General features: G+C 30.2%; 31 protein-coding genes across 39 annotated transcripts in view; 19 read left to right on the top strand and 12 right to left on the bottom strand.

Annotated features, from left to right (window-relative positions):
* The window catches only part of LOC145755587 (caspase-2-like), a 3218-nt gene extending 1278 nt beyond the window's left edge, over positions 1-1940 (bottom strand). Inside the window, exons 1-5 of the mRNA XM_082571831.1 lie at positions 1470-1940; positions 676-1203; positions 459-572; positions 270-377; positions 14-184 (exon numbers count right to left, since the gene is read on the bottom strand). Coding sequence (XP_082427957.1) covers positions 14-184; positions 270-377; positions 459-572; positions 676-1203; positions 1470-1628 — 1080 coding nt within the window. The 5' untranslated portion in view covers positions 1629-1940. The remainder of the gene's footprint in view (positions 1-13; positions 185-269; positions 378-458; positions 573-675; positions 1204-1469) is intronic.
* A 1304-nt stretch (positions 1941-3244) lies between these two features.
* LOC145743047 (maternal embryonic leucine zipper kinase-like) lies at positions 3245-9503 on the top strand. The gene is made up of 16 exons (XM_082560923.1): positions 3245-3543; positions 3676-3792; positions 4014-4157; positions 4293-4435; positions 4621-4738; positions 4910-5077; positions 5318-5404; positions 6257-6378; positions 6577-6664; positions 6871-7043; positions 7201-7320; positions 7414-7529; positions 7801-7876; positions 8089-8257; positions 8518-8621; positions 8790-9503. Exons 1-16 carry the CDS (start codon positions 3394-3396, stop codon positions 9007-9009), a joined length of 2115 nt encoding a protein of 704 aa, XP_082417049.1. The 5' UTR covers positions 3245-3393; the 3' UTR covers positions 9010-9503.
* Positions 9504-20090: 10587 nt separating this feature from the next.
* On the top strand, positions 20091-37846 carry LOC145742892 (bone morphogenetic protein 1-like). Its single transcript, XM_082560734.1, has 22 exons — positions 20091-20120; positions 21001-21538; positions 27714-28166; positions 28335-28487; positions 31481-31598; positions 31845-32023; positions 32166-32273; positions 32853-32978; positions 33175-33328; positions 33419-33483; positions 33579-33688; positions 33786-33938; positions 34112-34265; positions 34359-34515; positions 34648-34819; positions 35004-35160; positions 35279-35428; positions 35542-35669; positions 36167-36380; positions 36569-36723; positions 36892-36987; positions 37216-37846. Exons 1-22 carry the CDS (start codon positions 20106-20108, stop codon positions 37360-37362), a joined length of 3702 nt encoding a protein of 1233 aa, XP_082416860.1. The 5' UTR covers positions 20091-20105; the 3' UTR covers positions 37363-37846.
* An 11086-nt stretch (positions 37847-48932) lies between these two features.
* On the top strand, positions 48933-71249 carry LOC145740671 (uncharacterized). Its single transcript, XM_082558494.1, has 19 exons — positions 48933-49539; positions 50066-50175; positions 50367-50443; positions 51098-51241; positions 56521-56586; positions 61097-61177; positions 61780-61942; positions 62153-64399; positions 64624-65457; positions 65674-65801; positions 65992-66048; positions 66198-66406; positions 66588-66831; positions 67155-67301; positions 67468-67620; positions 67765-68015; positions 68118-68961; positions 69043-69216; positions 69299-71249. The coding sequence occupies exons 1-19, from the start codon at positions 49022-49024 to the stop codon at positions 70130-70132; spliced, it is 7281 nt and encodes a 2426-aa protein (XP_082414620.1). The 5' UTR covers positions 48933-49021; the 3' UTR covers positions 70133-71249.
* Positions 71250-72107: 858 nt separating this feature from the next.
* On the top strand, positions 72108-73320 carry LOC145763364 (uncharacterized). Its single transcript, XM_082574803.1, has 4 exons — positions 72108-72359; positions 72583-72730; positions 72840-72958; positions 73039-73320. The coding sequence occupies exons 1-4, from the start codon at positions 72108-72110 to the stop codon at positions 73318-73320; spliced, it is 801 nt and encodes a 266-aa protein (XP_082430929.1).
* Positions 73321-73587: 267 nt separating this feature from the next.
* On the top strand, positions 73588-82233 carry LOC145764152 (DNA replication ATP-dependent helicase/nuclease DNA2-like). The gene is made up of 24 exons (XM_082575745.1): positions 73588-73745; positions 73847-73970; positions 74391-74990; positions 75197-75340; positions 75617-75800; positions 75903-76069; positions 76226-76430; positions 76515-76688; positions 76953-77111; positions 77319-77467; positions 77656-77850; positions 78125-78217; positions 78375-78533; positions 78764-78919; positions 79129-79271; positions 79530-79666; positions 79874-79996; positions 80235-80446; positions 80728-80817; positions 80887-81082; positions 81137-81226; positions 81298-81391; positions 81480-81589; positions 81763-82233. Exons 1-24 carry the CDS (start codon positions 73694-73696, stop codon positions 81925-81927), a joined length of 3921 nt encoding a protein of 1306 aa, XP_082431871.1. The 5' UTR covers positions 73588-73693; the 3' UTR covers positions 81928-82233.
* On the bottom strand, positions 82056-90681 carry LOC145764154 (BAI1-associated protein 3-like). 3 transcript variants are annotated; one of them, XM_082575746.1, is made up of 19 exons: positions 90038-90681; positions 88975-89119; positions 88738-88899; positions 87665-87817; positions 87374-87583; positions 87047-87284; positions 86705-86908; positions 86262-86396; positions 85837-86067; positions 85420-85619; positions 85271-85337; positions 85004-85131; positions 84673-84861; positions 84277-84389; positions 83675-83834; positions 83201-83367; positions 82839-83078; positions 82637-82736; positions 82056-82508 (listed from the first exon to the last, which is right to left on the bottom strand). In XM_082575746.1, the coding sequence occupies exons 1-19, from the start codon at positions 90622-90624 to the stop codon at positions 82269-82271; spliced, it is 3669 nt and encodes a 1222-aa protein (XP_082431872.1). In that variant the 5' UTR covers positions 90625-90681; the 3' UTR covers positions 82056-82268. The 3 variants fall into 3 exon arrangements, with proteins under 3 accessions (XP_082431872.1, XP_082431873.1, XP_082431874.1); XM_082575747.1 differs by having other exon boundaries at positions 85837-86061; XM_082575748.1 differs by lacking the exon at positions 90038-90681 and adding an exon at positions 89768-89790.
* Positions 90682-93606: 2925 nt separating this feature from the next.
* On the top strand, positions 93607-104963 carry LOC145751709 (uncharacterized). The gene is made up of 13 exons (XM_082567886.1): positions 93607-94647; positions 95650-95833; positions 97239-97387; positions 97656-97831; positions 98415-98652; positions 100559-100705; positions 100936-101031; positions 101213-101378; positions 101567-101795; positions 101866-102110; positions 102227-102426; positions 102542-102829; positions 102944-104963. Exons 1-13 carry the CDS (start codon positions 93693-93695, stop codon positions 103633-103635), a joined length of 3765 nt encoding a protein of 1254 aa, XP_082424012.1. The 5' UTR covers positions 93607-93692; the 3' UTR covers positions 103636-104963.
* A 150-nt stretch (positions 104964-105113) lies between these two features.
* On the bottom strand, positions 105114-108690 carry LOC145759163 (uncharacterized). The gene is made up of 9 exons (XM_082572928.1): positions 108607-108690; positions 108390-108459; positions 108218-108256; positions 107963-108085; positions 107721-107801; positions 107444-107576; positions 107121-107313; positions 106866-107007; positions 105114-106773 (listed from the first exon to the last, which is right to left on the bottom strand). Exons 2-9 carry the CDS (start codon positions 108448-108450, stop codon positions 105284-105286), a joined length of 2262 nt encoding a protein of 753 aa, XP_082429054.1. The 5' UTR covers positions 108451-108459; positions 108607-108690; the 3' UTR covers positions 105114-105283.
* A 2153-nt stretch (positions 108691-110843) lies between these two features.
* On the bottom strand, positions 110844-114019 carry LOC145758436 (retinoid isomerohydrolase-like). The gene is made up of 12 exons (XM_082572511.1): positions 113873-114019; positions 113566-113677; positions 113261-113404; positions 112975-113174; positions 112709-112877; positions 112495-112630; positions 112056-112219; positions 111878-111993; positions 111613-111778; positions 111456-111549; positions 111172-111330; positions 110844-111081 (listed from the first exon to the last, which is right to left on the bottom strand). Exons 1-12 carry the CDS (start codon positions 113943-113945, stop codon positions 111034-111036), a joined length of 1581 nt encoding a protein of 526 aa, XP_082428637.1. The 5' UTR covers positions 113946-114019; the 3' UTR covers positions 110844-111033.
* A 1190-nt stretch (positions 114020-115209) lies between these two features.
* LOC145751225 (beta-alanine-activating enzyme-like) lies at positions 115210-120161 on the top strand. Of its 2 annotated transcripts, none has more exons than XM_082567339.1 (9): positions 115210-115418; positions 115586-118043; positions 118194-118366; positions 118623-118739; positions 118808-118879; positions 118962-119038; positions 119112-119229; positions 119508-119732; positions 119858-120161. In XM_082567339.1, exons 2-9 carry the CDS (start codon positions 115598-115600, stop codon positions 120077-120079), a joined length of 3450 nt encoding a protein of 1149 aa, XP_082423465.1. In that variant the 5' UTR covers positions 115210-115418; positions 115586-115597; the 3' UTR covers positions 120080-120161. The 2 variants fall into 2 exon arrangements, with proteins under 2 accessions (XP_082423465.1, XP_082423458.1); XM_082567332.1 differs by having other exon boundaries at positions 115210-115446.
* A 995-nt stretch (positions 120162-121156) lies between these two features.
* LOC145763354 (beta,beta-carotene 15,15'-dioxygenase-like) lies at positions 121157-124036 on the bottom strand. The gene is made up of 12 exons (XM_082574792.1): positions 123970-124036; positions 123703-123814; positions 123470-123613; positions 123200-123399; positions 122826-122994; positions 122590-122725; positions 122317-122480; positions 122041-122156; positions 121726-121891; positions 121518-121611; positions 121281-121439; positions 121157-121204 (listed from the first exon to the last, which is right to left on the bottom strand). Exons 1-12 carry the CDS (start codon positions 124034-124036, stop codon positions 121157-121159), a joined length of 1575 nt encoding a protein of 524 aa, XP_082430918.1.
* A 1973-nt stretch (positions 124037-126009) lies between these two features.
* LOC145763381 (uncharacterized) lies at positions 126010-128159 on the top strand. The gene is made up of 6 exons (XM_082574818.1): positions 126010-126149; positions 126224-126446; positions 126689-126800; positions 126894-126991; positions 127088-127205; positions 127390-128159. Exons 2-6 carry the CDS (start codon positions 126291-126293, stop codon positions 127845-127847), a joined length of 942 nt encoding a protein of 313 aa, XP_082430944.1. The 5' UTR covers positions 126010-126149; positions 126224-126290; the 3' UTR covers positions 127848-128159.
* Positions 128160-130835: 2676 nt separating this feature from the next.
* On the top strand, positions 130836-135918 carry LOC145763345 (hemicentin-1-like). The gene is made up of 14 exons (XM_082574780.1): positions 130836-130999; positions 131136-131281; positions 131418-131551; positions 131624-131828; positions 131907-132134; positions 132201-132365; positions 132455-132628; positions 133361-133501; positions 133572-133805; positions 133890-134015; positions 134401-134548; positions 134728-134850; positions 134980-135096; positions 135183-135918. The coding sequence occupies exons 1-14, from the start codon at positions 130836-130838 to the stop codon at positions 135916-135918; spliced, it is 2841 nt and encodes a 946-aa protein (XP_082430906.1).
* A 169-nt stretch (positions 135919-136087) lies between these two features.
* Positions 136088-142322, bottom strand: LOC145755727 (uncharacterized). The gene is made up of 21 exons (XM_082571979.1): positions 142196-142322; positions 141880-142026; positions 141649-141796; positions 141420-141526; positions 141173-141302; positions 140864-140969; positions 140533-140790; positions 139545-140420; positions 139349-139462; positions 139150-139275; positions 138766-138981; positions 138503-138706; positions 138189-138355; positions 137992-138074; positions 137687-137825; positions 137434-137587; positions 137138-137268; positions 136953-137031; positions 136485-136619; positions 136296-136404; positions 136088-136225 (listed from the first exon to the last, which is right to left on the bottom strand). Exons 1-21 carry the CDS (start codon positions 142269-142271, stop codon positions 136149-136151), a joined length of 3582 nt encoding a protein of 1193 aa, XP_082428105.1. The 5' UTR covers positions 142272-142322; the 3' UTR covers positions 136088-136148.
* A 1220-nt stretch (positions 142323-143542) lies between these two features.
* On the top strand, positions 143543-146502 carry LOC145763426 (leucine dehydrogenase-like). Its single transcript, XM_082574872.1, has 11 exons — positions 143543-143646; positions 143769-143843; positions 143913-144109; positions 144383-144454; positions 144623-144773; positions 144852-144941; positions 145017-145129; positions 145215-145337; positions 145429-145518; positions 145655-145888; positions 146272-146502. The coding sequence occupies exons 1-11, from the start codon at positions 143601-143603 to the stop codon at positions 146443-146445; spliced, it is 1365 nt and encodes a 454-aa protein (XP_082430998.1). The 5' UTR covers positions 143543-143600; the 3' UTR covers positions 146446-146502.
* Positions 146503-147007: 505 nt separating this feature from the next.
* On the top strand, positions 147008-151214 carry LOC145763346 (syntaxin-8-like). The gene is made up of 8 exons (XM_082574777.1): positions 147008-147106; positions 149040-149139; positions 149213-149307; positions 149444-149566; positions 149862-149989; positions 150290-150382; positions 150513-150614; positions 150834-151214. The coding sequence occupies exons 1-8, from the start codon at positions 147093-147095 to the stop codon at positions 150902-150904; spliced, it is 726 nt and encodes a 241-aa protein (XP_082430903.1). The 5' UTR covers positions 147008-147092; the 3' UTR covers positions 150905-151214.
* Positions 147350-148897, top strand: LOC145759692 (tRNA ligase complex-associated NAD(P)H dehydrogenase PYROXD1-like). The gene has a single exon (XM_082573545.1). It carries the CDS (start codon positions 147350-147352, stop codon positions 148823-148825), a length of 1476 nt encoding a protein of 491 aa, XP_082429671.1. The 3' UTR covers positions 148826-148897.
* A 265-nt stretch (positions 151215-151479) lies between the features above and the next one.
* LOC145763336 (P-selectin-like) lies at positions 151480-154339 on the bottom strand. The gene is made up of 10 exons (XM_082574769.1): positions 154166-154339; positions 153904-154083; positions 153642-153821; positions 153380-153559; positions 153118-153297; positions 152856-153035; positions 152604-152783; positions 152149-152331; positions 151755-152056; positions 151480-151678 (listed from the first exon to the last, which is right to left on the bottom strand). The coding sequence occupies exons 1-10, from the start codon at positions 154218-154220 to the stop codon at positions 151664-151666; spliced, it is 1635 nt and encodes a 544-aa protein (XP_082430895.1). The 5' UTR covers positions 154221-154339; the 3' UTR covers positions 151480-151663.
* Positions 154340-154419: 80 nt separating this feature from the next.
* LOC145763324 (sushi, von Willebrand factor type A, EGF and pentraxin domain-containing protein 1-like) lies at positions 154420-158713 on the bottom strand. Its single transcript, XM_082574757.1, has 14 exons — positions 158607-158713; positions 158293-158484; positions 157686-157916; positions 157386-157562; positions 157048-157227; positions 156785-156964; positions 156524-156703; positions 156262-156441; positions 156000-156179; positions 155738-155917; positions 155214-155393; positions 154952-155131; positions 154690-154869; positions 154420-154607 (listed from the first exon to the last, which is right to left on the bottom strand). Exons 1-14 carry the CDS (start codon positions 158665-158667, stop codon positions 154420-154422), a joined length of 2469 nt encoding a protein of 822 aa, XP_082430883.1. The 5' UTR covers positions 158668-158713.
* A 4363-nt stretch (positions 158714-163076) lies between these two features.
* LOC145754934 (dynein beta chain, ciliary-like) lies at positions 163077-208164 on the bottom strand. The gene is made up of 89 exons (XM_082571111.1): positions 208029-208164; positions 206702-206845; positions 206301-206495; positions 196897-197091; positions 196324-196781; positions 195853-196026; positions 195563-195678; positions 195238-195449; positions 194881-195114; positions 194403-194570; positions 194084-194200; positions 193712-193822; positions 193403-193545; positions 193248-193316; positions 193008-193134; positions 192729-192875; positions 192438-192549; positions 192145-192251; positions 191814-191951; positions 191426-191561; positions 191180-191322; positions 190731-190891; positions 190286-190487; positions 189965-190080; positions 189684-189810; positions 189403-189534; positions 189199-189314; positions 188936-189035; positions 188764-188844; positions 188555-188690; positions 188198-188409; positions 187831-188001; positions 187385-187546; positions 187024-187178; positions 186732-186858; positions 186453-186605; positions 186139-186303; positions 185862-185989; positions 185421-185654; positions 185015-185276; positions 184608-184765; positions 184272-184410; positions 183963-184134; positions 183569-183684; positions 183164-183374; positions 182796-182923; positions 182315-182463; positions 181992-182142; positions 181722-181853; positions 181041-181214; positions 180603-180807; positions 180246-180411; positions 179914-180016; positions 179397-179493; positions 175975-176126; positions 174597-174758; positions 174306-174385; positions 173982-174101; positions 173705-173867; positions 173353-173476; positions 173026-173168; positions 172566-172740; positions 172217-172328; positions 171899-172040; positions 171013-171159; positions 170543-170800; positions 170268-170440; positions 169806-170030; positions 169468-169682; positions 169117-169265; positions 168873-168972; positions 168632-168767; positions 168365-168521; positions 167995-168153; positions 167641-167787; positions 167403-167561; positions 167191-167307; positions 166787-166998; positions 166496-166644; positions 166201-166344; positions 165820-166031; positions 165517-165621; positions 165326-165412; positions 165107-165226; positions 164460-164851; positions 164174-164323; positions 163856-163979; positions 163606-163759; positions 163077-163408 (listed from the first exon to the last, which is right to left on the bottom strand). The coding sequence occupies exons 1-89, from the start codon at positions 208080-208082 to the stop codon at positions 163185-163187; spliced, it is 13929 nt and encodes a 4642-aa protein (XP_082427237.1). The 5' UTR covers positions 208083-208164; the 3' UTR covers positions 163077-163184.
* Positions 199405-204709, bottom strand: LOC145754944 (uncharacterized). Its single transcript, XM_082571121.1, has 13 exons — positions 204320-204709; positions 204031-204127; positions 203504-203647; positions 202830-203011; positions 202493-202691; positions 202165-202234; positions 201975-202066; positions 201362-201594; positions 200842-200987; positions 200612-200719; positions 200176-200381; positions 199749-199799; positions 199405-199613 (listed from the first exon to the last, which is right to left on the bottom strand). Exons 1-13 carry the CDS (start codon positions 204400-204402, stop codon positions 199497-199499), a joined length of 1728 nt encoding a protein of 575 aa, XP_082427247.1. The 5' UTR covers positions 204403-204709; the 3' UTR covers positions 199405-199496.
* An 8863-nt stretch (positions 208165-217027) lies between the features above and the next one.
* On the bottom strand, positions 217028-229034 carry LOC145764236 (cold shock domain-containing protein E1-like). Of its 2 annotated transcripts, none has more exons than XM_082575851.1 (26): positions 228934-229034; positions 228697-228816; positions 228403-228497; positions 228037-228144; positions 227284-227542; positions 226178-226467; positions 225936-226036; positions 225331-225457; positions 224930-225016; positions 224510-224644; positions 223882-224100; positions 223669-223776; positions 223246-223412; positions 222876-223001; positions 222376-222547; positions 221595-221766; positions 221177-221258; positions 220850-220979; positions 220360-220525; positions 220063-220149; positions 219739-219822; positions 219529-219620; positions 219093-219188; positions 218803-218950; positions 218357-218508; positions 217028-218032 (listed from the first exon to the last, which is right to left on the bottom strand). In XM_082575851.1, exons 2-26 carry the CDS (start codon positions 228803-228805, stop codon positions 217970-217972), a joined length of 3375 nt encoding a protein of 1124 aa, XP_082431977.1. In that variant the 5' UTR covers positions 228806-228816; positions 228934-229034; the 3' UTR covers positions 217028-217969. The 2 variants fall into 2 exon arrangements, with proteins under 2 accessions (XP_082431977.1, XP_082431978.1); XM_082575852.1 differs by having other exon boundaries at positions 224522-224644.
* A 2083-nt stretch (positions 229035-231117) lies between these two features.
* On the top strand, positions 231118-233290 carry LOC145763255 (ZP domain-containing protein-like; the record flags this gene model as incomplete). The annotated part of the gene is made up of 7 exons (XM_082574745.1): positions 231118-231280; positions 231453-231655; positions 231919-232100; positions 232390-232527; positions 232616-232738; positions 232972-233125; positions 233207-233290. Coding segments are annotated over exons 1-7 (1047 nt in total), but the record flags the coding sequence as incomplete, so codon positions are not given.
* A 1031-nt stretch (positions 233291-234321) lies between these two features.
* LOC145751032 (transcription intermediary factor 1-alpha-like) lies at positions 234322-247078 on the top strand. Its single transcript, XM_082567106.1, has 27 exons — positions 234322-234971; positions 235215-235492; positions 235739-235851; positions 237766-237898; positions 238037-238106; positions 238565-238737; positions 239194-239329; positions 239636-239753; positions 240017-240179; positions 240741-240873; positions 241165-241240; positions 241332-241593; positions 241685-241800; positions 241895-241938; positions 242243-242303; positions 242580-242756; positions 243070-243127; positions 243490-243598; positions 243829-243952; positions 244034-244095; positions 244714-244835; positions 245012-245120; positions 245308-245382; positions 245582-245737; positions 245837-245972; positions 246076-246182; positions 246312-247078. Exons 1-27 carry the CDS (start codon positions 234396-234398, stop codon positions 246432-246434), a joined length of 3810 nt encoding a protein of 1269 aa, XP_082423232.1. The 5' UTR covers positions 234322-234395; the 3' UTR covers positions 246435-247078.
* An 18-nt stretch (positions 247079-247096) lies between these two features.
* LOC145751066 (ataxin-1-like) lies at positions 247097-249113 on the top strand. 3 transcript variants are annotated; one of them, XM_082567149.1, is made up of 4 exons: positions 247097-247300; positions 247664-247753; positions 248000-248187; positions 248605-249113. In XM_082567149.1, exons 1-4 carry the CDS (start codon positions 247267-247269, stop codon positions 248764-248766), a joined length of 474 nt encoding a protein of 157 aa, XP_082423275.1. In that variant the 5' UTR covers positions 247097-247266; the 3' UTR covers positions 248767-249113. The 3 variants fall into 3 exon arrangements, with proteins under 3 accessions (XP_082423275.1, XP_082423286.1, XP_082423281.1); XM_082567160.1 differs by having other exon boundaries at positions 247099-247300; positions 247583-247753; XM_082567155.1 differs by having other exon boundaries at positions 247102-247300; positions 247605-247753.
* A 1586-nt stretch (positions 249114-250699) lies between these two features.
* On the bottom strand, positions 250700-251546 carry LOC145751055 (uncharacterized). Its single transcript, XM_082567137.1, has 2 exons — positions 251426-251546; positions 250700-251306 (listed from the first exon to the last, which is right to left on the bottom strand). The coding sequence occupies exons 1-2, from the start codon at positions 251475-251477 to the stop codon at positions 250801-250803; spliced, it is 558 nt and encodes a 185-aa protein (XP_082423263.1). The 5' UTR covers positions 251478-251546; the 3' UTR covers positions 250700-250800.
* Positions 251547-253209: 1663 nt separating this feature from the next.
* Positions 253210-254408, top strand: LOC145763093 (short-chain collagen C4-like). Its single transcript, XM_082574734.1, has 5 exons — positions 253210-253276; positions 253388-253456; positions 253601-253708; positions 253783-253925; positions 254151-254408. Exons 1-5 carry the CDS (start codon positions 253210-253212, stop codon positions 254406-254408), a joined length of 645 nt encoding a protein of 214 aa, XP_082430860.1.
* Positions 254409-255338: 930 nt separating this feature from the next.
* On the top strand, positions 255339-260033 carry LOC145751042 (tRNA-dihydrouridine(47) synthase [NAD(P)(+)]-like). Of its 2 annotated transcripts, none has more exons than XM_082567126.1 (13): positions 255339-255538; positions 255755-255827; positions 255994-256107; positions 256319-256505; positions 256686-256907; positions 257387-257496; positions 257852-258004; positions 258093-258209; positions 258378-258554; positions 258789-258964; positions 259221-259409; positions 259618-259746; positions 259874-260033. In XM_082567126.1, the coding sequence occupies exons 1-13, from the start codon at positions 255477-255479 to the stop codon at positions 259944-259946; spliced, it is 1782 nt and encodes a 593-aa protein (XP_082423252.1). In that variant the 5' UTR covers positions 255339-255476; the 3' UTR covers positions 259947-260033. The 2 variants fall into 2 exon arrangements, with proteins under 2 accessions (XP_082423252.1, XP_082423243.1); XM_082567117.1 differs by having other exon boundaries at positions 257384-257496; positions 259874-260032.
* Positions 260034-260369: 336 nt separating this feature from the next.
* Positions 260370-263147, top strand: LOC145763389 (chromatin accessibility complex 16kD protein-like). 2 transcript variants are annotated; one of them, XR_014288418.1, is made up of 5 exons: positions 260370-260591; positions 261096-261213; positions 261276-261489; positions 261886-261977; positions 263090-263147. XR_014288418.1 is itself a non-coding variant. In XM_082574828.1 (3 exons), the coding sequence occupies exons 1-3, from the start codon at positions 260463-260465 to the stop codon at positions 261404-261406; spliced, it is 378 nt and encodes a 125-aa protein (XP_082430954.1). In that variant the 5' UTR covers positions 260370-260462; the 3' UTR covers positions 261407-261724. The 2 variants fall into 2 exon arrangements, 1 of the variants encoding a protein (XP_082430954.1); XM_082574828.1 differs by lacking the exons at positions 261886-261977; positions 263090-263147 and having other exon boundaries at positions 261276-261724.
* Positions 263148-263239: 92 nt separating this feature from the next.
* LOC145762933 (sushi, von Willebrand factor type A, EGF and pentraxin domain-containing protein 1-like) lies at positions 263240-280232 on the top strand. The gene is made up of 61 exons (XM_082574723.1): positions 263240-263300; positions 263391-263579; positions 263981-264196; positions 264477-264653; positions 264855-265040; positions 265288-265464; positions 265565-265744; positions 265826-266005; positions 266088-266267; positions 266350-266529; positions 266612-266791; positions 266874-267053; positions 267136-267315; positions 267398-267577; positions 267660-267839; positions 267922-268101; positions 268184-268363; positions 268446-268625; positions 268708-268887; positions 268970-269149; positions 269232-269411; positions 269494-269673; positions 269756-269935; positions 270018-270197; positions 270280-270459; positions 270542-270721; positions 270804-270983; positions 271066-271245; positions 271328-271507; positions 271590-271769; positions 271852-272031; positions 272114-272293; positions 272376-272555; positions 272638-272817; positions 272900-273079; positions 273162-273341; positions 273424-273603; positions 273686-273865; positions 273948-274127; positions 274210-274389; positions 274472-274651; positions 274734-274913; positions 274996-275175; positions 275258-275437; positions 275520-275699; positions 275782-275961; positions 276044-276223; positions 276306-276485; positions 276568-276747; positions 276830-277009; positions 277092-277271; positions 277354-277533; positions 277616-277795; positions 277878-278057; positions 278140-278319; positions 278402-278581; positions 278664-278843; positions 278916-279095; positions 279410-279592; positions 279689-279990; positions 280097-280232. Exons 1-61 carry the CDS (start codon positions 263240-263242, stop codon positions 280112-280114), a joined length of 10869 nt encoding a protein of 3622 aa, XP_082430849.1. The 3' UTR covers positions 280115-280232.
* Positions 280233-283243: the final 3011 nt, after the last annotated feature.

The raw sequence follows: 283243 nt of genomic DNA, 5'->3' as shown, positions 1-283243 counted from the left end.
TTTAAAGGTATACCTTTGGTTTATGCTGGAGTACTCTGCAGTTTTCGTTACTAAACAAATCAAAAATGTACTCTATTTCAACAGTATTACCATCACGACCATAAAATGCTCCACTGACACCATGACTCATCACGAATAGCATTGCACTGTCACAAACTGCAAGATCTTCCAAAGCAGAAAATTTCTAACAATATAAAAAGATAAAAATTTAAATTAAAAAGTTACGATTCCAAGTAATTCACATTTACATGTCAACTGCAATTGGTTACCTGAATTGTCATCCGAATTTCTAATGCTGTTCCATTTTCTAGAACATATACTCGAAAACCCAACTGCCGTAAAACATATTCCAACCTTGCTTTGTCCACGTCACCAGCCTTATAACAAAATATTTTCCACTTTAAATAATATTAAAAGGAAATTTTAGTATTTACTAATTTAAAACATAAACAAAGTACTTGTCTATTTTCAAGTAGCGTCGATTCATCAAATTTGGTTACATTAATAATCAAAGCAAGTCGTTGAGGAGGACTTATCATGCTGTAGGCATTCATATAATGTTTCTCACGAAACTATAAAAAAAAAATTAGTTTAGTGATCCGGTACAATACCCTTTTCATACCTATACAATAACAGTAATAACTCGATTTCTAGATAAAAACTTCATTTAATTACCTTGTAATTTGAAGGCCGGACACATAAGTCATTCACAGTAGGGTTGTCTGTAATATCAATGCCTTCGATAACTTGCTGTTGATTTTTTTTGCTACCAGCATTTTTAAGGTCAGCTTCTTGGGACAAGGTTTCAAATGAAGTTGTTGAAAGAAGATCATCCATAGAATTCGGAGAAGGAACTATTTCACAATTCACAGTTTGGTTGGAAAGTATTGCATTTAAATAACCTGATTGTTGGATTGTTGTGGAATTGGCATTTGGCAGTGTACTATAAATAGAAGAATCAGGATCAAACAATGATTTAGGTTTGGTAATAAGCGAAGTTAGGTTGTGGGTGGGTTGTTGAGTAGTGTGGCCAAAATCAGAAACATTTTCTCTATGAAAATTGGTGAGATTAGAATGAATATTAGATGATGTGCTTGGTTCAAGTAATTCGAATAAATGAAAATGATCTGTGTCTTGTAAAGCTAAACAGAATTGCTTGAAAGCTCGGGGACCCCGTCTTGGCAAAATGTTTAAGAACTCGACCTACAAACATATATACAAATTTTCTTTGTGTATTTAACCAACAATATTTTTAAACAATAAAACTAATTTTAGTCTGCCACTGAGACAGATGTCAAAATAATAAGCTTTACCACATGTGATCCTAAGTTTAATTCCCATTTAGAATAACTAAAAAATGTTTTAAAAGTTTAGAACAACATCTGAACATACCATCTGACCATTTAGTTTTAAGACTGTAAGAGATTATAAAGTCAGTCAATGGTCGGTGGTTTAAAAGATATACTTACGTTTCTTTGATACACTGTTGTTTTACTGTTGATTCTCTCAACCATTTCATCATTTAAAATTCCTTTTCCAACAAGAGTTTGCAAAACTTGAGTTATATCTAAATCATTAGCAAGTGCGACTCGATTTTTACGCAAGTTTTGACGATCTTCAACCTCCATATTTAATGCCGATTAGAGTCGAACGATTAAAAAATTAAATAGCAACTACTTTCTATTTTTACAAAAAATTTTAACAATGCATCATGAACAACAGCAACACCTATACAAGCTGATTTAGAAAAGGGAACTCCTTAGGTTAGCTATCTTTATTACAAATGAGCAAGCAGCAATCAATGGTCACGTTTCATTGTGTCAACCTATTACCGCTATTGACATTATGGATTCTACCAATATTTTTGTCATTAACTTAAAACAATAAAAATACCATAATACATCGTTGATTGTGTGATCATTACTTAATTGCTCAAATTTTATAAATACGTAATGTATGATCTTGTTCGATAACTTTGTATGGTAATAGCATAGTGGTAATGGCGAAAATTATAATAAAATATAGTGTTTGCATAGCGGTTATATTCGTTGTAGATGTACCAACGCAATAAGCTAAACAAAATTTTGCTAATCTAGATACCGTTTTTTTTGCTTAACACGAACTTAAAAGAACACAAGTCTTTTCACTTTTTTAGAGGCTATTGAAAAGTTTATTTACGTGTTTCCCAAATTTGGACTTGTAAAAAGCTTAGAAGGTTTTTAAATTCAAATGCACAAAGATTATTATCAAAAAATATTTACTGGACAATTTTATTTATTTTAAAAATGTATTATAAATAGAAAAACTAAAAAAATCGTTATCAATTTTATTGTAAGAGTTTCCTGCAATGACGTAATACGTTTATTGAAAGCCTTTTACAGAGGAAGCTAACACGCACATATAAACCTAGCGTATTATTGCGTGTAATAATAATAATAACTAATTTCATAGAACTTAAGCTAATATAAAATCGATATTTAGGGTTTGCAATTTAGGTTGGCGAAAAGTATGTTATAACTTAATAAATTTATCTCTAATTTCAGCCTTAGATGTTAGATATGATTTATTTCTGTTTTACTGTTTTAAATAAAGTAAGTTAACTTTTCTACTTATAGCTCCTAGTTATATAGTCATTAGTAAGTATAGGTAGTTTTTAGTGAGGGAACAAGTTATTTACGTTTTAAATATTAAATTTTTAAATTGATATTCGAAACAAAAATACAGTTAGACTTTGAAATAAACTGTTTCTCGTTTATTTGTTTGTGTTGTCAAAAAGGGTGTATAGATGCATTTTTTAAATAAATTCATGTTATATGCTTATAAAAAAAAAAAAAAAAATATATAATATTTACATTTACATAGTGGTATAGAGTGAGCGACAGTAGCTTTGCTATTACGCCCATACATTGGTCTTGGGGCGATTTTATTAGTTTGGCTTTATTTGTGATCGAAAAAGTCATTATTTACAAAAGAAATTATAACGCGAACTATTTTTTGCTAAAATATTTAATTATTTTTTTAACATCAAGTTTTTTTTTAATGTATTTTTTAATTAACGATAGATATAAAAATTTGAAGTATTATTATATTTTCTTCAAGTTTATTGAACCATATCCAGCGGATTTTCAAATTCTTGTTTTGTTTTTATTGAAGTATGGCAGGCAATCAAGTTAGCTTGTTGACAAACAACGTTTGTGCGTTAAATATGCATTAAGCAACTTTTGTATTTTTTCTACAGATTTATCTTATTTTTAATTGTTTATGTAAAACATTTTTTGCAAAGTTTAACTTAAAATTTTTTAAAAAAAGATAAATTTCGATAGTCAGACTTAATCAGTCTGTCACTGTCAGTTTACCAATCGAAGTCAGATCGTACATATCTATTATTCAAAAATGGTTGTGGATGACTATAGTGCTATAACTAACCATTACCGGTTAAAAGAAACCATTGGTTCTGGTGGATTTGCCAAAGTTAAACGTGCTGTCCATCTTCCAACCGGGGAAAAAGTTGCAATTAAAATTATGGACAAGGTTGCCCTTGGTGTAAGTGTACTGCTTAAGTATAAATTATAAACATTTTTTTAAAAATTTTAAATAGGTTTATTGTGTTATGCGATATATTTTTTTATTTTTACACTTTTTTAATTTTTCGAAAATGTCAATACAATTTGTTAGGCTGATCTTCCTCGAGTTAAAACAGAGATTGAAGCAATGAAAAATTTGCATCATCATCATATTTGTCGATTATATCATGTTGTGGAGACCAGCCGCAAAATATTTATGGTTTTAGAGGTAAAACAATTTTTATAAATATATAACCAATTTTGTGCATTTAATTAAAAAACTTGTTCTAAAAAACAATACAATTTCGAACTCCTAGCTGACTACTGGTTTTATTATATTATCTTAGTGTTAAATTGTTTAATATGCAAAAATGTAATCTTTCAATAATTTTTTTCAAATTATAATGAATTAGTCAATGTAAATAATAAATGATGTATACTGTGTTTCAGTATTGTTCTGGAGGCGAATTGTTTGACTACATTGTACAGCGGGATAGATTAAGTGAATCAGAATCGAGAGGGTTTTTTCGACAAATTGTATCAGCAGTTTCATACATGCACAAACTTGGATATGCACATCGAGACTTAAAACCAGTATGTACATGGACATTTTTTTAATAAAATCAGATAGGACTTTTACTAGAAAAGTTAAAAGTTCAATAAATAGATATTTTTATATTTACTGCAACATTTTTTATATTAAGATTTTTCGCTTTATTTTGTTTTCAGGAAAATTTGTTAATAGATGATGAGCAAAACATAAAACTAATTGATTTTGGTTTGTGTGCTAAGCCCAAAGGTGGAATGGAAGATCACTTATATACCTGTTGTGGAAGCCCAGCTTATGCAGCACCTGAGCTTATAGCTGGCAGGTAAAAAATACATCTCCAAACATATTCTAATATCTACATTATATATATTTAAGTTAAATTTGATTAAATAATGTTTTTGATCTATTTAATTTAAACAGTTGTTATTATGATAAGTAATTCTAATGTTAAATAAATTGTAACTGTGTAATACAATTTTTTTAGTAAATTATCTATTAACTTTTTAGATCTTACATTGGAAGTGAAGCAGATTTATGGAGTATGGGGGTATTATTGTATGCTCTTCTTAACGGGTTTCTTCCATTTGATGATGACAATATTTCTGTCCTGTACAAAAAAATCAAGGTTAGTTTAGTATTAAGAATAAAGTGTACTAAAGAATATATAGTTTTGAAATACAGTCTATTTAAATATATTTTGTTAATGTCAGTACTAAAGTTTTGGTTTCAAAGAAAAAAATAAGGTATATAGTTGAAAAATAGGCTAATATTAATAATTTATACATTTTTTTTATAGATTGGAAAATATGAAACACCTGAGTGGTTATCACAGGGAAGCATAATTTTACTTAAACAGCTTCTCCAAGTTGATCCGAAGAGAAGAATTACAGTAGATCAGCTTCTTAACCATCCCTGGATGTTGGAGGAGATTGGTTTTCCAGTTGAGTGGACTTCAAAGTATCAGGTATTTCTGTAATTTGATTTCGTAAAGGTTTGTGTGCATTTATTTTTTGTTAAAATGTTTAAACAATTCGTTTTATGACATCAGTTTACTTTGTGAATCTAAGTATAATAAAGTTTAGTAAAATATTTATATGTTCTTATAAATGTATATATATAGACACGTATGTTGTGTATTCTTTTAGTTTATAAGTCTTTATATTGTTTCACTTATCAAATTTGAACAATGATATTTTGTTTTTAGACAACGTCATTAGATGAAGATGTTGTAACAGAATTAAGTGTTCACCAAAAAGTTTGTCGAGATACAATGAAGACTCAACTATCAAAGGTATTTTAGGATTAAAAAAATTGTTTTACTAATGCTTGAGTTGTTGCATACTTAATGCTTAAATACTATATATTTTAAAAACAAAAAATTATAGACTTTTTTATTTTAAGTTTTAGTTAATGACTAATTTTTTGATGTAAAAATAGTTTTAAGCGCATACATTTTTGGTTTTGTTAGCAATTTCAATAAAAAACATTATATTAGTGCTTATAAAATATAACATATTGACCTCCATATAAGGAGGTATAAACCAATTGTAAATTGCAGTTGTGTATGAGGTCACAGTATTAAAAAACAGCCTTGTCTATTTTTATGTCTGTAATAACTTGTAAAAAGTAGTATAAGTTTGTTTCTATGTTTAAGAAACTTATTGAATGTATATTTACCATTTGAAATCAAATAGTCACATAAAAATAAGCAGGCTATTTATATTTAGCAGTTTATAAGATATAAATAGTAGAGTGGTATATTCAACGAATAATGACATGCAAACAAGTACGACTTACATATGATCACTTTATGAGTCATATCTCCTACACCAGTTTAAACATAATGAGATTTAATTATGGTTTAAAAAAAATTAAGTATGATACAACAATATAAAATAATAAAAATAATAACATATTAATAATAATTAGTATATATTTACAATAATTATTAAATAAATATTCCGATCTGATCAATCGGTTTTGTATAATTTTTAATCTGTTTTAATGACTAACAAAAAAGGTTTGATTTTAAATTTATATTTGTTTTTTGTTGCTTTTGTTAACTTTTTATAAAAATATGAAGCTTAAATTAAATTTTTAATTGACCAAGCAATGCTTGACATTAGTTTTGATTTTGTTTTAGTGGAAATATGATTTCCTTACTGCAGCTTATTTCCTTCTATTAAAAAAGAAAACAAGCGGAAGGTCAGTTCGACTTATCATGACCTTGTCAACTACACCTGAGAATGTTGTTTCAAATACGAGGTACTAATTCAAATATAAACATTGTATTTTTATGAAATAATTATATATGGTATTGTTGCTAGACTTTTTTTTATATGTGTATTTAAATTATTAGAATAATTGTTTAAAGAAAGTCCTAATTTACATGTTGTAAAATAGGTTAATCTATTACCTATATAAACTGTAGGTCAAAATATTTATTTTTTTAAAAAAAAACAGGACAGCTGATCCAGGAAAAGCGAGAACTCCTAGACCAAACAAAAAGAGGGAACCTCTTGCTCACAACAACAGAGAAAATGTGGCCAAGGTTAATGTTAATGAAATGTTGTTAACATATTTTTAATTAACAAAAAGAATAAAAAATTTAAACGAAGGTTTTTATATAATTTTTTTTAAATTTATTGATATAATATTGCCAAAAGGTGAAAAAAATTATTTTAAAAATTCATCAAGAGATTGCTTTCGTAGAACCTAACCATGTTTTTAAACTAGTTATTGTCAATTATTTTCTAGTCACTTTATATAGCGCCACCCACTGAGCCAGTCTCCAGAAAATCTTACTACAAACGTGATAGCACAGATGAGATTTTGGATGGGGGAGTTTGGGGATTTTCCGACAACGAGGATTTTGAAAATTGTAATGGAATAAGACCGCTTATGAAAGACAGCCCAGCTACAAGTAGAAGGTAAAAATATTTAAAAAATATTGTTTGGTTATTTTAAAAATTTTTTTTAAGCAAACTAGATAAGCTAACTATTTAAATAATGGTATAGTAAATATTATTACATGCATATATCATTTGTGTATAAATATATTCATTTATTTTTTGCCATTTTTTTAAGGCGAACAAAATCGGTGGATGACAACTTAAAAGAGAATCACTTTCTTACTCCTCAACTTCCAAAACGTCTTCATGATGTTGCTACAGTGATTGCTACTCCTGGAGTGATAGCAAACAAAAAGTAAAAAAAATTAAATCAATTTTGGTCTCAGGTCTCATTACCTAAGTTTTTGTAATTATTTTATTGATAAAAATTGATGTAATCTAATTTTAGGTCGTCTAATAATAATGATAATAGATCGACTCGATCTCAACACAAAACACCCAGAACTTCGAGAAGATCGAAAACACCCCCTATTTCTTCAATGACCCCGACCAAGTTTAATAAAGGTACAACAAAGTTTCACAAGTTAGCTTACTAAAAGTTTTTATAACATTTGGGGTCTTAAGTTCAACTTTAGCTATTGTCCATATTTAGAGAATTTCATAATATAATCAACCTCTGCCAACCTAGTAAGTTATTAAAAATATGAACAGTATCCTTACAGAATTTAAGTAAGAGGCTATGTTGGTTAAATATATTTTCATGTGATAAGGCCATTAATTTTATTTTTGGGAATTAAACAATTTTTTACAAAAATAAGCTTAATTTTATAAACAGATGAACACCGAAAATCGTTTGATTTTGATTACACAAGTTTTGAAGAATCTAGCAATCCACTAAGCCCTGACAGAAAGTAAGCAATGTTTTTATGTACTTATTTTAATCTTTAGGCATTTTAACAAAAAGCTCTGATTGAATAGCAAATTAGGTTTTGTACCAGCTCTGATGGTCTAGATTTTGTCTTGTATGTTAAACCATATATATATAATACCAATTAAATAAATAAAAAGAAGACTTATAAATAACAAAAATAACTTGCTAAATAATATTGCGATCATTTTTCAGATGTAAATCCGTCGACGATTCGTTACATACTGCTCACTTTGAACCTCTCACTCCTTCCAAGAGAAAGAATAAAGTCTTCGGAAGTTTTGAAAGAGGTCTCGATAAAATGAAAACGATTTTAACACCAAGAAAACGACTGGGGACAGATTATGCTCCCCGAAAGATAAAGGTAAAAAAATGTTTTTTTAAATCAGTGGCATTGGTTATTTTTAGATACTAGGCATTACTTTGGGGCATTGGTTGATCACCACTGCTTTTATGTTGTAGCATCATAAAGTAAGTTGTTAATGGTGATCATTACTGATGGAGCGGTTAAATTGAAACTGAGTAACTTAGGATATCCTCTGTTTTTTCACAGTATTTACATATTATAAAAAAAATTTGGTTTTATTTCTTATTTTTTTATATTTTTAAAAATTTGTGTAACAGCCATCCTACAACGTGTCAAACATTTGCAAATGTGAAGCCATCTCTCTTCTGCAAGAACTTAAACGAATTGTTCCAACAAAACACATGGAATTTAAAGAAACAGGGTGAGCATTCTTTAAGAATATAACTTGTTCGGTTTTTGGTTTTATAAATTTTTTAACAGAAACCTTTATATATATTTTTTATTAATGAGTGGCCCATCACTTATACTGTGTCATCCTTTTTAATTTTATTTGAAAATTGTTAATCAAAAATAATATATTTTTTAACAGATATGTTATTCGCTGCCAGACTCGCGGCGACTTCGGAAAAGTTCTTCTCGCTTTTGAGCTCGAAGTCTGTCACGTGGTCGGTCGTTCGTCGTTCTCTAGCGCCGCCACCAACAGCGAGCTATGCGGAGTGCGCCGCAAGCGGTTAAAGGGCGATGCATTCGTGTATAAGAGAGTTTGCGAGGGTATTCTGAAAGACGTAAACTCGGCTAATTTTATGTGATTTAAATTCAAAACAGAAAAATGCTGAAAATAGTTGTAAATGAGCGATGAAGTAGCCTTTTTATTTGTAAACTTGTATTTTTTAAAGGTGCTTGCCTCTTGTTATATTACAAAGTATTTTTCTTTACTTGCAAGGAAAAATGGTTTCGAAGCACTGTCATTATTTTTTAATTATTTTGTTAACAGTCATAGAACTATATTCTTGTTAAATTATGTAATACTGCTTAAATCTTTGTACTGCCGAATGTAAAGCGCCTTTCAACATAAGAACGTAACAAAACATAAATTTGTATATATATTATTGTTGTGATTTAAAATCGTGGTAATGTAGTTTTGCCTTTTTTGTAAAAGCTTTGGATAAACAATCATTAAAAAAGTTTTCTATTTAATTAATAGTTCCAAGTTTTGGTTTATTTACTAAATTACATCGATTGTCAGTAATTTAAACTTTATGGTGATATAATAAATGTAACCAAATGTTACGTATATGCAAATAAATACATTTCAAATGGCATTCATTCCTCAGATAATATATTTATAAATAAAAGTTTCCAAAAATACCGAAGTTAAATTCTAAAGTATTTTTTGTCTGCGAACAGGTTTAAGTTATTGTTTATTGTCAACTAGCTGTAGTTTAAAATGTAGTTGATATTCTATAAATTGACATTATGAAGTGTTCGGTTTTGGACTGCATACTTCAGGCTCCTCGACTTGTGGGTTTTCTACAACGTTTACCTCAGATGAATCTTCTGCTGCACTGTTTTCCGTTGCCGTTACTTCACTGGGCGATGAATCCCTGTTTATATCTTGATTTATTGGGGTATTATGATCCTAAAACAAAAAGTAGCTAATTTTGCAATTAAACTTGTTTATTTTTACGAATGTATAGTTTTCTAGTGAGTATGTTTTATAATAACCTCATGGGTTTGTTCCGTTTCATCAGTTGTTTCCAAATGAACAGCAGCTTGCGTTATTTCGCTTCTTTCTGAAACGTTGGTCGTTGTGTTAGATACTGCATTTGAAGCAGACTGACTAGCTTCTTGGTTGTTAGAGGTCGAATCACTGTTCATAATATCATATTCAACTTGTATTAATTCTGCCTCCACACGACGCCTAAGTACGGCAACAGAGGCCGCACCTAAGAATTAAAAAGCAAATAGAAATACGACTTAAGCAATCCTTATCTTATAAACTTTACTAAAAACTGCTACTAGTTGGTAGACTTAAATACCTAATTGGTCGACTACTCGATTCCAATCCTCTTCTGTTTTAACGACTTCGGTATAAGCAGGGGGTGGACCAATTAGTTCCGGTGAAACTCTTCCCCTTCTTGTAACTACTCGATCTTCAACTATAAAATCATTAATTTTTTTACTAGAAAATAGTGCGCAAATTTTTAAATATTTTTTACCATCATTGGGCATCCGAAATCCATCATTCGAATCTCGATCAAAATAATAAAAATCATTTGAATTCCTGTGAAAAATTTACAGGTAATAATTATTAATAGTATAGTGATTTTATTTAGTTTTTAACGAATTTACTTACGAAGTGCAGCGATAAATAAAGCCTACAAAAACACCAATCATCACAAACAGACTTAAAACTAAGAAGAGAACTCGAATAAAATTCTCTTCGTCGCTTATTTCAAGATCTGTATTTGTAGACCTTTTTGTATCCTAAAAATTGTTATAAAGTTTTATTCTTAAACAAGTTTGTTAACATTTCAAATACAACTAAAATGGTCTACCAGCATTCTGTACGAGGCACTGAATCCCATACGACCTTCACTGTCATCGCTGTGGAAAAACAGATACAACGTCGAGCCAGGTTTTTTGGTGACCTTTTCTGTAGGTTTTCGATCACCACAATAGGTACCAAAGTTTCGTCTATAAGTGACCCCAGGATCTAAAGGGTTGCGTGGGGAATCGAATACCACCCTATATTCTTCAAAAATATGAAGGTAATCGTATGGACACGATATTCCGTCGTGCTAAAGTTTTAAATTTGGTGTAATAGAATGCAATCATTAGTAGGCCAGGAGTAACTTATCAATCCAATCGTTTTTTTTAACTTACCCCCTCTTCTAGCTGAAAATCTCTAAATAACAGCTGTATAACAAAGCCTTTCGGGGCAGTTACAGACCAAAGACATGTTAAGTTATTGGGATAAATTCCTGGGTAAAACGGAGTCCTAATGTATCCATAAGTAGAACCTTTTGTGACTCCTTGCATACATATGTTTTTGTCTTCGGCTACAATACCACAGAGCATTGAATGAAATAGTTATTAGATTTAACTTTAGTTAAAACAATATATCACTTTCTTACCGACAAGTTTGCCTTCGCTGCTACTAAAAATATCCTCGGTCGATTGGCTTTCCCGTTGAAATCCAAGAGGTATATCAGGCTTTTCTGTTACTGATACTGTTACTGCTGCACAGGCCGCTTTTTTAAAAAGTAATAAAAGCAGGCATAGTTGTCCATAACCACTGAACATTACTCTATCTATTTTTTATTTCCTACCTTATTTATTTGCATTTTGTTTTAATTAATTACATATTGCTTGGTTAAGAAAACTACTGATAATTTGAATATTTTAACTACTGGTGACATAACTGAAACAAAATCAGCTGATAAATCAATAAAAATATTTAAAAAGGTTAACACAGGGCTATTATTCAATCACAATTATAACTACATGTAAACAAAATTAAACACACATTAATTAGTAAAATATTGAACACTAAATTAAAATGTGAAATGCATGGAGTCAGGAATACAGAAGTGCCACCTGGCTGCCATTGCCGTACTTTTAGGACTTCTGTGCAGCCATTTTGTTTGTGTTAATGCTGAAACGTCTGAAATAACTGAAGCATTGCGAAATGTGTGTTCTGCCCAAGACGTTCGAGGCTCTTTTTCAACATTTCCTGTAGAAAATCTGCTGCCTAGAAATCGTTTTGTGATATTTTTAGATAGTAACAATCAGAGTTATAAACGGATTTTAACCAGAAATGCTAAATGTATTGATGGGTTTGACAGCAACTCTGTTCAGCTTGCATTTTGTAACATAAACAAACCTTCGCAAAAATGGATACGTTTTGGCAACCAACTTGTTAATTTTGAAAATGGAATGTGTCTTACAACACAAACCGGTTAGTGATTTTTAAATTAAAATGTGGTAATGGTAAAACGCTCTAAATTTTGTTAACTACCAAAAAATGGCTTTTTTGCACATGCTATTTTTTAGGTTGCTTTCAAACTCTTGAAATTTGTGGAAATCAATCAACTTCTCAAAACCAAGAATGGTCATGTTCCTATAACAACACGTCACTTGCCATACACGGATCCAGCACACTAACTTCGCTAGAAACACTTTTTAACAATCATCAATTGTGTCTAAACAATCAAAAATCGACGCGCTGGAATTTTGCAGACGACAGCGGTAAAATCATGCGTTTATCAAACAGTTTAGCATCACAGAATATCCAAAAAATGTGTAAGAAAAGTTCTCCGTACTGTGGTCCGCCTATACAAGGCGTAAGTTCTTTTGTTTTAACTACGAAAGACATTCTAAACAACTTTCGATTTCGAGCAGATCTGTTATATCAGGTAAGCCTAGTAAAACTTTAGGGCTTTCTAATTAATTGTTAAATATGGTAGGCTAGTGGCTAATACTAAAGTTTTTTTTTTACCTTTGAAAAAAATTTTCTTGCAAATTTTTTTATTTGAAAGATTATTCATTCGCCGTACAAAACTTGTTTTGTCGGGGGAGAGGAGATTTTGATTGGATGTGCTGTTGGTCACGAGGACATACGTAATAATGGAAATGACTACAAACAAGTCACGTGCCTAGGTGGTGGCGTTTGGTCTGACCCGTCCTCATTGAATTGCAAGAAGAAAGTTTGTCCAGCGCCCGAACCGTATCCCACTGCTTATCGAACAGGTTTTAAATGTTAATTTATGGTTTAAAACTTAGAAATCAAGATCTAGAAGTGATAGGCTTTGGTTTTAAACAATTTTATTAATTAAATATTGTAATGTATCCCAACCCTGTATTGCGGGACGAATAATATTAAAATATTCCATTTTGTAGGAAAATCATATTTATTTGGAGATATGGTTACATATCACTGTAAGGTTGGTTACACGGGAAAGAAAACGACAAAGATTTGTGGTCCAAGAAGTCAGTGGGAGGGCGAGTTTCCAAAATGCATAAGTAAGACAGCAGTTTTAAATTACAAAAATAGTAGTATAAAGTCGATTGACTTTCGTGGTTAGCTGAAAAATATCATGTTTATAAATAAATGTTACCTGTAAGGGATTAAGTTATTGTAAAATTCTGTTTAAAAATAAGATAAGATTGAAATTTAGTTTTTATCAACATATAGTTTTCATTAAATTGAAATTTTAAGGCCAACGTGACAATTATCTAAATGCATCTTCTGGAACTATAAAGTCACCAAACTACCCAAATCCTTACCCGAACAACTTAAAGTTTAAGTGGACTATAAACGTTAAGGAAGGACTTCGCGTTGTTTTGTGGGTTCGGGACTTTTTTATTCAACCTGGATCTTTATTGTCAAGAACTTGTCAATCCGATATCTTCTATATAGAGGTAAGATTGGACATTGTTTTTTTTTTTATAAAAAGAAGTCGTAATGGAATTAAACGATATAGCGTATTGGTTGTTTGTATCTAGAGGCTAAAAAATTGTAAAATTGTAAAATTGTATAGACCAAAAATTCAGATCATCCTTGAAAAAAATTTAAAAAAATAAACTTTACTCATTAAGATTAAGCATATTAAAATATAAAATTGATTTACTAATTACTTCTTACTTGTTGCTGTGTTTATTTTTTCAATAAATTTTAAACCGATGTATTTATAGCTTTAGTTTGTTTTAATTGTTATTTTTTTTATTTTTGAGCACACGTTTTAGACGTTAAGGCCTGTTCACACGATGTACGCAATGCAACATAACGTAATGCAAGATTGCATTACACGTACGGAGTCTTGCGAAAGTTACGTAAGATTTCGTAAAATTTTGTGGCTGCAGCGAAATTTACGCCAGATTTTGTAAGCGGTATACTTTTATTGGATATTTTTTATTAAAATTTTAAAAAGAAATCCCTAGAACGCGCAAAGTTACGTATTGCAACGCAGCGCAACGCAACGTTACCCTGTCGTGTGAACAGGCCTTAATTCCAGTATTTTTTATTAAATTAGTTAAAATAAAATGTCTTGTTTTTTTAGGACTGTTTGGCTAACAATATGTCAACTTTGTATTGTGGTTCTTCTGTTCCCGACTTTTGGATATCTACCGGTAATGTCATTATTATTGGCTTAATAACTGACAATGTTTACCAAGCCAAGGGATTTAAAATTGATTACACAACTTGGAATTCAAGTAAGAATAATAAAGTTGGGTTATTTTTTTTATATCTACTTAAGAAAATATTTTTTTTAATATTGTTATCGTATAAGGGTGTGATATAAGAACGTGTTTGAGCTCTTCGTAAACGCTGGGCTCAAGGGCCATATAGTGTGGCATTGGTGCGGCTCGAACCTAAAATCTTTTGACTCGTAGTTTGACGACATGACCGCTATATAACACTACTGGACAGTAGGCCTTTTTATTTTTAATTTTTTAATTTTTATGTAATAGAGCGCAATTTTAATTTACAATCTTAGGCCACCAAAATCTTTTGAGCTGGTATTAGGTCATGTCAATATTAAAGTAAAAAGAGTATCCTGTTAGAGATACCTTAATAAAGAACGGTATTTAAATTGGGCTTGTGGTACACTTAATTACCTGACACCACCTGCACATTTAAAATCGCAAATATTTCCGAAACACGCAACACCAAAATCCAATTTTCTCATAAAAACAACACATTTGCCTTTGTCTTACAATCGAACCAGTTCGTAATTACCACTTATGCGTTATACTGTGCTGTCAAATGCGTACGTATGCTGGATAATTTTTAAGTGCTTAATCGTAATGCACAGACACTTGTATTTTGAAGCGGGTTTAAGTGTTATATTGTGCGACTAAATCTCGCCCAATGGCCTTGGTCGAACCAAAATTTAAGCGTTTTTCTTACTCAACGTAATAATTACGACGATTAATAATTGCCGGCTGGTAGCTCTTTATTATAACGATTTAAAGCAGAAAAGATTTATTTCAGATAACAGCAAGGTCTATCTTGATTTGTCAGTTAAAATTGTTTGATTAAAATGTAAACAAATTTATGTATTTATGTTTATAAAGCTATGTAGGTTTTCTAGAACTAAAAAAATGTAAAAAATACAATTTATAAATAGTAATTTGATAGAAAAACTTTACATTTAATCCCTCGTATAGATATAACTTTATAAATAAAGTTAAGTTGTTACGGTTTAATTAAGTTTTATTTGTTGTGATCACGTGACAGGCGAGTCTGCTGAACCTATGGAGCCGTTACGTAATGGTAGTTTTTCCGACGAAGAAGATAAAACCCACGTGTTTACTGGAAATGAGTATGCTGTTTATTGGGTGGAGGTAAAAAAACTATTTATTGTGTTATACTATCATTGTATATAGTTGTAGTCAATTGGTAATTACCCAAAAAGCGGCCTATACAACTTAACACGGACGGGGGCAAAATTTTGAAGTTTTTAGTTATTTTTAGATTGCTTAAAATAGCAAATCTTCATAACTACAAGGCCAGCCTAAATGTAGTATGTTGCTGTTTAAATATCCCGTTTTCTATATAACTTTAGAGGATGTAGGTTTATATTTTATTTAAGAGGGTGGTATAATGTAGCGTGTAAGCTGTTGGTAAATGTCGGCCACAAAAAAAGACATCGTGGATGTGGTCCGGCTCGAATATAAGAACAATTTCTTGTTACCCTATGTCATTGCGATATCTACACAACCGTACCAACATGTTGCTGTAAAAGCTACAATTTACTTTTAGGCTATCTACTGCACTCTGGCGGTTGCAGCTATCATCTTCGTAATTGTGATCGTGTTCTCCACTCTTTTTTCCGACATTCGCTCAAGAATTCACCCAGTAACAAGTTCGCTACCAGGTGATGAGGATTTTGTTGATGAAGAGCGAAAGAGAAAGTTAGCCCAAAGAAGAATGACAACTGTGTTTGGTTAGAATTTTTTTTATTAATGATTTTAAAATATTTTTCTGTCTTTCTACGAATTTTGTGTGTTTTAGACTGTACGCAAGTGTTATTGAAACAAATAAGTTAGCCCTGTTCTTAGCTGAACGGTATAAAATCTGGTTTAATTATAATAATCAGCTAACAGTAATTATTAAATGGTGTTAACTTTAATAATGGGCTAGCATCCAATTAAATGGTGTTATTTTAGATTTTAAAATGATAATCACCCCAATTTGCGTATGTTTTTAAAAATAGTTATAATTGGTCGATAGCTTCATTCGTTAAAGAGCTTAAATATAAATTGATAAATATCTAAAAAGTATAGATTTTAACAATTATCCTTAATTGAAAAAATACTACTAATTTGTAAAAAAAAGTTAAAAAAATGTTTGTTAAATGTGAAAAAAGTTAAAGGCATGCTAAGTTATATATTAATATACATAAAATTGTTGTTATATACTGTAAAAAACGTTGACTCTTAACTATTCAAATCAGATCCTGCCACGTTAAGACAATCAATTCTCGTTCCGGATGAGTTAATAGACGGCTGGGATGACGTCATTAGTAATTGTTCTAGCGATGATTCGTATATTGAACTACCTGGATACACGGTAAAATTTAGGTTGCCTTTTTTTTAAATAAAAATATTTTATTATTATGGTTATTGCAATGTCAATTTTGTTGTTATTAAACTAAGAATGTGGCCGATGCCTTTTACGTTGTACCTACAAGTTAATAACCAGGCTAGTTTCTAAATAAAAAAATAGCTAAACCGATAACTTCTGATGTAGGCTACTTTTACACACCATGATTAAATGAAAAATAAAAAACAATTACTAATTTAAATGCATTTGCATTTTTAAGGTATTAGTTTATGACAGGCTATTTAAATTTATTATTTTTTATTTAGGTGAATAGCGGTTTTCATTTACAACAAGAAACGAATAAATCAAATTCCAACAGCGACTCCAGCGCGCTACCTGCCGGCGGTATTCGTCCACTTAATTCGGTTATGAAACCAAATACCAGTAAAGACAATAAGTTGACCATGCAGGTTCCTACTGTTAACGTTATTCAAAGCAGTATGGAAGAAATTCCAAACGAAAGTAATAACGTAGAGAACCAGAAAAATACACAAAACTCCTCGAATATACCGGACACTTCGATAACGACAACACCGGAAAAGAAAAATCAAAAGCCCGCAAAAGCCAAAAAAACTCGCGGGGTAACGTTTAACGAAGATCTACCTGTTTAAAAATAAACAAAAAAATCTAATGTTGTGTATACCTTATACATAAAAAAGGTCAATATTCAGCCCACGAGATGTGGTTTTTGACTAGATTACCTTGTCTAACAAACAGCCTATGACTAGCAAATACATATTATATATACCTGACACTTCACAAGGTATTTTATTTGTTTGCTTACCACTTACAGTTATTTCCGTAGTAAAAGCTCAAGAATTTGGTTTATTTTAATGAGATAAACAAAGTTGCCCAGCCAGCAATTTTTCAGTTCTTATACAACAATATTTATCAAAAATGCCATTTTGGTGAAGGTACAACACGTAGTTTTAGCACAAAGACTTGACCCGGTTACTTTGAGATGCTGGCAGTATTTGATTTGACCCATGGCATGTGCCTGTTCAAATTGGCCATCACGATTATTGACTTTTTAAATCAGATATGATTGAAAGTCATTCATAAAAATTTTTCGACATGGTTCGTAAATATAAGTTTAACCTCGCCAACGATCAAATTCGGAAGACAAATTATCACTACTTTCAATTCTTAACGCCAAACTTTGCCATTTTTCATTCTTTATTATAAGCCAGGGCTCCCGAAAAATATATTTAAATAAGCAAAAGCGTGGTTGTTTTAATAGGTTTATGGGTGATTGTAAAAAAATATTTTAGCGATCAGGCTAAGTCAAGACGGAACCTTGGTCGCCGTTAGGTCTGCACCAAGTACATAGAAAATGCCAACAATACCCCAAATATAATTCTGTTTATATTAGTTATATCAAAATAATCTTTATTAATAGCGGAATTTCGATGGTTATTTAATTTTTTTTCTAAAGGACATAACTTCTGATTTTTTTTTTACAAATAATAACGAATCAAAAACTTTAGAAAATGCTACGTAATAAAATCTTGTTCCCTATTAGATGTCTGCTATATGGCCCAAAACAATCAAAAGTTCAAATTTAAACACCTGATATATTTAATCCGATTACAATTAGTTTAAATCAGGATTAACCTTCTACTATTTACGGCTATCTTTATTACCTTAGTTTTGCGCAAATTGACAAATTATTTTTGAGGTGAAATTACTTTCTCAATATTCAATTTCGCCTAGATTTTAATTAAAAACTGAAGTTGTTGCAAATATATAAAAAAAGAAAAAGTAGTAAGAATAATATGCACTTATTATTAAATATACAAAATAATAATACTCTTTCATTAGATATTATGGTAGTTATAAAGTTATGATTTGGTTTATAGTAAACTATTAGGTGATATTTTTAATATATAAAAGTCGACCATTGAGTCTAAAAGACAAAACATCTCTTTGTTAATACAATATTGTCGTAGAAATTTCCAATATAACCACGCAGTAAGATAAATCAATTAAAGAGTGGCTCCGCTTCTCAACGAAGTGCTTAAAAAGCGATTCGCAACCAGCCACATTCAAGAGGCGATTCTTGAATTTGAATTTGGCCAGAAGTTGTCCACTTAGCTTATCAGGCAATCGCGAACATTCGAACGTCATTACATAAGGCACAATAAATGACAAAATAAATACAATTCTCTCGAGAAGCTCAGTCAGTTTCGTATGCTCGTTGTGTGGGTTGTCGCCGTATTTGTTTAGGATAACGCATATGAAGAAAGGCGGGCAAATTGCTCTATTATAAATAATAGCGCGTCGTAGCAGTATTAACTTGGTGGAGACGTTTGTGTTTTGACAGTGGTTCGTATGACAAGTTAATAAATTTTAGAAAGACCAGAATATATAGTAACCAAAACTTAGTAAATAATAACGAAGCTACGAAAAATATTTGTGCTTTAGCTATGAATTAAAGACCGACATTATTATAGTTTTTTTGAAATATTTATAATAAAATTACAATATCTGAGATTGATGCGAGATTTGACAATAATGTTTTCATATTCATGTTTAATTTATTATACTTAAGTATAAAATATAAAACACCTAATTCGATTAAATACCAAATCAGCCTTCTATATTTTTATATAAAAAATCGATAAATAATTAGACACTAGATTATGTAGGTAAAAGACATGCGAATTTTAAAATTACGAAATGAATTAATAAGTTGATTGTAAAGGCAAAAATAAACCACAGCTAGTGTAAATTTAAAAGTTATTTTACTTTACCAAAATTGTCAACTTTTTTTAATTTATTTTCGTATTTAAAATTTGGTCGTTTTGTTCGCCATTCCGTCACGTGACAAGGTAAGATCGATTGCATTTTTATCAGGGTGGCTATCTTCGCGAAAACACTTTGTATGAAAAGAAACAGAACGGCGACCTGACACCAATTGTCCTACGTCACAATCAAAGCCAATTTCCGTCTGATGACTTTTTTTTCGAAGCGGAATTCTTTAATCGTTCGGCAAACCGCGGACCTTTAGGTTGCAGAGTCGCCGCTTTTTGATTTTCTACAAATTGTTTCGGGGCAAAATGCTCGGATTTCAAAACAGGCCGACTGCGTGTGTTCTTAAAATTCACAACGGTTCACGCGGCAAGATGGAAATTTGACAGCCTGCTTGTCTTTGAAATGAAATTATGATGTACTGGGCTTCGCGGTACACGTTTTTGAATGTAATTTCTTATCTGCTAACTGGCCAAGAAGTCGGCGTTTTCTGTTTAAAGAATGAGCTCATCTTAAATATTACTTGGTGTTAATGGACATTGAATGTATTTCATTGAGGTAAAATCGTTTCTTTAATGTATTTTACTGAAGTAAAATCGTTCTTATCATTGCTCATTTTGACCTGGCGCCGCTAATGCAACATGCTTAAAATTGTTGCTTACAAAATATGTCGAAATAATTATTAATGATTGCAACAATAGCTTAATTGGGTAAATTTAGGCGATTTTTTAATTAAAAGCAAAACTACTTTGCAATTTAAGTATGCGGTCTTATCTTACAAGACAACTTAAAATGGCAGAAAATGGGCCCATCTTTCAAATCATATAACGAGCTTGTTATTTTTAAATTGTGTTTTTTTATTTTAATAGTTACGTTTTTGCAGTACTAATCAACCGTTTTAAATATTGTTTGCAAGGATATTCTAGTTTAGGGCGTTTTTAGGTAATTCATTTAAACTGTATTTGTTTCGACTTAAAACATAAAGTCGTAAAAAGCTGTTTTAATTTTAGATTTAGTCGCACCAGTTTTGTAAGTTTTTTTTCTAAATAAGTTCGTCAGTTGTCTAAAACTTTGTTAATTTAACACACCTGTTTTGGTTTGTAATTAAAACAGATTAGCGCGTGTTTTCTATCAAACTAACATGCAATTATTATGTTGTCCTGTCGAAAAATGTAAAGAATGGTCTGGCGATAACCGGTACGATCCAAACAAGACTACGATTTAATATTTAACAGAGAAAATTGACATTAAAGTCTGAGTTTATATTTATAATTTTAAAAGTTTAATGGAATGTGATTTTTTTAAATGAGTCGCTTTTTAATAGTTTTTTTAATAATTTGAGGCTGCGAAAAAGAGAGATCATCCCACGCGTCTCTAGAAAAAGGCCAGCTTTTTTTCTTTTTTTTGCAATTTTATTGACTCTCTCAATTTTGTTTAGCTCAATAAACTATTCAAGACCCTGGAATTACTTAACATAGGAAATTTTAAAGAAGGACAGAAGATAAAGGTAGTATATGTAATCAGGTTGCAAGAAAATTCAACCATAATGTGCTTATCTACTGAGCCGAGCGTATTAAAGGCCAAGAAACGGACAAAAACTTCCCGAAGCACTCAAATAAAGAACTCAGCGTCAAAAAACAATAAAATAATTTTAAAAAGTTCTACTGGACTAAGTCAATCTATAAAATTGCTTAGCACAAAAACAGTACAAGAAAAAACTGTACATAGACTATTTACTCGGCAATATAAAAAAGAAGCGATGTTTACGTATCGACCCCGGGTCCTTTACATCTTGCTAGCGGGAATTTTCTTTTTCGTTTTACCGCCAAAATTTTCAATTTACGCCGAGGCCACAAGTAACCAAATGGATGTTATGCAAACTCAGGCACCAGCAAGGCCGACAACTATATCCGGAGAATTTGCTCTGGATGTAAACGATGAAGACTTGTTTTCTATTCACGACCCTTGCAAAGCCAGTAAGTAATTTTTTTATATAAATAATTATATACATTAAATCTGATTTTTAAAATATATTTTAAGGACATTTTAGGGCGTTTAAGAATCGTATATTGCCTATAAAACACTACATGACTTAACTTATAAAAAAGATCATAAAAAAGATTTATGTTTTTGTGACGTCATAAATAACCGTGAAATTTACCAATGGTGTTATTAATCTTAAATATGAGAAAGGAGTTTCGGGATTTCACAGCGTCGAGTGTTTTCGTGGCGTAGGCAAAAAGTTTATGCGAAAAAGTCACGTGACCAATATCGGTAAAAAGTCCGAATAGGTTGTAAAACTTGAGAATTAATTAACTTTAAGGACTTGTGTTTAATCTCTTAGCAAACTAATTGCGCTCGAACTTCTTCTTTACCTTAACCTTACCGCTAATCCCAAGTCTCAATAATCTCGCGTGGATTGTGACGTAACATTAAACCGTTGCGTGACGTAACAAGTTAATTATCGCGGGCCGATGACGTACCAATTAGAGCTTCGCTGGTAGAAGCGCGTGTTTGTTTGGTTAAGGTGCTAATCGCTCGTCTTCGCTTTGCCGAAAAGTTTTCTTGTTGTATTTTGATGTTAACTTGATTCCCTGAGCTCGGAAACTCGCGACTTCGTTGCACGACGAAGCTCCAAGAGTTTGTTTTGATTTGGGATTGCGGAAAAATTAGAGAAGTCCGCGTGAAATGTTATTACGAGTGTTGGTCATCAGTAACATTGTATTTGTATCTCTAAAATTTTATATATTTTAACCATTTTTTTATTTTATTTTTTTTTTCATTTTTTTTTCCATATAACTTGATAAATTAAATTTTTTTAAGAATTAGGCTGACTTTGAAGAATTTATAAATTAAGTCGAAAAGAATTAAGTCAAAAAAATTAAATAAATTGTTGTGTCAAAATTCAGCCACCACAGCAAGGATTTTATTTTATGCTACGTTTGCAGAATATTAAAGGGCAAATTCCAGGTTTATTATTAAGCGATTTTATGTGTTCTACTTTAATATTAATGACTAAATCCATATAAGATTGTTTTGTCTCTTTCGATAAATAATAATCACTCCTTAATAGGTATTTATAAATAAAATTTTAAATGCCCTTGAATAAAAGTAAAAAAAAACTATTACTATTCTTTGATTGAAAACAAATCTGCGTCATTTTAATCCCACGTTGTCCCCTGAGAGTTTTACGACACATCAAATATTCATGCGCTTCGAATAATTAGCCGCAAATAGAAAAAGCAAAACCGAAAGGCTTAATTTATGATGTTTTTCGTAATAAACTGCTTTGCTTTAAATTCGGCACAATAAAAAATTGCTAGTTACTTTTTTGCGGGCATTTGCGACTAATGTCAAAGGCTAACCTTTTATGAACTGACCGGAAGTTTTATACAACTGTCTTTTGTCTTACAACAAATCAATTACAAGCGTTAGCCATTGTTTCTAGCAGCCAATTCGATTCTATGACGTCACTATTGTTTTAGAAAGCTGACAAATTTTAGATTTCTTTGTTGATATAAAATAAAAAGGAAACAGTAATTTAATAACTTTAATCAAAAGACATTTGTTTGATTACAATTTTTTCTGTGATGGTAACCGCCAAACCGGAAATACTGATTTTTATATTATATATGATATCTATGCCACAACAAGTCGACCTTGTTCTTTAAATGACACGTTACTACAATTTGTAAGCACTCCAAGTTAAAAGCATTGTCACTTTGATTTCGGGGTTTAAAGTTATTGTCTTTGCTTATTCACAATGAAGTCGACCGTGAAACCTCTATTTTAACTTTTTTCCTGCTTCGACGTCACAAATTTAGATAAAAAAAGAAGAATAGTTGTTTGTGTTTTCTTCCGTAAGTGACTTGTTATAAATATAAAACCTGCGAAGCGCGAAAAAGTGAAACATTATGCCGCGTTTAATGACCAAAATATTGGCCGCTCTTGATTTTAAACAATTTTTCTGACATGATACCTCGCCGTGATAAATTTATATTGCTTTCATGACGTCACGACTAAGTGTGGGTATTTTTGAATGTTTATTTTTACTGAAAAAATTATAGCAATTTCGAGAGGGTAATTACAATTATGTGATGTCTTTTATTGAACATTTGAAATTTTTCAAAATCCACCCCAAATGCAGTTTTCGACCGAATCCTAGACGCCAGAAGTTCATTTGTCTAATAAATCGATTTTGAGTCAAATATGACTTGAGTTGTCACTCAAAGTAAGTTATGGATGAGTCAAAACATAAACATACTAACTCTAACCTCTTAATATTTAAAATATAATAAGGTATTTGTTATTAGTTTGAGTGTGGGCAAATATTTATCTATTTTAAAAGCAATGAGTTACATTATCACAGCAGTGTGATGTGAATCATACAAAATCAATTAACTTTCAATTTATTTCCAAACCTGGAACAAAATTAAATATTTACTTTATCGGGCGCCTATTTTAGTGTTTGTGGTTTAATTTGAATATCTTATTCATGACTTTTGTACGATGATCTATTTATTTGAAAAATGTAATTTTGTTTTATGTCGTCGTAAAATTATGTGGTAAAATTTTTAAAGGGGGTTTAAATTTTTAATCAAAATTACATTTACATTTCTATGTGTTATATAACTTTTGATTTTATTTTGGAAAACTCAAGCAAAACTTATGTTTTGGATTTTTTTTCTTTTTTTAAATAAAAAACTCCTTTTATTAACTGTAGACGTCAAAAAATCTAAAATGTAAAGAATTTGCGCTATCACGTATTCATAATTCACAGTTGTCAAAATAATCATAATTTATCCCACCTGCGTTGAAATCAAGTTTGATTGACAATCTAATTTCGCGTTTATAATTTGATCAACTATCCTACTAATTTCTCGCTTAAAGCTTTCTGTTTAAACGTACCGTGCGCAAATGAGTCACGTGATTTCCAGATTTCAATGAAAAACACCAATAAACAACACGTTGACTTTTTCACCTTTTTGATTAGCGGAGAAAATGCCCAATCGCCATTTTTTATCAGACAGTCTTGCTACCGATGTTTTTGTGTTTATAGTTACATTAAATAGGACAGCTAGTGAGTAATATTATCTTTTTTACAGCCTAAGCCTTTAGAAAACAATGTTGTTGTGTGTCCCTTACATTAAACAGTTATTTTATTAATAACAGACGCAAACAAATGTTTTTTGTAAGTTTTTAGTTTGGCAAATAAGTTATATAATATCTATTGCCAGCATCCTATTGGATTCGGATATTACCTTGTTGCATAATGTCATTTTATGAAATAGGAAAATTTTAAACCACGTGACTCATTGATTTAAAAAATTTTTCGTAATTAGCATTTTTTAAACCCCAACTCTCTAAGAATTACCTTATATTAGGACATTTGGCATATCTTTTGGCTTTGTCCCTTTTAAAAATAAGAAATTAGTGCTGTTTAGTTAACTAATTAGAAATTAGGCATTTATATTGGTATACTGCTAATAGGCCATCTTTTTTATATTTGGTTTTATGCTGGGTATTTATCTTATTTATATTAACATTTATGTAGGATTTTAATTCTCTAAGGCCACGAGTTTTACCACAGTTTAAACGCGTGGCAAATGTTATCGTCTTTTTATCAATATAACAAAAACGTTTCTACGGCGCCTTTTCCTAGCCGTTCCCCCACACGACCTACGAAATATTATGACTCTTGTTTTCGACGTGTTTTGATAGTTTAGCGCCTTAACTATCGTGTATGTATTTCTAGAAAATCTTAGTACGCGATATAAGGCTTATTCCGGCTTTAATATAACTCTAACGTTTCCGCCTTTCGGATAGCATATTGTTATTGCCCAAGCAAATTATAATCGCAATATCTTGCTGGGTTTTATATTCGTCAGTGAAGTGGGCTTAGACACTAAGTTTTTAGTCTTTTAAATTCGCTTATGCAAACTTGGATATGTTAATGACGTCATAGCGACTTATAATGGGTTGGATGATTTGCATCTATTCAAACAGGAAGTTGTAGGTTTTGAGAATACAGGATTTCATGTGTCATTAAATAAACTTGAACCAATTTCAAAAGTTTGATCGAGCTAGGGGTTGAAGCCAAATGAATCATTTTTCTTTCGTGATGCGTTTTTTAAATCTCAATAATTTATAAATAACCGTACAATTTTATTAAAAAAAATTTCAATTTGTTACACTTTAACAATCTTATTTTACAAATTCTCTATGTTTTAAACATTTTTGTTTATAAGTATTTGTATAAATTTGAAAATAAAGCAATGCAGAATTTTCCCTAAAAAAATGTTGCAAATTCAGGCGAAAATTATAGCTATTTTCGATTTCGAAAACCCAAATACACATACTTGATTTTTGATTTTCTGTAAAAAAAAGTCGGTTTACCAAAATTATGGCCTGTACAGCTTCTGCGCGTGTATATCGCGTGTCAGTTTTGCCCATCCCTGTAATGAAGGTTGTATTTTATGTCGCTAAACTTTTGTGGCATATTCGATTTCCGGGTGACCGCAATACACTATATAATTCAAAAAATTGCTCGATTACGAAAATGGCAACGCCTTACCCTAAAATGGTTCAGCCAATTTTTGTTTTTACCCAATGATGATAATGAGCCCCACAATATGACGTCATAAAAGAAATTTAAGTGCCATTGTGACGCTCGCTTCTAATTGTGATCACATCCTACGACGCTTTCTTTACCCTTATTTCGGCCAGCTGTCAGTTTAACAATATTCTCACGCTATGGCCCCGACCATAACATTTCATTGACCCATAGTGTTATTTTGTGACCCACTTTGGGGTAAGGTGTAAGGTCCTGACACCCCAAACGTGCCAGGCATCGCTCACAATGCTTTCTATCGACTGTATTTGCCTGACCTGACCCCCCCCCCCCCACTTGTGACTTTTATTTTGATTTGACTTCTTTTTTGATTCACACGCAATTTGACGTCGCTTTAAAAACACATCGAAGGTGGCAGCAACGTGATTGAATACAAATTTTCTTTTTATTTATTTACGGCGTGCGTAATTTTAGATACAACTTTGCGGGCAATGGACGGAAAACGTGTTTTGTTACGGGGGTACAAGTGAAACAGTTGAACAGGGTAAAACCCTGCGGGTTAACCTAATAAAAGCGTGCAAAGATGACAGGGAATGAATGGTCCTAGATCAGGGGTGGGGCTTACATTGTTGCCAAAACAAACATTTCACAACATTAGCCTAAACAATTATCTTACATTACCAACAGTTTTGTAGCACCAAATATAGAATTTTGTGTTAAGACGAATAAAAAATAAACTCTCGTATAGCTATCTACATTTGGAATGTTACTTGACCTGAATTGGGCTGTTACAAAACAGCTATACAAGTTAAAAACAGTATTTAGTTAACTACTATTTCTAACTCAAACTTTAATCTAAATTCCCCAAAATCACAGGTTGCGTAACCTGTCTTAAAAAACGACAACCAAGTGTTTTTGGATTGTGATAAATCGCGCGCTGTCCGGGAAACAAGCAGAAGTGAATAATCGTTGTTTTGTTGTTTTAATCCTAGCACGCGTACGGCCCGCTTTTAAGCCGTCGAAGTAACGAGGTCTATTGTTCGAATCTTGTTAGGTGCTTAGACGGCACTTAAAATTGTCATTGATGTATGATTTTTATCATAGCTTACTTGTAAACGGGAATTAAGATTTTTTTAGAAAAATTGTTAATTAAAATTCACGATATATTGCTCAGAAAGTTTTTAACCTAACTTGCAACCTGTGGTTTTCCAATTATTGTGTTTAAACCCCGTAAACTTAAACTTGTGTGCTTAAAAGCATATAATTACCTGAAATATATTTTCAAGGCAAAACTATACGGTATTAAATTTCTCTGTTTTAAAACCAAAATTTTCAATTTTGTAATTTTTTTATGTCAAATTCGCGTAGATTTTAAATTGCGGTTTTGCATGAATGTCAATAATGTCTAGACACTTAATAATATTATTTAATATTCCATATTTAATCTATGGGAATACACTGGGTATGGATTTTTATAAGAAGTCATATAAAAATGGCGTATCATTTTAACCTTATATTAAAAGGCCCCAAAGAAAAAAATCGTTTAAAAATGTTTTTGTTTATTTTTTAATTTTTTTCAGGAATGTTTTTGGGTGATATCGCTTTAGATGAAGAAGATGTAGAAAACATCTTCGGAGAAACAACAGAACACTTTATCGACAGCGTGGGTCATCTTCCAAAAAACGCGCCCCTTCCAACAAACTTTTCATCGACTCCGGAAGATCGAGGACAAGACAAAAGAAGAAGGAGAAGAAGAAAAAATAAGAAAAGAATCAAAACTGTTCCTTCGTTTTTACGGACTACTTATTCAAACAATAGAAGTCCAAACTCGGAAAAAAATAACTCCTCTTCCAAACTGGATGTTGAAAGCTCTTCTACACTCCAGGATAGGCCGGAAGACAATGTGCTGGAAACAGGAATTCCAAACTTGCAAAGAATTGCGGATGAGATTGAAAGAGAGGTTGAGAGGAGAAGAGGTAATTCGGGAGAAGGAAGAGGGAAACGTAGAAGAGGAAAAAACAAAAGAAAACGAGGTAAATAATAAGAAATAAAAATTTTATAAATATAATTAAGAAGTGATAAAAAAAAATTAAAAATATGAATTTTATTTTCTCTAAAGTCACCATTTTAACCAAAAAAATGTTTAACTCATGCTGCTTTCTCAATTCTATTTCTTACGTTATATACAAATTATTTTCTAGGTCGCAAAGGCAGGCGAAGAAGAGTACGTTATCGAACCCGTAACCAACGAACTGAAGACGTCCACAAACGACTACGGAGAGCGGCCACGTCGCGTGCCGAAAGAATATGGCCACACGGTGTAATACCATATTATATCAGCTCGAACTTCACAGGTGAATAATTGTATTAGGTTTTGCGTCATACCAATTACTTGCGATTTTAAGCTTGTCTGCCTATGTGTGCTGCGATTTGGTATTTACATAACAACAGAAATAGTTTGTTGTCTGTCAACACAATGTGTCAAAGTTAGGTCGAATTTTGTGTATATTATTTCCACAACGCTTTTTAAAAAAGCCAGTTTTTTTGTAAGGCCTTGTTCAAGAGGCATGTCACTTCTGAAAAGTTGTATCAATCATCTATAAAGAACACGTGCATATTATCGCGGTTAATTTGTGCAAGCTTGTGCTAGTTAATACAGAAACTGTTTCCAATAAGAACCTTAGATAATTTTTGGCTAGTCGTACAACAAATCGGTAAAAAACTATATTTCCTTGGGAAAGCATTTAAAATCCTTTTTGCGAATGGGTCTAAATTAAAATTTTAAATCAGGGACTTGGCATAGTCTATAAACTTTTAACCCTATAAAGACGAAAAGCTGATATTTTTATTTAATTTAAAGCGCTTGACTTGATAAAGAATTTTTTGGCGCATTTTCATTGTTCTGTAGACTAAAATGGAGGACGTTTTGCTTGTTTGCCATCTAATCTGTAATCTAGGTTGACCACAAGACTAAAATTCTGACATTTTTTGTAGATTTAAGGTTTTTAAGAGCCAGGTAATTCTATTTTGGAAGTTTTTGTTCCCAAGGGTTTCCGTTTGCAATTTATGATATTAAATATTGCAACAACATTTTAAAATACGTTTTAAAGGCCTACATTTTGATAAAGATTTTTTATAATCTGCTGACCTAAACAATGTATGTGTATTAGACCTAATTTATTTTAAAAATTTATTGAACTTAGAAGTTTATAAACTCGTGATAGCGAAACGTAAACATATGGATTCTCTGGATCAGTCTCGGTTTATCTTCGCTTATCTGGGATTTGCGTCGTTAAGCATGGCTTATACAGTCACCCGTCAATCAATTTTATTTATAAGTCTGCCTGTCATTGTCGAACACGTGATACCAACTTAAAATTTTTCGAATTTCACTAGAAAACTTTATCAGTCAAAATTTATTGCAATAATAATTTTTTAAGATATTTTTAATAATATTACAATAGTTTTACTGTCAGATGTCACATGATTATACTTAGTATATTGACTCAAAGAATAAGTCATTATAATGCTGGATTTATGCAAATACGCTATATAAGTCTCATAGATTTATCTTTCACACTCGCGCAGATAATTTAAATTCCATTTGTATTGCTTGCCGTGTAATAAAGATTTACGGTGGTTTAAACTCTGAGCATTAATTTCACGTGTTCTGTAATTCGATGATCTAGCCATAACACAATATTTGGACCCCCCAGTTTATTAAGTTTTAATTATAACAAGTTTTTATATGTAAAACTCGAAAATAATTTGAATTTTTTTATAAGTATTTTTTTTCTTAAACTGTTGTAATTTTTATTGGATGTCACTAATAAACAATTGACATATCTTTGCCTTGTAACCTTACGTAGATTTGAGGTCTAGTTAATGGGTCAATACCTAATTAAAGTCGGGTTGTGGTTTTAAAGATTAGACACAAGGTCTAGTCTAAACGACTTATTTTAAGTTTATATTATCTCTTAATCTTTTGTTAATTTAGTCCCATATAAAATACACGTTTTAGTTTACGTTTATTGATTTGTTCTGCTTTTAAAATAGTGATTTGATACATATGATATTTTTACCTGATATACATTATCACACCTGGCCGACATAAAATATTTTTCGATTTATTGTTCTGTCATAAGATTAAGCAAGTCTTGTAAGTTAATTACCTTTTTTAATTTACAACGACGTATTTTTCAATAAATTATATACTCGTTAAACACAGCTTGTGTATTGTCAACATACCTGATTTATTGCTGCTAACATGACAATTTTCTTGCTTAGTATTAATGCGGATCCGACTGTTTTGTCTTATTTTCTAATTAACACGTCATGATGGTAATTACATGGAATCTCTTTTTGATATTTTTGTATAACATTTAATTTTATTACCATCTAAAACGGATATTTTAAATAGGTTTGGTCAGAGATTTATTGATCTATTTAGCACAAACGTCTTTATTACAAACAGTTTAAAATGCTTTAAATTTGCTTAATATATTTAATAAAAAGTATATCATTATAAATTTACTTTACATTTTTTGGGTCACTATTTTTTAATATATGTTTTAGTACATTTACTGTTACTTTTAAGCCACTCTAGAAACCTCTGAATGCCACTCCCGTTTATTTATTTTACGCGAATGACGTCATTCGTGGGTCTAATGTCAGAAACCCAAACGCAAAACGCCATACTATTTCTGTCACAAAAATATTTGAATTTCTATTTGTTTATTAATTTTAGATTTTTTACATCTCTAAAGGTTTTTAGATAAATTAAATAAATTAAAACTGTGTTTGATTGTTTAAAAAAGTTTAATATCAGTTTAAAAATAAACTGGTATGCTAAATAACGTATAGTCGAACTTTAAATGTGGGGTGTATATGTCATGTCAATATATGTCAGAGTTCGAGTCATATTGGGTTGTTGTAGTCATAGTTCGCTCACGTGTTGGCTTTAATTGTTTTAAATGTATTTCTGATTACATCTTTACTTTATTGCGTAAGTAAAATAAATTTGTTGCCAATAGATTGGGATGTGGTTTTATGTATTGTATTGTTTTTTTGGTTATTTCTTGATCTATTGACTATTTATCTTGTATTTCATTTTTTTTGTTTGTATAATTCTCTATTTTTTAAAACTCTATTACTCGTATTAAGTTTACGTGTATTTAAGATTTGTCTAGAAATTTGAAAGTTTTTACGCTTTTGTATAATTAAAAATCGAAAAATGCTGCTTGGGTACTTAAAAATAATTAATCATCACTTAAGTTCTACCTAACCTTTAACGTTTATCACAGTATATAATCTTATAATAAACTAACACCTAAACTACCTTATTTAGGGTCGCAACGAGCAATGTTTAAACAAGCAATGCGTCACTGGGAAAGCCAAACTTGTATAACATTCATCGAACGAACAAATGAGGATTCATACATCAAATTTACCTACAGACCTTGCGGGTAAGATTTAAAAGATATAATGTTACATTTCGCGTTTAAATTTTAAATATCACGTTTTAATGGCCAAAAATGGGAACTTGTGCAGTGTAAGCCCTAAAGTTTGTTTTTACTTTGTATCACGTAAATCTTTTAGACGGAAGACAGACTTGAAAACGGAATTCCGTGGCATTACCTAAAAATTAAGTTAACTTATTTAAATATAAAAAAACGTGTAGTGATCTTTAAAGTTATGTTATTTGCCTCTAGATGTTGCTCCTATGTGGGGCGTAGAGTTGGCGGACCACAGGCCATTTCGATTGGTAAAAATTGCGACAAGTTTGGAATTGTTGTCCATGAACTTGGTCACGTGATCGGCTTCTGGCATGAGCATACCAGACCAGACCGAGATGAACACATAGAAATCATATATAAAAATATTCAAGAAGGTAAAACACTTTTTAGGTTTAAACAACAGTTTTTTTTGTTGTAGATTTAAAACTATTAAAATATTGGTAAAAATAGTTTAAGCTTTTATAAAAAATTCTACTTTAGTTGCTCATTAGCGCCACTTAACGGTTTAACTTTTAGGCCAAGAGTACAACTTTGAGCAAATGGATGCGAGCGAAATTAACTCGCTTGGAGAAAAATACGATTATTACAGCATTATGCATTATGCAAGAAACACGTTTAGTAAAGGTATAATTAATTTTCAAATACGATATTTTAATTTACTTACAAGTATTTTAAATCAGAATTATAATTTTATGATTTTTTAAATGTCGTTAAATCAATAAAACATTATTTACCTGTCATTTTTGTCGCTGCACAATATATAAAACTGTCAGGATTTATGTTAGTCTGACCATTAGACTGACCCTAATGGCCGTGCTAATCCCTTACTAAAGCCTTCTATAATTTATGACGTTTCATAATTAATGAGAAGCCCGCCATGCGAACTCACTTCAACGGGCAAAATAGGTTAAGAAAATATATTATTTATTTGTATAGACACTGGTGGTTTTTATAATATTTATCTTTAAAGCATTGTTTTATTTGTTTAATGACCGGAATTTTATCGGATATTGACCCATATTTAATGTTTGGTTAAATTTATTCTCTTTGTTTTAACAACGGAGAATGTCTGGTCTTATTAGCGTAAATATTTTTGTCATTTCTGTAATTATAAAACCTAATAAATATAAACTTACATTTTCAGCTAATTTTCGGAAATATTAAAACTTTTAAAACTGTATTAAATAATATTTTAAATTTCAGGTATGTTTCTTGACACCATAAGACCAATGATCGACAGCGAGACTGGAGTAAGGCCAAGTATTGGACAAAGAGCTCGGTTAAGCGAGGGGGATGTTTCACAAGCAATGAAATTATATCATTGTCCCAGTAAGTATTTTTTATATTGATTTGGTTATAATATAAAAAAATATATATTTTTAATTACACTAACTTAGAAGTTTTATTTAAAATTTATTTTAAATAGATTGTTTAAGTAAATTGTAATACTTAAATATTTAAATTGAAATACTTAAAATATTCTTTTTATATTTACCGCAAATAAATTCTTCTTTACTTGTTATAGGCTGTGGACACACTTTACAGAGTACAACGGGTAATATTACTTCACCCAATTACCCCCAATCTTATCCCGCTGCATCATCATGTGAATGGAGAATCAGTGTCACTCCTGGTGAAAAAATTGTCATCGATTTCACAAACATGGATATTTATCGAAGGTAAATGTTATTATTTTTTATTTTTCAACTTATATTTAATTTATAATTTTTGTAGTTTTTACCCCATATTTTTTTTAAACTTTTAAATAGTCGAGGTTGTTGGTTCGATTACCTAGAAATTCGTGATGGACATTGGCATCAATCACCGCTTATAGGTTTGTATTCGTCTAATGTAAAAATAAGAAGTTACATCACATTTATATCAAGTCCATTTTGTAAGAATTTAACGATAAACTAATATTCTTTATAGGTCGTTACTGTGGAAGCAGCTTACCTCCTCAAATAGTCTCAACCGACAGTCGAATTTGGATGAAATTTAAGAGCTCAAGTAATTATAATGGGCGAGGGTTTAAAATGAACGTAAGTTGAAGTTCAATTGTTTAACATTATGTCGCTATCTATTTAAAATGAATGTGTTCTATACAGAATTTATAATACATTTTATTATTAAATTTAGTATGAAGCTGTATGTGGAGGCGACATTCGTAAAAACTCAGGTCAAATTCAAAGTCCGAACTACCCTGATGATTACAGACCAAGCAAGGAATGTACTTGGACGGTTGTGGTTGACGAGGGATTTCAAGTTGGATTATCATTTCAAGCTTTTAAGGTTTTAATTTTGATATTTGAAAAAAATAATGTTACAATTAAAATTATATGAATTGTAAACTACTATATAAAACAAACTTAATTGGCATGCATTAACAACGTGAAATTTCCATATAACAATTTCATAGTTGATGAATTCAAATAAATAACTAAAAATTTGTGAATTTGTAATAGGTTGAACGACATGATACGTGCTCGTATGATTACTTGGAAGTAAGAGATGGACCAAACGAGACTTCTGATTTGCTTGGAAGGTTTTGTGGTTACAATAGACCTGATGACATCAAGTCAACTGGCAACACCCTCTGGATCAAGTTTGTTTCTGATGGTAGGAACTTCAACAACAGAACTAAATAATTACTTTATTAAATGTATATTAAGCAAGTGTGCACACTGTTAAGTCATGTTTTTATTTTATTAGCATCAGTTAACAAAGCTGGATTTGCTGCTTCGTTTTTCAAGGAAAGAGATGAATGTTCAATGAACAACAATGGAGGTTGTCAGCAAAAATGTATCAACACTCTCGGTAGTTTCAAATGTGATTGTTACCCTGGATATGAACTCAGTAGAAACGGAATGTGAGTAACTTTTAATTTAAATTAGTTAATAAACAGTCAAAATATTAATCCTAGAGAAAAAATAGTTTTGAAATACCACAAATACAAGATTAAAAAAATAAATAATTTTATGTTTATATGATTTTATAATAGGACTTGTGAGGCTGCTTGTGGTGGATTTGTGACGACTTTAGATGGGGAAATAGAATCTCCCAACTGGCCAAGAGAATATCCAACCAATAAACAATGTATCTGGCAAATTGTTGCTCCTCCCCAACACAAAATAACTATTCAATTTGACAAATTTGAACTTGAAGGAAACGAGGTTGGTGCAGTAATTTAATCCCGGACTGTGAAATTTTAAACTAGTTTGGTTAATTACTAAAAGTTAAATAGTATTAAGAGTAATTACACCTTGATTAAAAATTGTAATTTATTTAGACAATAAACTTATGTGAAATGTTTGAAATTTATTTACCGTATAACTAATCAAGTCTATATATTTTAAGGTATGCAAGTACGACTACGTCGAAGTAAGAAGTGGATTATCTGAAGATTCCAAATTTCATGGAAAATTCTGTGGAAATCAAATCCCGTCTATGATTACGTCATCTGTCAATCAAATGTGGATCAAATTCAACTCGGACGACACTGTTGCCAAAAGAGGTAATTTGTTATATTCGAGAAGTTGTTTACGAAACAGTATATGGTAATTGTGTACAAGCAGCTTTTTGCTTTAGCGATTTGATGCTATTTTATACATTTTAACCTAATGTTATTTAAGGTTTTCGAATTCGTTTTACGTCGGACAGGGACGAATGTTCTGAAAGAAATGGTGGTTGTATGCACACTTGTACAAACGTGGTTGGTAGTTATACTTGCTCCTGTAGAAACGGTTTTGTACTTCATGAAAATGGACATGATTGTAAAGAAGGTAATTTCATAAAAGTTTTTGTATTAAATTGTTTGTAGGCTAGTTTATAAAGCCTATGATGTACATTTATTGTTTAAAGTTGGTGGAGTAACATTTGGATTTTTTATTTTTAGCCGGTTGTGAACATACTATTACATCTCATGTTGGAGAACTGACAAGTCCCAGTTGGCCAAATAAATATCCAAGTAGAAAAGATTGCACGTGGCATATTTCGACAACCGAGGGACATAGAGTAAAACTAGTAAGTTTTTTTGTTTAATAAACTAAACATGTTTCAATAAACATTACTGACTGTTTATTAAATAAGAATGTTTTGGTTAGGTTAAAAATTACCAGTATGTTAAATATCTGTAAATATTTGCTTACAGCTAAAAGTTAATGTCAAAAGGTTGTGCGTGAATTTTACATATCGTATCACGATTTTATCAGAGTATATCTTGTTTTAGAACTGAGTCACGATTTAAAACGGTGTTATACACGTTGCTAACAAATATATTACGACGTTTTCTTTTGATTATTATATCAAACGTATATAGATTGACATGGTAATTTTAATTAGGGTGCTTTTGACATATATTTTCTATAGTATTTAAAGTGAAATTTAGGGATTTAAATAACGTGTTAAAGTTTAGGAATTTTGTTCGTCAATTTACTTACATAAATTTGCAAGTAAAAAAATTGCTGTTTCATTACCTTTTATTATTTTTTTAACATAATTAAACACGACTAATATTATAGGTTTTTAATCAATTCGAGCTGGAACATCAGCCAGAATGTGCATACGATCATCTAGAAGTTTATGACGGCTCTGACAGCAACAGTGTGATACTAGGTCGATATTGTGGCAGCAAAAAGCCTGATGCAATAATCGCCAGTGGGCGCCATATGTTTGTGAAATTCTTTTCGGATGCCTCAGTACAGAAACGCGGCTTTCAAGCATCTCATACAACAGGTTTGTTAACTTAACTAGGTCTTATTTTTTATCCTAAAAAGAATTTAAATTTTTTTGGAATTACGGAAGAATAAATATGGTTTATTGCCTTGATTTTTAGATTTTTTATTTTGTAGCCTCAATTTTGCTTATTGAAAGTCATTGAAATCCTAAATTATATTAAAAAACGTTTTATTTTTATTTTACAGTATGTGGTGGAAATTTAAAAGCAAGTACAAGAACACGTGACCTGTATTCTCATCCACAATATGGAGACACAAACTATATCAGTGGAAGGGAGTGCGATTGGATTATTACCTCAACTGAAGGAAGTGGAGTAGAACTTATGTTTACTCAATTTGAGGTAACTTATTTTTTTAATTCTAAGCTAATATACACCTAAGCAAATAATAGTTTTTTCTTAAATGGTTGAACAACTAACTTTATATTGTAAAATTAGGGTAAATATTACTCAAATTAATGTTGTTATTAAATTATACAATTTATATTATTTTAAACTTTGATGTTACAGCTTGAAGAAGAGGGTGACTGCAGTTATGACTTTATAGAGGTTTATGATGGAAATTCCGACTCTTCTGTTCGATTTGGAAGGTTCTGCGGGGAAGATGTAAGCAATTGCTGTGTTTGTTAATCTTCCAAATAATTTATTTATTTACTTATTTATAAATATTTGATTTTTTTTTGTAAATTGTTATGGCACCTACAAAAAAACATTGTTCCATGTATAAATAAACGCTTATATAGCCTAACAAAAGACTAAATAGAATGCTTGTTACAAATGCTTATATGATTGTTACCTATTGATGCTTAATTTATCTTTGACTTTTTTATTTAGGCACCTGACACCATATTTTCATCGGGCAACTCTTTGCTAGTTCGATTTCATTCTGATGACACTATAAACAAAAAGGGTTTTCGAGCTAAATATTCAAGCACCCAAACCCAGGAACCAGTTAACGTTCTACAAGTCAACACAACGTAACAATGTTAGTTTATAAATTAACTTCATTAACGATGACGTCATGAGGTTTTAAAAAACAAAGTGACGCGTGCCCGCCCATGAGACGGGGTAGAAATTACTTGAGGAAATTCTTTAGGGAGTTTAAACAAAATATTTTAGTCCAAATGTTAGACACATTTTTTTGATTGTTTGTGATGTTAAAATGTAGAAATATGACATTTTTTTATTTTTTCTTACATTTTCGTGTTAAAATTTATCCACCGTGTTATCCAAATCGTAATATTTATATATATGTACACTTGTCACTATGTGGCAAAATAAATCTGTTTGCTATTTCACTGCCTGTTTTTTTGTATTTCATCTCACATAACTATTTTAAACTGCACTTTTTTAATTGCTATTTCTAGTTTTTTTTTAAACAAAAAAGTTTTCACGTTTTCTGTAATTTAAAATTTGCATTGTTTTTTAAACGCATATTATATTCAACTCAATAAAATATACAACAAATAAACATATGTTTTTATATTATGTTTGGTATTTTATTAAAAGGGGTGTTGTAAATAAAAAATAAAAAAAATAACTACACTTAAAAGATTATACACATCTGTCAATCTAAACTAAAACCATAAAATAAATTTCTAAAAAAAGATTATTAGGCTTACCCGCGAGTGGGCGCTACTGAGTAATCAGCTGATAGACATGTCATGCTTTTTGATTTATGTTGTTTTTCTGAATTGTGTTGCTCGCTGATTGATATCACGTGTGCGAGTGCGATAAAATACGTTCGCGCGACTCAAGACGAATTCAAATTGACTTCGTGTTTTTGCAGGGAAGTTAAAGGTAAATTAACCAAATTTTAAAGTTTTGTCTTAACTTTTTTGTTTTACTAAAATGGTTTTATAATAGTATTAATTTTATATTAAATAACTTTGATAATTTGACTGCGCATTTTTCAAAATGTTATAATGTTTTTTTAAGTTCTATTTTTTGTTTTTGTATAATTGCAATTAAATCTTTTTAAATAAAATGCATATTATATTGCACAACAGTGTAAAAGTGCAATTTTATTATTTAATTTTAACAATTGTTTAAAAATGAATTAAAATATTTTGATTTAATATAAATTTGCATACTAGATTAATCCAAAAACCACCTATCTAATGTTTTAGATATTTTGTAAACATTTCTGGCATTAAAAAAAAAATTTAATTTTACAATACCATATATGCTTACATTCACAGTTTACAATAGTTGTAGATTTAAGTAACCTTTTAATTTTTTTGAAAAGAAAGGGTAAATATTTACAGTTTTATAGTTTTTCCTTTGAAGTCAGAACTGTGTTAACCTTAATGCTATCTTTAAGCAATCAGAAATGGTATATATATTAAGAAGAAATGAGCAATGTTAAATATTAGCCAACCTTGAAAAAATAGATTTGATTAATTGTAAATATGACACAGGATGTTAAGTAGGGATACATGCTTAATAATATTTGGACTTTATTGGGTGCAAACTAATATCAGTTTAATATATACAGTTGTTTATCAATAAAATAATTTGCATATTAATTTTTTATTGATTAATGTAATAGGTTGTAATCAAGTTACTTTGAATTTAGAAGGCTTAAATTTGAGTCAGGATATTGATGTTATGTTGGCTAAGGTCAATTTATGAAATATTAGTTTTTTTTATTAAAGGAACAACCTATACACATTATCATGGTTTAAAATTATATTTTGTTTATGTATTAATTATCGGTTTATGATGAAATGACTAATTTGGAAATGTTAATCATAACCATTTAAATTGTGATCACTTGGTCAATAGTTTGTTGCAATTGAGATATTTGCTTTTTGTTAATAACATTGTATATATAATATAATATATATAAACAATTTAATGATTTGACTTAAAAATTTTTATATTAATTAAATTTTGTATTGCAAATTTGCCATTTCAAATAGTTTGAAATGGAACATTTAAAATAATTAAAGGCACTGTAAACAAAGTGCAGAATTTTTGTTAATTGCTTTTTTACTATCAATATAAATCTTATATTTTTTAGAGATTTTCTCTGGACTGCAGTTAGAAAATATTTCGAATGCTAAAAAATAAATTTAGTTAGTTTTAAAAACTTGAGTAACATTCTTGAAATTGATTGCATTGTTAAAGGCGTTATAATTGATTGTTATCCATTACTTCAAATTACTTTCAATTATGATATCAACTCTGAATGCATTGGTTTTGAAAAATGATATTTTAAATGCCCTTTGCCCAACATTACCCATTAGAATTGTTTCGAAAATAAAAAAAATTGAAAATCAAAAATTTCTAAACTAGACAAGTTTTCTCTTAAGTATGTGTATGGGTTAAACAGATTTTAATTAAGCGTGGTTTAAGGGTTAAGATTACTAGTAAACACCAACAAACACTGCATAACTCATTCAAATTTTCCTTTTCTCAGTTTAAAAATGCTTGGCTGCTTTTAAATGGAGTGTTTTTACGCTACAAATGTGAAATTTGGAAAGATTTTTATCAGTAGTAATCTAAGGGTGGGTTATGTAAATATTGTGCTCAAAAATGACAGGCAGAAATAAAAATTTGATTAGAGAGAACCCAGTATCTAATGATTTTAATTGTTATCAATTTTCAGGTGAAAATATATGTAGTCTAAAACCACAGTTTTTCATTAAAAATTTTAATATAAACTTGATAGTCTGTTATTAAATTTTTCTATTTTTAAAAAAATTTGTAATATTTTTTTCTGAAAACTTTTTTTTAAACCATTAAATTTTAAATTACTTTTTATTAAAAAAAAATTTAAATATTTTAATTAGGTAAATGGTAAAGATCTTACATGTTTTTAAAAATTAATTATAATTTATCAGCTTTAAAAATAGCATTTGTTGATTTAAAAATGCCAATGCTTTCCTGTTGTTATTGTTCGATTTGAATGATCTATGTAAAACCATGTTTGTTTGCTATGTAAATATTAACTTGTCACTCTGTGTGGATAATGGCTCTATACACACAAAAAAGGAATTTTATCTGCTTTTTATTTGCCCGAAATAACTGCCATTAGAATTTTAAATTTTAATTAAGGTTTTTGAAACATTGGGCACAAATGTTTACACTGATAATAGTGTCATTTTTTTATATTTTTAATGGATTTTAATTAAAAAAAATTTCAAAATTGACTTCAAAAATTTAATTTTTTTTTTAACAAATTAATACATATATACATTATTAAAATTTTTTAAGGTTGTATGACTTTTAAATAGCCTAGTCACTTTAATTTGCTTAACCTATATTAAATTATTTTGATAAGGTACATTAATATTTTGATAACATTTTTAACAAAAACAGAAAGTGTTGTCTCTTTGTTATTAAAAGTACGACTTGAGTCATGAAAATTATTCAAAAGCGCTCGGCCGCTTACAAACATTGGTTATTTTAAATTGAATCACCATTTTTTTGTGACGTCATTGCATCATATCGAATTTGTACAATCTAAACTCTAAAAGCAATTTAAAATAAATTACAATGATTTACGTTATAACTATTTCGAAAAGAGTGATTACAGCAGGCGTGAAAAACTGTTTTTTTTGTTTTTTTTTAACTCTCTAATAAAATCGTGTGTCAGAGTTACAGCTAACTTATCGTTTTTTTGGGGTTAAGCAATATTGTTTTTATTTAGTTGTGGCAACTTCAATTTTCAAAGCAAATCCAATTAGGAAAAGTGAAACTTGATATTTTGAGTGAAAGTCTGACACAAATTGTCACAATAAACTAAGGTATCAAGTAACTGTTAAATTAACTTGGTGTACTAACTTAAACGTGCTTAATGCCACTTTGTTGTTTAAAATAAAATTCCTTTTTATGTGAAATCAAACACAAGTTTTAATACTTTTGTTGAAATGTTAGATTTGTTTGCTTATGGAATTAATTAATTTTTTAATTGCGAATTAGCACTTTCTACGTTATTTTTGCGAAAATTTATTTTGTTTAAGCTCACTTTTTTTGCTGACCTTTCAGCGGTTTTTTAACATTATAAAATTCAAATGTATTCAGGATTATCAGGTGTTTAGTGTAAATCAAAAACCACGACCTAAACCCGCGCTCTACAAATTGCTATAAACACGTGTATTGATGTCGCAGATAGGCCGCGTAATCGCCATTTCATTGTATTCACTTAAACATATTTGCGTGTAATCTTAATCCATCGAAGTGATAACGACTTAGAAAAAAAAATTGTTTTTGATTTTTCGCGGTTTCGACATGTGCGATGTACGTGAGTACGATTTCTATGTTTTCATGTTATTTCAATCTATAAATATTGAGCAGAGTGACAAGGTTCGTTAAGTGCGTCATCGGATTAGATGTTTTCTTTGTTTTTTTTAATGATTTTCAGTGATTTCAAGGCCAAAAACAACAGGTGATACGCCGCATTAAAGCCAGCATTAACTTTCACGTGACCTTTCTAATGTTTTTTTGTGTGAAAACACCAATCATGACCGTGACGTAGTCTTTTTTATTATGACGTCACTATCTCACGCTTTTTTTAAAGGTCACAACTTCGGATTGTATTTTTACACTGCCAAACCCGCGGGCTGAAAAATTTCAAAAATATTTGCAATATTGTGATTGTTCGATGTGGTATGCAGAGAACATTTAAGGCTTATTCCAGCGAAAATTGATGGAATATTTGAACCAAATTTTTGTTTATGGTAATCCAACATAATTTCCCAATAACATTAAAAATTTTTTCAGATAAATTTAAAAATAAATTTGTTTTAAAATTTTATTCAAAAAGTCAGTAATAAAATTGGATCATTTACAACTTGTTTAATGTTGGCAATTTTTAGAATTGTGTTTTCTTTGGAATTAAAATTACTTCTTTATTGTGTTTTGGCCTGATAACATCTATCATTTATTGAAGTGATTTTATTTCAATCTTCTAATTATAGAAAAACACAACCTCTTATTATTTGGTTATTACTTGTGCCCCTAGGCTTAAGAAACAATGTTGTTTTGATTAAAGAAAAGATGAAACAGTTATTTTTCTTTTTCTGTTAATTAGGGTACTTGTTCGTTCAAACACAATAAAGAAGTTGCATTTTAAACTTCACGTTAAGTTTTATTCGGAAATTCGTAATATTATTAAATTTAAATTATTGTTTAGCTTATTGTTAGTTGATTGCACGTATAGTAGTTTTTCTTGCAGGTTTACACGTACTTCGGACGCTCGGTTTTAACCCGGTATAATTTGTCCTCAATTAATATCAACAATTGATGTTTAATTGCTGTATTGCTTCCGCTGTGATTGTAAATTAACACTACCCCGAATAGATTAAAACAAGCATGGTGATTTAGATCAGTGATTTCCTAGTGATTTAACAGGCGTCTTTTTGTTTCAGTTTGATTTTAATTTTGTAAAATAATTCGAATTCGTAAGATTTTTGTTTTACTTTTAACGTTGTCCCTTTAATTACAGTATTTTAAATACGATAGAATGTTATTTAACTCAAAATCAGCCAACAATTAATATTAAACATTAATCAAATCGAAATTGAAATTTTATTGCTAATCAAAAAAAAAAGTAAAATAAAAATCTTAATTTTTAATTTTTTAAATGTTTTATGCTGACTACACGTAGTATCTCGGTTGGGCCTGCAAGGCAATTTTACAACCTTAGGTTATTTTAATTTTAAAATGGCGACATATTTAAGACCTTTTTACGATTAATTACGGGAAACGGTGTCTAATATTTTAGTTTTCCGACTATACGCCTATGTTTAGTTTTGCAAACTGGTTATTTCTATTGTTCTTTGTTAAATGCAGATTATTAGCCGGTACTGGTTCGCGTAAGGTTTCCATGTTAATTATTTTGCTAGCTGTTTGTAACAAAACAAGGTTATTTATACAAATAATGAAATAGCTATGGGCTTTGACATTTGGTCTATATGTACATGTAGGTTTAGAGAATTGTATTGTGTATATAACTGTTTACATAACTTTTTGAACCCGATTTTAAGTGTATTTCAATTTTATGAGTTGCTAGTAGTTAGGTGGATTTAGTTGTTTACTATTTTAAAGGCATTTTCTGTACGTTAATAACGTTTACATATTACATAATCAGGCAATGTAAAAGTTTGGTACTATTTTAAATATAGCTTTGAATTTAACAATAAAATTTAAGGATCAGTTACATATTATTTAGCTGGAAGTTATTAATTAGTACTTAAATTACTAGTGTGCTCTTTAGAAACGAATTGAAAATAATCGATACCTTACAATTATGTAATTTATATCCAAATAATAGTTAACCATCTACAGGTCATTATAGTACAAGTCTTATATGAGCAAACATCGTTGTTTGATAACCTCTCTTGATTCGAGTTTACCTTTAAGTAACCTTATGGGAAAGTTGGCAGACTTTTGGCTGTTGAACTATGGCCACAGTAAGAAAAAAATTTTAGTAAAATTTGGGAATTAAATAATTTGATTAGATTAAGAAAGAAAGTATAAAAAATGAAATACCTGAAATGATGTTTTTTTGGTTACTGTTAATGAAGGTATAGAACTATAAAATTAAAAGTTATTTAAAACAACTGTGGGTTAAAACAAATTTACAAAACGCATTATAAAATTTTATATAAGGCCAGTTTTTTTAAACGTAGAAAGTGTATTGTTAACCTTAACTAAACACTAAAAACTAGGGTTAAAATTTTGTTATAGATTAATTCCGAATATTTAATATAATGACGTCATAATTTTAAATAAGTTTTTGAATAGTGGTTTGATAGATTTTAGAGCTAGTAACATATTTTTAAATTTTTTTTCTAAATTAGGTTAACTTTTTCATATTTTATTGACATGTTTAAATTTCCCGAATCAACCAAATAACCAACACATTTCTCACGCTGTTTACAAGTCCAATTAGCGCTGATTGCTTAATCACTTAATTTCTATCTTCCTGTCACGAATTTCGCTCATTACATTACTATAGGATTTAGGCTTTCCTATTGCGGTCACGTGACTTACCCACTGACGTAATTTTCGTTTTTACTAATATACGAAAGGTGTATGTAAAACATTAATTAAAAATTAGAAGGCATTACAATGTCGTATAAATTTAGTTGTGCTTTTATAACCCAATATGATAAATGATATTTTTATTTTTAAATTTGTGGTTAATAAATTAAACTATATAAATAAAATAAAAAAAACTAAACAAAAAATAAAAGCGAAATACTTTGCAATGGATTTAAATCAAGTATTATATTATAAAAAAAAATGATTAAAAAAAAATTTAAACTAAAATCGAATTTTAGAATTATTTTTGTAAAATTATTAAAATATGTAAAAGAATTGCGTAAGCACACGTTTAAGGGTGGAGTTATTCGCTCTTACAAGTAAATTAACATGACTTTTCACGTAATCAGATTACGCTTAAAAACTTAAACCAGAATTTTAAAATTTTTCTTGACTCAAAAATCGTTTAAAAAAAAATAATTTTTTTTTGAAATATTAAAATTTTTTTGAAATATGTGTTTTGACATTATTTTTTTAAAACTTGTATGGTAATCATAACATATCATTACGTAACTTAATGTAATAAATCGTGCTTAAAAACTAATAAAGGTTTAAATTTAGATTCTAATTTCCGCACATTTACAACAATATCCATAATTAATAAACTGTTAATTTCATTTTTTTGGATAGCTTTTGCAAATTTTAATGTTTTATATTTTTTTAAATCTTAAAAATTTCTTATTGCATTTTCATCAGAAATAGCTTAAAAACTTATTAATTAGTTTTGACTAATTCTTTATAATTAATAGATCGTTGTTTATAATTTTAAAAAAAAACATGTTTTTTATAGAATTTATGCATATCGAAATATTTATAGATAGCAATAGCTTAGCTATGTCAATTTAAAATTATAGTTTTAAAAATGTAAGGTGTTAAGGGGAATTTAATAACGCTAAAGTAAAAACAAGACAACAAAAAAAATTTAAGTTTATTTAAAATAGATTTTAGCGCTATAAAGGATTTATTTTGCATATTTAAATAAAGTTTATATTTAAAAAATGTATTTTACTGAAAGTAAATAGCCTTCTCGCCTCATGAATATTTTTTTCTCTTTACTCGGCTATTGTATGAAGTCAATATTTAGTTTATTGTACAATTTGTCAAACACTTTTCATAGAATGATTATGAATAAGGTAATGTTTTGACTGTACATTTCGCCTGACTTCGTTTAAATAACCTGTTTGGCTTTTATTACAAAGGGTTCAAACTTATCAGCGCAGTTTACAATTTTTTCGTTTTTATATTATTATAAAGGTAAAAATTGCGCAATATCGACAGATTGGAAAATCCTAAATAAATATTTAAGGTCGTTTTTATTTGCATTAAAAAAAAAATCTTGTTAATTTTAAAAAATTTAAACTATGACGCATGTGTTATTTACATTATCTTATTGTATTCAAATTATTTTGTTATTTTTGCAATCCAATTTCCCCTGTCATGTTTTATTTATGCTATGTCATTTTGGACAATATCACGTGGTGTGTATTGTCGAAAGGCGTAGCTTAAGCTAGTGGGTGTGGAATTGTCGCCATTTTTATAAAAACTATAATTTATAATAACTATAAGTATAAAAAATCGCAGTTTCGGGCATTTTTTAGGCAAATCTTTGTCACTGGGTTCTTGTTAAGTTTTAATTATTTGTGACCTGTTATTAATTGAATTATTGTCATTGCTTTTGTAACTTTTTGTGATATTGGTTACATCGTAATTTTAACGGTGTGAAAAGTAACGTAGTCTTACGTTGCCCGTGCGCAACAAACGTCTATTGTCACTTTCGATAGGCCGTTGTGTAAACCGCAAAAACCGCGAAAACCACAATCTACCGCAAGTTAAACTTGGGCCACAATCTACCGCAACTTTGTAATGCGACACCACGGCGGTTAACTCACTCATGTCGCTACTTGTCAAAATATTGAACTGTATTTTGATGAAAATTGTTCGACATTTCAAATTTTTTAACTGCAAGATTTTATTTTACTTTTGTTTGAGGCCAATATGTTTTTATATTTTTGTATAATAACCGTAAATTTTATTGATTTTCGATTTAAATTATTATTTTACATTTTTTGATTTTTAAGGAAATTTGTTTCATTTAACTCGGATGCTTTAATAATAAGCGTGACTTTACTATAAACCTCTGTCAGTTGACCAATCGATAAATATTTAACGTGAGAAAAATTCAGGCTTGGTTTTTGTTGGCTGATCGCAGTTTTTAATAATTAGAAAATGGCGCGTATTGAAATTATTGTATAGAAAATAATTTTAATATTAAATTTATATTTATATACAAAATAAATTTCATTTTTTATCTGTAAATATTTGTATTTACATTGTGAGATATGGCTATAATCTATAAATAATAGATTTTTGCGGTATAGATAATTTAAAGAAAAAATCTTGTTTTACTTTAACTTAACAAGCGAATTACTTTAATTTTACGCACGGGGATCAGCATATGTAATCCCTAAAAACGATTATTATTTGTTGTTGTTTTTTAGGATCACAGCCTATAACATTATTTTGTTTCTTTTTTCTTTTTATTAAAATAGAGATTTAGCGAAGTCGATCTTCTAACTAGTTTTCAGATCTTTTGTTTGCTTTATTTGCGAGCCTTACAAGCCAATGTTTTCATTTAACAATATCTATTTATTTTCCATTGTATTAAATTGCGGGCCCCCTTTTTCTTTTACTTTCCCTCTTTTGTGTTGAATTGGACAGTCTTCCAATAGCTAAGTTGCACGCTATTGTCAGTAATCTAATCTGGGTCGTCGAATTTAATGGACAATGGTCAGTAAATAATAACCAGCAGTGCCTTGGGGCAGCAGTTGCAGCCTATTCACAGTAGGTAGTAGTTAGCGATTTTTTCTTCTTTCTTCGCCAATTACGGGTAAAAGGATCTAAATTAAATTACTTTTTTGTTTTTTTGTATTGTTATTTTTATTATGTCTTGAAACAAAATCATTTAATTTTTTAGTTAATATACAGTAAGCCGCCAACCAATGCTTAGTTTTTTATTATAATTTAGAATCAATATACTTAAATTTTTAAAATATTAATTTATCTTGTAAAAATTAACTAGGGCTTTACAAATTAATAACATTAGCATAAAAAGTATAAAGTCAGCATGCTTGCGCGTAGACAGTGTAATATAACTAGTTGGAGAAAGTTATATAACCGTATTTATCAAGTTAGATAATCATGTTTTTATAGTTATATCAATATTAAAATATGAAAAACAACCATATTTGTTGGAGAAAGAACATTTTAATCACTTTTTAGGTGTTATTACAATGTTTTGACAGTTTGTAGTAGATTTTATCTCCATGCGTCACGCATACTTAATTTCACTTTTTAGATAAAAAATTACGTAATTTCATTGGTCACGTGAGCTTCGCCGTGACGCGGTAGTTACGAAACGATGACGCATTAACAGTTAGGTGAAACACCTTGTCCGTATCCGAGCTTAGTTGATTTGAAATTAAGTTAGATCGCCAAGTTACAATAGAGAGAGGCGAGTGGAGTACTAAAAAAAACTCGTATTATTTATGTATGGTAGGTAATTGAGTAGTAGAGGTATAGGAAACCAACTAGTTTTTGTTGTCATTTTTTGCGCTAGTTTCTTTGTGAAATATGACATTAGTGAAAGTATACGTTAGGTGCTCGTAGCTAAATTATAAAATTTTAATGTAAAAAGCGAGGGATTAAAAAGTAACAATTTCGACTGGAATTTTTTTATGTTCCTGACGTAAACGCACGCGCGTATTCTATTTAAAAACTTGTTGTTTGACAGAATTATGATATCTTATCTTAAGCTTTACGCGCCTAAAAATTATTACCTTTTAGCTCGAATTATTACTGAGATTAATAAGTGGGTGTATAGAAAAAAAGACAACTTAAGATCTTAAGTACACAAACTAGCCAATGATGCTAAACAAGAGAAAGAGAATCAATAAAAAAAATTACGAACAAAAAGTCCTATGTGGCCTCAATTTTTCTTCTTTTCTATTTGCTTAGAAATGACATGCTTGTGTTGGATCGCTTGTTTTTGAAATTTCTCGAGCTGTTTTATTTAAACTGTAGCCAATTACGCAGTTAGACAATCCGATGTTGAAGACAGTAATTCGATCCTTTGTGTAAGCTTTAGTAGCTTATTTCAACAGGTAACGCGACACGCTAATTAATGGGAAATCTATGTAGATTTTTTTCGTTAACTGTTTTAGGTGCTAACCGCATGTTTTTATGTCAATTTTAAGGCAAGAGGTTAATCAGTTATTAAAATATTGGATTGGATATTAATTTTAAAGGTCAAGTGACAATTGATCTATAAATAGCACGTATTGAACGAAATCGATTGATTTATTGTGACAATATGTCATTAAGGAAATATTAGTTTAGCTTTCTTTAAAGTATATTTTAAAACTTTAACAAATGTATTTAAATTTAAGAAGGTAAAATTTTACCACGTTTTTATTTAATTTTTTATTTTTTACAGAATTTATTTATTTTGTACTAATATATTATTTAAAAACGTGTAATGGTGCTGTACATAAGATATTAACATGAGACACTGGGTACCAAGCAACAGATGAATGCAAACAATAATGCTCAGGTTCTGAAAGAAAAAGGAAATGTTTCCAAGGAGTTTGTAACGATGCAATCCATCCCCACGGTCGGATACACCCCCCCAACATTACCTAGCGACTCGATGTCTGCATCACAATCACTTTACCCCCAATCTTATAATTTCCCCACTTACGATGGAGCCCCAGGTTTGGCAAACCCCTATTCTCGGGACAGCATGTTTTCTGCTGCAGTGACATCAACAACATCTTCCTCACTCCCTTTTGGGGACATCACACCTCCGTTGTTTGGGTCAGGAATGCTAGGGACACACCCCTATTCATCCCAGGGGTTATTACCCTCTCGAACTGCACCGGGTTTGCTAAATTATGGACAAAGTGGAATGCCAGCTGCTTCACAGCCCCATTTATTTCCAGGTGCTTCCCCATATGGGGGTTACCCACCACCCTTATCAATGCCCCTTCATCCTGGCCAGTCTATGGAAAGATATCTTCTATCTAATCCGGCTCATATGATGCCAAGGTATTTTTAATTTTTAATGTTAAGAATAAATTTTAAAAGCTTTTAAATAAATGAATTTCTTAAAAATGAGGTCATCTTTGGAATTTTGTAAATTAGTCAGGCAATTGATTTTAATAAGGAATTGCAGTGGTGTTTTCCACTTTATTATTCTTTCAATTCTATTTCGCTGACATTCTGATTAATTATTCATCATCAACTGGCCTCAAAATACTCATTAAACCAACCACTTTGTATAATTTAACTCTGAACAAATGTAATGTGATATATAAGACATTTTTATTTTAGAATTAAAAAAATTTTACAAAGTTTTTTATAAGATTTATTATGCAATATGTTGGTTTATTTATGTTTATAAATATTCTTTAAATTAACTGCAGCTGGCTTATAAATCATCCATGTCACTTAACAATGCAATATTAATAACTTGCACATAGCAGATGGTTAAAAAATTTAACAAACCACACAATTACCAAATTAGCAAGGATTTTGTAAAATCAAATTAATAGAAAAAGTTTTGTTTTTTTAGATTTCCTGCTTTACACTCTCGACCCCCTGGTTCACATTCTTTAGGGGGTTACCGGGATTCCCCTGGTATTAGACCCCCATTTAGTACTTCATTATTATCTGGAGCTGCAGGTAATCATTTTATTGTTTTTAGCACTTTTTATGCAACTTTAAAAATTAATTTTTTTTAACATTTTAAAATTAATATTTTTTTATACAATTTTTAATTATACAAAAACAAAAACATAAAAATGTAAAAATATTGATATTATTAAAAATGTCAACTATTTTAATTGATTTTTAACCTATCTCTTTGTTTTTAGATCGTAAATCTGCTTCACATTCACCTTTAACTAATGTTAGTAATGGAAACGAAATTGAATCAAGGGGCGATATTAATGTAAGTTTAAATAACAAGTTTAAAAATAGTAAAGTGTATATTTTATTAGTTATAACCTTTTTTTAAATTTGGTTATTCTAAAGCGAAATGAGAAAGTGAGCTTGTTTTTTATTAGTAGTTGTATTCAAATAAATTCAAAAGGGAATTTTTCAAAAACATTTGTTATTTGTTTTATTTAATTCGATTTCTTTTCATATTCACTTTAAAAAAGGTTTGTTTTGTGTTGAAATGATTAATGTAAATAGTAGCCATTATTGTAAATAATAGACATTATTACATGATTCATTCTTTAGTTATATATGAATGATTCATTTAATTTCCTTTTTTAATTTTACATTGATTGATATTGTGTTGTATTTTAACTGACATGTTTTAAACTAGTAGTAGGCGTGAAAATAATTATTTACCTGAACTTTTTTATATTGCATAACTTTTCATTAGATTTCGAAACTTAATTTTCATAAAATTTTATTTTTTAGATACCCTTTTCATTATCAAAAATGGCTTTGATATAAAAGCACTTATTTTTATAGTTTGATTTTAAAATAATTCTACCAACTTTAAAGGCAATTGATCCTTGTTTCTTTGTTTATTTTAAATGTTATATATATTATTGTCAAATTTTTAATTTTTATTAAAAATTGTATTCTTCAGGGTTCTAGAAAAAAAAGAAAAGCTTGTGGTCATTGCGGTCCCTGCCAAAGAAAGGAAAATTGCGGTTCCTGCATGAATTGTGTAAACCGAGCTAAGGGAAAACAAATTTGCATCCACCGGAAATGTGAAGTCTTGAAAAAGAAGGTAGGCCTATACAATTTTTTTACAATATATTTTAAATTTTTGTCTAATCCTTTATATATGGTACAAAAAAGTTCATATTTGCTTTCTTTTTAATATTTTTGTTTTTGTTGAAATTGATAATAGTTTACTGTTTGCAAAAGTTGTTGGTTTTGGAAAATTAGTCAAATTTTTTGAGAGTAACCGTTTTAGGCTCTCGACATTATTTGAGTGGCACTTGTTCTATTTGAAGAACACAAAAAGGAAATTTTGAATTGTTGTTGTCGTTGTTATTACTTCTATGCCACAATATAACCCACTTATTTCATTTGAGCTTATTGTTCTTGAATTCTTTTCTCAATATATCCATCTGTCACAGCAATCACAGTACTTGAACAAAGGCATATTTATCTTTGTCTGTTTGTTTAACACTTGTACTTATACTAAGATATCATCTTTGGGAATCCCTTGCCTGTTTTGGGAGTTTGCCTTGGCATGTTCATTTGTTATATATTCATTTGTTATATATTCATTTAGCATATTATAAAAAATTGACCATATTAATTAAAAAAAAAGGTTTACATTTTGATATAGGCTACCATTAAGATTTTCTTTTCTGATATAATATTGTTTAATTAAAGTTAAATGGAATAATTCAACATGTATTTATGAGTTTGTTATTAATTTTAAGTGAAGCAATATTTTGTAACTAATTGGAGAAAAAATATTGATAAAAACACAATTCGTGACTAGAGTAGATCATCTATCCATCTTTATGGTTATAAAAAACTTTTAAATGTCAGGTTATAATAATATGACTTTTATTTGAATTTTAAGAAAGTCTGAATAATTTATGAACTTAATGATAAGAACGTGAATAGAGTACAACTATAATTTAAACTATTCTACTTAGTCTTGTTTAGTGTATATAGAAAAAATTAAACTACTGTTCTCCTAATGTTTTTTAATAATAATTTTTAAAACAACTCAGAAATAAAATTAGATTTTTATATTTTAAAATTTTTATTTTTAATGATTTTTTAATTTGTTTTTATTGATTTGCTAATGTTTTGATTTTTATTGATTTCTTGTTTAAGTTTTAATATTATTTTATTTTAATCAATATCAAAATTTGAAATTTGGCTTTTGTCATTTAAATCTATTTTCGGTTGCTGGGAAATTTAATGATTTTATCTTGGTTCTGTTATTTATGAGATTTTATCATAAAAGCCTTTAATATATTTATCTTAAAATGAGTGAAATTTTAATAGGTTAGGTGTTTTTGATTGTCGTTTGAATGAAAATTCTCTGAGTCATATTCTTTGTTTGTTGTACATTTCTCTTAATGAATATTTTAAACAGGTGTTTAAATAAGGTGAAAATAGGGGCCACATTATGTCATTTGTTAAGTTTAATTTGGGAAAAATATTTAAATTGGTTTGTATGCAAATATTATTTTAAATGTCACTAATATAATGCATGTGTATTTTAAGGGCTAACTTGGTTTATGTAAGAAAACATCGTATTAAATTTTAATTTTTTTTATCGGATTGCTTATCTCATAAATCATATTTTGAGTAGATTTAAGCCTAGGACAGTACAACTTTCTAACTGTATTTGTGGTATATTAATTTCAAAAACATAGCAAAGTTTAAGTGTGTTTCTGATGCGCTTGAGTACAATCCTAAATGGCAAGGTCGAAATTTTTATTAACGGAAAAATAATGTTTTTTTCTTTGCTTCCTGCCTTTCACTTGTTTTGTTCACTTTACTAAAGAGGTCATGACCCTTTATGATGTTACTATAAACACACACAGTAAAACTCAAAAATCAATTTACATTTTTTCGTTTTATTTTGACTTTCTAAAAATTTCCTATTAAGACTGTTTTTAAGTTTGGTAGATAATTATTATTTGAAATATTTTCGATGAACTTTTCTTTGAGGTTTATATTCATTAAATGTCATTAAAACTAAATGTTTTGTTTATTGTTTGATGTTTATATTTATTTTGATTGACCTTTTTGAAGATATAAAACTTTTGCTTTTCACAAAAAAACAGATGTTTTGATAGGTTTCATGACCTTGGCTTTGGTTGCCTAAACTTTTCAATTAATGATGATTTATCAAAAACACAATTAATCTTCTTATATTTGATTTGCAAACATTACAATTGAACGGAATTGATTGTTTTGTATACAATCAAAACACATTTTTAATCCCATTTGAAATGACTATGATTGGGCAGAAAATGAGTTTGAATATCTTTATTTGCTTTGTTAATTATTAGGCAATAACCTAATTATAGATAACATTTCCAGTGAACTTTAAAGCCTTATTAACACACAATAATATTGGCATTTCTGCTTTTATTTAAATGCTAAATCTGAAATAAAAATGACCTTAAAATTGTAAGAGTATTGCTTAAAAATTAATTAATTAGCTAAACGCGTCACAAATCACCTCTTAATCTCACTTAATCTGATTTGTTCAATTTTTTTATTGTTTAGTTTTTGACTTATTATTTGTTTAAGATTTATAACACACCCAACACATTTAGTTAACAGTGAAGAGGCCCTTCACCACAAGTGGCCAAATTGACCCCATTTTTGGTTCTGTTTTTGCGAATCAAAACTAGTTTTTCTCACGGCTTGTTTGCTGTTTGATGTGTTGATACGTCACCTACTTGATTTAATTCATAAACTCAATACAAACACGATAAATACTTTAAAATTGTTTGGTAACATTTTGGTTCATTTTTTTTGGACATGACTAAATTGTAATACTAACAAAAAATGATTGATTGCTTATAACAATATCACAGTACAATTGCATTTGTTTAAGTAATATTCACTACAAATAGAAACTTTACAAATTAATTTAAATTTATAATTGTTTTGTAAGATATCACTTATTTAAGTACCTCAGTAAACAAATGTAATAATACTAAGTATTGTTTGTTATCAAAGAAAAATACTTAAATTGATACAATGTTTAACTTTAATACCCATGCTTTTCAGTAATTACAGATTTTTCATTTTTAAAATAGCAAACTACTACCTTACCATCAGGTAGTTACAGGCTTCAATCAAACAAAAATTAATAAATTAACTAATTATTGAGCTCAGCTTTAAATAAAACCTGAAATTATGGATGTAATTACAATTTGTGATATGTCATTTGGTAAAATTAAATTAATGTTTAATGACCTAGCTGTTCAAACATGTGTAACTGGCTTTAATTGGTTTAAATTTAAATAAACTGATAACTATCAAATTATTGGTTATTAGGCTTTTTTTTATTATTTGCTCAGCTGCAAGCCAGAAGATATTTTGATAGTAAATAATTTAACAGGAACTGAAATAAATATTTAATTTGACTTGCGGTTGTAATTTTGTGTAAAAAATGAGTTAACATTTCATTTATTAAGATTAATATGAAACTCAAGACTTTGGACGTTTTTATTCAATTTTAAACTAAATTTATTTTGACACTCTTAGTAAATAAATACAGTTTTTAGGTACTTATTTTTTACATAAAAACCTACTTCATAATACACACATCTATAAAACTTGTCGATAAGTGCTCTTTAAATGACATGTTTTAACACTTTATTATAGGCACTGTATAGTGCAAGGTGTTATTTTTTAGCAATGACAAAATGTAATGGAATTTTATTTTTTATTACAACACTGTAAAATAATTTTCCTTTTCAAAATTTTTTTTTGGAAATTTTATGAGAAAAATATTCAATTTATTTTTGGTTTCTTGAATTTTTTTGTTGTCTTTATTTATTAGGAAATATGTTCCACTGGGAAATATATCCAGAAGAAATTAATATTAAATGTTGTTGCATTTCTTTTACTCAGCCCAAACCTATCTATTATTCATGATAGTTCAGCAAAATATATCAGTTAAATAAATAAAATTTTATTTATTTTTCTAAGATCATTATTTTTTTGACAGGTTGTTTTTTTTGGTCCAAATTTTTTTAATAATTAAAATATTATTGAAATAAAATAAAATATTTGCCTAAAATACTGTGTTTATTATGCATATATGATGTATTATCGCAATATATTTATTTATTTACCTTAATTTTTGTAAATTAAAACAATTATTATTTATTGAACTAAATAGTACAAAATGACATATGTTAAAAAAATTGGATTTATTAGCATTTAAAAACCACCCTTGGGAATAAGCTTTTTATTTTTTAGATATTAACATAGAATTTTAATTAACATTGATTTTATTTAATTTTTTTAAGCATTTGGCTAAAGTCAAAAAAAACTAACATTCTTATTTTAGCCAAAAACTTGAGGGTCTATTATAAATTTCCATTTAAACTGTGATTAAATTTTTATTGATTTAGGCCCTAGTTTACTAAGCCAAAAGCTATTTAGGCCAATTTTCAAAGCATGAACCAATTTCTTTTTTTAACAAAGTTGATTTTAATATCATGAATGAGAGTAATTGATTTATTGCAAAGATGACCTACTTTATTCTTATACACGATTAAGTAACCATGTTTAGTGTTTAAATATTTATGTGCCAAGTAATTAAAAAATATACCCATAATGCCAAAACTATTTTTATAATTTAAGTGTTAGGTATAGATTAATATTAATTATCATATATTTTAATTAGCAGAATTTTTTATAAAAGTAGCAGAATTTTTTATAAAAGTACATATTTTTTTTATCACATAAATTTATTTTTGTCAATTAAATGTATTTTAATAAATTATTAATTTTTTTTATTAGAAACTTTAATTAAAATGATACATACTTTTTAAATTCTCAATTTATAAATTACAGCATTAACTTTATGTAATCACCTTTATGCAAGATAAGTTAATTTGTGTTTAGTTTACATTAGACACACCCTACCGATACACTTTTCTTTCTTTAGTTTATTTTTTGTTGAACAATTTTGATTGACAGATGGGTAAACACAAGGCAAATATTCTTTTATTTTGTAAGCCCTATTTTAATTAAGATTGGAGAAAGTAATTTGAAGCAAGATGTATATAGGACAAGAAATTATTATGTTTTGTTCTTTGTTTGATCTGTAAATATTATCTTTTTGATTTTTAACATGGTTTATTGATATTTTATTGTATGACAGATTCTTTTGTGTATTGTATTGAAAACTGGAATTTAAATTAATTAAAATTTAACTATTACTTTACATTTAATTTTAGTAAATAGATTTTTACTTAAAGTTGCTACTCCCTTGCTTTATTTATATTAAGATATTTATGCATTAATTTTCATTTAAATATTTTTTTTTAATTTTTTTAGCCTGGATCAACCCCATATACCCCTACCCAAGTTGAACCAGTTGTCGTTAAACAAGAAAAAAGAAAGGTGAGATAATAAAATTAATTAATTTTTGCCATTTTGATTAGACAAAAAATATTTACTTTGTTATCAAAAGACAATGCCTCTTGGGCAAAAGTTGGAAAGTTTTTCATTTTTAATAAACTCAAAATATCATTTGTTGTGAGATGAGTTTTAACTTTTATCTCAAAATCAAAAGATTTAAAATTTTTAAACATAAATTTCTGAAGACCTGTTTGTTGCCATGACACATTAAAACAGTTTTGAATAATGATCAGCAATTTTTTGCATGGTGTAGCTGTCAATCTGCGGCTCATTTTGTGTTCAATTAACTTTCTTATATTCTGCTGTTCTATTTTTCGACTTTAGCCATTTAATTATATACACAACAAACCGCTGGTATCACTGTTAGCCAGGCACCAGTTGAGAACAAGTTTGTATACAGATGCTTGTTTCTATGATTATATCTACATGGTAATTATAAACATGTCATCAGATACCATAACCACACACAAAAAAGGCATTTTTCTAAAACTTGACCTATTTAAGACAACATCGCTAAATATGGGATTGATTTATTGGTTTTGGGTCAATTTTGATCAAGATTTAATTCAAGGTTGTGTTGAATATAAACATAGTTGTAATTGTTTTTGTGTTTGTTTGATGGTGGATTTATTTTTGTAAGGAACTTGAGAAATCTCTATGTCAATATTGTTTTGGCATTTCATTTTGATTGTATCAATCTATTTTTAAGGCTTAAAATAATATTAATTTTTATTGTCAACATCATTATTTGTTAAGATGTTTATTTTCCTGTCAAACTTTTTTTACTTTTTAAAATGCTTTGTAAAGTATTGTGTATTCATATAGGCATTATTGGTTATATATTAGTATTATATATATAGGCATTATGTCATGCAAAAAAATTAATAGTTTCACATAAAATGTCAATAGTTATAATTATGAACATTACTCTTGTAAATGGTCATCATTAAAAACTAATTTTTCTCAACTTTTAATGATTAAAATTTTTTTTAATTTAAATCTCATTACCAACATAATGATTTTTTATTATATAAGGGTTTTTCCATATCACAATTTTTATGATATAGTCGTTATTGACTTTACGTTGCACAGTTACTTCTTTGACAAAATTACCAGTTGTTTGCGCAACATCATTGTTATAAGTTAAAATTAGAGTTGATTACAGTGCCTGCTTAATTGCATCATCTAGTGGCGCAAATTGTTAATTACTATTAGTAGGTAGGTGGCACTAGGAAGTAGTCACAAGCCATGAAGTGGGCGTTGTTAAAATTTTTGCTTGACGTAATTCAATTGTTTTAATTCTAGTGTGTTCTAGATGTAATAGGTTTACCCTTAAAATACATATTTTGTTTGGTTTATTTATTTTGGGGTTTATCTGTACACTTCTTGAGTTGGGATAAGGGGGTATTTACCCACAAATAACAGACCAATTTATCGCCGTGCCAGTTTGTGTAACTTTCCGTTCAACAAACATATATCTCGCTTAGTTTACACAGAATCGGATCGACTACAATGAATATCGTCCGTTTTTTTGTCGCGTTTCGCTGAGTGCCTTGCCTTTGTTACCGTTGGTTTTCGTATTCTACTCGTCTGTACGTGCGTGACGACCTCTTCATAGTGTTTCTCTTTGATATATCAAGCTCTCTTTTACGAGTTAGGTAGTAGCGTCGTATAGGTACCATTTGTATTACTAACGCTGTACAGACAGTTGACGGTACTAGTTAGGTGCGTTCGACAGTTGTAAATATGATTAATGTTTAAGCTTGAGCCATAGCTGGAGGCGTCATTAAGTTTGTATGTTTTAGTTTAAATATTGAAAATTACGCGTTGATTTTGAAAGGTTATTGTAGATAGAGATATTTAGATAAACTAATATGCAAATTAGGATCATATTCAGGTAAGATATAAAACAGTTGCGATAGAAACAAAAGAAAATAAAGAGGAACTAGTAGTTAGGTAACAATATTACGCCTCAACAAAAATTATTACTAAATCTAATACAGTGTGTGATATATAGGTCGTTATAAAATCATAAAATTCGCAGTAATCAATAAAAGATCATAATCTATTTGGCTTACTCGCTTTATATAAGACATACAAAAACGAAATCGAATGGACCACACAAATGTTATAAAATAAATCGATAATTGGCCTTCAATACACGCCGGTTAAATTATTCTCTTTCCCTCGCAAGAGATAACCATACAACTATATGCGTGCTGCTGCGTGTGTTCCAGCACGCGGACGTGCAGGATTTCCTGGCGTGTGAGTTTTAAGCTTTTAACCAAAGATGCACACAACGTTTAACTGCACATTTTGTAATATACATACTGACTTACCAATGCACAGTTTAAATCAGGGCATTTACAGAGCTTAACACAAGGAAACTGCCCAAAATTTGAATTAAGTTAGGTTATATAAAAATAAGCAATGCAAGAGTACTAGAAATTTAAACAGAAATATTTTTAATTTATAAATTTGAGCATACTTTATTTTTAGTTGCAGTTTTGTAAAGTTTTTAGTTTTTTTGTATATTTATTATTGCCAACTCAAGCTTTGTTTTCCTTTTTTGTTGTGATACCTCTGTTACTCAACTCAAGTATATTTTTAAAAAATGTTATAAAGTGGAATCGTCAGGTAAGTAAATATGTGCTTATTTAATTAGTTTAATTGGTGAATTATCTTTAATAGTGTGTAAATGGTAAATAAACTTAAAATACAGGTTAACTGTAAAAACTAATGTTTAATTACAACAAAAAAATTATAAAAAAACATATTACTTTTATTTTGATCAATAAAATATTGTGATGTGACATTTTTTTAACTTTGACTCCGAAATACAGCAATATTAAAATAAATTATACCTGTACATTTTTAGAAATTTTACCTGAACTGAAGTAAAATATATTGTAAAAAATAGCGACCTTCATTTATTTTTTATTTAAATGGGCAATCGAAACCTGGGTACTTGATAGTATTGCTTGTTGTTACGGGATTCATTACCAAGCGAAGTCATGTGACTTTGTTTATGTTTATCGAGAGAAAGGCACAGAGAAAAAAATTGCCGGTTAACTGTAGTAACCGGGCCCATTAAGGCAAATTTTATCGTAAAATTGAGTCTGTCGCACTGTTTTTGGAATTTTTTATTTTTTAAAATTAGTTCAATATTGGTATTTGTGGTCGACCTACATAAGCATTTATGATATTAACAAATAATTGTGGCAAAAATTATTTTTACTGACTCTCCACTATTTTTAGTAGTTAATTATTAACATGACAACTGTTTTTATCAAATATAATAAAAATTAAAACTGATTTGTGGTAAAAAATACTAACATATATGTTTATTTCATATATTCATTTGAAAATGAATTATTTTATGATTAAATATGTTTACACTATGTTTTTTTTTAGAAAACTCTTATAGCTATAGTTTGATTTGGCTTGGTAAAAAAAGTAAAGCTATTAATTAAGGTTTATGAAAAAAACAGCCAGGTAGTTATTCACAATTCAAATTACAAAAGTTAAAATTGAATTTTACCCTTTTTCTAAGTATTCCATATATAAGTGCTGTAATAACAGCATGGTTCCTATTATTATTTCCTACTTCACCTACGTGTTGTAGCAATTACAGTTATTCTTAAGCACAGGAACAGGCTAGCTATATTTACAGCAGCTGAGCCTAGCTATATTTACAGCAGTTGAGCCCAAACAAAACAACGAATGTGCTGCGGTTTTCTACTTCTTCTCTTTTCATTCTCTTCCATTGTGACATAAGAGAGGTGTCGCACGCGCACGTGACAATTGCATTGAACGAAAAAACGTGCAAAAAGTGTGTCTGTCGGGTTTTTAAACCATCATAAAACACGTTATGCAGAAAAAAATATATACACGTACTTGAGCTAGTGACTAGACGAAATACACTACGTTATATAATCTACCTGTTCCGTTATCGCATCTTTTAATCAGCTTATGCTGTGTTTAACAGCGTGGCTTCTGGTCTCTTGTCGCAATTCGCTTTCCATTATCCTAATATTATTGCTTTCACACTTGACCTTGGTTGAAAGCAATTCGTTTTTAATGTCGCGTATGGCAGTTGTCGTGACGCGGTAAAAACCCGTTTTTTTTCTTTTGGTTTCCTCTTTTTTTGTTTAAAAGCCGTGTCCTTTCACTTCCTTGAGTGAGTAAGTTATTGTGCTAAATAAAAACAGAATAGTTTGTTTCTTTTACATATTGTATCCAGTTTTAATTTTTTAAGAAGTTGTATTTTTTGCAATATTTGCTAAAGTTAATATGTTTACAAAAAAGCAAATATTTGTATTTTTTTAAAACCTGATAAGGTTTTAGGATTTTTGTGGTGGTCTTTAAACTTAAAGATCAAAACATTTCTAGGAAAAATGTAAGCCAGTAAATATATTTTTTCCATTTTTCAATTTCAAATTTAGGCCAAGATAACTCCTTAAAAACTAACTTTTAAATTTTTGGTTTTCAGGAAATTGACAATTTTTCACCAAGCGAATCAAAACGAAGTAAACTCGAACAACAACTGCCACAAGGTGGCGATCTACCTCAGGTAAATTAAAAAATAAATTTGTGACTATTCAACTAAATCAAATTCGAGCATTAATTAGCAAATTTACTTAAATTTCGAACACTGTGTTATTATTGGATCAATACGATGGAATGTCGATTGCGAAGCGCGCATTGTGTGTGCACGGTGACTACCCAAGTGGTGCTTTCCCTATAAAATTAGGGACATTCCCTTCTCTGAGGAGATAAGGGAGTCTCGAAATAAGATAAATTTGTTTACGATAACTTGACACAGAATAGGCTCCGACGTATTTGTAGCATGTCTTAAAATTAATTATAAATTATTAAAGTGCGTAGCGGTTCTATATTTAAGTGTTATGAAGTACATATTACGTTCATTGTTTTGGGTAATTTAATGGGCTCAAAATAGATATTCTTCTTAGTCGGTTGTCCACACCTTTTTTGTCAAACAACAAAAAAAATTTCATTTAGTTTTAACTTAAAAATATAATTAACATAACCTTTTTTACAAAAAATTAATTTTGATATTTGATATTTGTTACATGTTGCTACTCAAATATTTGAATTGCTAATTTTAGGCGCAAAATTTTTTGTAAAAAATTTAACACTTGCGTTTTTTTACAGGGATTATTACATCCTACTTTGCATCCAAACTTTGCTGAATTTGGTGATTTGAATCGTACTCCAGCTGTTCAGCAAACAACCGGGCAATCAAACCCAATTCAAGAGCAAACTGCGCCATCGTATCAAACACGATTGCCTCCAAGCAATAATCAACCACAAACTGGTAAGTTGTTTTAAATGTTGTTAGGACATTGTTGAGTAAACTTGTTTTTAAGAGTTTTTGATACGAAAAGTTTAAATAACTGTATTTGAATAAATTTTCAAGTAGTTATATTTAGTACTGAAGGGTATGATTTTTCTTAGTATTCTATCGCACTAGGTTAGTTCTTTTTTTTATTAATAATTTTAAAATTTATTTTTTTTACTAATTTAGATTTACACCAGACTTACTTTACGGAAAACCCTCAACAACAACAACAACAACAACAACAACAGCAAGAACAGCAAGAACAGCAAGTTCAACAACAGTTTTCTGGAAATAATCGCTCACGTGAAGCACAACCTGATGGCCAACCAGTAACTGAGGAATCAGACTTTATAAATCAAGCACTACAAGCGATAGAAAGCAATATTAGTTGCAATCCAGGCTCGGAAGGAAATAATTCATTAAGTGATAACTCAAACGCTGCTTTAAGTGCTTCAATACAAAGTCAAGACCAGAGTCATAGTCAGTTGCAAAGCCCACAGCAACAACAGCCAAGAAGAACGTCGGTTCAAGAGCCATCGTGTAATTCCTGGAACCCTGAATTACAGCATAAAGCAAACCTTGCACAATCATCACAAATGCCAGCTCAAGCTTCAGCTCAAAGCGCAAGTAGCAGTCCCGGGCAGGCTCAGGGTCAACAGGGTTTACCAGATCAATTGCTAAATAATTTGCGGAAGTTTAATACACCAACTTCTTTTCATGGGCAACAGCATAGTAGTCCAGTAAAAGATCCCTCAAAAATGGGTTCATTTTCTGGTCAACAACCTCAGTATGGGCAAAATCCACACCGGTTAAGTGTTGACAATCAACAAACACTTGTGACTCCAAAAGAGCAACAAAGCTTTGCCCAGCAAGGTAGACAATATGCTCCGGCACCATTAAATAACTCGAACCAAAATTCAATGTATTCTGGTGAAAATATGTCATACCCACGACCATCGGAGCCTAATACACGGGTACCGTCATATGACCAATCAAATTCTTCTTTGTACAATCAAATGTTTTCTATGAATTCTGCTCAGCGTCCTTATGGGGCTCAATCTTACCCAAATAATGCAGATTATGCTCAAGCAAGAGCAACTAATCCAAGATTCTCATATGAACAAGAAAACTTTGGAAACAAACAACAGAACCCAAATTCGACAAGCCCTGGACAATATTCATATTCACAAACTCGTATGCGACCCGCATACCCTAACCCAGGAATGCCGCCACAACATGGACAGAGTCAGTTTAACCCACAACAACATTCACAAAATCAATATCACCGGTACCCAAATCCACAATTTCATTCTCGAGGGCCTGCTCCAGAAGGAAACAGATTACCTAATGGTCAGTGGGTACCACAACAAACTAGTCCTCCCCAGCAGGGGATTTCACCCCAACTTGCTGGGGCACAACCTCCAGCTTACCTTGCAGCCAATCGAAGAACAAGTACAAATCAACAATCTAATTTTCCCCCACCTAGACACTTGACAAACCAATCTGGAAGCAATTCTACAAACAGTCAAAGTCCAATGGTACCAACTTCTTCGGCTGGTGGTAACCCTACCCACAGTCCCTATCCAGGGTCAATGGGATCAAGTTTGCGAAGCCCTGCTGCTATTGTGACCCCATCCCCTGCCTCTCATACTCAGGGTGAAACACCTGCTGTAAATATGCCCCATCTGGCATCATCACCGATGGCAACCAATCCTTTATGTCCTACAGGTGTAACTGTGCAAAGTATGTTACCAAACTCGGGTGATCCTACATACCAGCAAAGTGTGCAATCATATCGACCGTGGCACGAACCAGGAAGACCTGGCCTAAACTATCATGGACATGTTTCCCACACTGTGGTGCCACCCGATGGTTACAAACCAGACCCATCCAACCGAAATTTAAATACGAATCATTTTTTAGCCCATCCTGGCAGCAGTCCTAGTTATCCGCCCCAACGCTCCGCCATGCATCCCGGCCAAAGCGGATTTCCTGGTGACCCAAGATTATCGTTCACTGCTGCCAGGTTGTCGCACCCTCAAACCCCAGGAAATCTGGCAGAAAATACTCAGGAATTTACCAATGCACATCAATCGTTTACTGAAACAATGAACTCAGTTCTATATGGGCAATCTAATTTAAAACACCCTGACAATTCGCGGGGATCAAATTCGGTCGATAAATCAACTGCCGAGTCTTCACCCGCTGACCCCCACTCAACAATATCCCCTGGCGAAAGTGGGTATGACTCGGCAGAGTTGAGTTCAGTTGTGAGTGAAAACTTATCCCACATTTCAGCACATGGGTCACAAAAATCTAATGAGCGGTCAAAAAACTTGACTGAGGCCCCGGTAGGGTCAGTAGTTCAACAAACCTCTCAACCTGAAGCTAATTTATCTTCAACTGTGACCTCATTGAAGTCTCATGATGAAGGTGATCTTTCTTGATGAATTTTTATTATTTTGCTGCATTATTTTATTCTTATTTGTAGAATTTTTATATTTTTAATATTGTCGGTCTTACTCTTGTTTATTTTCGCAATTGAATTAATTTACACAATTATTGTTTTATGAATCAATAAATGACGATACAAATAATTCAGCTTGTTGATTTTTTATACTAAGTAAACCCACAATAATATTGTTTATTGTGTTTAGATACAACAGTTTCAAGTTTGGGTTTGTTGCCTGCCGGGGCCAAGGTGACCGATAGTCACCTTTCATTGCAAGTTCATTCAGGGTCAGTGACCTCAGACGTATATTCAGGGTCATTGAAAGTTGACTCTGGGATGTTAAACATTTCGTTGCTAAACAAAAATCTACCTCTAAATAAATATTGTCAAAATGCCGAGACAACAAACCTTTTAAACAATTCAAAAACTATTTCTGAGTTTAACACTTATTTAAAACCAAGAAGCTTTTCTTTGGATTGTTCTAAAACTTTAACTAAAAATGATGATCAGGATTCTGATTTCGACCAATCAGATAACGAAGATAAAAAGGTTGTTTCATTAAGAAGATATAGTTCACAAGGCATTGGTGTGTCAGAGGGTTTAAAAGTAAACCATGTTTTTAAAGTGCCAGAAATGTTAAAATCTGAAAAACAAGTTTTTAACACCAAAGCTGTACAAAATCCCTTTTTGAATATTCACAAAAATGATAAATGTGATAACAAATTTGAGTTCAAAACCTCATCACAATCCTTAAATCAAGGTTTTACCTTTGATACACCACCTCAAACCCCTACTCTTCCAAGGCAACCTAGTTTTGAAAATCTAACTGGTAAAAAAATGTTACAAAATTATCCTTCTGGAAATTGTCATACCCAAAACCAAAACAAAATCCACATGCATTTAAACCAAGAAGCTATGTTTAATAATTACTACCAACAACCTGGTGGAATGGATTTTAGAGGTCGTGTGATTGATGCAAAAGGTCAAAATGGGGCAATGATAAAGAAAGGAGTTTTCCCAACATGTAATTGTATTCCAGGTAAATTATTAGCAAGGACAAACCCAAGTTAATAAATTTAGAAATTAAGTATTTTTTAGTGTATGTGTTTGTGTATTTTATTCATTTTTATTTTTTTTATAACAACCTTTAATTAGTAACTTTGGTATATAAAAACAAAGAGTTTCATTATCATGTTGCTTTAAATATTTAACTTAACATTGACTGTTCATTGAAGTATCGGTTGTTTTTGTTAAGGAACAAATGGTTTAAATGATGATGCCCCATACTACACTCACTTGGGGGCTGCACAAAACATAGCTGGTATAAGAAAATTATTTGAAAATAGACTCAGAATTACTGGCAAAGCTTTAAGAATAGAAAAAGTAAATTTCTTTTAATTATATATAAAATCTGAATAAAAGCCTACTTTGAGTTAGTAATAATATAACACAATTGTGTAATAAGCTATTTAGAAATGTATTTTTTTAATATAAAATTACTCTTTTCTTTATTCAATATATACTTTACAAGCAAAAAAAATCATATTTATATCTGAGTTTTGTAACATCATAGGTAATTCCAACTGATAAGGAAGGCAAAACATCTCATGGTTGCCCAGTTGCTAAATGGGTAAGCCAAAACAAGGACTTTTTTATTTTTAATGTCATTCAAAAAATACAACTTAAATAAAAATAATTTTTAATTAGGTGATACACTTTTTAAACTTATTTTAGTTTGCTGATCTTTTACAATTGTAAATCTATTTTTACTTGGTTTAGATAATTCGTCGAGAAAGCAGTGAAGAGAAGGTTTTGGTTGTTTGTAGACAGAGAAAGGGTCATTACTGTCCCATGGCAGTGACAGTGGTCATTATTTTACTGTGGGATGGAATATCATCAGATGAGGCAAGTTTTGCTTATGATAAATGCAAGGAGTTAATACCACATCATGGTCAAGCTACAGATAGACGATGTGCAACTAATGAAGAGTAAGGATTGTATATTTTTTAACAAAATGAATCATATAACTTTTAAACTTATTATCAAAAAGTCTAAAAATTTTACTGAAAAGTAGATACAGTTTTATATTCTGCTTTATATTATCTGTCACCTAAATCTACATTTAGTTTTTTTTTTTTTTTGTAATTAAACAACTTTTTAATTTTTCAGGAGAACTTGTGCTTGTCAAGGCTTCAATGAAGACCAGGGTGGCGCATCATTTTCATTTGGTTGTTCATGGTCGATGTATTACAATGGTTGTAAATATGCAAGATCTGTTAACCCAAACAAGTTCAAATTGGCTGGGACAAAAAATCCACAAGCAGAAGCCTACCTGACTAATTTTTGTCAGCATCTTTCTACTAAAATGAGTGGTTTATATAAAACTGCTGCACCTGATGGCCATAGAAATCAGGTAAATAAATATTTAAGTTTTGGATGTTAAATGTTTTATTAGTGTATAACATTGGCTCAAACTTTACTTTTAATACTTGTTTAATAGTTATATGAGCTAAAGCTGCACTTGTCCTTAATTAAATAATAGAATCTTGTCATTAGTAAAGATTTGCTTGAACTTTTAATGTAATGTTATTGTTTTTAATATTCTCACAGTAACCTAACTGAAATGCGTATATTTTATACAAAGACAGTCTATGAGTTTTCTAATACACATTACACAATTAAAGGAAAAAATTTTGCTTAGTTACAATTATAATAAGCTTTAGTTTTTCTTATTAGACAGAGTATGAGAACGAAGGTTCTGAATGTAGACTTGGGTACAATTTACAAAATGAAGGACGACCGTTCAGTGGTTTTACTTGCTGCATGGACTTCTGTGCTCATGCTCATAAAGACCAACATAACATGGAAAATGGAGTGACCATGGTAATATTTTTCAATAAATTGAATTTGAAATTATGTTTTAAGCTGGCTAGGTGTTTTTGACTCAATAGGTAAAACAAGAATTAGGATTCAACACAAAGTTATTAAATATAGATTCAAACTAAAATTGTATTTTTGTATTAAAACAAGTTTTCTATTTTTTTACCAGGTTTTAACTTTAACAAAACCAGAAAACCGTGAAATTGGAAAGAAACCTGCAGATGAACAACTCCATGTTTTACCTTTATATAAACTTGATCTAACAAATGAGGATGGTAGTTTACATGGAGTTGGTGAAAAATTAAAGAAAGGATCAATTGAAGTAAGAATAATTTTTAAACTAGTTGTTCCACACTTCTATTATTAACATTTATTGTGTAGTGTCGAATTTTGTTAAGTTGTTTAGTCCTTTTTTAGTAATATAAGTTTTATTTAAGCGTTTAAATATCACCTTGCAATTTTTTAGATTTTGTCAAGTTTTCGAAGAAAAGTTCGTTTGCGAGACAAACCATTGGGAAATTGTAAACAACGAACCACAAACAAAAAAAGGAAAGGAGATTTGGACACTGTCGTTAAGAAGAGAGGTCGAAAACCAAAGCGTTCTTTGTCTATGGAAAATTTGACTGTTATTTCAAAGGAAAAAACTCAACAAAGAACTACACATCAACCAGTTTACAATATGCACCAGCAAACACCACCTGTTCATAACATGTTATGGTAAATTTTTTCACTTAGTTTTTTTAACCTAGCAATATTTTATTAAAAGTAACTTTTAATGCTTATAAAAGTGTTGATAAATTTTAACAAAAAAATTTTTAGGAATCCTGTACATCAGCAAGGTATTGGTCAACTACAAAACCTTGGCAGTTATTCTTATGATCCAATTAGCTCACCTCCACCCCGGTGGCCATATCGTCGTCATATTTCAACCGAGCAGGACAACACTGGTCCTCTAAGTGCAGAGAGCAACTTACCATCAATTGGAAGCATTTTTAGCCCAGGCAGTTCTAATCCTGGTTTAACCCCGACTAGGATACCCTCTGTTACCCCAATTGGTTTAACTCCACCTGCAACCCCAGCTCATAACCTAATTAGTCCCTCACCCCAGACCTTTCAATTTGGTCGGAGAATTTCAACCCAGTCAATGTCGAATGATTCCAATACCCCAAATTTTTCTTTACCCTTGCCACCTTTAGGTAGTAATACCCATCATTTTTCTGGTTTAAACCAAATATTGTCACAAGGAAAAACATTGCCTAATCCATCAATGTTTTCAAACCAACATGCCCCTTTACCTTCACTTGGTCAAACAAACCATTCCCAATCATTAAAAAACCATCCAAATCATCCAGGTTTAATTCAAAGTCGGCATTCCAGTCCACAATTTATCCAAAACCAGCATTTGAATCCAGTGCACCAAAATTACATTAAACAAGAACAACAACAAAAACTTTACTTAAAATCTTACGCTGCCCCAGCCCAAATTAAAAATGAGAACCCAATGTTTCATAACCCTGGCTATATGAACCCCCAACAATCCCCTTTTCCAATACAAGAGCCCTCTAAAACAAGTCCAATCAAGCGTGAAGCTTTCTCAGATTCGGAGGAGAGTTTTTTGAATGCAGAAATGGGAGGTGTCGCTATAGCAACTGGTCATGGTTCGGTAAGTTTTTTACAGCTTGCAGAGAAATTTTATAGATTTTTTATTCTTCTGATTAATTTGACTAAATATGTTTTGTTTTAGGTATTAATTGAGTGTGCAAAAAGGGAACTTCATGCCACAACATCTTTAATAAAACCAGATCGATTTAATCCATCAAGAATATCACTTGTGTTTTATCAACACAAAAATATGAACTACAAAAATCATGGTGCAGCTGAATACAGTGCCAAGGAAGCAAAAAGAAACTATGAAAAGGTGAATTTTGATATATCCATATTTACTTTATTTATAAAAAAAATATTTCCCTATTTAAATAAAATTTTAATATTTATTTTAGGCGGAAAAAAAGCAAAAAGAAAAAGAAAAACTAGATTTAGAAAAAAAGGAGTCTCAACTACAAGCTTTGAGAATTCAAAATGCTCAACAAAATTTCACATCACCTTATTTAAATGGATTTTACCAACAAGGACAGAGTCAAGTTTCACTACCATCTATGAATATGGCAACCGGTATTTTTAAGCCACGAAATTTGGCCCCAAACACACCTGGATATTTGAATCCAAGTAATAACCCACCCAGGACTACAACTTCGATTAGCTTGCCCACTAGAATTATACCCCAAAATATTAATTCCAATAGTATAGTCCCGATTATGAATTCTCAAAGCATGGGTAAAGTTGTGACCCAATCCATGTCGCCTTTACAAATGCCAGGCACATGTGCCACACAATCAGTGACACAAAGTTGGAGCCACCCACCAAATATTTCTCGAAATGTAATAAATGAAAAATCATTTGGCAGTTTATCAACCACACGGCATCTTTTGCAACAGTCCGTGGTAAATCGTAAACACTCTGGTAATTCCCATGAGATGAAACCATTATCGGAAGCTTTGCCACCTTATGAAGATGCAAAAGACATTCCATCAACAAATCAAGATATTACGATCCAGAATAAAGTTAACAACTTGGTGAAGCCGCCTACAATTTTAGGACAGTTTTCCTGTTACCCTCAGAGCTCCATCTACCAAACTTATAATTTCCAGGGCTCTGCCCCCAACCAAATATTTTACCCCAATATAGCCAATTATCCAAATCATATGCTACCACACCGAATGGCAACGCCCCAGACGTTTTTGAGACCTCGATTTTTACCCCCTAAAACCTCATAACATGCAGCCTGGTTTATGTATTGTTGTCACGTGACGTATGACGTCATGTTAACTCAGGTTTATAGTTTGTGACAACATAACATTAGAATTAAATTTTTTGTTTACAACTTTAGGGAGTTTACATGAAAAATGAATTCTTAAACAAAAATTAAAATATTTTAATAAACTGAAATAATAATTTTAATTAAAATAAGATTATAGTGCAATATTTTAAACCGGTTTCTCTCCGAATGAATTTGCACAAAAAAGCGTTTTAAACGCCGGTCCATTGTTAATAAACAATCAATTAATACCACGTGGAAAACTAAGGGTTTTTTTAAATGTATTTTTAAAATCATTTTTATGCAAATGACGTCACGTGTCCCAGGTTTTTATAATGAAAAAATGTTTTTTTTTATATTTTGAAGACATTAGTTTAAAATTTAAAAACCTCAAGGTGATATCGGCAAATGAATTTTTAAATGCTTTAAGTCTATGACGTCATTTTTTATTTATTATTTCCGAGTGCGTACTGATCTTGTATATTTGTGTGTGTGTTTTACGTGTAATACATTTTGCACTATTTTTAAATTATTTTCTGAAGCAAAGCATTTTGTTGGTTGAGCCTCATAACTTTGTTGATATTCTTATTTATTTTTAAGTTTTCAAGATGTTTTTCTATAAAACGCATTTTTTCACTTAGTTAACTGTCCCTATTTATTTATAAAGTTGCAACAATTTTTTTTTAAAGCTTTTTGGTATAAAAATATTTATAATTGTAAATTTTGAAACACCGACCAATATAACTTTGCCATTATGTCGCTGGACAATTATATTTTTTTTCATTTCTAATGTAATTACAATGGTAGCAGTAGTGTAGAAAGGCTAGTAGTTTTAATCAAACTTTAGAGTTTTTAAAAAAAAAATTGTCTTCTTTCTTGGTTTAAACATTCCTTTTATTTCTCTCGTTATTTTTACGTTGATATATTTTGCTTTTGTGCTAGCTCTTTTTATTATGACGTAATGATCACGTGATACAAGTGAAAACTGTATATAATTGCGTTTTATGTATGGCCAAAATGCAACTTAGAACTGATTTTTTATGGTTTGTTACCCTTTAAAATATGCCCTTTTTAAATATGTAGAATTTATTTACTTAAAATTTCAAACTGCTGTAGTTAAGCTATAAAATTACTTTGAGAAAGTCGCTATGATATGTAAACGACCGCAAGAAAGCGATGTAAAAACACACCCATTATAACATTAAGTCTTGTGCTAGTATATACCAACATCATATAAAATATTAAATGGAAAGTGATTTAATAAATTTCTGCCTTAGGCGGTCCTTATGTTGGGCATCCAAACAAACAAGATAATAATGTCAAGTGGTTCCTTAAGCAAATGGTTATTTAGGCTAACGTGTATTCCATAGCTTTACTTATTTAAGTCTTAAAAAGTGACGTAGTATTTCTTCAAATACAGTTGTTGGTTCTTTTTTGTTAGAGTTTCACTAAATTCTAGTACAGAGAAATTTTAGCAAGTTAATTATTAATATTAATGTAGTGTAAACAAACGTTGTATTAGTTTAAGTTAGAAGGCTAAAAAATACTCTACAGAATTCGGTAATATTAGTCATATAAATTTTTATTATGCTTTAAATATGGTGATTTTTGTCGACGTAATAAAATTCGCATCAGCGTTTGGGTTATAAATATTGATTTTATAAAACTACGTTTTAAAAAATTTCCATTTTATTAAATTAATAAGCAAATAAATCGTTAACCACTAATTTGAATGTAAGGGCAAGTACGTAAGTGTTTCATACATCCTTATTTGAATGTCTGGACAAGTGCGCTATTGTTTAAAAGATCATTTAAATAAACTTAAAAAAAGGTTCTAATTTAATATTTAAATTTGATTTTATGTAATAGCATCAGTACTTGAAATCTCTCTACTATGCTATTATAGTTAAGATTTGAAATTAGTTTATTTAAACATGAAAGTAATTGTTGCGGGTTTAGGAAAAACTGGCACTAAATCAATAGAGGTAGCTATGCGCCAGTTAGGCTACAACGTATACGATCTTATGGAAAATTTTTGGAATTTCGATAAAGAATGGAATACAATTATGACTGTAGGCTGTACAAAAGAAATGATTACAAAAATATTTAAAGATATGGATGTCGTTACCGATTTTCCGTGTTGTTATTTCTGGGAAGAAATATTTGAGGCATTTCCAGATGCTAAGGTTAGTGCTTGACAAACATTTATTTCTATATATATTTATAGTTGAGGGTGTTTCAAGTTTATCAAACACAATAATTTTTGCCCTTTCTTTAAGAAAAAATTTTCCTGTTAAAAATAGTAGGCTCTTTTGTCTTGTTATAATGGATAACCGATTATTTAGTTTAATCTAACCGTTTAGTTCCACCACAACATTTTAAATTGCAACATAACTGTTTAACTTTCAGGTAATTTTAACTCAAAAAAGCAACGAAAATGCGTGGATAAAAGGCACCACAAATCATTTTGAATCTCAAAACAGAAACATTTTGTTAAAACTTATATTATTTTTGACGCCGTCTGGTCGAAGATTAAAACGCTTTGCAGACAATATGGGTAACTTGACTTCTACAAATTTATATGATGGCATGTCGTCCATTTTTAAATTTTAATGTAAACGCATTTGTTACTTTATTTGCTTTAAACTCTGGGAATATGTTTATAGGAAGAGCTATATTTGGGTTTAAAGAAGCAGGATTCTTTAAAACAATGTTTAATAATCCACCAATAAACAAAACTTTATTACTGAAACTATACCGAAGACACAATACATATGTTAAACTGGTAAGCTTACATTATTTCTTTGTTTACCTAATATAAAACTTTGCTTCAATTTAAAACTATTATTAACTTACCTTTTACAGAAAGTTCCAAAAAATCAACTGTTGATCTATAATGTAAAACAAGGCTGGGATCCTCTTTGTAAGTTTTTAAACAAGAAAATTCCTAAAACTTATTTTCCAAATAAATATGTGCGCGAGGAAACGAAGTTGACCGAGGAAAATCGAGCTAACGATCTATTTTTTCAGCAAATAAAGAAAGAACTTAGTGTAGTGGCATCAATTATATTTGCAGTTTTTGCTTATATTTTATATATGTTTTTGTCTTGGCTACCATATCAGTCTTGGATGTCAGGCTTAAATTAATATAAATCTACTTTAAATGTATTCAAATTGTGCTGTTGGTTACCATATTAGTTATATTCACTGTACTTTTGTATTGTGTTATATTTTGTTATAAAAGACTGCTTGCCTTAAAAAAATAACACAGAACATTAATATTTAGGTGCAAAAGCGTCCTTTTTCAAGTAACATTTTTATTAAAAAAAAGCAGGAAATTGACTGTATGTCACAAAATAGCAAAACCTCTGTTAATCGTAAACACAGAATTAAAAATTCCCGCGAACACGAGGTTTTGTTGCACAAAAAAATGTAATGTTTAGATATTTAAAAAAATAGTAGTGTACAAATAAAAATAGAACTGTAGATTGTGTAAAAACAAATTGTTTTAAAGAAAAATATGCCACAGAGAAAAGTTAAAAGTCAAAAATCATCGCCAGCCAAAAGTCAAGGTATTACATTTCTATTTTTAAATTATTGGTTGTTATAGGTAAAAAAAAACTGTTTTTTATTGAATAAATGCTATTCTCATTGTTTATAATTTTATTTTAAGGTTCTATTTTGTCCTTTGTTAAATCACAACCAAGTGAGAATTTACTTAAGAGTAAGGATGGACTGAAACAAGGAAAACTTGATTGTTTTATGAAACCAAAAAAAGAATTTACCCAAGATTTAAAGTAATTTTTACACAAATAGTCTAATTCACTTTAAAAGCTTTTGCGCAAAATATTTTAATATATATTTACTAGATACAACTATTTAAATATAATATTGAGTGAAGACTATTCATAGTAACATATTCAACAATGTGGTGTAGTGGTAAAAACACTTTGCTTTACCATATAAGGTTCTGGATTTAAACCTCACTGCTCTCATGCTGTAGCGCCCTTGAGTAAGATGCTATAAACAGTATGAACTCCTGCTGAGCCAAAAGTTAATCAGCTTCCAAATTGCTAGTGACAACTCAGAACTGGATCAGCAATCAGGGTAACTGGTGTTACTCTATGTATAGGATGTGGAACATTAAAAAGACCTTCCCACATTAAGGATAATAAACATATATCTAAAAAAAATAAAATCATGTTTTTAATTTTCAGAAAATGTAGCTCTCCATCAAAAAAGCGTCATGATTTTAATCTTCGAAGCTCACCAGCAAAACGGGCAAAAGTAGAACCCACCAAACAGGATCTAAGCATTGACTTAACTGTGGAAGACAACATTAAGAATTCTTTAAAAGACAATAATTTGCAAAATTCTAAATCGTCTTATTTAGAAAAACTTACGCCAAAATCTCAGTTAGAGGAAGATAGAGAGATTGTTTTGAATGGAGTTTATTCACAAAAAAACAAACAACCAAGTAGTCCTGTGCTTAAAATTAATAAACGAAAACGATCGTTAAGTAATAAAAGAAATCAATCGGTTAAAGAGAAACCTAGTTTAAACAATAAAGTTGTAAAGCAAGGTTGTGCAAAAGATCTAAAAACAAATAATTCTTTCAAAATGAGTCTGCAAAAACCATATTGCAACAAAGAAAATCAAAAAACTAAAACTAGTAAAAATTTTAATGAAACTGAAACATCAAAATCTTCTTTAACTGAGGCTGCAAAACAAGCTTTAACTGATGATAATGAAATTGAGTTTGAAGATTTTGATAACTTTAACCTTGATTTGTTAGATGAATTTCCTATAAAAGAAAAGTAGGTTTAATTTTACAAAAATAAATATTTTATTTCTTTATATTTACTTTTATTTTAAACTGTAAAACTTAAAGTGATGTTATTATTTTTTTTTGTAGTTCTAAACTTTGTAAATTATTAATTGAACTATTACAACCTAATAAGTTTATAAATATTTAATATTGAAGGGATTTTATTTTATTATTTGCTAAAATTGTATCTACCAGGTCTGACAATCCACTGTTCAAGCATAGGTACAAAGTCATTGAAGTAGATAATACTTGCAATGACCAAGGTTATGAAGTGAAGAGGTTGCTGGTGGAAAATAAAGGAACAAAACTAAAAACTCAGATTGATTTGCAGGATGATTGGTAAAACTGTTTAGTGCTTTATTATAATAAAAACCATTCTGTTTTTTTAATATTAAGTAAAAATTACTTTTATTATAGACTATATACTTTAATTTGTTTTGTTGTGAAGGTCTATTTAGGTATTTAATTATATTAGTTCTGTAAATAAACTAAGAAATATTTTTATTTATTGCTAGAATTTCTGTTTTAAAAATAAATATATTTTATTCAATAAATAAAATGAAGTTGTTTTATTATTTTATCAAAGCTAAAAAATAATTTATTTTCAAACTTTAGTGCTGATTTGAATATTGAAACTAATGATATTGTCAATATAATCTCTGAAGAAAACACATCGCCTAATATAGTTAGTTCAATGCAAAACTTAATTGTTCATCACCCAGACACATTAATCAGTGGAACAACTGTATCTAATGCACTTGGTTGTGAAAGAAGAGCAATTCTGAGTGAAAGATTTAAGGTATATTTACATATACAGTTATTATTTTATATTGCATGCTGAAAGTAAAGAAGAGTTACAATAGGCTACTAAAGTACTTAATTGCTAAATTTATTTTTTTAGAACACAGAATTAGTTGGGGTTGATGATGTTACGAATATAATGTTGGTTGGGACATTAGCACATTCAGTATTTCAGAAAGCACTTTTATGTGATAAACCAATTACTTCAAATGTGTTACTAAATATTGCAAAATCTACTATAACGGAACCAAGATATCTTAAAGATTTGTAAGTATTTTTTTAGTTATTTTATATTGAACTGTTTTTTTATGTGGTTATGTTTGTAGGCTTTTATGTTTTCAAAAGGGGTATATATGTCTTATTTACCTTTATTTAAAATTTTATCAACAAAGTAAAAAAATTACTAAAAAAAATATTTTTAAGAGTTGCACTTCGAACAACGAAGCAAGTAATTCTTGACGAATTAGCAAAATATATTCCACAAACACAGTCATGGTTAGGCGAATATTATCGAAAAAATGTGACTCGAGGTGTGGGCCAGATGGACATTAATGTTCCTTCACCTAATGTAAATGGAAAACCCTGTCATAAAACTCACAGATTTAAAGCAAGTGTGGCTATGAGTCAGGTATAGTTAAATTAGAAAAAATGTAATTAATTTTTTTTTTATTCTTTTTATCAATTTTTGAAATTATAAATATGTTTTTTACAGGTACGAGACATTGAAGAAAATGTGTGGTCGCCTAGATTTGGGTTAAAGGGAAAAATAGATGTCACTGGGAAGTTTTTGATTAAAAACAATCAAACACATGAAATTTCTGAAACTGTGTTACCCTTGGAAATCAAAACAGGAAGAGATAGCAACTCCATGGAACACCATATACAGGTAATTTAAATTCATTTTTTTTGTGTTGTGTATTAATTTTGTTATATGGTGCTGTTTAACACAAAATTTAATTGCATTTTTACATTAAATTAAAAAACTATCAGGCCACGCTGTAAAGTTTTATATAAATCTGTGTAATAAAATTAATACAATCTTTTCAAAAAAAAAATCATATTATAAAATGGTATCTGGGTGTTTTACTATGAAGCATTGATTTTGGCGGTAATTGCTTCATTCTAATAAAAATTTATAACAATTTTTAAGGTTGCAATTTACAGTTTGTTTTGTGATGAGCGAAGGAATTTGATTGGTCAGCCAGGTTCACTTGCAACTGGTTTGTTGCTTTATTTAAAAACAAACAAAATGTTCTCAGTTCCCCTAAAAAGAACTGATAAACATGGAATGATAATGCTCAGAAATAAAGTGAGTTTTGGTGCTTAGGTTTCGATTTAGTTTTTATACTATAAACTCTTTTTGTAAAAAAGTAACCTTTTTTTTAGTTTTTGTTTTAAAATGAAAAAATTAACCTTGATTTAACAGAATATTTTAAATAGTATATAATTTATCTTTAGCATAATTTTTGTTATAAAACATTGTTTTAATAAAAATAGCACAATGTTACCATTTTAGATTGCAGATTATTTAGTTAAAACAGTGAAAACGGGGTACAGCGATAAAAACGAAGAAATTTATGAGACAAATGCATTTCCAGAAACTATCAAAAACACAAGAATCTGTCAACGATGTTCGCAACTTAGAAATTGTTCCCTTATTTATAGGTATTTGGTGTGAAAATTTTTAAAGTTAATTTTTTTAACAGTTAATGTAAGATACTATTTTGGTGTTAAAATAAAAAGTTTTTTAAGTAATAATATCGTTTAATGTTATGGTAGAAATATATTATTAATTTAATCCAAGTTTATGCATTGTGTTAATTTTTTTGTTTTTAACATATTTTTTGATTTAGATCAGTGGACCAGAATTGCTCAACTTTTCAACCTAATCCTGACTTGTTATCTTTAATGAATGAACAAATAAATCATCTAAGTAAAGATGACTTGGCATATTTTCGTCACTGGATGACATGCACTTTTGTTGAAGCAAAAGAAGTTGAAAAAAAAGAAAAGAAGCAAAGATTTTGGCTTAAAACTTCAAAGCAACGGTATAAGAAGCAAACATTTACTATAACATAACATATTTTATTATCAAAAGACAACTTAAAATCATTTCATTTCTTTGAATGACTAAAAACTTAAAATCATTTCTTTGAATGACTAAAATAAAAAATGGTAATTTTTTAACTTTAAACTTGTAGTCCAGAAGCACCTTATTTTGGTTGCCTAAGACAGGTTTAATTTAATAGTTATTACCACTCTATTATATACAGTAATATTATGCTCTGTGTACTTTAATTTATAATTATATTTAAATTTTAGTTGTGAGATTGGGTCATGTATTAACGAACTCAAGCTTGCTGGTAAACCTATCAAAACAAAGAACTCAAATCGCCTTCATCAAACTTTTAAAAGGTACAATTTTAAAAGTTACAAAAAAGTCTTGAAATAAGTGCTTTTTTCAATTTTAAAATAACTTTGGTACATTTTGACCATTGTAAAAGTTGGATTATGTCTTAAACTTGTGTGCACTTTTTAAAGTTTACATTTTTGCAATAATTTACGCTTAAAGATCAAGCCAGGGAACTCAACCAAGTAAGCCAAATGGTAAGGAAATATTTGAAGTTGGTGAAATGGTATTGATCAATGGTCAGGAACCTGAATACATCGCCATGGCAACTGCAGTGGTGGAAAAAATAAATCAAGATTTTATTACTGTATCTACAGACAGGTGCTTGTTTTAATTTATTTACTATAAGTCTTTTTTTTATTTAAAAAATAACTATGAATTTACTGTTTAAAGTAAAATTACAAAATAACATTGATATTATTAAAACATTTTTATGTGTACAAACTCTACTGACTGTATATTTGTTATTAAAATTTTGTACTTTTGTAGTTTATTTAAATAAAGAGTTGAGTAATTCTGTTATTATTATCAAGTGGCAATTTTTGTTATAGAGACTTTAGTAAATATGATCAGACAATGATGTACAGTATAGATAGACATGTGTGGATGTCTCAAATATCTGTTCAATCCTCACTTGCCAATCTCTCGATGTTAATGGACAATGATGTTCATTGTAACAAATTAAGGCAACTTCTAATTGGACACATGTAATACCCCAAATATTTTTTTTGTTTTGAATCAAGCTACATATTTATGTTTTTAATTTTAAAGTTATTTTCCAATGTAATGTTAAAATGTGTTTACATGGTTCTTTTCTTTTTAGTATCATTATTTAATTTTATTATTTTTAACATTTCTGTTTTATTTTTTGTATTTTAGAATCATTTTTGTATTAATTAAAAGATTTATGTTTTAGTGAACCGACATTTAGACAAGGTTTAGATTTTATTCCACGTTCTTCAAAAGATGAAGTTGCAAAGATGTTGAGAGGATTAAACAGAACTCAGAGACAAGCAATCAAAAGAGTTCTGCTTTCAAATGACTACACTCTTGTTGTTGGTAAATTTTCTGTTCTGTAAATTTCTTCATTTTGAAATTTTTATTGAAAGTTTAAATTAGATTTTAAATTAGTTTAATTTATATGAATTTTAATCATGTTTGCCTCAAATGTAAATTAATAAAAAATACTTAAAATAAGTTTTATTAAAACCGTAACTTCAAGACATCCACACAAATGGTATTAATCTATTGTGCTGCCCATGTATTAATTTAAAAATTTTATATAAGCAGATTTTCAAAATATTTTTTTTGATAAAGGTATGCCTGGTAGTGGTAAAACCACAACGATAGTAGCAATGATTCAAATTCTCCTTTTATGTGGATTGCGAGTTCTTGTTACTTCATACACTCACTCTGCAGTCGATAATCTTTTAATCAAGTTAATTAAATATAAAGTAAGTTAAATTAAGTTGTATTTTTCACAAAATTAAAGTTTTTTAAATTTAGTTTTTGATTTCATTATTTTAAATTATTTTATGATTTAAATATTATGTGAAAAGAGAAAATATTTAAATATATTGTAAATGCTTTGTAAAACACATTAATTTAAACTTTTTCTTTTTCATTTAAAATTAGGCATTTAATGACATTTAATATTGAAGGTAAAGTTTTTGAGACTGGGTCGTAAACCTCAAATCCATCCCACCATTCAACCTTACTCTGAGGAAATATTAAGTGAGGGATTTACTGAAGCCAAACAACTTCATGCCCTATATAACCAAGCGGTAATGTATAGTATTAGCTATATAATCGTCTATTTACTGGCACTTTAATTGAATATCCAAAATGTAATGAGCTGTGTATATATTGTTGAAATTTTTTTGATATGTAAAAATTTATTGGAGTTGTGAAACTAAAATCTACAGACTTAAAGGCTTTGAAAAATATTAAAAATTGTAAATTTAAAAAATATAATTTAAAAAAAATTTACATATTATAATTTAATTTAAATTTATATAACAGCAAGTAGTTGGTTGCACTTGCCTTGCAGTGACATCCCACACATTTTTTGCCATCCCTGGTCAAGGACGAACAATATTTGATGTGTGTATAGTTGATGAAGCCTCTCAGATCACACAACCTGCTTGTTTGTCACCTTTAATGCAAGCAAAACGATTTGTTTTGGTTGGAGATCACCAGCAATTGCCACCACTAGTTGTCAGCACTGATGCAAGGTATACTTTGATCAAATTTGGTGATAAAATGAACAGTGTTTTTCAGGATTTTTTAAAATATAATATATTGTTTTTGATGTTTTTATTTATCTAAGTCGAAAGTTTTATCTAATTCTAACCTACATTTCGTCACCTTTGTCTAATTGTATTAAAACATTTATTAACTTGTTAACCACCTCCCGTAAATCAGGTGTTACTAGTAATGTCTTAAAATTACGATGAAGAGTATTACCAAAGTGAGTTTTTTTATTGTATAAGTTTACCTCTGCTTTGTTTTTCAGAAAAATGGGTGCTGATGAAAGTTTATTCTGGAGACTAACAAGACACAAATCAGCTGTTTGTGATTTAACTTTGCAGTACAGAATGAACAGGTTTTTTATTTTGTTTTACAATTACAATATTTTTCTTTTAAAAAAATGTTTTAAATTTTAATTTTTTAGTGACATAATGGGAGTAAGTAATCATGTAACTTACGAAGGTCGATTAGAATGTGCCAAACCTTCTGTTGCAGTGGCTACAGTAACGCTTGAGCAGTTTTCTGTAGTCAAAAAGGAATTAGATGATCAGGAAGACATAAAATGGCTTCTGCAGTCTCTGGACCCCAAAATTTCAGTTTTATTTTTAGATACATCAGAGGTAAATTTAATGTTTATAAAAAATTTTCTTTTGTAATTTTTTTTTTAATTTTAGAAATCTTATTATGAACAAGAAGTTGACAGTGGACTAGTCAACATTCACGAGGCAGAAATTATATCAAAGATTACAGAATATTTAATAAAGGTAAGTTTTAATCTGACTTATCCACATTGAGGTTTACGAATGTTTTTATATTGTACTTGTTTCAACTATAGGCAGGTTGTAGTTGTAAAGATATCGGGATTATTGCCCCATTCCGTAAACAACTTGCTGCTATTGAAGAAAAAGTAAATTTAATTCTGACATCAAGTAAGTAACAAAAAAACTTAAAAATTTTTCTGGATAATATATTTAAATCATTTTTTCTATAATTTCTCTATATAAAATTTGTATTTAGCTCAAAAAGACAAAGTCGAAATTAACACAGTTGATAAATATCAAGGAAGAGATAAAAGTGTAATTTTGTTGTCATTTGTAAGAAGTAGACCTGATCAGTTAGGAGAAAAGGTGAACTTTTTTTAAATTTTTTAAAAATTTAACTTTTGAAAAGTTTGGTATATATTACCAATTAAAACTTTTCCTTATCAATGTTAATAAAGACATTTTTTTTAATTATAATGTTGATTTTAGTACAAATGCGTTAAAAAATAATGGTAAACATTATTTTTATTTATTTACAGAAAGGTGAATTATTGAATGACTGGCGAAGGTTAAATGTTGCAATCACTCGAGCTAAACACAAACTGATTATAGTTGGTTGCACAAAGTCTTTAATGGAATATGAACCCTGTCAAAAACTTATCAAATATCTGAAAACCAAGAACATGTTGCACACACTTAAATAGCTTAAAAAAGTTTTCTATTTTTCGTATAAAGTTGCATAAATAGTGATTAGTTGTGTAAAATAATAACAATTTTTTAAAGCTTTCTTATTTTTGATTTTTCTCTTTGGTCACCCTAATTACTCATTTCCCTTTTTCTTTTTCTTACAGGTCAAAATAATTAATTTTTATTAATCAAAAAATACAACAGTGTAAATCAAAAATACAACATAGTAATTGCGAAAAAAAACTAACGACATAAATTTAATGAAAAAATTTGATAAAGGTTAAAATATCTGACATTAGACCATTTTTGGCTTAAATAAATAAAATTAATAAACTAAATAAAATATTTACATTTTTGATTATTTTAACACATCCGGGACCTCGGACTCCATTGCACTTTCAACTTTTCTTCTCCATCTGATAAATTCGTCGCAATTTTTGTCGTAACTCAGTCGAGATTGAAGCAAAATAATTGGACTGACTTTAACTGATTGATCGTAGTCGAGGTTTATGTCGCGAAGAGTAATTTTTGAGGCTGATTTTTCAGCAAGATTTTGACAAGATCCTTTCAGTTTGCTGTTCGAACTTTGCGTTAAAACCTAAAACAAGTTTAAATGTGTTTAAATCAAAATCAAAATTTATTTTAAAAACTGTAATCTTTAAATTGCAATGGTTAAACTTAACCAATTTAAACTATTTGTTAGTTTAATTTTGGTTCATTTTTTACCTGTTTTCCACTATTAGTAAAATTTTGGGTCGGCTGTGTAAGCGGTAGTTTAAAAACTCGATCTATTTTTCCGTCTGGCGTTAATGCGTCAGGGTGGTCCCTTAAAACAAATATTATTTTATAACTTGCTTAGCTAAGTGACCACTACAAGAAATACTTTTGTTTCAGAAGTATTTTAATTTTTTCTTTGTCATAAGCTTACCTTGGGTTAGCTACACCGTCCAAAATATTAAGTGGAAGCACAGCTTCACCTTCCAAGTCATTTGTGCTGATGATGTCATGATCAAATGCAGTAAACATTACGTACGTGCCCTCTTGTGCTACATGTTCAGGACTCACTTTAAAAGTAAAACTCTCGTTTTCAAAGATTGGGTCGAGTGTTTTTTTTTGAACAAGTGTCTGGTATGAACGTTGTTCCAAAAACATTATTTTTGGTGCTAGCCTATTAAAAAAAATCAACTTTTTTATATGTTAGAAAGAAAAGCATAAAAAAGATTACCCTATACCGGTCAAGCCATGAAAAATAGAAATAATAAAAATTATGACCAAACTTACTTTACCTACCTTAATTTAACAAATGGGTCACTGAAACCATTAACATCCAAAGGCACTAGATTACTTGCGCTAATTACATCAACGTGTAATTCCTGTTTGTCTCGATCATAATACGCCATAACATTAATGTGACCATATATGGGATTGCTTTCAAGCTTGTTTTGTTCTTCGTACATCTGGAAATTCCAGGTTTGCAAATAAAATGCAAGTTAATCTATAGTTGTTAAAACTTTGGCCCCTTGGCTTTATATACATTATCTACACGTTAGCCTATAAATAAGAAACATTTTTTATGCATTAACACAATTGTTTCTCTAATCTTAAAAATCGTCTATAATATGTCAAATGCCACAGGCGACTCAAGACTGGGTCGGGGTGACTGATGTTACTCTATATTAGGTCGCGCATTCGACCTTCCCTCATCGAGGATAAATATATTTACTAAAAAAAACATATAATTCTTTTGTGTACTATAAGCCTTACCTGCATATAAAACAATCTCATTAAATCTTCAGTTTTAGCGCTTCGGAGTTTTAACTCAGACTGAAGGACCTCGTATTCACTGCAAGTTTGCATTCGTTCCATTGAAATTCCATTTCCATCGGCGTGAAAGAAATCGACAAAGTGGTTGTTTAGTGCGTGGCTAATAAGAAAAAAAATTGCATTTAATATATTCCAAAAAATTAGTTGTACTTTTTTTTTATGTAAGAGTCGAATGTGTGACCTAAACATAGCGTAACAACTGTTACCCCGACCCAGTCTCAAGTTGCCTGTAACAGTTTGGTTATTATAGATTATAATTGCCCGATAATTAAGCTGCTGATTAAGTACTGGCTTAGCAGATTTTAGACCGTTTATAGCGCCATACTCAAGATCGCTACACCATGAAAGCAGTGGGGATTGAACCCACGACCTCATGTGGTGTAGCAAGTGTTCTTACCACTTTATCACTTTTTATAGCTACTGTTTACAAAAAAAGTTAAAAGAGATGATTTATAATAAAAAAAAGGCTATAAACATAATTAGTAAAAGAAACTTTACAATTGTGTTTACTTAAATATTTCTTTTATTTGCTTTTTCATTACCTGCACTGGTAGAAAAAATAGGGGCGAAGTTCAACAAAATCGATGAGTGAAGTTTTATTTAAGCATTGCAAACAAACTCTCCACACGACTTCTAAAATTCTTTTGAAATTCGTCTAAAACCAAAACTTAAATATAAAACTAATTCTACAAAACTATAAAGATTACTTAACAAGTGCTATTTAGAGAGTTTTGCAATTTTGTAAGTGATGTATATAACACGTTAGTATGGCTGACACTGAATTACAAAATACCTTAAAAACCCCCAAAAAATGTCTGTGGTACTTACAATTTAACCTTCAAAAAATATTGGAAAAAATGAACTGCAAAAACCATGTCACCATACTTTTTTATGTGACGTAGAAAGTGCTAAGTTAACGTAGTAATTTTAGTTCTTACCTCACATAGCCAACGGCTGAAAGTAATAACATTGGTATGAAGATATTGCATCAATGGTTGAATAGCGTCATCAGCTTTGGTCTTAAGTATTTTTCGTGTATTTTGGTCTTGCTTGGCATGAAAATCCTTTCCCTCGTTGCATTTAGATAAAGTGTCACCGAAAAATTTAAGGTAACGACAAATATCGGGCTAAAAATTAATTTTTAATTTAACATTAAGACTAACCTAAACAAACTTAGGGTACGTGCTTTAAAATAAAGTTTTATAAATTTGTCTTTTGATTTCCACAAAGTACACAGTTTGACTTACTAAAGTAAACTAGACGACTTACTTTCATTTTTGTTCCAACGATTCCTGTTATTTGTTTGATTTTCTTTCTAGTTCCTATTCTTGAACTAACAAGTAAGTTGTTAAAAGTTTCCATCACTTTCTCGAAGTCTGGGCCATCGACGTGCGAGTCTAAAGTTTTAAAAATAAACTTGGTAAATAGTTCAGTTAGGCAAATGGCTGTTTAAACTCCATTTGCTTTATACTTTGTACTTGAAAATAAAATTCTGCATTATTTACTATATAAGTTATTATTAATGCATCAACTTACCAACATTGCGTGCCAAATGTTCAAAATCCATTTTGGTTGGAAGGTCACCCAAAAAGGCTTTGACATGCTAAACATTAGAGTTAGTTCTTTTTTACATTAATTTAATATAAAACAATGGTATTGTTAATTTGTTTTAACGTTGCTTTTACCTCCAAGTTGTTTAGAGCAATACAAAGTTCTTGAGTGACATCAAATTGTCCTTCGTCGTCAAAAAATCCAACATTTTTAAGTTTCTTGTGCACCATATCGGCATAGAACTCCGTAGCATTTGTCATGTCGTCGGTTAAACGAAGAGCAATAGTGTAAGCATCCACCGGTTCTGGCCAAGCCAAACTTTTCCAAAACGTTACTGAAGTACAAAAAAAATGCATATATAGCTTAGTATTCATCAACCCAAAACATAAAAACTAATGCAAACAAAGCCAAATGCTTTATTTAGATGTGTTAAAAACGTTAATAAAAAAATGTTATAGTCGGTACTAATACGAAGATAGCATAGACGTAAATGCTATATGATTTTTTTTATAACAGTATAAAGATAAAAAAAAGTATTTAAAAATAATTACTTATTCCTGACAAGCAAGCGATACAGTCTACAGCCGAAGATGAATGTTTAACAATGTCGTCCATTCGATTCACTTTGTCTAACTCGACTGCTTTCTTTAGTCTGATCAGTGTTCTGCCATGTGACATCTGTAACCAACGTAGTAAAGTTGGACGGAACATATTTTGAAATTCTTTTATGCCGTTGGCTTTTTTTTCTAACTGAGCTCCGTCTAGTTCGACATTTTCTGAAACTTGTAATACATTTCATGATTTTACTTTAAAAAAATGTTTTGTAATAAAAAAAAAAAAATTACGCAGAATGCTACCAATTTAATATTTAAAAATTTTACGGGTTTAAATTGTAGCTAAATAAGCTAAGGAATAAAATAAGATCAACTTTTAGTTTTTTGTACCTAAAAACAAAAAATCTCTTAAAAAAAATTACCATTTAAACTACTTAAAGAAATCTGGGAGTCATCACAGTTTGTATATTTGACATGTAGTTGCTTTATATCCTTCATTGTAAGGTAAAATCGAAAAAGCATTGCAGATTTAGACTCAGAATCAAATTGGTTAGGATCTACATAAATAATATAAATTCAATTAACTGATATGTAAAGGAGGCTTCATTTAACAGAACGAAGAAAAATGATGAATCCGATAGTGTGATACCGGTCATGACATCGGACTACCAGTCGAAAGGTTTCGGTTTCGAGCCACATCAATGCCAGAATATTCGTCTTTAATCCCGGCATTAACAGATAGCTTAAACACGTCATAATATTACAACCCTTTCCGTTAAAAAACAAAAAAACATATCCTCTTAATGGATATGGAAAAATGAGAAATCTTTTATTTAAGTGGTATCTTAAAAATCACTTTTCTTACTTTCTATGGTGACCAGCTCCTTGTTAACTGGCTTCATGGCTTCAAAGCTATCTTTGGTAAGGTGTTGAGCAAAAATCCCCACAACTATATCCATGTAGTTCACCTCTAAAAACTTGTTGAAAACGTCGTGGTAAACAGTGCGGGCATACAGTAAGTCCTTGTACAATTTCTCACCAAGCTTAATTAAAATTCGAATTTCTTGACCTAAAAACGAATAAATTCGGTATTTGTATGACAAAGGCCTTTAAGTTGATAATTATTGATTTAAAAATCTAAGCTTTTTTATAAAAAATAATTTATTTAAAATTTGATGAAGTTATGACGTTACATGTGTTAACTAACCTCCAAATATTTCTCCATCTTCAGGAAAGTCCGGATTCTGCTCAAAACTTTCGTCTAACAGCTTTTCATAGGTTGCTACGTAATACTCCTTTGATCCAGCAATCAGCGAATCGATAACGTCATTTTTGACATTTATAATTATTTCTGGGTGGTATTTGCAGAGTTGTTGACGAAAGGACAAGTTTTTGATTTTTCGAAAGAAAACCAACAGGCCTCCCAAAACAATAACGTTATTATTCTGAAACAAAAAATATTAAATAAATTTTATTAAAAAATAAATATAATGGGGTCACTAGTTATAAGGGTATTTAGGAATGTAAATCTTACCCTTTTAGAAGAAAAAAATTCTCGGTGATCGACAATTTTTTTCATTTCGTATGCCACTAGCGAGTTAAGGTTTAAAGCAAAGAGCTTAAAGTTGAAACAATCGTGTTCTATGACGTCATGAGAACTTTCCAGATTGATTTTTTTCGATTCGTTCTCGAGCGAGTTTAAAATATTGTGAAAAATCTTTATTTCAGCTTCGTATTTATTTTTCTGTAAAAAAAACAGTAAAAGGCTGTTGACTACAAATAAAATTTTATTCAATGCAATAAATTAGATTTTTAATTTATCCACCTGCTCTAAATGCAAGGTTGCATAAACGTTCCATCGAACTATGTCACGTGTTATTGTTGTTAAACCATATTGATCTGCCATTTCCTTCAACAAAACCTCGGAAATTTTCGGTAATGTTCCATCCCAAGCTTCTAGTGATTCATCATCAGAAGACTGTTAAAACAAAAATATTTACAAATATGTAAAAATACCCTAATAATGTTTTTAGTATCACAGTAAACTCTTCTTGTATTATTTTGTTTAAAGACATGTGTGATATTTAGGATTTTCGCGCATCCTAAATGTTTTCAAATAGACTAAATGTTGTTTGATGATTAAAATGTAATATAAATAAATATATTATACAGGTTAAAAATATTTTAAAGTTCAGTATTTCGATTTTAACCCGTTTACCTAAAACAGGCAAATATTTACTTTTTTAATCTTGAATAAATTTGGTATTGGAATTTCATTAGTCATGACTGATATTGCGTTTATTTTACTTGATTTTTATTTAGGGTATAGGTTATATCGATTTAAATTCATTACTTTTTTTAAAATACTCATGTAGATAGCTACCCAGTAGGCGTATCCACTTGCTTATAGGTTTCCTAGCCTGATACTTTCTTATTCGCGTATTTCAAAATTGTATAAATATTTGTAGAGTAAAGAAGTACAATGCTTTACAAGTTAACGCCCTTGCTATCGTATAATACCTTAATAAAGTGAAATTTGTTTGCTGAGAAATATAAATCACCCTGTAAGGCAATAACACGGTGTGGCTTATATCTTTGCACTTTTCCAATTTGTGCCTTAAGCTTTGTATATAAACAAAAGAGAAATAATAATCCAAATATATTTTAAAATGTAATTAGTTATTTTGTTAAAACAGTTTATTGTTATAACGTTTTCAATTTGAACTTTAACAGTGTGAACATTATTTAAGGCTATAGTTGGTTTAAAAAAGTGTCATTTTATATTTTTTTTGTATCTTTAACTTTAACCCACCGCCAACTGTTTTATAAGCAGCAAATCCACCTACTTGACAAACACGCGCTATTTGAGCGCAGATTGTTTATAGTTTGCTTTCCTACCTTTACATATCTTGTGTGTGCATCATTGACAATGGTCGAATAAAGAGCGGCATAAATTTCGTCTCTTCCATATCTAGCAGCGCGGCCATTGTTGTTCGTTTCATTGCCATTTTCGCGTACTGAATTTAAGTCTAGTAACAGCCTAATACGACCCGACACCTTCTGCAAAACAATGAGACAAAAAATAAGTTAATGGTAGGCTGTAGATTTGTGATAAGGGGTACTGTTGACGCGTACTTGCAAAGTAGAGTTAGCTCGAACTGTAAACCACCTTTCCAACGATTCGGATGGAATGCTTGAAAGGGGAATGGAATTGAAACCCATAAAGTCGTCCTGTTCATCACTTTTCTTGGTTACTGCTTGGGCTTTTTCCTTCAAGAACCTAAAATCGAACAGATACAAACTAAAAATAACAATAATGAACTCATTAGAGTTTCATTTACCATCTACTCTTTGTATAGGTTAAATACGCCATATTAAGCAATCAAAAATGAATATTTTTGATTGCGTGGTTTCGAAACCAACTTCCAAATCTCCAAACTTGGAAAATACTCAAAAACATATACTGTATGATAATGGTCAAACTTATAAATGTATGTTGCGTCATTTTTCGATTTCGTTGTTAAAAAAGGGGGAACTACCGCTAAATAAAAACAATAATGGCGATCATAGGAAATGAGTCAGTCACGTGGTTTCATTGTTTTGCCACCGGGTCACTGAATTAGCAAATCTAAGGTATTTAAGAGTATTTACCTACATTACAAACACTGGATGATGGTGAATTTCTAAGAATCGATAATAATATGAGATAAGGTATTTTAACCACAAAATATCTTCAATAGGGCTTTAATGCAGGTAACTATTAACCGTTTTTAAATACCACAACAATTGGCTTTCAATTACTTAGCTTGGATATATAAGATATAATATTTTCTTTTATTACAAACGATAAAGTGTTCGATATGTTTTAATTGCGCCAGATAAAAATCAACTTTTAACGACTTTTGTTTTTGAAACAATTTACACACACCTTATCATGACAACTATCTTTTTCTTCTTTTTTTTTTAACATTTAAAATTGTGGTTTAAAGGGCAGAAAGGCTGGCTTATACCTATCACCACTTCTAATCAGCGCCGTGTAAATACCTTAAAATAAGCACATGCTGATTAAATATTGATCAGCCGTAAGTAAACGCATATGAACACATTTCAACCTTAAAACAACATTGTGTTATGTTACTTTTTATTGCTAAACTCTTACAAAAAGGGGGTTATTTTTATTTTAAATAAAAGTCGTTACCTTCCTGCACCCCTCATTCCCCTAACTCTTTTTGTGTTGTCGTTATCGTCATCGTGGTCCCATATTTGAAGTTGCAAATATCCATTCTTGACATCGTCACGTGTTACAGTTAGTTCAACAGTTTCATTCCAAACTGGGTTCAGAGTTGATTCCTTGTAACTTGTCTGTCTGACAGCATTTTCGCTTTTCTGTAAATTTGTAAAACTACTTCCTTGAACTATTCCGACAACACAGTATGGGTCGGACGAACCGTCGACATCTTTTGGGGCCAAGTTTTCGGCTTTTTGAACTGTTATTTTGAGCATGCAATTTTGTGACTGAACATGGCCAAAAGCCTTATCAATCTCCGCTGTTTGTTTTGAGGCTGAGGGTTTAAGCAACATTTGGATGTGGTCAAGTAACTGGTTTTCACTGATATCCTTGGCCTGTGTTTCCAGTCTACCAACTGCAACCTCTACTGCACTTTTGTGCAATTCTTTTTGAAATTCTTGACGTTTAAGAAGCTCTGCCATTGCTCCTGGCTTGGTAAAGTCAATGTCATTTTCATGTTTTCCCCTTGTTCTGGCAAGTTTTCGCCTTCTATCCATAGTTAAGTTAAAACCTAGTTTATATTTCTAACTGATGTAACTCTAACTCTATTTAGCCTATTAGTAATGGTTCTAAAAACGCACAAAAATGTACATATTTAAAAATATGTAAAGCATAAAATTAAAACATATGTGCTGACTGGTATTTGCTAATTAAATTAAAGCAGTCACTTTTTCATTTACATCGTTGCATCACAATCCAACATTAAAAACAGGCTTATTGACTTTATTACATCATACACCAGCAATACGAACCAATAAATAAATATTACTAATTACAAAATAGTACTATAAAACATAATATACTAAAATCGTTTTCATATAAATTTATTTATAGACAAATCTTGCTTTATATTATTGTTAGTGTTTGGGCTATAAATATCCTGTCACTGTGCATATAGCTTAAGTAACGATAGACTGGTCCACTTTAGAATAATAACAGTATAGCACCCATGCCATACCCATTTCAATTTAAACCTAAACAATACTTAAATATCTATGTATGTGCTCAAAGATTGACTTGTTTTACTTTTTAAATTTGGTATAATCTAGGTCACAGCTAATTTCGTATAAATCGGTAAGTAACGTGATGTGGCTAATAAGACTGACGGTGGTGTTTGCGTACTTACTTATTAACTAAATTAAAATTCAGTTATTAAGAAATCTAAATACCAAATTCCACAAATTCTTAAAACTAGCCTTTTTATTTTTGTATGTTATGCGTAGGCCCAGCACTAAACTTCCTTTAATAGCTAGCAAGCATTTATAATTTTTCTTTCAGTGTTTACATTGTTAATAGAATACTTTTCTTGTAGAGTCAATAGTTATATGAACAACTAACTTTGATTAAAAACTATAAAAATATTTTTTCTCTTTATACTCGGTTCTATTTACACATGGTCCAGTGAACATTAAAACAGTCATGGCTGTTTTGGTACAAACCAAGGCAAGTTACCTATATTAAAGCGTCCGAATACTACGCAGTAGTGCTAATAAGCTTACGTATAATGACTTACGGCTGACTAACTTCCGTATAAAACTTTCAGAGCCCGTGTTATTGGCGTATTAAACTTTATTTATTAACATCCTTCCGTTTTCCTAAGGCGGGTCTGTTGCCTTAAAGTGAATGACTGATTGTTATGTCATACGTGGTGGTTACACTTGCTAAAGTCTATAACTATGCATACTATCTGTGTTTCGCCTTGTCATTCCTGTAAAGATAAAGCTCACATATTTCCCATTCCTAATACTTTAAAGTCTACACAGACGTATGTTTATGTTTTTGGCTAAGAAACACCTATATTTAGAATATTAATAATACAATATATTGCTACCGAAAAAGTAACCTACTGATTTGAATATTACAAACTGTCTGAAGTCACCCTTAATATATTTTGTAGACATTTTTGTCTTGGATTCTATTTACTAAATAATAATTTTCTAAAGGGGTGAGTCATATCAATTATTTTTAGAATATTAGACATTAGAGAAGTCTTTAACATTTAACGCATTTTTTAAATCTGAAAGCAGTATAAAAAACAATAAATTAAATATTTTGTTTAAAAATTTTATTATCTTCGATCTGGACAAACTTAGTAAACTTGACCAAGCTAAATTTAACAGTTAAAAATATTTTGTAATAAGTAAAATCCCTGTGATTAATTCACAGATTTTTGAATTTTTTTATTAAAGGGATTTACAGCATTATAGCAGTGAAAATCAAATAAACTTAAGTGGTGAAGCCAGGTATTTCCTTATGCTTTGTAGTAGTTATGTTAATATTTTTTTGAATTAAACCTATTTTAATTATTTAATTCCTTTATGTCTATCAAACAAACGATTACTAATAAGGTGTTGTTATTATAAACCCACGAATGCATAAACCTTAGTTTATACAGATTTGGTGTGTATGGACTGCGCTTAGTTGAAAAAGTGTAACTAAAATATTTAAAAGAAAAAGTTTTTAAATTTTATGATAAGCATATTTATTATTTATTATATTCCACTATTTTTTTTAATTTAAAAAATGCAAAAAGAATTGGGTCCTGCTATATTGGCTGGGCTGCGACGCTCCACCCATTCACAGGCGCTATCCCGCTACTGATCAACGTGGGAACTTTTGGCTGCTCCCTTTAGGGCCTGGCCCGGTTCGTTCCTCCTTAGACAACCTGGACACTTCAGGCTCCCCCGAAGCGCCCATATTGACGCTGAGCTTAGCGCGGACACCCGATCAACATGGGCTAGATCGCCGCAGGGCTCCCAGTCTCAAGCCGTCCTCCAATTCAAGCCTCCAAGTAACTGGATTACAGACGCACGCCACAACGCCCGGCGAGTATTCTACCGGTAAAAAGCGCTTATAAGCGCAAACGACGCTCCGCCCATTTCTCTGTGACGTCATATGACTGACAACAACGCGATAATACCCAACTGGATTTTAAATCATTATTGTAAGCTTATGTAAAAATACTTATGCGTTTTATTAATTTAAATAAAATAAAATACCTATGTAATATATTTAAAGGGACTATATTAGTCTCTATCTAACGATGAATCTTATATTTTATTTAAAGTAAATACAACTGAAGCGGTGTGAATATAAATTTTTTTTTAGATAACTCAGCTGAAAAGTTTTGTTTCTGTGTTGCTGACGGGGAACAAAGTCTAGAATTATGTTTTTATTTTAATTTAGTCAATAAACAAAATTTTTACTTTGGTTTAAATTACGTTTTTCCGTAAATGTTATACAGTCTGACAGTATTTGTATTTGACGTGAGTATTTAAGGCAGTTTTATAGTTGTTATTATAAAGAAAGGAGGTTTAACTGTTGAATCTTTTTTTTCTGTTACAGTAAAGTTACAATTATAATCCATAAATTTTTACGTGAGCTTTTTTATGCTGTTTTGGTATTGTCTTATAAACTACTAGTCTCTGAAAATAATTGTACTTAAAGATTTAATGAATATTTATTTTATTTAGACAGGCTATACTTTTAACAAATATGTTGGGTGACAAATGACTAACGCCCAAGTAACAAGGTTTGTCACACAAATGAACTGGGAATTAATGTAATGTTTGTATCAAGTCAAAATGGCAATAATGTTTATACAAGCCAGCTTCCATACGCCTTTGGTACACCCACAGCGGGACAAGTACACCCCCAAAATGCATTTGTTCCTCAAAATGCATCACTTGTCAAAAATGCAGACAATCTGGACAACACTTTGTTATCCCGACCCGGCTGGGTAAACAATATTGTCCCCGCCAACCAGAACTCAGTACCTTGGCAACAAAATGGGAACTATACGAACCCATGCTGGGTGGCTATGTTTGATTATGATGCCAAAGCCGAGGATGAATTAACTTTACAGTCTGGTCAGACTGTTGAAATAATTTCAAAAGACATTGGTGTTTCTGGTGATGAGGGTTGGTGGACTGGTAAAATTGCCAACAAATTAGGAATATTTCCAAGCAATTACGTCTCGCAACCAAAACATAATATTCAACAATTGACACAGCAAAAAACTAGAGTTTATCATAAGCTAGACGATGATGATTCACCTGAATTTGGTGAAGATGGGGATGATGATCGACCAAATATTACTATCAACTTACAAGAAATAGATTTTAACAGCCTACAGCTACAGGAAATCATTGGCGTAGGGGGCTTTGGAAAAGTGTATCATGGGTATTGGAACGACAAAGAAGTTGCTATAAAAGCAGCCAAGGTTGATCCAGATGAAGATGTGAGTACAACACTAGCAAACGTGCGCCAAGAAGCTCGTTTATTTTCTCTTCTCTCTCATAAAAACATTATTGCATTGGAAGGAGTTTGTTTGCAACAGCCTAACCTTTGTATTGTGCTCGAATATGCCCAAGGCGGGGCTTTAAATCGTTGTTTAATGGGCCGAAAGTTACCCCCTCAAGTCCTAGTGGACTGGGCATTACAGATAGCCGAGGGAATGGAATATCTTCATAATGAAGCACCTGTTCCACTTATTCATCGAGATTTAAAATCTAGTAATGGTAAGTTAATCTTATTTATGTTTGGTTATTTAAATTACACAACAAAAATTTTGTTAAGAAAGGTTTTGAAATTTATCCAAACAATATTTATATATTTATGTTTTTAATAAAATTCGCATATATATTTAATTAGCTTTACAATGTAGGTTAATCATAAAATGTTGTTATTTTTTTAAAGACATGCACGCAAGGGAATTTTTTTTGCCATACGCTTTGCAAAACCTTTTCCTGTAATTGTATTACTTATTAACTCATAACAAACAATAGAATTATGATACCCTTTAGCTGTTTTTTTGTTATTATTCACTTTTACTAATTTTATTACATTTATTTATAGTTACAAGATTATATATATTTATGTTGTTGAAAAATTGCTTAATTTGGTATTATGAGTATATACCTATAGTATACTCTATTTTAAATAAAGTAGACTAGTGGGCTTTTACATACAAGTTGATTGTCATGTGAAATTTTAGCATTAATAAACTATATATATATATACATATATACCTCTTTACATTCTCCTTATTGTAAAGGTAATTTTTTTGGTAATTATTGCTTCAATATACAGCTATGCCACTTACTCTTGAGTTTCTATTGTTAATTTCTTAGTTATTACTTTAATATAGTGAAATTATTACACAATCTTTACTAAATCCTAGTTTTTTTTTAATTTATTTTTTTAAATTGTTTTCATTGGTATAAATATTTAATATAGGTTATTTTTTGTTTAATTTTATTATTATTGATTTTGTATTTAATCCATTAAAACATTAAAGTGTACTGGGTTTCGTGGTAAGAGGAGATCAACATTAAACTATGATATTAGATTTTTTCCAAACCAGTTTGTGTAGTAAAACTATTTTTTATGTTTTCTTGCTGTATTGTACTATTTGCGAACTTAAAACAATTATAACATTTCTTAGTTTTATTATTTTGTGAATTATTGTAATTTACATTGCCAAGTCAATTTTTTTTTCATGTTTTTTTTTTCAATTGCAGTTTTGATCAAAGAACAATTTGATGATTCGGACGACATAATGAACAAGACGATGAAAATATCAGATTTTGGGTTAGCAAGGGAAATGTATAAAACAACTAAAATGAGTGCAGCAGGAACTTATGCTTGGATGGCCCCCGAAGTTATAAAATCCTCAACTTATTCTAAGAAAAGTGATGTTTGGAGGTAAGAAGAATTAAAATTTTGTACAATTATTTTTTTTATTTTTTTTATAGCCTATTAAGGTTTATAAATAATATGTAACATATTTTTTTTACGTTGAAGTATAGGTTACTCACTTATTTGTTTAGAATTATAAAATGTTTAGAATTATTTTTTATTTTGGTATAAGTATGTAAGGTGGTTTAAAATTTAGTTTTGTTTATTATAATTGTACCTATACAGCGAAAATTTTTGCTCAAATTAAAGCAATTGTTTGTTGAATAAACAGTGTTTAATTGATGTTTGTCAAATACAAAAGCCGTTTTTATTAAAAAATGCTAAACAGATTTGGTTTAGTAGCATTTTACTACTATTGTTAATGATATAAAAAACACAATTAAAAACTAAGGTTTTGGGTTGGTACTAATAATAAAATTGTTCACGTGGTAATTATTTGCTAATGGTTTTAGATAATAATATTGTATATTACTATTGTGTTAGGTGTTACCAACTTGTGGATATTTGGTCATAACTAAAAATATTTTCTTCGAATGGATATGTGTCAGTCTGCTATATTAAATCTTACTCGGTCTGATATTTAACATTAATGTTCCAATAATTTAAAACATAAATTAAGTAAAAGTGTAAATTTCATTAAATTTCGTGTTGAAGTCCATTTAAATTGGCAAGGGAATTAAGGACATATGTCGTTTGTTAGCTTGGCACCAATATGGGAGTAAATAATAACATAGCAACATGTAGTTTTAAAATTTGCCAATGTTGTGTTATTGTACCATCTACCAATAGCAATTAACATACAATTGGTAATAAACAAGTTTTTTTTATGTTATAAGAGACTGTGTTTTGGTATTTGGGAGTTTTCTTTAACGTTTTTAGTTTTTTTTGTGGTTTATAATGCATCATTTTTATATCTGAAAGTCTGCTAGCCTATAGCTTTTTATTCAACAAACATATTTTTTAATTTTTTAAATGTCACATACTATTTTGGAAAACTAAAAATAGAAATAATTAGTAAAACTTCATTAACCACATATCAATCAATAATTGGGCTAAACTACTAATCAACCATTACTATAACAACAATTAATCAATAATAATTCTGACTTACTTTTGGCAAGACCTAAATTTTTATTGAAATTTTTTTTATAATTTATATAATATACTTGTGTAAATCGGTATCATGTTTTGGTTTATACAACATTTAATTTTTTTATTGTACTTATACAACATTTAATTTTTTTATTGTACTTCAAACTTTGTTTTATGTGTATTCATTAGTAAAAATGTATTGTTAAATTGTTTTTAAAGTTTACCACTCAACAAAAAAACAATTTTTAATTTATCATTTTTACTTCTATTGTAAATTATTTGTTACTTAAAACTAAAAATTAATTTTAATTGTTTTTAGTTATGGAATTTTGCTGTGGGAATTACTAACAGGGGAACAACCATACAGGGGGATTGATGGGTTAGCTGTGGCTTATGGGGTTGCTGTTAATAAGTTAACTCTACCCATTCCTTCTACTTGCCCTAAAGAGTTTAAAGACTTACTTGAACGTAATTATTAAAATTTTCATTGTGATGTTGTAATATGATATAGGTTTGATCCATTCTTATTAGCATTTTCTTTTCATTAGATACTTTCATTCAGAAACTATAAAACCATGCACTCTTATAGTGTTAACTTCTGTTTTTTGTACATTATTCTAATTATTTTAAAGGGGCTTTTTCGTATTTAAATTGCAGTACCTATTATCTTTATTTTTTATTCTTGTTTTATGTTATATTTTTCTTTTATACAATTTTTAACTTTTTAATATTCAAGGGTGTTGGGCATCAAATTCTCAGATGAGGCCTTCATTTCGAATGATTTTAACTGATCTCCAAACCATAGCTGAATCTAAGTTTACTTCTGTGCCAGATGAGTCGTTTCGATGTATGCAAGATGACTGGAGACTAGAAATACAAGAAATGTTTGATGATCTAAGAGCTAAAGAAAAAGTAAGATTTTAAATCAGATTTTTAAAAAAATTTTAGGTGGCCCACCTCAATTTTTACAATTTTAATGATGACTTGGCTTAATTTTGTAATTGATTTAAATTTTTTTTTTAACTTTGCTTGTTTAGTTTATTTTTTGGGTCATCTAAAGTACATCAACATGAGTTTGATATTATTATGATTAATTATTCCATTGTTTTTCATGTAAGCATGACTATATCACTTAAATGGCTATATATTTGTATTATCAACCGGATGTAGTTAAATTCACTATTCTGCTTTTACAACTGAATTTAACCCTTTATCATAAAAAATAATTTTTACCTATGTGCCCTAAATAATAGTAGCCTGTGTCCACACTATAATTTTTAATGGCACAGCGACAGTCTTATAAAATAAAACCCCCTTTTTCTTATAAATTAGCCTGGTGTTTCTAGTTTCTACAAACTAAATAAATATATAAAACCATTAAAGTTTTAAAAAAAGATTTTTTATTTAATTTTGTTAAACATTAACATGCAAATTTTTTATTTTCTTTTTTCTATTAGTTAAAATTCTTAAAATAAAAAACACGAATTTTTTGTAGGAATTATGCAGTCGGGAAGAAGCATTAACTCGTGCAACATTACAACACAAACTCCACGAGGAATATCTCCGGGAACGGGAGCGGGAGTTGCACAAAAGAGAAATTGACATCGTCGAACGTGAACTTAATATTTATTTACACGAGAAAAAAAGCCCGACTGATCCAGCTAATAAACCTCCACCTGCAAAACGCAAGGGAAAGTTTAAGAGGAGTAAACTGGTTATAAGTGAACCTAAAGGTAAGACATCTTTTTGATAGGGTATATACCTGATATCTGATTTGATATTAAAGTTTTTTGGGGGATCACAGTCATGGTAATACTGAATATACATTTGACCTAAAACCCGTGTGCTCGAAAACATCATTTTTGTGACATTACGATATTTTTATCTACCTATTTTGAACTTATGCCTCTCTGGGATATGCTGTTTAATTTTTTTAACAATATTGACCTAAATTTCAATAAATTGTTAGTTTCGAAACTGTTTTTGGTAGAATAGTAAATACCGCCTTTATTAAGGTGGCAATCTTTGATTTTGGTGTTAAACTTTATAAATTAAAAATAAATTTGTGTTTGAGATTACATTTTTGAAGTTGGTGTCAGGGATTTTATTATTTTTTGTTTTATTTCTATTTAATCTAGATATTTTATTGCTTGCTTCTGAGGTAATAAAATAAAATTTAGTTTTAATCTTAAAATTTTATTATTAAAAAGTTTTCGCGTTGACGGGAATTATTTCTTCTGTGAAAAACGTTTTTTTCGTGCTTAGCCTTGATATACATTTGAATCTTAATTCATGTGAAGTACAGTTAGTTTTGAATTGACTTTTTAAAATGTAACTTATTAGTAGTAGTTCAAAACTAAAATAAGAAATTCGTCTTAGCTTATGTCAAATTTTTTGTTAAAAAATTGAATTAAAATTGGCATTTTTTATTTTTAGTTACGTTTTTTTATATGTTAACTCTGTTGATTTTAATTAGGTCAACTTGTTACAAAAATATATTTAACTTAGTAGTTGTCTTTGGTATACTTGATTGTTCAAAATCATGTTAATAGTTATTCACATTTGACTCCCTTACACTTAACTGCAAAACTGTCACATGACCAACTTGTTGAGCTTGTTAAATGTGGGAATGTAATATTCACTCCATATTGTGTCAAATTAAAATATATTCCAGAAATGTAGTATAATAGAGTTTTAATGAGGTCAATTTAAAATTTTTTTTGGGGATATCGACTGAATTAGATTTATAGAATTTTTTAATTGTTTTCAAAATTGTGATTGTTTATTTAATTGCTTTAAATTTTGTGCTAGAAATTATTTTGAGTTTAATTAATGTGTTGCTATGTCCAATGGGATGATTTAAGGTTTGAGTTTACAAAAGTTCATACTGTATTTAAAGCTTGTTGTTTTTAAATTAAGAGAATTAGATTAATGTTTGAATAAAGACACTTGACAGACTGTGCTTGGCTACAGTTTACACCTTTTTGTTAATCATTTACTTGTGATTTATACCCCTTTAATATGTGTTTAAATAATTTTTCCACAATTGTACTTTTAATAGCATGTGGTTCAAAAGATTTTTGTTATTTTTGTTATTTTTGTCTCTTGTTTTGTAAATATTGTTTAATTTTGTTGTATTTAAAACTAGGTTACAAATAACCATGATATTTTAAAATTGAATAACATTTGTAAGCATTATTGGCCATTTTTAATTAGTAACATATTTGTTTGAAATAAATAAATAAAGGTTATGCGAAATGATATTTGATTTAAAGTTAAAGTTATAATTTTTTAATATAATGATATATCTCATTGTTAGGTTTAATGATTTATTATTTTGGAAAGTTGAAATTTCATGTAGGCCATTAAAGGAAATTTATAAATTTGATGAATGACATAAAAACCTAAATTTTGTTTTGATATTGCAGCTTGTTAATGAGCAAACACAGTTGCAAAATATTTTTTGTGTGTATTTTAAAAACTAAAACAATCACCAATAAAATATTTGTATTTTTTAGTAAAAATTAAAAAATATTTTTACAGAATTTTTTAAAATCTGACTATTAATAAAATTTAATGTTTGTCATCCAATGCCAAAAAAACTTTATGGAATTTTAAATCCTTAATTTTTTTATTTAGATTTTCAGCATAAGTTGTCAGTGAAAGCATCAGTTCACAACAACGAATCACAAAACACTGTTCTTAGCATGATTGAACATGATACAGACAACCCGTTCGTATCTCCCAACACCACATCTTCTATTCCCCAACTTCAAACCATCAAAAGTAAGGTTTTATATTGAGTAGGCCTTTTTAGTTGGATGTGATTTTTTTGGGTTGGTCTTTTTTAAATTTAAACCAAAAAATAATAACCAGTTCTACAATGAGATTCTATTTTTTGTTTTTTAAAATCAAGAAAACAAACTTTGGTAATCTTATAAATATATTTTGTAGATATAACATTTCATCTAGCCTAACCATTAATTCTTGAAATTTTAAAATATCCATATTTAAAGATCCTGACAATCCCACTGATGTTATGTCCCTGCCTGCTGCTCGACAAAGAGTGGAAGCACAAAAAGCTGTCAAATCCTCAGACGTCAATACAGACGGTACATTTAAACTTTTTCTTTAAATTTTTCTATTATCTTAGTGTTTGTTGTCAAGTTTATAAAGTTTTTTTTTAAACTAAGGTTGACTAAATGCTTAGAAAAAAACCAATCATGTTAAGTTTGTAGATTTTAAAAGAAGCAACTTTTAGTATAATTTGCAATTTCTTAATAAAACATTCAGGTGAAGGTGAAACCACTGACATGGACAGCGTGACCCCCGAACGACCATCTGAGTTAAGTGTGACCCCCGATTCTGCTTCAACTTCGACATCAACACTGCAGAAAGTCTACGACAGTGATGATATTTTAACTCCGAGGCCAACACCTCAAAGCAGTCGAGAAAACAGGTATAAATTGTTTTAAACAGGTTTATTTTATAAGTTAAAGGTGTTCTTTTACATAGTTATATATACTTCATAAGCATTTACAATTTTCCTAAAAAATGTTATTATTAACTGTTTGACAACCTATTTGCAATATTTTTTCTAAAAACTATCCAAAACACAGTAATAGCTAAAATTTTAATTTGTTTTAGTTTAAAAAGAGTGCAGAAAAACATGAACGGGGCTTTATTTGAAGCAGCAGTTATACTTGCTGCTGTGGCATTGGGTCGTGATGTAAGATCTGTAGCACAGTTGATTGCACATCTCCCTCTTCCTTCCCAGGAGGACACTGGGAGCACAGGATCTGGAGAATCAAAGTCAAGTAAGAATGGAAAAGATCATGCCTCTGGTTCGAGTCGAAACGGATCTCCGAAAACTCAAGTAATTTTAAATAAATAAAATTAAAAATATCTGACTTTAAACTTTTATTTAACCCAAATACATTACATAGAAACAGTCAGCAATTAATCCCAAACTTCGCAAAACAAAAAGTGGTCAGACACTTAGCACCGGCGATCGCATGTCAGCTGCTTCTTTGGACAGTGAACCATCAACATCAGCTACATTGTTGTCCGTATCTTCTATGGACTCCATCTCAGCTCATGAAAATATCACACAAGCTCTTGCTGTGTATAAAGCTACTGGTGATCTTGTCAGTCCGTCACCAAAAAAGAATGTGTCATCCGTGTCTTTGAGGTTAGTTTTGATCAAGTTTTAACTTTATTTTTTTATTTTATTTTGATTTGAACAAAATGATTACATTCTATGAAAAAAAAAATTAAAAATTAAAATTAAAAAACTAAACATTTTAGACCCCCTGACTCTGTTCATTATTTGCGCGGCGTCAGCACAAACAGTGACCTGTCAGATACTGGTGAAGCTACACCTCATGTTAGCACCACACACGATCTTGTGGATTGCACAAATCCGGGTTACCATGACGACGATGATCAATTGTACAACCAGGGGCAAGTAAATTATGGGGCTCAGATTTCAGTCGAGTCAAACTCGGGTAAGTTAATATAAGAATTAAAATTTGTACCCTGGTCAAACTTTTTTTTTTAATTTTATAATTTTTTTAAATTTATTGCAATTTATAAAATCCTTTAATATAATTTCCTGATAAGGTCATACCTCGGTAGCCCCAACTCCCGACGATTCGTCCCCTGCTACTGTTATCTTTCGAAATTTTACCAGCCCTACTACAGAAGCTCAAGCTCTTGCTCGAAAACGATCTTCTTGGGGCCCTACAGAGGTCATGGGGGTCGGGATCACTCCTGAATCGAGTCAAACTCAAGGAGTCCCTGCAAGGTTTAGGGGTCACAGAAGGACCCCGTCAGATGGAAGAGTCCCAATGTCCTCACTCGCTAATGCTGTAAAAGTTTTGCAGTATCATAAAACACCAGCAGAGAAAGGTATAGTATATAGTCAGGTAGTATTATTTTTTCCCTAACACCATTTGATCTCTTAATATAATACTATACAGGAATGTTTAAAGTAAATAAGTTTAAAAATTTATGTAATTTTAGCACTTGAAGCTGGTAAAAATCCTGAGTTATGTCGTCTTCCTGCACCGACAGCTTTATCAAGACGAAAAAGTGATCAGGGTACTGACAACACTGCTACAGTTGAGCGCCCGAGCACTTTACCCATTACTTCTCGACCCCGGCCTTTGGGTTCACGACCTTATGACCTTCGTTCTTTGTCTTCACCCTCTAGTGGTTCTGATTCACCAATCGGAACAAAAAGAATTACAGACTCCGCCTCCGATTCTACGTCAACTCCAACCAACCCGATGTACAATCTCCCCCAGCAACAACAACAACAACGTTATCGCCACTACATGACCCCAAAGCAAATGGGGATTTACCCAGCCCCAGCCACCCACCCGGTAAGCAACCCTATTTTAGACGAACCGTCCCCTTTCGATATCAAATTTCCCAACCACCCTCATCAACGTGCCGGTAGTCATTCTAACGAAAGCGGGGACCAGGCCCCGCCCCTTCCCAAAAAACATGTAAGATTTAGTCGAAGTGGTTACCCCCACACGAAAACAACCTCCATTTATAACACCCAGAAGAGTTTGTTGGATCAGAACATGGGGGAGGAGCAGGATGTTCATGATGCCTTAATGAGATACAGTCCGAAAAAGGAAAGACTTGATTCAAACACACCTGGCACCAGTCAACACACTTTTGACTACAACGAGTTTTTGCAGTGACGCCAGCAAAACTTTTCTATGACGTCATCTTTGCGCAATAATCAACAAAAGCAATAGTTTTTCATCTTTTTTAAAAAAATTCTCTCTTATTTTTAGTTTGTTTTTCTAAAAATTGTTAAAAGTCAAACGGTTGATCTCTCTCTTCCTTTTCGAAAGTTCTTTTTCTTTGCGTGACGTCATAACCGCGCGGTTGTGACGTCACAAAAATTGTCATAAATTAGCTTTTGCCTATTCTACAAAGCTGCTTCCTTACACTGCCTGACCCTCGAAAAACAAATTTTAGAAGTTCAATAAAAACGATAAAAGCGCAATATGCTTAGGATTAGACCAATTATTTACTGAAACTAAATAATTTTAGACAAGACTGTTTAATTAACCTCGAATAGATGTTTAGAAACTTTAAACATCGATTATTTAGACGCCCATTTCCTTTTTTGCCTTTCCACTGTTAAAACTCTATGTAGTTGTCGTTACATTTAAGCCGTTGCAAGAAGCTTGGGGATTTCTGTAACCAAAACGTGACGTTATCGGTGCTTTGGTCCGTTTGAGCTTTTACGAAATAATATTTTACCAAAATCGTACATATATTACTCTATGCGTATTTTTTTCTTGTTTAGTATATGCTTATTTTCCATATAGCTCTATATACCAATTTTGCTGCAACATATTTTGTTTATGACATCACGAGCACGTGATGCCCGCTTTTTATTTGTTTGTTTATTTTATCTATGATTTTGATCTAATCTAACGCGAGACGGTGATATCACTGTTCTGATTTGGAAACACTGTTTGACATCGATCTTTTGGGGAAAACCCTGAGTTCTGTGACGTGATTTTTCATCGTCTGTGGCGTGCGTTTTTATCGTCTCTTTTTACTTCTTCATAGAAAATGTTTTTAACCATAGTTTTGCGCAATTTATCACGTTGTTTTGGGTATATGCATTTGCATTCGATTTTTATTAAATCCGATTTGACTAATTTTTTAAGTTCTTGTTTAAAAAATATAATGTTCTACTTGTTGCAATTCTAAAAGTTTTTTTTTGTGCCATATTTGCGTCCCGTCGTTGTATATTTTACAATGGCTTTGAACAGTATTTTCCTAATCCCTTGACTAAGATTTCTTGGTTTTTCTTAAAATAGTCTGTAAAATGTACCCAAAGAGCGGGCAAAGAGTTAGAATCTTTTTATTACTTGTGTGCATGGGTTTTAAACTTGAACGTTTTTTTTTTGCAAAAACTTATATTTTTTTTGTCTTTGCTGTCTTTGTCACGTGACCAGTATTTATGTTCTTATTTTCCTTTTATGTCTCTTTTCTTTATCGTCCTTCTTAGGCCAATCAATAAACGTAATGAACAATTGGTTTTATCGTAAGCGGACGCAAATTGAGGCTAAATAACCAACTAATATTTTACTTAAGGCAAGTTTTGTGGCCGCCACTTATTTTAAAATAAGCACACATTTAAACAAAAACATTTTGGTTACATAATAATTTATTATTGAGTATTCGAAACGATACTAAAATTCACATAACATAACATCTTACGGGTTCAATTAATGTATATATATAAAATTTAGAATAATCTATTAGATAACTTGTACTAGTTAAGCTTTAAAACGTTTAATATTGAACCACGTGTTGCAACATTAATTAGGGAATAGGTCCTCGGGGCACTGGTGGACATTGAACAAAGGAACCACAGAATTGGCACTGGCCATCTCTACACCTCCGATATCCACTCTGTAGCCTAGCCGAGCAGTAGCCTTGCGCGCCGTTATTTTGTTGACAGGTTTGGCGAGCCGTCTGGTAGCAACTTGGGTAAGGCAAGCAATCTCCGAGCACGGTTTTGATTTCGCCACAGAAAATTTTGCATGTTTTTGTGTCTGTTAAATTAGATGGGTCATTGTTGCACCCGTATGCTCCAGGGTTTTGGCAGGTTCGTCGACGTTGATGTTGTCCTTCTCCGCAAGTTACTGGGCACGGTGAATACTGTCCCCAGGGAGTGTATGTCGGGCATGACCCAGTGTTGCAATTTCGTTCTCTGTAATCTTTTCCCTCACAATTTCCTTGTTGACATGATCTGGTCTGTCTTTGCTTTCCACCTCCGCATGTTCTGCTGCAGGCGCCAAATCTACCGTAGGGTCCCCACACGGGACACTCTTTTAAGTTACACACTTCTTCCTCTTGGGTCAACTCGGATGGGTTGCAGTTCTTTTGGAATTGTGCTACACAACTTCGTGATCTACGTCTACGTCCATTTCCACAAGTTTTAGAGCACTCGCTCCACCCTCCCCACTGTTCGTAGTAAGAAGCTTCGCCGGAGTATTGATTGAAGATTTGACTGCGTGGAATATAGCAGAGGTTTATATCACAACAACCTGTGTTTTTTCCGGTTAATGGAAGTCCAAAAGTGTCGTAAGGACATGGTTGCTGACCTGGGAATGGAAATTGGCCGAGTCCTGGGGAGGGAAATTGCGGAGGAAATGGACCAAATCCTGGTTGTTGGCCGCCAATTGGAAAACCGGGAAATACTGGTTGTTGGACACCAGATGGAAAACCGGGAAATCCTCCTGGAAAAGGAAATCCTGTGTTTCCAGTTTGAATATTTCCAAGATGTCTTCCAGAATCTGTGTCGTTGGGCAATGTTAAAGAAAAGGCAAGTAAAGTTTCTGCGTTGTTATGAGCTGGCGTTGTTGGTCCAGGGAACAACGATGCAAAGCCTCCTAAACCGGTTAGTGGATTTCGCCTATTTCTTAGTCGGTTATATTGCATTTCCCAGTTGGTTGGGTTTATAACTCCCTGAAGAACCAAGGTCCAGAATTGACTTTTATACTCCTGTGCTATAGCATCACTTGTAACTAGGATGTAAAACTGTTGTTGTATGGCGTTTTGGTTAACAGAGGAATCAAGAACACATCCAGATTGCAAGCACATGGTGTAGCTGCTAAAGTAGTTTTGTGGGGTATCTTGTTGAAATGGAAGACAGATAGGTTGCCCAAATGAGTTTTTGGCTCCAAAAAATGAGTTTTGATCCGGATCGCTTCCTGATCGAATCTGAACTGCATCAAGTTTTGAAGGATAATGGCAACCATTGGACGATGCACAGCCCCCGATTAAAACGCATTCTCGCTTAGTAATTCCTGAAAAAAAAACATTTCATTCTTTTAATAAGCAACTAATATCGTAATTTGCAAAAAAAAATCAAGAAGGAGTGTTAAGTAATTTAACTCACCAGTCCATCCTGCGATTTTGGGTTTAATTCCAATGTATCTAAAAACATCCAAGGAGTAACAACCGGGCATTTGTTTAAAAATTTCGTCTTGGTGTTCTTGAAGAAAACATTGCTCTTGAAGTCCATTCCATGACTGACCGCTCTAAAATAATAGTATATTGATGGTTATTTTGGATACCTTGAAGCACCTTAAAGCACCTTTTTAACCAAATTAATTCAGTCATGTTCTATAATGAATTATGTAGGGATATTTACTTGGATGTATTGGTTGGCCAACTGGTGAAATTTTTTGTTGCGGATAACACGATGGCAAACTGGAACACCGGCTAAAATGGTATGCCCAAACTGTTGTCGAACGTTAGCAAGTTCGACATCGTAATAACAACCTGGATTAGAGTGACATCTAAAACGGTCTCCATCTAAGGTGTGGTCTTCCGAACAAGGGATTCTAAATTATAAAAATAAACGATTTGTTTTATATAGTCTTAAAGCTTTTAACAAAGTCTGAGTTTACATTAGATATTAAAACCTTAATGAAAATTTACTGGGAGAATTTTTTAAATTGAATAATTGTTCACCTATGACAGTACGGAATATTTATAGGTGGGATAAGTAGACGGTAAAGATTAGGGCTAAATGGGTCAATGGAACATCCTCGTGGAAAATTTGGGCCGCCGCACAAAAGACCTGAAAGTCCTGCAGGTGGCTGGGCTGTGAAAATATTTGTACTTTAAAAAATCAATATTTTGTTGTCTTAGTCTAATACAATAAATCGAAAATAAATTTGAACAAGCAGGCATTAAAAAGTAGACATATTTAAATGTGGTTTAATAACCTAATTTTATCTTAGTTTACCTATTTCGAAGAACCTTTGTGCATCAGCTAAAGCTGTCGAGAATTCACCAACATTTGTATCATCTTCAGGAGTTGCCGCAGCTATAAAATGAGTGCGCGGGTTAATAGTTATAGTTTGATTATATAAGTATAATTATTGTTATTTTATAGATTTGCGAACTTTAATAATTTACAAAATCCACTTTATGCGTTTTGCACTTACAAAAAACAGCTTAAATCGAGCTTTTTGCTGAAAAACAAACCTTGTCTGCTGTAACATTGAGTTTCATCGGTGCTTTTAAAACAATGATCTGGACAGTCTGGTGAAGGGGTAACAACTGGGCTTTTTGGATCGCATGGGTCCATAACGCAGGGGATAGTTGACCCTTAAGTGATCATAAAATAGCGTTACAAAACACGGTTTTAAATTAAGCAAGATTTTAGAATGAAATTTCAATTTTAATAATTTGTAGTAAATTGAGAAGTCGCAATTGATGTTATTTGATTTTTATGTTTACCTTGTATTATTGTTGTCATCAACGCTGTTTGGGCGCAATCTGAATAGTAAAAATATTAATGATAATTTTGGTGAAATCGTAATCATAATAATATTTAACTGCTTATCTTTAACATTTTAAGCTATATTTATTTTATTGATTGGAAAGTAGTAGCCTTTAACTGGTTAAATACCTGATTGCGCATTTGTCATTGCTGCCATTACGGCAAGACTTATTAGAATCATACACTTCATGGTAACGTTCTGAAAAAAAGGGTTAGTTAGTTTTATTTCCGAAAAAAATCTTCTACCACTTGATTGGTATGAAAGTATAGTTTTTTCATTACACAATTTTTTTCTTTTAATATTTACAGAAAATTACGCTGCATACAATTTAGTATAAAACCTTACCTTCGTTCGTATAGTTTGAAGTAGTTCGACTATTTGATAAATCAAATTTCTTTTGTATTCTTTACAAGATAACTCTTCAAGTTGACTTGTTAAATTGATAATTTTTAAGCTGTTTGAAGCGCTTTTTATACAATTTTCAGCAGGAAAAAGCCTGTGGTCTTCGCTTTTTTTAGAACTGATATTAATCAGCCTCGACCGGTGTCATCTGGCCGCGTGACGTCACAATCCAGTGCTTGCCCGCGAAGATTTTTAACCAAAATTGCCATTGGCTAAAACTTTCCTATGAATATGTATGTAATTTAGTATGTTAGCTGTGGTATATTCTATTTAAGCTTAGATTTGTGGCGAAATTTGTTGATATGAGTTATAGGTAAGTTTGTTCCTGCGATTGGAACCGACATTTAAAACGTCATCGGATAAATTTATTTTAAAAACAATTAGTGATTAATGCGAATTAAAAAATGTCAGACTCTTGAAAAAAAAATTACGACTAAACCGCGGCCTTGTTTGTTATTTAAAATCGCAAGGAAAATTCCAAATTTTGAAATTTGTTTTTCTCGATTTTCCCGCAGTATATTAAACGCAGTGGTACGGCTATAAGCGACGTTTGGCGGTTTTAAATAAAATCACTTAGTTAAGCGCATTTAATATTTCAAGAGAAAAAAAACAGTCATCATTTTAAATTCTATATAATTTTAACATTGCAAAAGTTGTAAATATTTGTTTAATTAAAACCTAATGACATGAAATCCTAATATGCTATTAAAAAGTTGGGTTTGGGGACCATGCCATAACATATTTAAAATCTTTATGTAAACATTAATACTTTTGGCATGTTTTAAATCATTAAATTGATTTTGTTATATTTTTCCGTCGCATTGTTGTAATATTAATTGTATATCGTATTTATTATTTAGTTTTATCAATGTGCGAAAAACCAAAATAAAAAATTTAAAAAAAAAAATGTATGTCAATACAAATTACTTAAGAAATGTGACATTTATTAAGTTGAAGAAGCTTCGTTTTAAAAATAGATAGCTAACCACTTAAAAGTCATATTTTATAACCTTATTTCACGATTCTTGTATTTAAGAGTTGATATTAAAGTTTGTTTAAAAATAGAATCCTAATTTAGATTTTAGGTAAACGCGTCTGATATTTCTAATTCATCTCACACAGCATATCAGTTAAGAATAAAGCGCTTGGAGGTACTATAAGTTAATAACGGTTTTGTTTTAAAAATGTCTGCAGATCTAACATCTTTTAAACTTTATGTTTCTAAAATATCGAATTAAATAAAAAATGTGCCATAAAAAACAATATTAAAAAAAAAGGTTAATGCAACGTTAAAGTATGGGGACAATAATAAACAAATTATTTTACTAAAAAACAATATTCAGTTTAAATGTATAAAAACACTAATTTTTGTTGTTGTTACTGTAACTTAAACGTTTTTATGTCTGGAGCTCGTAGGTTTCAAGTGCCCTATATTATGGTCTTTTGCCCGAAGTGTATTTTAATTGTAGCGTTACTTCCTTTCCTACCACGATTTGTTGCCCTTAATTTAAATAGGCCTTCGAATATTTTTGCGTTGCGTTGTAAAAAAAAGTTTGATCAGTTGTGGCTGGGTATCGGGTCGGTGTGGACGTATCGTAAAGTGAATCTGTGATAGTGTTTTCAATGTATTTTAACGTGTTTTTTTATTTGTAATATTGTACGTTCTAGTGTTTTGGTATTAAACCTTAAGTTTATCCGTTCTTAATAATACAAGGATATATAACAGAGTTAGCTAAACTGGTTTTAACGTTGAACCGTTAAAGCGGAGTACCTAGGCTATTTCTAAATTAGGGAGATCGTCTTGTCTTAATAAACATTTCAGGGTAATGGTTATATGTTATTAGAACCTTTAATATATCGCCACCTAAACGTTAGGCTAAATTACGGGACGATCAAACTTTTCTTGTAACATTATCCAAATTTGTAAAAATGCATTAAAATCGGGTTAATAATATTTACATCGACTTTATTTTCATATTAAATAATTACAAAGATTTCGCAAAAAAAACACTGATATTTAAGTTTAGCAAATAAATGTAAATTTTTTATTAGGTTTTTAGTACGATAATGATATACAATGACAAAAATAAAAAAATTCTAACATAAATCTTTGGAATTTAATCATAAAACACTTTATAATACAATAATAAATAAAATTTAGTTTTTATAAGTCACAGAAGTATATAATAAAAATATTGGTAACACACGGTTTTAAAAATAAAGATTTTTAACTATACTGTTAGGATAAAAGTTATAAAGTGTATATATAATTTAAAGTTTGTGTTATTTGTGTGTCAATTATTTATGTACAAAGCCTGGTACAAATGTAAAAAGGCCGAGCATAAGGTTAATGACAAACGTAATAACATATTAACTGGTAAAAATTCCGTGAAATCCAAAAGGGGGCTTGTTGTTGACCTTAAAAATAAAACGACATATCAATTTACAAATAAAAACTCTTTTTATATAAAAAAGTTGCATAAACTAATAAAAAAATTGTTGAATTACTTGTGCTCGTGCTATTTCTGTAAACGTTTCGCCATCCAGTACAAGTAGAAAAGCTGACCTCTCCACGATATTGCTGATAACAACCGATATGACCACGCCATCGTCTTCTTCTGTGGCGTCTGGCCTTGGCACAAATACCGGTTCAGAAACAGAATAATCCTTTGAAATTAAAAAAAACAATTAAATTTAAAAAACTTGCACGGAAAAAGCGGTATTGATAATGTATTATAACAGTGGAAAGTTAACATTGCCGTTTAAATGTATGACGTTGGCAAAAATATTACCTCCAAACTCCACGTTTTGATTTCCCTTGTCACAACGTCGATCTTGGTTAATATAGACATCAACTCTTCGCGAGTACCAACACAGTAAATGTAACTAAAAAAAATATTGGTTAAACGAATTGCCCTTTCACACACTACAAGTATTTTTTGTATTTACCGATATTTACGGCCATTTAAATTATAGTTTATTCTCGGTAGTTCTGTTGTCGAAACAGTTGAAGTACATTTATCAGGAACAAGTAGATCAGCTTCAAGATAAATTGTACCATCTTCTTGTAGGACGGCAGTTGACGTAAAACCGGGGTAATGGATGAGGTTAACCCCTAAAAATCATTACTTTGTTGAATTCGCCGATAAATTTCCCATAAATTTTTCTACAAATAATATGCTTTATTACATGGGTTAACAAGATGTGTATTAACCTTTCGGTGTTTGCTCATCAACGTTTAGCGGAAGAATATACCGATGAGCTCTCATTCGCATTTCCGGCTCCTGGAACTTTTGTTTCAGAGACTTTTTCCGAAGCTCATTAAGATCCCTACAAAATATTTTTTTATGGAAATCGCAAAAGTTTAAAAAAAAAATAATTGTTTTACTAACACTTGGGTAAGCAACGGTTTCTTTGAGCACATCATGTCCATTACGATGACGTTATATCCGTCGACTTTATCCTCAAATGCGTTGACGTGATGAAAACAAAAGCGACTTTCAGTTGCAAAATTTATTGGAAGTTGCTTTCCAGTTTCTTTGTAAACCACGTGAAACTTAATAAATTTTTATTAGGATTTAATTTACAGAAAAAGTATAAAAGGGATTCAGTTTAAAGGGCTTGTCCAGAAGATTTTTGTCCTAAATTTGCTTAACAATCAAAACAAAGATTTTTTTTAGACAGCATAAGATTTTAGGCGATTCGATTTTAATTAGAAATTTTTTAAAGGGAAACAAGGTGGCATTATTTACTATTTAAAAAAAATACACTTTGTCTTCTAGAGTATTTTAAATAACATTCAATTGCTAACCATCAAGATTTATTTCTTACTTTTGAGTCTTTATTTTTCTGTTCGGCAAACAAGTCATTTATTCCACCCCAACCAAAACCAGGTGTTAGTACCTTTCTAACTCTCATTCTCAGGTTTTGCTCATGTAAAACGAAGTAATTTTTCGTTATTGCAAAACTAGCAAGCAAAATATTAAAAAGAATCAAGTAAAAACAATATAATTCGGTCACATATTTACTGTGTTAACTTACTTACCTGTGAAAATAGGCAGGATTCCAAGTATCATCTGCGGGAATTTCCGCAACTTCCTTAAGATGTTGCATGGGGTTTGGACCAATCATATCTTTGGAATCAACTTTTAAAACTGTGTACACTGACTGCTTTCCAAACCTCGCCCCGATATTGTAGTAATCACCGTTTTGATCTGTATTACACTGTATTATTTAACAAATAAGGCCAAAATATGAAAATTTACAATTTTTTTACTGTATACTAAAAACAGAAGATTTTATGCAACATACCTGTGTGTGGATGGGCGGTTAACATTCTAGTTCCACACACGTCAGTTGTAATGTAAGGTTCAATTTTATTCTGCAAAGTTTCGCGATCAAATTCATACACGCATGCTGAATCAGTTGTAGCATAAAATGTGTCTCCTAACTTGGCAACATTGACATTTATATTGTCACCAGGAGGTCTCGAAAAATACTTTGTAAAAAACCTAGAAACATTCCACATACAAGTTTTGTTAATACAACACAAATGTAGCCTTTAAATTATTAAAAAAAGAATTATAGCTACCGTTACCTTGAGAAGATATTTTTGCATGGATCAGGAATGCTTTCTCCAAATGTGGAATAAATAACTCTGTTGTGTTTATGATTTGTTTTGTAAATTTCAGACTCTATAAATTTGCTGCTGTAGATTACTTGACCGTTTTGTATAGAAAATCTAATGTTAATATCAAAAGAAGTAAACTGTGTTAGGCTGTTTGCCTACGCAATATAATATCATGTGTGCCATATGTTTTAAAAACAAAATTCATATTATTCCTCATACTATTCAAAAGTTTTTAAAATCACGTGGCTAGGCTAATATTTAGGCTTTAGTACTTGTTTATCATGGCATGTCCATCGAACCAGTGTGAAAATGATTCGTCTCCAATATCTACTTCGCCTACACCATTCCGCAAAAAGTCTCCATTCAACCAAAGCGGAATATCACCTTTACAAGAAAAATCACAAACTAATTACCACCACACAAAACACAATAGATCGTGTTGGAATTACGACAATTCGACAACGGTAACATCTTTAACGTACTGTTGTTGGTATACAAATAATGAGTTTACGATACAGTTTTATATAATAACAATACAGTTTATAAATTGTTTAAAAAAAAACAGAATAAAAGGCTGACCTGTTGCGACGCAAGCGGTTGGTTTTGTATTTTCTGAATTGTCATATAGACAATATTTTTCGGTTGAAGTCATTTTGTAAAAAATGTAAGCCTGCAATAAAAAGTTGAACCAAACAATAAATTACTTTTAAGTCACGTTAAGTTATCATGCCCTGTGTAAAATAATAATAGAGTATGTTATAATTGTGACGTCATTTCCTCTATTTTTCTAACTGTGACATAGTTTGTAAATAATCTCACAGTAAAAAATGCTTTCAGCTTCTCAAAAATTATTTTTTTGTAAGTAAATTACGATTTCGTAAGAAGTATATTTTAATGGCTGCTATCTTTTGTGCTGTACAAACAGCATTCTCCATCATAAGATTTGCTAACATGAATTTTTTTTATTGACACACCCACATTTGTGTAAAATGATACCTTTGTGTTAAATGACCACCTGAATGCGGTTAAATAAACTTTTTTTTTAAATTTAACTCAACTTATTTTCTTACTAACAGCTACAATACATTAAAATCAACGTTAAAAAGAAACAATATCCAACAGGTGTTTATATTAATGTATGTAGACAATGTTAACCTAAATAAAGTGAGAAAACTAGTATTCTTACACAAGGCGTTCCCTACTAAACTGAACCGGAACGTAGTATTACATAGTTCTTAATCAAGTAGGCAAACCAACTTTGTTATTTACAAAAATTGCTAAATTCTTCGTTACTGTCATATTATAAAAATCTTTATCTCAAACATTGACTCTACAATTTAATAAGCAATTTGTAAAGGAACGACATCACTATATACCGAAATTTTAGAAGTTTTACTTGATCAGAACAAAAGATATTATCTTTCAAAAATAGTTGAACAATGACAATACTGACAGATACCAAAATGCTTTGAAATCGGATATTTTAAACTATAATAGTTAACAAATGCGAATTTCATTTTTTATAGGGTTGAATTCTTTTACGATGTTTGGCTTGACGTAAAACGCAGTTAGCTAAACCTTTACTTTTTAACTTAACAAAAATTTTCGATAAACAAAAGTTGGTGTATTTAACTTTATTGCTGTAAGCCATGCAAACAGCGTTTAAAAAAATCTGTAAACAAGTATTCCAGCATAAATCCATAACGTGGGTTTAAGCAGGCTATTTAATCGGGTCAGGGCTATTTATATTAAGCCACAATAATAAAGTTCAAGGTATTTATTTATATGTGGGGAAATAAAAGAAGCTTATGATATTTTATGAAGCTGGATTGAATATGAGATGGCCCGCGTTATTAAAATATGCACGTAGCCTAGCGTTTATGTAAGGTCAGAGCCCAGGAGTATTCAAACAGGGATTAAAGTTTTAAAAAAAGCCCAATGTATTTTATATGCGGTCTAAGGTTTTTTTTAACTTTTGTGAGGCCAGTGGTGTCTTTGTTTTTTCGATCTCATCCTGGTTCTCCCGAATGTACTTCTGCTTTTAAAATTCACATTCTAGGTGATTCCCCTATAGAAGCCTCAATTGATACAATTTTACTCATGTTTTTCTAAATCATCTGATAACGTACGTTGCTTAATTAAAAGCAAAAAAGGTAATATTAACAAGCTTTTATTAACTGAGATAAATATATGAATTGAGCTTTTAAACTAAAAATAAGTTTTAAAAGTCCTTTATAACTATTTTGATAGTTTTGTTAGAGAAATTCAACAAATAGAAATTTATTTTTTTAGATATTTTTAATTATGGATACTTTACAAAATTTATTCAATAAAAGTTTGGCAAATTTTAAAAGCAATATCGGTGTTGAATTCCATGAAAAATATGAGGAAGTTAAAAGTTTTACTTACCAAGAAATACAAGACCATTCTAATAAAATTCAGTTGTGTATTGAAAAAATATTATTAGATCAAAATAATGCTGGTTTTAATTGCCAAAAAGAAGCTATTGTTCAACCACAAAAAACTGTTGGAATTTATATGCCAGCAAATGTTTATACACCTAGTATTATTATTGGAATACTAAACTCTGGTTGCAAATTTACTTCATTGAACCCTAAAGCTCCACACTCACTTAACAATGATCTACTCTCAAGTATTGGTATAGGTATATTGATAACCTACAAAAGATTTTTGGACTCAAAGCAATTGGAAATATTTACAAATTTAAATTTAAAAACTATTGAATGTAGGGATTTTAGATTAATTTCTAAGGAAGAGACAATAATTATTTGTTACACACAGGACACAATTCCTAAACAATTCTATCACCCTAAAAACAAACAATTTGCTTATAGTATAAGCACGTCAGGTACTACTGGTAAGCCTAAAATTGTTCATGTTCCTCATCAATGTATAGTGGCCAACATCCTTCACTTAAAATTTGTTTTTAAAGTTAATTCAAATGATAAGGTTGCGATGATGTCACCTCTAACTTTTGACCCAAGTATTGTTGAAATATTTTTGGCCTTATCATCGGCTGCATGTCTTGTTATTGTTTCGGATGACATTAAACTTGATCCTGACAATCTGGCAAATGTATTATTTTCTGTCTCAAAAGTAACAGTCTTGCAATGTACGCCCACTATTATGAATCAATTTTCCAAAACAGATTTGCACTTGAAAATATTTTCTGAAAATTCATCTTTAAGAGTTTTTGTATTGGGAGGTGAGGCTTGTCCATCTTATAAGCTAATTTATTTTTGGTTGTCCAAAATAATGAGTTCTGAAAAAATAAAAATTGATGTTTATAATATTTATGGAATAACAGAAGTTTCCTCATGGGCAATGCTGCATAAATTGTCGATAAAAAATATTAAACAAAACGCAACTACTCCAATACCTCTTGGCTTTCCATTGTATTTAACCACATTGGAAATTAGGGATATTTTAACTAAAGATCCATTATGTATAATAGAAAGTTGTTTAACAATTTTCCAGTTAATTAATGTTAGTGATACTGAACAAAATTTTAATACTGTTAAAGTGACTTTTTTAAGTAAATCAGTTTGCTTTTCAAATTCATATTACAGCTATCAAGGGTATTTGTATATTGGTGGAGAAAATAGAGTTTGTTGCATACTTGATTCAACTGCTGAGAAAAATATTTGCAATTCATCTTTATTAAGAGATTCAGGTGATATTGTAAACTTCACTATAAATATGAATAATTTTACAACGTCACTAACAGTTGGTAAACCATTTTTTGTGAAGGAAAATATGATTGTGATTGACTATGTAGGGCGCAGTGATAAGCAAATAAAAAGGCATGGAAAACGAATAAATCTTCTCTATCTAAAACAGCATTTGGAAAATGTGCCCTGTGTTTCTTCAGCATTTGTTTTATTTTTTAATTATGAGAAAGCTACCACAGAGAAGGTTTTGGTTGCTTTCGTGTGTGTTAACGTAACTACTCAAAAGGATATCAAATCTTATGTTTTGTTAAGCTGCTATCATAAACTTGGTCACCAATACGTTCCAGATTATGTAGTGTTAGTTGATCGCTTGCCTATCACATCTCATGGCAAAGTGGATGAAAATATTTTAAAAGAATATTTTTACAAACAACAATCTGTGATGTCCACTGGCTCTACAGATGTTCAAACAATATTCATAGATTGTTTATTAGAATGTCTACCTGCACTTAAATTTGATGTAATTTTAAATAAAACTGAAGTTAGTCAAATTTTAAAACACACTTTTATTCAAAATGGGGGTGATTCTTTTACCCTCATTAAGTTTTCTGTTTTATTAAAACAAAAGTTTACTAATTTGTCAGACATTTCAAGCCAACTTTTACATTCTACACTGAGCCAGGTGTTATCATATATAAAAAATCCAAACAAAAAAAATCAAGATTTCAAACCAAATATTTCTTCTGAAAAACATCTGTTACCTAAACGAAAGAATTTTGAAGTTTTGCAATTAACAAAGACTAATAACACTTTAAAAAGGAAAAAAACAAACCATAATCAATTTTATACCATAAAAAGAGCTGGTCAATACTCTTTAAATTACAATCATGAAAGTATATTTGTGCTTAAAAAAAGGTGTAAACATAAAGATGATATAGCTAATGGTTTAAAATTAGGTTTAAATGTGTTATGGAAATATGACACTCATAAGTGTGTGGATTCTTCTCCTTTAGTAGTTTGTTTTCATCAGGATCAAAAAAATCCATTTGTTATAATAGGTAGTGCATTATTTTTCGTTAAAGTGACCTTATTGAAATATAATATTTTTTGGGGCTCATTGAAATATAAGTTTTAAATAGTTTTTGTTAATGTTTTAGCATTATATTTTCAAATTTTTGTATATTTGTAATAAATATTCTTTTTTACAGGTTCACACTCACATCTTTTTGCCTGCGTTTCAATATTAACAGGAACAGAAAAATGGAAGACTAAGTTAGGGGACAGAATTGAATCTTCACCTTGTCTTACCTCATGTGGTCAATATTTATGTGTTGGTTGTTACGATACATATGTGTATAGTATTGATATAAAAACTGGAGAGGTTAGTGTAATTTTGTTGTTTAACGTACAAGTAAATGTAACAAATAGAGAATTAATTAATATTGGTTAAAAAGTTACAAAATAGTTTTAATGTTTAAAACATGCAAAATTTATTGTTTGAAACGTGCTAGTATTTTTATAACTGTTTGTAAAACTATTTTTTGGAATTCTGAAATAAAAAATAAAAATAAAAGTGTTATTACAAATGTGATGTTATAAATGGTTGTCCATAAAATTGGAATGTTATATATTACTAGATTTTGTGGAAATTTAAGTCTGGTGGAGAAGTAAAATCCTCCCCAGTAGAAGGAAATCAGGACTCAGTTATATTTATTGGATCACATGATGAACATCTATATTGCCTAGATTTACATGTAAGTTAAAATTCACCCTTTTTTATTTATTTGTATGTATGAGTATAGTAAAAAAATATCTTTTTCAGAATAAAGAAATGATTTGGAAATTAGACTGCCAAGGTGGATCAATATTTTCATCTCCTGCGATAGAAATTTTGGTAACAATTTTTTAAAAAAAGTTAATTTAATTTGTCTTTTAATTTCTCTTAATTAAATTAGCTTATTTAATGACCTTAACAGGATGAATTAGAAATTGTTTATGCTTGCACGTTATCTGGAAAAGTGTTATCTGTAAGTTCAGATCTGGGCCAAATAAGGTATGTCTATTCTTAAGATACAAAATAGATTTCACAGAATAATATAAAAACTTTTTATTGTGCTTTAATGTAGGTGGACAGTTAATATTGGTAAGCCCATATTTTCCTCACCTCTTGTCACTCAAATTGGTATTTGTGTCGGTTGTGTAGATAACAACATGTACATGCTTTCAAAACTGGATGGCAATACTGTAAGTACTGTCTTTTATTTAAATTAGTCCAAACCATTGTCATTTAAAAAAAAGTTTTTTTTTAACTGTCTAGTGTTTTGAATATTTGTTAAGTTGGTTTTTGTAGTAGTCTAAGTAGCCTTGTGCCTTATGTTACTATTTAATTTACCTAAATGTTAATTTTTTCTTTAAAGGGCTTGAAAAATTTTATTTAATATAAAGCATTTTTTTTCGCTGTTGATGAAAATATTTGGGTAAAAAAATAAAAACATTTTTTGAGCACTACAAAATTTTTATAGATTTGGAAATTTGAAACTGAACAACCAATATTTTGCTCTCCTTCTGTTTTATATCAAGACAAAGATTTAAATAATTTTATGATATTTGGTTCACATGATGGAAATATGTATTGTGTGAATGCAGCTAATGGCAATTTGATCTGGAAAAATGAAAAATTAAGCAACAAAATGCCAATTTATGCATCTCCTTTCTCATTTCAAATAAAAACTACAAACAAAAATGAAGTACAATTTTTTAATAGTTTAAATTTTTATAAAACCCTGCTAACATATCATATTGTTAGATGTCTTCTAAAAAAAGGGTAAAAAAATTAGTTGTAAACTAGGATTAATTATGCAAATTTATTTAGGTAATTTTGATGGATTTGGTGGCTGTTGCATCAACAAATGGAAATTTGTCTATTTTAAATCTAAGAAATGGTAAAATTCTTGCAACCCGAACCCTACCTGGTCAAGTATTTTCTTCTCCTGTTGTTATGACTACACAGACTAAAGGAAAAAATGATTTAAATATATTGGTCGGTTGCAGAGATAATTTTTTATACTTATTTAATTTTGAAAATCTAACCTAACTAGCTCTTAAATTAAATACAAAATATCAAATAGAAAAACATTGCATTGTTACCTTACTAACCATGTTCACTTTTTAGTCAATATAACCGGTATTTTAAGTCAAGTTTACGACATTAGGTACGAGAGTTTTCTCTTTTTGTTATAATTTAAAAAAAAATTTCTGGCTTTAAACGTAAATAAACATCGCGCATTACGTTTAAGTTTGATTTTAATTATATTCTTCCTTCTGGAAATCTCTTTGTCGTTCCCTTCTTATTACAAAAAGACTTGTCATGTTTGCAGGTTTAGATTTATACAGTTACCTAAAGGAATATAAGTTGTTTTTTGACCTTGTTTTAATCCGGTTATAATAAATATAGGTTTTTCGTTTTTGTTAAGTTAAAAATGATAAAACGACAAGAACGATTCAACACTTCTTTTGTAGTACGTAAACGACCTATTTTTATTTGAACTTATTTGCAAAGCAAATGATTGGAATGTGGGTTATGTTATTGGTTCGCGTAGGAACGTTACGTTGAACATTTCAATAGGTTTGGATGACAATCTTATTGTTGGATTCTTTAAGTGACAGGGCGATGATTAACCGTGCTAAATTGTGGTAACGTCTGAATTATATTAGTACTATAGCAAAAGCGAGGGGTAGTAAAAGTTCGTTCGTGACAGGCTGTTCTTCACGTACCAGGTCACGTGGCATATTCTCGCTAAGGGCGATTTTGAAATGCTTTGTTTTTAAAGTGACAATCATCGTAATAAAAAAATATTCGCATTTGGAGTTTTGTAAAAGGCTAATTACATTTATTTTAGGTTACAAAATTGCTTTACTTCAAGGTCGTCACAAGTTGAAACTACTAATTTACTAATGCTTACTTAAAAAGAAACATTTTTTTACGACATTTTTAAAACTAATCAATTATATTCGTTATGAGTAATCTTAAGACTTGGATTTAAATAAAGCAGAAACTGTGACTATAATTAATTTAAAAAAATATATATATATAAGTGCTCAGTTGTTAGTTGCTAAAATCAGTTTTTTATTGCATCCTTACGTTATTAATTGCATTAAAAACTAAAAAGTTTTAATTAACAAACATTCCATGTATTCCTGCTGTTGGTTTCGCATTTACCTAAAACACAAAACAATTTAAAATAAAAAAAAATTATAATTTCAAATAAAATATGTATACTTGTGTTATATTATACCCTTGCTCGCGCTATTTCCGTAAATGTTTTAGCATCCAAAACAAGAAGGAACGCTGACTTTTCCAAGATATTGCTAATAACAACTGATATGACCACGCCATCGTCTTCTTCTGTTGCATCCGGCTGTGGCACAAAAACCGGTTCGGAAGCTGTGTGATCCTTAAACAACATAACATTTTTACTTAAGATTTTTTACGATTTATTTACAAAATGTTAATATTATCGTTGTATTTTTACCTGCTCCTTCCAAATTTTTAACTCCCGCGTGTGTATGTCAAATTTAACTACCGAACTCATCATTTCAATAGAGGAACCATTAGCGTAGATATATCTAAACGTTAACATATAATATTTTTTGCATTTAATATGTTAATCACATTTAGCCTATAATTACAAGCAATAATTCCAAATGGATTTTACGTCGCTCTAAATTTGATTTATTTACCGATATTTACGGCCATTAAAATTGTAGTTAATTCTCGGTAGTTCGGTTGTCGGAACAGTTGAAGTATATTTATCAGGAACAAGTAGATCGGCTTCGAGGTAAATTGTACCATCTTCTTGAAGAACGGCGGTTGACGAAAAACCGGGAAAGTTAATCAAATTAACGCCTGGACAAGCAGAAAATATTTAACTTGCGTTTTATTTTGGCTTAAAAGAATACTTTGTGCCCTTTTTTAACAAATAAGTAATAGATATGAATTATTTATTAACTTTTCTTCCTATATATTTTAAAACTAATAGCACACCAATCATTTACTTTGTGGTGTTTTGTCATCAATGTTCAGTGGAAGAATATAACGATGTGCTGTAACTCGTGTGTCAGGTTCTTGAAATTTTTGCTCCAAGACTCTTGTACGTATGCTGTGTAGATCACTTTGAAAAACAGAAATTATATTTAAAAATATCGTAAACTGTTAAACTCAGGGAGAACTTATAACTAAAAAAAATTAGAATATATTAAAATAAAATGTTTTTGCCGAGGTACAATTTTTTGTTAGGACTGTTTTGTCTTTTAGCTTTAGTTATCACTTACATATCAGATAGCCAAGATTTTTTCGAGCACATCATGTCCATAACTATGACGTCATAGCCGTCCACTTTATCCTCGAATGCGTTTACGTGATGATAACAAATTCGATTTTCAGTCACAAATTTTAAAAGATGTTGTTTTCCAGATTCTTTGCTAACGACATGAAACTAAAAATAAATAAATTGATTAAAATAAATTAACGAAAATATATTCAGAGATGATACATTATAAAAAAGGTTTTGTATATAGGCTAAGTATCTATTTACTATAACTTACAACTGATTTTTTGTTTTCATCTTCAGTAAACAAATCTTTAAGTCCACCCCATAGGTAGCCAGGTGTTAAAATTTTCTTAATACTTATTCGGAAATTTTGCTCGTGTATAACCACATAATTTTTTGTTAGCGCAAAGCTGTATACGAAAAAGTGCAATTCAATAGAATAAGATCATACGGCACAATCTTTAAAATAAACAATATTAAAAGAATAATTTATTTTGTATATTTTTTTACCTATGAAAATAACTAGGATTCCAAGTATCGTCTGCGGGTATTTCCGCAATTTCTTTAAGATGTTGCATCGGGTTTGGACCAACCATATCTTTGAAATCGACTTTTAAAACTGTGTACACTGACTGCTTTCCAAATCTCGCACCAATGTTGTAATAATCACCGTTTGTATCTATGTTAAAATAACTATAATTATACTGTGTTGCTTGCTAATTGACTTTTTGCATAATCGACAAATATACTAATAGTAATGCAAAGTGAAGACTCTCGTTTGTATTTAAAGACACTTTTCTGGTTTAAAATAGGTTAATTAAGAACAATAGTTATGCAATTTAAATAATGAATGGGTAGGTATCTGTTTAATGGTCCTGCATTACCATAGTGGGGATGTGCAGTTGCTAAAGCGCTCCCACATGCCTTGGTTACGCTGTAAGGTTCTTTTTTGTTTTGCAGGGTTTCCCGATCAAATTCGTACAAACAATCCGAATCAGTTATCGCATAAAATGTGTCTCCCAATTTGGCAACATTGACGTTTGTGTTGTCGTTAATTGGCGCCGAAAAATATTTAGTGAAAAATCTAAATGTGTTAATATAAGGCTATACAAATAACTTATTGTAGTTATATATAAACTAATGTAAAATCTCACCTTGAGAAGATGTTTTTGCATGGATCAGGAATGCTTACTCCAAATGTGGAACAAATAATCCTGTTATGTTTATGATTTGTTTTGTAAATCATTGATTCTATAAACTTGCTGCTGTAAAACGCTTGCCCTTCTTTGACGGAAAATCTGAAAAAAAATAGTAACTGTTGTGATACAATTTTTTTTTAATCTCAGATTTAAGTTGTTTATTTAATAATTTAGTGTTTTGCTGTTACTTGTTTATCATAGCATGTCCGTCAAACCAATGGGAAAAAGATTCATTGCCAATATCTACCTCTCCTGGTCCATTTCTAATAAAATCCCCTTTTAACCACCTTGGTATTTTACCTTTATTGTAAAAAATTTATCAGGTTAAAGCTGTTAAAATGAAAATTAAAAAACATTGTTAACTATACAAGCAAATGTTGCTTAAACACTCTGATGCATAATTATTGATGTATTAGCTCAAACTGAAGTTTAAACTTAAAACTAATTTAATTTACCTTTTACTACGCATTTAGTCGGTTTTGTATTTTCTGAATTATCGTATGTCAAATTTTTTTCAGACATTAGCTTTATATACCTGTAAGCTTTAAGGTCAAAATTGTCTTAGTGTATGCACTTTTTGTGAATGAATTGGCTGTTAAAAAACATGGCTTTCATATAAAATCGCTAGGTGTTTAATTACATTCTGGGAAATACTAGCCTAAGGTAATATGACAATTTGTTATAGTTCTGTTTTTAATATTCCGTGTAGGTCACGCCTTAAAAATCAACTTTAAAAGATTAACTGACAAGGCTACTGCAATTCTTTTTAAAGCAAATTTCGTATAAAAAGGGACTTTTTGTAATTATAGCTAATCAAGTCACGATTCTTTTAAACCAATTGATTTTTTGGGAATAACGATTACTTAAAAAATGTTTTGTTTTAATCCATTATATCCTTGAAATGTATAGGTCTACAAATACTAAAACTTAATTTTTAAAAGAATATATAATTAGCTAGTTTAAATTGGCGAATTAGTAATTTTAAAATCACAATTTAAAAATGTTAACTTTTGTATTCGATTTGATCTGCTTTTACATTTGTATAAGAAATTTGGATTTGTTTGCATTTAATCTGTATTTAAGATCAAACAAACATATCGGTATACATAATTAAATGTCTACGCTTTCCCTAGAAGGTCTGTATTGATTTTTCGACTTTGCATTGATTCTTCCTTGATATTTAATTACATTCTGTAGGCCTTTTACAAACTAAAAAAAGGTTAACTTTATAAAAGTCATCTTATTAAAACGGGATTTGCAGTTAGGGAAATCATCTGGTTAGTTCCATGTTAAGCTAAACCGTAATTGTAGATTAAGCATTGTATTAGTTTAAATCTGTTGTGGTTTTGTGTTTAAATATTAGATTTATAGCATTTAGCAATATATGGTATATCAGTATATTAAATACATATTGTCTGTATGTGGTCCAGTTAAATAACGAATTAACATTATAGAAAAATCATATAAAACTACTTAAATGACTGTATTTTGAGCGGTAATAAATAAATGATTTTATTTTTAATGATTATAGCGACGTGTTAACAGTTAGTAAATCAAATTACCGGGCTTCATCGCTGTTGCTTGTTTAATGTTGACACAATTGTAATGTGTTAATAAGTAACAGGCAAAAACGAACTGTTTTTTAACATTACGAAATGTTAGCGTTAAATATTAGTCAATATAAATGTTTAATACAGTTTAATTTGTAATTTTAAAATACCATTACCAAGGTTAGGGCTATGCTTGGGTTATTGATTTAGTAGTTGTTGTTTATAATTAGCCTAAGCGGCCGTTATTATTGTACAGTGGGTCGATGAACATTAAGTTTTATTGCTTTGCCCGAACGACGCTTATTTCAAATTCCCTCCCATCAGCCTGTCAATCAAGTGCGCTTGTCGAAACTAAATCAGGTTGACGTTGGAAGTTCTCGAGGGAGGTTTTTACGTTAAAAAATCGATTTATGTCGAACTAAGGTTCACTTGTTCTATATGAGGCGCGTTAAAAGCACAGAAAGTAGGCACGCTTTAAGAACGAAAATGAAAGATGATCAGCTGATCTTAATAAGCGGAAATGGTTGGAAACGTTGTTTGCGCATTAGGTGTAGATAGCTTTCAAAGTAAATTTAAAGGATGTATGATTTTCAAAGAACTGTATACATAAAATTAAGACTTGCTTTTATTTATTTTAAATTACGTAAATCAAATAGCCAATGGTGTAGCTAAACATAGGTTGTTATATACCTTTAAAATACAAGAAAATTTTCAGGTTGTACTAATACGAAGATAAATGTAGGCTTACTACTATTAAAATATTAGGCGACGTATAAAAAAATAGCGAGTTATTGTGAATTGTCACAACTATTTTATTGGAAGTTATTGTATTTCATTCTAGTTTGATATCAAGCCAAACAATAGTTATATAAAAGGTGCGATCCCTTTGTTTTGTTTGGTAGTGATGTGGTTTGAAGGCATTCTAACTTAAGTTATTGCTTTAGCGAGACTTCTAACAAATATGTAAGCGTTAGCTAAAGTTAAACAATAAGATTGGATATATATTGGACTATAATGTGTACATAAAAGTAATGTAACAAAGTGCTTTATTTGCGTATTAGTTATTTCTGTGGTAAACAACAAAGGTCAGTTACAATTTTACTGTATTTTAGCACTTCAGGCATTATTTAAGCTAAACAATTTGTTTGTTTTTAAACAGGAAACAGTTAATAATGTTTAATCATGTAACGTGGTTTTGACCAGTACTATTGCTAGTTGATGACGTCATGGCTTCATCATTATGTCGGAGTACGTCACTTATCAATATATTTGTACAGCGAGTTGCCATATTAGACGTCGCTGAAATCAGAACCGAAAATGGTCGCTCCAGCGATTGGAATTACGTCATGTTGGTCACGTGGTCTGATATGAGAGAACATAAGGTAAGAAATTATTTAAAATCAACTTAAATTTTTAAACATAATTTAAAGGAAAAAATTGTAAGATTTTTTAATATTAAGAATGGGAATAATGCTATCGATTTTCCGTTTAATAAACGAAGAGCGTTAAATAATTAATATGTTATTTCCAATATAAAATGTCGGCAAAAGTTTGTTTAAATATTTAAGACAACACTGCCTCAAAGAAATACAAATTTAATGTCGAAAATGTTTTTTTTTTGCAGATTTATCGAACATATAATGACGTGTTAACCCTATACAACTTTGCTCAAAAAATTATCAGCTCGGAGAAAAAATTAAAATCAAAATATTTAAAAGATTTACCTAAAGTTCCAGGTATGTACTTAAAATATACGTTTTTTCTATTAAAAACACTTGTTAATAACAATATAAAATAAAAGTATAACAATTTTTTATTGTTTTAAATAGTTCGTGGATTTTTCGACTGGAGTACACTAAAGTTTATGAAGAAAATTTTACAAAATGTTGATTTATTTTTTAGTAAATTATTACATCTTCCAACTAACGTAAGTATATGGTTAATAAATCAAAATTATTTTGAGCAAAAATATAAAATAAATATAATGTTATTAACTTAACTGTTTTGATTAATTTTTTTTAAGGTTTCAAGACATCCTGAAGTACTAGATTACTTTGAATTACGTATGACTGACAACAAAAATCACGTGATTTGTGATCCTGAAGAGGATGTTGGTGACGTAGAAACATTACAAGCAACAGGTTAACTATAATCAAAAGTTATAATAAAAAATTAATTACAAAAAAAACTTTTTTCATATAAAAAATTTAAAAATAAAAAACTTTTTTCATAAAAAAATAAAAAATAAAATGAAAAACTTTTTTTCATTCAAACTACATACAAATAACAAATAAAGTTTTTAAATTTTTTTTTTGAACTTTTCAGTAATACAGAATTGTTCATCTGCTATGGCATCGTCTCCAAGCTTGACCGTAAGAACTACAATACCTGACATTACCACTGAAGGTAGAGACATCGATAATAACATTATAGATAAAACTTCAAATGAAATCAAAAATGACATTTTAAAAGCGCGGAAACCGCCCGATTTTTTACCTATAGTACCCTGTTTTACTCAAAACAATCATTTACTTGAGAATGACATAGCAATAAATGAAGACGACTTATGCTCATTAGCAGATTTCGATGAATTTGAGCCAAATGCGTATCCTTTAATCGATAAAGGTGTTTTATGTTTCCAAGAAGCATCTTTTTTAAAATCGCACAAAAGTTTAAACACAGATGATTGGTTGCGGGAATGCGAGGAAATAATCTCACCCTATTCCCCAAATAAGGCTTACTTTAGACTTGTGCATAACTGTATTGAATATAACGAACTGTAAAATAACTTATATTTTATAGTTAATCTCCGCATAGGGCAGTACCTTATTTCTAGCAATAATTTTTATGGCAAAGCTGTTTTTTTTGCAAAAGTTTCTTCAAGTATATTGCACACTGCAAATGCTATTTCAAATGAGCTTATTTTAATTGCTAAAATTCATGTTTTGTTGATATATTACCTGTGTTCAATCATTGTTGTTATATTAAACTTTAAATTATATTATTATAGTCTTGATTTTTTTGTGCTAAATTATATCATTATAGTCTTGTGTTTTTACGATATGGGACATATTAAAGTTTCTAAAACACAAGTAGTTTAACACGTGACTTAAATTTGAAGTTGCAGTGTGTTTTAAAAATGCATTATAGGTTTAAGAAACTAAAAAATAACCGGAATTCCATTTCAAAAAACTAAAAAATAACCGGAATTCCATTCCACTAAAATTTTGACATTTTTCAAACACAAACTTTTTTGTAGTGTTATTTTCAAAAAGAGATAAAAAGAAAAAGGGTAAATATTTAAAAAACATTATTACGTTCTAAACTAAACATTATTACGTCCTAAATTAGAAATTGCATGGGGACAAACTTAAATATTACTCAGTCATGCGACAATTTCTTGGAAAAAATAATTTTTTTTATTTTTAATAATAAAAGTTTTCTCATAATAGTGTCAAAATTTTAACAAATATTTTACGATCATTAAAAGTCCTTGCTTATAAAATTTAAATTCTGTTGAGGATAACTTTTAATTGTGATGTCACATTATCCAATTGAAAATTTTGGCAAATTTCGCGACCAGAATGGGCGCTATTTTTTAAAAATTTTAGCAAAAAAATCATCGCCAAAATAAAAATAGTATGTAAAACATAAATAAAAAAACATGTTAAAAGTTGGTGGTATTAGCCTCATAGACGAGCCGTCACTTATTATAATTGCCTAAAATAAATACATCTTTACAATATGGGACTTGGGTTTGGTGATCATGCCATAACATACTTAAAATCTTCACGTAAACGTTATTACTTTTGGCATGTCTTGAATCATTAAATAGATTTTGTTATTTTTTCCCTTTGCATTTTCGTAGTATTAATTGTATTTCGTGTTTATTATTTGCTTTTATCTATATACGAAAAACCAAAATAGATAAAAAAAATACATGTTCCAGGTTATAATATTGTTTTTGGTTAAATCCAAGTCAACAAAAATATATTTTAAATTGTGTTTATTAAAAAAAAACATTCTTTGTTATTCAAATTATCCGATATTATATCTTATACACCTTTTATTTTTTATTTTTTATTACTTTAATAATATATAGACGACACTATATGGCGCAATGGCGCTATGTGCCAACGTGATAATTCTGCATATCTAATAATGTATTTAAATAATATATTCAATATGTTTACGAAATCTTTAATACAGTTGTGACTATGTTAACAAAAAAAGTGCTTACGCTCAATATGCTGATCCTAATCTAACATGGTTTAAGAATATAAAAAATTATATTTTGCGAGGTCTAGTATTGTATTTGAATATCCAGAAAAAAACACTTTTAAACACTAGTTAACACTCGCACTTTTAAATCTTTAATTCCCAAAGGACTTAAGTTAAAAATAAACTGCACCTTAAAATTTCGCCATTTTTAATGGACAGTTTCGGCCGTTAGAGCACGTGTACAAATTTTATTTTTAGTTTATTTTAAATATTTGTCACGTGCATTTACAAACATTTTGGATATTACAAGTCAAGCACGGACATAAAAACAAAATTATAAACTTTTTGACTGTTGATTTTACATCTAGAAAATATATTTTCAAAATATTACAAAAAATAACTTCAGCATTTTTAACTGTTTTAAAAGAAACATACTATAAAAAAATGTAAAATATTATATATTATTATTTTAAAAGATTACTTTATCTGTAATAGTAAAATATTATATCTACAAATATTCATTCAAAAGATACTTGTTGTTATTACATTACTGTTACTTTTACGTCTAAACAAAACCATTTTTTGTTTGAAAAGGCGGAATCTTTAGTAATTACATCACAACAAATCGATGTTTTACTTTGTTTTAATTAGTTTAACATAAATCTTAAAATCCACACAGTTCCGTACGATATAATCTATGTGTCGTGCTAAGGCTTTAACTACAATCCACACAGCGTAAATAATTTGAGTATGTATAAACAATTTTAAGCACGCCAACACATAAAATAAACTTTTTTAATTTTTTTTACCATTTGTTATTCTGAAATGACGGTATCTGTAAACTTAGCTGTTGTGATTACATTTACAGCGAAATAATCGGATAACCCAATGTCCCTGAATGTTTAATTATTCATTTCATGCCGTTTCAACTATTGTTCAATCGACGAAGAAAGATTTCTTAAGCTTTAAATTACTTGGAAGACGACAAGATTCGAAAATACGTTTGATTGCCCTTGTATTGTACTTACGGCGCGTTTAAACCGAATATGGCGGCCAGTTAAGTGCATTCTTCATTACAGACGATGATTATTTTCACCGCAGCAAGTTTTTGAGTGTTTGAGGCATAAAAGTGGCGCAAATACTTGTGCTTCAAGACGTTAGAACTAAACAGCGCTTTTTACTTTAAAGGAATGGTACCAGACAAGAAGAACCGAACGAAAAATGATTTAAAGCTATGGTTTTAATTTGTTTTTCTTGTCTTATTGAGTTTTTTTACGTAGACAATAGTTATGATGGTAATGTTTAGCAGTGCATATTTTAAATAAATAGACAGTGAAAAGGTTATAGAATTAGTTATATTTTAGTATATAGCATAGTTAGTTTACTTGTATAAAAACATAAACCTTAGCAAAAGCAAGCTATGTTACATTTTCAAAGCATGTTATTTTACTTTTAAATTTTGCAGAATTAAATACTATTTTAAAAAAATGAATTGGAGAAAAAGAATGTGCTTGATTTTAAAAATATTTCTCTTGATGTTAATTTACAATATGTTTTTTATTGATGCCTATCCAGTTGTAAGCGGAGAGCGAGGTCTTAGTGTGACATTGACTTGCGTATTTAAAAATGACGAAACTACACCACCCACAATCACGTGGAGCAAGGACCCTGGCCTTGTGGTTGCTACATCGGTTTCTGGAATTTCTCATACAACGTACGGTCTTTTAAAACTTAAGTTTATTCGCATCGGGAGACCACAAGTTTTTTATGTTTTTTAACATAATGTTTTTTATAATAGGCTGTAATGCAATGCTGCTTGCAATTTTATTATTGGTTTGTTTTAATTACAGTGGATCCCTAGCAGGCCGAGCTAGTTTAAGCGGAGGAAACTTATCAATTAACAGCTTGCTTATATCAGACGCAGGCTTGTATACTTGTAATGTTATCGCTGTTGGCAGTATACAAGAGTCAACGTCAATTCAACTTAATGTTACAGGTATACTTATGTATATAAATCTATAATTACAATAAACAAAACAACAGTTGTTTTTTAAAAAAATTGAAAATGTCTAAAGGCACTCTTTAATGCGTTGTTTTAGGCGGCCTAAATACGTAATTATTTTAATTTGTAGCAAAGCCGACAATCACATCGTTTTCGATTCCATCAAGCAATTTAGATGTAGATGGAATGTATTCACCAGCCTTATGCCGAGCTAAAGAAGGAAAACCGGCAGCTCGAATTGAATGGACTGACTTAACTGGAAAGGTAAAAGTTTTAAAAATTTGAGCAATTAAAAGTTAAAACCTTTCTTCTTAACTATATAAATCTTTTTTACAGATACAATTATCTCGCAGTACTCAGACTTTGCAGCCTGATGGTACCTATGATGTTGAATCTAAGTTGCTACTTTATCCAGGTCTCGACGGTCACACCCTTAACTCATCCAAACCAATCAAGGAAAACAAGAAATTTCGATGTCATGTTATTCATGATGACGTCACAAGTTTAGAAGCATGGAGGACTGTGGAAATTAGACTAATGTGTAGGCTATGTCGTATAGTAACGCTATTTAAAGGGGTAATATTATTTTTAATATTTATAAACCAAAGTTGTTTTCCAGATTCACCAATTGTGCACATTTCGTTACTTGCTAACAACTTGACATGCCACGTTAGCGGAAATCCACTTCCGCTTGTCACGTGGTATAGTCCAAACGGTCACGTAATACGGGATCGTGCCTTTGTTATGATTGGTTCGCAAGACAATGGCAAATATACTTGTTCAGCTAGCAGCGTTTTAAAGCCAGATGCATTGGCAAGCATTGATATACAAAAGGCCAGAGATTTACGTAAGGCTAAATTTTAAATATTTTATGCAATTTTTTTAGTAATAACTAAAAACATTCCTTTTCTAGCCACTTTGTTTCGAACGTTGGTTCAATTTAACACTAGCGTTCCCGAATCTGCCCTGGGATACAAAATTCAATGCTCTGCTGAGGTTACAGGTCTTCCTGACGGCGTTAAATTTGTTTGGTTAAAAGACGACACGTTAATAGATAAGGAAGTTAGGGAATATACAGGTAACATATATTTTAAACGTCGCTTAAAATCAAATACAATATAATCTAAAAACTAATGTAACTAACATTTAAAAAATGTTTTGTTGTAGTTCAATCCACAAGGAAGAAACAGGGATTTATTTATAGAATAACATCGTCGCTTATTTTTCAAAACGTCACTCGTGGCCGGGATGACGCGAAGTTTAGTTGTCGGATGACAAATTCTAGTGATCTCACTGGTTTTGTAACTGCTGTCGAAAAAAGCATTTCGCTAACCGTCGATTGTAAGTTGATTTTATAATTATAAAAATGCATTTTCAAGAATCATGCACCGGCAGCGTGATGTAGTATAGTCTGACACTTGACTACACTACATGATGCCGTGGGTTCGATCCCCACTGCTTTTATGCTGTAGCGCCCTCAAATAAGGCGCTATAAACGGAATAAACTCTTACTGAGCCAGCACTTAAGACTGGGTCGGGGTAACAGTTGTTACATCATGTTTAGGTCGAGGATAAAAATACATAAAAAAAAAATTTAAATACATTTTGGTCATAAGTTTTTTTATAATGGTATTTTATTCAGTATTTTAGTCTGCATTAAATTTACTTTTATTTTTAAATACTAAAACTATATCTAAAAATAACCTTCTATTAATTTTGATGTGTTTTCTGGTGGCTTGGTAATATCGAAATATGCATTAAGTTTCGCTTGTAGTGATATTTGTCTAATAATGATGAATGGCAACCTCCTTAGAGACCTTGTGGTTAACTGGCACGCCAGAGTAATTATCACCAATGTCATCTATTCACAAATTATCGATTGCATTTGTTCATCTCTGTATGATCAGTCCATTATTTATTCATACACCTCTAAATTGAATAATCGATAGTCTTATTGTTTTACGGAGTCATGCTGGTTTATTATCTTATATATGTATTATATCCTGCTAAAAAAGTTTTAACATATGTTAATACATCATAATTTATTTACTTTTTGTTTGTTTATTGTTATAGACGCACCTATAATGACATACATCCAAGTTAATAAAAACGTTTCTGTTCCAAATGGAGCATGGGTAGTAGAGAATGACAATTTAATTTTAAAATGCGAGGCTGATATGCGACCTGAAGGAGTATTTGAATGGTTTTATCAAGGTAATATTAATATATATGTTAAATCTATTTAATGTGAAGTAATATAACTAAACTAAAAACATTTTTTTAGGCCAAAAAATCGCTACCGGAAAAACATTGCTTTTAGGCAGCATACAGCGGAACCAAGCTGGAGCTTACACTTGTTTAACTCACAACTACGTACCTGGCAGCTCATCGAGTGACGTCATAGTCACAGTTCAGTACCCACCTTCTCAAGCAATGGTAAGAGAGGTTGGGGAAGATGGGCTACAATGTTTTACCGAAAGTATTCCACAGCCGATTTACAAGTGGATTTATCCAAACGGTAAAATTATTTATTTTGGTCTAGATTTTAAAAAAAATTGAAATGCTATTACTTTAATGTTTATTTTATTTACACGTGTTAAAGGAAGTCAAACTCTTGGAAATAATTCGATGTCGCAACCAAAACAAACAACCGGAATATTTGTTTGTATGGTATATAATCATTTGGGGTCATCAAACGCTTCCTATACACAACTTTCGTCCTCTTTAAGTAAGTTTATACAAATACGTTATAGAGAGATATATTTGTTTGAATATCAATTAATTAATTATGATCAAACACCTGTCTTATTGAACCCTAGGTAATTACTCACCTTTTACAAAAATGTGTAGAATCGATTTTTTCTTTTGTTAAAACTTACCTAGAACAGAAATTATTTTTATTTTGAAAAAGTAACAGGAGAATGGTATTGATTTTGTTATTAATAATACATGGAGATATATTATTACCTCAATAATGCAACTTGGCCGAAATTATACTCATGTATTGTATAAATCATTTTTATCCTCGTCTTATGTTGGTGCAATACTTTGAATCCAAATTATACTTTAACAAATTTATATATTTTATTATAAATATGCTAATTTTTTGACAGGTCGTATTGGCAGCCTTTCTGTAACCGAATTTTCGCTAACTGTATCTATATGCATATGTGTTGGATTTGTTCTTATTTGCATAATTTTTTGGATGGTGTTTCGACGTCATTCCCAGCGAAAGTCAACGGATATACTTGGTGCTAATAAGTAAGTTTACCTTTTATGCAAAAAAAACAACAACTAACATTTTAAAAAACTAACAGTTGTTTTATACACACTAATTTTGCACTTTGTATTTTTTTAATCGAATTACGTTTGGTCACAAATCAATATTAAGATTGTTTGTTTATGTCTTTGTGTTTAACTTATTTTGCTGTGATTTGAAGTGCACTAAAGTGTTATTTGGAATACCCTGAGCCACCAGTTCCCATTGTAAACGATACTGTGATGTCATCGCCTACACGTAAAATTTCACAAGTAAAAGCCAGACACTCTGGTTTCAAGAATAAGTAAATCAATATTTATTTAATTTGCTGTGATTTGTGAAACTAAAAAAAAAAAATTTATTAATTAAGTTAACTGCATAAACGTGTTTAAAAATAAAACATCCCAAACTAATATGTACATCAATTTATTAGAAACACGTTGGATGGCAAGTCAAAAAATATTCAGGAAGTACAATATGTCGAATGCAAATCTCCAACAAGCTTAAATGATAAACCAATAACTATATTTAATTCAAAAAGCTTTGCAAGGTATACTATATTACCAAAGTAAATTAATTTTTTGTGTTTTTTAAATTTTAAAGTTAAATTAACAATTTTCGAACATACTTTTGCAGTGTTAAAAATCAAACTGGCAACAATGACTCGGTTAAATTTGCCAACACGGAAGTCGATGGTTCCAGTATCGAAATAATCGAAAACGAGTCAGTTTCTATGACAGAAAAATCAAATACTGTGTTAGTATCTACAAGAGACGAAGCTCACACACTTGAAAATTCTAACGTTTTGTGTTCCCCATCTCGTATGCAACGCATAAGGCGAGAAGTTGCTTTGCAAATGTATGGGCAAGGTGACACGCAGACTTATCACCAGTCGACGCTTCCAAAATGTTATACGAAACCACCGTTGCCTTTGCACCCGGTACCATGGTACCCAACGGTTACGAATCCGATGCTTTATGACGACACCTGGCGGCCAACAGGGACCCGTTACATGTCAGATGAAGAATGTGTCCTTCCTTACGCAACTTTACGAATGCACTCTCGAAAATTAAGCAACCAAACTTCTAGTGTTGCAACCGGAACACGTGGGGATTCCTCCAATTGCTCGGAGGATTTTATGTACGGGGTAAAACGACCGCGATCTATGTCTCTTTCCGCGACCTACTCCTCTTCCGATTCCAACATTACTGCCTCATCAGTGACTAACATCGACCCCCCAAACATGATTGCCGCCCCAAAGAAAACTCAAATATCATCTCGCAACCATTCTCCTTTTGACAGTGGAAATGATTCCGTAAAGTCTATTCGAACCACTCCGAATGGCAAAAAACAGTCGCACACATTAGTGTAAAACGACTTGTAGATTTTAGATTATGCATTATACTTTATGTAGAATGCAGTTTTCTCGCTACCGTGTATTAATTTATTGTTTATTCTGTTCAAGATGAACACCAACAGCAAAGTTTTATTATTTATTTCAAATTTTTATCGTTTAAATATACATATAAATATATATATATATACAAAATTTAAGTTTCAAAGCAAACGGAAAAGAGTAAAAGCTTAGTATTTATAAAGAAGTTAGAAAAATAAACTATGGATTTTAACCGAAATAGGCTCCTGGTCTATTTCCTCTCCACACTCGGGGCAGCATCCATCTAATAAAATAAATAAAATTGATTTGTAATGTCTTTGCTGCAAACTTCAAGGTAGTAAACTAAGCTTTACCCTGTGATTGGAAGAAAGGTTTGTGTTTCATCACGTTCCAACCACCTGGCCATTTTCGAAATTCTTCTTCCATTACCTTTTCCGGTCTCAAAAATTCGTTGTTGTCTTTCTGCAATTTAAAGTACAAAAATATTATTCAATGATCTAAAATCAAGTTACCTTTTAAAAGCTTATGCTTATGGTTTCTACCCGAAGACTGTATTTGTTTGCGTTTCCAACCATTCCTCTAAAACCGCCGTATTTCACATAAAAAGTTTCAGCCAAACAAAAAACGATTCCTCCAAACACACCGAGTGTTAGAAACACGTACATCCCAATAAAAGCCTATTTATCAATTAAACAATTTATTAAATTGTCTGACACATTGAAATGTTGTACGATATGAAGTAAAACGGATCACGTGTACTTTACGGTTCTCAGAAAAACGCTCGTACTTTGCGGTCCTAGCTAATTCTCTCTCGTACTTTACGGTACTGCCTAATTATCTGTACTACTTTACGACCCCACCTTATTTTCTCTCGCACTTAACCAGCCTAGCTAATTCTCTTAATTCTCTTTTTAGTATTTTATGGTCCCAATTATTTCTCTCTCGTACTTTCCGGCCTTAAGAATTTCCGAGAACCTTTAAATACAAGTGATCCGGCAAAACTACTTAACCTTGATGTCTAATTGACCACTGTCATCCGATAACACATTATCATCTTTAGATAAACACCTTTCCTCCACACCACCAAACCTAAAACAGATCATTAAGGATTTAAAAAAAGTTTGTTTATAAAAAAATACGACTTTGCTTATTAATTTATATATTATAGATTATCTTTTATGTACAGGTTTTTTACCATTTATTCTCCATGTCCATCAGTTTTCCAACATCTCTCAACCTTGCAATCGCATCGTTTAACATTGCTTGAAATATAAGGCCCTTCTTTAATGGCAGACCAGTTTGATATTTGTAAAAACCATTCCCAACCTTTCAAAACAAAATTTCTTCATAAATCAAACTTTTAATAAGTTTAATAACGTATAAATAATAGTAAATAGTCACCGAACGAATGAATTAATTTCTTTTATTTGTTTGTATTTGAAATATTTATTTCACAATTTACTTTTGATGTGTAAATATATTGGTTACCACCTTTTCGTAGTCACAACTTTGTTGCAAAGCTTTCACTATTCTTTTATACGAAGAAATTAGGATGTAATTCCCACCGTTGATACGTTCTAATGCCGCTGCAAAGTCGGTCGGAATGCTATTCTCAGGATCCTTGGTCACTTTAGTCCACATTGCACTTTAATCAATTAAGTTACTTTGTAAATATTATTAACACTGCCAAACCATTACATAATCATATAATAAATCCACAGTTGTATTGAATCATATAATTTACCTAAAGGGGGAGTCTTTGGCGCGAGGTAAAAATTCTACCAGCATAGGGTTGTCAGGTAAAAATCCATATCCTATTTCATTTTGACTTGCTAGTTGTTCTGGAGTTGTAATTCCATCATTTATTATTTGGGTCATGAACGCTAAAATAGCAAAATAAAAGTTAAGCTATGATGGATATAAATATTATTATTTTTTGGTATATCCGTTTTTGTTAACTTTATTAAATTTGAAAATAAAAGTAAAATGCAATCTAGTTTACTATTGAGCAAATCTACGTATTACTCAATCATAAACAATTTTATTTACATATCATGTTTGCTGTGTAAGATGCAACAACCAACATTACAAAAAACCACCAAGTCCCTGAAAGAATTTTTAACGATGCTGATCTAAAAATAAAAATATTAATATAGCCTAAAAGTTTTTTTTAAAGGTATGGCTTTATGTTTAGATAGTATACAATTTTATTAGTTTATAGAATGAATTTCTATAATACTATATACCTTGGCAACATTTGTGATGATTGTTCAACCAAAGTTGCAAAGTTAAACCACATCGCATTAAGGAAACCAAGATGTTCTGAATGTTTAGCGCCATTTCGAAGTTGCGCAGACGCTCTTTTAAATTCGTAGGGATTATGCTTGTTGATATAGGCCATCAATAAAGAGACCTTTATGTAAAAATTAAACTTGTGAAATAAAATACAAGTCCATTTTTGAAAAGCATACAAAAACAATATTAATTACAAAATAAGCGTTTTTTAAACTAATGAAGTAGTGCCTGCCCACTATATAAATTAAACCAAATTTATGCTTACCAACACCAAAGAGGACCAAAGTACTATCCAACTTGTGGTTTGAAACGGGGCAAGAAATTGCCATATACTAACGTTTTCATTTTTTTCAACTCTTTTGGTGAGCAAGTACATCAAAAGTACTTGTAGCGAATTGGAAATGTCTACCGAATCGGTCAACAGAATTCTGTCGCCTCTTATTATTTGGTCGTACAAAAATATGTCACACTAAATAGCAAGAGCAATTTAGCAACAAAAAAGTCACAAAAACAAACGTTAAAGCTTACCTTATCATCTTCAAATAGAATATTCATTCGTTGTTCTAGTTGACTGTTTGTGTAATTGTGCTCTGAACCAAACAACAGAGCACTTTCTTCGTTTATAGTTAAATTAAAGTCCATTAATGTAGCCAACTCGGTGATGACGTCATACAAGAAACCTTCGTAAGTTTCAGGAATTGGAAACCCGTCATCGTCAACCTTCCAACTTAACCATGGCGGGTTCTGGGCAAATCAAAAAAAAAATGTTTTAATTAGTTTAGTAATTTTTAAACCTAATAAATTTTAACCAAAAATAAATACATGTTTTTGGAATAAAGCCACTGTAAATTAAATCGTCCAACTTTGTATTTAAATTACTTAAATTGCCGGTTAAGTAATTATCTTACTTACAAAAACAACTCCGAGTCGAATGGGTCGCTTTGGCAGGTCAACAAAGGCAACCGAAAATTTTGGATACGTTGTCTTCATATGCCGCCTTTGTCCGTTGCTACTACCAACAGATAAAAGCCTGTGCACCTGTTTTACAAATGTTTTGTAAGACATGTAATTTTTAATAGCTTTTCGATAAAAGATTTTGTTAATTACTAACCGTAGCCCCACTTTCGTCAAGGGCGTGTATATGTTCAATGGTATGAACTACATTAGAGTCTATGACGTCGAACGAATTAAAAAGTTGTCCACTGCATGACGTTTTGTTGTAATTCTGATAAGAACAATAACTCATTTACTGAATAACGATTCACATTAAAGAATTTCTTATATATCTAATAAATTAATTTTTTTACCCAAGCATATTTTGAGTCAAATGGGCACGGATCAAAAGAGGTAACTATTTCAAACGTTGCGCTGTGGGAATGGTCATGGCCGCCAGATTCATGACTCTCTTCTTCTTCTTCCTCTTTTCCGTGTGCCCCATGACCCTCTTCCTCTTCATCTTTCCCTTCATTTAATATGGGTGGGTTTACATCGGTGGGAGGTATATTAAGTATCAAACATTTTTCAGAATTGCTTGATGTGGTTCCTTCATCACCATGTCCATGTTCATCAGAAGTCGTACTTGTAGTCATGCCAACATGTCCGTGGCCAGCTGGAGTCGTTGATGTAGTCATGCCAACATGTCCATGTCCACCTGGAGTCGTTGATGTAGTTATGCCAACATGTCCGTGGCCAGCTGGAGTCGTTGATGTAGTCATGCCAACATGTCCATGGCCAGCTGGAGTCGTTGATGTAGTCATGCCAACATGTCCATGGCCAGCCGGAGTCGTTGATGTAGTCATGCCAACATGTCCATGGCCAGCTGGAGTCGTTGATGGAGTCATGCCAACATGTCCGTGGCCCGCTGGAGTCGTTGATGTAGTCATGCCAACATGTCCATGTCCAGCTGGAGTCGTTGATGTAGTCATGCCAACATGACTAGTACCAGATGTCATAGCTTCATGTTCATGACCACTTAGTGTAGTTGACATCATCTCCACATTACTTGTCGAATTCTCGTTTATACTACGTTTGTGGCCGTTGTGCCCTGATGGTGCTTCTACACTGCTCATATGTGGTGCAGATGTTGGTTCCACATACAATGAGCTTGGCTTAAAAATGACTGGCTCGGAGGTAAAGTTAAAAGGTAAATGATCTCTCTCCACATTTACCCCACAAAACAACATCTAAATAATTAAAATAATTATAAAAACTTGAACAAGTAAAAATATCATTTTATGACTTGCATGAAGCATTAAGTGATTTATATACCCCGTTCGTTAAAGTTATAAAAATTACCATTTCGCCTTGGTACATCTGATGTGGAAGACATTCTTTTGACGTATGAAAAGCTTGTTTGCAAGCTTCAGTCATTTTTCTAGCACTTATGCGAACCAACGATTCAACAATTTTCCGAAAAAGTAAAACCCCGTCTGTGGTAAGTTCTGGATATTGCGCCACAACTTCCAATGTAAGTGGCGTCACCAAGCGGCTGTGAAGAAACGTTATCCGTACACCATCTTGCAAGAATTGATGTAGAACTTGTGGGTTTAAAAGCTAAAAAAATGCATAAACATGCATAAAACTAAGTTTACGAAATTAAAAACTGTTTTAATTTTGAAATTCTTACCGCATTTGGAATAAACCAATGATAATTAGACGTTGATAGTTCTAGTTTTCTTGCCACCTCCATAATACTAATAAGTCTTGTGTACGAGCTTACCAAGACGTAAGTTCTATAAATAAATATTTAAAAAACAACTTCTATATTTTAATATAGGGAAAAATGTATTTTGCATTTTTTTAACCTTTTAATAATGTAAGAAATTAATACCAACGGTTTATAGTTTTATTATCAAGTTAACAATAAAGTGTTAAAATCAAACTAACCATTAGTCTTATTAATAATTTTTTTTTTAAATTTTTTTTTAAAGTTTACCTCAAGCCCTTTCTCCTAGCTTGAACTAAAGTCCTGCGGATACTTTTTTCTCCTCGACCTGCTTTAAATGCAACAAAATCCAAACCATTTTCTCTTGTGGCTTGGATGTCTTGAAATGTGAACTGGACCTCTGTTATGGTTTTGCTGGTTAAATATATGTTAAAATATATTCTACTTATCATAAAATGGTTAGGCAAAACTGGAGTTGTTTTTTTCGAAAAAGGTATGTTTTAATAAATTTAAATACCGTCGTTTTCATCATAGAGTACACCGGCTGAGTTCCACTGATATTGCTCAACGGCTTGAAATAAAGCAGACATAAGTGATCCGTCAGGTGGTATCATATACATTATTCTGGCCCAAAAAATGTAGAGAATATTTAATTTTTCGGTAGTGTCATGGCAACAAACTACGGGTCGAACGGTTTCGGGTTCGAGCTGCACCAATGTCACACTATAGCTTTAAATTATGATCACCTGTTATAGGTTAAGTCTTCATCACATGATCTCGACGACCCAGTGACGTAAAAGAACGGAATTGCCATAAAGTAAGGCCCAAGTGCTTCGCAGTCTATTTTACGCGATGCAACAATAACAGCTGTAAACTGATTGTGCTCTAGTATTTCTACAAAAAATATATTTAACTTTTATAACAAACACGAACCTTTGTTTTAAATTTTAGTAAACGAATAAGAAAAATAAGTTTACCTGCAAAATCGTCAATAACGTCCTGGTAATACATTACCACGTCGAAGGCATATTCATCATCTATTCCATGTCTATGAGGGTATTGTGTTAGCGTGGTTTCTATTAAATTAGAAATTGCCCCGCGATTGGTTGAATCGTAGTATACAGCTTTTTTAATACAAATATGGACTAATTAGTTTAATTAACTTTAAATATAATAACACGTAGTGTCCTATAATAAAGTATTAAATTTAACCAACATATAAATAAAAAATGGGCTAAAAACACCATTTTATGGCAAGATTTCTAAAGGGTAAAATATTTTTAACATACTTACCAAAACGAAGAAGAGTTTTTGTTGACCGAACTATAGGTAAACACAAAATTAACAGAACAACATTAAGAAACAACATTTGTGCTTTAAAAATCAACTAAAAATATTTATATTTTAAATTCAACTAATTCGAAACTTAACTAATGTTACCCTGTTGGGCTACTTAATTTAGTAATTCTAGGCAACAAAAAACTAACTATAATAAATAATTTAAATTAAAACAGCACTTTATATCCATAGTGATACGATATGCTTAATTTAAGATATACGATTTTTTCTTTTAAACCAATTAGGTATTATATTATTTAATTATAAATTAATATAAAATTGTAAAGGAAAAACTATTTGAGCGTAACAAATGCCAGGTAACCAAAATATATACAAAAGATACAAGTTTAATTTGCACAAAAAATTACTTTAACCACTAATATACAACATTTAAGAACGATAAAAAAATTACTAAAAGTTAAATCAACTATAAACCAAAAGTATTTTACATTAAACTGTAACAAAAATTGTAACCAAAAAGCTTATTTTATAAGATAACATATAAATATATTTAACTTTCGTTTTCGTATTTTGCTTGCGATATACAATAAATTTAAATTACCCTTTTATGCTCAAAACCAATATTAGGCTAAAGAAGTTAAAAGGAGATTTTTTTCTTTTATCAATGTGTTTATACTTTTTTTTATAAATATCATTGTTACAAGGTAAACTAGATTTTTTTCGAAAAAAATCGAGTTAACTATATAACAGCAAGTCAGGCAAGAATTAAAATTGTGTTGTTATTATTAATAACAATCCGCGTGTATAATAAGCTGAAACCCGAGCTTCATGAAGGCGCGTGTTTTCGATTGTTACAAAATTGATTTTATAATTTATGACATCATTTTCTCAGTATTGATAAATCGTGACAATTTAATAATCTAAATGACAATTATTATTAAAACGTAGCACAGCTTAATATACCAGTCCAGTAGCATTAACTTGAAATAGACACAAGTATTGTTTAAAAGCACTTCATTGTGTTTCAGTAACTGTGTATACAAAGCTTTTATGAAGGGCCGCAATATTTAAATAAATGCAAGGCTAAGCGAATTGATGTCAGTTACCATTTGCAAAGAAATATAAAGATAGAAGTTTAAGGGTCATTTTTATTCTCTAACTGCTGTTTAAAAGGCCTAGATGGTGACACGCTAGACTAAGTTTAAAAAGGATATTTTGAGCCACTTTATCACGCAAGAAAAATCGTGACCTTTTAATGATCTGATCGCTAGTCTTTAGAGCCGGCGTTTTTAACGTTTCTCTCTATTGGTTAATAAATGTCACGCCTTTTTTATTTCGTCAGGTTTTTATGAGCTAAATTTGTGATTTCTTTTGACAGTTTTTGAGCCTAAATTATAGCATGGTGTTTTTAGGTCGGTTTTCGCGTATTGCAAACCGTATTTATGGTAAGTAAGCAAATAAAAAAGAATTACCATTATTATTTTAAAAACAAAAAGTTGTTAGTTACTAAAAGGACTAAATTTTTGAGAAATTGTTTGTGACTTTAATCAAGACTTTGTTTTATTAGCTGGCCGAAATCAGTCAACCAGCAGCATTTTGAATTTATCTCCTGATGAATTTAAGGAAACATTGCAAAAAACAGGTTACTTTAAATTTCAAGGTAGTTTAGTCACAATTTTAAGGGTAGTATTGTTAATTATGTGTTCCATAGGGCGAAGACGGATGTTTATGGTGTATGACCAAGAAAAGCAAGCACCAAACGTATCTGATAATTCGTTAACTACTATATCGAATCACTTTCAAAATGATTTTAACTACCGTGAACACGAAGGAGTGTTTGTTGAAATTGGAAAACGCTCGGGGGCTTTGATAAGCGCTTTTATTTGGAAAACAAATAGAGGCCAAGCAGTAAGTTAATGTTGTGCACACGTGGCAATGTTTAAACAGAAGGGTTCAGGGTCATAACACTTAATTTCATGTGTGCCTTGTTATAACATTGAACTTTCAATTTATTTAAATAAAGTGGTTTGTCTACAATTTAAAATCAAAAATTTGTTTCAAAAAATAAAATCACGATTACTCGGCATTTTAATATATTTCTGCAAAATACAGATACTCCACAAAATGTTGTTAAATGCATGTTATAAAATCATATTTAATTGAAATTTATGTTGTTTTCAGTGTGGTGGAGTTCGTATGTGGAAATATAATAACATGAAAGAATATTTTGAAGACGGTCTTCGACTAAGCACCGTAAGTCACATGCTAAATAACTAATTATATTGTATAAGTAAAATCCCAATTAATTTTTTTTACAGATAACACAAAAACAATAAATGTACTTTCAATTAAATATTTCTACACTCGTAATGCTAAAGTGTATATATTTTGTTGTTATTCATACCTAAATATGTCTTTTAGGGAATGGGCCATAAATCATCCCTTGCTGGTTTATGGGCAGGGGGAGGAAAGGGGCTGGTGCAAATGCCGGAAGATCACAAAAACCCGAAAGTGCGTGAAAAGGTATTTCTCGATTATGGGGATTTTCTTACGTCATTGCGTGGATGTTACAGTAAGTCGAATTTCAATAGTTTCTTTTTTTTTAATCTTAAAGCTTTTAAAATAAAATTACAAATTCAAATGTTTTTAGTTGGAGCGGAAGATGTTGGTTTAACAGTCGAGGATATTGATCACATATTTAAAACCAGTCGATTTGTTACATGTATTTCGCCCAAATTTGGCAAGTTATCTTAAGCGTGGATTTTAATATTTTTATTGCACAACTACGATTTATTATACATTTATTTAATTGCAGGTGGTTCTGGAAATCCTAGTCAAGCCACCGGTAAAGGAGTGGTCAGTGCTATGGAAGCAGCGCTAGATTTTAGACAAATGGGAAATTTAGAAGGAAAAAAAGTTGTCCTACAAGTTAGTTAACTAAAAATTAAAAATACAAATAAGAAATAATCGATAACAAATACAAAATTGATTTTTGTTGGAAAACATTTTTTAGGGCTGTGGAAATGTTGCTTCTTTTATTATTGACGAGCTGTTGGAAAAAAATATCGGTTCAATATTAGCCAGCGACTGCAACGAAGATACCATTCAAAATGCATCTGAGAAATATAAAAATGCTGTATGAGTTTTGAACATTTCCTGAAAAAGATATAAAATGTATTGAATAAAGTTTTATAGAACATATTTAACTTTGTTATTTTGAATTTCAGAAAAATGTTAAGATAAGAAAGAGTAAACTGGGGGACCTAAGTATTTTGTACGAACCATGCGATATTTTGTCACCTTGTGCTCTTGGGGCAGTAAGTTGAAAACCTATAAACCATTTTTAACCATTGATAACTTATACTTAATTTTAATCAATAAAAACTTTTAAGCCTAGGTCTCCTTACCATTATTAACTTATAAGTATTTTTTAACTAATTTATATTTGTTTAGATATTATCACAAGAGACCATTCCAAAAATACAGGCTCCTATTATCTGTGGTGCTGCAAACAATCAATTGGCAACTCCAAGTGATAACCTTGAAATAGAAAAACGAGGAATGACTTATGTGGTCGACTTTGTGGCAAATCGAATGGGTATCGTAAATTGTGCAAACGAAGTGTACGGTTCGATTCCCGATGATCCCTATTTTGAACAGCATTTGGGAAGAGATTGGGATAATTCTGTAAGTCAAAAAATCTTATAACTTTGCAGAACATTTTTTAAAATTAAAATAATGTGTGGGGTTTGTTCAAAATTTTACTTGCAAGTCTGTTTTTTATTATAATAACATTTGCTAACTTGCATGAGGGTAATGCTTTTATTTAAATTAATAGGGTAGTTTTCTTTAACCATGTCCATAACTCTATTTCACCAACACTCTTTACTTTTTTGGATATAGGCATTTGGGGAAGAGTGATGCCCTTAACTAGATTATTTACCATGCTTGTCGGCATATATTTAAAAAATTACTCAACTAAATTTAAAAAAGGATGTTAAAAAAGTATCAGTAGAATTATAAAGTCAACACCGCAGCCTTGTAATTCAAAACATTAAAATTTATTTTAGGTTTATAAAGTTGTTCTTGAAATTTTATTCAAATCCCGTGATCAAGGTATTACCGCATCTGAAGCTGCAGCAAAGTTAGCCGATCAATTATCTTTACAGAATCATCCGATTTGGGGTCACCGGTCTTTAACTATTATAAAAACTTTAGTCGATTCCGGTTGGGTCGAGCAATAACAATAGCCGTGTAGTAGTAAAACATTAACATACTTTGTTAGGCAATAAATGATATCTATTTTATGCATATTAATTATAAAAAATAAAATAGGTAAAATAAAGATATTGGACATCTACATTTTAGGATTTTAATACGTTTGTGATCAATTAAAAAATAGTTTATTTTACATACGACTAATAATATATTTTAAGAAAAACCGAAAAGTTCTAAATTTATTAATTTTTGTGCTGTGGTTAGTCCGCAATCTTAATTTTAAACATCGTTTAAAAAAATTTAAAACCGGTTATGTCGTTGCTTTAGCAGGTCATAGCTTTAGAAGAAAGGAATTTCTCTAAATCAAAGTATTCGTGCTTTTTTCCTATACCTACACATACACTTTTTCGGGCCTTTTTCCTATACCTGTAATACATTATTTAGTGCTTTTTTTCTATACCTTCTAAAGTCCATAATTTAGAAAAATAATGTTACAATCTGGTTCAATTGGTTAAATTACTTATTTACTTTGGATATGGCTGAGTACACACGCACGTGATTGCGCAACCGGGAATCAATTTTTGTAAACAAATGAATACTGAAGTACCGAAAGAGAACAAATGAAAATCTACGTCAATTTCTAGAACTATTTCAGTTTTGTTGCAAATCTGATATGCCAGATTCTTGGTAAGTGTTAAAGGAGCTGGGGGCCTATTTGTGTTAGAAACTAAATGCAAATTTAAGAATATTTTATATGATATTTAACCTATTTAGCCAGTCTAGGATCAAATGAAATAGTATGTACATTGACAAGTTATTTGCTCAAGTGTTTCATGAGACCATAAGTCTTTAACTCTACGAGATAATTTTAAAATCTTGTTAACCTATTTATTGTTTTTTTATATAAAGTTTTTTTTTACAATTTTTAAAATGGATACAAGATTTGTAATTGTTGGGGGTGGTATAGCTGGTGTTTCTTGTGCTGAAGCTATACGCTCCTATTCCCCAAATTCTAAAATAATTATTTTGTCATCGTCACCATTAATTAAATCTGTGCGCAATGTCAAAGACTACTCAAGAACTCTTACTTCGTTTGACGTACAAGAACTACCACTAGAAGATTTTTCTAAACAATTGGATAGTAACTTCCATGTTGAACACTGTCAAGTTATGAAAATTGATCATTTAAATAACAGGGTGTGTACTAACAAGGGTTTTGTCGGTTTTGATAAACTGTGTGTTTGTACAGGGGCTAAACCCAAGCTTGTCTTTCCTGATAATAGACATGTGATAGGCATTAGAGATACCGCTACTGCTAAGGATCTTGACGAACGATTAAAAGGTTGCCAAAAAGTTGTCATAATTGGCAACGGCGGAATTGCAACTGAACTAGTATTTCAAGTAAAAAACTGTGAAATTGTTTGGGTTATTCGAGATAAATCTATCGGACAAGTATTTTTTGACCCAGGTGCTGCAGAGTTCTTTTTACCGTTTTTGAAAAAATCCCATCTTGGGGAAGTGCCTGGGAAATTAAACGCAGTTAAGCGAATGAACTATAGCTTATCATCAAATGAAAAAGACACCTTTGTTATAGGCTCAGAAAAAGGTGGAGCTTTAGGTCCGGATTGGCATGAATCATTGGAATTAAAAGGAATGCACAGCAACTGCGGAAATGTTCAAGTTCAATATGATTGTGAAGTAAAAGCAATTCACAATCCTAATTCTGATTTCGTGGTTAAAAATAATCTTACTAATAAAGAAAATTGGCCATTGTTTGTTGAACTTAGCAACGGTGAGGCAATTGGGTGTGATTTAATTGTTAGTGCAACAGGTGTAACACCTAACATCGACATTTTTAAAAGTTGCTCTTGTGTGATTTTAAATGACGAAAATGGTGGTGTAGAAATTGATCAAAACATGAGAGTTATTGGTGTTTCGAATATTTATGCAGCAGGAGATGTGTGTAGCACCACACAGTGGCCAAAATCTCCTCATTGGTTTCAAATGAGGTTATGGACACAGGCTAGACAGATGGGAATTTTTGCTGCAAGGTGTATGACCGAGCACCAGCAGCATCCCAAAGAAGATGTGACAACGGACATTTGTTTTGATCTTTTTGCACACATGACTAATTTTTTTGACAAAAAAGTCTGCCTTTTAGGTCGTTACAATGCTCAGGATATGGACAAAACAGACAAAAATCTAGAGTTTTTAGTGCGAACCAATCCTTCAGTTGAATATATTAAAGTTGTGATGTTAAATGGAAGAATGCAAGGAGCAGTTTTAATTGGTGAAACTGACCTAGAAGAGACGTTTGAAAATTTAATTTTAAATGAAACAGACATTGGTTACTTGGGTGATTCACTTCTTAACCCAGATGTTGATATCACTGACTATTTTGATTAAACCTTTTTAAAAATTATTGACTTACTTGGCTTATATATTTTTTTGTTGTAAGCTAATGGCTGTGACCTTAGGTCTACTGGAAAATTTAGCTTAATATACAATGCAACATTTTTCCCAATGTATTAAAAAAAACGTTTTTGTTTAATGATAATATTTAAATGTTACTTTATTTAAATAAATTTTTTGTTAATTTAATTTTGTTTGTTAAATTTAGGCTTGCTGATTATTCTAGTTGTCAACAATTGTGTAGAGATGCAAAAGAATTAATAAATGAAAGGAATATTGAAGCAAGAAATGGTAGAAATGTTTTAACTGTAAGCCAGGTCATTTATTTTAACTGCAAATAAAAAGTTTGATAATTTTTTTTACATACAATTGTTTTTTTAGTTGAATGGCCTTATTCAAAAGGATTTATCAAACCTTAAAAATATGGCAGAAAAACTGAAACTGGATTTATTGAAGTCAACCAAAACAAATTTTACGTAAGAAACTTAGACTGTTAGTTTGTTTATAAATTAATCAAGTAAGTATCAGAATAAGAATATTGTTTTTTTTAAACTGAATAGGCAAAAATTTTAAAGCAAATTTAAATCTGGATATTTAATTTTTTCTTTGAAGAACACACCGAGAAATTGAAAGAAGGGAAAACTTTTTGGAAACACTGAACACACAAGTTCGACACTTAAATGAAGCTTCAGAATACAGGGATTTAAATATGCTGTCAAGTAATTACTCAGACAGGTTATTTTTATTTTTGCACTTTTTTATACTAAAAACCTATCTTCTGTTGTTTTTTGAAATTAAGTTGCCCCCCCTTTGATGTTAAAAGGTCAAACGTATAACCTAGACAAAAACTAAAGTTATGTGACCCAGTCTTAAGTTGACTTTGACAGTTTGGATTATTATTAATACCTTATCTTGTATTGCAATATTAACATTATGTTAAAGAATTTAAATAAGAGCTTTTAGCATCATTAACTTTGATGACTTATTAACATTGTGTTTTTTAATGATCGACCAGTATTTTATTATTCAGACAAGAACTGTTATCAAAGCAAGATAACAGTGACAATGATTATACAAATCCTTGGCTGGAATCGGATGAAAGTATTAACAGTCTAACAAGAGATCAATTTCTTATAAGACAAGAAGAAATAATAAAACGTAAAAGTTTGCATTCATAATTTGGAACTTATTTTTCTTACAAACTTTTAAAATAGTTTTTTTCTTGCTGAATTTTAAAAGTTAACAAATCCACATCATAATTTTATAAAAAAATATAATAATGTGGATGTTTACATTTTAAAAATCTCATTATTATTGATGTAGTTAAATATTCTTGTAGAAGGATGAAATGTATACGCATAAATATTATCCATCAAGCTACATAGATTATTAATTTATTAATGAAATAATTTTTGTCCTTTGCAAATGACTAATATTTGTGAATTTTTAAACACATAGAACAAGATGAAGGGCTGGATATTTTAGCTGACACATTAAGCAGGCAGCGAAGTATTGGAATCGCAATTGGTGTAGAAGCAGACCAACAAAATGGTAAAGAATTCCTACATTAACTTTAAAACAGATATGTTTGTATGGTATATTTTTCATTTTTCTGTTTTGTAAGTTTTATTATTGTCTATACTAGGTAACAATTACTAGATATTGAAATTACCTTTAACAGATTTGATTGATGATATTAATACAAGAGTGGAGAATACAGATGCAAGAATAAGAAACCAAACTAAAGATGTGGATATAATAATAAGAAAATCATCAACTTGCAGTATGTACAATTTCATTTTATTAATTATTATGCAGAATTAATTTTAAAAACAACAAACAGGGTAACAGTGTGTAGGTAAATTTTGTGAAAGATTAAAATCAGAAAGAAGGGTTTTGTTTTAATAAAATCTTGGTGCATTTTTAATTGAAATAATATTGATAAATAAAGCACAGTCTTATAAAAAAAATACAATTTATAAGTACGACATTTTGTGTTTAGTTCTTTGGATTATCATTGTATTACTTGGAATTGCAATAATAACTGTAATTGTAATACCAAAAAGCAATTGAAGCATTGTAAGGCGGGCCGTTAAAGTAAAAAAACCTATGCAAATTAATTCATGTGTACACTTATAAAAAATTAACAAAAAATTAAGGTACACCATGTTAAGTTGTACAAGATTCTATATTTTTTTTAATATCATTTTGTTAAAATTGAATTTACTATTATTACTTGCATTTTACATATATTTATAAACTGCATAACTTATAGCATTTTAACAAACTGTAATCTGTTATAAAAACTGTTCTATTTAAAAATAGCGTTGTGCAATAGGAAAGAGTTTTGTTTTATTTCTCGTTTTTTTTAATTTTTGTTGTATTTTTAAAAAAATTGGAAAAAAGTCTATTTACTTAAAATTATTCTATGAAAATTAAAAGTAAACATTTATATTAGAAGTGGTTTTATAACTACTTGAACCAATTATTTTTCTATCTGTTTATGGGATTACTTAACTTTTTTTATGATAAATGCATCTTTTTTTTCAAGTCAATAATAAAATAATTAAGAATTTACAAACAACAAAAAAGATGCTAACTTAAATATTAAGCTAAGCTATGGTATAACAAAAACACATGAATTAATATGCAGGGGTTTTATTATCACTTTATACGATAAACATGGGTCGCAATTTTAAAATGAAAAGTATCATCAATTTAAAATTATGTTTCAAAAGTATGTTGCAATAATAAAACAGTATAAATATAAAGTAAATCAGGTCATAATCATTAGCAGTCGTCGTCAGTAAAGCCTACTTCAAGTCGGCGTTCTTAACAGAATCGATTCTAAAAATATAATCAAGTTTAGTTTTTAAAATCAAACAAATGGCTTTAAAAACGTATTTTTTCCTAAATTATTTACGTAGTAGTAGTAGTCGTGGCAGCATGAGCCATCGTAATGGCAATCATAATGGCATTGACAATCCCTATAAGGGTCATGTTTCTGCTGATTGCAAACATTTTTGCAAGTTTTCGCTGGGGCGTCTACCCTCACACATTTTGGAACATCACTTGACCATCTTCCATATCTGCAACTCAACTCTTCATCTCCCTTAATTTCGTAGCCTTCATTGCACCTAACAGTTACAGTATCACCATTAACGTATCGGCGTTGCTTTGGATCAAAATACCCGTAAGTTGGTGCGTAAATTCGGGGACATGCTCCTTTAAATGCAAATGCAAAACGTTTTGAATAACTCGTTGATTAAAAATGGGTAATTAAAAAAATATTATAAGATTGCTTTTGTCAAACTTACTTAAGCATTTTGGTGGGTCCGCATCCCATTCCCCGCCTTTCAAACACGTGATTTTACTAGATCCCACAATTGCGTAGTTACTGTAGCAGTAAAATCGAATATAACTACCAACTGCGTAATAATCTCGTCTAGGAAAAAGTACTCCATATCTTGGCTTATCAACCGGTTTACAGGCTATAATTTCTATTTTAAATGATAAATAGGTTAGAGATTAATAAGCACTTTTCCATTCTAATACGGCGATTAAAAAAAGTTTTTATTACTTTAGATCTGTAGGTTATTTACCTAAATTTTGGTTAAGATAAAAAGATAGTAATATTTAAGTTATTTTATTCTCAAAGTTAGTAAAATATGTTATTAGTTTTAATGTAAAACACTTACGTGGTTATTTTTTTATACAGCTTATAATTTAAGTTTTTATAGGCAAAAATCGCTAGATAAGTGAATATACTTACTCTTGCAAGTTGGTGGGGCAGGAGAAAATTCTCCGTTGTCCTGACAAGTTAACTTTTCTGAACCAACAAGTTTAAATCCTGAGTCACATCTAAACCAAACCGATTCACCAACTTCATACATCTCTTGGGGATCCACTACTTCGCCATTTTCAGGATCATTTGGTGTATCACACATCGTGGCTATAAAATAAGAAAATCAAATTATTTGATGTATTTAGGTATTTTTTTTAAATTTATTGTTGTTGTATTTACGTTCGCAAGTAGGTGCATCATTGTTAAAGTCTCCATTGTTTTGGCAAACAGTCATAACGTCTCCGACCAAGAAGTACCCATCATCACATTCAAATTCAACTACGTCACCTACTCCATATGGCCCCGTTGCTGGAGTTACTTGACCATTAGCAAGGTCAAATTCCTCAGTGCACATAACAGCTGGAAAATATTTAATTTGCATTAAAATACATAAAAACTATTCTTTGATTCTAAGAGTTAAAATGAGTAGTTAATTATTTACGTTCGCAAGTGGGTGCATCATTGTTAAAGTCTCCATTGTTTTGGCAAACAGTCATTTCGTCTCCGACCAAGAAGTACCCATCATCACATTCAAATTCAACTACGTCACCTACTCCATATGGCCCCGTTGCTGGAGTTACTTGACCATTAACAAGGTCAAATTCCTCAGTGCACATAACAGCTGAAAAATATATAATTTACATTAAAATACATAAAAACTATTCTTTGATTCTAAGAGTTAAAATAAGTAATTAATTATTTACGTTCGCAAGTGGGTGCATCATTGTTAAAGTCTCCATTGTTTTGGCAAACAGTCATTTCGTCTCCGACCAAGAAGTACCCATCATCACATTCAAATTCAACTACGTCACCTACTCTATATGGCCCCGTTGCTGGAGTTACTTGACCATTAACAAGGTCAAATTCCTCAGTGCACATAACAGCTGAAAAATATATAATTTACATTAAAATACATAAAAACTATTCTTTGATTCTAAGAGTTAAAATAAGTAGTTAATTATTTACGTTCGCAAGTGGGTGCATCATTGTTAAAGTCTCCATTGTTTTGGCAAACAGTCATTTCGTCTCCGACCAAGAAGTACCCATCATCACATTCAAATTCAACTACGTCACCTACTCCATATGGCCCCGTTGCTGGAGTTACTTGACCATTAGCAAGGTCAAATTCCTCAGTGCACATAACAGCTGAAAAATATATAATTTACATTAAAATACATAAAAACTATTCTTTGATTCTAAGAGTTAAAATAAGTAGTTAATTATTTACGTTCGCAAGTGGGTGCATCATTGTTAAAGTCTCCATTGTTTTGGCAAACAGTCATTTCGTCTCCGACCAAGAAGTACCCATCATCACATTCAAATTCAACTACGTCACCTACTCCATATGGCCCCGTTGCTGGAGTTACTTGACCATTAGCAAGGTCAAATTCCTCAGTGCACATAACAGCTGAAAAATATATAATTTACATTAAAATACATAAAAACTATTCTTTGATTCTAAGAGTTAAAATAAGTAGTTAAATATTTACGTTCGCAAGTGGGTGCATCATTGTTAAAGTCTCCATTGTTTTGGCAAACAGTCATTTCGTCTCCGACCAAGAAGTACCCATCATCACATTCAAATTCAACTACGTCACCTACTCCATATGGCCCCGTTGCTGGAGTTACTTGACCATTAACAAGGTCAAATTCCTCAGTGCACATAACAGCTGAAAAATATATAATTTACATTAAAATACATAAAAACTATTCTTTGATTCTAAGAGTTAAAATAAGTAGTTAATTATTTACGTTCGCAAGTGGGTGCATCATTGTTAAAGTCTCCATTGTTTTGGCAAACAGTCATTTCGTCTCCGACCAAGAAGTACCCATCATCACATTCAAATTCAACTACGTCACCTACTCCATATGGCCCCGTTGCTGGAGTTACTTGACCATTAGCAAGGTCAAATTCCTCAGTGCACATAACAGCTGAAAAATATATAATTTACATTAAAATACATAAAAACTATTCTTTGATTCTAAGAGTTAAAATAAGTAGTTAATTATTTACGTTCGCAAGTGGGTGCATCATTGTTAAAGTCTCCATTGTTTTGGCAAACAGTCATTTCGTCTCCGACCAAGAAGTACCCATCATCACATTCAAATTCAACTACGTCACCTACTCCATATGGCCCCGTTGCTGGAGTTACTTGACCATTAGCAAGGTCAAATTCCTCAGTGCACATAACAGCTGAAAAATATATAATTTACATTAAAATACATAAAAACTATTCTTTGATTCTAAGAGTTAAAATAAGTAGTTAATTATTTACGTTCGCAAGTGGGTGCATCATTGTTAAAGTCTCCATTGTTTTGGCAAACAGTCATTTCGTCTCCGACCAAGAAGTACCCATCATCACATTCAAATTCAACTACGTCACCTACTCCATATGGCCCCGTTGCTGGAGTTACTTGACCATTAGCAAGGTCAAATTCCTCAGTGCACATAACAGCTGAAAAATATATAATTTACATTAAAATACATAAAAACTATTCTTTGATTCTAAGAGTTAAAATAAGTAGTTAATTATTTACGTTCGCAAGTGGGTGCATCATTGTTAAAGTCTCCATTGTTTTGGCAAACAGTCATTTCGTCTCCGACCAAGAAGTACCCATCATCACATTCAAATTCAACTACGTCACCTACTCCATATGGCCCCGTTGCTGGAGTTACTTGACCATTAGCAAGGTCAAATTCCTCAGTGCACATAACAGCTGAAAAATATATAATTTACATTAAAATACATAAAAACTATTCTTTGATTCTAAGAGTTAAAATAAGTAGTTAATTATTTACGTTCGCAAGTGGGTGCATCATTGTTAAAGTCTCCATTGTTTTGGCAAACAGTCATTTTGTCTCCGACCAAGAAGTACCCATCATCACATTCAAATTCAACTACGTCACCTACTCCATATGGCCCCGTTGCTGGAGTTGCTTGACCATTAACAAGGTCAAATTCCTCAGTGCACATAACAGCTGAAAAATATATAATTTACATTAAAATACATAAAAACTATTCTTTGATTCTAAGAGTTAAAATAAGTAGTTAATTATTTACGTTCGCAAGTGGGTGCATCATTGTTAAAGTCTCCATTGTTTTGGCAAACAGTCATTTCGTCTCCGACCAAGAAGTACCCATCATCACATTCAAATTCAACTACGTCACCTACTCCATATGGCCCCGTTGCTGGAGTTACTTGACCATTAGCAAGGTCAAATTCCTCAGTGCACATAACAGCTGAAAAATATATAATTTACATTAAAATACATAAAAACTATTCTTTGATTCTAAGAGTTAAAATAAGTAGTTAATTATTTACGTTCGCAAGTGGGTGCATCATTGTTAAAGTCTCCATTGTTTTGGCAAACAGTCATTTCGTCTCCGACCAAGAAGTACCCATCATCACATTCAAATTCAACTACGTCACCTACTCCATATGGCCCCGTTGCTGGAGTTGCTTGACCATTAACAAGGTCAAATTCCTCAGTGCACATAACAGCTGAAAAATATATAATTTACATTAAAATACATAAAAACTATTCTTTGATTCTAAGAGTTAAAATAAGTAGTTAATTATTTACGTTCGCAAGTGGGTGCATCATTGTTAAAGTCTCCATTGTTTTGGCAAACAGTCATTTCGTCTCCGACCAAGAAGTACCCATCATCACATTCAAATTCAACTACGTCACCTACTCCATATGGCCCCGTTGCTGGAGTTACTTGACCATTAGCAAGGTCAAATTCCTCAGTGCACATAACAGCTGAAAAATATATAATTTACATTAAAATACATAAAAACTATTCTTTGATTCTAAGAGATAAAATGAGTAGTTAATTATTTACGTTCGCAAGTGGGTGCATCATTGTTAAAGTCTCCATTGGTTTGGCAAACAGTCATATCGTCTCCGACCAAGAAGTACCCATCATCACATTCAAATTCAACTACGTCACCTACTCCATATGGCCCCGTTGCTGGAGTTACTTGACCATTGGCAAGGTCAAATTCCTCAGTGCACATAACAGCTGAAAAATATTTAATTTGCATTAAAAACATAAAAACTTTTCTTCGATTTTAAGAGTTAAAATGAGTAGTTAATTATTTACGTTCGCAAGTGGGTGCATCATTGTTAAAGTCTCCATTGGTTTGGCAAACAGTCATATCGTCTCCGACCAAGAAGTACTCATCATCACATTCAAATTCAACTACGTCACCTACTCCATATGGCCCCGTTGCTGGAGTTACTTGACCATTAGCAAGGTCAAATTCCTCAGTGCACATAACAGCTGAAAAATATATAATTTACATTAAAAAACATAAAAACTATCTTTCAATTTTAAGGGAATTAAAAGAGAAGTCAATTATTTACGTTCGCAAGTGGGTGCATCATTGTTAAACGTTCCATCATCTTGGCAAACAGTCATATCGTCTCCGACCAAGAAGTACCCATCATCACATTCAAATTTAACTACAGTTTCAATGGCATATGGGCCATTTGGCGGACTGACAGCTCCATTTAGTAGTGTAAACTCTTCTTTACATTGTATGACTGTTAAAATCAAAATATTGTTTTATTTGATACAATCATTGAATTGTATACAATCATTGAGTCACTAGAATTCCCTTTTCGAACTTAACGTATTAATTTTTGGTTAATGCCTATTACATACATATAAACTACATCATAGTTTTACAAAAAATACTTACTGCGGCATGTAGGTAGTGGTTTGGAAAATTTTCCATTTGCTTCACATTTAGCATGTGTGTTGCCTACTAATTCATAATGTGGTGGACAAGAAAAATATACCACTTCGTGGGGATGGTAGGATGGTTTATCTTCAGTAAAGATCACATACGGAATATCGGGTTTGTAACATTTTGCCTCTAAATTTTTAAAGGCAATATTAATCCTAAGGAATTGGATTTTAAAATATTTTTACTTAAAATCAATTAAAGGGGCTGGGCAGTTTAATTAAATTTTATTTAGATTTTTTTAAAATGGCATACCAACACATGTAGGTGCTTCATCCGACCAAACAGCTTCTCCATAAATGTTAGTTATACATTCAATGTCTTTTGCTCCTATAATCACGTATCCTAGTTGACAAGAAAACCAAAGTTTGTCACCGACTATGAAGTAGTCGCGGTTCTTAGATTTTATTTCAAACTCGTAATACCGCCCGGGTACGTCGGGTATTGCTGGACATTTAGATGATGGATCTGGGGTTGGACTGGGAACTGTAATAGTAAAATAATTTATGTGTTTTTCTAAATATCTTAATTCTGGATGTGGGAAAGTCCACTTCACGACATAAATATAAAGTAATATCAGTTACGCCGACCCAGTCTCGTGCTGCCTTTGGCGGTTTGGGATATTATAGAATATAATTTTTCGATAATAACGCTGCTGATTAGGTGCTAGCTCGGCAGAAGTTTATACTGTTTATAGCGACTTATTTTAGGGCGCTACAGCATAAAAGCAGTTGGGGTTAAACCCAATACCTTACGTAGTGTAGCAAGTGTTTTTCTTATTACACCACGATGCCTGTTTGATGTTAACGTTATATGCTTTATTTAAGTTGTTGATTAAACACAGTTAAATTAGAAATAATACCTGGCTTTTGGCATGTTGGGTATATTTTGTTGGGCTCAACTACCCATTGGCCATTGTAACATTGGACGCGGTAATGCCCATGTAGCTCGTAGTCAAAATAACATACAACATATACGTAGGAACCATCAATTATAACCGAGTCTTCCGAGTAAGTATAAGAGTTGGGAATATCTAATTCGGAATTCTGGCATGCTGTATAAAAAAAAAGTTTACATAACATTTCAAACAATAGGTCATAATATTATTTTAAAAATGAGTAATGTGTAGTTTAATAAAATAGTCCAATGCAGTAAAAAAATTCTAAGCATACTTACTATAGGCAAACGAGCTGCACACCAGAGTGGCCAATATCGCAAGGCACAATTTGTAAATCATGACTTCTCCTATAACTTGTCTTCTTTTTTACAATACACTGTTTGTGACTAAAACAGTAATGTGACTTTAAACGCATATTCGAGGCTTTTATATAATATGCTGATTACAATTATTTTTAATTTGGGTCAAATTAAATTTTACAAATTGCTATTAATTAGGGCCCATTAAAAAGTATTAAATAAAGATTTAAACATTTTTTGCGCAATTAAAAACATTTATTATAACCTAACAAAAACAAAGTTATTAAACTTAAGAAACATTTTTTTAAATTTTTTCTTAACATCTGCCTAACAGATTTGGTTTATTGTGTAATATTTTGAATTTACCAGATTCCTACAATTGTTTTTAGAAAAAACATTGAATTTTCAGTCTAACAGTTGTTATATAATGACGTCCGACAATACTTAAATATTTATAAGAGTCTTTAATTATCATTTAAGCGTAATTATTTAAAAGGTATTTAAAATAATTAAAAGTCGGCGTTTGTTTACAAGTTGTTTGCTTTAATTAATCTGTAGGCTAAAATTATCATGAACAACACGTAGATTAAAGTAATTTTACGTCACCAACAAAACCACGCATCACGATTATTTTTTGGATTAACTTGAATTTAAAACGTAATAGAATGTCTAGCACTAAAGATTACGTTGTTCGTTTAAAGTTCTTTGCAACTGAAAGCTAAGTTTGGTTCTTTGTTTCCTAGTGCTATATTTTTATTTGTGTAAATATACAAATAAACGTTGCGATTGATTTTAGGTAACTTTTCATTCATTAGTTGTAAATTGACAACATGCAAATATATATTTAAAGTAGAAAATCTAAAAAATGGTAAAAAACGTATAAATAAATAGTCGTATGTATTTGACATTACGTGGTATTTACTACTTAAAAATCATTTACCAAACTTAAAAACATTATATTATTGTTTAATTGCAATTTTTGAAATAATTTTTACACTGAGTTAAAAAACAACTTACCACAAATAAAAACATTTTTTATTCTGAAATTTTGGATAATTTTTTTTATTATTTATGTGGTTTTAACATTTTAATTTATTTTCGTATAAAATGTATAATTAAAGTTAATCTATATTTCCGATTTGATGTGGTCAAACCTACATTAATGATAAATATTTTTTTTTATAATAATTGGTAGAACAAATGGCAAAACAAACTTGATTTACTAGCGTCATTTAATTTTACCTGATATTAATATTGAAACCTTTTAATTTAACTCTATTTACTCCAAATTTGCCATTTTTTACTTGTCGTTAGAGTGCGGTAAACCTTTTACCTTTAGTTGATCACAGGCACTTGGTAGACAAGGTCATGGCTTCAGACCACGTACCGGGAGGTTTCGGGTTCGAACCGCACAAATGCCACACTATTTGGTCTTGAACTCGGCGTTCACGAATGGCCCAAACACGTCCAAGTGTCACAATCCAGCCCGATAAATATCAAAAACCTATTTCCTTAAAAGGATATAGAAAAAAATTGGTAGACAAGAGTCCGTTTGTGTGGTACACCGTTTATGGTGTCAACTTGCGACCAAAAAGCTGCGGGTTCGAGTCGCACCAATACCACACACTGGTCGCCTTTGAGTCGGTGTTTACTAATAGTTTAAACACTAAAAATGAAAAGATATTTCGGGTTTAAGTTTTATAAAGGTTGTAACACCATCACCGATCGCAAGGCTATACAAAAAATTAATAAAATTGATTAATTTAAAATTTTTAATGGATATTCATTTTTATTTAACAACCATTTTCGATCTACACTAAAAGCAATATGTTTTGTATAATGTGTACATTTATGTTTATTTTACATAAAAACGTAAACTTAAATTTAAGAGCTTAATTCGGCTTTTTAATATCCTTGTTTTGATCTTACGTTACTACAGTAAACACATGGTTAGTAGAACAAAATTTACTGATTTTTTTTAGGTTTATGCAAGATGGTAATTAATCCATTTGATTTCAATTATTTTCAAAAATATACTATTTAAATAATGTTGCATCAATGTTTTGTTTTTTATAAGCCCAATAAGTTTATTTACAAGAAAATATTTAAAACTATTAACATATACAAAAATTATGACGTAAAACATTAAAATATGCAAAATAACGAAACTGAAATTTGACAAGCTTATTATATTCCTAGTTGTCCAACTGACATTTATGGCAAAACATTTTTAAACACAAAGCAAAACATTTTTTTTAAATGTGCAAAAGAACAAAAGTTACAACACTTTTAAATATATCAGGAGACCTATCACATAATCTATCTGTTTGCATTACGGTTAGTTACAAAAATCAAAAATAAAATTTTGGAGCACGTTGTGGAAAAAACATAGAAGATTATTTTGCAAATAAACACTTGGCTTGTATTATTAGCCATCTAAACGTCTTAAAAATATAGTTTTAAAAATATATAATAAAATTTAGTAAATTAAAAAGTTATTTTTTATGTACAAGGGAATGTATATATAGCCATGCTGCTTTTGCCAAATATTAAAAAATATTTTAAGCAATTCCAGTCGATTGTGTATGTTTGCAGAACCATTAAAAAAGATCCGCCACACGTTACGACTTTTTACCTAATCACAAAAGAAAATCAAGTTAATCGGAGCGGCATTGTTGCTTAGTGTCTGGCTTGTTAGGTTTAGTATTAGAAAATTATAGCACCGTATTATTTTTAGTCACGCGTTAAATAGTTTCTTTTTAATAAAAGAAAAATATTTATATTTAACAACAACATTAACCATCGTATTTTTTAGTTTTTATTTTGTCTTCAGGTTACTCTGTCTGCTAGTTACAATTTTTATACAAAATATTCACCCGATTAGTTAGCTATTAATCCTTTCGAAGCGCAAGGTTAACGATGACATTTACCGCCTCGAAGCGGTTTTAATAACTTAATAATGCCCTGAATTTTTGCGTTTTGACAGTTTATAATTTCATTTAATTGGACTTTTTTGTTAATTGGAACAGCAATTAGTTTTTATATTTAGTAAAATATTGTGTGTGCTAAATCAAATATTCAAGTTAATTTTAATTTGTGTTTAAATAGGTTACGTGATATTTTTGATAAATGATATTTCATACAAACTTTAAAAAAATTTAAATCAAAAAATAATTGTTCTGTTAGTATCGCACAGTTCAAATTAATGCTTTCACGATTTTTTTTCGAAAATAATAACATTCATAAAATTTGTGACACTTTTATTAAAAATTTATAAAATCTTAATTACTAAAATTTTATATTTTTTTAGTCGCGCTTCGGCCTAACTTATTGTTACATTTGTCGTTTAGTAGAACAGTGTTTGGTGTTTGTGACGCGGGAGCGTTGATTGACTTGATTATGCTTACGCACTAATTAACGGCGCGCAACTATTTCTCTCTGCGATAGCGTGGTAGCTTTATGTTGCATCTGTCTTACTTTAAACGTTTAAGTATACTCTGTTTTGTATTGCAAGTAACCTGTTTTTAATAAAGCGTATTGCCAATAAGAACGTCTGTTAAAATCTAGCAGAAAGCGAACCTTGAACGTTTTTGTAACATTACATTCAAGATAAAACATTTTGCAATAATTTTTAGTAGGACAAAAGTTTAGGTAATTTTAATTTTGGGTTTAAATAGGTCACGTGATATTTTTGGCCAATGATATTGCATATAAATTTTAAAAAAAATAAAAAATTTTAAATCAAAAAATAATTGTTCAAAACCTAAAATTTTATACTTATTAGACGAACATTCAATATCAAACATTTTGCCAAAATTTTCGGTAAAACAAAAAAAATATTAATATTCATAAAAGTTATTACACTTTATTAACAACTACTTAAATCTCAAAACCTTAAATTTTATATTTTATTAGACACACATTGGCCTAACTAACACTCAAAATAAAATATTTCGCAAAAATTTTCAGCAAAACAAAAGTTTCATTTAATTTTTATTCTGGTTTTAATTAGGTCACGTGATATTTTTGGCCAATGATATTGCATAAAATTTAGTCGAGCAGGCAAAGCAATTACTACATTTCAGGGCCTTGTACAGCTTTGGGCATTTCAGTAGGCGTTCATCTGATTTCCTTCATAAAATTACACTTAACGTTGATGTTTTAAATATCTTTTGTTTGGTTATTTTGAAGCATGAGCACAAACAATTTTGTAATAAACTAATTGTTGTTACACATAACAATCTACTTTTATTTTAAGATAAATTAAATAAATATATAACTTGGCTCAACTTAAGTTATTATAACACAATGTTTTGTATTAAAAATGAATTGATTAACATAAAATTTAATATTTACATAATTAGCAGACACAGTGTACTGATGACAAAATAAAAACCAAAAAATACAGTGAACGATGTTGTTGTTAAATATAAAAACCATTGTTATAAAAAACATTAAAAAGCAAACTATTTAACTCGACTAAAAATAATACGATGCTAAGATATACTAAAGTTGTACGTAATATCTTGATTTTACACTTATACTAAATCTAACAAGTTAGACGCTAAGCAACAACGCCGCTCCGGCTAAAATCCATTTTGCTCGATTTTCCTTTGTTTTCAAGTTGAAAGTCCAAACGTAAGTAGGACCTCTTTCCCTAGTTCGGTAAACTGGGCATTCGTACACGTTCTTCGTTTCTTGTCGATCGACTGGGATTGCTTTAACGAACATAACTGGCACTGATGCTGTAAGTTCTTTAAGTTTGGCTTCAGCCATAAAACCTTTATGAGAACACAAGTATTAAAAATTATTTAGTTTTGGTTTTTAAGATCTTTTACAATCTTTGTAAAATCATAGTGTTTTGACTGTACCATAAAACAATTAACAGAGCAAATCAAGAAGATTAAAAAAATCAAGTTTTTAAGTTAAACAAATTTAGGACCACTTTTCGTTAAACTTATACCAGCTAAACAATTACCTGTTTGTGTATCCCATTTTGCGCCCTCCAAGAACAAACCATGAACGTAGGCTCCTTCTCTCGGTGGATGACTAAAATCATCTTTATGTTTTTTGGTAACGTCAACCGACAATATCATCTTGTCAAGTGCCCATTCGTTTCTGCGAGCCATGCTCTGCAAATAAATTTAAAAACAATGATAAGATGTAGGATATAATCCCAAAGGTAATTAAATTAAAAAGTATTAACTATAATTATTGTTATAACATACCTGCATTATAGCTGTTAAAAAAGACTGTGGGTTAAATAAACCTCCAAGCCATACGACCGACGGCAAAATCAAGTCGTGTGTCCAAGTGTCTAATTCACGACATCTTACCAGCAAGTCCGAATACCTAAAAATAACAAAATAAAATTGATAAAAAATAAAACTTACAGAAGAATTAATAGCAAATTTAATTTTAAAAAATTTGGCTAAGAAATATATAATCAGAGCCACGTTTTTAATTTTTAATTTTTTTTACAACTGAAATATTATTTAAACTCTAATTTAAATTTTATATTATCTTAAAATATTAGGTTAACATACCAAAGTCCTAAATTGTAAAGAGATGGATAAGCTATTTTAGACCATGAATTAGGCACTTTATCTAGGTACAATGAATTTTGTATCTCCTCCATTTCAGCCGAGATCGTTAGTTCACCTTTTAATCCAAGGTCAACTTCTTTAAGAGATCGCCTATGTGCAAATATTTATTAATTAAATAAGTGTAGAGCAATGTTAATATAACACTATTTTTATAGCTTTGAATAACAAAATAAAATTGTTTCTTTCCGTGTAAATTAGTTAAATTAGAATAAAACGTGAATTTCACCTAATCTCATGTATTAGGCCGTTCATTCTCTCGCATTCTTGAAAGCAAACCAAAATATAAGGCGTTCTTTCAAGAGTTTTTGCCAGTATTTCACTCATTACAAATTCTTCGGGAAGTTTTTCCAGAATATCTTCGATTGTTGTCTTTACGATTTCCTCCATTGTCGACCCTCTTTCGCCACCTTGCGAGCCCTCTCTCGGCTGCATTTCCAGCACAGTTCGAAACAGGTTGTCTGATGTTACAGTTAAAATACCAACCTCAGCGTTGGGGTGTAAACCATACAAGGTAGGACTTTCGGGTGGCAACATTTCATCAATATATTTGTGGTAGCCTTTGTAGTCCATGTTGACAGGTACGGGAAAGCCTGGGCTTAAATACAATTCACCGTCCAACTGGTAAAAAAATGCTTTTATATTTCTCTTTAAAGCAAAAGTTTAAACAAAAAATAGCAAATAAGACACTTTATTATTTTTTCTACCTGTTTCTAGCTATCACTATAAAGACTACAATTGGCGCTTTGTAATAGAATAAAAGTCCATCAGGTTAAAAAGTTAATATCCTAACACTTTAACGGATAACTTCATACCGCTGCATGAACTTAGGTGCAAATACCACCAACATAAATGATAAATTAAAAGTAATTTTACTTGTTGTTGATCCATGTAAACTTCCAAATAAGTTCTACATAACCTTCTATCCCAGTCATCAGTAATATGACCTCCATACATTATTTCACCAAATAAATATCGCAAATCCGTCCATGGTACCTAATATCAACATTTAAAAAAAAAATTCTTATTTTATAATATTGCATTAGCATAAAATGTTCCAAGAATAAAATATTAAATTAACATTAAATAATGTACCTTTGGATTAACCTCCAGGTAGTTATACAACACATTGACAGATATTGTAAGATCTCCTGTGTTAAATGGATATCTGCGATTCCACCCCTAAAAATGTAAATATCGCAACGTTAATAAACATTACAACCAGAATATTTCAGCACATGCTTTATTTAAATTTTATCATAGATGAATAGAAAAAATTAACATACCTGGGCTCCGAATTTTCTTCTTTCAGCAACAGCTGAGTGAAAGTAACAAAGTGAAAACAAGATTGATTTAAACTCAGTTTCACGAACACACATCTCTAAAGTATCCTGAAAACAGATTGTTTTTTTTATAAGTCATCTTAATACAGCATTTACATAACTTATAAAACGTAGTTTAAGTTTCAACCAACTTGTAAAAAAATATATTATACAAACAGTACGTTTTTTTTTTATCTAAGATTGTAATATTATATTTTTTACTTTGAATAAACATTTGCTTCAACTTAATTTTTTAGATATTTTTACCTGGTTAAAATTGTCAAATGCTGCATGTAAGTTTGCGTGCATGCCAGTAGGAGGTTCGCTTGTAATTTTAATCGAGTTTTCCAGAATGCCTTGTGGTATGACATGTTGTTCAGGTGTGGGTGGCGGCTCAGCACTAATGAACACCCTGTAATCTTTGTGACCACTCACTGAGTACTGTTCAATCAATTGTTCAAGTCTTGGTAACCATTTTGCTGTTTAAATTTAACATAGAATTGTTAAACTTGTTGCATGTGAAAGCATATTTTTTTCCATCTGGTTTACAAATCATTAATTTTATGTAGTCAAATTTGTTTTAACTATGTATACTAGGTTATACAAGATTTTTATATGGATATTACTAACTGTAAAAATTTAACTTACCAACAAGATGCACGTTCTGCAAAATAACCCAATGTCCCTTCTCAGATGCAACAGCAAGAGATTGTTCTGCAACTACTTCCTGGCCTTGTCCAAGTGAAATACTGTGAAAGTTGTCTTTGTCAGTTGTAAAACCAAGTTTATTACCTAAAATTAAACAAAACATAAATTTAACATAATTACATTAACAACCCCAAAAAAAATTTTAGTTTGTATAAATAACAAAAAAATTTTTTTAAGTATATGTTAGTCTAATATAAATTGGACAAAAAAAAGATGCCAATAAAAATAAACTTGCCCAATGCTTCTACGTTTTTCAAAGGATCGACTCCTGGTGAAAGAACAAAGAATAAAGGAGTGTTTTTTGAGCTTTCCTCAAACGTTTTCTGAAACTCAATCCCACGATTTTCAACATATTTGCTTCCCAATTCTCTTTCAATGTAGTTTCTTAAAAAAACGAAAATATAAAAAAAAATTTAAATTTAGATAACCATATAGCATACAAAATTAAAACAGCATTGAAAATTTTAATATCAAGTAAATCTAAGATTTAAATAAGCAAAGAACATAGTTTTTATATTACGTTTACCTCAGTGCATATGTCATTCTGTCTGGCCTTAAAGTTCTCAAAATACAAAGTTGTTGAACTGGTGGTTTGTTTTTCCATTCTTGTGGTAACTTTTCTTTCTCTGGAGCTTCACTGTCCACCAATTTCTTCCATCTTTTTGACGACCCTTCAATATCTCGATCAAGATTCATGAATTCGTCCATTATTGACATAGTTTTAATTACACCCCAGGCCTACATAAAAACAAATTTTATAATAGGTTTTATATTTTTAATATTAGTTAAAATTCCTTTTTCAAGTTAAATTTGTTATTATTTTATTAGATCAAACTTTTGCTTATATGTTAAGTTATGGATTAAAAAAATATATTGGTGTCTAATATATTTAATTACTTTATTAATTTTTGTACATATAAATATAGTGACCTGATTTGTTAAATATTCAACTGGACTGGTCATTGATTGACTGGTTGGGAAACGAAGTAAAACGTCTAAATCTTTAGAATCGATATCCCCTCTCATTTGCAATACTTGTAAGGCAACCTAGGGGAAAAAATATTTAAAGGTTACATAAAAGGGTGCTTAAATAGTTTTTATGCTTTTTAAAGCATATTTATTTTTTTAAATTAATTTGTTACCTGTGTTGTAAATATTAGCTTATCTGCTTCAAAAAGACCTCGACTAGTATAAGCAAAAGTTTCGTAAGTAACGGTGTCGATCAATCCAAACACTCGCTCTGACACTTCCTCAAACTGTGGCGTTAGATCAATAGCTCGCAGAAACACACAACTAAAAGCCTAAAATGTAATTTAAAATATTTTTGTTTGCACAGAAAATTTATGATTGATTTATTTTATGAATTTATTTTTAATATACCTTTAATGAGAATTGATACAAGGGATTTATTTTGTGGAGATCGTTCAGAATAAAATACAACAACGATGCTCTGGTTGCAACAGGTCTATAGTGTTCCCTTGCTTTATTAATTTGGGATTCGTTCTTTTTAGCTTCTAAAACTTTTACCTGTAGTTATAAAATATATTTATAATATGATTTTTAAAAACAAAAATTAAATACACTTATTGTTCCAAATATGTACACCTACCGATAACTAAAAAATACTACAAATTCAAAAAAAACATATAAAAAAAGTTTTATTTTATGTAACCATTTTAACCATTTATGTAAAAAATCAAAATTATAAACACGACCATATCAAAAAATACTTACCTCAATTTCTTCTGAGGTTCGTTTTGTGTGTTCCAAGTTTTCGACAAGTTCTGTATCACCTAAGAAGTTCCCACCAGCAGCAGATAGTCGGGATAAAAGATTGTCTTCCAACATTTTAAGAGTAATCTTAAAGTCATTTTGTTGTTTGGTAAGCTCAACCTAAACAAAGTTGATTAACTTTTTTTAATAAGTTAAGATTTGAAACTTGGACTATGAATATAATAATAAATTTAACAGTATTTTAGTAATAAAACCCCAAGGATTGTTAAAGTTAGCAGTTGAAACAATATAAGTTGTATATATGTGTATTTGCTTTGTAATATATATATTTCAAATTTAAAAAAATGTTAAATAACTTTAAAATATTCACTTTAAGGTGTTCAAGATCAGGTCGTTCTGTGCTAACAACATTTGCCAATAGTTGATCACCCAACCCATCCCTCGTTACAGTAAAGTTGATAAGTGTAGTTTGTGCTTGCATTTCAGGTTTGTAATGTGGGTTTGCTAATTTAGTCTGCAGAATTAACCTGAAAATGAATACTTTATGTTAAAGTGGTTATCATTAAGGACCTTTCCCAGTGATATTAAAGTACTGAAATGATGCTTTATTACAAGTAAATACGTAATAACAATATACTTGAAATCGGGATGGTATTCGCATTCCTTATCACCAATCCTTATATATTTTCCCTTTTTGATTGTTGTTCGACCAAGTAAAGGCTCCAACACTGGATCAATACTTTCCGCGATATTTTCTATTAAAACTTTTTCACCTAAAAATTGTAAACAATATTTGTGAGCTTTGGCATACCAATAATACTCAGCAAAAAGTACAAATATTTCAGTTTTTATTTAAAAACTGGTTTGATAAAATATACCTTCAGATAAACATTTCTCAATGACATCAAGATATCCTTTTTGCCCCATTTGAACAGTTTGAAGTTGATCCCCAAAGCGTCCTTGTATCCATTTAATACCCTTTATCATATAAAAATACATTTTTATAAGTCAATTGCAAACAAAGCTAATATACAATATTTGCATTACTTTTTAGTATTATTAATGGATGTAGTAACAATAACTTTGTCGTGAAAAAAAAATGGTAATTTATAAACAAATTACCTGAAGTTGAGGATCAATAATAAGAGGCCATCTTTTACAATTAGACAAGATGGCTGCATTGTCACTTGACATCCTATCTGAAGGAAGACCTTCATTATTCCAAGATGCTATTGTAGCATCATCAACCAATAACTCAACAGGATCAAGACCTAAATTTAACAATAAAATGAGTCATGCAGGCAAATGAATCATCGAATAGCAAATTTAAAAAAAAAAATTTTGTCTAAACCATTACACAAAATATTAAGTTGAAACTATGCACAAGAATAGTGGAATATATTATTTTACAGTTTTTCAAGAAGCAATCAATACACGACTCTAGCTTTTGTGCATGTTAAAAATCAGCCTAACCTGGTGTTAATGGAATTGGAACTTTCTGTCTTTTTAAAAACGGAATCCAATGTTTTTCGAGTAGCTCTTCTCGATATGATTTAGTAAAATATCCCATGTATGAAATAAAAGCTGCGGTTAAAAGTACATCCCCGGACAGAGTTTTCTTTTTAATTTCTAGCGACTTCACTGATTCTGACCAGCGAATTTTTTCACTCTGCAAACCTCGTACCAATCTTTAAAATATTCAAAAAAAAGTAAGTCGTAAATAGATAACCTTTAAATTTAGTCACTTTATTTATATTTTATTTTTATATTTTTAATTAAATTTTGTTTAAAATACACTATATCAAACAAACCTGTTTGCAAGTGTGATAGTTTTAGCAGTTTTTGCAACTTCGTTACTACATCTTATCTTCTCAGCAGTAGCCTCTTCAAATTCATTAGTTAAATCACCTAACTCTTTATCTAACTTTGCAATCTTGCTTTGAATACTTGATAATTTTTGTTGGGCTGAAGCTAGTTCAGCATTTGCATCGGCTAGAGCCTTACGCTTTGGTTCAACATCACAGTAAACTTCATACCTATTTAAAAACAAAGTTTTAATAAAAGGTTTTTAAACATCAAAATATTTACTTTTCATGTTTATTTTTAATAATAAATAAATTACTGAATTAGCAGTGTAAAGTTAAACTTAAAAAAAAGATTAAAAAATTTTTTAATTCATTTAAAAGCTTACACTTGATAAAACAATTAAAAAATAATTAATTTAAATCAACGTCTGAAAACAAAGCTACGCTTAACATTCAATAACTTTTTACCATGTAACAATGTTGATAACCCAAGCACATAGTCCAGCAGCAGCTTTTGATTTAAATTTTACTGTGTCAGGATTGAATTCTGCATCATTTAGGTATTGAGCAACCGCTTTCAGACAATTGTCGTGAATATGTTCTTTGTCATAATTTATCAACGACTCCAAGAATTGCTCTACCTAACAAAAGTAAAAACAAAAAAATTACAAATAACGTAACAAAGGGCTTTTGTAAATATATAACCTTTATGACACAATTCACTTGTGTTTAAAGTAACTTACTTTTCCCATAAACACTCTGCATGCTTTCCACGTTTTATCCCTTGGTATTTTACCATCAGGAGCACACAAACACATTACCGCTGCTACAACATTACAAACTGCGGCTGTAGGTTGAGCAAATGACTTCAACTCTGTAAGATTTCCTTTGTTTAAAGTGTTTAAAGCCTCTGTGGCAGCTAATAAAGCCGGTTCGGCTTTCACCAATTCTTCCTCACATTGCCTTTGTGTCTCTGCTACAGCGGCTGCTATTACAGCAACCTAAAGGTTGACAAGGTTTATTTATAATATAACACGACCAAACATAATTTTAATAAAAAGCCTACATGTTTATAAGTATAATTTCTGTTTAGGAAATTTTAATAAAAAGCTTGCATGTTTATTAAGTATAATTTTCTGTTTTTTTTTTGTAAGTATAAAAAAATGTTTTTGTAAGTATATAGAATACTCGGTTAATTTTTTATATAATTTACTTTTTTTTCTTCTTCATCAGCAATTTCCTTTTCTGCTCCAACTTTTTCGGTTTGTTGACCAACATTGGATAAAAGTTCCTCAGTCGTTTCACTTCGTGCTGTTAACTCAACCTCTTGGGCAGCTAATTTTGCTTTTAAATCATCAACCTAGAATAGATAACAAAATATAAAAAAAAGGAAACTAGTTAAAACAAATCTTAAAGTGTGTTTTTATTGTAACAATATTGAACTGTCCTTATCTTTTTTTTAGTCACGTGCCTACTCCTTTTATTTCTTTAGTCACGTGTTTACGCCTACTGTTATCTTTATTGTTTGCAAGTTGTATTTATGTAAGCTTTTTTGGACTAGTTCTTTATTAGTGTTGTATGTATATTTAAATATTTCAGGAATTTATTTTGATTATATTTGAATAAGCTTAAATAAGATTGTTATTGTATAAACAAAGATTGAACCTAAAACTTAATAATGTGGCGAACTTTGTGCGCGTTTTGACGCTAACACTTCCTCGGGGGCTCTAAACTTACCTTGTTATCTATGAGCCACTTTTCTTATCGTTTTTGTAAAGTGTTGGTACTTTTACTGTATGTTACCTTTTATCTGATAGTTTAGTATAATCTTTTGATTAAGTTTGGAGTAGGAATATTATATTATATATTGCATTATTGTTATTGCATATATGTATTGTGTTCAACCTGATTCTATTTAAATAAAGACGATAAAGTTAATAAAACTGTGATTACATGATAAAATTGATTGATTTTATAACAAAACCCGTTACAATACGTTGCAATATGAATATGTGAAAAAGCAATATGTGTTAATCAAAAACTTGTTAAATAAACCCCTTTTTTCATGTACTGATTACTAAAACAATACAACTATTCACCTGTTCTGAGGTGTTTTGCAGTTTTAAAAGACCATTTTCTAGACGTTCCATTTTCTTGATTAAATCAGAACTGGTGTTGTGAATAAGATGTTTGTATAAATCAATTTGCTCCAAAAAGCTTTTAGGCGTTGTGTAGTTATATCTATAGAAAAAAAATCATTGGTAAAACATTTTCAACCGAAAATAAATTATTCGTTTAAAATACCTTAAAAACTACAACTAATAAAAGAGTGAGAAAACAATATAATTTTGAACACCAAAAAAGAGCAACCCACAACGAAGATATCAGTACAACTAATAATAGTATTTAACTGGTACCTTCTCTCATTAAACTTGTATTGTTGGCTAATTTCATTAACGGTCACGTGCGCATGAGCCATAAAGTCAGCTATACTTTCTACCACTGATCCTTCTTCCTTTTCTGGATCACCTGAACATTAGAAAAGTCAAAATTGTATAAAAAATTAAATAATATAAAAAATGCAAAGGGCTAGTACAGTAGCCTAACTAAAAAATACGCCTTACAGTAAAAAAGGCTTATAGTAGCTTAACAAAGAAAAGGCGACCGAAATATAAAAAGACTATTGTTTTTTTGGATCAATATTTAAAAACAATAGAAAACTCTTGCCCAAAATTAAAAAATATAGAATTTTAACAAAAATATTACTTGAAGCAAATGATTCCAACTCCTCGATTTCTGAAACAAATCTTTTACTGACACTAACAAGAGCATCTCTGGGCCACGAGTGAAACCAATCTATCGAACAACAGTTCACCAAAGCTGGAAACTTTCGACCTCTAACTCTTAAAGTGGAACCAACAGGTGAGAAGCAAAGAACAATCTAAACAAAAATATTAGTCAGATTTAATTTATTTAACTTGACCAAAAAGTTTAACATAATATAAAAAGATTATAGTGTTATATTAATATTTATATTTTTACCTTTTTTAAGTTGTGACAGTTTAAATATGCATGAAGAGTTGTTAAAATTATATACTGTACTTTGTTAAACAAAAAAAAAACTTTAAACAAAAACTTTAGATAATTTAAAAATATAAATTAAATAAACATAATATTAATTTACCCTTCACCAAATAATATTGACACAAGCCAAATTCTTTCTTACCTTTAATTGATTTCTAACTCTGTCTAAGAAAAATCGCCAACAATTTTCCCTTGAGTCAAACATTCCCAAAGCTCTGACCTCATTTCTTACTCCGCTTATTATATCTTCAACTTCTTCTTCAGTAAATAAATCTGATATTTCACCTAAGAAAATAAAAATTATAGTTTTTAATTTTAATTTAAAAGTTTTTATTTGTAGTTATTTGATTGTTTCTTATGTTTTACTTCTATTTTAAATATTTTATGAAAAAAAAACTAATTCTAAGCACTATTAATATAAATAATTAAATTAAAATTTATTTTAAAACAAAACAATATAATCTTATACCGGTTGCCAAATGATCATTGATCAAAACCAAAAATCTCTCATCAGGAATGTGGGCATCAGTTATTATGAAAACTGTTCCAAGAGATTTTACACCTGTTCTAATGTATAGGTTGGCTATGTCGGCCTGTAAATATAAAAAAGATTAAAATCTAAAGTAAGTGATTAAATCACACTTGCAATTTAAAAGTAAAATGCAAAAATAAAATATTCAAAATACAAAAGTGAAATGCCTTTTAAGGTACATAATAAACTATAAGAAATAAAAATAAGACTTTAAAAAAAACACCTATATGCTAACAACAAAGTACTAAAACTCATAAAAAGTGTAACATTAGATTCAAAATATTTTTACTTTTAAATCTGGTATTCCATAACCCTTCTTTAATGTTAATTGGAAGACATCAAGCCCAGAAATAAAAGCAGCCAATCGGGAGAGACTTTGTTTGCCACTCCCACCAACTCCAACCAATAAGGCATTACCTCTTGGCGATTCCAGAATTCGATTGATTCGGCAACTTAATGTTTTGTCAAAAAATTTTATTAAATTTTGTAAAGTCTTAGTTAGTATATGACATACAATTTATGGCCTATTTTTTTTAAATATTTTTTTTAAATATAAACGAACTTACATGTGCACAATAGCATCCTCAAACAACACGAGGTTCATAGCCGGCAAAACATCATTATGGTTTTCAAGAGCATCGACTAAAATGTGAAGTAGTGAATCCCACTTTCTTACTGGCATATACCTAAGTAACAACAATTGAATTAAACGTCAAAATAGCCTAGAAAAAGAGCATGTAAATAAATACCTCACAAATTTACTTTTTTTAAATTATATTTTTTAAAGGCAGCAGTTACATTTTAAAACATTAAGTATAACATAGTTTTTGGTAAATTAGTTGTACTACTTGAATATTTAATTTAAAATATTTTATTAATAGTTTATTTACCTTGGTTCACCAACCCCTTCAGCAAAATGACAGAAAATATTTGGTTTTTCAAAAATCTTGTCATGAAAATCCTCGCCTCCCTGTAAAATATTGAAAACATTGTTATTGAGAATAGCTTTATAGAAGAAATGACCTTTTTTTATTAGTAGGTGACATCTTTATTTAAAAATAACTAGAAATCTATTTAAAAATAGATTTTTCCTAAAACCTATTTAATCCATTTTTATTAAAATACGTACAGAGTCAAACAAACGTTAAAGAATAATGTATTTTGAAAACAATTTATTTTACCTCAAATATTCGCTTTCCAGATTCATTCAGAATTTTTTCAAAGTTGATCGAGTCCTTTTTTTCTACCATTTTGTCGCCGTAAACACGTGATGACTCGTGCAGCCATATTCGAATTGCATCTAATTGGTTCTTAATACCGTCAGGTGTTGCAAACAGAATACCCTTAATTAAAATTGACAAAAAAATTCAAATAATTTTATTCTTGGTAAATTCTTCAGCAGATTTTTGAATACTAAATAAAAATACTTTAAACACAATACAGTGTATGTATTTAAATGTTAAAACATCGTTTATAGAGTTTAAAGATATATTGGAGAAAAAAATCTCCCTTTTTTTGGTGTAGACAAAACCCAGAAAAAATCAGATAAAGCAATGACGTGAATTAGTGGGAAAAGTAACAAATTATAATGTAAAGAGACTAGCTTAAAATGAACACAATGTAATTCTGATATACTTGTCAATAATATTGTATTAACAGCAAGTCGACGCACAATCAATTTTGTCTTGCTTTTAAACAAAGAAATAATTGTGCTTTTCACATGATTAGTTTGGATTAGTGCAACATTTTCACGAGCTATTGATCTGTATCTACGCATTAACGATTGATCCATTGACCGTTGGGTATGGTCAACGACCTTCGGATTGCAAAATATTTCAGCCTAATCACGCAGATCAGCGAACGAAAAATCATAATCTCGCATTTTAGACTAGGTAAAAAAACTGCAGGGTTGTAAATTCAACCTAACAATTATGATTTTGCAGACATAGCCAAAAAGTACAATTCATGTAAACAATGAGAAATGAGCAATTTTCTAAACAATGAGAAATGAGCAATTTTAAAAATAGTTAATCACGCACTGCCTTTTTTTAGTTAATTATGTATTGCCTTTTTTCAGTTAATCATGCTTCCTCTTGTGATTCACCCTTTTCTGTATCTATTAAATACAGCAGGGCCTCAAATAATACATACAGTCATGTGAAAATATATGTTGCTTAAACAAATATTTGGGTAGGTTACAACACCAAATGTCAACCAGCACATTGATTAAAAAGGGCCACGTGATATTAAAGCTATCTAGTTGTTTAAATACATGTGTTGGAATTCCGGCAGTTGACGTGGTTTATTTATTGTCTGTTTTTTGCGCGCAATATACACATAACGGGCAATAAATTGTGTTGGCGACGTGGTTTTTTGCACGAGATTGACACAAATTAGAAGTTGTTTATAAAAAAAACGAAAAGCGTGCTTTGAACTCTTGTGTTTATAAACACTACGCCTTATGTGGTATTCAGAAAGTAAAATTTTGTTTAGGAATTTCTCTTTTTAAAACAAATATTATATGAACAGCATATTAAAAAGAAATTAAAATGTCGTTACCTGGAATACGTTGGATAGTTCGCGTAGGTTGAAAGTGTAATGAAATTTGATCGCGGTCGGTAAAAACGATGACGTCACGCGCTGGTGTAAGTGAACTGCGGCACGAACAATTAGTTCTGTTGATTTGACCACGGACAGCGAAAAGTTGAAGCCTGTATAGAAATGTAAAAACAAAGTTGAAAGTAACTTGCTCGTTAACAGGTTATTTAAATTATTGCATTTGTAGGTAGGTAGCCATATATAAAAAAAGTTAAATAACTGTATTTGCACTTCTTTACGATATAAGTTCGTGTAACAATACATCTAAAAGGCCGCTGAAAAAAAATTAGAACTACGCTTTACATGTCGTAAAAACGCTTGTTAGAATAGACCTGTACAGTTAATTAAATGCAATGAAATTTTAAGCGTTCTTTTATTTAGTTATTTATTTTTATTTAAAAATGTTTAACAATATATTAGTAAGCATATGGTATTGCAGATAGTCGTGAATAAGTGGAAAAATATGACCGGAAATTAGCCTAGTGCATTTTTTACATATGTTATTGCATACATTTATACTTACATACAAACAACAATACGCGAGTTTATTTGTTTGCATAGGTCGTACATCACCTAACTAACTTATAGTCGACTTATTTTCAGTGTGAATCATTTTCAGTTGGATTGCCGCGCTAGTGCAGCTTCATTTTTAAATAGTTGTTTAAAGGCGAGTACATAAGCTCGTCGGAATTCGTTAAAAAAGAAAAAGGCAAAAATGTTGCGCACTACATAAGAACTAACTTTACTGCAAGCGGGTTAATAGTATTGTTTTGTGTTCATGTAGGTCTTTTAGTTTTTATACCTGAATTGTAAAATGGTGTTAGGAAAAAATAAAGAAAAATATGATAACGACTTTAATTTGTTAAATATGCTTGAAGATACTTATATTCTTATAACGCCTACAACACACAACCAAGGTAAATCGGCAAAAATAAACAAAGGTGGAATGCTGACAATGTCTGCTGATGCGTTTTTAGATGCACTTAAATGTTTGACAACTGTTAATTCGAATACAAATTTAAAGACCGTTGGTACTAATACCGAAAAGAAAATATGCACTGAAATGGGGATTAATACAACGGCATCGATCGTTTCTTTATCGACTAATTCAATTGGAATACAAACAGATAGAAAGACGACAAATTTCGAAACAAAAAAAGAATTAATTAACGAAATAGAGTCTGGCGCTTTAGATGAGTATGATCATGTTTTACAAAACCTAAATCCGCCTACCACTGGCGACAGTAAAATAATGGATGATAAAAATCTAAACAAAAACGAAAAAAACAACGGGGCAAAGGATAACGATTTAAATCTAGTAAGTATCCTACATAAACTGCCGGAAACGGTAAAAAATATATCTCTGGAAAAATATATAAATACTGATATAAGAAAAGTGAGACCGATGGATTACATGCGCGCCTATTGTTATGTGCTAAGCAAGTTTGCAAGCTACGTGGATGGTCCGATTGACGACATCAAGCGACTTTTAAGAAACTACATTAACCACTTAATATATTTAACCAAATATGAATGGTCCAGAGAAAGCCATGTGAAGATTATTAAAAACGATCTTCATTTAATTAGCCTTGTGAGGCTAAGCAATACATGGAACTTTAAAGCATCGCTTGACATAGCAGCTAAAGAACCCAATACTTCTAGTAAACATAAAAGTTTAAGGTCTAACTCTTACAGTATACCTTTAACCCAAAAGTATTCATACGAAAAAAGAAAAAATCAAAGGTTACGCCGAACGTCGAGAGTTAGCCAGCGCAACAAAGGCCTGGATATACCCATGAACAACTGTAGCGAGAGTCAAAGCAAAACATCTAGTAAAAAACCTCTCCTTAAGCGAAAGGTGAGTAACGAAAGGCAAAAGCTGCGGGTCAGTGTTGAAAATATCGAGAGTCCCTCGACAGAAGTTGAAGAGCAATGTAAAGAGTTACCACATAATCGAAATTATGAACAGGCTAAGCGTAGATGTTACGATACTTCCACATCTCAAAACCACAACGAAAGACGTGAGTTTACTAATTCATATGATAATAATAATAATAAACGTTACTCGCCAGAGCAACAACGTAAAGTGGACTCGGAGCAATCAAACAACTTAAGCAGAAGTGAACGATATAAGTATAACATGCATAAACAGTCCGTTTCCCCAAGAGACAACTCTAGCTACCAAAACTTGTTAAATAAGGGATCTCAAAACGGTTACCGAACTGCGAACTCAAACCCTTTAAGAATTTGTAAATTTTACAACATGCCTTGTGGTTGCAACAGGGCAAGCATCAACTGCGGCTTTTCACATATATGTAGCCTGTGTTTATCAGAATTACATAACCAGTACGACTGTATTGACTATTACAACGCAATAATCGAACCGAATGATTGCACATACAATGAACAGCCTCAAGACACGTTGTCTTAATTTTTTAATTTATTATATATACTAAATTTAGAGTTTCTTGTATTGTATATGCAAAGTGTAAAGAGTAGTGGAACAGAGGCATAACTTGAATAGAAAAAGTGCCCTATTAATTTCTAAAGTTCAATTTCTGTATTTTTGTGTTTACTGTTTGTTGTTTGTAAAAATGTTGTTTATGCAAAGGTGGGCACTAAACCGTTAATGCGTTAATCGTTAATTAACGAAGTTGAATTTTTCAATAAAATTTAACTTTTAAGTTAACTTTAAAAATCGTTAACGGACCTGTTAACTTTCGTTAAATTGTGCTTCCGTTAAATTAAATCCGTTAATTTAATATTTTTACAAGTTTACCATGGTAATATAAAAGTATATATGTTTTATTTTGCCGTTTATTGGGTTTAATCGTTTCAATTTTAAAGGATGCATTGACGATGTATTTATTGACTGACGTATAAACGATGTATTGACGACGATGACGATGTATTGAAATTTTAAACGATGCAGTTTTAAAAACGTCATTTAAACTTACGTTCGTGTATCAACTAAGATAAAAACTGCTGTTTTTTTTAAATAGGGTCGTTTCTTTGTTTGTTTTATTTAAATTTTAACGTTAACATTTATCGATAACTACCGTTACATTTTGTTTAAATTAACTTATTAACGTTAACGAAGTTAATATACTATGTAACGAATTACCACTTAACGAAGTTACTTTCTCGGTTAACTGTTGTGCCCACCTTTGTCTTTATGTTTGTTTTTTTTTATACTAACAGCCTGGGTAAGTAGAAATTTCCAAATTACATTAACAAAATCGCCATTTTTGGTAAATTTCAGTAATATAAGAATACTTATAATGTATGTGTTTTTTGTTTGTGTTTTCTGCTTAAACTGTAGAAGTACAAAATTTACAAATCAATTAAAATGATAAATAAACAACGAAATTAAAACTGCTTACCTGATTGGCCCGAGAAGTGCGACGACAATATTTTTGAGTAAATACTTTCAAGTGCTTCAGTGGACGGAAAATTCACGGCAAAAACGCAAAAGTGTCGCTGTAACATAAAACATGCAGTTAACAAAGTACAACAACAAAACCGGACAATTGAAAGGAAATTGGTTTTCCTGGAATATGGTGCAATATTTTTAACCTCCCACGCTAGGCTATTCGATTTTTTAAACAACAATCAATATAGTTGTATAAGCGGGGAGTTTAACAGTCTTATCATTAAGGGAGTAAGCTTGCAATATGTTTTCCGCTAACAAGATATCCGGGAAATTTTTCAACCTGGCAGTTTGGCAAGTGGCAATATGTTGCCATACGTATTTTTTTTTCGTAGAATTCCGAGAAAATAAATCCTAGCAACTACTGCTTTTAATTTTCTATGGTGTTCCACATATGATTATGATTAGGACTTGGCCAATGGCAGTAAATAAATGAAAGACAATAAATTACCAAAATAAAAAAATATTACCTGTAATCTTGGATTAATTGTAAAACTACCAGAAGTGGGATTCATACACGCGACATACTGTGTACTGTGAATGTCCTTTAACGTCAATTTATTACGATCATACCTTAAGAAATACGCATATAAATGTTAAAACACGTATACATATAATAAAGATATACCACTACATTAAGTTAATATTTTACGCATAGATGAAAACAGGGTCAGATCAGAATAAGATCTGACGATTAAAACTTTACCTTATAAGTAAGCATTCAATAAATTTTGGCTTAGTTAAGTTATATCCAATATTTGTAGTAAGCAATTAGCTACACTAATATTTCTTTTATATTTACCAATGCCCGTAATCAATATGTTGGCGAATTAAAGTGTGCGGTCCAACGGTACCGTAAGTGTCAACTTCTGGCATGTTGACGTCATCGAGAAAATAAATCAATTTTTTGCTACCAACAGGCCCGTAATTATGACCAGCTTTTTTCTCCAGATGTTTCTCCAACAATCCTATTAAAAAATAATCCTATTAAATATGTTAAAATATTTAAGCCTTGTTTAATAAGATAAAGATTAAAATGACTTTATCTTTTTAAGTTAAGTCTAGTGTTGAACTTATTTTATGGTACAATTGTTATACTTAAGGTTTCAAAAAGATAACAAGACGCTTTTGTGACAAAAGCCTTTACGCCAGTACATACTTTGTAACATTGCTGGTGTAGTGTAATAGTTAAAGGGCACATTTGCGATCATGTAGTTGTCGGTAAGTTGGCGAAGCGTATCCGAGACAAGCAAAGACTTTCCGCAGCCCGCATTTCCTACTAGCATAACTGGTCTACCTTTTTCGACTAGTAAGTTCATAAAATATCGCAAACGAGTCGTCTCAGCAGTATGAACAAGTGTGAGCTGAATGGGTGATTTTTAACATTTAAATATCTTAATCCAATTTAAAAAAAACTTTAATCTTATTCAAAGTTTTGTAGTTACATAAATATTAGGCAGTTTCAATAAACAAAAAAAATTACAGTTAGATTAAATGTAGCCTATGATTGTACTTTACCAATAAAATAAAATGCAAGTGTTATCTGTAAATAGATCCTCCAATCCTATTTGCATTTACCCTTTTAATTTAAACACACCTGTAAAGGAATCTCGGGATCCATTTCAAACTGTGGCACAGCATCTGTCCATGGAACAAATTTTTTTGTGACCGGATCGATAGAAAAATCGAACACTGTCCCGATGGATGGAAACTTGATGTGCTTAAATTCTTTTACCCACCATCTACTAAACTCCAAGCGGTAATCTGTCAGCTGCAAATTAAAAAAAATACGATATAAGCTTTTAATAAATATAAAAAAGTTTTTCATTTAATTACTTTAGTTCAGGGAATTGTAACAATATTGGACTGTCGTTATCTATTTTTTTAGTCACGTGCTTACACCTTTTATTTTTTCTAGTCACGTGTTTACGCCTACTGTTATCCTGTTTGCGAATTGTGTTTTTTGTATGTAAACTTTTTGGACTAGTTTTTTTTGGTGTTAAATGCCTATTCTAATATTTTGTGTGTTTATTTTGATTCTATTTGATAAGCTTAAATAAAATTGTTATTGTATAAATAAAGATTAAATCTTAAACTCAATACGTTATAATACTAATTATAAGGTCCAATTGCACCAAAAAAAAAACAATAAGAGCTACATATTTTTAACTTCAAATCTTTTATTTGTGAACTTTAAAACTTTGTCTACCTTAAATGACTTCTTTTAATAAAATCTTTCATTTTTTTTCAAAAACTTTCAATTAAAGCATAAACTTACGTGGTCATGTAGAATTGATCCACCAAACGCCCAAACAGCAGCAAATACAAAGTAAAGTTCATATAGTTCTCTAGGTGAGTCAGCTGGTATTGCTTCAGGGGTTATTAGGCAATCAAGTAAATAACAAAGCGTCTAAAATTAAACGCAATAAACACATTTTTAATGAATTAAATTAAGAACAACGTATATATAGACTTCAATTATTTTAGGAACCCAATTTAGGCCAAAAATTTTAGGCAAGTACTATTAGTAAAAAAATGTCTTTTTTACCTGTACCATGGTGTTGTCTGGAATTGGGGTAATTGTTTTAAATTGGGTTTTCATTGCTTCCAGGCAAGTTGGAACATATTTGTCAAACAAGATTGTGACATTAGCTCTCTCAGTTTGTATTTTTCTGGTGTCGATCCAGCTCAGTACCGGCCTGTATATAATTGCAATTTATGGCAACGTTTTTAATTATATTTTAAATGTTTTAACTGTTTTAAGATTTAAACAAATACATTTTGATACATAAAAATATAACAAGTATTGGTTAAAATCTTACTATTACTTTTTGTTAAGGTAATTTTTTTTTAAATCTTAAAATAACTCACGGATTCCATCCAAGATCTTGCGGGTTAACATACAAAATCCCAGCCCTTGACACTGTCGCAGGAGTAGCAGATTTTAGATGGTATATTTCAAACAACAATCTCATTGAGTTTGTTAAAGGAATGCGTTCGTTACTAGCCAGCGTTAAAGTCTTTAAAATTGAAAAAAGTGTTACAAGGACTTAACTTAATTTGTAGATTACCAGCAAAAAATTAAATTTATAAAATTAATGCAATTTTGTTACTTTGAAATAAAATATAAATTTTTCTATTTTTGTATTATTTTATATTAAATGAACTTTATTTGTTTATTCCAAAGGAATAAAGGGTTTTATATTTTTCATTTTATAGCATGAAAAAGGTTTAACACCACATTGACACCTTGTAGACTAAACTCGTAATTTGTACCAACTAATGGCATATGTTTTCTTACATTTATTACATTTTTCATGATTTACTTTCTTTTACAAAATTTTTTTAATACCTTATTATCATCCATAACTGTGTTCAAGGATTCGATCCACATTGGGTCAATATCTCCATCAAGAACTATCCACTTGTGATTATCATGGGATATGTTTGACTGATCACGCATTGTACTTGAAAATAAACCTAAAATAAAGTGGTTGAGGTTAACAAGGTTAAAATGAAAACAATGTTATACCATATCATGATTTATATTCAACTGAAATGGTGAATGCAATTTTTCTACAAGAAATAATGTTAATATATTAATTTGGTTAAAGATTTTAAGTAACAGCCTTAATTAATGTTTGAAATACTAAATGCATAGATAAATAAAACAGCTGTAAGACGCATTGTCAAAAGCATTTATAAGTAAAAAATTTATACCGTCTTTCCATTCTCTTGTAGCCGGGTGAATAAAACCAAACAGTTCGTCGGTGGTCAGTGCTTTTGGGTTTAAATCGTTCCAAACAACACGAGAGTTTTGACTTTTGTGAGTCTCATGTAAAGTTCTCAAAACTTGTGATTTACCCGTGCCAGCATTTCCAATCACGAATACTGAATGCCGAACGGCAAGCAGTTCTTCCAGTTGAACAACCTAGGATAAGCAAATTTATTGAAGTGTTTATTACCATTGTTTTTTAAGTGGGTAGCATTTTACCAATATTTATATAAGTCTAATATTTTTAAACTTCAGAGTTGTTAAAAGTTGATTTAAAAAATACAGAAAACTAGATTGAACTAAGTTGTGATAACATTTTAGTTTAAATTTTTCATTAAAGTTTATTTCACCTTTAATACAAAATTCTCTTCGGTCTGTAGTTTTAGCTTAACCATTGTTTCCCGGATATTTCTCTCAAATTCTTCGTTTCTTTTGCGCGGCACTTTGAGCGAGGGAAAAAGATCCCCTAAAGCGGAAGTTATATTAATATTTACTTTTTTCAAAATTTATGTGTGCCAAACTTAAACATTGCACCACGTTAGTTGGTTTGGTAACCACGACAAAATTTTAAATTGTTTCTAGTTTAAAACCACGGCCTACTAATGACCTTATATAACAAATATTTGCTTAGACGGCAAGCCTTTATTCTGTCAAGTGTACAGTGCGCAAGGAATGTTCGGTTACCAAATTCTTAGGTAGATACCTTATTTAAGACATTAAACTAAGCGAGGAGCGAGCGCTTACCTATTAATCCCATAAACACCGGCACGTCTTCTGTAACTATCTTTGGAAGATTGAAGTCTCTTAACGCCCGCATTAACACTTGTTCTTCTGGTCTTTTCTTGTCACCTCTTTTCAAAGCACCAGCAACCATTAAAACACTTTTTACCGCCCTTAAACCCCAATCATAATGATACTAAAAACAAAAAAATTATAGGGGATTTGAGAATATTTACAAAATAAAAAATTTCGGTAATTAAAGCCATATCACTAAACCACAATTTTGCGTTTAAAAGTTGTATTTTATTTTTTTATTTCGATTAACAAACTTACCTGTTTTGAGCAGAGCTCTTTGCATAAATCATACAAGGTGATGAATTTGCGAGCTAGTTGTTTGGCGTCCATAAAACCTTCAGATACCAACATTATTTCACATATCATTGCTATATCGGGAACAACCATAGCACATGGTCTAAAGTGGAAAAGTAATGTAAAAAATAATGCTAAGTATAAACATCCCAAAAAAGTTTTATAATACCTATAAAAGAAAACCAAACAATTTGTTTCTTAAATATTAAAATGTTTTTTTTTGCAGAAGAGGCAAGGTATATTATTTGCTTTGCCAAATTTATTTAATGTGAAAAAAAACTTAACAATTTTTGGTTTTACCTGAAAAGTGCTTTTAAATTCTCTGGCAATTCGGTTCGACCAGCATAGCCCGGATTCATTGTAATAAAAATTCCAACGCTAGGAGCTAACTTGATGTTGTCGCCCAAAAACATAAAACTCTCCTTGTTTCCTTTAAGAGCATCTTGTATCATCTTTACCTAAAAAAAATTAAAAAATATGTTTTCAAATATTATTTCATTGATTAACGTTGTACATTTACCAATATGCTACTAGTCGAGGGTTCACAGTACAGTCGCCATAATACTGGTTGTAATATTATCTTATAGATCACCTAATATTTTCCCATCTTAATTTACCCAAGTTTTACATATTTTGTAAATGGACATACTTATACGTCCACTTAACTTCATAATATATAATATACATATATATATATATGAATTTACCTGTACAGCAACAACTGACAACACCTCTATTGCAATTCTATTAAACTCGTCAAAGCAACCCCACGCACCAGTCAACGACAAACCCTTGTAAATATTTCCAATCGATTTGTAATCCATCTGTTCAGAACAGTTAAACACGTAAACGTGAATTCCAAGAGCTTTGCCGAGATCTTTTGTGGTTTCGGTCTTTCCGGTTCCCGCCGGTCCCGCTGGGGCTCCGCTCATTGTAAGGTTGAGAGATTGTGTTAAGGTGATGTAGCATCTGTAAAAGAAAAAAAGAATTTGATTCTAAAACTTAATTTAATTGGTTTAAAATAAAACTTTAGTGGTTAATAGCCTTATTTTTTAATTAATGTAAAGTGTCGTTTTTTTGTATTTTAACAACTGCTTTTTACTTTAAACAAACCTGTCTGTTAACGGAGTTATCACCAGTCTTGTTGTGTTACCCAAATACTCATACTGATACAGAAACTGGGCGTTACATATGTTGGCATAACAGTGAATGACGTCGTCATCCCATCGGTGGCGTAATTGCGAAAGCCAGGTAAATGCCTGAGACGAGTTGACCTTGTCGGTGATTAGTTTTCCTACTACGTCTCGGTTGTGAACATCGATGGTGCACATTGTCATTATATTTTGCCTACAAATATATTTCTTGATTATTTTTTTAGTTTTTATGTATTTCGCTAAAAACAAAATACACCCTACTAGTAACAATATAGATGCAGTGAGAATCAAACTCATGACCTTTTATACTAAATAACTTGATCACATCAATAGTTTCACTGATTTACGTAACAAAAATATATTTTTAGCTGTTGTAAGAAAAACTGTTTTAATTCATCACCTGTCTAATGCGTTGAGATCACCCAAAAGTAAGTTTATTAAAGTGTTTAGTTGGGTGACTTGTTTTTTGTTGTAATCCTTCATTGCATTCTCAAATCCCTCTTCCAGTTTTTCAAAAGCTATGCCAACCTAAATATCAAAAAAATAAACAATCACTCAAAAACATATATCCTGTTCCTTTATGTGCTATAGATTTAATTGCAATATCTAAACTCGATTTTCTTTATAAAAATTTAGACAAGGTTTGGACTGTTAAACAAAAAACTTTTATAATTTACCTCTGTGGACCACCAAATTTGTGATCCAGTCAGGGCAATCTGAGCAGGGTAGTCGAACAACCATTGGTCACGTGGTTTTTCTTCATACGTCACAACTGCCTCTTTTATCTGATAACGAACTGTGCTTCGTTGAACTTCTTCCAACTTATTTAACCACACTTCGACCTTAAAAATTTACATATAGTGAACGGACTATTCAAAATTTTTTAAAACTTGAAATAAAAATAAAAAAAATTTAACATAATATTGCAAAAATTAAGTTATTCTGATTTTTTTACATACTTTATATAATATTATAAACAAATTGTATGTACTTGGCCTGTTAATAAACATGGCTGATCAAATGGAACGTATTCGCCTTCCTTGCTGTACATTCCAACAGCCACATTAGTGACGTCATCGTTGTTATTTTCTTCAAATCGCAGATCGTTAATGTTATCAAAAAGTTTTCGCAAATGACGGGTAACCTTAAAAGACAGGAAAAATTTATTAACATAAAAAATCAAAGAAATGTTTAAGTACAAAACAATACCGTATTTTTATTTGTATTTTAGGACTTAATATTGATTTTTACATAGAAGATTTGAAAAAACCTCTTTTGGCTGTGTTCCCTTTGATAGAATATCAAGCAAATCTGCTGATGAAACAAAATAAAATCGGGGGAAAATAAGTCGTTTCTTTTCCAAATATTCTGCAAGTGACTTTTCGCAAACTGAAAGCCTAAAAAATTGATAAAGTTATAACTTAAATCTTATAAAAGTATAAAAAGTGAATTTTTTTTACAAATGTTTTTAAAAATGGTGGATTAAGTTATAACAAAATTCTTACTCATAAATAGGTATGCGAAACATTATAGGCTATTTACCAAAAATCAATAAATTTTACCTTTCTAGTAGGTCTTCAAGGTTTTCTAAAAGTCCAGGTCGATTCGTAGATTCAATAACGTTCTTTTGTTGTTCTGATTGACTCAGTAACTCCTTCAGATCGCGATCAATTTTTTCAAACCTTAAAGTGTCGTCAGCAAGTTGTGACCTAATGTCCTGAAATGTAAAAACGATTAAAATTTTTTTTTCAAAATTATAAAAATATCTATCAACTAACTGTCTTGTATAATATATTATAACCGTATTCCAATACTTTTATTACTGTTAATAAACTAAAACTATGACTACTTAACTCATTTCTTAATTAATTATAAAAAAGAAATAAAAATAAGAGTTTGAATCTAAGAACATATTAAATAAACCTCTGATCTGATAAAAATGCTTTCCAAGTGGGTCCAAGTTCTTTGGACTTCCAGCCAAGCTTGAATAACTGTGTCTGCGGTGACCAAATTTTTCTGCCACATTGTCACCTCTTCACGGAAATATTCAACGAATTTTGACATCAGCATATTTTGAAGTTGAACCTGTTTAAGTATTAGTAAATAGTCAAATTAAAAAAAAAACTTAAAGCAATAAAAAAAACTTGTTACTAATATTATAAAAAATTCAAACAGTAAAAATATTATAGTTAAATGATAAGTATTGTAAAACAGAACCATCATCAAACCAAAGATAATAAATCTCATGAAAAAATATTTTTAAAATAGTGATAGTAACTTATCCGATAAACAATACTTATATTATAAGTCATAAAATGTATAAAAATAACATGAACAAATAAAATAAATTTAAATAAATTTTAACGTACTTGATTATCTTCAAGAGTTTCAATTAATTCCTCGTCGGAAACCAATATGTTTATGTTCGTCGCGTGATGGCGCTCGTACTTGAACTCCACGGTCGACCACGCTTGTCTCATTTCCTCCAGAACTTTCTCGATCCCCATTTCTTTCTTGGCTTTGTCAACAATATTTCTTACCTAAAAACAAGATTTTAAAAATTGATTTCCAAAACGACAATCTATTGTTAAATAGCAACAACAGGTTGGTTTGTATTTTTAAAGACAATATAAGTAACTTACAACAATTTAAAGTAAAGATTTTACATAGTTACACAATTAAACTATTTAAAAAATGTTCACACACCTATTTGTTACATAAAAACAATACATTTACCTCGTCTTCCACGCGATGGAGCTGGAGAGCTAACAAATCAGCTAATGTAGTGTCATCTGCCATTTCGAAACGCACTCCAGTTGCAGTCATTAATTGTTGCCAATGTCGTTCTCGTATTGCTGGGCTCTGTAATTCGACTACAGCTCTAAGTGATGTTATCATATTTTTGACCATTGATTCTAAACCACTGTAAGCGTCCCATGATCTGCATTCTAAAATCAAAAGTAAATTGTGAATTTAATATTTTCTTTTTAAAATAAACAAATGATATTTCACCATGTATATTATTTTATCAAATATCATAATTACAATAAAAGTAGTGTTTACTTAACAACACTATAGGTTATTTAATCATACCTTTGTCCAATATTCTAATTTCCTTCAAGAACCTCCTAAGTTCCATATCCATATCTTCAACATTCACTTCTCTCCACGTGGTTAGTGTCCAATCATCCAAACTTGTTCGTACAAGTATAATAACATCCCATAACGACTAAAAAATGACCATTGTCAAAAAAATTTAGAGTAGAATAAATTTGCAACTGATTTTTAGTAACCAAAAATACCTTAAGTAGTTTAAGATCTCTTCTACAAGCTTTCAGTTGTTTAAAATCGGGCATGTTAACTTCAAACAACTCCGCTGATGTCTAAATAAAGAGAACAAAATAATTAATAAATATATAGCATGTATACATTATTAAAAACTAAATATTAAAAAAAATAAATAATACAATTAACCTGCAAGGTATTCATTTCTGCTTCCATTGATCGTGTTTCTTTTTCGATTCTATCTAAGGTTAGGTAAGGCTGCTCTGCTGAGTACTGGAATGGTGCGTTCCTTTATAGAAAACAACCAATAAATAGTTAGAGTAATCATATTTAAATTACAAATTCCAATGTTATTGCATTGAGATTAACTAAATTTAGAAAGCCAAAAAATTTAAAATCCTGATTTAATTAACTTGCAAACATTTTCTTAAAATATATGTCTCAGAACTTACTTTCTGAAATGCTCCCTGAACTCATGTTGACTGACATCAAAATGTTGACAGCGCTTTCGTATAAGTGAAACCTCATTAGCTTGCAAGGGACTAACATTGTGCCGAACAATTGTCGTCTAAAAATATATTTTTAATTTAAAAACAACTTTTTTTTCCAAACAAACTCAAAAACAGAGTTCAAAATTAAGATGTGCAATTTCTTACTCGTTTCTTTGCCTCTTCCCATTTCTCAGGTAGTTCCTCTAATTGTTTGTGACTTTCTTCAGGTAGTTCTTGTTCGTATAAATGTAAAAGTTCTATGGTTTCTTTTAGAGGCTCAAACATCATATCAGTTGACTATGAACAAACGAAATGTTAAATAAATAAAAGTTTAAATTGTAGCTTAATGACTCGTGACACTAATTTGTTTAAGAATAAAAACATGTAAATATGTCATTTAAAGTCTAACCTCAATTTTCCAAAATTCACGTATTACAAATACTTACTTGTTCCCTTTCCTTGACAGCAACGAGATTTGCCATAACTCGAACAAGAGCATCATAATCACCTTCAACAACATTTTCTTCTAAACCTGAGTTTGTCATTTCGATAAACTCTTCCAATTCTTGCAAACTGAAATAAGCGCGTTTAATTTTTTTTTTACAATAAATGTTAATTAAAATTTAAATCATCATTCAATAAGCTTTTATATGTTATGTTTAAAGCACGTTGGATCTTGAAAAAATATAATAAATTTTAACTTGTGTTGTGTATTTTAGTAAGTTACCTTTCAATAACATGCATCATAAGGTATTCCTTAAACATAAAACTCCACCGTTTTATGATGTTAAGTAAATATTGTTGAAAAGGTTTAATGTTTACTCGAAACCACGAAGAAATAACCTAAATAACAAATAAACCTATTTAAATAATATTTTTAAGGTTAAAAAAAAGATTGTATAGAAAATTAACTTATATATCTTCAATACAAGTTTTTAAAATTGTACTTTTTACTATACCAACAAAAATACCTCAAATTAAGTTGGTTATCAATTAAACTATTTAGCCAAACTCTGTATTTTGCAATACCAAAATATAACAATCCAACCTTGGTGTCGTTAAGTTCCGAAACTTGATTGTAAATCATTTCGTAGGAGTCAATTTGTTGTTTGAACTGTTCCAAAGTCGGCGGAGATTCCGGAACTCCAGTCTCTGCATGAGTTTCAATCTCATCAGCTGTAAGCACGTGGTTGTAGAGCAGAAACTGTCGCATGAACTCTTTGCGGTCATCAACCCATAAGTAAGCGTACCTAAAAAAGGTGAAATTTTAGAAGCAAAGATCTTTTTCTAAATTTTTTTTTTTTTTTATTAAAAAAGTATAGCCTAAAAAGTTCCATAACATTTAAAAAAATAACAAAATTAAATAGTATTTATATAAATTTGCATTAAAAATAGTTTTAGAACATACAAACCTTGCTGACGAAACTTTAAATACAAAAGTATAAATAAAACTTTTCGCAAAATTAAATTTTAAACTTTGTTGCTACTCTTACTTATCCATTGTTCCTCGATATTCAATCGCACTTTCAATAACCGACTGCGCTCTATCAGTAATTTCACTTCTCATGTTAGTTAGATCCAACATTTTTTCCATATCTTGAAGGTAGTGGGGATGACCCAAGTGATCAGCTACTCGTTCCATTAACGCAGCCATCTAAAAGGAAGATGAACGTGGGTTGTTAATATATTAAAAACACGTGCTTTTTAAGATATTAATTAACTTAAATAAATAAGGCATTTTGGGAATTTGTAAGCATTTAAAGCTGCAAAATTAATAAAAAATTACTTAACAATAAGATGTCACCTATTTTTTATAAACATCTAATAAAATAATATTTTATCAACACCAAAAAAATAAATCTAAATTAAAATGTAAAAATGCAAAAGTTCAATTGTAACTTATATTATACCACTATCTTCAAAATATTAAAAAAAATCCTACCCCGTATATATCAGTAACTACAGATTCCACCACATCGTAAAATCCATCTGTAATATTGAAATCGATGGAAGGTTCGAATACCACATCTGGCGGATTTAAGATAAGTTGACATTCCATTAATGGCAACGGATGTTGACTGTTGTCTATAATAAAAAAAATGTTAAAATAGAATATAACTAAGAATTTAGGATTTATAATTGATTGAACCTGACTTTAAATAAAAAATAAGTAAGTTGATCTTTGTACCTGTGTTTGAAACGATGTAAAACAATGAAAATTTGATTGCGTTATAAAATCCATCTGCGATTGCTTCGTCAACATATTCCAAGTAATTCCGCCATATATCTGACTCCGGGTCGGACTCAAAATGTCCAATATTCTCCTGTAAAAATTTATAAAATTAGGTTTAAAGGCCTACTCCGCATTACAAAAAATTTATAAATGTTTCTAGTAATTTTAGGTATTGCTTTTGCATTAAAAATATTTCAGAACGTCTATTGTAATAGCACGTCTATTGGTTGTGTTATTTATCTTCAAAAGTAATGCTCTTTATTTATTTTTTTTTATTTAATTTGTTCCATAATTAAAAACAAGCATATGTTCTAAATAGACTTTATTAATTTTTTTTATTAACCTGCACGAGTTTTCGAATAACCAAACCATCTTCGTGAATAGTTACATATCTTTTCCCTAATCTTTCCTCTCTATCATCCAGCTGAAGTAGAACGTTGTTTTTGTCTTCTTTTCGCGAGAATAACGGAACTTTACTCCACTACACAAATCCAAAACAAATTGTTAGTCTTATTACTTAATTTAATATATTAACCACTTCACTCTAATTAAATGGATTTCTATTTTTATAAGGCGATAATTGACATTCAAATTAACAACGTATTAAATAACAAAGTAAGTGATCTAAGTAAAATTGGTTTAACTAAAATACAATTTTTATTTTTTGTTCGTACCTCTGCCATAATCTCATTAATCTTTGTAACATTGTCTTTCGCTTTTTGAAGTCGCGATTCGAGATTTTGAACCGAGTTTCGACATTTTCTGATGTAATCCCATGTATCTTTTTAAAATTTTCATTGTAAATTTAAGTCAAATTAAAGAAATAAAGTAAAAATACTAAACATTAACAGAACCAAGTAGTTTGAAATTTTAAAATTTCTAACTTTACTTTAAATTCTCTTAATTATTATACGTTTAAACTTTTCCAAAAAACATAGTATAAAAACTTGAGGTAGGCCTATGTTACCATCCCCGCTCCATATTCTGGTTCCATCTTCAGCTTCTTTAAGTTGTTCGTCAATTTCACGAAGATTCGACGACATCAATGGGTATTCAACTTCTAGCATTGATTCTTTTATCTACATAAAAAAAATATAAATCTTTGAAAAAAATTCTAGCACACAATTCTTTGGCGATTTTTTAGTTTATCACTATAAAATACTTATTTTTTCGTATGAGATAGTTTTTTATTTTTTGTTTGAAAAAAGTGTATAATTATATTGTATATATAAAACATTGAAGATTTTAAGCAACATACTTTGTTGTATAAAACACACGTGATCTCCAAATTTGCGTGAAATTTCCACAGGGTGTCGTTTTTCTCGTAAACCGACGCCGAGTTAGGCGGAATAGAATCAATGCCGAGTGACGTCAAATATTTTACTTCGCGCAAAATTGAAGCCAACTGTAAGCAAAAAAATATAAAATTTTTACAAATAGTAAAAAATCGTAATACATTCACCAGTAAATCAGTATTGGATAAAAAATGTTATCTCATAAAAAAAGAATCAAAAATTAAATTAGAAATAACAGTTACCTGTGGGCTAAAATTTACAGAAATTAGAGTGGTTCTGTCGTCTCTCGTTATCAAAGGCTGATCAAGATTAAAATTGCAAATCTCATCGGCTTTGGATTGCCATTCGGAGTAAGTACCGTCTTCGTATCTATTAATATAAATTTATAATAACTTTTGTAATAAACATTTTTAACCCTCTTAATCACAGCAAAAAAAATATAAATATCAAACATTTATAGTGAAATAATGTTTTTTTCCTACCTTTTTAGCAACTGTATCATTTCATCATACTTCCCGAAAATTCGCTTCGCGTTGTCCGACTTTAAAACCCTGCGCAAGGCAAATACATTATTCACACCAAACTTATATTTCATTTTACTTAATTTCTAATATTTAACTTTAATTTTTTGACTTACGGGTGCTCGTAGAATCGAAATTGATTTTTCGGATTTTCGATCCGTTTCCGAAGTTGCGTTACTCGCTGGATGGCGCCAGACACCGGTGGCATGTTCTTACTTCTTGCCACATTTTCGTTGTTGACATACACATCAAACAAAATCTTAAAAGAAAATAAATGCATGTAATAATTAGAATACGAATACAAAGAATAGAATACAAATACAATTAATGATCAGGACAGTGTTATTAAAGTTGTTGTTATAAAAGGTTTGCTTAAGGTTTCGACCTTATTATTTTGAGATTAAATAAAAACTTTTAGACAATACCTTAGTTCTGTCTAGTTCTTTCTCGAATTCCTCCAAAACCATGGGAAACATTTGACTTGTTTCTTTTTGAATTAATGGACGTTTTCGTAGCGGTCCCAGCATTGCCAATAGCTAAAATAGTAGTTTAAATGGTTTAATATTGTTTGTTATTTTTAATCGTAATATATTTATATTATTTAAACTATATTTATTAGGGGTGTTTAATAATTATTTGATGGTAAATGTTTATTAATCATTTTTTTAAATGTTAAATTATGTAATCAGCAGTGTGATAAGTTAACTAAAAAGCACGTCTATAGCTTAGATTTAACTCCTTTAGGTTTAGAAACGGTTCTAAACTTTTTTTGTTTTTGCAGAACAGAAATGTGTTACCTTAAACATGCTTTCTATACCAGAACAGTCGTTAAAGGCTTGATTAACAACAGTTGAAACTCGATAATCAAGTTCTTGAATTTTGGATTGAAATTGAACAAAATCTCGTTCAAAATCCTAAAAGCAAACAAAAGACAATTTAATCAAGTTCAAAAGCAAAATATTACAAAACTCAATATGTTTCTAAGTGTGAATTTAACATTATAAAAAGCAAACAATTTACAGAGATGAAATAAATACTAAAAACACATCATCATTCAATGTTTAGGTCAGATGATTTAATTTTTCAACTACAAATAAGTCAAAGTGCTTTACTTACTGCGTTCATCTGGTCAAGACTGTCATAAGTACTCTCTTTAAACACGTTCCAGCAGTCCAAAAATTCTTGATGTAGGGTAATAATTTGTTCGCTTAAACCACGACCTCTCATTCCACCGAAATCCAACTTTTCCAACTTACCCATATCCACACATGTATCAAACAAACTCTAAAAAAAATATATTAATACGATGTATAAACTTTAAAAAAATGTAATAGTAAAGTAAAAAAGTCATTTTGATGACTATAGTTACTATTCCATTTGTAAAGTCTAATTTTACTTGTCAAAACGATTGTAGTTTATATTTTTGGACATTTTTGCCTAGTTTGATTAATAATTAGATTTGGCTCAACAAAAAGACTTTTAACGTAATATGCAGAGGCAGAGATAATTGAACAATCAAACAGGTAATGTCCATTGAGTTAAATCACTTAATATTTATAATATATATTTGGATAGAATTTAAAATCATCCTTACCTTAATATCAACCATCCTATTTAAGAAAGCGTCTGCCCTAGCAAACACCATGCTTGCGGGAAAGTCCCAAGTCTTGCTTAACGAACCATCACGTGATTTGACCGAAATCGAGTTCCTTGTCTTGTTGTAGAGTTGACGAAAATGGCGGAAAACGTCGATTGCAATTTCCAATCTACCTTGCACATCTTCCATATCTGCTTTAAATATCTCGTCTGCAGCAATGTAGGTTTTTGCCTGCAAAAAGTCCAGTTTTATTTAAATTAAAAGTAATTTTAATCAATTTAAAGCACAAAGTTTAAAAACAAGTTCTAAAAGTAAATTAAATTTTTATATTAATCTGACAGTAAAATATCTCACTTGGTCGATCAGCATGTTGTTTATCTCTTGTATAAGCACAATTACTCTTGGCGCACTCCTGTAATATTCAGAGTTTTCCCAAACCAGTTCAATAACTCTCATGGTGCCTGAAAGTGACGGTCGCAAATCCGGGAAATTCCCCTGTTCCATAGATTCGATCAAGCCCTTGATTGGTTGTAAGTGTTTTGTGATATCTGACGCTTCGGCTAAGGCTATAAAAATATGTGAATGTAGAGCAATGGCATTTTAACTATCAAAGAGACAAATAGGTATTTAAAGTAAATTTAAAATTTTCAATAATTAGGTAAATAGTTTTTTTCCTTACATTTTTGCACGTCAGTAAAAATTTTCTTGAAGGTTGGCCAGTAACTACTTCCAGAGTTTTTTAAAAGTTGTGACATCTTTGAAACTTTAGTATTTTGTAGTTGTTCATCAATGCACCTAAAAAAATCATTACAAAAAAATTATTGTAAATTTATTGTAATAACTAATAATAAGTATAAACAACTGTTTGACCAGCTTTAAAAAAAAGGCGTAATCTAACATATATCATTATAGACCATATGTTGCAATACAAATTTTGTGTTATTGTTAGTTGTATTTTTCAACACCAACCTTAAATTTTTTGCTTTTGATTTCCAAAAATTGAGTTCGTAATGTGGCCAGGGATTTTCTCCTGCTAAGAGAGAATCTGAAGAGTCTTGTTTTACGACAAGTTGAATCTGATGTGACCATTCAATGACGACAGATTCAATAGCGTGAATAACTGGCCGGTGTGTACGAAAAAGCCTGTAAACAACATTTAAAAAGAAGCTTAAGCTATGGACATAAAAAAGGATATTATCCATAACAATTCCATTTTTTTTTAAATTTAAAATTTTATTATCTATTTGCAAAGAAAACAAGGTTAACATAAATCTAATTGTAGAAAATTTACCACACCTTATACAAATTTTAGTAACATTATTTATTCTGTCAATTGTAAAGCGCTGGCGTACAAAACACTTTTAAGCAAATACAATTATTTTATATCACAACGAATAAATGTTAACCATGATTAAGCAAGGTTAGGTTAAATATACGAACTTGGTTTGAGCGCTGTCGTCACTGGCACTTGACAAAGGTCTGTTTTCCGAAGCTGAACTCATTCTACCTTCAGGAATTCCGTTCTCTTGAACGCCGTTTTCGTTACTAGATTCCAAAAACTTACGACTTTCGACCGGCATTGGCAAAACCGTTTTCCCGTTCACCAATCCCTCGGACACGTCCACCCTTCCTACAAGAGCGCTTACGTGCCGTGTGACGTCATCAGAGACAACGGCAGGCCAGGCAACGTGATTCGTTGTGTTACCGAGTATCGAGAAGGCTACTTCGTGAACAAACGAAGATAGTTGGTTAAATGTTGTGTTGGATAGATCACCAGCCACCATGACATCGCGAAAATTGTCTTTTTGTAGCGGTACCATGTATTTTCGCATGAAATACACAGATTTGCTTTTCATAGTCTCGCTGAAATCACGTGATATCGATAATTCACCAGCAAGCTAAATGTTTAATTCGTTAAAACTTACAATTAAAAAATTAAAAATACAATTGCAAGATAATATAAAATATGTATAGTAATAAAAAAAGGCTACTTTAAGGTATGCTATACCATACCGGGGCTGAATAGATAACCAGAGGTATCGAAAGCTGCTCGAAAAAAGCACGCATTTTGTTTTTGTTGTCATCTTGATTAATATGCTTATTCCATTTGTCTTGTTTAACTTTAAGAGCTGTCATCACGAAATCTTGAATAAATTCAAGTCGAGGGTCGTCGTATGACAGATCTTCATTTCCCAAATCTGATTCCGTCTAAATTAAACAACACTAGGTGTTTGTTCAATAAAAATAAGTTTAAAAATGCTCGTTTTTCAAGTTCATTGTGCCCAGTTTTAAATAAACGCCAAAATTAAACATAATAAAATAGATAATTTTTTAAAGAGTAAGTGTTTATTAACTTTAAAATATTCTTACGTGACTTTCATTATCGTGAAGGTCTTTTGGTTTCCCGCCCCTGTTAGCCATCTCAAAAGATGTTAAAATTCAATTATTTTGCAATTTATTGATCATTCACAATAATATCCACAAACTAAAATCATTTAATTAATAAACCCACATTACTCACAATATCCTTTATGTTTGTTATAAATAAACTCCTAATAAACGTTTAAAACTTGACATATATTTTGGTAATATAAAAAGTGGTTTAGTAACACACTTCCTTACTTTAAGAATTCCGTACTATTGCCTTAAACTTTAAGATTTCAATTACTTAAATCCTGTAGCACTTATAAAATACTTTGGTTCTATATAAATTTTAAATTTTAATATTAAACGATAGTACTTGAGAGCTGCCACGTTTATACCATTGATTTCACTACAGTCAACAAAGATACAAATTTCACAATCAAAACTCAAGTACTTATACGACTAACTACAAAATGTTCCTTTTTTGCTCAAAAACTATTTATATCTCAGCAGTCAATATATGTATACTTATAGTATACGAAAACAAAGTATATTTACATTAAATATTGTCGTGATATTCCCTTATATTGCTTATGGTTTAAATCTATATATAAAGGTCTGTATTAACTGATGATATATAAACTCAAACTATATGTTAAAGATCTGTAGATAATCCAGCTTTCTAGGCTACAATATTTTATCAAAATACTACTTAAATAATATTCATATTTCAAGAACTAAAAACATGTTATAACACGTATTCCAACAGATAAATATCCTTTTCAGTTTAATAGGCCTGTCTGGTCGTCATAGCAAACTATATTACAGTTAATCATTAATCCACGTCAGCGCAATAAATCGGTCGTCCACAAGTTTTCAGGCCCGCGAATATTTCAGTTTGAACTGCTTAACTATGTTTGTAGTATCTCTATTCAACGCAAGCTTTAATATAAAACTTTCTTATATTTTTTTTGTCGTGCTAACTAATGTTAATCGGCAACAATAAGACAGTTGAGGGAAATAGAAAATCACTATGATAACAAACGTACAGAAAAAAAATTATGGCCCAATAGCGAAAGAAAAAATATAATGGATTGATATTTGGTCAATGGGCACAATTGCTTGACCATTGTTGCACTACTATGATTTCCACTTGGCACTCTCTTTTTGTTGATTTACGTCGAGCTTTGCTCTCAGCAAAGCAATAGCACACACAATGCTTTAAGCTATATTTTCGTCGGTTACCGTGGCAACGCGGATAATAACTGTCACGTGTAAAAACAAGTAAACACTTTAGATATACAATTTTCTGTAAAAACACAATTGCCTAAAATAGCAAACATTTTACATATCCTTGGGTTTTACAGAAATGTTGCTTTTTTAATTACTTCTAACTTCTACAGTTTACTTGTTTTCTATAATTACATGTGGTCTATTTTACCGGACATAATATTTTAAATTAAAACCTAATAATATAGCTATAGGTTAACCAACTACATTTTATCAATTTGACGCGCAGATATTAAATATATTGTCATGTTAGATCATTAGAAATACTTGAATGATTTTCAATTTGATATTATTATTATTATAAGTCCTGTTTTTTAATATTGAACGGCGATGGTTATACAACTGGTTTACCATTAGCCTACAAAATGTATTTTATGAAAATAATAGAAATGTTAAGCCGTCAACCGAAATGTGTACCTTTGAGGCTTAACCTTTTGTTATGGGTATGTTTTATTTTTAATACAATATTTACTTAAAATGATATTAAGTTTAGCAAAAATACAGCTACATCAAAATTTAAAGTAACTAAATGTTTAAATTAACAGTTTTTGTAAATTGAAATACGTATACCAAATTAAAACTTTCTAGCTAATAAATAAACTATTTAAACTAGTACGTTTAATATGTTTTAAAAATAACCTTATTTGGTTTAATTTTAATCTTCACAAGTCGCGTTTTTAATCTGTATGCCCTGCTGTGACAATTTTTAAACCACTTTGAAGCTTTGTAAAAAGTCAATCACAACAAATTTAAAACTAGACAATAAATAAAAATTCGCTTAAATTATTGAAAAAAACTATAAAAAGTATTTTTGCAAGCTGGTATTTCAATTCTTGTTCAGGGATAAGTAATACTTAGGGTTTTAAATTTTATATATTTTATTAAAAATGTATATACTAAAAGCTACACATAAATAAAAGCACATGATTAAAATGAAATTTAGACAACCAATAAAATAATCATTTAGGTTGTTGATCTGATGTTGATTTTCTTTTTCGATTTCGACCAATTGGTTTACTTGAGCTGGTAGAAGGAAATGTGTTAGCTGTTTGTACTTCCTGGAATTGTTGTGGAACCTTTACAAAAAAAATTAAGAATTTTAAACCAAATAAATATTTTTTATACCTAAAAAAAAACAACACAATACTTTTAATTTTATGATATTTATTATACATAACAGTATGTACTATCTTTTAAAAAAACAAACTTACCGAAGTGTTAAGTACAATTTGTGGTCTTATTGGCACTTGCTGCATGGTTTTCTGCATAAACAAAAAGCTAATCAACATTTTTAACCCTGACAGTTTATAAAAATATTAATTAATGCCAATGGGAAAATTACTAAGGGGTAAAGAAAAAAATTTTATTGGATAAAGTATTTGTATGATAATTGTTATATAGAATAAAACTGCAGAAACTTTTGAAATAAAACTTAATAATAAAACTGTTTGTGGTTTAAGTGTAACTATATTACTAAATGCTAGTCATAATATTATTGCTTACAACTAATAAATGTTGAAAATTCACACACAAACCACAAATGGCATATTTTTTTCTAAAGGCCTGCAAATGGGACATACATACATATATATTGTCAAATAAGCTACATTATATATAGATAACAAACACAAGACTTACAGAGCCCACTTGTAGTAGTTGCAAAGGTTGTTGATCTTGTGCTCCTACGACATTGGTTGTTAGAATTTGTGTGCTTGGGTTAAGAGTAATAGTTGCTCCGATATTGCTTTGTTGTTGTTTGATGTTTTTAAATTGTTGATGTTGAACGCGTACAACTGATGTTTGTTGTTGTTGTTGTTGTGATCTGATAAGCTTGTTTTGGAGAGCTTAAAAATAATTGAAACAAAATTTTGTTTCAATATTGTTAATTTGAATTAGAAAACTTGCATTAACATTATACAATTTTGGTGTAGGGTTAACCAAAAGATTGATATAGTTTTATATTTTTTTAAATCAAAAATCAATCTTAACAAGATGTTTTTAATAAAAACATATATAAATTTGAGCTTATAAATACCTAATAACACAAAAATCTTTTTTTTTATAAAAAACTAACCAGTATTTTGGTTGTTGTTTGAAACAATAGTTATTGGTGTTGAGGAAGTTATTCCGGCATTGGAAATCGAAAATTGTTGATGACCATTTCCTGACTTATCATTGGGCACTAAATATACAAAAATAAATCAAATTTAGATGTGGAAATATTCAAACAATAACTTAACGCTTCTGCTCCAAAAATATTTATAAAAATTGGAGTTTTATGATTTAAAATGTGTAAACGCTTACATTGGTTAGCAGCTGCAGCCAATTGCATAGCTATTCCAGCTGGAATCTGATTGGTTGGAATAGTGACACGCCCACCTGATGTTAATTGAATTTGTTGGAAATTTCCCAGAATTGGTCCCTGGGATTGAATAACATTTCGACCATTTCTAAATAGGGGCAAATTTAAATGATTTTACAGAAATAAATTATTTCTGTAATTTATTATGAGTGAAAAATTTGTATTTTAACATTGCACTTTCTATTTAAAAAAAGCACATCTATGTATATGCTTAAAATATATAGATATATTTATATGTGTGTATGGATGTCCAATTTACAGGCCTACAAAATAAACAAAATTGCCATGAGGTGCCTGGATAAATTATCACAGACAATTATTAGTAAAGAGTTGCGACCATATTCCAACAACTAAAATGCTGCCTGTTAGGTAGGTCAAAATATTAAATTAAAGACTTATTACATGCCAACAATTATACCTACAAGTTTTTTTTATAAAAAAAGAAGATTCTAAAAAACTTACCCAAGCAAATTAAATGTAGCAGTAATTTGCCTGTTAGAAGATGTCTGTGGGTTATTAATTGAGACTGGCATCCTAATTACCATACCACCAGACTGTTTTTGTGAGGCAAGTCGAATATTTTGGCCCATGTTAGATAAAACATGGGATTTTTGTTGAACTTGTATGTTAGTTTGTTGTTGGTTTGGTAAGGTAACTAAGGGCAATATGTTTAAAGGCCGGTCTTGGTTGGAGTTCTAAAAAAACATTTATAATTAAATTTTTAAAATGTACCAGGCAATAGCTTGCTCACTGGAGTTTTCTTAGCTAATATTTGCCCACAAAAAATTACCCAGGCACAACATACACCAATTTTTTGATATTTTCTAGGCCTCTACATTGGACATACACAAGTATTTATATCATTTACCAAGCTCCACTAAATATAAATTGTACTTACAGCCAAATTAATTAACCTTAAGTTGAAAAGCAATAAAGTAGTATGCCTTTAAATTTAAATCACCAAAAGTCATTTATACATGCTTTTGTTAAATGTTAAATTAAAACAATAAATATATTAATTTATTTATTTAAAACTGTTTTTGACATAAAAAATATTATAAATCAAGATATTTACCCCATCTTTATTTATTATGGATATAGTGTGAGTTCCATCATCTTGGGGTACAGGAGTAACACGAGGGCTTATAGATGGGTTTCCATTATTACCTAAATTATTTGAGTTAAAACAAAATACAAAGTAAAAATGACATTTAATTTTATATATTTTAATTATAATAATCACAGCATATTAATAAATTACTAACCAGGTTGTGATAAAGTAAAAATATGAGATCCTTGGCGAGACCGCCTACCACTTAATTGAATATTTGCTGACTGAAACAAAAAAAACTTTCAAAACTATATTTGAATAAAAATACAAGACTAGGAACTAAACTAAAATGTAAACAAATTATAAACTGTACAAATAAGGCTACCTATAGCAAACCATATACAGGTGAAAAAAATTATTAGTATCTCTTATAATACATCAATAATCAATGCAAAAACCTATACACTTGCCAACTAAATGACTACAAAAATAATAAAATCTTCCTGAAATATTCTAATTAAATCTTTAATAAAACATTTTACCTCAGATAAATGATATAAACTTCCATCTTGATTCGAGATTAAACTTAAAGTGTCGGCATCAGTTGAAGAGAGTCTTTGTTGCAATATTCTACCTGCCTGCATGGGTTGTATGCTCTGCAACAATTGTGGGGATGGTGGGGGCACAGACCCTTGTCGTTGGGACAATTGTTGGGGTATTGGGAATGTGAAGGCGCTAGAACTAAAATAAGATAAAAATAATAAAAAACTATTTTGTTAGCTTAAATTACCTAGATAAACAACAAAATTATATTACTTTACTAATTAAACATAAAAAAAACTTCTTTTAAGAGTTTTTATTTTTTTATTGTTTGCATGCCTTTGAGATGTAGGTTGCAAAGTGATAGCATTTAAAGTGGGAGTTGTACTGGAATGATGTGAATTGACAGACTGTTGCTGTTGTTGCTGCGCTTGTTGCTGTTGTTTTACTTGTTGTTGTTGTTGTTGTTGTTGCAACGTCGTAATAGTTTGTTGCAATTGTAGGGCAACTATGTTCTCTTGCTAAAAAGACAATTTTTAGTTTTTTTTTTAACCGGTAGCGTGGTGTAGTGGTAAGAACACTCGCTACACCAGCTTGAGGTCGTGGGTTTGATCTCGCTGTCCTCATGCTGTAGCGCTCTTGAGTAAAATGCTATAAACGGTATGAATTCCTGCTGAGCCAGCACTTAATCAGCAGCATAATTACCAGGCAATTATAATCTATATAATATCTCAATTTGCTAAGGGCAACTCAAGACTGGGTCGAAGTAACTGATAATACTCCATGTTTAGGTCGCGCATTCGACCTTCCCACATCGAGGATAAAGATATATACAAAAAAAAAAAAAAGAATATCATTAACCGGCAAGCTTAAAAATCCAGGCCACTTTTCAAAAGTAAAAAAAATTTAAATTAAATTCAATACAAAAGTATGTAAATATTTATTAAAAATTAAAATGGTCATATTTTAAAAAAAAATATTGATATCTAAATTATATTTTTGTTTTTACTTACATTAACTTTTAACTTTGACCAATGTTTTACTGGAATGTTATTAACTGATCCAACTGAATACAAAGATTGTTCTTGTTCAAGTTGCCAAGGTTGTTGTAGTAAGGGAATCTGATATTTTGTTGAAGTAGGCTGTAAGGGCCGATTCTAAATAAAAAAAATATTTAAAAGTTAGGTTTGTCAAAAAATGTTGGTTTCTGTAGCAAATAGGGTTAATGTAAAAGCACACGGAAAAGCATGCTTCTTGGTTTATAACAAAACACAAAAATACGAAGAGTTACACTAAAAAGTTACACAAAAAAGAAAAAGGGTCGCATGGTCCCAAACTCACATTAAAAAACACAACTCTGTATTAATTATGCCACAATAAATCTTTCAATTTTATCGTTAAAATTGCCATTAGTTGGTATTACAATATATTTGCAAGTCGATATTCCATATGGCAATTTGTTTAAAAAAAAACTTTTAAATACTGCCTACAATAATTAGCAGTTGTAAATCAAAGTAATTACATAGGATATTCAACTTACAACTTTAACAGTAGCTGGCCTTCTTCCGTCTTCAGCAAATAATTCTTGATATTGTAGAATATACAAATTGGCTTGTTTCTCTGTACCAAGTGAAAATCTATGCAAATAAAATTAAATAATTAAGTACATTATTTAAAATAAAAAAAGGTTATATATGTTACTAGCAAATTCAATGTCTACTTTCATATCAAATTTTTACACTAAAGTTTTTTACACTAAAGTTAACTTTATTTTAATAAACAACAAACAACTTTACTCTTAAACATATACTTCTGATACAGCTGTATACCTGCAACTGTTTGCAAATTCTTTATCTCTTATAGAAGCTTGTTGAAAGTATTTGTTAGATTGAAGCTTTCCAAAATAGTGCATGTCAGATGGTCTTTGTAAGATAGATATCAGTGAATAAACATCCCTGTTTAAACCATCTGATTTAAGATGAACTTGCTGTATTTCGAGCTATAAGAAAAGGGGGCTAATAACAAACCTAAAGGGAATTTTAATAGCAACACTGGTTCTGTTAAAGATAATAGTGCGCATTGTGCAAGATGTCATAAAGTAATAGAAAATTTTGGCTTTACAACATAAGGTCATGGGTTAAATCCTCACAGCTTTTATGCATAGTATCTTTCAGTAATCCATTTTAAATGGAGTGAACTCATGCTAAGCCTAGTATCACGTATCACTCAATAGGTTAATTCTAGGAACTTTGCTCAATAATATCTAAAACTGGCAAAGTTAACCCTAGATAATGTATATGATAATATCTGCAATGGCAAATTTCAAAAAAATTTCCATTTTATTTTTTTTTACCAAATCAGAATCAAGAATAGAGTGCGGTTTCGGAGATATTGCTTTTGAATAATTACTGACATCAATTTCTTTGGTGGGGTAAGCAAGATTTAAGGGTGTCTTTCGCCACAAATCTATCACCTGTTTAAACAAAAAAGGGAACATTTAAACATCAGTAACGTTTCTTTAATAGAAAAGTTTCTTAACAATTACGTCTTTCGAAAGCCTTATATCAGTAGTGGTATTGTCTTTTTCTTTTTTCTTCGTTGAGCGATATTTCTGAATAAAATCATGTAACTCCAAACTTGGTGGTGCAGTTTGTAATCTCTTTTCTACTTTTCTTTGCAGTACATTAGCACAGTTTCGCTTCATATGTCTAAATCGATCAAATAAGAAAAACTTTTAATATTGTTTTAAAAATTAATATTAATTGACTTTTCTAGTCTTTCTATACAACCCTAAACTGTTTTTTAAATTTTAATAGAAGTGTCTAACCTTTTAAAAGGTGAAGTTTGGAAAGAATTTTTTTTACATTGCATAAGATTTTTCACAAATGATACAGTTGGAGAAGGATCCAAACATAAAGGTTCACTTGTACCAACCAACAAATAACTTTCAAGAAGAAGCCTTCAATAAAAATTTAATATATAAGAATATGTTTATATTACATTAGCAAAAATTGGCCACATCATATTAAAAAACTGGAATAAAACCTATTTTTAGCTGACTTCACAGGCTAAACAGAGGGTTTTATTCATTACCCTGACACAGTAAGTTGCCATTGACAGTTTAAAATATTGCCAGATAATCACCTAGCTGAATGGTTTTGAGCTTAGTAGGAATTACCATTTATAGCGCCATAGTCAAGAGTGCCAAAACATAAAAGCATTTTGTACACACTTTGTATTAAAAATTTAAAGTTACTAAAACATGGTTTATACTTGTCATCGTTAGACCAAGTTAACATATTTGAACTCCGGGAAGCTATTTCATTTACATCATCCAGAAAAGTCTAAAAAAATTAATAAAATAAAAACATGTGTGCTATTTTTTAATGTGGCAATTATAATCAAGTTAAAGAAAACAATTTAAAGTGTCATTTAAGAAAAAGAACACATTAAAACAGTTGTGTTTTAAAAAAGGCTTTTTTACCTGCTGAGTTGGTTGCAAAAGAACAAAAAAGGTGTCAAAGTCAGATAAGTCTGCAGCAATTCTGTAATCATGTATCTCGGCAATCACACAACCAGAATAAAATAGATTTATTTCCCAGTTATCAAGTAATTTGATTAACATTGGCGGGATCTGTATTTTAAAGAAATATCAAATTTTTTTTTATGCGTAAAAGTTCATTTTATGTTAAGATAAGTTGTAATAAAAAAGGCAAATTGAATAAAACGAAAAAGTTTTAAATATTGACTATATTCTATTAGCCAAACCATAGCTGCAAATAAAAATAAAGCAAGTTTTAAATTTTTAACCTGTTCATTATCAATATAATCCAAAAACTCATATTCCTTATAAGACATTTGCATGGTTTCAACATAAAGTCCATTGCTATCTTGTAACATAACTGAGTAGCCATTTGCATATGGAAACAAGTTAACAATCATGCGCTTCAAATCTTTTTCCGTTGAGCAAAAAATATGAAATATATTTTTCTGGGTTCTAATTTTCTATAAAAAGATTATAAATAAATAAATAAAAACACAATAATAGCCTTATTACAATTAAAAAATTTAAACTTCACATATTACAGACTGTTTTAGTATCATATTTTTTTTCTAGGTAAATAAATTGTATAACAAATTTATTCCTTTTTTTATCTTTAGGTTATACCTATTATTAACTTATGGGTATTTCTATTAAATTCCTTTCCTACTTTTTTTTCTGGTTCTGTATTTTCGCAGTTAACATTTTGAATTAATTCCTTAGCATAAGTATTCCGAAGTGAAGTATGAAGTGATTTCCAATTTGAAGTTTGAATATTTTCTGAAATACTTAACTCCGATCTTTTGATGTGATACTAAATTTAAAAAAAAGAATTCACAACACAATTAATAAATTATGACATGGTTTTTCTTAAGTTTAATTACATTTTAAAAATAAACGCATTTACACATTTTTGGTGGGGTAAATTTAGTAGTTTTATCCATAGAAAGTCGACAAAACCTAGAGACAACTCAACCTGAAAACAAATTAAATGAGGGAATGACAAGACAACCAACAACCCTTAAGACCATATTTTACCGATATTTAAAATATAATTTTGCAATAAGTACAATCTATAAAGAAATTTTAGGTGGTTTTGACACTTAAGATTTATCTTAGTTTAACCGTTCCTTTAATGATCAATATATCAAAAACTAAATTTAAAACAGAAAAGATTTTGCCCTAGGTTATTAGTTTTCAACATGTAAAAATTGTTTTTAATAAATCAAATTTTGGTATTTGTAAATTTGATTTTGTTTTTTTTAATTAATTTTAAGTTTTAGGTTTTTTTAAATCAAAGTTGTTTTTTGTAAATAAAGTTTGTTTTTTGTTAAGTAATTGAATTTTTTTTAAATTAAATTTTGGTTTATATAAAACAAATTTAGGATTTTTTGTTTGTTTTTAGTTTTAATGATTTTTTCGGTTTGCTATTTGGCACCAAATTTAAAAAGTAAAACTGGTATAAGCTGAATTTTTAGTCTATTTTAAATTATAAACCAAAGTTTAAAACTATTGGTTATTAATAAACTAAAGTTTATAGCTAGTGTTAATTAATAAACTAAAGATTGAATCTAGGGGTAAATACTAAACTAAAGTTTGAATCCGGGGGTAAATAATGAATTGTATTTTAAATTTGAGGCTGTTTATTGAAAAAACTTGATAACATTTTATGTTGTTTGGGCAAAATAATAAACATAAACTTTAATTCATTTTAAAAATAAGGTTTTGAGAAAAAAATCTTTAAAAAAATAAATATTCCAATTTCGTCACCGTCCCCCCGCGTTTTTTGCAGGCCTAACCTTCTGGCCAAAGCTTCTCACGGCCGAAGCTTCTGGTCCCCCTGTCAACAAGCAGACAAGTTTTTTGCGAGTTAAGTTTTTTTTTTTTTTGGTTTTTCGCACATTGATAAAAGTAAATAATAAATACGATATACAGATATAAGTTGTTTAGAGGCAAAGTTAAGATGTCAACAAACACGCAAATTAACTACGACTTACCTCGGCTGAGTTACAATATTTTTCCACTAATAAGCTAATATGGTCACGTGCCATTTTTGTTATTTAGTTCCATATACAAATGTAGTAATATATAAATGCAGTCTGGCAGTTACAATGAATCCTTTTTCCAATATTTTAACAATCAGACAAAAATAAAAAAAAATTCCCTAAGTAAGAAAAATATGTCATGCATGAATTAGTTTTAATTTAAGTAAAAAAAATATTAAAAGACATGTGTTGATATAGTCTGCAAACGTAAAGTTTGTGAAATCATATATTTTAAAAGACTTTACTTTACATATTAATGTTAATGGTTTGATTGTCGCAAATTTTTTAGTCGCAGGAACCCACTGCAAATTTTTATAAAAGGCACACATTATTATAAAGCAAAAACCAACGGCAAAATAATAAACGGGTAATAATAAACAATTAAATTGATTATTTTAAAAAAAATAAATATTAATATACCAAATGCAACTCGGGGCTGGGTCGAAGTAACAAGTGACGTAGTGGTAAAATCACTTTGCTACACCACACGAGGTCGTGCGTTTAATTTCCACTGCTCTCATGCTGTAGCGCCCTTGAGTAGGGCGCTATAAACGGTATGAATTCCTGCTGAACGGGCACTTAATCAGCAGTATAATAATCGGAAAATTATAATCTATAATATTTTAAATTGTCACAAGCAACTCGAGACTGGGTAGGGGTTACATGTGTATTCTATGTTCAGGTCGCGCATTCGACCTTTCCACATCGAGGATAAAGATATATACAAAAAAGACTATGTTGTGGCATAAAGTCGATACGAGCTATACAGAGGACGTAACACCTAATTTTTTTTATTAGTAACTTTTTATAATCTAGCACCAAGTACATTTACAATTACTTTTACTTGAGCATCTTATATAATTAAATAATTCCACACTTCACACAAAAATAATAAATTAAACACATTCATTGCTTTGACATTTATTATTTGGCGTAACAGTTTTATTAAGTATTAACCAAACCTAACAAAAGTTTCAATGCTCAAAGAATTTCCTAGTACCGACTTGTTGAATACTGCTTCCTTTTTCGTACATATGCGGCAATAACAGGCTGCTAGTCATTTTAGTATTGTTCTTTTATTTTATTAAGCTAATATGGTAAATTTATTAAGACGTGCTTTGAAAACAAGAATTCGACGACTAGTTTTTTTTATAGTAACAACAATATTGGTTACTATGGTTAGTTTTTTAGTTTTATTTTGGAAATGCATTACTATTTCTACAAAAAAGGCTATTGTCCCGAAGAGAAACGGTATGTTCAAAGTTCCGTTTGTTTTTATTAAAACTCACAAAACCGGAGGCTCGACGGTTAAAGATATTACCGAAAAATATATTGAACGAACAGGAATGCAAGTCAAGGTACTAAAAAGTGGATATTTTATTAATTGTAAACATAAATGTCATGTTATTATCACTATGTTTTTGTAGAGATTAATTCGAACTTACCCGGGATTGATTAAAGAAGAATTTATATTGAAAAATTCATCTTTGCCAACCAGCAAAATCGTTGAAGCTATAAATGATCATTTTCGATATGACAGACATGTTTTGGACAAAATTATGGTTCCGAACACCGTGTAGGTCTTTTTTTGCCTAAAGATAATTTTTAAAACTTAAAAAATAAGCGTGTGTAACCTTTAGGTTTAACCATATCTGCTTTTTAATACAAACTTTTGTGAAAAAGGTAAGTTACGATGCAAGCCAAATAATAGGCTTTACCCTTAATACGAGTAATTAAAATAAACCTTTTTTAGGTTTTGGCAAATCAACTATATAATTTTTACATACACGATAGGTTATTATTATTCTTTTAATAAAGTCTTTTAAAATTTAAATTGCAGATATATTTCAATACTAAGAAGACCATAGAGTCAATTTCAGTCCTCATTTTGGCATTTCTATAATCGAAGAAAAAGTGTCAATATAAGAAATTTGGTTCTGAAAAACTGTAGGCCTTATCCTTACTATTATATTGCTAATGGTGAAATCATTGGATTAATGGAATATTTTCATCGAACTAAACACAATTTAAACAATTCCATTCCCTGGTTTTTCAGGTTATAGACTTACCCTAAAAATATGTTTAAATCTGTTATAACACATCCCAACCCATATCAAAATAACAAACTGTTAACAAATAAACTATTTTTTTACAGAAGCAAAAACCCACAAGCTTTTGATTTGGGAATAGATCCATTGCTAAATGACGACAACGCAATTAAAATTGCAATTGCAAACCTTTCAAAGGAAATTAATTTAATGATGATTACTGAATATATGGACGAGTCTCTTGTTTTGCTCAAAGTAAATTTCATATTTTAAAATATGGTGGCGTTAAAGATAAACTACTAAATCTTAATTTAAATAAAAATGTTGCAGCATGAATTAAACCTAAAAATTGAAGATATTATAACTGAAGCAACAAATGTAAATCAAGGTTATTCAAAAATTAAGTTAACTGACCAAGATCTTGATGATTTTAACGAAATGTTTAAATTGGTAAATATTTTAAGCTTATCATAAAAGTGTTTTCTATTTTTTTGATGCCCTAGTTAATCTAGGTCTGTTTTTAACATCTTGTATTATGTGACCTTCATCTTTTGTATGCCTAATGAATGCTACGTTGGGTAATGATAGCAAATTAATTTAAATCAGCAATTTTTTGAACGAAATTCAAGTGCAGAAACTACTGCCTATGTTAAACACTAAAACTGCTGTAAATACAATTACTTTTTAAAAAAAAAATTAATTGTTAACATATTTTAGGATATTGAACTGTACGAACATTTTAACAAAACCTTTTGGGAAAAAGTTGACTCTTTTGGTCGAATAAAAATGCAAAAATAAGTAACTGAACTACGATCTTTAACTAGAACATTTAAATTGAACAAACCAAACATTTTGAATAAAAACGACGCAGAGCTTATTGAGGAATATAAGACATTTAAACTAGAAATCAAAAACCTAAATCAAATTGAGATTCTAACAAAAAAGCTGAAAGATTCCACGACAAAGCACAATAAAATTATGCCTAAAAAATTCTTAAAAAAACTGGCGACATACCAAGTTGAAAACGGTGGTGGCTGTCATATCAATTTCTAAAATTTTAATAACTTTAACCTTACGATACAAAAATAATTTACTTTTAGTAAAATATTATTACATTTAAAACATTTTTATTACTGTTTGCTTTTTAGAACCACATTAAATAACGAACTAAAACGTGGGCCTAAAATTGACGTTAATTAGTTTTTTAAAGTTTTTTAATCAATAAGTTTATATTTAATTTTTGTAAAATCACACTTCCAGAAAACGCATTGTATATATTTAAACTCACAAAATTAAATGCTTAAAAAAAGTAACTTGAAATAATATATTAACCAAGGAGGAATTCTTTCAATACACAATGTACTGGCTTAGTTATTAGCCCAGGTTATACATCAAAAATATATTCTTTTAAGTCGTTCCATGCTATAATTTATCAAAAAGTTGAATATATCTTTTTAATTTTTTAAGTTAATTTATATAAACCAAAAATTCAGTAGCGAGGGAATAAAATAAAAATCAAATTTATTTGTCTTGTCGAAAGCAAACTAATGAAAAAAAACTAATGGAACAGAGACAAATAAAACGGAAATTAATCAAGCGGATTTTTTGACGGATAATTTTTTTGGCGGAAAATAATGAAACAGAAAAATACAGAACGAAAGCAAATGAAACGAATTTTAATAAAACGGAAACAGTAACCTGCATATTTAAATCACCTTACTAAAATTAAGATGTATTCATAAATTTACACTAATACTGTTTTAGATATTATTATACGTTTTTTTGTATATATCTCTATCCTCGATGTGGGAAAGTTAAATGCGCGACTTAAACATAGAGTAACATCAGTAACTCCTACCCAGTCTCGAGTTGCCTGTGGCAGTTTGGGATATTATAGATTATAATTGCCCGATAATTATGCTGCTGATTAAGTGCTGGCTCAGCAGGAGTTCATATCGTTTATAGCGCCTTACGCAAGGGCGCTATAGCATAAGATGAATGAGGATTAAACCCACGACTTTATGCGCCGTGTAGCAATTGTTCTTACCACTACACCACGCTGCCGGTTCGTGTTACAACTCTTCTTCGCAAACAAACCAAGGACAATAGAAATTTCTTAGTAACCACGTTAGAATTACAGTATTTGGATAACACTATACTATTCATAATTGCATACTATTTGTTGTATTAAATTTAAGCTAATATATCAATATTAAGTTAATATGGTAAAGTTATTAAAACGAGTGTTAAAACAAGATTTTGGCTAAAAGTTATTTTGATAGTGACATTTGTATTGGTTGGTTTTTTAATTTTATTTTCGAGGGGAATTTTTAATCATAAATCTAGAGAAAAAGGTACTCTATCAAGAAAAAACGATATGTTCAAAGTTCCGTTTTTTTTTTATTAAAACTCACAAAACCGGAGGCTCTTATGTGAAAAAAATCAACAAAAAGTAAATTGAACGAACGGGGATGCTTGCATTAAACCAGGTACTTAAAAGTGGTTCTGTTAAATTACAAACTCAATATCCACGACCTTGTTTTTTTTTTTTTAATTTTCACGTACAAATACCGGAGGTTACCCGGGACCAATTAAAACTGAATTGATTTTCAATTATTCGCCTTCGCAATCTACGACCTTAGAGGCTATAAATACTCATTTTCGGTATGACAGAGCTGTTCTGGACAAAATAATGGTTCCAAACACTGTGTAGGTACTTTTTTATATCAATAACTTTTGAACAGATTTTAACCTTAAAAATATAGCATGCTTGGCCTATAGATTTTTTTACTGTCAGGGCTAGGTTTTGAACAAAACTGTTGAAATCTCGTAACAAAACAGTAACAAAAACAGTCTCTATATAAAATATTTCTGAATATTATTCCGTAGAAGAAACGTGTATTTGTAAACTTTTTTTGCAGATATATTTCATTAATTCAGAGAGCGTGGAGTCAATTTCAGTCCTCATTTTTCCATTTCTATAATCAAATAAAAACTGTCAATCAAAAAAATTTATCAAATAAAAATTGAAAGCCTTATCCTTATTATTACGTTGCTAATGGAGAAATCATTGGATTAACAGAATATTTTCATCGAATTAATAACAATTTAAATACTTCTATTCCCTGGTGGTTCAGGTTGCATATTTGTTTAAAAAAACTGTTAAATCAGTTGAAAAATACCTTTTATAAAAAAAAATCAAGCGAATTAAAACTATAAAAATATAGAAAGTTACAATATTAGCAAGAGGTTCACAACTTTTCAAAAACGATTTTTTTACAGAAGCAAAAACCCTCAAGCTTTTGATTTTGGAATAGATCCATTGCTAAATGAAGACAACGCAATTCAAATTGCAATTGCAAATCTTTCAAGGGAAATTAATTTAATGATGATTACTGAATATATGGACGAGTCTCTTATTTTGCTCAAAGTAAATTCAAATGTTTTTTACTATTTATTATATGAATTTTATATTAAACGACCGCTTATTTAATAAATAATTTAAAAAGAAATTTATGAAGATTTTTTTTTTGTTGGCGAATAACTTTTGTTCTTGTAATTCATTTTGTAATTCAAATAAAAGTGATCACCAACAAAAAAAATCTTCATAAATTTCCTTTTTAACTACATATTTATAAATACATAAACAATTTTAATTTAACTAAAAATAATAATTATATAGCATAAATTAAATTTGAAAAATAAAGATATTATAACTGAAGCAACAAACGTGAATCAAGGTTATTCAAAAATTGAGTTAGCTGGTCAAGATCTTGATGATTTTAACGATATGGTAAATTGGTAAATTAAAATAATTTTTTTTACTAAACGTTTTTTTTAAGGTGCAAGATATATTTTGATAATTTATTTTTTAGGATATTGAACTGTACAACCATTTTAACAAAACATTTTGGAAGAAAGTTAACTTTTTTGGCCGCAAAAGAATGCAAAAAGAAGTAACTGAATTACGACCTTTGAATAGAATATTAATAGAAAACCAACCAAATCCAAGTGATGACAAATTGCTTGTAAAAGAATATAATAAATTTAAACTAGAGACTAAAGACCTTAATCAAATTGAGACTCTAACAAAAAAAACTAAAAGATTGCGTGAAAAAAGGAAATTTAACTGTACCTGAAATATTCCTAAAAAATTTAGCAACATACCATGGTTGAAAACGGGGGTGGCTGTCATACTTTTTGGTAATGTAATATAAACTTATGAATTTAACAAAAAAAATAACATAGTTTTTGCCAATACATGCTCACATTTAAAACGTCTTTATTGAATCTTAAATTAAAATAAAAAGTAAAAACCAAATAAAAAAACATGTTTCTGTCGCTACACGTTTTTAGTTTACTTTAATAAATAAAACTTTATGCTATATTTAAGAATAAATAATACTCATATATAAAAAGATTTTGTTGCTTACATATGCTTTAGGGGTTTCATTTTAGCAATTTTACCAGCTTACAAAGGGCGATTGTTTTTAAACAATTCTAAGTATTCTTTTTAATGAATATTGTTTCCGCAGCGCAATTCCACAGCTTATTACTTTAATAGTAGAAGTATGACATTTCAAATTTTAGTATTAAACTATTGACTGAGCTGACATGTTAACTAAGCTAATATGGGTAATACACTAAGAAGATATTGTAGTCTGAAAACTAAGTTTAGACTAGTTTTAGTCATAGGGTCAATTATAATAGTTGGTCTTGTAACTTATTTTTTGACCATTACTGCTAAGAAGAAGGCTGTTTTATATAAAGCTACACAAAAGTTTACAGTACGAAAAAGAAACGATTTGTTAAAAGTTCCATTTGTTTTTATAAAAACTCACAAAACCGGAAGCTCGACTGTTAAAAAGATCAACTTGAAATATATTGAACGAACAGGAATGCTTACAATAAATGATGTACTTAAAAGTTGTTTTATTTTGGTTGTAAACATACCTTTTTAATAACTCAATTTGATCCTTTTTCAGAAGTTTCCTGGCACAAGTATTGGAGGTTACCCAGGTCTTATCAAAAAAGAATTCATTTTTAACAATTCTCTTGTGCGACCTGGAACCGTCGAGGCAATAGATACTCATTTTCGATACGACAGATCGGTTTTGGAAGAAATTATGGTTCCAAACACTGTGTAGGTATTTTTACTAAAATGTTGACGTAACTGTTTTTTGTAAGGTGTTAAAACCTGGAATTTGTTGGCTTTAGGTCCAAGTAAACGTAATTTTATCGACAAAATTGTATCTTTAACTGAATGGCTTTAAAATCGTTGTAAAATTAGCAACCAAGACTATTTTATTAAATCAATTGTTTAACGCGGTCACAACAGCTTTATACCTGGCTATACAGGTGTTTAATGTACGCATTTATAGGTTAATTTAAAAACTTTGCTTTAAATCGCAGATATATTTCAATACTAAGAAAACCATGGAGTCAATTTCAGTCCTCATTTTGGTTTTACTATGATCAAGTAATAAGCGCTAATCAGAGAAATTTGGCACTAATGAGTTGTAAGCCTTATCCCTACTATTACATTGCTAATGGGAAGACTATTGGATTGGTTGAATACTTACATCAAATTAAACATAATCTAGATTGTGCAATTCCTTGGTGGTTTAGGTTGTTAAATTAAAGTTAAACAAAAAATAAATCTTATTAAAAATCTAAAAACAACACTTATTCACAAAAATAAGTAAAATAACTCGTCTTATTAATTTAATAAAATATAAAGCCTTTTTAATGTTAACGTATCAAATATTCCTAAACCATAATTTAAATTTTAACAGAAGCAAAAACCCTCAAGCTTTCGATTTAGGGATAGATCCTTTGCTAAATGACGACAACGCAATTCAAATTGCAATTGCAAACCTTTCAAGGGAAATTAATTTAATGATGATTACTGAATATATGGACGAATCTCTTATTTTGCTTAAGGTAACATTTTATATTTTCTTCCAAACATACACTAAAGTATTTGATTACCAACTGGCAACTTTTTTAACAACAAATGTCTTAAATTTAAATATTTTGATACTGTTTAATAACTCTGCATAGCAATTCTAAACCGAAAAACCTTAAATAATCGGGCTAATTTGTTTTATAAAAAAATCTCCATAAGTTAAATAACATTAATTTAATCATTATATCTTGACGGAACCTTAACAAATTTTGTAGTATGAATTAAGTTTAAAAAATGAAGATCTTATGACTGAAGCAGCCAGGGTAAACCAAGGGTATCCAAAGATTGAGTTAGCCGGCGAAGATCTAAAAGACTTCAACAAAATGTTTAAATTGGTAAATACTTTATTCTGACAAAAAAGCGTTTTATTATAAAAAAGGCACCTAAGGCACTTTTTGTTGTATTAAAACTAAATTTACAAATAAATATTTTTTAAGGATATTGAACTGTACAACCATTTCAACAAAACCTTTTGGAAAAAGGTCAACTTATTTGGGCGTATAAGAATGCAAAACGAAATAACTGAACTACGATCATTAAATAGAACACATAAGCTGTACAAACCACAGTCTTTAAAGATAAAAGACGAAGTACTTGTTGAAGAATATATGAAATTTAAATTAGAGACCAAAGACCTTAATCAAATTGAGATTCTTACAAAAAAACTTAAAGATTGCGCGGAGAAAAAAAATTTAATTGTATCTGAAATATTCCTAAAAAATTTGGCAACATACCAAGTTCAAAACGGTGGTGACTGTGATACTTCTAAAATTCTTTCTTCTAACTAATTTTTATTGTCATTTGAATTTAATTACCCTCGGTATATGTATCAAATTTACAGTACTTTATAGAGCCTACCTTGTAAATGTATTTGCTGGTCTATTTTTAAGTTTTTTTTTAAATCCCACTGTACGCAAAGTACACCAATGTAGTCAGAAGCAGCGTTTAATTTCAAAAAACAAATTACTTTGTATGGTAACTAATAAAGAATGTAATATTGCCAACAAAGTATTTAACATAACAAAGTTATAGGCTTTTTAACTCGTGAGTATAAGTAGTATATATATACAGAACAAGTTAAAAAAAAGAAACGCATTAACAAAACAGTGGTAACAAAAAGCATATTAAATGGAAAAGCACCAACCGAATAGGTAGAATGAAATATTAACAACAACCAAAAGTTAGGTGCAAAAAATAAACAATTCATCAAACCGCAGTCTGTTGCTGCCTAACAGCAGGTAAATAAGCAAAATTCGATTAACAAAACCTTTACAGGACTGAAATCGCTTCAAAAAAGTGGCTAGCTAATTTGTTTGCACAGTGTGAATGAAATACCGTAGAACTCGTAAAACCAGGAGCTATTTTTTGCCTTGAATAAAACTGAGACAAACATGAAGTTATGCAAGGCGTTAAGGTTTAAATAAATTTCATTTTTAAGAATTTCGTTGTTTTGTTTTCAATGAGGCGTTGACCTTTTTTTCGGCAGCGTGGTTAAAAAATTAGAACAAAGTAGTTTGGTGTTAATCTCGTTAATAACTACAGAGACACATCTCAAAAAAAAAAAAAATTCACAAACAAACATATCAGGTTCGTTGGCGTTTCGCTGCGTATACAAAAACAAATCAAAACTCAAAACACAACTAAACATCTTGCAGCGAAAAAAAAACACAACAAAAAATACTGAAGATTGCAATAACGTTTTAACCATAGGAAAAATATGAATTTGGCTGTAAAAATATGTCCTGCCAGCACCTAACGGAATAACTTTTAAGGGAAATTAAGTTTAACTGCATTACAACGGAACATGGCAGCGTTTTTTGAACAAATACACTAAAGAAAAGAAGAAATGTTGAAAAATAAACCGTAAGACTTTGAAGTTAAATATTTTCGGATGCAATATTTGAAGAATCTGGCTTCACATTTCGGCTGAAATTGAAACCCTGAAATAAAAATAAGTTAATTTTTTAAAATAAAATATTGAAATAAACCAAACAAGTTTAAAGGCAGTGCTGGTATTTACCATTTACCCAACTCTTTGCCTATACATTTGTGTTATGTGGTTTGGTGTAGTGTTTTACCCAAATTTTTAAGAGCTTAAACAGTCTATCTATATTAAGTACCACATAAAATTTACATACACTAAAGCAATAGGTAAAAAAACACAGAAAAAAGACAAGAACTACCCAAGTTTTAAAAAACAAATACCAAATAATTTAAACACATTAACTTAAAACTAAAAATAAAAATTGCCATGGTTTACTTACTGAGGAATTGTCAGTTGGTCCTTTGGGTTGGCGTACAACCATAACCGTTGGTCCTGAGGTGCTGTCACACGTGCTACGAAGCCTCAACCTTTCTGGTCTTTGTTCTTTCGGTGCTGGCTCAGCCAAGCTCACTCTTGCAGCTGAAAATTTACCTGTGAATAAAAAAAAGATCATTGTTACAAAAAACAAAATTGCTTCTTTTTTAAACCAGTAACAATGATAAAATGCAATTAATAATAATTTCAATTGTTTTAATAAATAAGCAGTAAGTTAATTGACTGTAGCAAAACATAAATTTATCATCCATCTCTCACAACACAAAAAAAAGTTTAATTTAAATTTTTATAAATAAAAAAAAATATGTCAATAAACTAAAAATAACGCCACAAATATTCTGAAATCGATTAATTCAAAGATTTTCTAAATTAAAAAAAAAAAACACCAACCGCTTCTCTGATTGTAAATGACAGAAAACTCAACAAGTGATCCGGAAGTAATTTGTTCTCCTTCTTGTTGCCGGACTTCAGACATGTGGAAGAACAATTTTCCACTTCCACCATCCCCTCCTTTTACTTCGTAGTTGATAAACCCAAACTTCCGAAAGATTGTTAAAATTTTTTATTAGGATTTTGTATGATTATTAAAAAAAAATAATTATAACTGTCAGAAAAGTGAAAGTACAAAACAGTTTATTTTTTTGACAGTCTAGTAATCAAAAAACAAAAATTTTGCTTACGTCTCCTTTAATACTGTCCACAACTGCTTTCACTACTTCCCTGTTGACTTTAATGTTGGCTGCACGGCATGTGTTACTGTTCACATCACTGCTTATCTAAAAACAAAATTACTATTTTAGTAATCGGAAAAAATATATTAAATTTTGACTTAGCTTCAGTAGTTTAATATTATTACCAATTCGTGGCAAAACACCCAAGGCTTCTTAAACCATAATTATTAAGTCAAAAATATGAACTTTTTAAATAAATAAAAAACTATTTTTATTGAAAATACTAGTCAATTGCTGTAAAGGGTGCAATCTTATTGTCATAATAAATTGGCAACTTGAAACTAATATTTGCACAGGTTTTGCATACAAAAAAAAAATTGAATTTATATATTTAGCTATACATCAGTAAAGATGTTTTTTTTTAAATAATATATGACCAACTTACCTGGAAAGTGACTTTATCACCAACTTGAATAAAATCTCTTCTATCACTCAGACTCAGTGGACTGTAAGATATTGTCTTTATCACCGTCTCATCTAAAAAAAAATAAAAAAATATTTTAAAAAATTAATACTTATACAAAAGTTTGTTTATTAACACAGAAAATAGCAAATTTATATGAAATATTTAAGCAAGAAATATTATAAAACCTACCCTCAATAGCTTCTTTGTATTCAATTAAACCTTGGTAACTAGATTGACCTGGGTTAACAGACTTAAGTGGCTTCAAAACTTTTCCTGTTAAACACAAATTTCAGATTTAATTTATCGTAAAGCGATTTATTAAAGTTTTATATTTGAAAAAGTAAAACTTTAACTCAAAAAAGAACTGAGAATTACAGGAATTGCAATGTAAATACCTTTGATAAATTTCAAATTAATTTATTGTAAAGCAATATATTAAAGTTTCATACACAAAAAAGTAAAATTTTAACTTACAAAAAGAATTGAAAAATACAGGAATTGCAATGTAATTACCTTTGATAACTTTGGTATCAATAATGTCCTGAGTTGGAAGCAGACTTGATGTTATAACCTTGACTTTTAATGCACAAGCTTTTTCTTCTAAAAATTCAAAGTTAGAAAAAAATTAAAATATTATAATTACAGACATATTTATGTACTAATACATGAAATACCCACACTAAAGTATCACAGCTTATGGTATAAAAATCCCGTGAGATAAGTAAATAAAACAAAGTTTAATTTAAAAAAATGTTTCTTCATCAAAATTTAAACCATATTTACATAACTTACCAATTTAACATTTTTTACCTTTAATACCAGCAACATAGGCAACTGGACAAGATGCTTTGTATTTTTCCATGGGATCCATCATCTCACTGTAGTGGAAAAATATCTCCGAATCGTGATCAAATGTTTCAATAAATCCAAATGTATCTTTGAGTGTGCTAATCCAACCATATTTATTCGATGTCACCTATAATAATAAAAAAATAAAATTTGGATCTAGAAATAAAAATAAAGTAAAATAGACTTGTTTCAGTTGACTTAAAATCTTTAAAGGACAACTATAGTAATTAGGGTCTAATGCAATGCAAGTACAAATTGACAATCACACTAGCAGAGAAAGATTGACTCGCAACTTATTGAACCTACTTGGGTTAAAAAGATACCAATTGAATTGTTGTTAAAAACACTAAAGTAAGTAATTAAAATTAAATTTTAAAGTTAACAAAATAATGTCACAGTCAAAAAAAAAATTAATTATAGAATAACAGCTTATAAATATAATACCACTGACCAGAGTTTGTTCTTTAGGTAAAGCCGAAATTTTGTCCATATTAACCTCAGTATTTATATTTATTTTAGCCTGAGATTTGATGATTGATGAATCCTGTCGAGGTGCTTCTATGATTGTTTCAGCTTGGGATCTATTTAAAAAAAAAAAAAAGTTTTTATTTTAGTAAGCAAGTTTTGGAAATTTAGGTAAGTAAACTTTTTCTTTTCTTGGAAAAGGTATGTTGACAACATAGATTTAAAATTAAACACAAAAAAGTTTTTCTTTAATACCAAATCTATTTTAAGGAATAAAGATAGGTAAAATATACTAAAAATAAATTTCTTTTACCTTGGAGGTGATTTGATAGTAATAGCTGAACTTCCCCCTTTTTTAACAGGCACATTGCTTAAGTGGAATGGTTGAACTTGTGCTGAAAAATAATTTTAATCAACCTTAATTTTAATAAAAATATAACCCGTTACAATTTAAATGACAATTGTAACATTGTATTAATCTAAATAAAAAAGATACATTTGTGCTACACCTAACATAAAGAGTTTTTAAACTAAATTTTAGCTGTTAAAAGGCTACAGAATACATATAGATTTAAAGTAAATAAAAATAAATTAAAGAGTTTTTCAAAAAATAAGATTTAAAAAAACAATTCCTTAAATCCTTTAAAATGTAATGTGTTGCAAAAAATGTTGTAAAAAACAAATGATCCTTATAATGCAATAAACCAGTGGTTTTAATTATATAATTTTACCTTCTTCATACAAGGGTGTAAGCTTCAGAGAAGAAGCCGATAAGGTTTGACTGAGAGTTCGTCTTCTGTACATCTGAGTGTTTCCATCATCAGTGTTGGAGGGAGCAAGTCTTGAGATATCAACTGCACTACGTGCTCCTGTTCTCTTCACCTCACAAATGTGAAATTCAACCTGAAAGATGAGGATGTTGTTAATATAATTTTCACATCACCTTTTTTTATTCATGGAGGTGTTATCACGCTATACTAGAAAATCCTTGTGTATAACCCTGTTCAACTACTGACATAACGAAGTAATTAAAACCATTCACTTTACAGCATGAGATTATCGATTTACATTGCCTTCAGCAAGGTGTTTTAAATGGTTTAAACTGCCAAGCCCAAACACCAATCAGATAAACAGCAAAAAACTGACTGTGGCATATATTTGGAAAATCTCAAAACAGATTTTAAAAATTTCTTCCAAAACATCAACATATTATTTAGCCTAATATTTTTTATTATTAAAACTAATGCATAAAACATTCAATTTTTAAATTAAAAAAAAAAATAACTAATGTGTATATACCATTTTAGTTCCTAAGTAGCAAATTAAATAAAGCACTAGGTTAAATGTTTAAGATTTCAAAAAAGGTTTTATTTAAATCTTATCCCATTAAAACTAAAATTTAAACTGACAAAAAAATCTAAATTAAACTAACTTTAACAAATTCTAACAAAGTTTTAATACAAAATCATAAAATTTTGTTAAAATAATACAAAAAATCTTTATTTAACTTACACTATCTCCAACTTTTAGGCTCAATGCATCCATCCATTCTTTAAAATCCTTGGTAGCAAATTGAATTCTGGTAACTCCATCATTATTCTCATCCTTGCCATCTATTTTACTTGAGTAAACAATTGTTCCTGGGTTTGGTCCAAGAGCTGGACTAAACAGGCAATCACTTGGACTAAAAAAGTTTTTAACAAATTATACCTTTTTTTAACAACTTATCAATTTCAAAAGTTTTAAGGTCAAATATTTTTTTAAATAAATTTTAAAGGATTTAGATAAAATGAAAAAATATAAAATATATACTGTTTTTTTTAATTATACCCAAACGAATGTACTTTTTAACATTTTTTACCCAACCTAAAATGTCAACAAATACTGTAAACTACCCATTTGTACACCTTATCATATCAAATTTACTTAACACATAGTTTACGCAAAATTATTTAATGCATAGCTTATGCTAAAAACTTAAACAAATTTCAAATAAAAATTTTTGTTTTTACCTTTTAGGGGGAACATTGGGAGAGGAACCTGGTAAAACTTCAACAATTCCGATGTAACTTTGATCCACGATTGTGTGGAAAACAACAGTTCCCTTTGGCATTACCTTGATGCGAGTTGCATGCATTCTATTTGGACCGCAAAAAATAAAATTTAAAATAAATGCTAAAATAAATGCTTAATTAAAACTAACACAAAAAATTTATTTTAAATATAAAATTTTTTAAGCAAAGAGTAAAAAATAAGATTCACACTGAATAGGAACTTATAACTTAAAAAACAACTTTAATAGAAGTTTTTTAAAACCCTTTTTCTTAAATTTGTCAAAGTAAATTTCTTTTTTAAATTTAATTTTGCAATAATTAGTTTTACCTTTGTTTTTCAGCAACTGGGTCGAGCAAAACAGTAAATTCAACCTCATCAGACATTCGGACATGGTGGGTGGGATCAAGTAACTCGCAACAATGGAAAAACAATCTGGAATCCCGTTCCACACATTTAATAAATCCAAATCCCTCTTTTACAGCAGCAACAATACCCTAAAAATTATATTAGTCCCATTATAAATTTCAGTATAATAATTTTTTTAAATATTTGGTTTTAAAATAAGTAAAATTTTTTTAATTTAAAGTCAATATAGTATAAAGCGTTGTAAATTCAAAAAAAACTTAAAAATTTACTTGTATAATTTTAAATGAATGACTATAATTTGATGTTAAGTAATTTTAAAGCATGCATGTTTAGTGCAGCTTGTAAGTTTTACAAATTTCAAAATAAATCAAACATGTTATTTACTTGTTCACGTTTTTCCTTGGAAATTTTCAAAGTATCATCAAGCAACAATGTTACACCTGCAGCTCTTTGTTGACCATTTCTCTTGTCAGTGATTGTCAAAAATGATACCTGCAAAAAATGTGTGGTAGTTTAAATTTAAAATAAAATATATTTTGGAAAGTATTTTTATTAATTTTGCTTTTCTTACATGGCAATAATCACAAATTTTCTAACCTTGTCGCCCTGGCATAGGGTATGAAGGCAATTAGCAGCTCTGTCTTTTTCCCCAAACCGTATTTTGCAGGCATCACCCAATGGTGTGATGTAAGAAATAACACCAGCTAGTGTGAGGGTTGGTTGTGGTGGTGAAGTACCATTTACTGCAATCTGACCATTACTCTTCAAACTCTGGTTTGGAGTGGGAGATGGTGCATCTCCACCAGCAATGGTTGACTAAAATTTATTAAAAACCATTAAAGACCAGTTTAAAAACCACTAATCTAAATCAAATTGCATCATACATCCTTGTATAGATTTTTTGTACAAAATTTACAAAATTTTACGTTAGCTACAATTAACTAAACTTCTTTCACAAACCACTTTTGAAAAAAAAGATGCTAATTAACTGTTAAACTAAATGCGTACTTTAATATGATTTACAAAAATTCAACGATGGGTTAAACAAAAAAATAATTTATTGTATAAAAATTACACCAAACATTTAAGCATCTGGTTACGTTCTCCAAAATTTTTTTTTCACAACCACTACCCAATTAAACATCAGTTTCACTCAAATACGAACTATATAATAATATAACAGACCAACAACCTATCATACCACCTCACACAAGAGCTCACAAACCTCATTGACAACCTTGTTTGGTGCTTTTGCTGGCAGCGGTTTCTCAATAAATCCAGTGTACAAGTCGTTTGATATTTGCTCAAGTTGCACACTTCCAAGCGGAAGAAGTCTGATCTCTGTAGCTACATCTTTGTTCTGTTGAAAGAATGCTTTGTTTACACGTATATACAATTTATAAATTTGTGAATAGTTATTTTATTAAGATTAACAACATAAATTAAATAAATTTTTTGTAAAAAAAAATAAATATTATATATATACAAAAACTTTGAAATACAATTTTACCTATAGTTTAAAACAAGTGATCGAGTTCATTTAGCCTAGCAAGTGTTAGGCCTTTATCTTAGTTTTTGTTTGGTTCCTATTTTTTATAAATAGCGGGGCAACTATCTTAACTTGCAATTTGTACTAGTAACTTACATTTCGTTCCTGAATACTGAATTCAACATGATCACCAATGTGTAAGTCAGGTACATTGGATAAAACCTCACTGTAGTGGAAAAAAATCTAAAACAAGTAAAAGTATTTGTAAATATACCTATAAGATAGTTTCCTTACTTATTAAATACTAGTTGTAAGCTGCATTTTATTTTTTATACTAAGGTTACAAAAAGCAACTATTATTATCCCATTATAATTTATCTTTACACCGCAAACAGCAATTATATATATTTTATTTTGAAAACTGTAAATTTGACCTTTATTATATGAAAATTAAACCTATAAAGTCAATACATATATCATCTAATAAGCCAAAATATCTATTTTTTTGTTAAAATGTTGTCAATATTAGAATATAATTTTCTTTTAAATAATATTACCTCCTTGACAATGTCAGCTCGTTCAATAAACCCAAATGACTCCTTCATGGCAGTTACAATCCCAGTAAACCTGATCGGAGGTGCTCGCTCGACCAAAGTTATCTTTCTTGCTCTCATTACACCAGTTCTATTAAAAAAAATGGAAAAATTAAGTAAAAAATTACAACATTTTTATGAATTTAATTTTGAAATAAAAAAAAAATTTATAGTTAAAGTATTGGTAAAAACAAAACAATTAAAATTTTAATTAATTATTTCAATTACATAATTCCAATTTGCCTGGTAACTTAAGAGTATACCTTTTAATAGCCATGTAGTCATTTATGTTTAAGAGCGAAAAGGATAATATTTAAGTTCAATCATTGTGTTTATTAATAACTTTAAGGTGAGGCCAAATATAATAATAAGCATAATAGCCCCGTGAGAATATTTTAGAATAGGAGAAATGTTCATTGAAAATTTTGTGTGAACAAAATAAACTCCTTTTGCTCACAAGTTACTACAATTAAATCTTAAGTATTGTAAACATGGGCTATGAGATTATAGTTATTATAATTTAAAACACATTTTAACCAACTGCTATTTACTTTAACAAGAACATTTACCTCTTTTCTGTGGCAATATTAAATGAAACTTGATCTCCAGGTTGTAGTAACAAATTTGGATTTGTCAGATCATTAGCAGAATAATGCAAGAAGAAAAATTCCTAAAACAAATGAAATAAAAAATTTGTAGTAAATTCAAAAGATCCAGAAAGTATGATTAACCTTTTTTTTATTAGTAATGGGTTTTTCATTTTTTTTTAACAAAAATAAACACAGGATGTTTTTTAAAACACATTTTTTACCCCCATTCTTTCATATGACAAGCTTCCAAGTTTTGCTGAAAATGTTGCTTCTCCTTTCTCACTTGGCCGATAACCATGACCTGCTACCCCAGTTGTGCCAACAGGGTAAACACTAAAAGAACCCTGGCCTGGGACCAAAGATAGAGGTGGGGCAGGGTTGGTCACCTCACCCAGGATTCGATCTTCGCTCAGAAGTTCAAAGACAACAGTTCCTTTTTGTAATTTGACAACCTGGACAGCAACAGGTTTTCCTGTTCGAGTGTCCATTGAAACTTCAAATTCAATTTCATCTAAAAATTTGAATAAAAATATAAGGTAACAGAGACAAAAACAGGAGCCTGAATAATGTTATTTAATAAAAGTCTATATATATCCTTCATCATTTAAACTTGGTAAATTTTAACAACTATTCAAATTATTAAAAAATGTTAATTTGTGTTGTAAGATATGTATCAATCATAACAAGAAGCCTACCAATACCTTAAATAAATGTTGGTATTGTTTTTTTTAAACACCAATTATTGAATTCATAATGTTATTTAATAAAAGTCTATATATATCCTTCATCATTTAAACTTGGTAAATTTTAACAACTATTCAAATTATTAAAAAATGTTAATTTGTGTTGTAAGATATGTATCAATCATAACAAGAAGCCTACCAATACCTTAAATAAATGTTGGTATTGTTTTTTTTAAACACCAATTATTGAATTCATTATTAATGAGTTGACTGTTTGTGATAAAACATTAAAAGTAAAAAGCCACATGTTACACAATTGCAGAAACATATACCAAATAATGCTTAGGTTAAATAACTATAGTATATACATATTTGATAATGCGAATGCGATTTAAACTTTTAGCATTATTCAATTATAAAAACTTTAAAATACAAAAATAAGTTTAAAATAAAATCTGCACAGAACAAAATGTCAGAAAATTATTTAACCCTTTCCCTTTTACCAAATCATTATTTAATTTTGTTAAATTTTTATGACTTATAATAAGCATCATAAGATTAGAAATCATGATTTTATAACAAGTTTAAATATATAACCAAACAGAAATTAAGTTTAATTTAATAGAATAAAAATTAGACAATACCTCCAATATGAAGAGTATGAGCTTCCCCATGAAATTGACTGTAATGAAAGAACAATCGACCTTCACGATCAGCACACTTAATAAACCCATATGAAACCAGTAATTTTTCAACCACTCCTGTCTCCCGACTGCGATAGCCACTGGTGTCAGTCGAGTTCATGCTTGTGTTGGACGTTACTGAGATATTTGAAGCTGAAGTGCAGGGTGGGGGTCGGACACCGCATACATTTACCATGGGTGAATCATAACTATTTGATCTCTAAAAAAATTTGTAAGCGTTTGTACGTAATAAATTGAAATTTTACTTCTTATTTTTGTGTCTTTTCTATGTTGCTTGTAAATTTTTTGTGCCTTCTTTCTTTTGGCATTAGATATTTGTTGACTATGACAAAGTAAAAATCAAAATTACTGTCTTTCTATTTATAAGATTAAAGCAACTTTTGACATAAACATTTTATACTTTCTCTTATCTTACTAACTTATTCTAATTATAATTGTTAACATTAAAATAACAATTTAGGAAAATTTAGTACAAAATAGCGTGTCTACAGGTAAAAACCTTTTTATCCTACAGTTAAAAAATGTTGTGAAAACTAAATAAAATACAGTGATAGTGTGAGTTGGTATTTTTAAGTTATTATTCATTTTAGACACCTTTTCAATAACCCATGTAAATTAATAACAAGCTAACACAGCTGCAGTATTCAATAAATTTAAAAAAGTTGCCCATTATCATTAAAAAATAATTATTACTTGTAAGGCTCTATGTTGGTTAAGAGCAGATGGTCTTAAAGGAACAGGAGTTTGCTGTGAAAAATGTCCACAACTCACAGTTCGTGTTAAAGTCCTTCGATTTACCATCTATGTTATAACAATGTTTTCATAAAAATTTCCATTAAATGTTAAAATTTTATGTATATATATAATTCAAATTCGAATTAAAAATTTTAAAGAAAGTTAATATTATTTGATAAGTAGTAGGCTATTTAGATGTCGATTTGTTGATGCATTGTTACTAAAGTAAAAAAGTTAAATGCTAAACTTTTCGATTTAAGTGTTTAGTCACGTGGTTGTTAGTATTTTTTAAATTTAAGCAGTAATATTGTGCAAACTGAGTACTTGTCTCTCTTTGGCTTCTTGTTGGTGTTGCTGTAGAGCAGCAATTCCTCCATTAACTAAAACCTTTTGCTGGTCTGACAGGTTTAAACTTTGACCTTTAATAAAGATTGTTTTTTTTTAAATAGCCTATATATATTTTTTTTGTATATACAACAACTGTTTGCCAATTTTTTACCTTTATTAAACAAAAATCATTAGCCTATTTAAAAATATCTTTATTAATTAGTTTCAACAAATTGAGTTTCTACCAATTAGGAAAATTCCAAACAATGAAAAAATACATATTGATCATACTTAGGATTGAAGATTGAGGTCTGAAAGGTTGAGCTCCCAACATGTTGCTTAAAGAATTTGAAGAAGGCAAGTTTCCATTGGAAAGAACTTTATTGTCGCAAGCCCACATTGCTAAAGGACCTACCAGAAATAAAGAAAAAAATTGAAAGCTTTAAAATTAAATAAATTAATTTTTTTATCTTTAACAAATAGTTATATTGCTTTATAAATATATTAAAACAATTTTTTAATGCTTACACTAATATTGCTTTTGATGTCTAGGTGTATTTATGATTGCATATTTTAAATTAATAATTTAAACAGTTGATTTACAGTGGTTATAAAATTGTGTAATGTCTAAAATTTAAAAAAAAACTATGAAGTCTACTAAATTGAAAAATCAACTATTTTCAGTTCTTGTCTACAAAATAAAATATTTAATTCCATAAAAAATTAAAAAAAAGATTTTATTATTATTTTTAATTTTATTTTGTACACATAAACCCATTCCAAGTCGGACTGACAATTTTAATTTTTCTATATACCATAAAAAATTGGCTTTAATTAAAGATCTCTTCCAACAGAAAACAATGACAATCTGATTATTTTATCGAATTACGGCCTAACGGCGTGTTTTTAATATTATAAAACACATCTGGCGTTTTAACACATCCGTAATTTAACTCCTTTGTAAGGTAAACGTACACATTTTTAATATATTTTCAAACATGGCAGAACAAAACACGCATAATTTTAGATAGAAAACTAACTCGGCCCAATAAAATTAAAAGATATTCAAAATACTTAAAAATAGACGACAAAAAATGTTAAAAAAGAGAACTTCAAAGTCTTTCAATTTTTTACGGTGTTTCCAAACAATAATTCAAAAATTTAATTTATTTTATAAAAAAGTCTAAAATTTTTTAACCTTAATTTATTTGTTTATTAAATTAATTTAATTGCAAATTTTTAATGTTATTTAACATAATCCTGCATTTAAACTTAATTTAGGCATTTATAATAAAGACACCTCTTTGAATTTTAATTTCAATTTTTATGACAGAATATTTAAAACAATGAATAACTGTTGTTAACTGATACATGTGATTTGTAGTGTTTGTCCAATTTGTAGATATATTTGTCAGGTTATTGCTAAGCATTAATTTTCATTCATCAGTTACTAGTGCGTGAATAAAAAAGTAAAAAAATACAGCACGACGTTGAATATGTATTTTTACTGATTACGATTTACGTTTTACCAGTCAGTAAATATATATCAAGGTATTGTCCGAAACAAAAACATGAAATGCCGACTTTATTAACACAGATACACTTTACAGTTAATCACCATAAACAAAACACTATATTTATTTTAACATTTACATCGTTTAAGTTATTACACAGTTTTAAGCAACTAAACGGTTCTGCAAAAGCATTTTCATTCTATTTTCATTTTCTATCTTTAAATTATTTCGCATTCGTAGGTAGTTTCTTTGATAAGCGACTCTTTGTAATTCGATATATTTTATTTGACGTTCCAGGCTTTTTTGCAACCCGTGGTTGGCCATATAGAGTTGTAACGACTTTTTTGATTCCATTTAATAGAAAGAATAAAACAAAATTACAAATTTTTAATTTAGCAAATCTGAAATCTTAATAATATTAATTGTAAATGACTAGCTATCTTTTTTACAATCTGCAACAATAAAATGGTTTTCTTTATGTAGTGTATTTTACGAGTATTTTGTTCGACAGAAAATAGTGTTTTCTTAAACCAATAAAATCGATTCATCTTTAAGACAAATTCTATTGTAAAGAATATACTTAAAATCAATTTTTTCCACATTAATCAATTTTTTAGAATTCAAAAGAAATCATAATTTGCACTTTTTACTTTAATTATTTACAGTAATAGGCAATGCTAATATTTTGATTGATTGGCATTTAAGATCATGTTTTAATTAGTATTTATGAGAGCGTCGTTTTAAGCAGATCGTTAGGCAATATATTTACGACCAATCCTATTATACCTTTACACAACTATATTAAATTTATTACATTTTACAATTTATGACGGTTCAGTTAAGTTTGCTTTAAAATTTAATTACAGTGCATCGCCATATACAGCAATAATCTTTAAGCTTAAGAGTTTTAAAAAACAATTTCTAACTTTTGTTTTACAACGTTAGATATGAAAGAACAAACAACATGCACGCAATAGTTTGTTTATTTTATTCTGTTAAACTTCTTTTCAATAATTAGAAAGTCGTTTCGTTGCTGTTAAAATGTCACACATACAAAAGAATACGTTTAGTTTGTTTGTGCTATTACAAGTATGGGAAATAGATTGAACAAATACTATTTTTATTAAATAGCTGATAAAAAAATACAGAGTATCAAAACTTACTTAAATATAAAATTATTTGCAGAGCAATATTAGAAATGGTTTATCAACTTATTGTTTTACTATGTCTGGCTGCCGGTTTTTATTTATCAGCGGCAGAAAATATCCAGGATAATTTAATGTCAAGAATTCGTAGACAGATTGTAGACGGCAATGAAAATGTGGTGGTTGATATAGAAAATTTACTTGCGGAAAATCGAGGTATGTAAAAATTAAATATTTTCAAGTAAAAGTGACCTACTAATCTATGTTAATAGTTAAACTGTAGTTACTAAATTGTTTTAGAAACTTTAAATTTTAGAATTTAAAAGTAAACTTTACAACAATGTGTGATAATGTTGAAAGTAAAAAAAAATAATTTAGTAATTTTTAGATGATTTGATGGACGTGTTTTGTCTTCCGGACAACATGTGCGTGTCGGTTTCTCGTGCGTTTTACGAACTGAATGAAATATTTGACGTCAACTTCGATGACGTCACTATGGATCAGCCATGCGGATCGGCCAATTTTGTGACGGAAACAAAGAACACGATATGCACTGGTGGATTTACAACTTGCGGAACAAAAATGTCAATTGTAAGTTTTGTTCCGTAATAAATCATTTCTAATAAGAAAAAGTCGGCTTTGCTGCCTAATTATCTACAAATATTAATTACCCAGTCTTAAGTTGCATTCGGAGGATTGGGATGTTATTGAATATGACTATTCCTCGTTTATATAGTAAAAGCCAGTTGTTAACTGCATTATGCCGTCGGTATAAAATGGATGGCGCTTTAACAATTATTTAATACACCCTTTATATATATTAAATATATAAAATATGTTATCATACTGTGTAGAATTCTTCATTTGTCGAATTTTCAAACATGGTCCGCTCATTTTCTAAGACAAAATCAGGCGTTTTGATTGGTCAATCTAACGAGCACGTGATTCCTTGGAAGTGCACATATCCCCTCAACTATCTTGTTAAGCTTACGTCTTCAGCTTTGTTGGAAGACTTTTACTTTTCCCCTAGCATTAGGTAATCTACTTTATAAAAAAAATAAAATTACATGTTGTTAATTTATTTGTATTAGGCTACACTAAAGATTTAATTATAAATCCTTTTTGGTCGTAAGCGCATATTGCTTTTTATATAAATAAACATTTCTTTTAAAAATTAATAGAACGTTTTGGTAAATCAATTTTATTAGGTAGGCACGCTATAGGCTTAAAAATGAAGCCCATGTTGTATTTTTTATAATAAGTTAACATGTTTTCGCGACATGAACAAAAAATAACTAAACAGGTGTTTAAACCTTTTGTTTTAGTCAAATTCGGAATTTGGTTATTGATACAGAATTGACAGGAGTCGGTTATGGCCATTTTTCTGTTGGAATGTTTTTGTACAAACAATCCTCTCAAGATGAGGTTTACACCACACCACCAGTTTTTGATATAAATGAAAGGTAACCATATTAGTCAATGTAGTTTTGGTTAACAACATCTCGTTACAATGTTATTTATTTGTATTTTTATGTTAAATAACTTTTACAGGTTATATGTTGGTGTTACATTAATTGACGGTCCTGAAAAAGCAGTTATTGAACTTGTAAAGTGTTGGGCAACACCTACTAACAACAGCAATGACTCGACAAATTTTCAAATAATTTCTGATTAGTAAGTTTAAAGAAGTTTTTTTAAATAAAAATTAAATTACAAATACAACTCGTTTATAATATTAGTTGAGCGCCTGTCTGATAGACTACTTTTAATACATTTAACCAGTATTGTATGTGCGTTATGGTAACTCAATTTTATATTAAAGGTCTGTAAAAAAAATACTTAAATATATAGAAATAATACTTGAATATAAGCAACGTAAATTGAAGACAGTTATGATTATTTTACAGTTGTCCAAGTGATGAAATTATTGTGATAGAAGACAAGAAAACTACTTCTAATTATCGATGGAATTCTCCAATTTTTAAGTTTGAAGATAGTGATAAAGTCTACCTTCATTGCTATGCTAAAATCTGTTTTACCGATCAACAGTCATGTAACAAGGTTTATTACCTTATTTTAAAATTGTGATTCGTAAATTTAAAAGCATCGTCAATTAAAATTTTTATTTTTATTGCTTTTTAGAAAGAGAAATGTGATTTATCATCACGTAAACGAAGAAGCGTTAAATCAAATCTAACTGCTGACATCACAATGTTATCAATCGGACCGCTAAACCTTGAGCTAGCTAATTTAGTTGTCAGAAGTAATGGATCTTACAAAATTGTGGTGAATGACGTCACGCTAGAGAAAAGTGGAAAAAATAATACACCATCGCCAAGGGGTAATATATTTACATTTTGCAAATGAAAACTTTTGTATCTTTATTTGTTGGGTATTTAAATAGGCTACGTTAAGTATGTGAATTCAAGAATATTTATACTTAAACAATGCCAGTTTATATAAATCCTTATTTTTTGTCGTTTTGCAGATGAATTTGCTTTCTATCTTATGTTTGGGGTACTATTTATCATCTTGTTTGTTACTGGAGTCTACATCTTAGTTACTTTATACAGAAGGCTTAAACGGAGACAATAAAAATTGTTGTAATTTTAGATCAATTAGTTTTTAATTAAAAATTAAATGTAACCGTTACACGAAAAATATTTGCCACAACTGTTCCTGTTTTATACCAATAGATACATTTATGTTTAATAAAGTTAAGCAAATTTTATACCGAAATTAAAGCGGTGTGATTTTTATATTACTGTAAGTTATGAAGTGAAAAGAGTTGTCAACCATAAATATGCTGCTAATTCAAAAACCAAGTTATAGGTAAAGGCATTTGATGTACTTACTGAAATAAAGAAAAAATACGTTAACACCTTATAGCAAATTAATAACATGTTATTTTAAATCACCATTAAAAAACATTTATTTATACAATTTGAAGTAAGCTTATTCAGATTTATTTAAAATTTACAATAATACAATAATACAATAATATAACCATAGATATTACGCTACGTATATTATATAAACAAGTTTACATCAGCTCATACTTTTTGATATTATTTTGTTAGCATTTATTGAGTGTTAGTTGATAAAAGTTTGAATATAGCTACTTATTTATTAAAGATTTGAACATAAATAAACAAAATAGTATTTTTGCATGTTATGAATTAAGTAATTTGACAACCCATTTTTTTACTACGCCGGTTTAAACAAACGCGGATTTTCCGCTTTCTTCCGCGTAATACAAAACCTGCAAAAATTTATTTGTTTTTTCTTGTTGCTTTGTAAAAATTGGAATTGACATCAAAGTAATAAAGTAATGGATAAAAATGAAGGTAACTTACGAACCAATAGCCCAACCAAAAATGAATGCGGCGTCATAGAATCTTCATCTCCAAGAAAATCACCCTTATTAATTGGATTATTGAACTCTGAAGTTGAAGCAAAATCTTTAAAAAGAACACAAGATGCACACGAACAAGATTTTCCTAATGCTAAAGTGCCTAAAAGATCAACTTTCAGTATTGGAAAGGAAATTGAACCAGTTTCTAGTAAAACAGCATCCCCTGATCCTACTCCTCAACTTCTGGAGAGTTCCAAAAAACAAGATGTGCGGAACGAACAAAACAAACAAGTTTTAAACACAACAAATACAAAGGCCCATTGTAGTAAAAACGAAACAAATTTAACAGACAGTCTTGACAACAGCAAAAAACCTCCTGCTAATTTATTAGATGCACAGCTGGATAAGAATCCAAACACGTGTTATGATTATTGTATTCTCTGCATGCAAAAAGCTGCTGATCGTTGTCCATTAATTCTTGGCTGCCTGCACATTTTTTGCTCAAAATGTATTTTAAACAAGCAGCATTTTTATATTTCTGTAACTCAACAGGTAATTTAGTACAAGAACTAAGAGCTCTGTTAGCTTTGTTTGCCTGATTTATAAATGCAAAAACGGGCAGAAAATTTATATCTTTTCCTAATCTTCTTTTGTGAATTCTGCCCTTTTTCGAGTTTATTTAAGAACTACTAGTTTTAATCGGTGGACAACGTTAATAGAGCTTTTCACCTGTATAAACATTTCAATATTTATTAAATTTTTAATGCCTTGTAAGTTTTATTGTTTTTTGTTTAGGCAAAAGATTCTCCATTTGCAACCACTCAAGAGCCAATTAAGGATATTATTCCAGACAACGCATATGTCAGTTTAAGTTCTCTAAAAAATCATATCTCAACCTTATCCAACAATCAAAAAATCTTGGTGAAATGCCCGATATGTGAATGTAATAGTCGAGCAAAGGTGATTCATGAAAGTCAGTTTATTTGTACAGAAGCAACAAAAAGTGATCCTTTACTAACAGAGAAGAAAAAAATAAATTGCACAAACTGCGAAGAAAGGGGCATAGCCATTATGTGAGTAGCATGTTTTCATTAGTATGCTTAAATAGTATTAATATCTTCCGTTTCCTGTAAATTGTGATTACCTATATTATAATGACATAGCAATTTATATTGTAAATTATGAGCAAATCCAAAAAACATAAAATTTAAAATCAAAAATTTTTTTACAGGCTGTATAGTAAAAGCAATGCTATATTGCAAACCTTCTTTTGTTTATATTTTTCTATTGGCATTTTAAAAATTAAATTTTGTTTAAAGGTATTGCACGCAGTGTGAAGAATATTTATGTGAAGAGTGTGTAAATGCACATAAAAGAGTTAAATTAACAAAGGAACATTTATTATCACTTATTAATGAAGACAATACAAAGGGTAAATTTTTAACTAATATTACAGTTAAAAATAATAAGTAGTAAGAACACTTGGCTGCCTAACTAATTAAGGCTTCGGTTTCGATCCCTGCTGCTTTGATGCTGTAGCTGAGTTAGACACTATAAAATCAGTAAATAAACTAGATTTATTTGATAAATAAAATATGGTTCGAAATCGTTTGATTCTTTTTTATAAATATAATTTATTTAGTAGGTTTATTAATTAAATTATAAATTTAAATATGAACTTTTTCATATTTAAACCTAATTTTAACAAATGAACACGCACGCATTCATTGATATTGTAATAGAAAAGTAAACTAAATTTAAAAGCAAAATACCGATCTTAATTTTTTAGTAATCAAATGAGTATTAAAATATAATAATAACAAAACAATTAAAAAAAAAATTTTACACATTTTTGACTTATACTTTAACATTTTACTTAAATTTTCAACCAATATTTTTTACTTTAATAGACAGCGAAAATGGCGATTTTTGACGGCGACCAGAATGCTATTAAATTATTCAAGCGTTAAACTCACACTGATTCATTATTTTATAAAAAAACTAAAATAATGATTAAACGATATTTAGCTAGAGTTACATCTTCATTTTAAATAGCAACATACAAAATAATAATACCAACAACACATTAAAATTTCAGAAAATTTAATCTTTAAATTTTAATAATAAAATATATTAATTAGTAATTAGTGACATTTAAATGTCGTAAATAGGAGGTTTGCGATTCGTTGGGATAATAACAAATATACTAAAAATTTAGAACTTTTACTTTTAAAGAACAAAAGTTATCGTCTTTCAAAATTCGGTCAAATAAGAATAAAAACAACTAGATTTATTTGATAAATAAAATATGGTTCGAAATTATTTGATTATTTTTAAAACAAAATTTTATAAATAAAAAATATATGCATAAACATTAACTAAGAATATTACATACCTTTGATTTTTAATTAACAAACCAGCATTTAATATAACAAACAAACAAAAATTATTTTTTAATTATCTTCAAATTTTAAATATAATAAGATATAACCGACCAAAATTTAAAAACCTAATATCAATCTTTAAATTTGAATAAACAAACACCCATTAATTAGTAATTAGTGATGAAAATTTTAATTTTAATTTATTTTTGAGTTAGTAATATCATGATATACAATTGACCAAGATTTAAAAAGTTAATAACCACCCTTAAATTTTAATAAACAAACACCTATTAATTAGTAATTAGTGATAAAAATTAAAATTTTAATTCGTTTTTGAGTTACTAATATCATGATATACAATTGACCAAAATTTAAAAAGTTAATAACAACCTTGAAATTATAATAAATAAACACCTATTAATTAGTAATTAGTGATAAAAATTAAAATTCTAATTCGTTTTTGAGTTACCAATATCATGATATATAATTGACCAAGATTTAAAAAATTAATAACAACCTTTAAATTTTAATAAATAAACACTTATTAATTAGTAATTAGTGATAATTAAATGTTGTAAATAGGAGAATGAAAACATAATCTGATAATAAACAACATACTAAAATTTCAGATTTTTAAATTCTAAGGAACTAAAGATATCTTATTTCAAAATTGGGACTAGAAAGAATAAAAATAATAATAATAATAATAATAATAAGTATAATGACCATAACAATATGTTTCGAAATCTAAGATTTCGAACCATAATAATAATAATAAATATAATGACAATAACAATATGTTTCGAAATCTAAGATTTAGAACCATAATTATTCGGGCATTGTTTAAAAATATTACAAACTGCAAAAGAAATATCAGTGAAATAATCATTTCAAATTATTTATTATTATCCTAAAATATATCTCATATATATGCTTTATTTTTAATAATGTTAATTTTTTAGGTTCACATGTTCAAGTGCATATGCAACATAAATTCTGTGATCAACACCCAAGCGAAAAAATCAAAGTGTATTGTGTTACTTGTAAGCTTTTAACATGCCGAGATTGCCAATTGGAATCACATAGAACTCATAAGTATGTATATTTTTTCTTATTTATTTAAAAAACAATTACTAATGTAAGAATGGTTAATATGATTTTTTTAGTAAGTTTGTCACTACAATTGTACCAGCTATGTGATGCAGTGAGTTTTAAAGTTGTTTTTTTTCTTAGACATTTATTTATTGAAGAAGCAGCATCAAGTCAACGAGAGACACTTCGAGCCATTAATGAAAAACTAAATGTAAATCTTTATTTTTATTTTGTCTAACCTAAAAGTTATCTTTAAAGTATTTTTATAACAATTAAATCACACATACACATGAATATTCATTTTTATTATGGTCTAAAAAATGTTTTTAATGTATATATAAATTTTTGCACACGATATAAACCCTCCTAGGATTAAGTTTGTTGCCACACTCCAGACTCTAGTTACCTATGGGAGTTTAAGATATTGTTAATCATGTTTATCATCCTGCCAATTTTAGATTGACAAGAGATTCTACTGTTAATAGCACTTACTTAAGGGTACTTAACATTAAAGCAGTAATTTGCCAACTTTTTATTGTGTTTTAAGGCATTGTGTTAAAGTTTTTTAAATAGAACACACAAGCGAATGATTTTCACCTAAAACTTCATTATTAAATTAAGCTACTGTGCTACTATTAAATTTATGCTTTTAATTTTTTTTTATTGCAGGAAAAACTTAATCATTTGCAAATCTGTCAAACAAAAGTAAGTCAAACCTTGACAGAAGTTGATGAAAAACAAAATCTTGTTACTGATGATATTAAATTATTTCATCAAAAACTTATAGAGATTATTCAACAAAAAACAAACAATTTTGTGGAAAGAATTAATGAGTTAACTGCGTAAGTTAAGCTTAACTTTTCTTATTAGGTTAATAAGGATTTTTGTAATTAAATATTAAAACCCTTTAAATTGAAAAGTTAATGAGAACTGTAATTATAAAATTTTAATTAGTGATGTTTTGTATTTATTTATTAACCATAAACATTAGAGAATAACAATATTTTTAAATTAAAATTAATAAATTAAGAGTTTTTTTTTAATTTGTGATAATCTAAGATTTTTAGATAAGTTAAGATGTCTATTATACAGGCTCTCAAAAAACAAATGCTGCTTGTGGCATACTGTTAAGTCACCATGAGAAGATCCTGTTTGTATATTTTCGACAGTTGGAATGCATCCTGTTGGGTGGCAATTAACTGGTTTAATTTAAATATAGCATTTACCGGCTATATTTGAAACACATTGTCATTATGACATTTTAAAAATATATTAAGTTGTTCTAAACTATTTTACAGACAACGAAAATTAAAGTTGAGTTCTCAGTTGCTGGCCACTGAAAAGTTGATACTGGCCGTAGAACATTGTAGAAGATTTATTGACCTTAGTTTAAAAGACGAAAATTCTATAGCATTAATGCATTCTAAATCATTGGTGGGTTTTTGATTTTTTTCTATCCTTTGAGATTTTTTTTTTTATTGTTTCATGTATTAATAACACATTGTGTGTACCTAATATTTTCGAGTTGCTAAAGATGGCCAGTATCTGTAATTGGTCAACTGAATAAATAATATATGTTTTATGCCAATCACTATTGTCTTACTAAGTAAAAAATTATGTTATTAGTTACAACTTTTATCTACACTATGTTTTTTGTATTGAACGCTATTTCTGCTACACTTTGATTTTTTTAAATTTATAATTTCAACCGAAATTTATTGTAAAAATATTTTTTATTAGATTCTCGAGTATTTATCAACAATAATGAGACACAAGTTTTATCCTGGTCCTGTTGCAGCTAGTCATTTGTTATTTGTTCAAGACAAATCAACTTTGCATAACCTAAATAGCCAGCTTGGTATGTAATATTAAATTGGGTCCAATGTTTAACTACATAAAAAATTACTTGTACTAAATCATAAAAAAAAATTTAAAAACCAAAAAGTGCTATTGTTTGTTGTAACATAGTTTTTTAGCTATTTTTTATGTAATTGTAAAACTTTGTAAGACAAATACAGGTATTTATTTCAATTTTTGTGTTTACAATAACTTGAGAAATTATAATAATGTCTGAGAAATTTTACTATTATTTTTTTTATCAAAATTTTTTTGTGAAATAAGGTTCCCTGCATTGGGGTATACCAGGAATGGAAATTCAACAACCACCTATTCGTGTCAACAACCATCCGCAACAACCACTACAAAATGGTGCTATTAACAACATGCCTAATCAACAAAACTTTGCTGCTCAGAAAAAGCAACAAGCACCACCTGCTAATCGAAGGTTAGTAGTTAAAACGGTGACATGGAATATAAGGGAATAAAAAAAGAAGCCAAAAAAGAAGAGGCAGAATCTTAAAAAAATAAAACGAGGAAAATGCGTTGACTGTTTATTAGTATTTAAGTCAAAATTATTTTAAAAATTTAACTGCATTACCCATAGGAGGGTAAGGGTAAGCTGGGGTTTATAAAAAAATCTACATGTGTTGGTATTTAAATTTTGATCGAATGACAGCATTCTTAAATAAACAGCCAACAGAATTTCTACGTTTTCTAATATAAAATTCGCTTTTCTGTTTTATGCTTTCCTTCAATTTTTGTTCCCTCATTTTAAGGTGACCCGTTAAAACTTGTGATTTTTTTTATATGTTTTTTGGTAAAGAAAGTTTATTTGCTTTAGTTTTACACTATATATATATGGTAAGGTTGTTTAAAATATTTAACAATAAAGTGTTTAAAATATGGCTTTGCATGCTCATTTCCTTCTTTATCAGTCACTGTCATAGTTAACTAAATTACATTTTTGAGCGCTTTTTAAATTGTTTTTTAATTGTTGCATTTTTAGCCGTATACCATCAACTGGTTTACAACAACAACCACAACAATTTATAAATAATTTCAATAATTCCACCTCAACAATTCACCATAATGTGAAAAGTGGTTCTCAAAATCACAGGATTCCACCACAACCACACAATGTAAGTGCTTAAAACAAAAGTTTTTTTTTGTTTTTTTGTATTTCTAGTTTAAAATACTGGTGTTTTTGTTAAGTTAAGTATCATTTTCTAGTGGTTTATTGATTAAAAAATATTCAGATCAATTATAGTGATCTAAAAACAATAAAATCAATGTTATTGATTAAACATTACAGAAATCAATTTTATTTTTAAACAATAAAAGAAGATAGTTATTACCGAAAACTAATAAAGGAAATGATGGATTTGAAAATTAATCATTTTAGTTTAAATAATTTAATGTTTAATATTTAGGTTAAAATCCCACCCCAAACTTCTACTTTGATTGAACTAGGCAGTTTACATCCTCACTATAACACAATCTTACAAGGTTAATGATTTTAAATTAAATTTTCTTGCATTTTCTGAAGTTGTTTTGGTTTGTATAGTAAAATTTAATTTATAATGTTTTTATTGTGCAGGAAATTCCAAAACTGTATCTCAAACGGCATATCAAATCCAAAAATTACAACAACTAAAACAGAAACAACTTCAACAACAGAAACAACATCAACAACTCAAACAAAATCAACAACACAAACAAAATCAACACTTGCATAGCTTGACCATGCAAACACTGCAACTTAAACAACAACAACAACAACAAATTCTTCAACAAAATAAGATACGACAACTGCAGCAACAACAACAACAACAACAAAAATTACAACAACAGTTTATAAGGTATATGTAAATCATACATTGTTGTCCAATAGCCTACCATGAGAATGGCATTTAGAAATATTTTAAAATTTGTAATAAAAAAAAATTTTAGACCTCCTCAAGTCTCTCCTCCCGTGCGACCGAATGTGTTTCGAGCAACAACACCAACAAGATATAATACCATGCCTTTATCTCCGACCTTTATTAACACACCAACAAAGCCAACAGGTAAGCATGTAAAATAGAAATATTATTTTCTGAAATTATAAATATTTTTTATTACTCAAGTGGTACATTTGTTAATTTTGTAATATTTTTTTAGTTTCCCAACAAATTGATGTAAATGTAACCAAAGAGTTGAATCCGGTAAATTTTTTTTTGTATTAATTTTGATTTTTATATTCTCAAAAAAAATTACTAGTAAATAAAAATGTTGTTGACTAATTTAAATTATGTTTATCAAATTTTAATGCGATGATACTGATCTACTTTTAAACAACCTATTTTGAATTGGGTCATGTTTCCTGTTATCTAATTGGCGTCAAATTACTGAGAAAAACTCTGACCTATTTTTTATTCAATAACTTGCATAAAATTAGAACACACATTTGAATTAGGTCACTTTAGGCAGCAGCAATTTTTGTTTAATTAATTTTAATTTTTTTTGCAGTCAATGAAACCATTTGTGTCTAGACCAAAATCGAATCCAAGTTGTTCCTATCAAGAACAAGGTTTAATTAGATTTTTGTTCAGTTCATTATTGATAATACAACTTTTTTTATTTTTACACATTTTAAACTAATTTAATTGCTTTTTGAATTAAAAAATGTGTATAAAATTTACCGGGCGGTTTGAAATTTTACTTAAAGTTTTGGCCAAAATGCTGTTAAAGTAACTCCAAAATTCCAGGTTAAAAAAATTGTTTTGCAACATTAAATTAAAATTAACCAAGGATTTTTGTTTATGTTATTTCAACAAATTTTTTTTAAAATTTACATTGTTTTAAGGAAATTCGTTTGTAACCCCCAACAGAAAAACCTCCAACCCAACTGTGCCTACTCCTTCACCCCCACAATCTTCATTTCTTGGTGGGGTTATGGCCCTAAATCAGCAAGTTTTGCCCGGTTTAAATGCCCCACTTCAGTCCCCCCTTAGTGAAAGGCATTCACCATCTAGTGCAAGTGGTAAATTTTTCACCAAAAATTAAATTGTTTTAAGTATATTTGCTTTAACAAAATAATTTTTCAACAACAAGTTTCCTGCATTTACAAGCCTTAAATTTAGGTTTAATGTTAACTTATTTTTAACGTTTTTATAATTTTTTGACATTTATATTATTACTACAGTACCACTTTTTTTAAATTAGTACACAATTATTGATTATCAAAATACAGTAAACAACTTTGTTAATTTAAATAATGCACATGATTAGATAGATACCCATTTATGCAAATAAAATATATTTACATTTTAAAATCCAATTATATTTAAATAAAGAGTCAAATGAACAAGTTAAGAAAGGGAAAACATCTCAGGACATCAATATAGAAAACAGGTAGCTTATTAATTTAAAGTGCAGATATATTTTTTTGTAAAATAATGTGTGATAAACAAAGTATTAGTTTTATAAAAATGTTTTTGATTCGTTTATATAAAAATAGGCTTGGTGGTAAATATATTTTCGAAATATGTACATTTAATTTGTAAAAATAAAAAATTGCCATTTGTTGGTATCGAGAAAATTATCTATGACATATGTTAGCAAGTTGCAACTATGATATAAAAAAAAATGCAGCCTGAAAAAGGTAAATTAACTATTATTAAATAAGTAACAAATTCCCTTGGTATTTTAAATCAACAGTAAAGTATATTATGTATATATGAAGGTAAATAACCCAGGAATTATTTTTATTACAGTGATGATGGCGGTAAAACCGACACCAGTCAAAACCTCTCCCCACCTCCGTTGCTTGACTTGACAGACTTTATCAAATTAGAATGTGACAATTCACCGATCAGTTTTGATGTAAATATTCTAAGACTGTGTTGTAAATTTTATCCAAACATTGCTTTGTGGTAAACACCAACTAGAACTTAAGTACGATTACTTAAAATAATGTGCTCACATTGTGTTTGATTTTTACTAATCACAAACTCTTTTCCTTTTAATTTGGTTTGATCAAAATGTTTATTGGATTGTGAGCTTGTATGTATATTAAATGTAATTTTTGTCCTTTTAAAATTTAATTTTGTTAGATGGAAGCTAAAGATGGTTGTGACAGTGACAAAGACATTGCCGATATTGTTAACTCGCTTTCCGAACAACAACAGCAAGAAACCAAAACTATTAAGAAAGAGAATGATACAGCGGCACCAAGTGGTATAATTTTTAAATAATTATAAGTTTACATTATTGCTTTATATTTTACTTCCTAAAATTTTTATTGTTACTTATTTCTAGATGATGGTGGTAAATGGAATAATTTTTGGGCCCAGTATGATGAAACTGTAACTACTAACAAGGTACTACTTGTTTTAAAATTTCAGTGTAACGTTGTTGAATTTTAGGACAGTTTTAGCAAAATTTTTTTAGGACAGTTTTAGCAAAAAAAAAAAAAATTGGGATTAATTTGTACAAAACTTTTGGGGCAATAAGATTCCTAATTCAATAAGATTGTTTTACACTTTAGGATGTTCCAAGTTTTCTTTAAAATATCTTAAATAAAACTTTTAACATTGTCTTTCCTATCATTACTTTAAAATCTTAAGAAAACTTTGCAAATATTATAAAAAGTAAAAAAGATTGCATAGTTTGTTATTTTCCCTTTTTTATATATATCTTTATCTTCGATGTGGGAAAGTCAAATGCGCGACTTAATCATAGAGTAACATCAGTTACTCTGACCCAGTCTTGAGTTGCCTGTGGCAGTTTGAGATATTATAGATTATAATTGCCCGATAATTATGCTGCTAATTAAGTGCTGGCTCAGCAGGAGTTCGTATCGTTTATAGCGCTTTACTCAAGGGCACTTCAGCATGAGCTCAGTGGGGATTAAACCCACGACCTCATGTGTGGTGTAGCAAGTGTTCCTATCACTACACCACGCTGCCGGTTCCTTATAGAACTATTTTTTGACACAGGACGATCCTAATGATGATTGGTGTGCTGTTTGTCAGAATGGAGGAGATCTTCTTTGTTGTGACACTTGTCCCAAAGTATTTCACTTACAATGCCACGTCCCTGAAGTACTCAACACACCACCGTAAGTTAAAGCCACTGATGATTTCTAAGATTTACAATTTCGATTTTTAAAACTTGTTTTTATGCTGGCCTCGGTCAATTACAGAAGTTTAACTGACCATAGGATTGTTTTAAAACTTGATCTAAATAAAAACTTTTTTGTCAGAATTAGGTAACAATTTATATTAAATATTTTAGAGGAACTTGGCAATGTACTTTGTGCAAAAATGTTGATCAGGCTTTGGAAGAAGAGAGTAAGACGTTAAAACGAAAAAGAACCATTGGTTTGCATGGTAAAGAACTTAAGGTAAATTTTTTTTTTAAGTAAATTTCACACTGAAAAAGTACAATCTATTAAACCTAACTTTAAATTTTATTAAATTTAGAGAATTTTCTTAAATAGGCCCAAACTTAGTGTACTAATGTGCTTTCTTCAGTTAAGGGAAGTATTCAATATATTTTTAACAATATTTTATATTTTGTTATATTAACAGGAATGTGAAAAGGTTTTGTTGGAATTATATTGTCACAGACAAAGTGCACCATTTCACTTTCCAGTAAAATCTTCAGTAAGTATTTGCGATTATAGCTGAATATTGTGAAGTTAAGGTTTTTTAAGCTTAATTAAGTTAAAGTTAGTTTTTGTATTAAAGTACAACATTTTAAAAATAAGAAGTAACTTTGGTCATTTCTGTCGGGTCATTTCTGTTAAAAAAAATTTGAAAGTTTTCTTAATTACATTTTTTTTTTATTATTTTGAATTTTTAGTCAGTACCAAACTATTACAAGGTGATAAAAGAGTCGATGGATCTTTCAAAAATAAAAAAGAAGCTGCTGTATACAAACTTTAACCACTATGACAATGTGTCTGACTTTTTTGAGGACATTTATATTATGTTTGCAAATTGCTATAAATTTAATGGCGTAAGTTATGGTTTATTGTTGTTAAAAAAATAACCGTTTTGTTATGTAAAAAAAATTAAATGTTGTAGATATTTAAAAGTCTTTTAATGATGTTCACAGAAAAACTCAGTTGTTTTTAAAATGGGAAAAGAATTGGAACTGCAATCAAAAACTTGCATTTCCACATACTTTCCGGATTACAAATTCAATCAAGACAAAGCAGAAGGTAGCGAAGAAAACCCAAAGAAAAATAAAGGTTTGTTAAAAGTTGTCCTTTTTAATTTTTTTTTTTTATAATAATTTAATATTTTTTTAAATCAATTAACCAATTTATTTCAATATTTTTATTTGATAAAAAGCTGATAATGAAGGGGACAAGGCAATAGAAGAATTTGTTAAAAACTCTGTAGTTACCCGAGCAGATGACGATCTTTGGAAACCTGGTCAAACTGATGATGAAGAGGAGGTAAAAAATTAATAATTAGGTAGAAATAATTTGAAAAATATAAACCTCATTCAGAAAAACACAGTTTTAGAATAGATTTAAAGTTTAAAATAATTCTAAATAGCTTAATTTAGTTACATTTTGTTTTAGGATGAAGAAATCCTTGGAAGTGATAATGATGATGAAAATGAGGAAGATGGAAGCGAAAGCGACTCGGAAATGAAACAAAAGCGGCGAAAACAAAATAAAAGCGATATTTTCCACATTCATTGATCTTTTATTATTTTATTAGGTTGTATGTAAGTCACTTAATTCTTCACTAATTTTGTATTCTTTGTGTATTTCTTTGCTACATGAAAGCGCTTTTTACACGAACCTTTGTTAATTTACCTATACTGTGTTGCGTAATTTCCATAATAGTTACATTATTTATTCATATTTCTTTTAAAATGAAGCTTATTCTTACATTCTTTCCGTTTTTGAATTACGCAGTTTTAGTGTTAAAAATTCATATGGTTAAAATCATGCTAGGTTTGTTCTATATTTTCACCCTTTTAATAACAACACTTACACTTTAAAACAATCTGAAAAACTTTTTACACGATTTTAGGTGATTTCGTGGGGTAACACTAAAAGGAAGGAGTAAAGGGAAGACAGGGAGGTGTCTTTTTAGGGCATTTTTTCCTTTCTGTCTTCCCTTCACCCCCTTCTTTTAGTATTGCCTGATTTCGTGCTGAATGTAGAGATATTAATATACATCTTTCTCTAATTTAAAGAATAAAAACGATACATCTAAAATGCTTATTCTCACCATTACGACTACTACCATTGTTGAAAGATAGTACAACAAATAGGATAATAAATGAAGCAACATCCATAAAAATACGGTGGCTTTAAAATTATTTTTTGTTCGATGTTTAGAATAAAAAAAATATTTTAATAATTTTTTTACAAATATTAACGGTTATCGTAAATAATTTGACAACGCTGTTTTATATGTGATCGATGTATAAAACAAAATATTATGATGTTTTTAATGTTGGCTAAAATGTAATGATGAACTTAAAAAAAAGATAACCAAACAACAAAGTGTAAAATTTAGTTTATGCTTTACAACAACAACACATATTTTTATTTACGTAAGTAATATTTTTGATTCTTAAGTAACTTGTGGCTGCTTTTGCTAAAAAGTTGTGGCCAAATCTGCAAATTGTGACTTATGGTGTACTAAATGGGTTTGTAAATTAAAACTTTCTGTTAAAACATTGTTAGTTTTTGTTTTTGCAATTCATTTTTGTTAATACCTATGACAACTAAAATTCTTTTTTAATGTATAGGATTTAATTGTAAACCAATGTAAAGGATTGAGGCTTTTTTTTTCTTTTTTCATTGCATTATTATAATTTTGATTTATCTGTAAGAGATTTAAATTGTCTATGTTAGCCTGCCATTTAAAAGTTCAACTTGGTATTACATTCTGACACATGGATTTTGCAAATCAGTGAACTTAGAAAAAATGAATTCTGAGGGAAGGCTTGCCCCTCCCCTTTCACCCGCACAAAGTGGATTATACCCAGCACATTTTGAAAAAGGTAAATGCCTAATTTTCTTTTGATATTGCTTGAATATTATTTATGTATATGTTATGTATAAACCATAAAAATTATTAATTAGGAATTTTGTTGGTGATTGGCCAATATGTTATTTTTGATTTAGATACAATTTTACCTATTTTGCTTTCAAGCAAATCATGTTTAATTAACATAGGTTGTGTTTATTTTTATTTATCTAGTTGATTCTCATATCAACAGTAAGCAGATGATATTTTCTGGATTTAGGTGCATTAATACAACTGGCTTGTGGAGAACTGAAATGTGTGGAGCAGTTGACAGTTGAAGATTTTCAAAAAAGCACAGAAATAAGTCCTGATTTAAAACTTGATGTTAGTACTGTCGTGAGAATTGATAACGACAGAGAACGATCAATGGCACTGTTGTGTTTTGTTGTGGGTAAAGACAGACTGCCAGTAAGTCAAAGTTAAAAATACCGTATCTCAACACAATATTATTATTGGAATGTATATAATACAAATTTAAACCGGTAGCATGGTGTAGTGGTAAGAACACTTACTACACCACAGGAGGTCATAGGTTCAATCCCCACTGCTCTCATGCTGCTGTGCCCTTGAGTAAGAAGCTTTAAATGGTATAAACTCCTGCTAAGCCAGCAATAAATTAACAGCATTGTTATCGAGCAATTATAATCTATATTATCTTAAACTGCCACAGACAACTTGAGACTGGTCTGGGGCAACAGTTGTTACTCCATGTTTAAGTCGTGCACTCTTGTGTGTAAATATGTTTTAAAGAGATGTAATTATTATAACATGCTTTTTGTATTTACCCTTTTATTAAGATAGATGTTTTAAAACAAATTAATTTAGATTACAGTTGAGGCTCCAGTAGAGCACCCATTCTTAGTATATGGTAAGGGTTGGTCATCGGTCAACCCAAAGATGTCTATAGACCGATACAAATTAAACTGTCAGCCATTATTGGTTGGGGATATTTGTGCTTCGTTAACTAATGCTGTTACCTCTGAATGATTATGTCAAATGTTAAGATATTATAAGGATAGAACTATGTTGAGTGGATAGGTATTCGTGGTTTTTGGAACTTGCACTAACAACAACTCTATCAATTTTATCTTTTATTATGTCAAAGTTAAATCTATTTTTAAATTAATGACTTCAACTTTTTTTTATTTATTGCACTTCTTTAATGTTTAAAAAATACGGCTAATGTTAATCTTTACTTTATTGTAAAAAATTAAAAACAAAATTCACATATTTAAAAGTTATGTTTTATTTTCCTAATAAAGTGTATAATATTTGTTTCAAGCAGTTGAATAATGTTTAAACTTTGACACACTAAACGTGCGCGAACTTATGCTAAATAGTGATCTAAACGGTTAATTAAATCTGTTTCCAAGAATAAGGTCTACCCTTTTAAAGTCAGACTTCAAGAAAGGTAAACAAATACATTTTAATAAATTTATAAAAGCTAAATTTGTTATTAGTTTTATTATTTTTTCAGTATGTTTAACTAGAAATTATTAAATTCAATCTAAACAAAAGGAGTAATTGTATTTTTTTAAATTTATAAAATTAGTTTTAAAATTTGAACTTGATAAAAATCATCCAAATATTATAACATAATGCGAATATTAACTAACACTGTTTTTTAAACCATTCAAAATTAATACTGTTACAGGCAATTTTGTAAATTAAATTTTTTTATAAACGAAATTACCTGTGACACTATTTTTAAATATCAATGATGGATATAATAATTTTTTTTAATTGCAAAAGAGTTATTATTTACATATTTTTAAGTAGTTAAGAACATTGTGGTTCAACGCATCCCACACCAGAAAATACACTCGCTTCGTATACCCCACTTCCAAATTCAGAATCAGTAAAATCTGAATCGCTAAAGTCAGCACCACGGAACGAACATCCAGTAAAATCCGCTCCTGTAAAATTTGACCCCTTAAAAGTCGAGGCCCAAATTGAGGATCCCGAAAAATCACTGCCGGAAAAGTCAGATCCGCTAAAATCCCCGGCGATGATTTCAGTTCCGCTAAAATCCGCCCCACGAAAATCAGAATCCTTAAAATTGATCCCATGAAAAATGCAACCGCTAAACTTTGAAATTTGATAGTTAGTAGAGACCCCACTGCAGCCAAAAAAATTACTTCCACGAAAATCTGCTGCAGTTGCGTCGGAAAAGCTGCTATTAACGGCAATAAAATCACTACCCCTATAATTGGACCCAACGAACGAAGAATGGGCTGAGTTAGCTCCTACAAAGCTAACTCCACGCTGAACAACACGGTCAAAATCTAAAAACAAATAAAAAGTATCATACTAAAAACTTTTGCGGGTAGTTGAACTAATTTTAGTAAGAACAATAACGAAAGCTTACTAACTTCCAACGGCGTTTCCTAATGCAAATAGGGAGATAAAAATTGCCAAGAAATTCATTGCAAAGTCTAGTCTAATTCGATTAACGAATAATGCTTGAAAAATAAATTTAACTCAAACTTTATACGAAGTCAGTTTAAAAAAAAAAACGCCCAAGTAATGCGAATATAAATACCGTTAAAGTTAATTTTTTTTCTCGGTAATCAATTAATTCCATTCTTACGCTTGGGGCCAGGTCAACTGTATTAATAACTACTGTGTAACACAATCTTGTGCTCATTATTTGCATTATTAAAGTTAGTTTAAGCCTGTATAGGCTTTAAGGCAACGAACGCACTTATAACCACTACAGAACGAACTTTTAACCTTGTTTTGAAAAATTAATGAACTAGATTTACAGTTATATCGTGACCCGATATCTTAATTCAAAGATATACTTGGTATTTTAATGTACCTGATAAATATCTGTACTTTTCAATCTTCTTAATCAAAATAATGCACCAACACGTAAGCCAATTAATCAAATTTATTTTTACAATTTTTTTGTTTATGGTATATACATATAGAAATTGAGTATCAGTTATATATAGTAAATTGTGAAATGACTAGGTTTTGATCGTAATGATAGGCAAAAATGTAAGAAGGTTTGATTAGTTAAGAACATATCTCGGCTTCGCAACCAGTGCCTGAAAATACACTTTTTTCATATATTCCGCTCCCAAACTCAGCTCCGGTAAAATCGGATCCGCTAAAATCGGCAGCACGAAACCAACAACCGGTAAAATCTGCTCCGGTGAAGTTTGATCCCATAAAGGTGGATGCCCAGAAAGAGGAGCCGGAAAAATCACTGCCGGAATAGTCGGATCCGCTAAAATCTCCGGAGATAATTTCGCTTCCGCTAAAATCAGCTCCGCGAAAATCGGACCCTTTATACGAAACACCGTGAAATTCACTTCCGCTGAATTTCGAAATTTGAAAGTTGGAGTAGGCCGCAGTTAAGCCGTAAAAGTTGCAACCACGAAAATCCGAACCGGTGTAATCAGACCGTGAGCTGTTTACGCCTATAATATCACTTCCACGAAAATCGGCTCCCACGAATGAGGAGAATGGAAATTCTTCTCCAATTATAGTTGCACCGCGGTTTTTAACACGCCCAAAATCTAAGAAAAGGTTAAATTTGTACTGCCTTGCTTAGGTTTATATAATAAATACACCTTTTTTTACAACAAGATTAGGTATTTTACATATTTTTTAGCAACGTAATCAGCTTTTAACTTACCAACGGCGTTGGATATTGCCAACATCGACAGAAAAAGTAGGGCAGAGTTCATGTTGCAATTATATAACTTTATTAGTTTTAATAAAACTGCAAAAAATAATTTACATAAAATTTACATACATTGAACTAAAAACTAAAATATTTGCGTATATTTGTTTAACTCATTCCTGATTTACATACATTGCACAAACTTATTTAGTTTAAATTGACGCAAAAACAACTTATGCTACCGTTATTCCCATTCGATGAAAATTATGCTTTTTGGTAGCCTAAAGGCAGGTTGTTTAAATAATTTTTATTTAACCAAACTTGGCACTTAGATATAGATAAAAGCGATTTATCTCTTTTTCACACCATTTATGGTTAAATAAAAGTACTTGTATTACCGTAAAGCCGCTATTTTTGTACCCCAAGGTAAAACACCTCATGATATTTTAAAGCCTAAAGATTTAAATAACGATATTTTTTATAATTATATAACCAAAAAAAATTAAAATAACCTAGTTTAATTTTATTTCGAGGTCTTAATTTGGTTAAAAATAGTAACACTTAACTAGTTGTTTAATTAAACTTCAAGAATGAAGTCCAAGTTTGTAATGCCTTCGTCAGATTATTTTGTAAACCTGGTATCGCAAGAAAACACATGTGCTGTTTTGCAAAATGTTATACCTTTAAATATTTTTAAACCAGATCACGTAGTATGAAATTTCGGCGTTTTGCAAGCTAACAAATAAAATTAAAAAAGTAACGTTATACATATATAACATAAAAATAACTTTAAGATTGTAAATTAAATTATTGAATGGATTTTTTTATTTTATTATTTTATTTTTAATCTCAGTGATATAGAAACACATCTATTTACGTATACCATTTGTTCTATACATTGTATAGATACATCTTTCCATCGCAGAAAATTACGACGGGATTGACTGTAGGCTACAGCAGATGTATATTAATAAACGATACGACAAATCAGCTGATTGTTGAATTCGGCGTAGTTCCCAAAATTAATTTTATTTTTTATAATTGCAATAATTTTTATATTTGTAATATTTTAGTATATAGTTGTTATTGTATGAGGTGTTACATTATATCTAAAATTATTTAACTAAACATTTTACTATGTTTTAACTTGTTAACCAAAATAAGTGTCTACGTGATGGTTAAAAGGCGTTGCAACGGTGATAACTACGGGTTACTTTTTTTGTTAAGGACTGAATAATTGTTAAAATTTTTCAGTCCAACTTTTACATTTTAGTATGTTAACAATACAAGAATGTTCTGCTGAATAATATTCAACATAGATTGCTACCTAGAATGATATTGTAATTAGATACGCTTTATATTAATAGGCATATTTTGTGTTAATCTTTAATGCAAATACAATACAAATGTGTTGCCACATTTGTGTTTCTTTTATGTCTCTTACTAACGGATGCTTTACTGTTGTTTTGTTATTCTCCTGAGGCTCTTTACAGTAATGAATAAACCGGCAAATTGTTGTCTGCATTCCATTATTCTGTCTTCAGATTTCCTGCCTTAACATCCTAATTTGTTGTTTACACCTGCATTGTACGATTCAACCATTGACAAAATAAGCATCTGTTGTTTAGTTATTCATTCTTCCTAAAGCTCTATATACTTAGGCATTTTTATATTACTTTATCTAAATTGTAGTGTCAGTTTACAAGCTATAAGCGTTAAGTTTTATAACCAAATAAAAGTTATTTAATTTATTTACGAATTTTGTTCTTCTGTTAAAGTATTTAACAAGAATTAAAATGAAGTTCTTGGCACCATTGGTTTGTGCTCTAGCGATTTTTCGCATTTCGATGGCTATACCAGCAGGTGGTTTTCTTATAACTTGTAATATAATTCTTTAAATACATAAGTTTTTGTTTAGTTATAAGATTGTTTAGTTACAAAACTGTTTACTAATAGTAATTTTTTGCTTAGCAGGAAAGGGTGTGGCTTATACTAGATGGGGAAGAAACGACTGCCCCTTCTCTAGTTCTCTTATATACGAAGGTAAAAATTACAAATCATCAAATTAAAAATAGTTTTTGTCTTAAATTGTGCAAATTTATCATTTCCAAGCAGCCTTTTCTATTTCATTTTTGATTAAAAATGTAATGTGTTTTCATCTTTTCAAATTACAAGAATTTTTTTAAGGTTACGCGGCAGGAGCTCTTTATAACCATGCTGGTGGAACAAGCGACTTTTTGTGTCTTTTTAAAGATGTAGTTTACACCGAAGGAAAATTTGTGAATGGAAATAATGGTAAGTTTATTATTTTTTTTTTCTTATTATTTACTTTCAAATAGGCTTTAGTGTTTACCTATATTGAAATATAGGCGCATCGTTCATTTATGGAGTGGAATTTCGAGATAATTCTTGGATTGATCAATTATTTGATACCTCCGATGTTAGCGATGGATCTTTACTTTATCAAAATGTACCCTGCGCAGCTTGTCTTGCCATAAATAAAATTACACAGGTAAAGTTTGTCTTTACAATTAAACAGTTTCTTCAAAAATTAACACAAAATTATCGGTCAGATGTATAGCCTTACAACTATAAATAGTACTATAAATGTTCATTAATTTTTAAATTTTAGATACTAAGTCCTTTGAATATAAAATTAAGAAATTGTATTTAACATATACATTGCCTCACTAAAACTTATGCATAAAATATTAACATTGTGTCATTATCTATATAGATCATGATTCCCGGCACTGATGTTTGTCCTGATTTTTGGACAGCCGAGTATGTCGGATACCTGATGGCTCCACATCATTCTCACGCGCATGAAGCTGGTGCTTTGTGTATTGACGAGAGGCCAAATGCTGTTCCTGGCACACAAATAGCAGAAAATAATGCGTTTCTCCACATGATTGAAACACAGTGTCCTGGAGGGTTACCTTGCGATCCATACAAAACTGGCGGAGAAGTTCGCTGTGTGGTGTGCACACTATAAAATTGAAAACTTAAGTGACAAAAATGTATTTACTTGTTTATTTAATAAACTTTGGACAAGATTCTGGACAATATTTAATTTAAACTGTTGTTATATATTATCTTCAGTATTGTAATATGTCTTTTGTTGTAAGTTTATTATCAAAGTATATCGTGAAAAATAAAAATTATACGGAATAAATGTAATGTTGCGGTATTTATTATAAATAATAATTTTGTTTAATTTCTTATTGTGTATATATTTGGAAAAACACTAACAGTAACTTCCTAACAAAACAACAAATTCACCTAATTATTTCGCGGAGATTTGCTGTTGGCTACATCAAATGTTTTTTATAATATATTTCAACGAAATAGACATTTGTTTAAAATTAATTTAAGTTTACAATATTCAAAAAATTGTTGTATTTGTTGTGATAGTTGTTAATGTTGTGTAAAAATTAATCATTTGTTTATACCAGTCAAAAGCCTGCCCTACGGTCTGCATTTTAACAGCCCTAATATGTTCGCAACTCTCAAAATTTTTGTAAAAAAAGTCAATGGTAACTGCTTCATTAACATAAAATTTAATTTTTGCAAATTTTTAACTCAAAATAACAATGTGTTTGTTTTCTTTGAATGAAGATTAACAAAATTATTTTAAAATACGAAGTTTAGTATAGTTACTTAGGGAAATCCCCGTTTGTTCTTTACAAGCCACGTGATTGCGTTAACAAGCATTTTGCCAACAACAAGTAAACATTCACAAGGCAAAAAATAACTTCGCATCTTTTTAGCTGGTTTTTAAAAGGTTTTAAAATATAGTAATATTTAATTGTTCTACTAAATAGTAATTAATATATGTTTGCGTGTTTCATTATACCCGACCGTTGCCGACTTCTAAAACTTGTATTCCTAAACAATTAAAACATGCATCTCATTTCTGCATTTCAATAAAACTAATTTCAAAAAAATCTAGGAGTGGCTTTGAATTTATTATGCATCTTGTTTAAAGTAAGATATTTCACAATTTTAAGAAAAAAACATTTTATTTAAATTTGGCTACTGATTAAAGACTAAATAAGCAGATATGGAGGAATACAAAGGATTTATTGCTCCAAATTCAGATGGAAATGCATCTGTAAAACAAGAGTAAGACTGTATAAAACAGAATTATTTAATGTTTTAGTTATTTTTATGCGGTAATTATAACAGCTTTTATAGCAATATAAGTTTGTGCAACAATATAAAATATGTTTAATGGTTATATAAAAAAGGACAATAAATATGAAGTTAAACTATTACTATTAACTTTTGTAGAAAGACAATTGATTTACAAATATTTGATTTAAATTTTTTATGGTTTAGATATGTTATTAAAAAGAAATCACACAAAGTTGAAAGCGAAAATAAACCGGAATCTAAACAAGAAAGACCAGTGGTGTGAATTCAAAATTTTAACTTACAATATCGAGTTTTTCAGATTTAAATTAATAATGTGCCAAAGCTATTACTATAATGATATTTTTATCTGGTTGTATTTGCAATTACCTAAAAAAATTAAACATTACATTGTACTTTATTCTATTATAAATATTTTGTAAAAGAACGAAACCAAAACTGAAGAAAAGGGAAAAAAGTTCAAGAAAGCCAGGGGGCAAAATAAAAATCGACCTCGGCCAGAAAAGGATTCCCATATTAAGCTTTTATGTCCAAGCAAGGTCCATATTTAATTTTATATTTTAATTTTTAAATAACTTAATTTATGCTTATATGCAGTAGGCAATAACAAGTAACTGGTAAATTAAATAATATTTAAAAATATATATATTAACTACCAGTTCATACAATTTGTTAGGCAAATTTTAAAGGACTACTTTTACCTTTTTAATTGCAATGGTTTAATTTATCTATCTATACATTTTTTTACAGGTACATTCTTCTCACTCCTGTATGTTTGGTGAAAAGTGCCAATATTTGCACGATGTTTCTGATTACATGAAAGTTAAAGCAGAGGATTTGGGAAGTAAATGTTTTTCCTACAGAACATATGGAACTTGTAGATACACTTTCACTTGCAGATTTGCACAGGATCATACACTTTTTACACCAGATTTGGGTCACTTTGTTTTCATTTAATTTAGAATGTTTTATACTAGTTTATTTAAGGTATTCATTTTTTAACAAATCTAAGAATAATGAGAAAAAATTATTTTATTTATTATTTTTGATTTTTTATTAAAGTAATGTAAACCCTTTTGTAAAAAGCAAAGTTTTATAAATTGTTTATTAATTTTAGGTTACTCTAATCTTGAAAATCAGGAACTAATGGAAAAATGCAAAGTCCCAATATCCACAAATATATTAACAAGAGAAATTCGCCAATCTTTACGAAAAAGAACTTTTGATTTTTCTAAATCAAATGAAGCAATGAAAACTGTTGCTCAAATACAATCCAAGCGCAAAAAAATACATGAAATGGGAACAAATGGAGGCTCAGAATCACATATTGATAGCCAAGGTTATTTTTTAAACGAAATTTTGTTAAGTAGAAAAATTGTAATGCAAGATTTATACAGATATTCTACTATAGATATATATATATATATAATGATATTTTTTGTTTGTTACAAAGGTATATAATTGTTTTTAATAACAGCAGTATGCTATTCCAAATTTTGTTTATTTAATTATTCACAATTTTGATTATTTAGTTTTTTTAGTGCATAATTGTAAAAAATATACAATAAATAATACAAAAAAGCAACAGGAAAAACGACAAAACAATTTTTTTTTTCAACTACATGAATGTTAATTGTTTAAACAAAGATTTTAAAGTATAAATATGGCATGATCACCTAACCTTATATGGTTGTTATTTGGTTTGGGCTAATCAACAGAAAATATCCAAAGTCCTTTTAATTTTTAAAATAATAAAACTGTATCAGTTAGCTATTTTCAATTTTACTTTTAAACAAATTTTATATTTAACTTTAGAAGATTTAGAGTCTAACAACCAATCCTATAATGTTGATGTAATTCCACTGAGAAATTGTGAAAAAAAGAAAATCGATTTTAAGGGAAAGCTATATCTTGCACCTTTAACCACTGTAAGTCAAAAGTATAAAACTCCTCTCATTCTAATATTTATTTAATATAAGAATAAAAAACTAGTTTCTGTATCAAAATAAACACAATTTTTTGTAACGAATAATTTTAGAAAATGCAAAAATGTATATATATATATCAATAGTAATTTTATAAGCTTAAATGCTTATATTTGGAATTGACAACTGTTTGGCTTTTATATGCCACATCAAAGACTTCAGAATAAAAGAGTCACATGAATAACATAACACAATAACAATGTTTAATAAATTTAAAAAACAAGAAGCAAATCCATCATAAATTAAGGCCAAAATAAATAAACCATTACATACAGGTCAAATTTATTAAATTTTTTAGTGTGGAAATCTTCCCTTTCGAGTTGTGTGCAAATCTTTAGGAGCAGATATAACTTGTGGTGAGATGGCTGTAAGCACTAACTTGCTGCAAGCTAACACTTCTGAGTGGGCTCTTTTGAAGCGACATCCTTCTGAAGATCTTTTTGGGGTTCAGGTCATTTTTTTAAATTAAATCTTTTTAATTCAGATAAATCTTCATATTGTGGTATATACATCTGTAACTAAAAAAAAATATTTTACAGCTTTGTGGGGGTCATCCTGATACAATGTCAAGATGTGCAGAACTTTTAAACAAATCCTGTGAAATTGATTTTATAGATATAAACATGGGTTGTCCGATTGATCTGATTTATAAGAAGGTAAATACTGGGTTTAAACTACTTCCAATAATAAATGTTTTCATTGAATACAAATATTTATAATTTTTTTTAGATATTGTTGTTTTAGTAAAACATATTAGCAGTATTTTGTTATGGTTATATTTAAATACTTGTATTTTGATTATATGTTTTACTGCATATTCATAGGGTGCTGGATCTGCTTTAATGAGAAAGGCAAACAAACTATTCGATATTGTGACTTCCATGAACAATGTCCTAGACATACCACTTACATGTAAACTAAGAGCTGGAATTGTAACAAATAAAAACTCTGCCCACTCTATTTTACCGATGTTAAAAGAACGTGGGGTAGCTTTAGCTACGGTAAATAATGATTAAGTTAGGACTTTAATTTTCAAAAACTGTCTTTATTAATAAATGTTTTATTTGGTATTAAAGGTTTTTCAACATTTATTTTAAAACTATGATTTAATATGACTGCTATATAATTTTTCATTTTTAATTGACTTCTATTAAATATGTTTGTAAAAAAAAAATTACAATTTATTTTCTTTAAAATACATCTTAAACCTCATTCATTAAAAAAATGTATTTTAGGTACATGGTCGGTCTAGGGAGGCTAGGTACACGAAAATAGCGGATTGGAATTACGTTGATCAATGTGCCAAAGTAGCCGATCCAATGCCATTGTTTGGAAATGGAGACGTTTTTTCTTATCAGGATTACTATACTGTGATGGAAAAAACATCAATCTCTGGTGTTATGATGGCCAGGTGCAATTATGTTTTTATAAAGATTGTAGCGGTTGTAAGCTTAATTTAATTGTAGAATGTATTAAAATAAATAAAAATATAATTGAAAATCAAGTAAAAGACAGTTAGGATCTGTTTTTTTTTTTAATTTTTAAGAAAATGTTTTAATTTCTAATAAGCTTGCATAGATTAATTTAAAAAAATGTCTTTAATTTATTAATTGTTTATACTTTTTATTTGGTTGTTTTTCTATATTAAATAGTTTGTTTTTTGGTAGGGGTGCGCTTATCAAACCTTGGTTATTTACTGAAATAAAAGAACGCAGAGATTGGGACATTTCCAGCACTGAGAGATTCGACATTCTGAAAAATTATGTAAATTTGGGGTTAATGCACTGGGGTTCCGACACCAGGGGTATTGAAACAACTCGAAGATTTCTTTTAGAATGGCTTTCGTTTCTGCACAGGTAATAAATTATCTAAAAAAGGATTTTAGATTAAGCTGTTTTGATACATTTATTGTTAGCTATTAAAAAGTTATATTGTAGGAAATAAATGCATCTTGAAATACCTTTGGTGTTCACAATAAAATCATTTAGTTAACAACAGTTAGTATTTGTTGCCTAATTTAAAAAGCAGCATTCTTGTATCAATCTTAGGTTAAATTATTTTTAGATATATTCCGGTTGGAGTACTAGAGCAAGTCCCACAAAGGATAAATGACAGACCACCCTACTATGTTGGAAGAAATGATTTAGAGACTCTGCTAGCTAGCCCCAATTCTAATGACTGGGTTACAATAAGGTAAAAACATCTGTTCAAAAATTGACTGTTTTTTTTCTAATATTTTTAGTTATAGTTTAAATGAACTACAATTACACTTATTATTAAAGCATTAGGTAACAAATTTTAATTTTTTTTTGTATTTTAGTGAACGCCTACTTGGTAAAGTTCCAGAAAGTTTTCAATTCTTACCAAAACACAAAGCGAATTCGTACAAATGAAAAATTTACAGCAATTGCTTATTATTTTGGTTGTGGCTTTTGGGTTTCATATGTTCAATAAAAAAAATCTTGCTTGATTTAATTTAAATGCAATAGAAAGCTGCAAATCCATATAGTTAATTAGACACTGTTTTAATTTATTATGTGGGTCAAAACACAATTTTTATAAAGAAATTTGCTATGTTGTGACGCTAAAAAATACATATCAGAATTTAAATTTTTTATTTTAAAATAGTTAAATTATTTGTTTCAGGTTAATATCAATATAACAACAGCTTACACAAACAAAGCGTTTAAAACCAGAGAAGTCTATTGTATAAACTTATCTATCTTAAATTGGGGATAAACCGAAATCACAACGCCGACCTTTGCACGTGTTTTTTGTTTATATTTTTGCGTAACTTACAATTTTACAAAGTGTCGAGAAAAGTTAATCCGTCAGGCTTCGTAAAAGAGGCATTGCATAGGTAAACTGCCTGCCTTTCCGATATTAATCACTTAAAATAAAGTTATATAATGGACGTTTCCCCCAAAACCCCAAATCTTGTTGGATTGCCAATGACAAGAGTTAAGATTATTATGAAAAGCTCACCGGATGTAGAGAATATCAGTTCAGATGCTTTGTTTGCAATGACTAAAGCCACAGTAAGTTGGTTAAATATGCTTTGTGTCAAATTTTTGTTTAAATGTTTTTCTGTTTAATGTTTTTTTTGCAAAATCAGTCATTTATCCTCAATTTATTGATATTTTTATTCTTGGTGTGAAAAGGCTGACTTGGTGTGAAAAGGCTGAAAAAGGTTAACTTGATCGGAGGGTTACATTTGTAGCATTAATCCCTTTAAAAAGTTTTAAGTTGCCGTTAGCAATTTTGAATATTATTAAAATTTGTTTTTTATTTTTGATATATATAATTTAAAAAAATAGTATTTTATAAAATAAACAGTAATTTCACATTACGTAAAATATTAAAAATATTGTTACAGCTTTTACATATATAAACAATTTTATTTTTTAAATTTATATCATAGTTTAATAAAATGTTTAACCAAACCCAACAATTATTGCGATACCAATTTTAATTAAGTTGCCCAAAAGGAAAGATATTATATTTAGTTTTGTTATTTTTATCTCATTATTTGGTAATTTTAGGAGTTATTTGTTTCCCATTTATCTGGTGAGGCATTTTCCAAGGGAAATTCAACAAGTATAGAATATAGCAATTTAGCTGAGGTAGTTAACAGTGATGATATGTTTGGGTTTTTACAAGGTAAAAAAAAATTTCTTGTTTTGAATTGTTTTCAGCCAATGATTTTCTAAAAAAATGTTTAGAGGTGATCCCTCACAAAATTACAGTCCGTGAATTTTTGAAGATGAAGATGTCTCTTTCACAGAGCAGTGATGACGACGAAGAGAGTCCAAAAAAAGAAAATCTGTCCTCCAAAAACCCTAATGATTCTTGATACTAACACCTCACTGTTTTTTGGACAATTGTGTTTCAATCAAAACTTGAAAAAACAAAAAAGAGATTTTGACCTTACGCAAGGTAGCCAAAGTTTTAACTAGTTTTTGGCTAAACCATCTAGTTTATTTGCTATTTTTAGTGAGTTGTTGTTTGATTTTTATTATATATATATACAATAGTAAGGTTGTTTAAATTAGAGAAAAATTTGTAGTTAAAGAAAAGAGTAACATTTTCTAAAAAATTTTTTTTTATAAATTTCATGTAAAAACTATGAACTTCTAAATTGTTGAGCTAATTTCTATTTTATTAAAAATAATTTAAACAATACCTTCTATTCTTTGTATTTTTATTTTGCTTTTGGTCATTTTAGAAATACTTTTGTTACTCAAATTAATAAAAGGTTAATTAAACTATTACAGTGCTTTTATTTTTGTATTAAAAAATTATTTATATAACAGTTTATACCTAATTTTGTAGGGTGTCTCTCCTGTTGAAATATGAAAATAATTCACTTGGCTCAAAATTGTGCAAAATTTTAAATTGTGATAAATTAGATTCAGAATTAGAAGGTAAAGTTATCAAACATTATTTTTTGTGAGTATGTCCTTTCAATATCAAAGTGTTGTGTAAATTAAAATTTTTTATTCCCCAACTATAATTAAATCTTTTAACTTTAAGTAAAAGTTAAGGCAATCATATAAGTCACATATTTAGCTAAACCTTATTCAAAAATCTAAAAAGCATAATAGGTACAGTGTTTATAGGTTTTTAATTACGTTGTTTAGTATAATTTTATGCCCGCTGCAAATATTATTAAAAAAGCAATGTTTTAAATACTCCATAAAATCGAATACTGTAAAAATATAATTGTGATATTGACTACAATACTTTCCAAACGTAATTAAATATCAAACGCGCTTCTTATTAAGGGTATTATACGTGTATGAGGTTATTTACCTACGATAGCAAATTAATTATTTTTACAAATTTAAACTATTAAATAGTCGCGTGTCGTAGTAACAAATACCCGGTAATTTATTTCGTAACATGGGTATACTTACGTTTAAAACTGTTCTGCCAGCTAATTGGCTAATCTTATAAAAACGATATAATTATAAGCTTGACCTTTTCGACTATAATTGAGTGTGTATTATATGACGTTAAATCTTCATTTAAGTTTTACAAAAAAAAATATAAAACCTAAAGTTTCTGATATGAAGTTTTTAATAAAAACTGTAACACAATAAAACTGTTTCAATTGCTTCCTAATTTTTTGTTCGAAAATTTTTTATTGGAATTTAAAACTGCATCAAAATAAATTCGGTATATTTAAATTTTATTCTTATTGCCTAAACCCTATAATATGTTTCGCAAAACTATATTATGTAAACAAACTTAGTCGACTTCTTGAAATCACTTAATACTTTGTAGCCATAGCTAATTACAGGGCGCCAAAATTATAAATAATTATAAATACTGTCCAGCGTCACATAACTTAAACGACAAATTAGGTACGTCGATATCCAAAACTTTTAATTATATTACGTATACACAAAACCACGCTGTATTTGAGTTGCGGAGAACGTCAATGGTAGCTTTATAATTATTCGTTTGACCATCTGCCTGTACACAAATGGAATATTAATTACATAACTGATAAACACTTTTTCGAAACGTTTAGATATACGGGATGTGCCTGGTGTAATTAAAAAAATTAAATACGTTGGGGTTCATATAAAATGACCAGGGCATACTGGAGATTTTATCATATTGTTGTTTTGCTTTATGCCTAGCTTACTTTTGGCCCCTACAGTTGTAAACTTTACCGAAGATGAATTTAAAGGCGTGTATAGCCTTGCTGGCGCTTATAGCATGCGAAACATTTGCTCAGAGTAAGTTAAAATTTAATTTCACAAGACAAATTTTGTTAAGCCTATATAAAAGATGTTTTACTGTTTTTAACTAAACATTTTTTATCTTAGACTGCGTTAACGATGATCTGCATATTGACCATGCTTATCTGTTTTCTTCTACCGTATACCAATCATATACCAATCATAATGAAGCGATTTACGTTGTGTGCCACTTGGATTACGACATAGTCGGAAACAACGATGTACTGTGTTTAAACGGAGTATGGCAACAACCGTTTCCCTCTTGCGTGAATCAAGGTAAGCTTTATACTTCTTATGATCTTGCAGTTTTTTAGCAAGAGTTTTTTTTTGCCTATATATTGTACGTATAAGTAACATAAGTAAATATTGCTTTTATATTTAAATATTTATTTATGTTTATAAAAATTTTTTATAACTGTTTGCTAGATTATTTAAAAATTGTGTTTTACTGTTAAGCAATAAGACAAAAATTAGAAATAAAATCTTTGTTAGATTACTGCAAAAAGATTTATTTTATATAAATTGATTTAAACTTGAACCTAGTTTAGTAATTTTATAAACCATTTTAAGCCATGTATTAATTCCGTAAGCAACTGTGGAAAAATATAATATTTTCCAAATAATATAAACCGAAAAATTGTTTTATATAACTTTATAACAATGCTTGTTTATTTTAGCTCCAACCCCAGACCCGACAGTGTGTCAGCATCCGGGCGAACCAGCTTACGGTTATTCAAAACCTACGACTAACCAGCAATCACAGTTTTACGCCAACGAAAAGCTCTGGTATTTCTGTCAAGCTGGATATAATTTAGATGGATCGAACGACATTTCTTGCTACCTTGATGTGTACGGAACCGCGAGATGGTCGGACGACGTGCCTCATTGTATACGTAAGTTTGGTTTTAAGTGGTTTAGATTTATTGTATTATGTTAAATTATTTTGAAGCTGAACTTAAGCCACTTGTTATGTTGTTTGTGGTAGTTTTAATCTTATTGGGTATACAAGATAAAACCATATATAATATATTTTGTGTTTTGCCTAAATCACGGCACCTCGTGGCCTTTGTTATCGTCGTCTAAATTTTATTTAATAATTTGTTAGTTTACAGCCCAAAAACCCTCTTAAAATTTAAATACCCAATTAAAAAGTGTTCCATTTAAATTATAAAGCGACACAGTGTACCTCACCATATCCACTGCCAGTTTACTTGGAAGCAACGCCCCCAAAAAATGATTACGATGTTAATGACGTCATTTACTTTAATTGTCCGGAATACTACACGTTGGAAGGAAGTTCCTCTACTACCTGTCTTGAAACCGGATTGTTTTTGCATCCCTTTCCGATATGTAAGTTACTTCGTTTCTAAGCAATTTAAATGCATTTTGATATATTTTATGTCCGTGCCATAGATTGTCCTTTATGGTTGAGGTTTATTAAATATTTAACGTTTTAACTTATATCTACAAAATATTTAAACCATTTTTTGTCAATTACTGTTTTTTACGAAATGTTTGTGTCCACAATGTTATTATAATTGTTATATACAGGTAAACCCGTTCTTTGCCGAGTGCCTTCAGATCCTGTCAACGGACAAATAACCGGCCATGAAACCTTTGTAAAAGTGCACGAGGTTATTCACTATCACTGTAACTTCGGTTTTAAGTTAAGCGGTGCTGGTTCGCTTACCTGTCAACCAGACGGATCATTTTTACCATCCCCACCGACTTGCGAACGTAAGTTTAGATATTTGAATATATTTAATTTATTTCAAATACTGAAATATTATAAAAACTCTGTTGTGAAAACTCTGAATATTGTGTATGTCTAAAAAAAACTCTTGTGCGTTCTTTTTGTAAGAGTTTCATATTTATTGACACAGCTAATTTTTTTTAATTCACTTTAACGGTTTACATATATGCCTATGCAGGTTTAGTGCGTTAGTAAAGAACCGATAAAAAACTGCACCTCGTATATTTTTAGGTATCACGTGTCCAAGGCCAGCAGACCCAGTAAACGGAGAAGTAGTGGGAGGAGGGGATACCTACGAATTTGGAGCTGATATTTGGTTTCAATGTGACCCAGGTTTTACCTTAATTGGTATAGAAGGGTTGTTGTGTAAAGAAGATGGTACCTTTGATCCGTCTCCAACATGCGAATGTAAGAGTCGATTATTGACAAATTTATGTAAATTCTTTTCTAAATTAAATCCAAATAAATAAAAGCAGTATCTATTATTAATGTAAAAATACATTTTTAGCTTTGATGTGCACTAAAACATTTGTGTTGCTAAATGGTCAAGTAACTCCAGCAACGGGGCCATATGGAATAGGTAATGTAGTTAGATTTGAATGCGATGATGGGTACTTCTTGGTCGGAGACGGTATGACTGTTTGCCAAAACAATGGAGACTTTAACAGTGATGCGCCCACTTGCGAACGTAAATAATTAACTACTCACTTTATCTCTTAAAATCAAAAAATAATTTTATGTTTTTTGATGCAAATTAAATATTTTTCAGCTGTTATGTGCACTGACGAATTTGACCTTGCTAATGGTCAAGTAACTCCAGCAACGGGGCCATATAGAGTAGGTGACGTAGTTGAATTTGAATGTGATGATGGGTACTTCTTGGTCGGAGACGATATGACTGTTTGCCAAAACAATGGAGACTTTGACAATGATGCACCCACTTGCGAACGTAAATAATTAACTACTCATTTTAACTCTTAGAATCAAAGAATAGTTTTTATATATTTTAATGCAAATTAAATATTTTTCAGCTGTTATGTGCACTGAGGAATTTGACCTTGCTAATGGTCAAGTAACTCCAGCAACGGGGCCATATAGAGTAGGTGACGTAGTTGAATTTGAATGTGATGATGGATACTTCTTGGTCGGAGACGATATGACTGTTTGCCAAAACAATGGAGACTTTAACAATGATGCACCCACTTGCGAACGTAAATAATTAACTACTCATTTTATCTCTTAAAATCAAAAAATAGTTTTTTTGTTTTTTGATGCAATTTCAATATTCTCCAGCTGTTATGTGCACTGAGGAATTTGACCTTGCTAATGGTCAAGTAACTCCAGCAACGGGGCCATATAGAGTAGGTAACGTAGTTGAATTTGAATGTGATGATGGGTACTTCTTGGTCGGAGACGATATGACTGTTTGCCAAAACAATGGAGACTTTAACAATGATGCACCCACTTGCGAACGTAAATAATTAACTACTCATTTTAACTCTTAGAATCAAAGAATAGTTTTTATATATTTTAATGCAAATTAAATATTTTTCAGCTGTTATGTGCACTGAGAAATTTGACCTTGCTAATGGTCAAGTAACTCCAGCAACGGGGCCATATAGAGTAGGTGACGTAGTTCAATTTGAATGTGATGATGAGTACTTCTTGGTCGGAGACGAAATGACTGTTTGCCAAAACAATGGAGACTTTAACAATGATGCACCCACTTGCGAACGTAAATAATTAACTACTCATTTTAACTCTTAGAATCAAAGAATAGTTTTTATGTATTTTAATGCAAATTAAATATTTTTCAGCTGTTATGTGCACTGAGGAATTTGACCTTGCTAATGGTCAAGTAACTCCAGCAACGGGGCCATATAGAGTAGGTGACGTAGTTCAATTTGAATGTGATGATGAGTACTTCTTGGTCGGAGACGAAATGACTGTTTGCCAAAACAATGGAGACTTTAACAATGATGCACCCACTTGCGAACGTAAATAATTAACTACTCATTTTAACTCTTAGAATCAAAGAATAGTTTTTATGTATTTTAATCCAAATTAAATATTTTTCAGCTGTTATGTGCACTGAGGAATTTGACCTTGCTAATGGTCAAGTAACTCCAGCAACGGGGCCATATAGAGTAGGTGACGTAGTTCAATTTGAATGTGATGATGAGTACTTCTTGGTCGGAGACGAAATGACTGTTTGCCAAAACAATGGAGACTTTAACAATGATGCACCCACTTGCGAACGTAAATAATTAACTACTCATTTTAACTCTTAGAATCAAAGAATAGTTTTTATGTATTTTAATGCAAATTAAATATTTTTCAGCTGTTATGTGCACTGAGGAATTTGACCTTGCTAATGGTCAAGTAACTCCAGCAACGGGGCCATATAGAGTAGGTGACGTAGTTGAATTTGAATGTGATGATGGATACTTCTTGGTCGGAGACGATATGACTGTTTGCCAAAACAATGGAGACTTTAACAATGATGCACCCACTTGCGAACGTAAATAATTAACTACTCATTTTATCTCTTAAAATCAAAAAATAGTTTTTTTGTTTTTTGATGCAATTTCAATATTCTCCAGCTGTTATGTGCACTGAGGAATTTGACCTTGCTAATGGTCAAGTAACTCCAGCAACGGGGCCATATAGAGTAGGTGACGTAGTTCAATTTGAATGTGATGATGAGTACTTCTTGGTCGGAGACGAAATGACTGTTTGCCAAAACAATGGAGACTTTAACAATGATGCACCCACTTGCGAACGTAAATAATTAACTACTCATTTTAACTCTTAGAATCAAAGAATAGTTTTTATATATTTTAATGCAAATAAAATATTTTTCAGCTGTTATGTGCACTGAGGAATTTGACCTTGCTAATGGTCAAGTAACTCCAGCAACGGGGCCATATAGAGTAGGTGACGTAGTTGAATTTGAATGTGATGATGGATACTTCTTGGTCGGAGACGATATGACTGTTTGCCAAAACAATGGAGACTTTAACAATGATGCACCCACTTGCGAACGTAAATAATTAACTACTCATTTTATCTCTTAAAATCAAAAAATAGTTTTTTTGTTTTTTGATGCAATTTCAATATTCTCCAGCTGTTATGTGCACTGAGGAATTTGACCTTGCTAATGGTCAAGTAACTCCAGCAACGGGGCCATATAGAGTAGGTAACGTAGTTGAATTTGAATGTGATGATGGGTACTTCTTGGTCGGAGACGATATGACTGTTTGCCAAAACAATGGAGACTTTAACAATGATGCACCCACTTGCGAACGTAAATAATTAACTACTCATTTTAACTCTTAGAATCAAAGAATAGTTTTTATGTATTTTAATGCAAATTAAATATTTTTCAGCTGTTATGTGCACTGAGGAATTTGACCTTGCTAATGGTCAAGTAACTCCAGCAACGGGGCCATATAGAGTAGGTGACGTAGTTCAATTTGAATGTGATGATGAGTACTTCTTGGTCGGAGACGAAATGACTGTTTGCCAAAACAATGGAGACTTTAACAATGATGCACCCACTTGCGAACGTAAATAATTAACTACTCATTTTAACTCTTAGAATCAAAGAATAGTTTTTATGTATTTTAATGCAAATTAAATATTTTTCAGCTGTTATGTGCACTGAGGAATTTGACCTTGCTAATGGTCAAGTAACTCCAGCAACGGGGCCATATAGAGTAGGTGACGTAGTTCAATTTGAATGTGATGATGAGTACTTCTTGGTCGGAGACGAAATGACTGTTTGCCAACACAATGGAGACTTTAACAATGATGCACCCACTTGCGAACGTAAATAATTAACTACTCATTTTAACTCTTAGAATCAAAGAATAGTTTTTATGTATTTTAATCCAAATTAAATATTTTTCAGCTGTTATGTGCACTGAGGAATTTGACCTTGCTAATGGTCAAGTAACTCCAGCAACGGGGCCATATAGAGTAGGTGACGTAGTTCAATTTGAATGTGATGATGAGTACTTCTTGGTCGGAGACGAAATGACTGTTTGCCAAAACAATGGAGACTTTAACAATGATGCACCCACTTGCGAACGTAAATAATTAACTACTCATTTTAACTCTTAGAATCAAAGAATAGTTTTTATGTATTTTAATGCAAATTAAATATTTTTCAGCTGTTATGTGCACTGAGGAATTTGACCTTGCTAATGGTCAAGTAACTCCAGCAACGGGGCCATATAGAGTAGGTGACGTAGTTGAATTTGAATGTGATGATGGATACTTCTTGGTCGGAGACGATATGACTGTTTGCCAAAACAATGGAGACTTTAACAATGATGCACCCACTTGCGAACGTAAATAATTAACTACTCATTTTAACTCTTAGAATCAAAGAATAGTTTTTATGTATTTTAATGCAAATTAAATATTTTTCAGCTGTTATGTGCACTGAGGAATTTGACCTTGCTAATGGTCAAGTAACTCCAGCAACGGGGCCATATAGAGTAGGTGACGTAGTTGAATTTGAATGTGATGATGGATACTTCTTGGTCGGAGACGATATGACTGTTTGCCAAAACAATGGAGACTTTAACAATGATGCACCCACTTGCGAACGTAAATAATTAACTACTCATTTTATCTCTTAAAATCAAAAAATAGTTTTTTTGTTTTTTGATGCAATTTCAATATTCTCCAGCTGTTATGTGCACTGAGGAATTTGACCTTGCTAATGGTCAAGTAACTCCAGCAACGGGGCCATATAGAGTAGGTGACGTAGTTCAATTTGAATGTGATGATGAGTACTTCTTGGTCGGAGACGAAATGACTGTTTGCCAAAACAATGGAGACTTTAACAATGATGCACCCACTTGCGAACGTAAATAATTAACTACTCATTTTAACTCTTAGAATCAAAGAATAGTTTTTATATATTTTAATGCAAATAAAATATTTTTCAGCTGTTATGTGCACTGAGGAATTTGACCTTGCTAATGGTCAAGTAACTCCAGCAACGGGGCCATATAGAGTAGGTGACGTAGTTGAATTTGAATGTGATGATGGATACTTCTTGGTCGGAGACGATATGACTGTTTGCCAAAACAATGGAGACTTTAACAATGATGCACCCACTTGCGAACGTAAATAATTAACTACTCATTTTATCTCTTAAAATCAAAAAATAGTTTTTTTGTTTTTTGATGCAATTTCAATATTCTCCAGCTGTTATGTGCACTGAGGAATTTGACCTTGCTAATGGTCAAGTAACTCCAGCAACGGGGCCATATAGAGTAGGTAACGTAGTTGAATTTGAATGTGATGATGGGTACTTCTTGGTCGGAGACGATATGACTGTTTGCCAAAACAATGGAGACTTTAACAATGATGCACCCACTTGCGAACGTAAATAATTAACTACTCATTTTAACTCTTAGAATCAAAGAATAGTTTTTATGTATTTTAATGCAAATTAAATATTTTTCAGCTGTTATGTGCACTGAGGAATTTGACCTTGCTAATGGTCAAGTAACTCCAGCAACGGGGCCATATAGAGTAGGTGACGTAGTTCAATTTGAATGTGATGATGAGTACTTCTTGGTCGGAGACGAAATGACTGTTTGCCAAAACAATGGAGACTTTAACAATGATGCACCCACTTGCGAACGTAAATAATTAACTACTCATTTTAACTCTTAGAATCAAAGAATAGTTTTTATGTATTTTAATGCAAATTAAATATTTTTCAGCTGTTATGTGCACTGAGGAATTTGACCTTGCTAATGGTCAAGTAACTCCAGCAACGGGGCCATATAGAGTAGGTGACGTAGTTCAATTTGAATGTGATGATGAGTACTTCTTGGTCGGAGACGAAATGACTGTTTGCCAACACAATGGAGACTTTAACAATGATGCACCCACTTGCGAACGTAAATAATTAACTACTCATTTTAACTCTTAGAATCAAAGAATAGTTTTTATGTATTTTAATCCAAATTAAATATTTTTCAGCTGTTATGTGCACTGAGGAATTTGACCTTGCTAATGGTCAAGTAACTCCAGCAACGGGGCCATATAGAGTAGGTGACGTAGTTCAATTTGAATGTGATGATGAGTACTTCTTGGTCGGAGACGAAATGACTGTTTGCCAAAACAATGGAGACTTTAACAATGATGCACCCACTTGCGAACGTAAATAATTAACTACTCATTTTAACTCTTAGAATCAAAGAATAGTTTTTATGTATTTTAATGCAAATTAAATATTTTTCAGCTGTTATGTGCACTGAGGAATTTGACCTTGCTAATGGTCAAGTAACTCCAGCAACGGGGCCATATAGAGTAGGTGACGTAGTTGAATTTGAATGTGATGATGGATACTTCTTGGTCGGAGACGATATGACTGTTTGCCAAAACAATGGAGACTTTAACAATGATGCACCCACTTGCGAACGTAAATAATTAACTACTCATTTTATCTCTTAAAATCAAAAAATAGTTTTTTTGTTTTTTGATGCAATTTCAATATTCTCCAGCTGTTATGTGCACTGAGGAATTTGACCTTGCTAATGGTCAAGTAACTCCAGCAACGGGGCCATATAGAGTAGGTAACGTAGTTGAATTTGAATGTGATGATGGGTACTTCTTGGTCGGAGACGATATGACTGTTTGCCAAAACAATGGAGACTTTAACAATGATGCACCCACTTGCGAACGTAAATAATTAACTACTCATTTTAACTCTTAGAATCAAAGAATAGTGTTTATATATTTTAATGCAAATTAAATATTTTTCAGCTGTTATGTGCACTGAGGAATTTGACCTTGCTAATGGTCAAGTAACTCCAGCAACGGGGCCATATAGAGTAGGTGACGTAGTTCAATTTGAATGTGATGATGAGTACTTCTTAGTCGGAGACGAAATGACTGTTTGCCAAAACAATGGAGACTTTAACAATGATGCACCCACTTGCGAACGTAAATAATTAACTACTCATTTTAACTCTTAGAATCAAAGAATAGTTTTTATGTATTTTAATGCAAATTAAATATTTTTCAGCTGTTATGTGCACTGAGGAATTTGACCTTGCTAATGGTCAAGTAACTCCAGCAACGGGGCCATATAGAGTAGGTGACGTAGTTCAATTTGAATGTGATGATGAGTACTTCTTGGTCGGAGACGAAATGACTGTTTGCCAAAACAATGGAGACTTTAACAATGATGCACCCACTTGCGAACGTAAATAATTAACTACTCATTTTAACTCTTAGAATCAAAGAATAGTTTTTATGTATTTTAATGCAAATTAAATATTTTTCAGCTGTTATGTGCACTGAGGAATTTGACCTTGCTAATGGTCAAGTAACTCCAGCAACGGGGCCATATAGAGTAGGTGACGTAGTTCAATTTGAATGTGATGATGAGTACTTCTTGGTCGGAGACGAAATGACTGTTTGCCAAAACAATGGAGACTTTAACAATGATGCACCCACTTGCGAACGTAAATAATTAACTACTCATTTTAACTCTTAGAATCAAAGAATAGTTTTTATGTATTTTAATGCAAATTAAATATTTTTCAGCTGTTATGTGCACTGAGGAATTTGACCTTGCTAATGGTCAAGTAACTCCAGCAACGGGGCCATATAGAGTAGGTGACGTAGTTCAATTTGAATGTGATGATGAGTACTTCTTGGTCGGAGACGAAATGACTGTTTGCCAAAACAATGGAGACTTTAACAATGATGCACCCACTTGCGAACGTAAATAATTAACTACTCATTTTAACTCTTAGAATCAAAGAATAGTTTTTATGTATTTTAATGCAAATTAAATATTTTTCAGCTGTTATGTGCACTGAGGAATTTGACCTTGCTAATGGTCAAGTAACTCCAGCAACGGGGCCATATAGAGTAGGTGACGTAGTTCAATTTGAATGTGATGATGAGTACTTCTTGGTCGGAGACGAAATGACTGTTTGCCAAAACAATGGAGACTTTAACAATGATGCACCCACTTGCGAACGTAAATAATTAACTACTCATTTTAACTCTTAGAATCAAAGAATAGTTTTTATGTATTTTAATCCAAATTAAATATTTTTCAGCTGTTATGTGCACTGAGGAATTTGACCTTGCTAATGGTCAAGTAACTCCAGCAACGGGGCCATATAGAGTAGGTGACGTAGTTCAATTTGAATGTGATGATGAGTACTTCTTGGTCGGAGACGAAATGACTGTTTGCCAAAACAATGGAGACTTTAACAATGATGCACCCACTTGCGAACGTAAATAATTAACTACTCATTTTAACTCTTAGAATCAAAGAATAGTTTTTATGTATTTTAATCCAAATTAAATATTTTTCAGCTGTTATGTGCACTGAGGAATTTGACCTTGCTAATGGTCAAGTAACTCCAGCAACGGGGCCATATAGAGTAGGTGACGTAGTTCAATTTGAATGTGATGATGAGTACTTCTTGGTCGGAGACGAAATGACTGTTTGCCAAAACAATGGAGACTTTAACAATGATGCACCCACTTGCGAACGTAAATAATTAACTACTCATTTTAACTCTTAGAATCAAAGAATAGTTTTTATGTATTTTAATGCAAATTAAATATTTTTCAGCTGTTATGTGCACTGAGGAATTTGACCTTGCTAATGGTCAAGTAACTCCAGCAACGGGGCCATATAGAGTAGGTGACGTAGTTCAATTTGAATGTGATGATGAGTACTTCTTGGTCGGAGACGAAATGACTGTTTGCCAAAACAATGGAGACTTTAACAATGATGCACCCACTTGCGAACGTAAATAATTAACTACTCATTTTAACTCTTAGAATCAAAGAATAGTTTTTATGTATTTTAATGCAAATTAAATATTTTTCAGCTGTTATGTGCTCTGAGGAATTTGACCTTGCTAATGGTCAAGTAACTCCAGCAACGGGGCCATATAGAGTAGGTGACGTAGTTCAATTTGAATGTGATGATGAGTACTTCTTGGTCGGAGACGAAATGACTGTTTGCCAAAACAATGGAGACTTTAACAATGATGCACCCACTTGCGAACGTAAATAATTAACTACTCATTTTAACTCTTAGAATCAAAGAATAGTTTTTATGTATTTTAATCCAAATTAAATATTTTTCAGCTGTTATGTGCACTGAGGAATTTGACCTTGCTAATGGTCAAGTAACTCCAGCAACGGGGCCATATAGAGTAGGTGACGTAGTTCAATTTGAATGTGATGATGAGTACTTCTTGGTCGGAGACGAAATGACTGTTTGCCAAAACAATGGAGACTTTAACAATGATGCACCCACTTGCGAACGTAAATAATTAACTACTCATTTTAACTCTTAGAATCAAAGAATAGTTTTTATGTATTTTAATCCAAATTAAATATTTTTCAGCTGTTATGTGCACTGAGGAATTTGACCTTGCTAATGGTCAAGTAACTCCAGCAACGGGGCCATATAGAGTAGGTGACGTAGTTCAATTTGAATGTGATGATGAGTACTTCTTGGTCGGAGACGAAATGACTGTTTGCCAAAACAATGGAGACTTTAACAATGATGCACCCACTTGCGAACGTAAATAATTAACTACTCATTTTAACTCTTAGAATCAAAGAATAGTTTTTATGTATTTTAATGCAAATTAAATATTTTTCAGCTGTTATGTGCACTGAGGAATTTGACCTTGCTAATGGTCAAGTAACTCCAGCAACGGGGCCATATAGAGTAGGTGACGTAGTTCAATTTGAATGTGATGATGAGTACTTCTTGGTCGGAGACGAAATGACTGTTTGCCAAAACAATGGAGACTTTAACAATGATGCACCCACTTGCGAACGTAAATAATTAACTACTCATTTTAACTCTTAGAATCAAAGAATAGTTTTTATGTATTTTAATGCAAATTAAATATTTTTCAGCTGTTATGTGCACTGAGGAATTTGACCTTGCTAATGGTCAAGTAACTCCAGCAACGGGGCCATATAGAGTAGGTGACGTAGTTCAATTTGAATGTGATGATGAGTACTTCTTGGTCGGAGACGAAATGACTGTTTGCCAAAACAATGGAGACTTTAACAATGATGCACCCACTTGCGAACGTAAATAATTAACTACTCATTTTAACTCTTAGAATCAAAGAATAGTTTTTATGTATTTTAATGCAAATTAAATATTTTTCAGCTGTTATGTGCACTGAGGAATTTGACCTTGCTAATGGTCAAGTAACTCCAGCAACGGGGCCATATAGAGTAGGTGACGTAGTTCAATTTGAATGTGATGATGAGTACTTCTTGGTCGGAGACGAAATGACTGTTTGCCAAAACAATGGAGACTTTAACAATGATGCACCCACTTGCGAACGTAAATAATTAACTACTCATTTTAACTCTTAGAATCAAAGAATAGTTTTTATGTATTTTAATCCAAATTAAATATTTTTCAGCTGTTATGTGCACTGAGGAATTTGACCTTGCTAATGGTCAAGTAACTCCAGCAACGGGGCCATATAGAGTAGGTGACGTAGTTCAATTTGAATGTGATGATGAGTACTTCTTGGTCGGAGACGAAATGACTGTTTGCCAAAACAATGGAGACTTTAACAATGATGCACCCACTTGCGAACGTAAATAATTAACTACTCAGTTTAACTCTTAGAATCAAAGAATAGTTTTTATGTATTTTAATCCAAATTAAATATTTTTCAGCTGTTATGTGCACTGAGGAATTTGACCTTGCTAATGGTCAAGTAACTCCAGCAACGGGGCCATATAGAGTAGGTGACGTAGTTCAATTTGAATGTGATGATGAGTACTTCTTGGTCGGAGACGAAATGACTGTTTGCCAAAACAATGGAGACTTTAACAATGATGCACCCACTTGCGAACGTAAATAATTAACTACTCATTTTAACTCTTAGAATCAAAGAATAGTTTTTATATATTTTAATGCAAATTAAATATTTTTCAGCTGTTATGTGCACTGAGGAATTTGACCTTGCTAATGGTCAAGTAACTCCAGCAACGGGGCCATATACAGTAGGTGACGTAGTTGAATTTGAATGTGATGATGGATACTTCTTGGTCGGAGACGATATGACTGTTTGCCAAAACAATGGAGACTTTAACAATGATGCACCCACTTGCGAACGTAAATAATTAACTACTCATTTTATCTCTTAAAATCAAAAAATAGTTTTTTTGTTTTTTGATGCAATTTCAATATTCTCCAGCTGTTATGTGCACTGAGGAATTTGACCTTGGTAATGGTCAAGTAACTCCAGCAACGGGGCCATATAGAGTAGGTAACGTAGTTGAATTTGAATGTGATGATGGGTACTTCTTGGTCGGAGACGATATGACTGTTTGCCAAAACAATGGAGACTTTAACAATGATGCACCCACTTGCGAACGTAAATAATTAACTACTCATTTTAACTCTTAGAATCAAAGAATAGTTTTTATGTATTTTAATGCAAATTAAATATTTTTCAGCTGTTATGTGCACTGAGGAATTTGACCTTGCTAATGGTCAAGTAACTCCAGCAACGGGGCCATATAGAGTAGGTGACGTAGTTCAATTTGAATGTGATGATGAGTACTTCTTGGTCGGAGACGAAATGACTGTTTGCCAAAACAATGGAGACTTTAACAATGATGCACCCACTTGCGAACGTAAATAATTAACTACTCATTTTAACTCTTAGAATCAAAGAATAGTTTTTATGTATTTTAATGCAAATTAAATATTTTTCAGCTGTTATGTGCACTGAGGAATTTGACCTTGCTAATGGTCAAGTAACTCCAGCAACGGGGCCATATAGAGTAGGTAACGTAGTTGAATTTGAATGTGATGATGGGTACTTCTTGGTCGGAGACGATATGACTGTTTGCCAAAACAATGGAGACTTTAACAATGATGCACCCACTTGCGAACGTAAATAATTAACTACTCATTTTAACTCTTAGAATCAAAGAATAGTTTTTATATATTTTAATGCAAATTAAATATTTTTCAGCTGTTATGTGCACTGAGGAATTTGACCTTGCTAATGGTCAAGTAACTCCAGCAACGGGGCCATATAGAGTAGGTGACGTAGTTCAATTTGAATGTGATGATGAGTACTTCTTGGTCGGAGACGAAATGACTGTTTGCCAAAACAATGGAGACTTTAACAATGATGCACCCACTTGCGAACGTAAATAATTAACTACTCATTTTAACTCTTAGAATCAAAGAATAGTTTTTATGTATTTTAATGCAAATTAAATATTTTTCAGCTGTTATGTGCACTGAGGAATTTGACCTTGCTAATGGTCAAGTAACTCCAGCAACGGGGCCATATAGAGTAGGTGACGTAGTTCAATTTGAATGTGATGATGAGTACTTCTTGGTCGGAGACGAAATGACTGTTTGCCAAAACAATGGAGACTTTAACAATGATGCACCCACATGCGAACGTAAATAATTAACTACTCATTTTAACTCTTAGAATCAAAGAATAGTTTTTATGTATTTTAATGCAAATTAAATATTTTTCAGCTGTTATGTGCACTGAGAAATTTGACCTTGCTAATGGTCAAGTAACTCCAGCAACGGGGCCATATCGAGTAGGTGACGTAGTTCAATTTGAATGTGATGATGAGTACTTCTTGGTCGGAGACGAAATGACTGTTTGCCAAAACAATGGAGACTTTAACAATGATGCACCCACTTGCGAACGTAAATAATTAACTACTCATTTTAACTCTTAGAATCAAAGAATAGTTTTTATGTATTTTAATGCAAATTAAATATTTTTCAGCTGTTATGTGCACTGAGGAATTTGACCTTGCTAATGGTCAAGTAACTCCAGCAACGGGGCCATATAGAGTAGGTGACGTAGTTCAATTTGAATGTGATGATGAGTACTTCTTGGTCGGAGACGAAATGACTGTTTGCCAAAACAATGGAGACTTTAACAATGATGCACCCACTTGCGAACGTAAATAATTAACTACTCATTTTAACTCTTAGAATCAAAGAATAGTTTTTATGTATTTTAATCCAAATTAAATATTTTTCAGCTGTTATGTGCACTGAGGAATTTGACCTTGCTAATGGTCAAGTAACTCCAGCAACGGGGCCATATAGAGTAGGTGACGTAGTTCAATTTGAATGTGATGATGAGTACTTCTTGGTCGGAGACGAAATGACTGTTTGCCAAAACAATGGAGACTTTAACAATGATGCACCCACTTGCGAACGTAAATAATTAACTACTCATTTTAACTTTTAGAATCAAAGAATAGTTTTTATATATTTTAATGCAAATTAAATATTTTTCAGCTGTTATGTGCACTGAGGAATTTGACCTTGCTAATGGTCAAGTAACTCCAGCAACGGGGCCATATAGAGTAGGTGACGTAGTTCAATTTGAATGTGATGATGAGTACTTCTTGGTCGGAGACGAAATGACTGTTTGCCAAAACAATGGAGACTTTAACAATGATGCACCCACTTGCGAACGTAAATAATTAACTACTCATTTTAACTCTTAGAATCAAAGAATAGTTTTTATATATTTTAATGCAAATTAAATATTTTTCAGCTGTTATGTGCACTGAGGAATTTGACCTTGCTAATGGTCAAGTAACTCCAGCAACGGGGCCATATAGAGTAGGTGACGTAGTTGAATTTGAATGTGATGATGGATACTTCTTGGTCGGAGACGATATGACTGTTTGCCAAAACAATGGAGACTTTAACAATGATGCACCCACTTGCAAACGTAAATACAACAACAATAAATTTAAAAAAAATATCTAAATACATCAAATAATTTGATTTTCCTATTTTATAGCCACGATGTGTGATACACCAAATGATCCTGAAAATGGCGAAGTAGTAGATCCCCAAGAGATGTATGAAGTTGGTGAATCGGTTTGGTTTAGATGTGACTCAGGATTTAAACTTGTTGGTACAGAAAAGTTAACTTGTCAGGACAACGGAGAATTTTCTCCTGCCCCACCAACTTGCAAGAGTAAGTATATCTAATTATCTGGCGATTTAAGACATTAAAAACTTAATTTATTTTCTATATAAAAAAATCACTAATAAAATCTTTTAAATTAAATATATTAACATATTCACTAACTTTAGGCTTAAAATATCTTAAATATTATTATCGAATTTATTTATTTTATCCAATATTTAGGTAAATAATTTACAGATTAAAAGTAGAATAAGCTTTTTTAATACTTTTATAAAAAATACTTTTATCTACAATTTTTATTAATTGTTTTACTGAAATGCAAAAGTGTCTCCTAATCTTTAATCTATTATTATTTAAAATAGAAATTATAGCCTGTAAGCCGGTTGATAAGCCAACATATGGAGTACTTTTTCCTAGACGAGAGTATTATGCAGTTGGTAGTTATATTCGATTTTACTGCTACAGTAGCTACGGAATTGTAGGACCTAATAAAATCACGTGTTTGGAAGGTGGCGAATGGGATGCAGACCCACCAAAATGCTTAAGTAAGTTTGCAAAAATTATTTTATTTTCACTCCTTTTAAAAATTAATAATTTTCAAATGTTAGGTGATTTAAAACGTTTTGCATTTACATTTAAAGGAGCATGTCCACGAATTTCTCCACCAACTTACGGGTATTTTGATCCAAAGCAACGTCGGTACGTTGATGGCAATACTGTAACTGTTAGGTGCAATGAAGGCTATACTATTAAAGGAGATGACGAGTTAAGATGCAGATATGGAAGCTGGTCAGGCTATATTCCTAAATGCGTGAACTCAGATGTTCCAGCGAACACATGTAAAAATGTTTGCAATCAGAAGAAATTTGACCCTAGCCGAGAATGTCAATGCCATTATGATTGCCACTACGAAAACAACTGTTGTGTAGATTACTATTACTACGTAAGCAATACCTTTACATCTAAAAAAAATATTTAAATATAATTATATAATTTTCTTTTTAATTTTATGTTACGTCATTTTATAATTTATCAAATTTTATTTTTAGAGCCAGAAATGTTTTTAAACCTGTTGCAACATAACAGACGACGCCCAGCTTTGAACACGATCTGATTTTGCCATTTTTATCTTGTTTATTATTGCAACATACTTTTAAAACATCATTTTAACTTAAAGAGTTTTTAGTTTAAAGTTGCGACAAATGTTAACTATATAATGTAATAATAAATCATCTGCATAACAACATACGTACAATTATTCAGAAAGATTTTTAAAAAGAAGCGATTAGGTCTTGTTATTAAATTTAAAAATATATTACGATATATATTACGATAAAATCATGGTGGAAACCATAATAAAGTTTACTTTGTAAACTCAATAATACAAGCATAACTTTAATGATTTTTAATACTAGCACAAATATCTTTGACTTATAAATGATAAAATTAACTAGCTACAAAGTTTTATTAATTTGATGGTCAATTAAACTTTTCAAGTTCGTTTGAAGATTTCGTAAGCTTATCTAACCTATAGCTTAGTTACTGCCGGCACAAAAAGTCTAAAGCTAGGGTCTAAATAGATTACTTATTTAATTATGGTTTGAAATCTTACATTTCGAAACATATTGTTATTTTCAGTATTTTTATTATTTTTATTCTTACTAATACGAATTTTGAAATCGAATAATTTTTGATTCTGTGTTTTGTAGCAGTTAAATAGAAGTGAGAAAGCGTATTTTTTGTTTAACGGTGAAATAAGGAATGAATGAAAGATAAGATAAACAGCGGACGTTAAAGTCATAGGAAAAAGGCAAAACAACATGCGTACACACATATACTGCGCTTTGTAGGTCATTTAAAGATTACGCTACACATGTTTTCGTATGAAAACATATTTACAAGTTTGAAAAGTTTGAGGGACATATGTAGTTTAAGTTGCGTGGCGAGACATGTGTTGTGGCATAAACTGACTGTTTTTTTTGCAAATTTGCTTCAAATTTTGTTCGCTGTTTGTTTCGTCCGGGTCATGTGAAATAAAATCCCCTGACACGGTAATTGGGGTGCCGTATACTAGCTCCGCCGACGACACCTTTAAATTTTCTTTACCTAAAAGCACCCACGGTAGTTGATTCGTCCAGTTAGGTCCATTTAACCGCGCCATTAACCAAATCATTAGATTATGGCCTAAAAGGACATGTAACTAAAGGCCAAGTAAAGCGTTTATAGATCTTCAGGCACTAGAGGTAAGTTGCGATCCTCGATCAGACGACATATTTAAAGGAACACCAAATGGCGGTATCCAATTGTATAAAAAACTTTCGCATATGGATCTATCGTTGAACTCTTTATTAAGATTGTTTCTGGCCATCTTGTAAAACGATCGACAATGGTTAGCAAATACGTGTAACTTTCTGATGGGGGAAAAAGTGCCAAGTCAATACGTCTGGACATCTAGATAAGGTAATTTGCACATGCCGTTGAACTTTTGATTTCTGACAAGAAAAACATTGTCTTGCCCATGTGCCAACATTCTTGTTGAGACCCGACCAAACAAATGTTGATGCAATTAACTTGCGGGTAGTTCGGATTAAAGGATGTAATAAGTCGTACAAAGAATGAAATATTTTCTTTCTTTATGAGAAAGAAACAATGGTACGGGGCTTACCAGTTGAGACATCACACAATATCGTTGCGCCCTTGATGCTCTTATTTACATCACCAATTTTCAGATTAGTTTCCGTGCCACGATATGCTTGTAATTCCGATACAAGTTTCTCTGCGACAAACATCTCAAAATCGAGATCAATTACGTTATTTTTAATGCAGGAAATGTTAGTCCGTGACAAACCGCTGCGACGTAATTTTTTTTCACTAATATGCTAAATGTCAGTCGTATATTCGGATATAGTTGACAGGTGTCGTTGTTGGTGATTAAACCAAGAATCAGTGACTTTAGAAAAAGCGAAGTAAGGGGTTTGTGATCTGTATAGATGATAAAAACTCTACCTTGGAGAAAATAACGGAAAGGGCAAACAGCTAAATACATGGCTAGCAGTTCCCGGTCAAATGTACTATATTTCATTTCGGCAGGTCGTAAATATTTACTGAAGAAAGCAAGGGGTGTCCAATTTCCATTAATTGCTTGTTGCAAAACGGCAATAACCGCCTGTTGTGATGCGTCAACCGTTAAGGCTTTTGTGGCATGTGCTTGGGGGGTGATGTAGCATGGCACAATAAGCAAGTGATAATTTTGCCTTGGAAAAAGCGAACTGCGTGTCCTTATTCCAAATTAACTTCTTTGGCTTTTCTGACAAACTTTTATATAAATTAGCGTCATTATTTGGACGGCATCAGGAATAAATCGAAAATAAAAATATATCATTCCGGAAAATTCCTGTAGTCCTGTGACAGTTTTAGGGGTCTCCATTTGCATAATAGCCTTTTCTTTTATATGGTTGAGGAATTATTTCAGATTTGCTAAACGAATGCCCTAAAAAGTTAAGTTCTGATTTGCCAAATTGACATTTATTTATGTTGACGATTAAGCTGTGTAGTGACAGAATTTCAAAAATATTTTTCAAGTGTTGAAAGTGGTTTACCTGCGATTTGCTGGCTACCAAAATGAATACCAAAAATTATACCAATAGGTAAGCAAATTTTTGTCCCGTATATGCATATTTTGCCTCCTTTTGCGGAAAGAAGGCGTTGTTGTTTTGTTTTCGTGCGTCGCTCATAACTGGTTGGCGGAACAACGTTTACATTAGCACCTTTGTCGATGAGAAATCTAATTTTGGATTTGATGTCACGCACAAAAAATAAATTGTTTCGTTTACCAGTTGCTGCCGCCGACAGCAACCGGCCATTTAGTTTTCCGAAAAAAAAGGGTGGAACGCATTTTCTTGCCTTGTTCCTAAACCGAAAATAATAAAAACACAGGGAATCGCCAATCTTATTGGGTTTTGCTTAGTTTGTGCCCGATTGACTCGAGAAATGGCATAAGGTAATGGAGCATTTCTTGCCATCCATACAGCATCGACACGCTGCGCAAGTGCAAGCATGTTTGTAAAGAAATCATCGGGAAGAACTAAACGTACATCTTCTGGTAGATGTTGCAGAAAGACTAAATGTTCCTCACAATCTTTGTTTGAGTGCTTCATACTTATCATTGCAGGGTTTTCCAATAAATCAATGACCCA

This window comes from Corella eumyota, chromosome 1, assembly GCF_963082875.1.
Source record: "Corella eumyota chromosome 1, kaCorEumy4.1, whole genome shotgun sequence".
NCBI classification, from domain to species: domain Eukaryota; kingdom Metazoa; phylum Chordata; class Ascidiacea; order Phlebobranchia; family Corellidae; genus Corella; species Corella eumyota.
Note: the sequence above shows the minus strand (reverse complement) of the source record. Positions and strands in the feature narration are given on the sequence as shown.

What these genes read in the sequence shown, in the direction of transcription:
- LOC145751055 (XM_082567137.1), bottom strand. Translation starts at nt 251,477, where the DNA reads ATGAACTCTGCCCTACTTTTTCTGTCGATGTTGGCAATATCCAACGCC. An exon ending in GGCAATATCCAACGCCGTTG is followed by an intron (nt 251,307 to 251,425) that starts GTAAGTTAAAAG and finishes ACCTTTTCTTAG; the next exon opens with ATTTTGGGCGTGTTAAAAAC.
- LOC145740671 (XM_082558494.1), top strand. Translation starts at nt 49,022, where the DNA reads ATGAATGCAAACAATAATGCTCAGGTTCTGAAAGAAAAAGGAAATGTT. An exon ending in CTGATGGCCATAGAAATCAG is followed by an intron (nt 66,832 to 67,154) that starts GTAAATAAATAT and finishes TTTTCTTATTAG; the next exon opens with ACAGAGTATGAGAACGAAGG. An exon ending in TGGAAAATGGAGTGACCATG is followed by an intron (nt 67,302 to 67,467) that starts GTAATATTTTTC and finishes TTTTTTTACCAG; the next exon opens with GTTTTAACTTTAACAAAACC.
- LOC145763381 (XM_082574818.1), top strand. Translation starts at nt 126,291, where the DNA reads ATGGCTTCATCATTATGTCGGAGTACGTCACTTATCAATATATTTGTA. An exon ending in CTGATATGAGAGAACATAAG is followed by an intron (nt 126,447 to 126,688) that starts GTAAGAAATTAT and finishes TTTTTTTTGCAG; the next exon opens with ATTTATCGAACATATAATGA. An exon ending in AGAAACATTACAAGCAACAG is followed by an intron (nt 127,206 to 127,389) that starts GTTAACTATAAT and finishes TGAACTTTTCAG; the next exon opens with TAATACAGAATTGTTCATCT.
- LOC145751225 (XM_082567339.1), top strand. Translation starts at nt 115,598, where the DNA reads ATGGATACTTTACAAAATTTATTCAATAAAAGTTTGGCAAATTTTAAA. An exon ending in CAAAACTGGATGGCAATACT is followed by an intron (nt 119,230 to 119,507) that starts GTAAGTACTGTC and finishes AAATTTTTATAG; the next exon opens with ATTTGGAAATTTGAAACTGA. An exon ending in AAACTACAAACAAAAATGAA is followed by an intron (nt 119,733 to 119,857) that starts GTACAATTTTTT and finishes AAATTTATTTAG; the next exon opens with GTAATTTTGATGGATTTGGT.
- LOC145759692 (XM_082573545.1), top strand. Translation starts at nt 147,350, where the DNA reads ATGGATACAAGATTTGTAATTGTTGGGGGTGGTATAGCTGGTGTTTCT.
- LOC145743047 (XM_082560923.1), top strand. Translation starts at nt 3,394, where the DNA reads ATGGTTGTGGATGACTATAGTGCTATAACTAACCATTACCGGTTAAAA. An exon ending in AGTGGACTTCAAAGTATCAG is followed by an intron (nt 5,078 to 5,317) that starts GTATTTCTGTAA and finishes TTTTGTTTTTAG; the next exon opens with ACAACGTCATTAGATGAAGA. An exon ending in ATGGAATTTAAAGAAACAGG is followed by an intron (nt 8,622 to 8,789) that starts GTGAGCATTCTT and finishes ATTTTTTAACAG; the next exon opens with ATATGTTATTCGCTGCCAGA.
- LOC145754944 (XM_082571121.1), bottom strand. Translation starts at nt 204,402, where the DNA reads ATGCACTATTTTGGAAAGCTTCAATCTAACAAATACTTTCAACAAGCT. An exon ending in TTGCAACCTACATCTCAAAG is followed by an intron (nt 202,692 to 202,829) that starts GCATGCAAACAA and finishes ATCTTATTTTAG; the next exon opens with TTCTAGCGCCTTCACATTCC. An exon ending in GGCTGCAGCTGCTAACCAAT is followed by an intron (nt 200,720 to 200,841) that starts GTAAGCGTTTAC and finishes TTGTATATTTAG; the next exon opens with TGCCCAATGATAAGTCAGGA.
- LOC145764152 (XM_082575745.1), top strand. Translation starts at nt 73,694, where the DNA reads ATGCCACAGAGAAAAGTTAAAAGTCAAAAATCATCGCCAGCCAAAAGT. An exon ending in ATCGCCAGCCAAAAGTCAAG is followed by an intron (nt 73,746 to 73,846) that starts GTATTACATTTC and finishes TTTTATTTTAAG; the next exon opens with GTTCTATTTTGTCCTTTGTT. An exon ending in TCAAGTTAATTAAATATAAA is followed by an intron (nt 79,667 to 79,873) that starts GTAAGTTAAATT and finishes TTAATATTGAAG; the next exon opens with GTAAAGTTTTTGAGACTGGG.
- LOC145755727 (XM_082571979.1), bottom strand. Translation starts at nt 142,271, where the DNA reads ATGTTGTTTCTTAATGTTGTTCTGTTAATTTTGTGTTTACCTATAGTT. An exon ending in GCTAGGAGAAAGGGCTTGAG is followed by an intron (nt 140,970 to 141,172) that starts GTAAACTTTAAA and finishes ATTTATTTATAG; the next exon opens with AACTTACGTCTTGGTAAGCT. An exon ending in TTACACAGCAAACATGATAT is followed by an intron (nt 137,826 to 137,991) that starts GTAAATAAAATT and finishes TTGCTATTTTAG; the next exon opens with CGTTCATGACCCAAATAATA.
- LOC145763324 (XM_082574757.1), bottom strand. Translation starts at nt 158,667, where the DNA reads ATGATTTACAAATTGTGCCTTGCGATATTGGCCACTCTGGTGTGCAGC. An exon ending in ACCACTACCTACATGCCGCA is followed by an intron (nt 157,228 to 157,385) that starts GTAAGTATTTTT and finishes TGATTTTAACAG; the next exon opens with TCATACAATGTAAAGAAGAG. An exon ending in TGATGCACCCACTTGCGAAC is followed by an intron (nt 155,394 to 155,737) that starts GTAAATAATTAA and finishes TATATTTTTCAG; the next exon opens with CTGTTATGTGCACTGAGGAA.
- LOC145763336 (XM_082574769.1), bottom strand. Translation starts at nt 154,220, where the DNA reads ATGACTGTTTGCCAAAACAATGGAGACTTTAACAATGATGCACCCACT. An exon ending in TGATGCACCCACTTGCGAAC is followed by an intron (nt 154,084 to 154,165) that starts GTAAATATTTAA and finishes TATATTTTTCAG; the next exon opens with CTGTTATGTGCACTGAGGAA. An exon ending in TGATGCACCCACTTGCGAAC is followed by an intron (nt 153,298 to 153,379) that starts GTAAATAATTAA and finishes TATATTTTTCAG; the next exon opens with CTGTTATGTGCACTGAGGAA.
- LOC145763426 (XM_082574872.1), top strand. Translation starts at nt 143,601, where the DNA reads ATGGTGTTTTTAGGTCGGTTTTCGCGTATTGCAAACCGTATTTATG. An exon ending in ATGTATTTCGCCCAAATTTG is followed by an intron (nt 144,942 to 145,016) that starts GCAAGTTATCTT and finishes ATTTAATTGCAG; the next exon opens with GTGGTTCTGGAAATCCTAGT. An exon ending in CACCTTGTGCTCTTGGGGCA is followed by an intron (nt 145,519 to 145,654) that starts GTAAGTTGAAAA and finishes ATATTTGTTTAG; the next exon opens with ATATTATCACAAGAGACCAT.
- LOC145751709 (XM_082567886.1), top strand. Translation starts at nt 93,693, where the DNA reads ATGTTTGTATCAAGTCAAAATGGCAATAATGTTTATACAAGCCAGCTT. An exon ending in CTCAGACGTCAATACAGACG is followed by an intron (nt 101,032 to 101,212) that starts GTACATTTAAAC and finishes TAAAACATTCAG; the next exon opens with GTGAAGGTGAAACCACTGAC. An exon ending in CAAAGCAGTCGAGAAAACAG is followed by an intron (nt 101,379 to 101,566) that starts GTATAAATTGTT and finishes AATTTGTTTTAG; the next exon opens with TTTAAAAAGAGTGCAGAAAA.
- LOC145763354 (XM_082574792.1), bottom strand. Translation starts at nt 124,036, where the DNA reads ATGTCTGAAAAAAATTTGACATACGATAATTCAGAAAATACAAAACCG. An exon ending in AATCCTAGTTATTTTCATAG is followed by an intron (nt 122,726 to 122,825) that starts GTAAAAAAATAT and finishes TTTCGTATACAG; the next exon opens with CTTTGCGCTAACAAAAAATT. An exon ending in ATGAAAACAAAAAATCAGTT is followed by an intron (nt 122,481 to 122,589) that starts GTAAGTTATAGT and finishes ATTTATTTTTAG; the next exon opens with TTTCATGTCGTTAGCAAAGA.
- LOC145764236 (XM_082575851.1), bottom strand. Translation starts at nt 228,805, where the DNA reads ATGTGGGCTTGCGACAATAAAGTTCTTTCCAATGGAAACTTGCCTTCT. An exon ending in TGTCATATGAAAGAATGGGG is followed by an intron (nt 226,037 to 226,177) that starts GTAAAAAATGTG and finishes CATTTGTTTTAG; the next exon opens with GAATTTTTCTTCTTGCATTA. An exon ending in GTGATAAAGTCACTTTCCAG is followed by an intron (nt 219,189 to 219,528) that starts GTAAGTTGGTCA and finishes TTTTGTTTTTAG; the next exon opens with ATAAGCAGTGATGTGAACAG.
- LOC145758436 (XM_082572511.1), bottom strand. Translation starts at nt 113,945, where the DNA reads ATGACTTCAACCGAAAAATATTGTCTATATGACAATTCAGAAAATACA. An exon ending in AACCGCTTGCGTCGCAACAG is followed by an intron (nt 113,678 to 113,872) that starts GTCAGCCTTTTA and finishes TTTCTTGTAAAG; the next exon opens with GTGATATTCCGCTTTGGTTG. An exon ending in AAACCGTTGCTTACCCAAGT is followed by an intron (nt 111,994 to 112,055) that starts GTTAGTAAAACA and finishes AATATTTTGTAG; the next exon opens with GGATCTTAATGAGCTTCGGA.
- LOC145754934 (XM_082571111.1), bottom strand. Translation starts at nt 208,082, where the DNA reads ATGGCACGTGACCATATTAGCTTATTAGTGGAAAAATATTGTAACTCA. An exon ending in AAACTCTTGAAGATAATCAA is followed by an intron (nt 187,547 to 187,830) that starts GTACGTTAAAAT and finishes ATACTTAAACAG; the next exon opens with GTTCAACTTCAAAATATGCT. An exon ending in GAGGATGCTATTGTGCACAT is followed by an intron (nt 173,868 to 173,981) that starts GTAAGTTCGTTT and finishes CAAAACATTAAG; the next exon opens with TTGCCGAATCAATCGAATTC.
- LOC145742892 (XM_082560734.1), top strand. An exon ending in GAAATTATATCATTGTCCCA is followed by an intron (nt 32,979 to 33,174) that starts GTAAGTATTTTT and finishes TACTTGTTATAG; the next exon opens with GCTGTGGACACACTTTACAG. An exon ending in TTATGTTTACTCAATTTGAG is followed by an intron (nt 36,724 to 36,891) that starts GTAACTTATTTT and finishes TTGATGTTACAG; the next exon opens with CTTGAAGAAGAGGGTGACTG.
- LOC145763093 (XM_082574734.1), top strand. Translation starts at nt 253,210, where the DNA reads ATGAAGTTCTTGGCACCATTGGTTTGTGCTCTAGCGATTTTTCGCATT. An exon ending in TAGTTCTCTTATATACGAAG is followed by an intron (nt 253,457 to 253,600) that starts GTAAAAATTACA and finishes AATTTTTTTAAG; the next exon opens with GTTACGCGGCAGGAGCTCTT. An exon ending in ATTTGTGAATGGAAATAATG is followed by an intron (nt 253,709 to 253,782) that starts GTAAGTTTATTA and finishes ATTGAAATATAG; the next exon opens with GCGCATCGTTCATTTATGGA.
- LOC145751042 (XM_082567117.1), top strand. Translation starts at nt 255,477, where the DNA reads ATGGAGGAATACAAAGGATTTATTGCTCCAAATTCAGATGGAAATGCA. An exon ending in AATGCATCTGTAAAACAAGA is followed by an intron (nt 255,539 to 255,754) that starts GTAAGACTGTAT and finishes TTTATGGTTTAG; the next exon opens with ATATGTTATTAAAAAGAAAT. An exon ending in ACTTTTTACACCAGATTTGG is followed by an intron (nt 256,506 to 256,685) that starts GTCACTTTGTTT and finishes TATTAATTTTAG; the next exon opens with GTTACTCTAATCTTGAAAAT.
- LOC145751032 (XM_082567106.1), top strand. Translation starts at nt 234,396, where the DNA reads ATGGATAAAAATGAAGGTAACTTACGAACCAATAGCCCAACCAAAAAT. An exon ending in TTACAACAACAGTTTATAAG is followed by an intron (nt 241,594 to 241,684) that starts GTATATGTAAAT and finishes AAAAAATTTTAG; the next exon opens with ACCTCCTCAAGTCTCTCCTC. An exon ending in AAACTGATGATGAAGAGGAG is followed by an intron (nt 246,183 to 246,311) that starts GTAAAAAATTAA and finishes ATTTTGTTTTAG; the next exon opens with GATGAAGAAATCCTTGGAAG.
- LOC145759163 (XM_082572928.1), bottom strand. Translation starts at nt 108,450, where the DNA reads ATGAAGTGTATGATTCTAATAAGTCTTGCCGTAATGGCAGCAATGACA. An exon ending in AATGACAAATGCGCAATCAG is followed by an intron (nt 108,257 to 108,389) that starts GTATTTAACCAG and finishes TTTACTATTCAG; the next exon opens with ATTGCGCCCAAACAGCGTTG. An exon ending in ACAAAGGTTCTTCGAAATAG is followed by an intron (nt 107,577 to 107,720) that starts GTAAACTAAGAT and finishes ATATTTTCACAG; the next exon opens with CCCAGCCACCTGCAGGACTT.
- LOC145762933 (XM_082574723.1), top strand. Translation starts at nt 263,240, where the DNA reads ATGAATTTAAAGGCGTGTATAGCCTTGCTGGCGCTTATAGCATGCGAA. An exon ending in TGATGCACCCACTTGCGAAC is followed by an intron (nt 269,674 to 269,755) that starts GTAAATAATTAA and finishes AATATTCTCCAG; the next exon opens with CTGTTATGTGCACTGAGGAA. An exon ending in TGATGCACCCACTTGCGAAC is followed by an intron (nt 272,294 to 272,375) that starts GTAAATAATTAA and finishes AATATTTTTCAG; the next exon opens with CTGTTATGTGCACTGAGGAA.
- LOC145763346 (XM_082574777.1), top strand. An exon ending in ATGGTAGAAATGTTTTAACT is followed by an intron (nt 149,140 to 149,212) that starts GTAAGCCAGGTC and finishes TTGTTTTTTTAG; the next exon opens with TTGAATGGCCTTATTCAAAA. An exon ending in ACAAGAAGAAATAATAAAAC is followed by an intron (nt 149,990 to 150,289) that starts GTAAAAGTTTGC and finishes TTAAACACATAG; the next exon opens with AACAAGATGAAGGGCTGGAT.
- LOC145763364 (XM_082574803.1), top strand. Translation starts at nt 72,108, where the DNA reads ATGAAAGTAATTGTTGCGGGTTTAGGAAAAACTGGCACTAAATCAATA. An exon ending in AGGCATTTCCAGATGCTAAG is followed by an intron (nt 72,360 to 72,582) that starts GTTAGTGCTTGA and finishes TTTAACTTTCAG; the next exon opens with GTAATTTTAACTCAAAAAAG. An exon ending in ACGCTTTGCAGACAATATGG is followed by an intron (nt 72,731 to 72,839) that starts GTAACTTGACTT and finishes ATATGTTTATAG; the next exon opens with GAAGAGCTATATTTGGGTTT.
- LOC145751066 (XM_082567149.1), top strand. Translation starts at nt 247,267, where the DNA reads ATGCTTTACAACAACAACACATATTTTTATTTAC. An exon ending in CCCAGCACATTTTGAAAAAG is followed by an intron (nt 247,754 to 247,999) that starts GTAAATGCCTAA and finishes TTCTGGATTTAG; the next exon opens with GTGCATTAATACAACTGGCT. An exon ending in TGGGTAAAGACAGACTGCCA is followed by an intron (nt 248,188 to 248,604) that starts GTAAGTCAAAGT and finishes AAATTAATTTAG; the next exon opens with ATTACAGTTGAGGCTCCAGT.
- LOC145763389 (XM_082574828.1), top strand. Translation starts at nt 260,463, where the DNA reads ATGGACGTTTCCCCCAAAACCCCAAATCTTGTTGGATTGCCAATGACA. An exon ending in TTGCAATGACTAAAGCCACA is followed by an intron (nt 260,592 to 261,095) that starts GTAAGTTGGTTA and finishes TGGTAATTTTAG; the next exon opens with GAGTTATTTGTTTCCCATTT. An exon ending in TATGTTTGGGTTTTTACAAG is followed by an intron (nt 261,214 to 261,275) that starts GTAAAAAAAAAT and finishes AAAAATGTTTAG; the next exon opens with AGGTGATCCCTCACAAAATT.
- LOC145764154 (XM_082575746.1), bottom strand. Translation starts at nt 90,624, where the DNA reads ATGGATAGAAGGCGAAAACTTGCCAGAACAAGGGGAAAACATGAAAAT. An exon ending in GGAGCTGGTCACCATAGAAA is followed by an intron (nt 86,397 to 86,704) that starts GTAAGAAAAGTG and finishes TTATTTATGTAG; the next exon opens with ATCCTAACCAATTTGATTCT. An exon ending in GACGGTGTAGCTAACCCAAG is followed by an intron (nt 82,737 to 82,838) that starts GTAAGCTTATGA and finishes ATTTGTTTTAAG; the next exon opens with GGACCACCCTGACGCATTAA.
- LOC145763345 (XM_082574780.1), top strand. Translation starts at nt 130,836, where the DNA reads ATGTTTTTTATTGATGCCTATCCAGTTGTAAGCGGAGAGCGAGGTCTT. An exon ending in TGTGGAAATTAGACTAATGT is followed by an intron (nt 131,829 to 131,906) that starts GTAGGCTATGTC and finishes GTTGTTTTCCAG; the next exon opens with ATTCACCAATTGTGCACATT. An exon ending in CATTTCGCTAACCGTCGATT is followed by an intron (nt 132,629 to 133,360) that starts GTAAGTTGATTT and finishes TTATTGTTATAG; the next exon opens with ACGCACCTATAATGACATAC.